The following is a 246,592-nucleotide window of genomic DNA, read 5'->3' on the forward strand; positions in this document are numbered from 1 at the left end:
GTACAAGAGAGTCTCTCTGGCTTCACAGGCAACTGATGAGCTGAAGTTCTAGTTTTCTCAGGGACCTCCATACCTGCTGCTCTTAGACACAGACCAACACAGACATTGAAATCAGAATGTAAAGGAATAAAAATAAATTAAAAAAAAAAAAAGCCAAATTTGCACAGCTAGTGCAAAAGCAAAGTAATAGGGAGAAAAACTTAACTGCAATCTCAGTCTGTGGTTAGGAAAAGAATTATTAATTATAAGCCATGACCAGTAATGTCCCTAACCAACATAGCCTTGTTGGAACAAATCTGTGTACTAGATGAATTCAAGGTGAACAGAAGTAGTTTGGGTTGCATGTATCTTCTTCCCCTCTTTCAATAAAATACCCTCACTCACACTAGATCTCATTCTGTACATAAAATTATCATCCCCAACGGGTCTGCTTCACACTACATCAGACATACTAACAAGCCAGGAAGGTTCACACAAAACCCCTAAAATTCATGGGAGAGATTTCCAACTGGTATCAAATGTCACGGCTCCGCTGACTTCAAATAGAGCTGTGCCATTGTATCCTTGCTGAGGATGCAGCCTGAGAGCCTTCAGCGGATCAGCAGGCTAACTCATCATTCAGACAAAGCACTAATGTCATCTCTTTGGTTTGCTCTGAAGAGTATATGAAAATTTCAGCCTGAGAGCCAGCAGGAAATGCACATTTTTACAAGCGTCAATTCATAGCAGAACTGCTGAAAGGAAGCGCAGAGTTCAGAACAGATCCCTCCGTCAGAAATGATGCCGCGTGGAACATGCCACAAAAACAGCTCCTCCAGGACTCCTCTCAGAAGAGGGACAGACTGAAGAGGTTAAGAAGCAGTTTGAGAAATACTGGGCAAAAAAAATGAGCACTTTCAGAGAGAGCTTTTTTCCCCAAGAAGCAGCAGACATAAAAAGGAAAATGGATTAACTGTCAAAACTGCACTGTAAACATAAAAGGGTAAGAGATACAGCCCTGTGGAAAGGGGAGACATTAGGAAAGTATGTGCTAGGGCTACTTAAACACCACTTTCAAAGCATAGCTGTCAATCCACAAAAAATCACATTCAAAGATAAAATCTTTCTATTTAATATTTTTATTAATAAGATAAGGCCTGAAAATATATAAGAGTAATCTCAGGCAATGATTCATAGAAGAAAAAAAAAAAAAAAGCACTATTTTCTCAGTTTATTTTATGCAGTTTGTGATGTTACTCCATGTACAGTCAGTTTGGCACCAGTCCCTTAAAACTTAGGTTATTTAGCTTAAAATAGTCTAGGATATGATGATGTCTGCAAATGCATCACATAGTAGGTGTCTTTAGAGAAAATATAGGATAAGAGGCAATGGTGGGCCATGAAAAAATGTCTGTACACGAGCTGTACACATTTAGAGTAGGAATTAGTGTTGTTTGTTTGTTTTAACCAGGAGGGAAGAAACATCCTGGAACTGTCTTCCATTTGGAATATCAGATAGAAAATTCCAAGAAAAGCCTGCCTGCTTTAAAGATAGAATTACCAAAATTTCTGGACAGTAGTAAAAAATAATGTGGGACCTGCACTACTAGATTTATTAGAGACTAGTCTGGAGATCACTTTGCATGCAGCAGTTCTCTTTGCTCTTGGAATCTGTAAAGAGGCTCCTCTTGCTGTGCAGAAAATATGAGGACAGGTATATTTAGCCTATTTGTAGCTTTGCTGATGGGACATGAAACTTTCATCACTGGGGTATTGCCTCCCATGTAGTTCAATTTTCTCTTGAACAAGATACAGTTTGATAATCCTGTGTTTCGAGTGAAGGAATTTAATGATCCAGAACTGATTCCTGCTGTATATAAGTCAGAAGAAGGAACAGGAGGTGAAAGTCAAATAACTTAAATTCTACAAACTTAATTTCATAGTTTCAAGAAGTCTGTGCTGTTACTTAGTCTAATTCATTCCATTACTTGCATTTTCATGGTCCGTTCTTTGCCTTTACAAGAAATGTAATGTTAGGATTAGGGACTCTGAACAGCCCTGAGGGAGCTAGAGCCGATCAAAATCTCAGATTTCCCTTTTTGTGGCTGAACTTTGATAGATTTGTTGTGCCCTGGAATAAAAGGGGGGGAACTTGCAAATACACATCTGTATAAAACGCATAATTGTTTTCATTCTCTACTTCCTAATGAAATGAAAACAAAACAAAGCAAAACAAAACAGCCCTCAATGCCTGCAGACATTAGATTGCCCAGAGTCTGCTGCAGTAGCTTCAAGAGCTGTTGCTATCAGTGTCCCATTTTCCAGTAGGGTTCCTCTGATCACTTCCAGGGTTCACACTGAGGAGCTGGGAATAAACTCAGAGTTGCCAGGCCTTTCAGGCTTCTAGCATTTCTGCAAGAGGAATGCACAAATGCCCAAAACCTAGGCCTTGCAACCCAAGTCGTAGAGCTGCTTCTGCTCAGGGAAACCCAGCCGCTTGTCAGGTGAGCTTGCTGGAAAGCAGACAGGTTTCCACTAGCTGCTTGCCTGGCAAATGAAATTGAGTCGGAACTGTAGAAAACAGATAGTGTTCCAATTTCAGCTCTTCTTTTTTCCTTTTTTTTTTTTTTTTTAATGAAACACTGCTCTTTCCTGAATTCTTGGCTATCTGTAGCTTATTTCAGCTGATCAGTAAATCCCTCTAAGCACACCTTAAAAACAAAACAAATACTAAGCACAGAAAGAAAACTAGAAAATTACACGCAGGTGGCATTTTTATAGCATTACACATGCTATTTGTATTATGCTATATTCCTGTAGAATTCAGAATAATTCATATAGGCTCATCTCTAACACCAGTGATGCTTCACAAAATTTCCACAACCACAGAATCCCCAATAACACATCTGTTTGCCTTGTAAGTTCTATGGGCTTGCTTAGTACTGTGAACCTGTGACAACTGAAGTATTAACTATTAGTAATTAAGACAACTGAATGATTTGAATTTAACAGGGACTTTGCTACTTCTCTGCAAGTATATTTGGTTTTACTTGGAAATAAATCTAATATTTAAAGTGAATACATTCAGAAAAATGTATATATCCTTAACTTTAAGTAAATTGCTTATAAATAAAATTATTGCTTCAAGCATAAGGATGTAGAATTTAATACTGATCATGAATGCTGATCCTTTCTTCATGTTTTTGTTCAAGACCATCATAACTTGCTTTTATGCTGAACCATAGGTTTGCTTATTGTTTGTTTTGGTTTGGTTTTTGTTTTTGTTTTGTTTTGTTTCTTTTTTTAAATCAATGACCAATGTAACATATCCCTAATTTAATATGGCAACAAAAAGAAACATTTCTGTAAAATGCAGGGACTTGCATCATCATCTTTAGCACCTTACTACACTTTAAATCCAAATTCTTCAGGAATGCCTGAAGAAAATTCTCTGGGTGAGCTTGTACATTAGATCAGAGAAGAAGGTCACTTCTGGGATTAAAATCTTAAGGTTTAGTTCAAGCAGACATTTACACTCACACAGAGGCACTTCCTGGCATCTGGCTGGTATTTGGTCTGTTTAAGACCAAACAGTTCGTTCTAATCATGCTAGATTTTGCCTTCCAGTCATCTCAGATTTTTACATGAGATTACCTATCCATACAGACACTTTTTTTCAACAAGATGTTCCTAAATCATTTACAACAATCTTGTGTGTAATGGAATACACGATAACATATTAATATATGCAATTCTGTGCTAAATTTAGTTTAATTATTTACAGAATTAATTACTCAGGTGGCATAATTTCTTCATTTTCTTCATTCAATTTATTTCCTAAATTAAGTTACTTTACTTAAATGAACAAGTTAGAAATAACACATATTTGATTTATACTTTCCAATCTGCAAAACAGCAGAGAAGAGTAACTAAAGCAAGCTAGGCACATCTCTTTCACATTTTTTCCAAGTCTTAAACTGGTGGGTAAACTGTCTGCCTTCTTGAAATCCTGAGCGGGAATGAAAACAGAAAAAAAGGACACAGGATGGAGGTGGAAGGAGTGCTGAAGGAAATCCCAAGACACACAGAATGAGATGGAGATGCTGGTAAGGCCCAGAAAGTCAGTGGATATAGTAAAGAGTAAATTGGCAGCCTTGGTTGTAGGAGTCCTCCATAAATTAGAGTTCCCAGTCTCTGTATTTGCCCTCTGGATAACTTTTACATAATTAAATAGAACTACAATTTACCCTGGAAGAAAATTCAATTTTCAACTTTTACAGCAAAAGCCTTTCCACAATCACACTAATGAGTTAGTTTAATTGCAGAGGCGCTAGATTTATGATATCAGCCTCAACAGTTTTATTCACTATGAAAGCAACAGGATACGGCCAAGGTGAAGAGAGAAAATTTATGTTACAAGTCCAGCGAACCAGGGAAGGTCTCTGCAAATATTTAACCTAAGGAAGAACAGAAATCTGCATTTGAACTTTTCATTTTTCTTTTTCTCACACTTGAAAACAGTAGAAAACAGTAGAAAAATCACTTTTCTGCCTCAAACTTTTTTTTAAACACTTTTCTGCCTCAGAAGTGTTAGCAATAATTTCTTAACAGCAATTCTGAAGCTTGTATACCTAGAAAGCTCTTTAGTAACAAAGTGTTTTCTAATATTTTTTACCACCAAGATCAGTACTGATGAGTTTCAATTCTAGTCACAGACAGAAGAGCCTACAAGTAGATACTGAATGGGAAAGGACCTCATTTATTAAGCTCTATGAAAAGTCACCCATCACAGAAACAAGGACCTTAGCCACAATTTTTAAGGGAGGTTAGAATTACCATGTCCAAAGTAAATGTGCTTAGCAGACTGGGAGGCAGACTGTTGATTTCACTGATCCCTTTGGCTAATGTCACCTGTTTATTCTCATAGAAAGTCTTAAATGTCATTTTCAATGGTCAACTCTCAGCTCTGTTGAGAACACAAAATCTTTTGGCAATCTATATTATAATTATCCTGTACACCTTAGAAATTACAAGTCCGGTGTTCTCTTTCACGGTAATTAAAAAAAAAAAAAAAAAAAAAAAAAGCCTATAAAAATGTTGTTTCTTGTGACTGTATGTCAAACAACATACAAACACTGAAATGCATCCTGTTCAGACAAGTCCCATATTGAGTATCAGATACTATAGACCAGGACTGAAATCACTGTGTCTAGACTCTCTGGCACCTGCCTTCACTTATTTACCAGTGACTAGAGGCCAACAACCACAGCTCTCTGCTCACATACACCTCTGTCCAACCCCCTCCCCGAGCCCAGCTCAAACATCTTTGAATGATTATGCCAGAACTGCATGCCTCAGGAATCTCTTCTGACCGGCTACTCCCTAACTCTGCTGTTTGAAGTGATGCTCTGGTTTCTGAACTTCTACAGATAATGGTGGACAGGAGCAAAGGGTGCTGTCAAGAGAGGACGTTTACCAGCATTAAGCTGAAAAGAAGCCTATAGATCAAAGAGGGGCCAAACAGCACAACTGTGGTGGAAAACATGTGAGTAGCTGCAGAGAACCTTGCACACTGCTCTGCGGTAAAATATTAAATATCACCATGACATCACTGCCTAACCATGCCCTTTGATTGGCCAGGTTATTACCAATAAATGCTTTTATAAGCATCTGGAGGGCCTTTGCATCTATTTAAACAAAACAGGTCTAAACTGAGGTCTAAACAAGAATGAACTGTTTGCTGAGGTCTAAACAAGAATGAACTGTTAATACTAATTTCAACTGTTACTAGACCAGCACTCACTAACTCCTTCAATCCACAAGGATGTTTACCTGGGACAGCATGCGAAAGCCCTCCTCAAGCACCTCACTTGTTCAAAATGGCAACAGGGGATGGATTTTCTACAACAGCTACAAATCCGTTATCGAGCATTTGCCAGTTTAGATGTACACCTTTCCTCAAAAGGAGGCGAAGCCACTGAAGGGCACTCACTGTTATTGAGGAGAGAATTTAGATTTCCAGGGTAGAATCAGATAGCAGGGAGTCCTTTAAAAAGGTCATTTTCTTCTCTTGATGCAATATCTACTTTCATGTTTTTTGCTGCCTCTGTTTTCCTTAACAATTGTCCTAATTGTTGACATTCATCAATAAAATCTCCAGTTGTCCGGCTTGTCCTTTTTGAACAGCCTGCAGATATCATCTGTATACTACATCAGCCACTAAAGAATCAATATCCATAGGTATTTTTCAAATTTTGCAGTTTTATCCAAAGTCCAGTTAAGGCAGTGGAATTGTTTCCTGTTCCAGCAGGCTCTGGATAAAGCCCTACAAACACTACTTTGAGCAGCCACTGCCCATCAGAACAATGATGTTTACTAAAGCTCAGTGTATGATTTCACTGAAGATCCACATCTCCTTATGTTTGACACTGGGGATCTAAGATGCAAGCCAAGATTCCCTAAAAGCAAATCATAAGTGAGCCCTGAAACACAGTGAATTTGTTTGGCAGGTGACTGTTGAGAACATAGCAGGTCCCTTGTATCATGCAAATGTCTTTGCAAAGTTACTTCTGTGACAGAAAAAGTAGCCAGTAGGATGTTGCAAGAGCATTTGGTAACATACACTAATTATTCCCACCAGTTCTCCCCTCTCTTTTCTCCAAAACCCTCCTGTATTTGGAAAAACATCACAATTTTTGTCATGAAATAATGACCAGAAACATTCTGAAATTTTTCCATGGCAACTTCCCATTCTAGATGTATTTGATATTAAAAACATGTTTGGCAGGAAAGAAAATACAATGGTGCAATTCTGAAAGAGCTACCAAAGAGCTTTCTACATTTATGCAACGCAGGCTTTCTCAACGCCAAGCCTCATCAGGACCCAGAGAGATTGGTTAGAGAGTGTCCAATGTTTGTTAAAAAACATGCTACAGCCCCAAATCAAGAAAGTACACACAGAATATCTCCCTAAAAACATGAAACAGCGTCTGTGCATGGGTCAGAGAACATGGCTGGAGACAAAGTTATGAAAAAGTGTAGTCTGAAAGATCAGTGAAGAGCCCTTTATAGCCCTCATGTCTCCAACTGTTGCACATGCCTGCAGTTGGAAAAGGAATTGTCATGCAGCAATGCAACACTGCTTGGCTGGTTTCCAGTTCATATCCTGTAACACAGGAGACACTGAAATTTTGATACCCAATGCGATCAGAAAAGAATAGCTTCTAAAACAGCAAAGGAAATATTTTCCATGAGGTTTCCTAAGGATCTACTACACACAAGTTTTCATCTCTTTCAAGTATTCCCAATCTTCCACAGGGTCCCCTGTATTTTTCACCAATTCAATGTAGCTCAAGGCTCATCAGTACTGACAAAAAATATGTCACCCGACCTTTTTCTGGGGACCATCAAAACACAAAAAAAACAGTCAGGCTGCCTGAAGAGTAGGTGGCTCACTACTGACTCAGCAGCATCATGCCTGTTCCCATTCTTACCTGTGGGTGTCAGTGCGAGCTCTGCTGTAAGTGCGGAAAAGATGTGCACACAGCGAGATGCATCTTGACACCTCCAAGTCCTATGAGGAGCAGCTGAGGGAGCTGGGATTGTTCAGCCTGGAAAAAAGAAGGCTCAGGGGCAACCTTATTGCTCTTTATAAGTACATTAAAGGAAGCTGGAGGAAGGAGGGGGTTGGTCTATTCTCCCATGTGCCTGGTGACAGGATGAGGGGGAACGGGCTGAAGTTGCACCAGAGGTGTTTTAGGTTGGATCTTAGGAAGAACTTCTTTACTGAGAGGGTTGTGAGGCATTGGAATGGGCTGCCCAGGGAAGTGGTGGAGTCACCATCCCTGGAGGTCTTTAAAAGACACTTAGATGTTGAACTTAGTGACATGGTTTAGTGGAGGACTTGTTAGTGCTAAGGTCAGAGGTTGGACTCGATGATCTTGAGGTCTCTTCCAACCTAGAAATTCTGTGATTCTGTGATTGTGACCTCATCAGACATAAAGCACATACCTGTGGGATACAGTCTGTGTAGGCAAACATCGATTTGAAGCGATCGTCCATGCTTATGTGATACAGAATCCACATGGCTACTTGTTTGTAGTTTTCATTTGCTAGATGGGGAAAAAAAAAAAAAAAACATATTAAAAAGACTTGCATATTAAGTACTATAAACATTTAAGGGGAGAAATGAAAAGCACAAAAATACTAAAGAAGGAAGGGAAAATTTAAAACAGAAATGCAACATTTATTAAAGGGTTTTGTCTGGCATATCCAAGCGAACAATGTCTTTGTGCAAAGAAGGAACAAAGGCAGTGCCAACTACTCCCTCTCTTCCCAGCACCTCAAAACATTTCCTTAGTACCATTTTGCAAGGAATCTATTTTCTGAAAGGAACACTTATTAATGATGGACCATCCAGAGAAAGCCTTCATCACATCCCAGCTAGGAAATTAAATACCTAATGTAATGCTGGTTTAGCTGCAGATATTCCTGTTGAAATGATAAGCTTGTCTCAAAGTGAAATACCAAAGAACGCATCAATGTCACATAGATAAATAAGAACTATTGCTCTAAAAAGTGTCATAGAAGGAAACCAGTGCCTTTCACGTAAATCACACGCTGATTGTTTTATTATCCTAAAGTGTGGGTGCCTTGTGTTTCATACATTTTAAAGAAAATAGTATATTTTATTTGCACATTAATGCTTACCAAAGATTCTAAAGGAAAAAAAAAAAAATTCTTGAAGCAACTAACATGAGCAGGCTATGAAGTATTTAACAGGAAGACTATAAAAACAGCTTAGACAAATGCATAAATGCTTGCTAAGAAAAACATAGATATGCCTGGTCCTGACTCTCTGCTGAAATTTGGACTAAGCACCGTCTTGAGCTCTCCTATAGCCCCGCATTAGCAGGATACTGGCTATATATGGGATAACACATACAACTGGATGTTTATATTAGTTAGGCCACTATATAATAAGGTCACCAACTCAGAATTAATTCACAGGTCTCATACAGCTCAGAAATATCTTACATCCCACTTATAATTCAGTTGGACCATCTCTCTCATACTTTGGCAAAGCATCAAGATCTCAAAGAGCAAACAACCCAGTTAAATTTTTCACCTGCGTACATAACTGGGAACTGAAATTTCCTTTAAGCAGCAAGGATAGGTTGTCTTTATATTGAGAATGCAAATTTTGTGTCTTTTCTCAAAACTAAATTACCAGAAAGACCCATGAAACCATTCTGGCAGTTGCTATACAACAGTGAAGTATTTTTTCCTTAGGTATTCATTTCCTAAAAACATAGCAGACTGTTGGGATCTTTCTGGCATAACACCTAACGAAGGGAGAGGAAGAGGTTAAAAAAAAAAAAAAAAAAATTTGTTTCAACCTTCCACAAATTGATCAGCTAGGGAAAGGATAGTAACTGATTTTGAAAGCTGATCAGGCTATTATTAAAATAAAAGCAAAAACTATGCTACAGCATACGTTAAAGCATACAAATTCTATTTTAAGCAAAAAAAAAAAAGAAGTGTTTAATGTACTTTGTGCTTCTCTGGTCATCTTACCTACCTATCAACTTGTAGTGACACAGTGATCCAACAATAGCATGGGGAAAACGCTTTACTGTGCATACAGCTAAAGGATTCTCCTAAGCAAGTATAAAAATTTAAAGGGTAAATTATGCCCTCAAATTTCACGGGGCTAGGGAAAAGCTGTTTACACGGCTCTTGACACTTCTTTCCATGCCTCCATTTAAGACGCAAACATCAAGACTCAAATTTAAGACTCAAATTACAATTACAATGCACCGAGTAATGCAGGAAACGCTACGTGAAGTAAAAGGTAAACCAGAATAAGGGAGGAAAGTTGGCTCCCCTGTAACATGGAAAACAGACTAGAGGCATGTTGGGCCAGATCTTCAGTGGGTACGAACTGGCAGGCAGCCAACGAGAAGGATGCTACTTTATACTTGCTTAACTTCTACCCTTCATGTTCCCCCTCACCCCCCTTATTCTTGCAAATTTTATTTGTGCTAAGATAGAGCATCCGTTAAGATAAATCCTTACATTCTGTGGCATAAACCATAGTTTATTTCCTGGTATATGTTAATATTACAAGCTTCTTTGAAAATAAGACAGCCACAGTAGCAGTCAAAGCCTTCTGTTTTTGGGGGGTAAGACACTACACACTCTTCTTTCTTTCCTGGTTTTTCAAAGGTCCAGCATGTTGCAGTATCATTTCCGATGCCCAAAGAATCTCATGGCTAGCAGTGACAGCAATGCTGCTGTTTCTAGATTGCCCAAAATAATCAAAAAGACCTGGGCACTCAACCTGAAGTGTGAAAAACACCTAGAACTCCGTTCAACTTATCTGAACCAAGTCACTCACCAACACTTAAATCAGTCTCCCAAAGCACGTTCCATATGGCAGATTTCATGACACACAGAAGGACAAGACAGCTACAGTTTCAAGAAGAAGAGCCAAATTTCCATTTTCTTGCTCCGCAGATAACTGAGACACCATCCCGTAAATCCCTTGCTCTGCTGGCAACTCCAGGAACAGAGAGGGGCTTTAGGACGCTCACAGTCAGAGCAAGAAAGTCCTTTTCAATTGGAATAAACAGGAAAAAATAATAATTCCACCAACTTGGAAATTAAACTATGGAATCATAGAATAAATAAGGTTGGAAAAGACCTTCAAGATCATCTGGTCCAACCATCACCCTACCACCAAGGTCACCCACTAAACCATGTCCCTAAGCACCACGTCCAACCTTGCCTTGAACACCCCCAGGGCGGTGACGCCACCTCCTCCCTGGGCAACCTGTCCCAGTGCCTGACTGCTCTTCTGAGAAGTAATGTCTCCTAATTGTTTTACTTGTTGAAGAGCAGCGCTCTTTGTTCAGTTCTTTAACTCTTGAGGAGTAGGGACATGACGTTTCCATTTTTCCACTCCCCAGTGACATCACCCCACTACCAGGACTTTTCTGCTGTGACGGAGGGAGGCTTGGCAACTCCATCAGCCAGTTCCCTCAGGACCCTGGGATTCTGCTCATCAGGTCCCGTAGACCTGTACCTCTTTGGCTTCATCAGCTGGTCTCGAACCTGCTCTTCGCTTACACTGGGTGGGACTCTGCTCCCCCAGCCTCCATCTATGGGGTCAGGGAAATGAAAGATGTGGGAAGCCCTTCTACCAGTGCACACAGAGGCAAAGAAGTTGCTGAGTACCTCAGCCTTCTCCACGTCTGTCATTACCAATTACTCAGTTATAGAAACTCACTCCTAATTTAAGAAAGTAGCCAGCTATAATCACTCACGCACTACTATTTTCACCCCTCCGTTTATTTTTACAGCTTTTAAAGGCGCACGGTGGTTCCTGGGGACTCCTCCTGTCACCCCAGCGCAGCAGCCCGAAGGGAGCTGGGGCCTCTCTTGGGCTCTTCCTCGAGGCTCTGCGCACAAGGGCTGCCACCTCTCGCACAAGGGCTGGCGGATGGGAAAGAAGCAATCACACAACCACTGACAATTGGCAAAGGTGTTTATTGCCATGAGGCTCCAGGCTAATGCCTGGAGTGGAGCCTGGGCGATGCGGAATAGGGAGCTTGCCGAGCCCTTCTACACAGCTGCCGGTGTTCCTTGATGACACTTTTCAGAGAGCTGCCGGCGGAGTCCCATGTTTGTTGTGGCCGAGGTGGGTCCACTTCCATGGGTTCCTCTTCATCTCGTGCACCCACCTCCATGGGCTCCGCGGGTTGGAGGACGAGCCAGTCCCTGGCAGGGACTGCCCACACAGGCTGCCGTCCGTTGGGCATATTTTCTGGCCACGGTGCCGCACCAGGACGCCTCCCAGTTCCGGGCCTCGGGGCCATTCCGTTCTCCGCCTGATTGTCATTCACGGAGTTCCTGCTGTTTCCTTTCCCTTGGCCACGGCTGGGTCCTGCATCATATTCCGTCCGCCGGGCACGGCTCCGCTTCCCGTGGCCCTCCAACCCACGCTCTCCGTCATCGCTGGACCTCCGGCTAGGCCCAGGCCTGCTGCTGCTGTCCGTCCGAGTTGCTGGCCTGCTCCCCGCATCACTTCGGCTCCAATGATGATTATCATAATAGCCTCTGGGCCGGGCACCAGACACCTCCTGGGCACTGATGGTTCTTGTGCTGGAGGTGCTGGCCCTCGACCCACGGCGCATCCACGCAGAGCCAGACATCCTTCTCAGTGGTCCCAGGAACAATTTCTTGTCCTCGCACTGAGAAGGGCTGCTGCTCGCCTCGCTCTCCCTTTGCTCGTAACTCTGGCCTTCCTTCAGCCGCTGGCTTTCGGAAGACCAAATCGCTGAGCAAGTGGCGGGCCAGTGGCAGGGGGGCCCCTTTTATAGGGCCCGGGGCAAGGGCGGGCCCGCTGGTGGCCACTGTGACCTCGGCAAAGCTCTGTGATGGAGCGGCCCGTGCGAGGCCGAAGGCGGCTGCCTTGGCAGAGGCCCGGAAGATGCCCTCATGTGGAGCAAGGACGAGGGCTGGGGGGGCTGAGGGCCCCCTTTTCTGGGGCTGGCTCCCCCCCAGGCCGTTTGGCTTGCCAGAGAGAAAGGCTGCCCCATGCAACCCTGCCTCGACCTGTTTTTTCTCCAGATCTCCAAGGGTCAGAGTCTCTCGTTAACGAAAAGAAAACCCCACCAATGAAACCAAACCAGAGCAATTCACAAGGCTAAAGCAGTCAAAACTGAAGTACCGATCACAGAATCACAGAATCACAGAATTTCTAGGTTGGAAGAGACCTCAAGATCATCGAGTCCAACCTCTGACCTAACACTAACAAGTCCTCCACTAAACCATATCCCTAAGCTCTACACCTAAACGTCTTTTAAAGACCTCCAGGGATGGTGACTCCACCACTTCCCTGGGCAGCCCGTTCCAATGCCTAACAACCCTTTCGGTAAAGAAGTTCGGGCATGGTTTAGCAGTGGACTTGGTAGTGCTAGGCAGATGGTTGGCCTTGATGATCTTAAGGGTCTTCTCCAACCTAAACGATTCGGATTCGAAGAATAGAAGTGCCCTATCCTTAAGGAGGTTCTCCAGGAGACTAGAGGTGGTTGGTTCTGTTCTGTCACGCTTTAGGCATCCAAGTTGTCCAAGTTGTGCCCTGTAAAGCTTTCAGATGTAAACAGTTCATGTAGAAGACCAGGTTACTTTCTACTGAGAAGTATTAATTTTCTCTTGAAATTAGGCAAAAAAAATAAAACAACTAAAAACTCACTTAATTAAGCAGTCAAATATTGTAAGCTCCACAGTAGAAATACACGCTCAGGGCATCCTTTGCATTCATTCAATTTTCAAATTTGCAAGAACTCAGCCTCCTCATCTTTAGACTACTGCCATCTCTCCACTCCTGCCCTTGTTCCTGCCATAAGCTTTTCTATTTTTCAGTCACCTCTGATTTGTTTGTTTTTTCTTCCACTCACCTGAAGTCATATTCTTAGTATTAAGATCAGCAACGTTCCACCTGTAATATCTTTAAAATGGCAATACACTTTGTTTCTAACTCAACGGTACTAAAATAGAGTCAAAAGTCTTAGTCCTTAAAAACTTGCAAGCAAACACAGAAATTGCATGAATTTCAGTTATTCCTTCCAGATAAATCACCACAAGTTGACAGTAGCATGAAGTAGGGATATAGGGAAGGCTTTTAACATAGAGTTAGTTGGGATTCTATTTCTGCTTCAAACGCAGTATTGATACTGAAGAATCTCTACTTTGTTTTATATTCCTCCATGTCTGAGGCTAGTTCTTTAGTAATAGTAAAGTTGCCTGTCTAAATAACCCACTCTCCTTAATTCAGTTAGACACGCTACTCTTATTTGGACATCTGATAGGAAATTAGAAGTTGAATGCTAAAGAGGATTTTTCTGTTGTTTTTGTTTTGTTTGTTTGTTTGTTTTAAAAACAATGGCCATACTTAGCAGAAATTATAAAAAAAAAAAAGAAAAAAAAAAAACTACCATTAAAATAAATCCCTAAATAATTACTGCTTTCCAACAGACTGGTCCCTGTAGCTGAACTGTTACTTAATGTGCTACAGCCAGCCTCCACTATAAAGGAATGGAGACACCCCAGGCAATATTCACACAACAAGGATTGGAACCAGCTGCTACAGAGCCACCTTAGGAAAAAAAAAAAAAAAGGTTTCTCAATTTAACTGAGAAAACAGGAGGAAGCATAAATTTTACTGCCATTAATAACTTCAAGCAATCCCGATATGACTTTACCTCACCCTGATGGCTGGACATGTGCTTTTTGTTAGGATCTTTGCCACATCTGACCCCTGTTGTTTGCTCACTTGATCAGGTAAGAAAATGTATGTTCCTTTATAGGATAAACAAGGCCTATTAAAAACAGAAAAAACACTGCAGTAGCCTATAAGAAGCTCAATTTTCCAACAGATGCATGAAGCTCCATAATAAGTTCATTACAAAAAGGCCAAGTGAATTCATAAAGAGAACACATCTACTTTAAGCCTTCTTAAAAGAAACTTTCATAAAAGGAATCAAACATTAAAAAAAAAAAAAAAACAGCACTCTGTTAATTAGAGAGCAAAGTACTTCTTGGGTTTTTAAACTGCACTCAACTTACAACACACCTTGACTGCATACCATTATCGAGACCTGATTGTTAAGAAACCCAACATACAACCGTTTGGCAACTCTTTGATTGCTCATTAAACCTAACTTGCAAAGAACAGAAAAATATCAGAGGAACTTCAGCAATTACATTTCCACTGCTTCCTTAAGTTGCTCTATGCTGATCTTGTATAACGCGACAACAGCTATCAAGAGAAGTCAAAAGCCCTCAGGCTGCCCCAGCATACCAAAAGGATATCCACTTTCTTCTTTTTAGCAAGTTCTTCCTGCCAAAGCTCATGTCTCTTCAGCTCATGGTCTATGATATTCATACACGGAGCTCCAATTTTGTGGTGTGTGATTATTCCATGAAACTAAGAAAAACTACATTGAAGAAAAAACAGCTGAGTAAAAAATAAATGCAAACAACCTCAAAACTGGTTTGTCATTTAGGGTAGCAAGGTCCCAACACTCTTATCACCTAATTATCATAAAAAAAAAACAAGCAGGTATTTACTTCTCTGCCCTATTATAGCATGTTTTTACAGGAAAGTTATTTCAAAACAAACTCCCCAAAACATGAATATTTTTTCAAGTTTTCAGAAGTGCAAGCAAGCTTTTTCACAATCGAGTTGTCAAAATAAAACAATTTTCAAGAGGAAAATTTAGTTCTTATAGTGATAGTGCTTAATAACATGAATTTAAAAGGAAATACAGAAATAAATGTTTTGCCTTTTTGATTTAAAATTATGGACCCAAACGGAAACTTTTTCTTCCTTCTAATGGGATGAAAACTCCAACATCTCCAAGTGTTGTTCCAAGTCAAAATTAAAACAAATTCATGCATACAGGAGAATGTTTTCCCGTCAGCCCTGCTTTCCATGTTAGAAGCACTTCAGAGGACCCTCTGCTCTCAAAAAATATAACTGTGGTCTAAAATCAAGTCACAATGCAAATTCCATTTGAATTATTTTCTAGTCAGGGTATGCTGAAATGCTGACATATCTCATTAAGAACACACACTTCAGTTTTGAATGCTGCTTCTTCCCTGTAGGAATGCTGAAGAGAAGACAAGATAGCAATGCAGCCTCTTACCTATAGGTCAAAATTCTTACTACTTTCTACAGCTCAACCACACACCGCCTCACCAAGAAAATTCTTCCTGTGCCTTAGTTCTGTCATTTAAATTGTGTTCCAAACTCAGAAAATTTTACCCCATTTCAGCGAGGTGTTGTAATGCAGTGCAAAGAACAAATGAAAAGCCACCAAGCACAGAAAAGTTCCCAATGTTCCTATACACAGGGCCCTGAACTTACCTTGAAAAGCAGAAGAAAATATAAATTAAATTAGTAGCAACTGTTTAAACAAGGACCTTAGCCACAATTTTTAAGGGAGGTTAGAATTACCATGTCCAAAGTAAATGTGCTTAGCAGACTGGGAGGCAGACTGTTGATTTCACTGATCCCTTTGGCTAATGTCACCTGTTTATTCTCATAGAAAGTCTTAAATGTCATTTTCAATGGTCAACTCTCAGCTCTGTTGAGAACACAAAATCTTTTGGCAATCTATATTATAATTATTCTGTACACCTTAGAAATTACAAGTCCGGTATTCTCTTTCATGGTAATTAAAAAAAAAAAAGTTGTTTCTTGTGCCTGTATGTCAAACAACATACGAACGCTGAAATGCATCCTGTTCTTATGAGCACTTCATTGTATTTTTATGGTGTGGCATCCTCACTATGAAGTAAGAGACCACCTGCAAGCAAACTTCTGGTCCAGAATGAGGCTTGGATTGGAGATGATATTTGGATAGTGTTTTCATCAGAGAAAGACTTAAAAATTATGCAAAATACAAACTTTATATAATAAACATATGCCAAAAAGAACATACCACAGCTATTTCACTCCTACAGTATTTTAGTTTTGGAGATTTGTCAAATATTAATCACCACTTTTTTTTCCTTCTCTCTCATCCTTTAGGCAAAGCAAGAGAATAATCAAATGGCACATGAATACAAATGTATAGACCTTTTTTTCAATCCACAGCGAGAACTAGTGACTGAATGGGTCATAAATAATTTTACCTGTTCCATATTCCATGAAGGTAAATCTGAGTAGCTCAGAATAAGTTGGCTGCAGCTACCTCTTAGGAAAATGCAATATATTTGGTAATTTAGGTCAAAATATCTTCAGGCACAGATTAAATCCAAACACAGGGACATATATCATTTAAGTTTGTCTTTAATCTTCCATATTGCTTCCATGCTTCTATATTATTGCAGTGGAAGAATTTGGAGTCTATCTATATAATACCCATGAAAGACCTTGAGAAAGCTGCAATAATAGGAAATTTTATGCATCAATATTAACTATAAATCAACAGGCAGAAAAGAGAGGGAGACATTTTCCATTTTTAAGAAGTGGGCACAAAAGCATGACTTAAGCAGGAACCAAATGAAGAAGATGAAAGTTACAATGGTGCTCTGTAATCAACACAGCTGTGCAATAATTTGATTTTCGTTATAATGACACCCTTTAGACATGCCCTGAATATTGGAGATTGAGCATAGTACATAATTATTGATTAGTTATAAACCATTTGTGTTTTATGTTTGTTTCATCTGACAATAATTATCATACATTTGCACTAATTAATTTATCACCTCTTATTACTGGAGCTGAAAGGTAACTAGCATAAAACAGCAGAAAGGGCACTGAGAATAGGAGGCCCTGCGAAGCAATAGCATTATTTGCAATATAATACTACAATGACACTCTTCGCTGTTTTATTTTTATAAACAAACAGAGGCAAATGATTTTTGAGCTAAAATTTTCTTGGAATTAACTAGAAAATTGCTGTCTAAAGCACGCTAAGGTGAAATTCAGAAAATACGCTTATATGATTGACCTATCATTCAGTGTTAATGTTGGATTGCTTTGTGAAGGCCCCAGAAAACATTGATCCTTTGGAATACATTTCAGAAATTGTGCATAAGATTTGCTGGGTTTGGGAGCAGAAGTTCTTATACGACCTGTGTCACACAACAAGTATTGAAAACTGTTCAAAATGCAGCTGTATATTGTTCTGGGAACTGAAAATAAGTTTGTTCCCTAAATAGAAATCATAAAGCTTGCATTTTTACTGATGGATGGCTTCATCAGCCAGTAACACAATTCCTGGGCAGCACTGGCATAAAACCACTGTGCAGCACTGCATGGTGCACACAGCCCTGAGCTAGAGCCAGAGCCAGGCACTAGAGAAGCAGACACAGCTCAGCATGGCATTGCTACTTAGCTCTATCAAAAGACATTATACACGAAATAGCATCATAGTAACGTCGTTCTGTTTGCAAAATTGTTTGCTTGTAATGAAATGGCATTGCTCTATACCGTGTAGCTGTACAAACCGGCCTATAGCTAGGCTGAAGATACACAACACTGCATTGTACCACCTTGTGACTACACATGAATAAGGCAGCGATTAAAAAAATAAATAAATAAATATTATTTCTCTTGAGCTTTTCTTCTGTGAATACATATACAATATGATGGAAAGCCACATGCAGGGTGGCTGGGCTACATTGCCCTGCTCAAGTGCCCCCAGCTGCACACTAACACCCATCCTACGGACATAAGGGAAACTTCTCAGTGGTGCACTAGTCTGTGTCTTCCAAAGGAATGCCTCCAAGTAATTAGCAGCAGCAACTTTACTCTGAAAGAAAAGCAGAAGGCTGAAATTCTTTTTTTCTACATTGCTCGTGTAGGAAGACAAGATTAGGGAAAATTTTTGGCATTCAGCCCCTCTGGCCTGACAAATAAGTTCCTGGGGAAGTGCCTACCAGCAACCTCTTCCAGAGGATCAGACGCCCAATTCTTAGGAGGCATTCACAGCTGAAAGTGCCCTCCCTGGTGAGCTGTGCACGGTGAAGACAGGCCAAGGGGAGGCAATGACCTGAAACTTTATAAGCTAAGTGTCCTGCTGGGAGCAGCATCAGCCAACGAAGAGCACGCAGGGTGCAACCCAGAGCCCCAGCACAGGATGTCAGTGGAGACAGAACTGGCAGAGCCACATGTTGTGGCTATTAATTACATGCACCATGCATAGTCTACATATTGCTTCTCTGGAAAAATTCAGATTATTTTTGAAGTGTGAAAGATGGTGTAACAGTATACAGTGCAGTTCCTGTACATTACATTTATGGTACTGGCTGATGGTTTTATTTTGCCATCTAATACACCCTCTGTATATTTTCCTGAGGACTTAAATGCCTTTTGGGAGACTACAGTAACGCTGTACATATCGTACAATGACAGAGTTGCATATTGAAGCAGAAGACCCTAATGTTCTTAAGTGAGGGAAAGGCAATTCCAGACCACAGGCTGGTGGTTCCTGGGTCATTGTTCAAGGCTTGCAGTGGCAAGAAAAAAGCGCACAAACAAGTTGCACTGCAGAAAACACAAACAGCCCTAGCAAATATTTTTTACTTTTATATCAATGCTCTTCTCGGCACATATGTAATGCAGACTGAGGTATTAAGCATAGGAAGGTAAACAGAAGTTATTTTTTATATTACCTTAACATTCTGGAAAAAGAAAGCAATTCTTTTCATGCTTAAATTTGATCTTTAGGGAGCAACAGGATAAATTTTCACAGAACAGCCTATTAACTACAAAAAGAACCCTTGAATAAATGCAATTTTGAAGATAAGACTCAGAGAAAAGGAAATCATACAGCAAAATGATACTGAATAAATATTAAAACAATTGATATGGCCACAGAATAATGCACATCAAAATTTGCATTTTTTTTTAATTCATTCTTTTGGCAATTTCATCCAATTTAAGCATGTTCCAAACATGGTTTTAAGCCTGAGTGTTTGGTTCATTAAGTTTGTATTTAAGATATGTTAAGGTGTGCTTAAGGTGCCTCATTTATTGTGGCTGGTGATGTACTAGTATTTTTTTAAGCCCACACAAACAAGGCAGTGATGAATAGATTGCTTGGTTAAAACAAGATGTGCCTTAAACATTTGTTCCAGCCCTCAAGTTGTGAATGATGCTGGACATCTCATACGTGCATTCAACTCCCTTTCTGCCATCTTTCTGCCTATCAAACTACCCCATGACAGAGAGCTTCACCTAATACCTGACACCTGGTCATGTTCCACTGCTCCCTCAGCCTCCCCAGGCAGCTCCCTCTTCTCTTTCCCTGATTATCACCCTGCAACCTTATTCCTGCTTTCAGCTCCCCCCTAATGACTCCTCCTGCAACCCTGCTGCCATTCTGGTTTTATATCTAGGCATCAGGACGCTGATCACTGCTTGAGAAACAGAATCACAGAATCACAGAATTTCTAGGTTGGAAGAGACCTCAAGATCATTGAGTCCAACCTCTGACCTAACACTAACACGTCCTCCACTAAACCATGTCACTAAGCTCTATATCTAAATGTCTTTTAAAGACCTCCAGGGAAGGCGACTCCACCACTTCCCTGGACAGCCCATTCCAATGTCTAACAACCATTTTGGTAAAGAAGTTCTTCCTAAGATCCAACCTAAAACTCCCCTGGCGCAACTTAAGCCCATTCCCCCTCGTCCTGTCATCAGGCACGTGGGAGAACAGGCCAACCCCCACCTAGCTACAGCCTCCTTTGAGGTACCTGTAGAGAGCAATAAGGTCACCCCTGAGCCTCCTCAAACAGACAAAGCGGCTGTCCTCCACACATTTCCCAGGTAAACAGCATACTGATCCCAGGAAGCATCACATGCCTTTTACACAGGGTGCTTCAGGAGTTCACTAGTATCAAAGCCAGTAGTTGGCTTATCACCCGAACAGGATTTGGTGCAGTATTCATCTTCATGTGCAGGACAATGTTTAGATAACACAGTAGATTTTCTCCTTTATTTTTGTATCCAAAGCAAAAAATTTGCTTTACCCCATCATAACAAGAGAAAGACAACACGTATATTTGCAGATAATTTAGTTTTATAGCCAGACTAGATATCCAGCGTAATACTCCTTCATAATGTCTACTTGTGCAAGAAAACTCAGTGAAATGTCTGATAAAAGGATTTTGCAACTTCTTCAGAGTTTTCTCTGCCCAAAGACAAGCTGGCGGGGAAGAAGACCAGCCTGGCTGAACAGAGAATTGTGGCTTGAGCTTAGAAGAAAAAAGAGGGTTTAAAATCTTTGGAAAAGTGGGCAGGCCACTCAGGAGGACTATAAGGATGTTGCGAGGCTGTGCAGGGACAAAATTAGAAAGGCCAAAGCTCATCTGGAGCTCAATCTGGCTACTGCTGTTAAAGATAACAAAAAATGTTTTTATAAATACATCAACACAAAAAGTAGAACTAAGGAGAATCTCCATCCTTTACTGGATGCAGGAGGAAACTTAGTTACAAGAGATGAGGAAAAGGTGGAGGTGCTTAATGCCTTCTTCGCCTCAGTCTTTAGCGGCAATACTGGTTATTCTCTGGATACCCGGTACCCTGAGCTGGTGGAAGGGGATGGGGAGCAGGATGTGGCCCTCACTATCCACAAAGAACTGGTTGGTGACCTGGTACGACACTTGGATGTGCACAAGTCAATGGGGCCGGATGGGATCCACCCAAGGGTACTGAGAGAACTGGTAGAGGAGCTGGCCAAGACACTTACCATCATTTATCAGCAGTCCTGGCTACTGGGGGAGGTCCCAGTTGACTGGCGGCTAGCAAACGTGACACCCATCTACAAGAAGGGCCGGAGGGCAGACCCGGGGAACTACAGTTTGACCTCAGTGCCAGGGAAGCTAATGGAGCAGATTCTCTTGAGAGTCATCACACGGCACTTGCAGGGCAAGCAGGCGATCAGGCCCAGTCAGCATGGGTTTATGAAAGGCAGGTCCTGCTTGACGAACCTGATCTCCTTCTATGACAAAGTGACGCGCTGGGTGGATGAGGGAAAGGCTGTGGATTTGGTCTACCTTGACTTCAGCAAGGCTTTTGACACCGTCTCCCACAGCATTCTCCTCAAGAAACTGGCTGCTCTTGGCTTGGACTGGCGCACGCTTCGTTGGGTTAGAAATTGGCTGGATAGCTGGACCCAAAGAGTTGTGGTAAATGGAGCCAAGTCCAGTTGGAGGCCAGTCACTAGTGGCATCCCCCAGGGCTCGGTGCTGGGGCGAGTCCTCTTTAATATCTTCATCAATGATCTGGACGAGGGCATTGAGTGCAGCCTCAGTAAGTTTGCAGATGACACCAAGCTAGGTGTGTGTGTCGATCTGCTCGAGGGTAGGAAGGCTCTGCAGGAGGATCTGGATAGGCTGCACCGATGGGCTGAGGTCAACTGCATGAAGTTCAACAAGGCCAAGTGCCGGGTCCTGCACCTGGGGTGCAATAACCCCAAGCAGAGCTACAGGCTGGGAGATGAGTGGTTGGAGAGCTGCCAGGCAGAGAAGGACCTGGGAGTGATGGTGGACAGTCGGCTGAATATGAGCCAGCAGTGTGCTCAGGTGGCCAAGAAGGCCAACAGCATCCTGGCTTGCATAAGAAGCAGTACGGACAGCAGGGCTAGGGAGGTGATCGTCCCCCTGTACTCTGCTCTGGTGAGGCCGCACCTCGAGTACTGTGTTCAGTTTTGGGACCCCCGCTACAAGAAGGACATGGAGGTGCTTGAGCGGGTCCAGAGAAGGGACACGAAGCTGGTGAGGGGCCTGGAGAACAAGTCCTACGAGGAGCGGCTGAGGGAGCTGGGCTTGTTCAGCCTGGAGAAAAGGAGGCTCAGGGGCGACCTTATCGCTCTCTACAGGTACCTCAAAGGAGGATGTAGCGAGGTGGGGCTTGGTCTGTTCTCCCACGTGCCTGGTGCCCTGGAAGTGTTTAAAAGACGTTTAGATGTAGAGCTTAGGGATATGGTTTAGTGGAGGACTTGTTAGTGTTAGGTCAGAGGTTGGACTCGATGATCTTGGAGGTCTCTTCCAACCTAGAAATTCTGTGATTCTGTGATTCTGTGATCGGTACTTCAGTTTTGACTGCTTTAGCCTTGTGAATTGCTCTGGTTTGGTTTCATTGGTGGGGTTTTCTTTTCGTTAACGAGAGACTCTGACCCTTGGAGATCTGGAGAAAAAACGGGTCGAGGCAGGGTTGCATGGGGCAGCCTTTCTCTCTGGCAAGCCAAACGGCCTGGGGGGGAGCCAGCCCCAGAAAAGGGGGCCCTCAGCCCCCCCAGCCCTCGTCCTTGCTCCACATGAGAGCATCTTCCGGGCCTCTCCCAAGGCAGCTGCCTTCGGCCTCGCACGGGCCGCTCCATCACAGAGCTTTGCCGAGGTCACAGTGGCCACCAGCGGGCCCGCCCTTGCCCCGGGCCCTATAAAAGGGGCCCCCCTGCCACTGGCCCGCCACTTGCTCAGCGATTTGGTCTTCCGAAAGCCAGCGGCTGAAGGAAGGCCAGAGTTGGGAGCAAAGGGAGAGCGAGGCGAGCAGCAGCCCTTCTCAGTGCGAGGACAAGAAATTGTTCCTGGGACCACTGAGAAGGATGTCTGGCTCTGCATGGATGCGCCGTGGGTCGAGGGCCAGCACCTCCAGCACAAGAACCATCAGTGCCCAGGAGGTGTCTGGTGCCCGGCCCAGAGGCTATTATGATAATCATCGTTGGAGCCGAAGCGATGCGTGGAGCAGGCCGGCCCCTCGGACGGACACCAGCAGCAGGCCTGGGCCTAGCCGGAGGTCCAGTGATGACGGAGAGCATGGGTTGGAGGGCCACGGGAAGCGGAGCCGTGCCCGGCGGACGGAATATGATGCAGGACCCAGCCGTGGCCAAGGGACAGATGACATCAGGAACTCCGTGAACGAAAATCAAGTGGAGAACGGAACGGACCCGAGGCCCGGAACTGGGAGGCGTCCTGGTGCGGCACCGTGGCCAGAAAATATGCCCAACGGACGGCAGCCTGTGTGGGCAGTCCCTGCCAGGGACTGGCTCGTCCTCCAACCCGCGGAGCCCATGGAGGTGGGTGCACGAGATGAAGAGGAACCCATGGAAGTGGACCCACCTCGGCCACAACAAACATGGGACTCCCCCGGCAGCTCTCTGAAAAGCGTCCTGAAGGAACACCGGCAGCTGTGCAGAAGGGCTCGGCAAGCTCCCTATTCCGCATCGCCCAGGCTCCACTCCAGGCATTAGCCTGGAGCCTCATGGCAATAAAGACCTTTGCCAGTTCTCAGGGGTTGTGTGAGTGCTTCTTTCCCATCCGCCAGCCCTTGTGCGAGAGGTGGCAGCCCTTGTGCGCAGAGCCTCGAGGAAGAGCCCAAGAGAGGCCCCAGCTCCCTTCGGGCTGCTGCGCTGGGGTGACAGGAGGAGTCCCCAGGAACCACCGTGCGCCTTTAAAAGCTGTAAAAATAAACCGAGGGGTGAAAACAGTAGTGTGTGAGTGATTATAGCTGGCTAAGTTCTTACATTAGGAGTGAGTTTCTATATCGGAGTAATTGGTAATGACAGACGTGGAGAAGGCTGAGGTACTCAGCAACTTCTTTGCCTCTGTGTGCACTGGTAGAAAGGCTTCCCACATCTTTCATTTCCCTGACCCCATAGATGGAGGCTGGGGGAGCAGCGTCCCACCCACTGTAAGCGAAGAGCAGGTTCGAGACCAGCTGATGAAGCCAAAGAGGTACAGGTCTACGGGTCCTGATGAGCAGAATCCCAGGGTCCTGAGGGAAGTGGCTTGATGGAGTTGCCAAGCCTCCCTCCGTCACAGCAGAAAAGTCCTGGTAGTGGGGTGATGTCACTGGGGAGTGGAAAAATGGAAACGTCATGTCCCTGCTCCTCAAGAATTAAAGAACTGAACAAAGAGCGCTGCTCTTCAACAAGTAAAACAATGAGGAGACATTACTTCTCAGAAGAGCAGTCAGGCACTGGGACAGGTTGCCCAGGGAGGAGGTGGCGTCACCGCCCTGGGGGTGTTCAAGGCAAGGTTGGACGTGGTGCTTAGGGACATGGTTTAGTGGGTGACCTTGGTGGTAGGGTGATGGTTGGACCAGATGATCTTGAAGGTCTTTTCCAACCTTATTTATTCTATGATTCCATAGTTTCATTTCCAAGTTGGTGGAATTATTATTTTTTTTCCTGTTTATTCCAATTGAAAAGGACTTTCTTGCTCTGACTGTGAGCGTCCTAAAGCCCCTCTCTGTTCCTGGAGTTGCCAGCAGAGCAAGGGATTTATGGGATGGTGTCTCAGTTATCTGTGGAGCAAGAAAATTGAAATTTGGCTCTTCTTTTTGAAACTATAGCTGTCTTTTCCTTGAAATTCTGTGATTATGTGATTCTGTCCATCCCCTTGGACCTGCTATTTTCTGCCATTTTCTCTTTTCACCATGCTATAAGGAGCCAGGAGGTCACATTCCCTACTACGCAAATACAATCACCCTGCTGCAGTGGGTTAATGACAATCAAAGCACATTTTTGCATGACCAATAAATACATTTATCCTTCATGTGACTTTAATCAGGAGGTTGATTTTCACTAGCCAAAAAAAAAACATTGAGGATTGACTACTTGATATTAGATTGGCAAAGTTATAACAGACAGATATTGTCAATTGTTTTTCTTTATCAGTCACCCTCACTATAGCTAAAAGGTAGTTAGATGTAAGGGTAATATTTTCCTTTTTTTTTTCACCAAAAAGCTGCCCACATAAAATAGAACTGTGCTGTGCTAAATCCACATGTAAACACACACTAGGAAGCAGCCTCTGATATATAGCAGGACAAAGCAGCACAGAAATGACAGAAATGCAGCATACTATTGCCTTCATTTTTACATGTGAACATGGAACCAGAAAATAGATTGATTCATACATAATCAAACAAGAAGTTCCTGGCAGTCCTTCCCTAAGTGGGATTCTCTCTGCACTGTAATTACAAGCCATTTCAGACACGACTGAAGGCTAACATGCATCACCCTCTAAATTAACTCCCATGGTGTTCTGCTCTGTAAATAATAAACTGGACTTGGCTGTCTGGAGTGGTTGAGTCGCATCTTCTGTTGACCCTCCAGCAAATTTGATTTGTTTAGCTTGATTCCCTGACAAAACAGTTTCAACAAAACCGCTGTATGTACAAATTTAATAAGTGAAATTTTTGAAACTGATGATTTGTTTGTTGTGTTGTTTACTTAGGGAAAAGCAACTGGGAAGCTGTTCACACATTGTAAATTGAGTTATGATTTCTAAGTCATTGCTAAATAATCAGTAATAGTTAGTGACTTGTTTGATGGTTAAATGTCAAGAGGAAAAGGCCAATGAGTTTCACTAATGCTATAACAGATTTGTGTTAATTATGTTAGCAAATATTTTTGCTGTTGAAAACTATAATTACCAAGATATAAGTAAATAATGACCTGCTTTCCAAAGAAAAATAGCACAGCTGATCTGAGCCAGGATGAGAACAAGGTAATGTGTCTAGTCTTACAAATTAAATAAAAATAACTGCTAGAATACTGGCAAATTTTGCTGATATGCAGTAGAGAATTAGCTTCCACCTCCTAAATAAATGGAAAGCATGGTTAACCTCATAAAAAATTCTTCATGTTTCTTTCATTGTTTGCTAATATACACTATATCACTGTTTTATAATGGTGCTGCTAACGTAGCTAACTCCTCCTAAGAAAATCCTGTAGTAGAAGTTTAGCCAAAAGGAACTTGCATTAAAGGTTTTTATGAAGAATACTTTTACTGCCAGTATAATTTATAACCAGTAAATATATTTAAATACACCAGGACCCTGTGAATCCTGGGCCTTGTCACTATCTTCTGTGTGTCTCCACACTAAACAAAATATGTGCATATTCATGTGCACTGTAAAGAAAGGCACTCGTGACTTAACATCATTTTTTCTGCTCGGTTAAGAAGTGCAAAATCAGAAACAAAAACACTCCAAGTTGTTCAGAATGCTTGTATAAAAAAAGATATTCTTCAACTTACAAAAACAAATGAACAAATCATACGAAGTATTGATTAACTTGAGGCTGAATTGTAGGATACTGGGGAAAGCCAAATCTTCACCCAGGGCCACCCACCAATTACTCTCCCTGGGGATTAGAGGTGCTTCAGAACAATCTAGACGTGGGTTTGTCCTGAGACACAGGGAAGTGCTGTCCAGCAACAAGCCGGTCTGCCCTTCTGCCTTCAATAAGGTGAGTATGGATTTAGTTTAATGCAACTGCAACCAGTCAGGCCCTAAGGTGCATTACCAATTAAAAAACCAATCATGCAGTGTGCACCCAGCATAAAATTCTTTAAAAAGAGGAAACAAGAATGTTGGTGTTTTAGTACAGTTGAAAAGTCAAGCCTGCTATAAATACCTCTGTCACATAAATTGTTATTCAAAAAATACTATATTCAAAGAGGAATTGAATACCAGTTACCCGACTTGTAAGCCTGAATTTTTAAAATGTAATTTCATGAAGCCTCAAAACATTTTACCAAGTGAGGCTTTATGGAATTCAATTTGACTTATACCTGACTTTGATCAATCAGCACACTTACAGTGATTGCCTCCATTGTCATGCTTCCTTCCCATCTGACAGTCTCTGGACTAAGAGGAGTCTAAACCATCCAATCTCCAAAACTAGTTTGCTATTACGGGATTAAATAGAATATTCATGCTTAATTGCACATAAATTTGATCATTCTGCATTCTCTGAAGGACTATGAAATAATCACTTCTCATTTCCTTGGCCTCAGTACAGGGGAGAAAGAAATCCCAGGAAGTTAGCAAGTTCCATTTGCCACCTGCAAAGAATATTGTAGCAGAAGCAGAGAGCTCTCTCCTCGCAGTGCCTGCAGGATGCATACGGTGGATGGCAGTGTCTGGCTTCACAGACAACTACCAGTAGCTTTGCAACTGACCTTTCTGGTCTGATTCTGTGGTGAAACATTTCAGTCTTACAAAACATCATCCTAGTTCTTGTTACACAACCTACGTTAAATTCAAAAAAATAAAGCCAGATCCTTGAATAGAGCCAAAGGCCAGCTCAGGAACCTGTGCAGAAATTGACTAAATTCACCTGATTGCGTTACTAGGAACACTATATCTGATCCCCATATCCATGCGAATCGTTAACATTAGCATGTTACAGCATGTTAATACAGCGTGTTAGCATGTTAAGGTTAAAATTAGCATAACACGGGCATTAGGTCTTTATTCTCCACTAGTATACCCTCAGGATCAGAAGCAGGAGACTTCAGCTCCATTTAAGACATCTTGTTTTAACCATTTTAAACATAGGATTCAAAAAGCATATATTTTTTTGTCGCAAAACACAGGGTTCCAATTTTTTTTTTTGTCTAAAAATAGTTCTTTTGTTCTTGTACATGGTGACTTCATGAAAATTCAAAAAGGATTATAATATCATCAGATGAAATATTTCCAACTTAATGGTTTAGCGAATTTGCCTTATCTAGACACAAATAAAAAGCAAGTCTTAAATATTTCTATTGTGGCAGGATGAAAGGAGTTTATTATCCTTTTAGAAAAGCATTATCCACAGAGCATGAAAAGTATTCCTTTAAGTAAAGATTTAACCAAATTAAAGCTAAAAACAACCTTTTTGTTTAATACTCCTTTCACTGCATCTGGTAGGTGTGCAGGTTTTACTCTGAGGTTTAGTTTGTCATTTAAGACAAATGGATAAAAGCTTGCTTTACACAACTTTTATTAACTAAAAAACACTCTTAATTCACATAATACATTACATACTAAGTTATCGACTGTGCCATTGCAAGTTTATTATCCTGTTAAAAGTTAATGTTGTAATTACTCTTGGGCGATTGCTTTTTTTAAGCTAATATAGGCCAATGCTGTAATTAACTGTGTGCAATTCAAAGAAGCCCAAGAGAATTCCTAGAGCTGCAGGATTATGTGCATGTTTGTCAACACACTGGACTTGGAAGCAAAGAATTAAGTAATGGGATATATCTGGGAGCAAAATTATTTACATGCAGTAAGACAGAGGACAGATTTTTCTCATAGGTAACTTGTAGGTAAGGTAAAATCAAGAGCTGTACAGTACGTCTTCATCTTGAGGAGAAGTATTTTGAAAATGCTCCATAGAAACACAAAAACATTTTAAAGTAATAAAGCTCCATTTTACCATCAGTCTCGAGATGCCTTGGCCACTGCTTCATTTCAACCCCTTACTTTCTGAGAGGACACTAGAGGACAAAATGTTCCCTTTCTGCCTGGCAGGAGCAGAACCTCACTCAGCTTGTCAGAATGGAAAAGAAAAAGGCAGAATTACTCTAGCTGGGCCCAAGAAGGGTTGAGGAAGGACAGAGTTCCCATGCCCATTCCCATGAAACAGAGGTTTCACCCTTTACAGTCAACCCAGTTGCAAGACTAGCCAAAATTAAACCGTGAAAAAAAATCCCGCAAAACTTTATCTAGTCAGACACAACACACAAATGTATCACGAAAAGTCAGCATCATCAGCAAGGATTTTGCCTCCCTTTGTAATTCTGCAGTTACTGAAGCAACTGAGTAATATATTCAGCCCAACTTCTGGCCACATGTACAGCTTGTAAATACCAGAATTGTCTAAACAAGGAAAAAGGCTGTGTAAATTTAACTGAGGTTGGTTTGCCCGTGGTAAAACATGAGGGCAGATACATAGTTGTTTCAGCACAAATTCAGCTGTAGTGAAGTGTCAGATGGCTAATTTATGTGAAAAGCTATCAAGATACTACCTTAGCCCAACTGATTTAGGTTATCATTTTTTTTTTGTCTTCCAGAGCTCAGACCTAGCAGAACATTTTATTCCACATGCAGGCAGTGCAGACTTCCTTCCCCTCTGCCCCTAGTTACTCAAGGGACTGGACATCCAAGCATCTGGGAAGGTGAATATTTTGTATCAACCATTTAGATAAACTCAACAATCTCATTTCAAGATGGAACACATACTTAAGACAATAAGATTGGAATACCTACTTAAAACAGTAAGATTAGCACAATGAATGTGGCTCAGCAGTCTGAGTAAGGTATTCAGAAACTGGATATATATAAATATATTTTTAACAGACTCACTTAACAAAAGGTACCTTCAAAATCTATCTTTGTGATGTTTATTTTTGCTTCTGCTTAAACAGTTTTCTAACCCACTATCAAATGTGCTTCTGTGACTGTTTTTGCCAGCAAAAATTCCAGATTCTCCTCTACGCCTCTAAGGCATGAATTTGCCAGGGGTATAGAACAGCGATGTGAGAATGCATTAAGCTCTTGTACTATTCTGAAACAGTAGCATAGCTCCTTTTTGAGCCCCCCTAGTACCAAGAACTATGTCAATTTTAGCTTCACTGACAATGGCTGTGTCCCTATTGCAGGAGGAAGAGTTTAAATCTTCCTGCACAAAAGACATTTTTATTCAGAATATTCAAACTAGCTTGCTTACAGAGAGGGGTTGGCAACAATGAGCTGAACGAATATGTAAGTAGTTACAAGACATGCAAGGATACCATAACATACCAGCATACTGCAGGACATCCCTGGGACTGTGCTTGCACTGGGACAGCATATTCTTGAGTGCATTGCTTCTTTGAGACTGACAAGGATGTCAACCAAGCCCGCTTACTGTTCTAAAATATGTCCTTACAAATGCATTTACACTGGCAGGTTCAGCCTCACTGAATCCCATGCTTGAACCAAATTAAATCATTTCAAACATAATAAGCCATTATCAGGAGTATGTATGTCTGTGTTCTGCTCAGTCTAGCCTCACGTTACACTAGACAGGCATTCGGTGAGTGTTTAATCAAGGGATGCTTTTTAAACTGCAGGTTTGTGCTGTTTCTAGGGAAAACAAAAATAGAAACATACCCTAGCTGACAGCCAAGGTGATTATTATAAGGCTGCTACTCATTTTAAAAAAACTTACAAGCATCTGAGTTTCAATACTTGCACTCTGTGTGCATATTCACTACACTTCTGTACCTTATAGAGCTTTTGCATTGCACCAAGTTCAGTCTAAACTTCCTCACTGTGCAGTTCTGCTACATTTCTCACTGTCATACAACTGCAGGGTCTTTAGTAACTTTGTGCATAGACTACTTCATCCCACTGATTATTCCTGCTAATGGAGAAAGGCTGGGATGGTTTGTCTGGTTGTTGTTGTTTGTTTTTTTTGTTTGTGCTTTTTTTTTTTTTTTCCTTTTTCTCCAAGCAGTTCTTAACACAAAGTGGACTGCCATGGGTCATGTACCAGGGAAGAGGAATAGCTGAGCTCTACACTTTGTGTTTTGCCTTTGGAGGAAGGAGAAAGAATATTCATCACCCAGAGCTAACAAGCATGAGATAAAAGATGGAATTGAAGGAAAAAGACAGAGAATCTCTGGTATAGACAGCCAGGAGACTATTGGAGACAAGCCAACTGAGGTGAATTAACTTAGTTCCTTTTTTCAGCTTCCATAATAAAATAACATAAAAAAAAGGCATCAGGAGAATAGTCATGACTGAGCCCTAACTTGTTCTGTGGTTTGCACCTGAGTAACTGCAACTACCTGCATGTCACACCTCCTCAGCAGGCAGATTGCCACAGAGCGAGATGATCAGCACTTCAGTGAGGTGGTAGAAGAACAATCAAACCACAGCAATTTGAAAATAAAAGAACAATGACACTCAAGACACGGCTTTGAAAACATCCATATATTCATCGGGTAACAGCACTAAACAGAAGACAGGTATTTTCGTAGCACTGTTACAGCCATCTGGATATTTTGTTCAAGTTGCTTAATTATCTGAGCCTTAATACATTAAACACCAACAGGAAAACAACCCAATAAAGCACAAACAGAAGACACAATGCTAGTTGGCATGGAGTGGGTGCAAGCTTCTGTTTCATACCAGATAATTGAGAAGAAATAACAGGTGGATACCACAGCTTAATATTTATACTTGCCTATAATACCTTATATTTTTAATCAAATCCACAGGTACTGAATTATTGTACAATTCAATGTAAAGAATAAACAAGTTTGCAATGACTCATTGCTCTACTGAAGACATGGAAATGCTCTTTCATTCAACATTTCATCCCATCACTACTGAGCCTTTTGGCCTGTGCATTCTTATAAGAGCTAAAAAAAATCCAAGAACAAGAAGAGTTACTTTATAAAAACCACCGTCTTTTTCAAAATGAGATTTTCTAGTGACCGATGAACTGAGATTAGAAACAAGTTCTAACATAAATATTCCTCCTGCACTTCATTAGTTAAATTATGGTAGAGTGCAGAGGAAAATGACTTGCACTTCTGCACAAAAACATGGTTACATTCCATCCTGTTGCTGAAAATTCTGTGTTCCTCTGGTCTTGCCGTTCTGCTCTTTGCACATAAAGCATGCATCCCCACATCCCCATATTTTCATGTCCATTAATTTCCTATCAAAGTGCTCAGTGCATCCAGGTAAGTGCTGAAAATTGAGCTGTCATTTCACTACGTTCCAGTCAACTGACTGAAGTTAAGGATCAAACACCAGAAAGAATCAAAGTTTCTTCAGCAGCAGAACTTCTAAATTCTGATTTCCCATTGTTTCCTTCTTTCCATATTCTCCACAATCTAATCAAGCTCTGGTTGAATTCTTCCTTCCTTAGAAGGGTCAGGGTAAAAACTCAAGCTCGGTGAAGACAGGTCCTTGCACAGGACCTTGAGATCATCAAGAAGGACATCTACAGCTGCCCCCGTACACATCCCTCAGGCAAGCAAGGAAGCCTTCTTCTTTCCTTGGATCTTGCACTGAAGGAAATTTCCCAGATGCCGACAGCAGAGCAAAACCATTTTCCTTTAGCTATCACACTGTAACCCCTCCAACAGAGAAAAGGTCCAAATTCTCTTCCAGCCCTTTACTGCCTGTCAACATTGATGTGGAGTGCCCTCATCATGACCACAGAGGTGCAACATAGAAGAAAAAGAGCAAAGCAAAGCACGCGTGAGGACAAAGCATTAAGGAGCTGAGGAAGAAATACAAATAAGTGAGGGTGTAGGAGGTAAGAACCCTCAATACCAGAATAATTCCAAATTATAGGAAGGAATGAAACAATTTATTTTCTCCTTTATGAAGGATTTCTCCCCTTTCTTCCCATTTCTAATTTACAGTCATTCTGGGCCTGAATTTAAAAGCCAACTGCTTGCCATATAGAAGATAGATTATTTTTCTCCCCCCACTTCGAATGGTAAACAGCTACCACACCCCCACAGAACAACTTCTTCTCATTAAAAAGTAGTTGCATTTGCTAGAAATCTTAAAACAAAGGATGCCTAGCAGAACACTAGTATCAATGTATTTCTTAAACATGAATGTTTTCCTCATAAAAGCATTTTCATGTGCTCCTCCTTTCTTTTCAGTACAGATAAGCAGCTTCTAAGCCATAGCAACAGATTTCTTACACATTTCTTTCTATAATTTTAACTCTCCAGGCTTGACTAGAATCAACATATATGAAATAGGATACGCTTTTTCAATAATCTATACAGGATAATTGCTAGAGATTACACACAACATTCTTGTCTTTATTGATACCGTACGGAGGGTAAATAGTGCTGTACTTCCCAATGCTAGGATTTCAATCCATTTACAGTTAACCACTAAAACAAGAATATACTCTAAAGACTTTTGACTAGCCTAGAAACGTATCACTGTTAGATTAAATCCATTGGTGTGTCCATCATAGAGGTTCAATAACTAAGCCACTAGCTGTGGAATTTGACTCTAGGCCAAGCCAGCTTTTATCTGAAGTAATGCAAAGTTTCTTACAGTCATGGCTGTGGGAGGAAAACCTGGATATGTAGCTCAGATGGCAACACAATATAAGAGCAGATTAAAGGATGAGAGTTTGGGTTCCTTTTATTTCATGATGCTTCAGTGCTCGGATACAGGAGGCTTAAGGTTCAAGAAAAATGAAAGATCAATGCTAAAATAACAGAAGCTAGAATCAAAATAGGTCTAGATGAACAAGATGAGATTCATTGCTAAGGACTTACGCGGAAAAAAAAAAATCGAAAAAAATAAAGCTCCAAAAACCTGAGACGCAATTTAAAACTGTAAAGGTAGAGCACAGTACAAGAAATATCAAAATGTTTTTCTCTCCATTCTTCTAGTTTGAATGCACCCTGGACTTCATTACAGTGTGTACCTCTTTATTGCAAAAACTCAGGCAAATCTGAGAAACCAGAGCAGAACAGCAAAATTTATACGTACACAAGTTAGACTTAATCACAAAGGGAAATTAAAAACAGCAGTGCACAACACACAGCATGGCAATATACTTACGAGGAGACCAAGGAAAAGAGAAAGGAAAAAGCTTGTTTACAAATATTTTAAAGCACCAGGAAAGAAGAGTAATTAGGTGGTCTAAGGAATAAAGGATTTATTTATTGTAATAAATTGAAATTGTAAATTGTAAGTTGTAATAAATATCATGAAATGCATTTGAACAGGAATTCTTTCCAGCTTTTGAATACTTCCCAAGTAGACCTTTCCTGCTATTTATCTAGGGCATTTGTAGTTGAAAATATGTACTGATAACCAATCTGTGCAAGCAAGAGCGATGGTGTGGGAGTGCTTCATCTGGAACTGCCATTAGGTATAAGTCATCCGAACAGAAAAGTAGTGAATAAGCCAATGTGGATGACCAGGCCAGTAGCAATAGAGCCATAGACACACAGGAGAGAAAAAAAAAAAAAGTCATCACTCATCCTAACACTGGAATGTATATTATGGTAAACAGATGGTCTATTCCAAAAAATTCCGCTGTATTCAAACAAATTGTTTCCAGTAAATGGAAAATGGTCCTAAAGAAGCAAAGAGCAGTATCCCAACCTCTGCATCAACCTATAGTAAGGAGGACTTTTTAGCTTAACTGCACATTTGACACTTTTTTCCTCTTACAAGCAATTGCAGCAATTGGGGATCTTATATCAAAACACTACAAGAATATAAATGATCAACTCATGAAGGAAATCCCCAAACCAAACCTCTGTTGATCTCAGTGAAGTGACCAGAACCCACTCCAACATTCAGACTCCAGGGTTTTGTTTTTTTTTCTTATTCTTACTGTGAGGTGAATTCTGCCATAATTCATAGGGAAAGTAAAAATAAAAATAAAATTAAAAGCCCCTTAGCTAATAACAAGTGAGCTAATTAGTGGATGTATTTTACTTCTGAAAAATCTGCCGACAATATTAATTTACAACACCAACATCCTTCAAGCAGGCTTAAGAGTTAAAAGTAAACAGCTATGAAAATATTGAGCCTGGTTACCTCTCCCATCTCTGAAGAAGTTCAAAAGACGCTAACAATTTGCTTTTAATTAGTTGCCATTTCCATGTCAACCTCCAAATAGCATGAAAGAAATTAAAGCATTGATGGGTGGATGTGACAAATCCAAGACATCACCTTTCCCGACAGACTTCCTAATCACCATTGTTACTTTCAGAACAGTGGGTGAGATTCAAGAAAACTACAAGCTCAAAAAATCCCCAGCCTCCTTCAGTACAAGGCTTTTTTTTTTCCTTCTTTACAGCTGCAGTGAGGTTGTTCACTAAATAGTGATTCAGGCTCTGGGGAATAAGCGCCACAGTAAGCCGCACATGGAAGGGAACACAAACTCCCTACGGTATGCCCTGTAGGCTCATGGAAGAAACACAAGACTGCAAGCTGCCAGTGTTAATATTTGAGATTCTGCTGCCTTTTTTTTTTTTTCCACAGGAAATGAGGTAAGTCAAGGAGAAATAACATCTGTCGGAGGCAAGAACACACACATTTAAGTGCTTTTTGAGGGAGGAGAATGGAAGAAAGAAAGGGGTTCTTTCCTTTTGACTTATTTAAGCTCTCTGTGGGTCTGTATACTGTTCAGGCTTTTAAAAGAGAGATTGAGAAAAATAGCAATTGATAGTGTCAGCAAAAGGTGACAAACAGAGCATGAGGTGGCTACTGGAGGGACACGCTGCGAAGACAGTGACCGGGCAGTGATCAATTGCATTTGGAAATAAAGACAGACAGAGGGAGCAAAAAGAGGAATCGATCCCGTCTACTACTACTGCAGATACAGGCACCTGCAGCAGGTAGCATGTGACAGACAAGGGTTTAGTCTGTCAATAATTCATACTGCTTCACCGCATAACTTTTAGTAAGAGTGTCTTGAAAGCAGCAGTATTGACATGTTTTGTATGGTAGAGTTTTCCTGAAGCCTGGCATCTCCAGTCAAAAGCAATTCAAAGTGTACTGCTCAGGATCCGGTCACCTCAGTCCTTTCTGCAGGATGAGTTTTAGGCCAAACTAAAAAGGCATTTGAAATCCTGGTTTTGACAGAAGAAATAATAGAGAAGCACTTTCAAAACAAGACAGAAATGGGAAATCAAAAGCAATCGTGCTCCTTTAAATGGATCATTCAGTCCAGCTCTGCATTTTTTAAAAGGCTAACCTCATATTTGGCCAGCATGCCTGGCGCAAAATAACAATGAATGCAGGAGGTTATAGAGGCCTCGGATCTGAGTGGGAAGAATGATCTAAAACATCCGAAAGCAGAGGCTGCAACTGTGGGATGCTTCCAAAGCCAAGGGCAAAGAAAGATACTACTGACCAGCTGGACTGTACAAAGCAGCTAAAAGAAATATCCCCTATTACTGAAATATGACCAGTGGGTTGCTACATGGAAACAAAGAGGGCTCAGCCTGATCTATACCTGTATTTCCTGTCTTCTGCAACAAACCTGGGGTTTGACTCAGCTGACAGCAGAGCTTTCTAAATGAAAGGGACAAATTTACCTGAAATCTACAGGAAACTAACCAAAACTGATGAAAACTGGATGGAAAGGGCTAGCAGACTTGTGCAGCAGGTCAGAAGCAAAACTGTCAGAACCACACAACAGGACCCAAGCTCAGAAAGATTTTGAAGCATTTACAAACTAGAAGACAAAGTTAAAACTTAAATCATGTTTTTCATTTCACTCACTGTATGTTTAACTCCATAATGTATTAGAGCAAAAAATGGAAAGAGACTTCACAGTATTGACATTATGAACAAGAACCAGTGGCACAGGTGTTATATGGCTTCTTTGAAAAACCCTATGCCTGTTCTTGGGAGAAAACACTGGTCCATCTCCATTGATTCCCCTCCCTGTATTCTAACCAGGAAACTGATCTGTAGTTTCTAAGAACATAGTCATTAACGTAGAACGTATTTTGATTCCCTGCATTTGCTTACTCCATGTTATGCTGGCCGGTCCTCTTTAACATCTTCATCAATGATCTGGATGAGGGCATTGAGTGCACCCTCAGTAAGTTTGCAGATGACACCAAGCTAGGTGTGTGTGTCGATCTGCTCGAGGGTAGGAAGGCTCTGCAGGAGGATCTGGATAGGCTGCACCGATGGGCTGAGGTCAACTGCATGAAGTTCAACAAGGCCAAGTGCCGGGTCCTGCACCTGGGGCGCAATAACCCCAAGCAGAACTACAGGCTGGGAGAGGAATGGTTGGAGAGCTGCCAGGCAGAGAAGGACCTGGGAGTGATGGTGGACAGTCGGCTGAATATGAGCCAGCAGTGTGCTCAGGTGGCCAAGAAGGCCAACGGCATCCTGGCTTGTATCAGAAATAGTGTGACCAGCAGGGCTAGGGAGGTGATCGTCCCCGTGTACTCGGCTCTGGTGAGGCCGCACCTCGAGTACTGTGTTCAGTTTTGGGCCCCTCGCTACAAGAAGGACATCGAGGTGCTTGAGCGGGTCCAAAGAAGGGCGACGAAGCTGGTGAGGGGCCTGGAGAGCAAGTCCTATGAGGAGCGGCTGAAGGAGCTGGGCTTGTTCAGCCTAGAGAAAAGGAGGCTCAGGGGTGACCTTATTGCTCTGTATAAGTACATTAAAGGAGGCTGTAGCGAGGTGGGGGTTGGCCTGTTCTCCCATGTGCCTGGTGACAGGACGAGGGGGAATGGGCTAAAGTTACGCCAGGGGAGTTTTAGGTTAGATGTTAGGAAGAATTTCTTTACTGAAAGGGTTGTTAGGCACTGGAACGGGCTGCCCAGGGAGGTGGTGGAGTCACCATCCCTGGAAGTCTTCAAAAGACGTTTAGATGTAGAGCTTAGGGATATGGTTTAGTGGGGACTGTTAGTGTTAGGTTAGAGGTTGGACTTGATGATCTTGAGGTCTCTTCCAACCTAGAAATTCTGTGATTCTGTGATTCTCCCAGAGGAGCATGCCACTTGCCATTCATTCATTTGGCCCAGAAGAGTTTGTGCCATGCTGAGCGACAGGTCCCTCCTATTCCAACAGCGGCCACTTGGCTGCCCTAGCGAAGTCTCTCAACAATCATTCACAGAGAAAGTAGAAATGATTCAGCAGGCTGCAGAGCCCTAAGTGTTTCAGAAATCTGTTTTCCAAAGCAATTGCAGGTACCCTGACAACTATACTTAGGCTTCATACAATGCCTACAGATAAGTACATTTCCAACCTCATTACAGTGCTATCAACAGGAGCCAAGCATTTAAGATGTTTTATGCATTGGCTGAGCCATATTTTCGTTTGGGAAGAGCAGGTAAAATTTGCTTCATCACAAATAGTCTAGGCATTAAAGAAAACAAATCAACAACATTATTCTAGGCTGTAAAATCAAAGCAGATATCGATTGCTACATTCCAGAGCCGCCTACCAATAATTACTGAAATTAATTTAAAACAGTTGGATTTTCTTACTTTCATTTTTAGTGATTATCCAACATTTCATTAGTTCCAAATATAAAAGCTAGTTTAAGCCATGATACCTGTCAAAACAAGAGATGGTAACAGTAATCACTTGCCCTTAGATGAGCACAGCAGGTTTTCAGCTCCACAAAAACAAAGGCAGCTGCACTAAAGTCTACTTCTGGTTGTTCGTGCTGTATGGTACATAAATCTTAAAACGTTCCATGCCATAACTGGTACATAAAGAATTATGCTTGGTTCATTAAGCTGTAGCTACACTCTTACTCTGTTCATTTTGTGGGTATTCCTCCGCAGTTTTCCTAAGGACCACAACATTTGCTAAGCACTTGTCTTCTCAAAATCAAGGCCATGCAGGTTTCCACTTCTTTCAGCATTCAGAAATTGAGTCTCTCACCCAAAATCACTAGACACTTTGATGACTCTATGATGACAATAATGTTAAAAAAAATGGGAAGGAGAGACACAATCAGCACTGAGTCATTTTGAAGGAGCAAAATGAGTGAATGAGTGGGAAATCCATGACTTAAAGCCTATATAGGAACTAAGCTGCATAAATTGCAAATGTGCTCTTAAAAGAAGAACAAGTAATTATCAAATTCTTATCAGCTGTATTCTTATCTCCACTAATATGTTTCTGGGTGCCTTTTTTTTTTTTTTTTTTTTTTTAAAAAAAAAAACATACACTTATGGCCAGGTTTTTAAAACAATCTCTCTAACTGAAATCTTCTTTGAACAGAACAAGGTTGTCCCTAAAGTAATTTAGAGTCTGCATTTCCAAAAAGAAAAAAAATGGACAGGAATCTTATAAGTTTCAATAATTACCCTTGAACAGGAAAATTAGCCTGTCATGTACAGAATGAAGTTGTTTAAAATGCATTTTTGCAAGTTGCACTGTGATAAGGGAGACAGGCTTTTAAAGGACAGAATTTGTTCTAATGATCCACCTGAAAAGTATTTTTTAATTCAAAATTAGAACTTTTATAGAGAAGTAATGGAGTATTTCTTTTTGATAAGCCACTTCACAGAACAGGGATCAGAATGCAAATTACAGTTATTTGCTCTAAGTGGTTTTCCATTAGAATGGCATTAATATGAAACATTTTCTTTTTCCATTTCATCACGACATTTTACAGTATTTCTGCTACCTTTAAGACATGGTGTATTAATTTAACAAAATTACATATAATCTCGGGTGTATTATGTATGCTTCATTTACTTTTCGCAACGTTCATTATCTTATTTTTCATGTTTGAACCTGTCAATTGATAACACAACCACTTCTCCTTTCAGAAGATCAGGTTTCAGATCAGAGAAGCAAAGTCTAATTACAATAGTCATTTGTGAAAAATTGAGGTTTTCATTAAATAAAAGGATGATACAAGCCCTTGTGTTTAATATTCCAAAATCTTGTAGGTAAAAGCTTTCTTTCTCTTCTCGTTTTTGCAGTCTAACTGGTAACACAAGTAAGTAATAAATGTTTGGGGTTTTTTACTGTAGCGTAACAGAAGGGTGCTGGCACCAAGTGCTGTCGGATGAACAATCTGTAGCATCAAGAATACTCGTGGAAATCATGGAATGTGTAAAAGAAATAAATTAACTTTCACATTTTTCATGATGATATTCAAAGCTACTTACACGTACTGGTTGTGGACAGTGGGAAACCACTCTGCAAAAGGTACTCCAAAGGGCACGGACAACCACTGGCGCATACGGTATTGCACTTTCTTAATGCTTGAAAGTGCAGCAGCTGTTTTAGGTGCAGTCCCTGTGAAAACACCATCGATCCTCGTTGCGCAAAGTATATGCTTACTTTTGTCTCCCTCAGTTTTGCTCAAACAATGGTTTGTGAGGTTGTGCAATGAAATAGATATGTAATAGATGTGGGATAACCTTTTCCTTTTTTTTTTTTTTTTTTTATTAACCGCAGATCTTTTCTGTATTTGTTTTCAAATACAGCTGCACACAAACACTTGTGCTAGTGCAGCTCAGAAGGTCAAAACATACATGCAAATATAAATTCTGCGTGAGCTGACACCCCTATAGGATGCATGCTCATTAACTGCCACCACCATGAGAAATGGTGCACATTAAGAGCCCCTTCACAGTCTCGATATTCCAGGACACTAAAAAGGTCACCAGGTACCTGTGTCATGGAAGCTATGAGGCTCTTCACTTTCTTCACACCTGGGCATCAAGAAAGCATAAGAAGTGTAGTCCCTATTCCTCCAATTGCTAATAACTTCCAAGGATGTGAACTAACGGCAACCTATCGCAAATAAATACATACATAAATCAAGAAATACAAACCTTCCAACAGCTACTTGCTGCCACCACAAAGGTTATACAAGATTTCTCTTCCACAATCAAGTATACACATGGCTTACTACAATGGCATAGAAAAGTAGGGAAAAGTCAGAAATAGAAAATACAGTACAATTATATTCCTTGCTATTTGTGACAAACATGACAAGTGTGTGTGGGGGGGAAGGTTTCCATCTTCCTCCACCCTGTCAAGTGCAATCACTTCCACAGAACTGTGCAGTGGTCTGCACTACTAAACACAGCACTTCGTACTTCTGGATTAAATTAATAAAAAGAACCTTTTCATTTTGTTATAATTTGTATTCCCTTGTTTCAGCCCTCTGGCTTTGCAGAGAAGATTAAGAACAGCCCAGTGTGAAGTTCTAGTATGTAGGCTGTGAATCACAGTCCTAGAGGTCTAGTATAGGACTCAATGTAGTCAACAAATAAAGATTTTATTATACAGAACTCTTAAAAAAAAAAAAAAAAAAAAAAAAGCTGGAAAAGGAGAAGAGTTATACAGTGACATATCTGTAGTAATTACATCCCAGAAGAAGCTGTGACAACTCTCAGCGAATGTAAAGAAAAGGTAGCAGTAGCAATTGTTTCTCCAGAAGAGGTGGACAAGCGATAGCAATACTGTGTCAAATAAAATAAGAGCACAGTGAAAAATTGTGCTCTTTCAAAAATACAGTGAAGTCAACAATTGGGACGAAGGAAAGGCAGGCAAAAAATAATCAAAATGAAGAGCAAAGAGCGTGTTATTTATTAATAATTAAGTGGAAGCCCCTGCATTAGTGGATGTTATTGACAATTAAAAACTGGTTTATTATTTATTTTAATTACCTGACCAGAAGGCATCCGCATGAAAAAATCATTATACGTACTAATACTAGGTTTCAGGGGGATTAGCTCTTTTATAACCTGTGTTAACTGGTTTACAAAAGCCATAATGTGCTTTTAGGAATGCTGGTTCTGTGGCTGCTAAGAAATTGGTCTCTCCTTCATCAACTGGCTATTGATTTCCTGACAATTCAAACACTACGGTGTTTCACTATTTCTCTAACATGTTTCCCCTTTATGTCTTAAGATAATCTCACACTCTTAGTATGCCATAAATAGCATTATTTTTTATATGATTTTTCAAATGTAGCAGTTACTATGCAAAAAGGAAGTAGCCCAAGTCATTCAGTCCTTCTTCCAAAGAAATGCCTGGAGCCAAGCCTCCACTACCTTCTGTTTCTTAGGTCGGTCATACCTCTGTGACTTGCACAGAAAAAGATTGCCAAAATTAAAAATGAAACAGTATAGAGTAAAAGAACCTTGTCTGAGATTGCAAGTTCTGAGCTGAAACATTTTAGATCACACTTGTCTCAAAATATTTTCTACATCTATATTTATTTCAGTGAAAGAATGGTATTGCATTTACAGAACAAAACATCGCTCATAATATTAAAACTAGAACAAAATAATAAAATACGATCTTTGCAGGATCTAATTCATGTCAGATATCAGAGCAGCAGAATCAGTACAAATCCCTACAGGGGTGCAACAAGTGAAGAAGCCTGCTCCTCCATGATGAAGAGTTAGACTTAATCTCACTTCAGCTAGGCTCAGCATTGTATTTAGTTTAAATGTCTTGGGCACATTACCTACAGATATGGTCTGGGGGTATGGTTCATTCATACTCAAACCATCACCTTCTGAACAGGTAGGCTGGCAAAAGTCTCCAGCAGATGCAGCTAGACTAACAGGAGAGCCATTTGATTTGAACAGCTCAGTCCTGTTTATTTAACTAACTCATTTAAAGCCTTCTGTTGTTTTGGTCCTTCAGTTGTGTGGTTCAGTTCTTGTGGCTGCTCCACCAAAATTCCCCTGTGACAATGCTGAAAAGGATGGTATAAATGAAAGGAAAATCCCATCTCTTACATTACATTTAAGAAGAATCAGAAGAAAACAATGGCAGCCAGGCAACTTTCATTTATTCAACAGAGCCTTGCTTAAACAAGTGCTATTTTAGATATTACCAAAATGAATCTCCAAATAGTGCATTGCTAAGATCTTCCCATATCAACAATTTTCACCTGTCAAAAATACTACGCATTCAAGAAGTCATGGCCAGTTGTCTATGGGATTCTTGTTTCATTCTGAGCAGTAATACATGGGGATCACGTGGCAGCAATTAGCTGGAGAATGTCATGCAGTACAACTGAAATAGGATCTCTATAGTAAGACAGTAAACTTGACATTATAGTTAAACTCTGAAGCCTTACTTGTACCTGGCAATTGCTCTTGACAGGGAGGGTGAATGGCTGATTACCCAGGGTAGAATTTCACCATCTTCTAGACATAAATGTCCTGTCATCATTACACTCCTTTGCTCACTTTGAAATAATTATGGCACCTAAGAATGTTGTTTTAGTACATCAGCCTTTTCCTGTTTGTCTGTCAATGCTTCTTATTAAGCTGTCTCTAAAAGAAATAATTGTACCATACATTCCTCTAATTCAGTACTCCTCCAAGCAAATTCTCTCTTGTAATGAGAGATAAGCAAAGAGGCTCCAATTATCCTTATTATAGCAGCCACAGGAAGATGTTCTTATATGTTGGGAGGCAGCCTAAATTCAGGTCTGTGTAATTGTCTGGGCTGATCTACTTGCACAAGAAGAGCAGGAGGATTTTAATGAAGCCAGAAAACCAGCCAACATTTTACTGAAGGTTCTTAGAGAGTGACTGACCATCTCATCTAGGCATTAAAAATACATCTCCTTCTAAACCTTGTGGCGATGTTCAACATGCTAAAAAGGGAATTAGGGTTTAAACAAGCTGAATTTTGTTGCTGTTATTGTCTCTGGTTTTAAAAAGAAGAAAGGAAGATTTCCTTCTTACTGTTTAAAAAGATTTGATTATAAGCTTCCTCTAAGAAGATTTCCACAAACTACCCCATTCTAGCCCTGAGACAATTATTGGCACTAACAAATATATCATAAATGCATACTTTACTTCATGGATATAGTGAAAGCATTAGTTACCCAGTAATGTGTCCAAACACTGCTGCTAGGATCTGACTGCTACTGGTTTTGAACAACAAACATGAAATTATGCGTTTAGGTTTGCTAGTTCGCATGGGTGACCCAAGCACGAATCCACCAGGAAGGAATGATACTATGAAGAAAGACTGATTCTCTCCCAGGCAAGTCTAACCATCTTCAAATTAGACCTTAAATCAAAAAAAACCATGAGTGTAACTCAAGTCAAAATCCAAAGATTGTCCAAAGACTGTTAATAAGAAAAAAGGGAAACATTAAAAAATAAATAAAGCAATCTGATTCTTAGCAGTGGAAAATAATCCTTGCAGAAATTGTCTTCTGTTATCAGAAATATATGAAATTTTATAATTAAAAGCAAGCAATCAGCTGTATTGCCTATTTCTATGAAGCTCTGTGACAGAATCATAGAAAAAAATCAACAAATTACCTACATTGCAGGTATTAAACTTCCAGTTGATGTATTACACAACCTTTTTTTTTTTTTTTTTGGGGGGGGGAGGGGGGGGGGAGAGGAGGGGGAGAGGAGGGAGTGGGGCAGGACCTGCATCCATATTGTACCTCATGTTGTCTGGAGGCTGAGAAAGTGAGATGAAGAGAAACTGGTACTTTGTGTATTAGTAAATTCAGACTTCTAGCAAATCACACTTTTTATTATTACTGTCATGACACGCCAGGCAGGCATGGACAAGAGCCAAGAGTTCGATCCGCTGTGTTTGGTGCTATTAGCCATCTATCCACTGCGCTCCCTTGCACATGTATTGCACGACTCTGTTCCACAGATCACCTTTTCATCTCTTCACAGCACTTTGAGTAACAGCGATGCAATCAGCTGCCAGGTGACTCTCTGCCCCCTGCTGCCTCAAGAAAGATCTGATTTACGTGCAATATCTCCAGCAGACATATGGCTGCTCTGTTCTTAAGAACCTTCAAGGATGGAACAATCAGAAACCTTAAATGTTTCCTTTTGTACTACATTTTCCTTTATGCTATTTGAGTCCACTCCTTCTTGTCACAGACCTGGACACGGCTATTTCACTGCAAATTTCCTTCCTCTTCACCAACTCCTAGATCGTCCTCCCAGATGAACAGGCAAAATTCCCATTATCTTCAGTAATGCAGTATCTGGATCCATGACAATAAAAACACACTTGAATCCAACATTTCTTTCCCTCTATAATAAGCTTTCCAAGAGAAAACAGGTTTAGTAAATTGCCTGAACCATATCATATTCAACCAAGACATCTAAAGGAACTCAAAGATGAAGTGTTTGAACAATTGACAACAACCTTCTGATTAAAACCACCGCTAAGTCACAGCAGATGTAATGCCAAATTTTGAGAAGGCTCTCAGATCAGCCGGAAAGACTGGCAGCTTTACTGGGAAAAGTGGTAGAAAATATGTCTGTATATCCATGGGCAAAATATTATATTTGCTAGGAATATGCAAAAAAATCTTGTCTGATAAACACATTGCTGTTCTTTGAATATAGGTATAAAAGGCAGATACAGATGATTAAGTCAGCCTGGGTTTCTGAAAAGACTCTAAAAGAAACTATCAGAGATGGTCTTTCCATAGGCAAATGACTGGTTAAGAAACCGTATACCATGGAAAAGTTACATTTGCCCTATTCTGACAGGTAGCCCTATGTCTTCTCAAAAGTTTCCCTACAGATCCATCAAATTTCTAAAATGTTAAATTTGGGGCATTTTTCTTCCCCCTCCCTTTTTCAGAAACCTAGAAATCATTTACAAAGAAAAAAAAAATGGTTCTACCAAAATCTTAGCAAAAATCATATTAAAAAAAAAAAAAGGCAGCAGCCCTTTTTCCTTCAGAATGCTTGTTAGTTTGAACTTGCATCATGCGGACATCAAACATCCTGATATAAATCTGTAGACATTACAAAAACCAGCTATACTAACTCCTGAGGAGCACAGCACAAATTCCCAGTTTATGAGAAATTCTTCATGGTTTAAAGAGAATCTTGCCTTCAGAATTTGTGGATAAAACCTCACCACATTTTCATTTTCCTCTGAGCAAAGTGCTGCATTTCAGGTTGGGCATCAGCAGCCTGCATGTAAGACCAGCGTTTAGTCAGGTGCCAAAACTTCAGCTTCCTTACATAAAAGGCAGTCAAGAGAGAGACATTACTCATTATATCACTTGCCTCTTTTGACTGTAAGCACTTTAAAATACAATTATTTTTACAGCTCAGGAAAATTAAGACTCCTTGGGACTTTGAGATACCTTATCTGAAAAGCTATACAAAGCTTAGACTGATCAGATCCACGTTAATTATTATAAAAGGCATGCACGTGCATGAGCAGATAGGTTTATGCACTGAACAACAAATAACCTCCATTTTTCCATTAGGAAGGTTCTTTATAAACTCCAATTAGTATCATAGGGGAAAATCAATTTTAAAAAACTTATTAGGATTTTTATTTTTCATCTTTTTTATCCTGTTTGTTTCAGGTGAAAGACCTGTAATAATAATTCAATAGTATTACTTATTCGTTTTAATAAAACTCTAAAAAAATTGTAATGATACATTGTGAATGTGTATCAGAATACTTAATTCTTAGGAAATTATTATTATTTTTTTTTAACTTGGTATTGGGCAAATTTACTTATCTTTCTAAATACATGTGTGTTTTTTTCTGAAAAAGAAGCCATTTATACAGTAATTCACATTAAGAAGAATGTTTCTCCCCAAAGTAAGCTCATTTGGATCCTTCTCTAAGTGAACAGAAAATCTGGGAGTGAACAGAACCAACTATAGAGGGAACAAAACCAGCTTTGCTTCTTTCCTGATATTTTGAGGAAATAAAATACCTGACAATTTTTTTTTCTCAATTTCTAAGCTTGGCTGTTTTTTCCTCCTTCCTTTGAGCTGTCACAGAAATAGATTTTATATAAATTACTAACATAACAGTACTGATAATTTTGAAAAGGTTATATGGAAATTGTACTAACATCAAGAGTCATATTTGGTGAACTTTATGACAGCTTTTGCTGTGTTGTTGGCTGATTCAAATGTCCTTGCAGAATACCAATCATATTCCTACATTTGTAGAATAAAACATGAATAAAATATGAAAGTTTGACATTAATAAATATTAATTTACACATCTTTCTTGAGCTCTATTCTATCTTTGGCAAGTTTCAAGTAAAATGTTAGCAGGCTCCCTTCACAAAGCTACACCGACCTCTCATGATCACGAAGAAATTTGCTTTTCATAGTGTACTTTCATGGGCAGTCCATAATTCTTTTGTGTTGAAGAAGGTTACATTCAGCCTGTGAATCACCTCCAGGATAGCTACATATAAATTTTATATAAATTAACTTGGTAACAAAAAAAAAAGGCATAAAAGATACAAGTGGAGCTTATCAATACAGCTTTAAAAAGACAACTGAAAATTCAACTGGTGATAATTACATTATTTCAATACAACTTCACTATATTGTTATTAAAACTGAGTGTGACCAAAACATGATAATGACAATTACTCCTTTCTATTTCAAATTATAATTGTACTCTGAAAACTAATAGGTTGAAAATTATGTATTGCAATAGAAGTGAAGGTGCTATATGAACAGTGAGAATGAAAAGAGGATGGACAAAAAGTTATGTATGAAACAGACTGAGTGTTGACAGAGTGCAAAAATATGAAGAAAATACCAGAAAACAGCTATCACTTTGTTATATCTAGTAATTTCCATCATAAATCTACACACATTTCTGTCAACATTACTGTTCCTAGGCAATAACCAGACAACATTTTGGAAAGGAATGGCTAAGGTTACAGAAATGTAACCTTATGAAAACATTCAAAATCTGCTAACATTTTAAAATACAACCAGGTTAAAGGAAATCGTTTTCTTTTATCTTTTCCATAAAAGCAGTTTTTAAGAAAAATATTCCTTTCAGACATGTTTTATTGTAGCATTTGACACTATCAAAACTGCATTTTCACATTTGTAAGCTTCTTTCCTTTCATATTTGTGTTCCTAAACAAATTACAGAATTTCAGGTTTTGTTCTGAATTAGAAAAAAAGAATTATATTCAGTGTTGCAATGTCCTATTAAAAGTGTATTCTTTTCTTCAACCCCCTCCAGTCCCCAGAAACTATTATAGAATCACAGAATGGTTGAGGCTGGAAGGGACCACCTGGTCCAACCCCTGCTTGAGCACAAACCCCCAGAGTAAACGTAAAACTGAAGTGAAACACTAAATGAGCACGACCAACTCAAAAAGCTGTTTATAATGGAATCTTCTACAGGAACTAAGCCAGCTCTAGAAAAAGACTGACCTTAGAAATTAATTTTACTAAAATAAGCTACCATTGGCTAGAGGCTATTTTTTTTTTCTCAGCTTTGCATGAAGGTCAACCTCAGACTGAAAAAATTAAACCCCAGGTGGCATAATAAAATTTCAATATACTGGTTTTCAGAGGTCAACTAAGGATAACATCAGTATGCTAACAAAATATCATTTACCCTAAGAAGGAAACAAAGATATCAAGATGTCAGAAAAGGATGTTTAAGATTGTTAATTCTCTTTTTGATGAGAAACAGAAATTTCCACTGGAAAGTAAATAAATATTCATGAAATGGATTGAGCCATGAGATGAGTTTCTCTGATTATGACAAATTTCCCATCCACATTATGATGAGGCTGTCATCCTGAATATGAGATGGGAGGGGAAGAGAGACAGATAGAGGCTTACTATCTCTCCGAGACAAGAGAATATTCATAAGAGCTTTTCATAACTCTTTGTATTTCTAAAGCAGCAGTAACCCACTTTCTGTTTGTCTGTCAATAAAGAAAGAGAAACTTCTTCCTTCCCTTCTCTAAACATGCTTTTAACATATTTGTCTAAGTATGACTTTAACAAAGAACAAAATATTTTGATCCACATTATAAGTACCTAGAAGGAATAAAGGCATAGAATTACATAGACTCAGGAGAGTGCAGAGAGTTTCAACAGAATTTTTGGATTTACTTCTAGTACATTGATATTTTCAAAATGCAGATGCACCTAGTTTCTGAAGAAAAAAAAAAAATCTGATATAGTCATACAAACTAAATTTATTTCATGGCCCACATTTCCTTACAGGGGATAGTCTGAAGTTTTCTAGCAGAACAGGATGCATAGTTCAGAATATTTTTGGTAGCAACCATCATCTTTATCCTATCACTAAAGCCTAAGATTAGTTTTCATTCACCTGCAGCTTTTATCTCTGCAACAACAGCTGCAAAGAGCAATAGCTAGCAGAGCTGGTGATGGAAGGTTGTTCTATGTTGGTATCACTATTAGTGGCATACAGATTTTCCTGCATTCATTCTTGGGTAAGAAAGAGTTTTAAATCCAAAAAACAGGCAGTCTAGAATCAGTAACATTTAACAGCAGAATTAACAGCTGACAGAAAGTTAAGATTAATTATGGATACCACTTTATGACTTCTTCCACATCACTTCCACCTCACACGTTCAGGAAGTTTTTACATCCTTAACTCCACCACAGTTACAAATCAAACTGAACTTGCAAAGGTTGCTTTGCAAGGCTCAGAGTAAACTTTGCAAACGTAGCCATTAATCGTAGCCACAAAGAGCAAAACTTAGCAGGAGGCAAGCTGCTAATGTGAGTAGTGAATGAAGCAATGAGCAAAGAAAAAGTTCAACTTCACCTCTAACATTTCTGCATAGCATTTGTTGCACTTCTCTACTTCCCGATGCATGTTTGTCTCATTTATGTTTAGACCCTGTCATTTAGGAATACATTTAATTATATAAGCAGATATCAAACCCGTTTTTCCCATCCTATACTTTAGACATGCTTGAACAATAAAGTCATCTCCAAATTTATCTTTCAGACACAAAGTTCAGTTTCCAGAGGAAAAAAAAAAATCTGTTTTTTTTCGAATCACTCGGTTTACACAAAAATGTTTTATCCTTAATTTTCCAGCTTCTCGTACAACGCGTTGTGTCAGTTCACATCTCATTGAATGAGGTAACACAGTAAAACCAATGTAACCCAGCACAAATCATCACAAAACATACCAGTTAGAAAGTCATGCAAGAAACAGTTACTGTCATGGGTAATAACCATATAAAAATGTACCATGTTATGGTACTTGCAATAACGCAGCCAGCAGCAAGATGACACACAGCATTTCAGCAAAGCACCTTCTTCATCATTTCCTTCCTGACAAGTTCCACCAATCATTTTATAATGGAAGTAATTTTACTCCAACATCTACTAACTTCTGATGAATTTAAACCTATACAGTATTTTCTCTCTCTCAACATCAGCAGCATTCTTATATCTAAGGCACGGTAAAAATAAATTGTCTTGTCCAGCTATAGCATTAAGCATACATCCACTTTAAAAGGACCGTGTGCGTGTCTGTTTTACGAGAACTCCGACATGCAGCAATTTCTTGCTAACACGTACTTGCCTTCGCTAATCTCAGGCTGATTTACACTCCAGGAAGATGACATTACTATAAACAGACTGCTGGAAAGTCTTGAATCTGAGTCATTTGTGCAAAAGACAGCATCATTATCTGAGACATTTTCAAGACCTGATTGCAATGTCTGTAATAACCTAAATCATATTAGTTCAACTAAGACTAGAATGGAATTACAGTAAGAGAAAAATGGCACGTTATGGAGTGGAGACCATCTGAAATGGTATTATCACACAAGTTTTGACCATGCTCATATTCCCATTTTTCCTTTAGTTTGCTACTTTTTCAGGAAAGTCTCACCATTTTAGCTTGAAAAAAAAAAAAAAAAAAAAAAAAAGACACCAGAGTGGCAATTCTTGTAGGGTAATCCTGAAATCTCACTGTGCAGATCTGTAAACACTGGGACCCTCAGATAATTGATTATAAAGATAATACTAATTGGAAGTAGCTACCTCCATGTCCTTTAAAAATCCCAGCCTGGATGAATAAATGTAACACGACTGTCTCATGTAATATAGCATCTATAAACAGGTTAGAGTTCAGCCCAGTGAATGAAGACTGCGGTAGCTGCCTTCAGTAGTAAGCATCAATCTGTTTTAACTGACCATAAAGCAATACTAAATGAAAGAGCAGTTTAAGACCTTTTTTTCTGCAAAGCCTCGTGACTATACTTACAGCCCACACACAAACACAGATGGGCAAAAATTAATCTGCCAAGATAACTTTGCCCAAACTTGTGGTGGTCTTGCATGAAGGAAAGTTTGTTTTGTTGATTGTTTCTTTTTTTTACGTGAAAATATTAATAATGCTATTCAGAAGCTTAAAGGTCAAAGAGGGGCATGGTGGTAAAGACCTGGGTTAAATTACCTGTTCAGCATAAAGCAGATCACACTTACACAAATCTGAACCCTATGCACCACCGCATGTTGTTTTTCAGCATCTATCTTTTCACCCAGCAGTGATAAAAACTGTTAAAACTTGGCCTGAATAAAAAGCCTATATGATACACATGCCATTGAATTACTTATGCAGTAATGGGTTCTGGGCTAGTTTCTACAGTAGGATGAGGGGAAATCAGTGTCTCTTTCTGGTGTATGTTGTGTAAACTATATTTTATGCTTTGAGAGTCAGTTATTTGTAGCAAACTAATTCTGAAACACAATTTTCTCTACTCTCCAACTCTCTCAGATTAGTTGTACTACATCAGATATTTCAGACTTTCTTCATAAAGTACAGACTCCTATCATTTATTATCATTATGCAACTGAGATTCATTTCTGTATCCGTGCACAATTATGGTTATGAAAAGGTTATCCTAGCAAATTCCATATAATTTGGAATTCCACATTTTTTTTATCAGTACAAAAGCTTAATGCAAGTCATTTACGTGGGTTGTAGAACAATAACTTTGTGTTTTCAAATATTATATGGACTTCAGGCCATTTTTTAGTCAAAAAATGAGTTTCCAGAGGCAACATTTTCAGCAATATGCTGTTCAAGGAAAAAAAATCAACATTTTTATTGCCCATCTCAAAGGATGTAGCAGTTAATTTCTCTCAGTATAGTAATATTTTTCATGGATGCTGTGATTGTTATGGTGACTCTTACAGGACTGCTTCATAAAAATGAAGGTAGCGTGACTCAAAACTTGAGGTAAAGTTTTTTCTACTAGGGTCAAATATATGAGATGCAGGATTTATGTAAAATGTGTTATAGACTAGAGCTTTTCTTTTTCTCCGTTCCCTCCATTCCCCTTAAAATCTCTTGAATAAAGCTGTCACAGTTGTTTAAATGAAATTCTAGTACAGATTTCAACATACCAAACACCTTGGAAGTTTTTAGAATGCAAAAATAACCTTGAGATATTTGGTATTACTTCATTTCTAATCTAACTTACCTGCATTTTATTTGAAAACACTAAGCTGAAGCGAGAAAAAAAAAATCTAGAAAAGGGGACAGAGGAAGATTCAACAGCAAATGCAGATCAAGATAATACCTCAGCAAATAAAGTGCTGGGAACTTACAGTACAAATGAAGTAACAATACAGTTCTAAGAACTAGAGCAAGGGATAACATCTCCATGATTATAACTAAATAATGTGTCTAAAGTCTTTGTTAAATTTGAATATCGAGATGAAATTACTCGCATGCTTCAAGTATACAATTCAGTGCTTTTTTGGTCGGGCAATTTATTTGTGAAATAGACTTTGTAATTATCTACAATAGTTTCTCACCTTTCTTGGTCCACAGACAGAACAATGTGTTTGAACGGCGACATCATGCTAAGATTTTCTGGACAAGTGATAGGGTGCTGTTTTAAACTGTGATTTGTTTGTATGCAAATAACATCATGTCTTAAAAGCAAGATATTTCTCATGACTTGGGAACCACTATTGCTAGATGCACATCCATTTCTAGCCTCCTTCTGTATTTAAAAATTGCATAGAACACCTGACAATTTTTCATGTTTTTTCTTATTCAACAGAACTACATTTCCTAGGTCAAAAAATACAGGCTCATACTTCTGGTATGAATCAGTCTTGTAATTCAAGCTGTCAATCCAGTCAAGCACTAAGTTGAAATGCATTTAACCACTTTGATAGCAACTAGCGGCATGTATCAGTAATTATCAGCGTATGTATATATATGAGCATATAAATTCTGTACATCTATCTATATGTATTAGCATATCAAGTATCAGCATTATCAGAATGCCCAGTATAATACATAATATTATCACAATACATACATGTATTCTTTTTTCCATGTTCTTTTTCATACTTTTACTGCACTCTATTTTCATACAGCAATAGCTATTGCTCAGTTTCCTAATTCAGATTTTTGATTTATTCTTGGCACCGTATATTTATACTAGAATCAAAATTGATTTCTTCTTAAACATCCTGAAGATCATTGTCCTTTCCACATTTCTACTAAACAAAAAAGGAAAAAAAGGAAAAATAGCTTAGAAAAAAAAGATCTTTCGAGACTTCCTGAATTTTGTAGTGACCTTGTATAATCATTCTCTCTTGTACAAAGAAGTGAAATCCCTATGGACAGTCAAATATTAAATGGTAATGCATTATGTTGACGATGCTCAAAATATTACTTGCTCTGACAGCGAAATTATCCTTTCTTGATGATTTTCTGATTTTTGAATCCCTAAGGGCTTGTGCACATTTTCACTAGGGGAAGCTAGACTCTTCCCTAAGAGAGGCTTGCTCTATAATCACTAGACTTCTACATCAACTAGATTCTGCATAAACAAAGGTTTCTCAAGAATTCAGCTGAGACTGAGTTTATACCAGCAAACAGCGATCTGTAGTTTTTCCTCAGATATTAAGATAATAGACATTGTAATATGGAAATAAAACAAATTTGGTTACTTTAAAAGGTACAGGACAAATTTTCAATGCTATGAGCAGCCATACCCACAACAACGTGCTTCTAGCAAAGCTACCCAGGAAGCCTGAGACAAAAACAAATGAGACTGCAAATGGAATTCCTTCCCAGTACAACACCAAGACACACAGTACAAGCGACCGCTTCTTGGTTTACTTGGTTTAAGTACCTGAAGAGAAACACAATTTTCTCCTATTCTAACATTTCATTAACCCATCGTATATTTAAAATGCACTTTTAGAAATCTAGCCTGATTTCAGCTAGATATTCAGCCACACGTATCATCGTACCACCGGTAAATTGAACTATGATGGAGTTCAGCAGTAGATTGTATATCATTCACGTACTTCTGTAATTAAAGTCAGTGAAGAATTAAGCCCTTATTTTTTTTTTCATGCTACTCAGACCAGACAGAGCCAGAGCAGCCCAACAGCCTGTGTAAACAAGTTTCTAGCAGAGATAAAACCGAAGAAGTACAGAAACATGTCACAGGTGTTTCTGCCAACCCATGAACAGTATGGAGAGGAGTTAGCTTCTGCCTCCTGCAGGAAGTCTACAGCAGTGTTTGAACACCCTTAAAATGAGGATTTAAAACCACATGGCTGAAAGGCTCAGTGATGTGATCAGATCCACTCAGTTTTGTTTCTTCCAAATTTATTTTTTTAAGACAGTTTTGCTTTTTCAAAATACAAAGAAAAATACACTAAGTGAGGCTCTAATTTAGGAGCCCTATAAACACCTGGATTAGAGGTACTTCACTGTCTTAAATTCCCATCACAGTCATAGGTGTTCAGTTCCTAAGGGCCTGTGCAAATTGGGTATTATATCACTTCTCTGCCTCACAGTGGGAGCATAATGTTAAAGCAGCCATACAAAGCTCTGGATCTTGACTGTGACCACAGCAGAAGCAGATGTTTAGAGAACGTGTCAACACATTTTGCCAGTTTTCATTGGTCTGTTACAGCAATTTATTTCATCTCCCTTAGATCTTGCATGGTGAGAAACAGTAAGGGATCACTCTCTATTCTCTCTGCAAGCTACTCATAACAATATTATTTATCCGCAGGTGTCCCTGCCCCCCAGGCTGGAAATTCAGAAAATGTTTAAGCTCCCCTAGCAGAGAAGCTACACCACACCTTTCACCACTTCTCTATTCATTATATGGTTCTCTGCTATGAACTGTCTGTATTTTGAGCTGGTCAATGAAGCAGACATTTAGATTTATACAACAGCATGAGTTTATTTTCTCTTTTCTTCTCCATTACTTTGAAATCTTTGAAATAATTTCTAACTTTGTATTATCCTCGACTGCATTAGTAAAATAAAATAAAATACACACAGGTAACATCAGAAAAATAAATTTTTATTAAATAATTTCTTAAACTTTCTATCAATAGCTACTGCTGGCAGAAAGCTCTTCCATCCTTCTGTTGCATGCTGAAGAAGATCCCAATATCCTGAAAGACCTAAATGATTTCATTCAAAAACAAAATGCATTCGTCTTGGTAAATTAGCTAGATATCCTCAGGATAATTATGGTATTAAAAGCCAGAAATTCAATTAGAAAAATGAAGGAGTGGTTTGGGAGTCAGCAGCACTCAGCAATGCCAAATACCAGATCAGGTCAGGAAATTAAAAATACTATAGTCAGCTGAAACAGAAGAGCGACATAGATAAATAAAATTGGCTCACAGCTGACTCCTCTAAGGCGCAACCAGACATTGACTGATTTCATCTAGTCAAAGCCTCATCATCTGAGAGATACACAAAAGCTGTACCTATGAGAGCACAGCCACTTCTGACGTCAGAGCTGCTTGGCTGCTGCTTTGTTTTGATGGCCTGAACTGGAAAAACATTGCCTATTGGACAGCCCACACTATTTGAAGATAGTCTGGATGGTCTCTTAGGTCAGTCCCTTCCAACCGAACTATTCTATTCTGTTCTATCCCACTCCAGACTTTCCTGTTGGCATACTTCTCCTGCTTGACACCCCTGCCACTCTGAGATCTGAAGACGTCACAGCCTGAGATAACAAAGAGTAACTTGGGTGTTATCACCAAAGCTTTCCAAATAGGTCTGGATCACAGATGTTCACAGTCATTCTACATGTGCTGGAGAAAGCATTGATATTAGAGAAAGTATTACTAAAAGTACATACAATTTACAACAAATACTCAAGAATTCTTACACTCCTCACCATATCACGAATTACAGACAAATTAATAACCAAACCACCTCTTTGCTGGTTCAGAGAGCATTCCCCAGAAGGCAGACAGCATACCCCAGAGCAAAGAACCACTTGTCAATCCACCCTTCCTTCTAGCACCATGTGCTCACAACTGTCATAACGAACAAGAGCCAGCTAATGCCATGAACTTCACCTACAAATCGATAAGAAAGTGCCATGATTCCTGGAAATGCAGGCCTAAGTGGTATTTTCTGGAGAGAACACCCTAAGACACCTGCTTCGCCCTGCAGCCACTGCTATTTGTAAATGGCTCTCTGCTATGGCCCCCTGACAGAGCTAGCACTAATTCACTCAGTGGGAGACAAAGGGGGAGGAACCTCACAGAGAGCAAATCAAAACCTCTTATTTCTATTTTTACTTGCAAGGGTTTCCCTAGGGATTATGAAAGAAAAAAAACTAATGGCTAGTACGTCTACCTAGGTGCAGCATTACCTTCTAGCTTAGAGGGGTAAAAAAAATCTTTAATGCTTTATGTTGCATAAAATTTTCTCTTATGTGTGGGGCTATGTGATAATTGCTTTCTTAAAAGGCTGGAAGATGATAAATTAATTCTCTCAGATAAACAGTCAATTTCTAGTAAGAAGGCAATAATCAGGCTATTTTAGGCCAGAAAATTACTGATCATTACAGTGAAGATGAAAAAGATGAGAAGTCCTTAGATGAGAAGTCAAATGGCAGCTGCTAGACAAAGATAACAAAGAAAGCAAGCATGCAGGAGAACATGTAGGTGCTGCGTGGTTACTACATAGCTTATTTCTTTGGCCTCATTTGAAGGATTATTTTTCCTAAAACACTCCTTCCTTCTCTCCAATGACTTTATCTGTAAAACTCCATCTGTAAAATTGCAGCAATGACATACATCTCTGATGAGGTAGCAGCTAGAATTTAGGATCAGATATCCAAGCATGACCAGCAAACACTAATTGCCAACTTTTATATATGTACCAGGAACTCCAGTTTGTACTGGCTGGGGCTATAAAATGCTTCTGGAAGCGGACACAAGTCATAAACAATTAGTCTTAAGTCTACATGACAACATAGCCTGAATAATGTTCCAAATGGATGCCAAGCTCAAGTCCTCTAAAGAGATTAGCAGCATCAGCCTCATACCCTACCTGAATGGAAGAAATTCCACTCTCTAAATGGATCAAAAAGCTTCTAGTTTTAAAATTGATTAAAATCTTCCCTTTGCTTTTAAGAAAGCACACCGAATTCATATCAGTGACAAGTGAGCTCTGTTAGAAGGTGATCTTTCCTTGAAAGCAGAAATATAATTTGTTTTTCTCCTCCTGTAGCTCCCCCAAGTGATCTTCTACCTTTTCTTTCCTGTATCACTCTCCATCTTCTTGCGGAAGAATGTAGGAGGAAAAACACTAGAAGTTACAAATGAACACATGCACAGAATGGATATTTATTTTAGAGGTATGATGCTCTATCATATAAGCTTGTGGGGGAAAATATCAAATAGCTGAAAACCATTTTTGTAAAAACCTACAGGATGAAAAGTATTTCCACATCTTTCTGCAAGAATTCCTTTATTTATCTGTGTGCCTTAACATTAGCTGTCTGAAAGGCAGCTTGAAAAACACATTATTAACATCTGTCTGAACTAAAAGAGAAGCTCACAAACACGCAGGAGTCGCTCACCTATATTGCATTGACTACAATCAGAAGGAACTATGACCAGTGGGAGGCTTGGTCAAAAGTGTCCACCAAATAACTCCCTTCGCAGCAAAAGACATTAACAGTAGAAGCATACAACCCAGCAGTCCAATTTTACTTCTGGGGACACGAGTACTGGAGAAATCCCTCTTTGTAAAACTTGTGGACATGGCTGGTAGTGAATATTTGATAGAACCTTCTGCAGCACTTTGAGTGTCCGTATGTGAATACGCACACAACATATACACCACTTCTTTTCTGCTACTGTTTTTTGTTCTTCAGTTTAGTCAGATAAAAAAAAAAAAAAAAAGGTTACTTTTAAGATGAGAATGAGAAACTAAAATGATATGGACACGAACTTTACCCTTTTTTATGCTCAGAGAAGTATCTATTAAAATACTATTAAAAGACCAGATAGCTCAGAATGAGCTCTCTTGAAAGTTAGATACCCATCAGCCATTCCATCCAGAGCTCTTTTTCTGAGATAACAGCAGAAAACATACTTTACTTGAAAAGTTATTGAATTCAGCTAATTAAACAAGTTATATATAGACATTTTGGAATACTGTCTTCCTGCATTAGTGAAGAAACATTTTGCTGAGATGAACAGTAGAGCGATGAAGTGACTCCCATAGAGCAGGTGTTATACTTTGCCTGTAACACCAGCATTAACCTTCTGCTAAGTGACTGCAGATGTCTAGCCCCTACAGGACAGAAATACTGAAAATGAGCGAGTGTATATCCACATGCAAGTAAATTTATGTTCATGCTTAAATGAATTCTGGAAAAATACAGCAGCCCTTGAAGTAGTCTCCTTTTTCAAGAAAAGGTCTAATTCTTTGACACAGCAATGCGTTAATCAATAGATCCCAAGAACCCAAATTTCCACAAGAGACTTTCCTCTTTTGCAGTCTTTGTGCCCTGGAGCCTGGCTGGCCTGACACTGGGGCAGTGATGCTCTTCACAGGGACCTTCTCCCAGTCCCATGGAGACAGAAACAAGAGGACAGGCAGGCTTTCACAGCAGGTTGGGAAGAAAACTAACACTGTTCTGACAGAAGTTCACACCGCCATTCTGACTGCAAACACCATCATAACAGAAAAAATGAATAGTGGTATAAATGCATCTAGGCAGCTGCCTAAATCTAAGAGTGCAGGTCATCTCAGCAGAGGTTTGGTAAATCTGGGGTAAGATGTTTGTGCCACACAAGTCCAGCTTGATAACATGAAGAGACAAATATTCTAAACTGAGTGGGCTTAGAACCTTTTTTTTTTTTTTTTTAAATATGTAACTGAATGCAATGTTTGAGCATCGTCCTGCCATAGGATATTCTTGAACAAGAAAATTCACTATGCTCACCAAGCTATGCTTTTGAACTGTAATCTTCAATATCAAATATCAGTTTTAAAACTTAATTTAGGACATGTATGAGATCTTATTTGTAAATCACAAGAATGCAGGTCGCATTTAAAAGCTATGATCATCTCTTTAATGTTGAGTTTCTAAAAAAGCCATATTTCTCTGGAATTATTAATCATAGGGTATCGATTTTCTTTTTAGCTGGAGGATACTCCTCAGTTGTCCAGTGATGTTCTAGCATATTTAAAAGACTGATTATTACTTTCTTTGAATCAAATTGAGACAGAATAATATGAGAGATCGATTTCCTTCCCAAGATACCACTGTTGTGCTGCTTACTTCCCTACAGTCCCGCTACTTTGGCAATAAAAAAATACATAGCAATAAATGTGAGTGCCTATGTCCAGGTGCACAGGCAGCAAATCCCAGCAGGGGTTGATGGCAAGCTCACAGCTGGGGTTACAAAGTGAGACAGTTGCAGCTTTGCATCTAAATAAAGAAAAAATGCAAATGTTTCCTACTGGAAATAATATTTTTTTTTTTTTTTTACGTTTAGGACTGAAAGCAAAATTTTCCAGATGTTAATAATTAAATCTTAGGGCACAAACTGGCTGACAGTTTCCCCCTGAAATTACCTGGTATTATCGTATATGGTACTTTCAAAAATCCTATCAGCTATTTATAATTTCAGGTACAAATTTCACCCATCCAAACTTAAAAACTCTTCTAGCAAAACAAAACACACAATGGAATGTCTCTGTTGTCCACCTGGATTTCTTCCACCTAAATAAACCATCTTAACGTTCTCCATAAGATGTGCTGGCAGTAGCTGAGGACATGAGCAAAATAGCTCAGGTAGCAACTGTGTTCCACGTGCTTACATTATTTATTTAGAAAAGGAAAATGTTTTCTGCAAGACTTCTTTTCAGGATGCATTTTCTTTTCCTTAGCATAAAAAAGGCAAATTAAAAATCTGAGACATTCACCTCGGTGTATTATGGCATGAAGTTTTCATCCTCCTGCTTCGATTCCCAGAGCCTCCAGAAGAACATTCCCTCCTCCCAGTTACAGCAACCAACACTCAGCTTCACCAATGGGCTCGCCAAGCCTACCTTACCAAATCTCTGGAGAATCAGCATCCAGATGGTGGATATTTTGTTGACTTCTGCTCCTTTTCCAGCATAAAGGAACAGCACAGGAGTCTGACACTGCATTGTCAGTCGGTGAGCTGGTCAGCAAACAGCAGGATGACTTGTCAAAAAGGAATTGGTATCACTGGTGTCCAACCATGTGAGTTATATAAAGCAATATAAACTAACAGAACCCTTGGTCTTGAGTTCTTTGTGCATTTATGGATTCCGTGCACAATTTGACAAAAGTTAAAACACACAGGAGGAACAAAAATGGCTTTTATTCTTTACAGGATACTTAGCATGCCACTGAACAGCTAAAAATGAAGCGGCCAGTGATTATTCTAGAAAGACGGAGACAAACTCCCACGATCAGTGTCAGCAGTGTTCTGATACAGAGAAGGCACTTTTTAAAGCTTTTCCTACCATGTGATGAAATACCAACAAACTACCATTAGACACTGCAGAGACGTCATTTTTTGCCATTATGAATGCTTCATTTATGTCATATTTAACTGAAATTAGCTTTCTAGCTTCACATTTCAGTATTAATTACAGTAAACCTCAGCATGCTGTGTCTTCAGAAGTTAAAATAGTACTTATTGAGAAGGAGAAAGAGCTGTGCAAAAGTTAATTACAAATACCTCACTGACTAAAAGTAAACCCCACCCATCACCTAGGAGATTCTGTCCCCATCTGATTTCCCTCCTGTTTTTCTTTCCCATTCACTCATCTGAAGAACTTTTGATACACAAAAATGACCAAGCACAAGCAGAACTAGTCCATTTGTTGAGAGCCTAATAAATTAATAGCTGATCTAATTAAGCTTTTGCCAAAATAGCTAGTGGCTAAAACGTTATTGCTTGGATACCATCATTTTGTCCTATCCAGGCAGTTAATTTCTATGACACCAGCATGCACAGAGGTGCCAGTTTGGCATGTGGGCCTCATTAACTCCGCTGCCTCGCTTCTCCAACCCTATCTGCCGTCTGGTTTTACAGAATCCGCCTTTGCCTTGACACTGGTTTTATCCCCGTTTCCTTCTGTTGCATGGCTTGAAGTTTTCAAAAGCCAAACCACGACTGAGGGAAGATGAATGTTCAAAGGAAATTTTGATGGAGACAAGGGTCATCTGGTAACCTTTCCAGGCGGATGAGCAGAGCTGGAACAGCTGCAGTGAAGACAGCAAATACTGACAGCACTGAACCCCATTCAGTTACCATGTGGGAAGTGTCCCAATTGCTCATTCCCCTTTTCCTTTCCAGAAGGAGCAAACTGATTTCTGGAGGTTTACAACTGAGACCGGGCTGAGTTTTGCACTAAGGGCAATGCTTCAGCCTTTATTTAAAAACAAACAAACAAACAAACAAATATAAATGTACTACTCTCCCATTCTCAAGCTGAAGTGAAAAATTAACCCATAACAAAACTATTTTGAAGTTATAAAAGTAGGCCACTCAAATTCACTACTTTTTCCGAATCTTAATATTAGAATAATGCATTTTTCAGGGGTCTGTATAATTAGAACTTGCTAACTCTTGCATAGGATCTGTCTGGACCAGCCGACATTTTCTCATGACCACCTACTTGCTACAATAGAAGTATCATCAGCAAAATTGAAGAAAACCTGCTAAGAAAAGGCTACCTGCTTTTCTGTTTTCTACTAAAAGGAATATAAAAACTTGCTGGTTTTAATCCCCTTTTTACCTGCTGCTTTGCCTCTCCCCTTTCTAACCCAACCTTTGCCTTCCCCAAAGACAGCTTAGCCTCATTCCTCTTGGGGTGGGGAGTGGAAAGCCACTCTGTACCTCAAGGTCATGTCACTCAAGCCAGTTTAGAAAAAGTAAGAAAATGAATTGCCTGGCTATTAAGTGCAGCTAAAACTATGTTTAAACAGAAATTAGGTAATTAATTACAGACGTAAAAAAAATCTGTTCTTTTAACTTTCCTCAAAAAAAAAAAAAAAAAAAAAAAAAAAAGATTTTATAAAAATAAAGAATAAGCAAACACAGCACCTTTTCAGTATAAGGACATTCTTTGCTCAAAGCATAACTCTGACAGTCCCAAGACAACTATTGTATAGTTTTGCAAAGTCAAATGAAAACACTAACTCAATTGAAATACACCACGTATTATTCTGATTTTTAACTTATTAATAGTGAATAAAGAATAGGAAAGCTTTGTAAAAGCCAGTTGATATTTACACATTGAAAAAACACTGATGTTGTTTTATTTTTTCCTAATGAAAAGGCTTCTCTAATCTAGTAGGTAATATTCATCATCATTGCAATGATCAGCATGTTCAGCTATCACACTATCTAGCATCAGCAAAATTCAGGACGAGGAACTCACACATCCTTTACCCATGAGAATAAAACAGCTGCTGAAACACCTTACCAAGCATGTGCTGGTTTCTCCGTTATACAAAGTTTATAAATCAAGACTTGTTTTTCTTTCTGCAAAATGCATTCCAGTTTTTCTCCCTCAATCCAGTTGAAAGGACAGTCTAAGGTTAATGTTGCCTCCTGGATTTTCTTAGATAATAACAGTCTCTTACTTTATATGTCTTAAACATCAGAAAGAAAACATCTTGTTATGGTATTAGCCTGTTCAAAACCCAAGGACATGGAGTGAAACACCTTATTTCTCAACTATTTTGCAGCTATACTACTATTTATGAAGTTAGCATGTGGGTGGAAACACTCTGCTGATATTTTGTATCTGTTTTGTACATGCACAAAGCAATGAGGAAAAAAATAAAGGTCCATGGACAGTCGGAAGGTGTTTTCTGCAGAGCTGCTGTACAGAGCACAAGATGCAGGAAGACCAGAGTGCAGATCTCCATTAGATTTTGCTAGATCTAAAATCACACTTTGTAAGGTATTCAAAGCGTGTTCTGATCTCGACATGTTTGAGACACTTAGGAACATGGATGAGAATTGGAACTGACAAACCATGCAAAGAATCTAAGTGGACTGTCATTTTTATTTATTGTGTCAAAAAGGACCTCTTCTTATCTTACTGACATCACAATTAGGGAGCCTGCTTATCACCACATCTTTTTGTATTGAACAAGTTGTGCTGTATCACTGAATGAGCTAAAATTATTGTACCATGCCTTTTAGGATGGGTGTTGTTATCCATGCCTTCATCAGACGTACTAGTAACATAGAAATTAATCTAAAGAGATTATATTATCCGTGTTTCTGGTCACAACATACATTACTTTTGTAACAAACAGCCGCAAAACTATAAACACACACCTCATTAAAGTACTAACGTGTTTATGGTTCATATTCACCCAATACCCCAAACACCATTAGAAAGCATTAGTCTTCTTTCCCAGCACCACCCAGTTCACAGAGGGAAGGCTTTAGCCAGTCAGGCACCCAAAAGTTTTGCTTTTGAACTTTTGCAGAGCTCCACCCCGCTGGTTGCAGGCCCCCAGACCTGTTGGCCCCACAACTCCCAACCCTTTCATTGCTGCCGTCCGGACCTCTCATCCTTCTGGCCCACTGGTCAAGCCTGAATCTCAGCAGCATGCCTGTGAGTACACGCAGAGGGGATGAGCTGTGGAAACGGTGCAGTGCCCAGCTAGGCACGAGGACTGACCAGCAGCCTGGTCTTTTCCAGGCTCATTCTTCCCCCCTCGATCCCCTTACCTCCTCCTAGAGGAACTGCCCACTCCTGCATACTTCTTCCTTTTGGTCCTAGTTTTGCCACATCCATACCCACGTTCAGTATTTCTGATCCTATTACATAAGTCATCTATGCTTTCTGATGGGGTTACCTCAGTTTTATTGGTATTGCCAAACTACACCCCCCAAAAGGTTCCTCCTAGTGCCCTCCAATTATCTGCCAAGTTTTCTGCCTCTCACCCCGCTCCCCATGAATCGCTTGTTAATTCTGCTACACTCACTCCAAACACACAAATCTGTTATTTCTGATCCCATTACTGTAGCCATCTTCATCTTATATGGTATTACTGGCATGGCTGCTGTGCCCTTCCAGGATTCCACTTCCCTTGCAATTACCTGTGAATTTTGGATGCTTCTCCTGTTCTCCCTTAGCCAGCTGTGAGGTCTGACCATTCCCCACATTAGCACCCACTCCCTCTCCACTTGTTTCTGCTGTGACCCCTTCTCACACCTCTCTGTGCCTTTAGTTTTCCTTTCTTCTAAGCCTACCTGTCCCTCCAATTGTTTATCCCCATCATTATCCTTCCGTTCTCTCTTCATCCATAAAGATTCATGAGATCTAAGAAGATCCAACTCCCCCTTGGAAAAGAACTTGTACACATATTTTCCTCCAAAAGATAAAGAAGCCTTTTCATTTGTATGTGTTTTTTTCTTTCAAGCCAAAGAAAAACAATGTCTTTATATAGTCTCCCTTTTTCCTCCATCAGGTTTCTGCCTCTGTTAACAGGAAAACAGTCATCCATAAGAACTCCCTCTGGCAGATGTCAGCCCCTACTTGTTGTAATGAGAATTTAGCAAAGAAAACAAGCTGAGAAAAGGGGATGATGAACCTGGGCTCTTCAGCAGCAGGAAGATGAAAAGTTTCCCTTTCCATTTACTAGTGGTGTAACAGCTGAGCTCCCATTAGTTTAACTCATGCACTTGGGATTCATTTCGTTGTTACCATTAATCACTTTATCTTTCCCTGAGACAACAGAAAGGCACACAGGATTCTGCTTTTCAGGATCACAACAAGATTTCCCCAATGAAATAAATTACACAGAAAAGAGTAAATAAAGAACATTTTTAATCAAAATTGTCAAAGACTCCTTAATGTTGATAAAAATAACCATGCTTTGGTTGTTTTGTGATATTTGCACATGGCTAATGCACTTGTACAGGGCTGAACCAATTCCAGAGGGAGTTGTCAAATCAAAACCCTGTTGCCTATATCACCTACTGCTCTAATCTCCTCAGATCACACATCACTTCAGTCAGTTCTGTTTCTCAGCTTTCCAATTTCCTGCAACACTAGAACACAATTGTGATCCATTTACACTGCAGAAGCACCTGCCAGAGAAACGATTCATTAGGAATTGCTCTAAGAGTAAGCGAAGATATGCAATGGAGCTCTAGCAACAGCACCAGAGTTTTGCCAGAAAATGAACGGTTTTGGAAGAGCCTTTCAGCACTACTGTTCTGAGCAGATAGCATCACTGGGTCCTTTCTTTGAAACTGTATCTTGAGGTCAAATGCAACCTAGAACCAGACGGGACCGCCCTGGTCACCAATAACTCCTGGCAGCCACGAATTTTCTAAATGAACAGGGAGCAATGCCAATTCTTTCAGCTATTTTTAAGTAGATACAGCTCTGTAACTAGAGAAACAACTCAATAGCAACAGAAAAAAAATTGTAGTGGTTAAATCAAAGGAGCAAGGAAGCAAATTTGATTTCCTAAAGAAGGAATTGGGAAAAATGGGCAAATAAATCATGCCCTGTTGTCACAGTTTGTATTTAAGTTAACAGGAAACAAATGGGACCCAAAATTTGTAAGCCATTACTTTGTAAAGAGATGTAATTAGAGAGATATAGAGAGATGTAATTTGAAAGCATTTGGGTTTGGGCACATAAGACCTCCCAAAAGTGCCAGAGGTGAGATGTTCCGTGCCCTCTGGAAAATAATCATTGCTCCTGTTCCAACTTAGACATCTAAAATCACTTCTCCAAAAGTCACAGCATTCATTAAGGCATGGAATATTAGCAGCCAATTCTCTATGTCCATTCAAATACTAAAGGATATTCATTTACTCAAAGGAATTCTTTACAGGCAAAAGTGACCACTGAGCACGTAGCATTTACATATATGCCTAAGCAATTGTCTCTGATTATTTTATGTGTAATCATAAAATTCACATTTAAGGGACAGCCGAGAGTGAAGACTTGTTATTGTAAACACTGTAAAACATGAGTACATTATTGCAAAGAGTACGCAGCCTGAACAGACAGAACAGATAGGGTGTGGAGAACGGGATATAAACACAAAGCAGAGCGATCAAGGATTTATCATTATTTCTTTGGAAGGAAGAATGGGTTGGTAAGCTAGGGATAAGCTAAGCAAAGAGAACTGAAGAAAAAGAGGACATTGATACTAAAGGCAGTAAGAAAGAAAGTAAGAAGGGCAAATGGGGAGCAAAACTGATATGAAAAGTAGTAATAGACTGGGAAAGTGGGAGAGAAAGAAAGGGTCGGATAACACGATCCACTGTCACAGAACAGAGGATGTCTAGACAGAGCCCTAGAAAGATACTGAAAGGCTACAGGCTCCTTTATGGGCAGCTTTCATATAATCCAATCCACTTGTGTGATGCAGGAATATATTGAAATGGGCAATTATCTAACCCAACAGGGAAAACCTTTGCCTGAGCTCAGAGGTGTTTAAGTTTTCAAGACAATATTTAACACTGTCCACTCCAAAGCTCTACTTATCTCAGCTTAGCTACTCCACAATGCCCCATTCAAGCATTAGTTTTATAGCATGCATAACTGCAAGAACCTACTTCTTAATAATATTGCAGTTACTTACTAGTTACTTAGCAATATTATGTTTCTTTAATAAGGAAAAAATATATGACTAAAAAATTAATACAGTGTAAAGTACACGGTGGTCACTATTTATTTTGAAAGTCACCTCAAGATTGGCTCTTATGTTTCTTTTCTGTTTTCCTCACTTTTTGCCCCTTTGTCACAAGCAAGTTAAAAAGTAGGTTACTTGAATTCCCATGAGTTTGCTGCACTCAGTCTCATTATGGACAAAACAAATACACCATAAAACAAAGCCAGAATCTTATTGATAACCTAATTCAACACAATCAAATAATTATTACTAGTAATTGAGTATACACCATTCAAATTACACACAGCTAATTTGATGCACGCGCTGTCATACTTTCTAGTATCTGCTCAGTTCTCTAGTGTTATGCTTACTTTTCCAAAGTTGTCTTAAACAGCTTTTGTTACGAGCTCCTGTTTCATTCAATGACAACAGAACCTTTATTTAGTAAATTTGCTATCTTCAATTTCCTATTTCTTCACAGTGTAATGTTAGGAAGTTCGGTAAGATTTCAGTTACTTATAGGCTGTTATTTCTGATCTGTATACCAGGCTCACTCTAAAGAGCAGCTGTATATCTGGTTTGGTTGCCTTTTTCTCCCCCTTCATTAATATCCAACTTTCCTTTCACCTTATAAATCCTTTAGGACAAAATTACATTTCCAGAAACCAGCTAAATACTATCTGAAGCAATCTCTCATCACTCAAGAACACCAATTGTTTATGCTTTCACAAACAGAAGACTATCAAATGTATATTTGGAGTTTAAAGAAATCATATGTAAATGTGCTGGTATTATAGCATATATTTATAATTTGAAGCAATAAGAAAGTATTTGCCACATCCAAATAGGAGTGAGAATAACAAAGATCATCTGAAGACTGGAACTGAGAAAGCTTGTTTTAATTTTTCTACCATCTCTGTAGTTTGTCAGTCAGTACATTATGCACGGGTCATATCTGCAATACTATCTTCACAGTTAAAACAGTTTAAAACACTCATGAATACGCTCTTGGAACTGGAAATTTTTTGAAATACAGAAACCCACTTCAAAATCATTAAAACTGACTGTCTAGGAACCACAAGGCTGCAGCATAATGAACAGGCATGGGGAAAAAACAGGCAGAGATCCCATGAATTTGTTTTTCTCTGGGACTCTGGCTGTGCCCTTGACCACTGAGAAGCTTGTGTCCTGCTGCTGTATTTCCTGCAGAAATCCCTTTGAAGAGCTTCAGTTTCTCATGCTCCTTCCAGTGCCCCCCAAACCCTCCCAGTGCTGCTTGTGATCTTGTTTAACATTTTAACCCAGAGATTTCTCTATAATTTTTTAGCAGAACAGTAAAAGCATCACAGTCCCCCTGCCCCACACTCCCCACCACTACCCCCCTAAAAGAAGTGACTTATAGGAAATTTTGTTTAGTGACTTTTTAGTCACTTTCTACTTTCCTTACACCACATTTCTTCCAAATCAAAGGCTTTCCATTGAGGCCTCCAAGGAGCTGATTTCTCAAAGTCAACAAAATTCCCTGACTTCTGCTGGAAACTCAAAGAAAACCAAAGCATTCCTTCAGAATGTCACAACTCCAAGTGTGCAGTTTTTCCAGCAGAAAGGCATTCTTGCCAAGAATTATGAACACTTACTACCAGCTTTGGCTTAAGATACAATTTTAGACTAATATTTAAGTCAAAACCTATGAATTTTGTTATATTGTTTTTCTGCTGCTATTGCTATTTATTATAAAATTGCTGTTTTCTGCTTCGAGGATTCAAGCTTCAAAGTGCATTTCTGCTTATGCTGAAAAATACTCCACTTAAAAACATTGAAGGAGAAGGCAAATAAAGACACTTCCCCACTAAGCTTACTGCATATATCAAATCCCGTGGGTTGGAGTTTTTGGCCCTTTGGTGCTAGAACACAGAAATTGCAACTCACCCAAAGAAACAGCAGAGCAGCACCTCGCACGTACACTGTAAAGGTTCTATACACAGCCCCTACAAATCATAGACAAATCTCTCCAACTCCAGTAAGCTTAGTCCCTATGCCTCATTTTATTAAGATAAGTTTTGTCTTTTCCTCTCAGCACTTTTTATGTACCGCTTCTTTCTTCGTCCTTTGGTTTTAGAAAATATTTGTCTGTTCACTCTTGTCTGAATGTTGTCAACTTTTATTATGCCTTCAAGGGGTATAAAGCTATTAAAAACATGCATTTTCTCTTCCTAAATCTCAAGGTGAAATTTATTTTCAAGCTAGTTATGCCCTTTATTTCTCCTGTTGTTTGCATATGTTAATTCCTATGCAGATCAAAAGTTTGACATATTCTAGTAGTTCAATTTTATGATCACAGGACAAAACATTTAAGCGTGTGTTCAGTATTCACTCAATATAAAAAGGGTGTGGAAAAAGCCACAGCTGCAACGGAAGCAAAGACTTTGTTTTCTGACCGCTAAATAAAAGCTGGGTGAGAAAAGAGCCTTTTTTTTTTAAAAAAAAAAAAAAAAAACTCTCTCTCCAGAGACCACCTATGAACTTCAGCTGATGAAAATCAACTGTTCACATTTTCCAGCATTCAGATAGTCATACTTCTTTGACAAGCAAGAAAGAACTGACTTTCACAGAAATAAGTTAAATACAAGCGTAGCTAACAGAGGCGTACTGAAGAGCACCACATTATACAGAGTATAAACTGACCTCAGTTTGCGATAAAGCAACATAAACCCAACTATCACCTGGCCCAGCTGTCCTTAATGCTGCCATGCCTTGGTGCTCAATGGCTGCTGGCTAAACATGTCCCAGCGCAAAGTACAGCAGGCAAGGCTGAGGAGAGACAAGTTGAGACTGGTAATGCTAGACCCTCTGCTCCCATGTGCCTGCCTTTGCAACAAGCTGAAAAGCGTATTCACTCAAGGCAAGATTTAAAAATTCCACCGCATCCTAACTTCAATTTATATTTGGATCAGCAGAGTTTGTTGAGCTGGCTTCGTCCCATCTTTGTGCTGCATCAAACTGCCCCTTTGGGGCAGGCAGAACACAACTGTATCTTCTTGTTGGGCTACAAAACTGGTCTGTAATCCTGGTCTGTAATTACTATTGTTTTTTTGACATGATGTTATTTCCAGAATCCCTGCATTTGCAAGCCTTACAGTTTAGTATTATAGTCCTTAGAGTATTTCCTGTCTTTTTCTGTAAACACCTAGTTATGATCCATTTAGTCTTAAATGTGAAGCTAACCAGCTCATCTTGCAATTAATATTCTTAGGAATTATTTGTTGACCAATCTAATAAGCAATATGAAATGAAGCATCCTTACATTAAAATGTGACTAAGTTTCAAGGCATCTGTGAAATTATTTCTGTGTTTTTCCCTGCTTCCCCTTTTATTCCTCCAAATTTCTCCTCTGTCTGCTTTCCTTAATACAAAATGTTTTTATTGTGCTCTATCATTTACACCAAAAATTAATGCCCACCTATTTTTTCCAGGCATTGAAAAACACGGATACAAGAACTGCTCAAAGAGTGATTTTTATTTGCTATCATACCTATGTGAAATAGAAGCTAATTAATTTGAAGATCATTTGCTCTAATCCTTTTGGGTGTGCAGGGAGAAATCACCAATTTAAAAAAGCCCAATACAACCATTTCTTCTGCTGAACAGAATTCTTGTACCATCCTGCCTGTGAGCTGAATCTTTCAGAAGCCCAACCAGCATCTCAACACAAATTCTTTCATCAGAAAGACCACGTACGAATGCAAAGCAATCTATGTATACACCAAGAAAATACAGTGGTCAGATGAAGGTCAAGACTCAATGTTTAAAGACTGATGAGGCTAGGAATGAGGGAAACTATCCTTACAGCTCACAAGTCAAGGTAGAAGAACTGATATTTGCAAGTTCCACAAAGGCTTCTGAAGCTGAACCATAACTGGGACAGATCGAACCTCAGCATTTCTTGGTTTTGTTTTGCTTTTTAAATATGCTCAGCCTGAAGGAACAGCAAATGTGTGTCAGCTTCTAGTTCCACAGTGCTCTGCAGAAGAAAGTACACGAGATACCCAGCTGTCATTTCAAAAGGTGTTACCTGCTGCCTGCATGCCCCTTCCTTTAGCCTTCCCCTGAGAAAGCAATGCCAGAGGGAGAGAGAGCACTGCAGTCCTGGATTGAAGGCCACAGGGATCGGGAAACTGAAGTTATCCCAAACAAAGATAAACCTGTGCAGCTACAGCAGGGCACAGCCCCCTCTCCACTCCTTTTCTTCATCTTGAAATTAACCTGAGCTTTCATTTAAGCTGTATCCAACTGTCAGGATAGCAAAATATTTAGAAAGTTGATTTTGCATGCTAGCGTTAACACATGATACAGTCTTACACTTTTTCAGAAAACTGAGTCACATCAAATCACTAGTCTCTGGCAAAAATGATATTTTAAAACATATGTTGCTACCATGAAGGGCTGGTTCTATTTGAGGAAGAGGTGAATCTGAAGCTGTCTGCGCTGCACAAAGTACTACCAATATTGCCATATGCATATGTTAAAGATTTGGTTCTGAAAGCTGCTTTTTACTTCTGATGGAAAAACTGCTTTCGATCTCCTGAATGAAGTACAATAGCACCAACTGCTGCTATCTCAACCGATGACTGCTAGATCCTATTACTCTAAAAGCATGAACTACTTTCCAGCACAAAGGCTCATTTACCTCATGAATCAGCTGCAACCCATCTTTGGCTTTAGCTGACAGGGAAGCTCTCATCTCCATTTAAATGCAAACCTCTCCTGGTCTGAGTAATAAGATAGATGCCGTCCTGGGGAGGGGGGAGACCCAGCTAGAAAATAGCTTCCTGGTTACAGAATGACAACAAAAACATCTCCCCCAGAAAAGTCAGTGCAAAAACATTTTATTCTTGCAATTAGCTATTATTGAAGAACTCCCGTGTCATTCCTCCACCTTGACATACATGTTCCAGATGTTATGTATCTGTCACACATCTCTGCCTGTCCTACCTCCTTTGACTCGTGCTGTGATCATGTATAACACAGATGTACTGAATAACCAGGGCCTAACAAAAGAAGAACTGTTGGAGCTGAGAGCTTTTAGCAGCTGCACTTACCAAACGTTTTGAAGAATTTGACTTGCAGCCTTTTCTAAGTCTCTACTACAAACAGAGTATTTAGAAAGGAAGGGATTTTTATAGAGGAAAAAAAAACACACTGCATTTTTCTAACCTGTTCTTATTATAGCAATCTTCTTTCACATACAACGCTGCTGCATCAATAAAATACAGCAGATTGTGTGGGCATGCCCTTTCATAATTTGGATGTAAAAATAATGGAGCAATTACAAGGTAACATATACACCTGTAAAGAACCTCGATTCTCAAAATTAATGGCTAATAACATTCACCATTGGTAAGAGGTTAAATGTTACTCGTAATTTCCGGTTGCCTCTGAAGTAGAGCACACATCAGGGCCCCATCACTTTACAAAGTCTTCGCTCTGGTCGGAGATAAATGGCAGTTTTCTAAGCATGATTGTGTCCTAGTTTGTGCTACATCATGACAATGACAGCAAGGTGACAGGCTTGGCTATTTATCTGCATTGTGACAGCCCCAGAATTGCAGAGCATTAAATCTTTTATTGCTGCTTTTGAACAATTAGAGATATGTAACAAAATACTTAGGAAAGCTCAAGGAGGAAATTTTTAAATAGTATATACAAAGACACCGAACTGTTAATGAATGCAAAGTTATTGATTACATCTGCTTCACACTTGGAGAAACAGCACACCTGCTTCTCACCTCTAACACTTCTATTTCAAGAAGTGATCAGTTCAAATTAAGATAGCAGCTCAAACCCAAGAGCTGATGTCCAGAATCCAAACCAGCCTCCCAAGATAAACTGCTTTTGAGCAGGTAATGTGTTCTGGAAGGCCGGATAATGGCCCTTTTATTCACAGTGAGTACATACCGTATGCCACCTTCCCACAGAGGAATTCCTATCTTCATTTTGATCCATTGCATTTCCCTGTAAAGAGAACAGATTGTCTTAATCAAATGAGCGAACTCTGGAACCGGTTCAACATCTTTCAGGGGCATGACATTTTCAGTAATTGTTATTTTTAACATGTATGAGTTTGTTCTATTAAATTTCCTTCTAACATTGTCCAAATAAACCTGATTATGTAAATGTTTCATATGCTCTGCTTTTGCTTTTTTCAGACTACTTTGATAGCAAATTACGTTCTTGTGACAGAACAGATTGTATTTTCCTGTACAGTAAAGCAAATCTTTTTTTCCCTGTACAGTAAAGCAAACCACTCCAAAACTCCCTCCATTTTAAGGCTACAAGAGACTGATGATTGCTCAGCTTCCCACAGAACATATCAGAGAATTTCACAGCATAATTCCTACATCTAACTCATCTCTAAAACTCATTATTCCATCTCAAGAAGAGCTTCAGACTCTAATAAGCAGCTGCTTGGAATTTTTCTATTGACTAAGCAATAGTTCCCATATCCAGTTATGCTATGGATCATTGCAAGCAAGCATCCTGCACCCTCAGATTTATCTGACAAGGCATCTTACTGTCCGTCATACAAGCAACAGTTGAAAGGCTGCTCTGCCAAGCACTGAATCAGTTCTTGGTGGCTCAACTGTAACAGAAAGCCTCATAAAAACCTTGGCTTTGTCCTTTTAGGAATGTTAGGAATGGGAAGTTCCTGACCTTGCCTGAGTTCAGAGGGAATGCACCACAAAGACAAGAAAAGGTTCCATTTACCAAGCTTATTGCAGGTCAGCAAAATCTGCTGGGCACCTAGAACAGGCTTGTGACTTGCCCACAGTTTTGGATTTCTCAGTTAGCAACACAGAAATAATTCTTTCAGACAACTGTCTGTAAGAGAAAGCCTTCATGACCTCCCCTGCATGAAGAAGGGAGTATCTAAGCCGTACTGCGTGGGAAAGAAGGCAAACTAAATTCCAGAAGAATCAAGAAAAGCAGAGCAGCACCAAAGCATTTAGAAAAAAATCTGTATGAAAACATTTCACCAGAAGCACTTAAATCTCCTCTAATACCCTCTTAGAGGTGATGGATATGGGGAAAGATACTATATAAATGAAGTGTGCAACGGGAAGGTAAGTTACCGGTTGTTAAGACCCAACAAGTACACTCACACTGAGTTCCCGCACAAGACAATGTATGTAGACATATGTTTAGTGCTAACGTTTTGTGAAACTGTTAAAAAAAAAAAAAAAAAACACACAGGGTAAGAAAAACAGCTGCCTCCTGAAATTGATAGGATGATAGGCAAAAAAGATCTGTTACATTTCACTCAGCATACGAGGGAGAAATTTGAGATCTCTAAATCTAATTAGTCCAGAACTAATCATCTGTCACCCTCAAAAACACCTTCCTGTCTTGCTTCAGCTAGAGAGGAAGAAGGCACTTACCCTACATTAATCTAGGAAGATAACAAGCAGACTACTGACCGTCAGGTTTGGGATTACAAGAAATATATTACCTTGTTGCTACCAGAAAAACAGAACTCTCTCAGAATAACCTGGAAAAAAAATCCAACAATAAACCAGTTTCCTCAGGATACCAGAATCTCCCACTTATAAAGCAAAAGCCTAGACCAACTCATTCACCGGTGGCTAGGAGGTTAGGAGATCAAGAAGATGAACGGCTGGCAGATGGGCCTGACTGTGCACATCTCAGAACTCAGCTTTCTGACAGAGGAAAAGATTTCAGGCCAATTTGTTCGGATTTCACCTGAAAGTCAGAGTCTGAAATGCCCTGCACTCCCTTGATTGCTGCCACAAGCTTTCTGTGAATAAGCTTCCCATACCAGGACAGATGCACCCGCAGAAAGAGATTTGGACCTTCATCTCTGGACAAGTCCTACCACCATGAAAAGAAACATCTCGTGCTCTGAACAGAAGCTAGGAAGGAACACTGCAGGCAGCTCACCATCTCAATGAATACCTGAACTGTACAGAAACATGTCAGGTCTTAAAACTGGTTGGGAGGTAAACAAAAGAACTTCGCCAACATGGGGAGCAGCATGAAACCAAAAAGAAAAGCTATGAAATTGAGCAAAGGGTCATAGCCAAGGATTTCAGAAGACCTGCTCCTTCTACACTATCCCCTGTGCAAGTTGAATTGTCCAGGCAGCTATGGAAACAGGGCCACCCCATTTCCACTACACTGAGTTGCCAGAAAAGCCAGGAGCTTGGTGAAAGAGCCACAGATCGTAACAGTGTTGTCTATGCCACCCCACCAGCATGATCAATGCTATGCTGAGGTCCACATGTCCACAACACACGTGTATGCAGGTTTCCACACCAACAGATCTCTGCAGTTTGTAGGTCTATTTTAAAAACAATGCTATTTCAGATCGAGTTGATATAAATGGGTTGTATAGGGGTGATTGGAAGAAGAAAAAGAGCTAGAAGATTATCACGTTTTCTCCTCCAATCTCTATTTTCACCTCAGTTCTCTGGATTCAAAACTAATCAACGACTAACTTTATTCTCCCACCACATGCCTTTTTTTTTTCCAAAGTATATTATTCAATATAATATAGTAAAATATAGATATGGTATATAACAAAATACATGTTAAAGTATTGCATAGTTGTGTATTCAGCATGAATCTAGACTAAGTTAAAAACTTAAATTTCCTTCAGTTCTGTGCCCCAACAGCCTGCTGGTCATGTGGCAAAATTATTTTTCCTGTGAATATAAATAAATTGCTCGGGGAAGGGCACTTCTATCTCCACAACTATGTCAAGTAGCACAACAATTTGCAGTAATGCTTGGTTCAACTCCACCATTTCTATAACAAATCATGATTTTAGGCCATTAGCAAGTTGCTTTTGATATGTTTCAGATGTAAGGATCATGAAAATAAATGAGGGCTAATTACACTGGAAGTTATTTTTCTAAATCATCCTGGTAACTCTGCAAATAATGCATAAAAACTCTATAAATAGCTGTTTTTTAATTTTTAGCTTTAGGTATGGTTTTCATTCCCACATATAAAAATATTCCACCGTGATTTGAAGGGAGGTTTACAGAAACATTCATTTAGACAGGACTAGAAACACTGATTCTTCTCAAAATATTTATATTTATGTTAAATCCATTAAATACACTGTGGTTCTCTTGATAATGAAAGGAAAAAAATCATAGTTAATATTTGAAGACATCGTATTTTGTAACACAGCAAGTAATTTACTCAATTCGGATCTGAAAATTTGGACTCGTACAAGTGCTTCACACATCAAGACGTGAATTAACTGAAGCTAGTAACTGGCAAGGAAAACTACCAGCAAATAAACATGATTGTTAATATTTACATAGGAAAATCTTCCTGGCTGTTAGTAGAAGATTAATCAGAACAACATTTAAATGCCACCATCTTCCAGTAAGCAGAAACTGACCGATTAACCTGAGGAGACAAAACCCAGCCAGAACTTACCGCTGTCCTCTTCGCCCAGGTGCCTCCTGCTCCCCTGGCCAGCTACCCCACCGCCACGGCAGTCAGGGGAGATGGGAAAACTTCAGTTTTGTTAAAATTGCTGCAGGGCAGTGGAGCTGATGGTCTGTGATGGGGGAGAGCAGGGGGGTGAGGCAGCGTCCTGCTCTGAGGGGAGTGGAGCCCTGAGGGCCAGGCCCAGGCCAGGCATGAGGCACCGCCTCCCCCAGCAGGCCCCATGGAAAGTTCCAGCTCCTCAGAGATCCCCTGGTCCAACCTCCTGGTAAACACCAGCGGAGCCTTATCCATAATGAGGTTATCCAGGGCCCAGTTAAACCAAATATTAAGCACTTCTAGTCAGGAAACACTTCTACCACTTCCGTGGGCAACCCAGTCTTACATTGAATTGCTCTAATAAGTTTGGTTTTGCCTAATTTCTCCTGAAGCAACCCGTCCCTTGCCTCTTGTCCTGTCACCACACATCCTTGTGAACATGGTGTCTGTAGAGAAGACACATAATTTCTATATGCCAGAAGGCAGAGCGGATCATCCCTGAGCCTTCAAAGAAAATATTAATTTCTCTTCCAGTGATGAAATAAGTAACATTGAGAGTTGAGTAAAAAGAGAAGAAACCAACAATATAAAAGGAAAAAAAATGTAATAAACAGCACCCTTTTCAGAAAAAACATTGAATAGAATACATGTGTATCCCTGAAAACAGAATGCAATGTTTGCAATCTGTATAAATACAACGTCCATTTTAAAGAATGTTTTGCATAACAGAGAAGCTCCCCAAATGGCCAGTTAACAGTGCTTACATTACCCACAAAGCGCCGCCACCACCACAGCACGATCAGAGTCAAGATGTAGACTACAGATGTACGCAAGTTTTAGGCTAAGACTACCAAGCCTCTCACTTATCTGGAATGATTACAAAGTCCTGTAGTGAGAACCTAATTTATGTTTCATAGAAAACCAACACACACACACACAAACAGCAACAAAACAAGAACGTTGCTCCCTGTCAGCCATTTTATGCAGAATCTGGAACAAGCTTCTACATCCATGTCGCAGTTTCGAAGAGGAACATATTCTGACAGAAAACCCGGCCATTACCCGCTTAGTTTGCTTGCACTTCCTCATCACAGACCAGGTTTGGAAAGCATGATCCACATTCCTCTTGAATGAAACTGAACTGTAACAGGAACTCTATGAGCTCACCAGACTGTTCTCAGACTAGAGGTAGTCCAAATTAAAAGTGCCAAGGCGTGGCAGTTTTAATGAGCATATTTATACTCATAGTGATATGAGTGTCTACAGATCTTTTCCTATCGTTGCATACTGTTTAGAATTTCCATATCTATTTTAGTTAGACAAATTTAACACTTCAAATACTTGATCTGGAGTAAATAATTTTCTTTTTGCACACTATTTTGTGAGCATAACAGTTAAAAAGGCATCTATGGAAAATTATAGATAAATCTTATTAACTCTCCATGACACAATGACATTAGGGTTTGCTTTTTATCCCACAACTTCACTAAATCAGATTTATTATTCTGTTGAAAGACACACACACTATTTCATATAATTGAAGTTAAGAGGTTTAACAGGAAGGTAAAAGTTAATAGCACAGCATTTCTCCTACAGCGTACCAGGCATCCATTTAGAAGCCTAAGTCAATAGCAATTTTTCACACTCTCCAGCAGGAAGACTGAATTTTTGCCTTCTAGGCATATATATATGACATGATGTTTGGACTTGCTACCTTCACAGGAAGACAGAGGTTATCAAGCACTAGTGTCATTGGGAAGAAGCAATGAATTCCTAGAAACGTTAAAGATAGAAAATAATCCAACTCAAAATCAATACTTTACAAAATAATTGCAAAATGAATGTGTGCAAACAGCTGTTTTTCCCACACAGGTGTTAACTTTCAGATTCATTTATTTATTTATTTATTAAACTTGGATACCTTCTTTCTTCTTACACGGTGATCAATTTCCAATAGCAGACAAACGGCTTTCATTAGCTACATACTCCAGTAACAAACTATGTCAGTTTACATTTACCCCATGACCTAAATTAGGGTGTTGCATTGTTGGCTAGCTTACCCAAGGAGAAACATGCAGTAGTTAGCTGAATCAGACAATTCTTTCATCAAAATTGTTTCAGTTGCACATTCTAATAAAGGAAATGACATGCAAAAGAAGTTTTTACCATTTTTCAGCATGGAAATTTCAACCTGAAGTTTCCCATATAGACCTATGACATTTCAGTTAATAGAGAAAGCACCTATCACTTTCTGTAACCTCCAGAGCCTAAAAATTCAGCAAAATAAACAAAAAGTTAAGCTCAGCTAAATCATAGTTGCCTGGAGCAACTGTAGCAATATGGCTCTTTTGATGTTCCTGAACCTCCTCACCTTATCATCATTTTACAACACAGCAGAACCTCCATTTCTCTGTCTTGTTGCTAAAAGCTTCAAGGTTATTGCTGGTTTTTAAGGAGTCTTTCAGTCTGCAGACAATGCCATATGCTGCATTGCTAAGTGTGGTATGGAACATTAAGAGCTGCATTAAAGAAAGCCAGACATCTCTGTATTCCAAATATAAACTTTGTCTAATGTTTTATAATCATAAAAAAGTGCTTGACATGGATAGAATATGGTCAATGATAGTTTACAGGGTTAGCAGCATATTACTTAATATGCTTTTGAATTATTCTGCCCCCTACCTCCAGTTAAGCACTGACCATAATTTCCCCCGTTTTTCCATTTTTCTGTAATGTATCTCTTCCCAGATGCACTACCACCTGCAATGGTCATTATATCCCGTTGCAAGAGACAGTGTACACTTAAGGAGCTAAAAATTACAAGATATTTGCCCCAGGGTCCTTCCTATTGTGACTGATAACATTGTATCTGAAGGCATTCATCCCAGAACTAGTAGTATAAACCATGATTCCAGAATATAAAAGAAGAAACATTTAAAAATATGTTGTATGACACGATGCACAAAGAATGACCGGTCTAGTGATGGCAAATTTAGCACCATTTTGACTTGCGGACTCTGCAGAAGGCGAGATTGTGTTTGAAGGTACCTCTGTGACGTTTATGAAAAGAATAAGTCCCTGACATATTCAATGCATTTAGCTTTTTTTTTTTTTTTTTCTCCCCACAGATTTTGCTGTGCTGAAATTCTCAAAGGCTATTTCTTACTTTTGGGAATGGCAAGAGAGCACAGCTTCCTTTAGTCTGAATCAAACTGTATAAATAAGATTAGTGAGAGCTACAATATTAAATACTGAGATCTCCTTAGCCATAATTTCTTATGTAGCTTTGTTACTACATCGATTGTCTCATGTTGTACGCCCAAATGTCAAACTTGTTCCAGAAAAAGAATCAACATATAAAGACCACTGTACTTAAGTTGTGATGCAATACAAAACTAGCATGTAAAAATTACAGCATGCATCATGAGGGATGCACACTTCTCAGCAGAATAATAACATGAATGTAAATATATGCAAATAAAGACAATAAGTGCATTTAAGTTTTGTATTTCGAAGATCACCTAACTCCTTTGATACCTGGGGGAACGGGAAGCTAAATGAACAGACCAGGTACTGACCAAAGCCAAATAAATCAAAGAGATCAACAAGTAAAATTAATCAAATTCAAGAGAGATTTTTTCATATGATGGAGTGAATCTACAGAACTACTCCATTAGATGAAGTTAAATTAGACTACTGGGAAGGCAATTTAGGGTATTAATCCACTGCACACAGAATTATGCTGCCTGCACAATCAGTTGCGGAAATCTTTCTTTAGGAATCTTTTCTGTCTACGTATTTTCTTGCATCTTTAATCTCATTATTCCCTTTTTAGCAACTTCTCCGCAACCAGACTAATTACTTCCAACATGCATAAAACATAGAGGCTCTTTCATAAAGGTTTTATTACAGAACAAAAAGACCTCCACTCTGCAGTGCAATCTGCAATCTAAGTTTGACACAAGATGCAACAAGTGAATTTAAACAAATTTAGGTAGATTCATGGCTGAAAGTACCTTTGATTCAAAGCGGCTATACATGACGTTCTGGAGTAACTGTTCTTCCACTCTAATGCCTCACTGTTATTCACAGGATCTTCAGCAGTGTTATTTATCATTTAAACCAGTGGAGCATTGCTGAAAGAAACATGCTTTCCTTTGCTTCTTCTTTCATGAAGAAATTGACTCCTACATTTAGAAAGCATCCCATCTTTGAAACTCCGCAGGACATTTTTGCTAACAATTTTCAAAAGCTGGACTTCAGCTGATACCAAGCTATTAAGTCTAAAAATGTCACCAATACAGTGCAGATCTTAAATATTAGGTCAAGTGGAAAGACATCTCAACAACTTAAGATTTTATCAAAAAAAGTCACTAAGCACGAGTTTATGACAGTTTTGTTAGTTTAAAGGTTTGGTTTAACCTTATGAGAAGTTTGTCTTCTCCTTTCATTGAGTGGTGGCTGTCCCAGTTTCTGAAAATATTTTATTTCAGCTTGAACCTTCAAAACCACTGGTAAATTCTGGTCCCATTAACAAAGGCCAGAGTTTATAATTTACCAACTCTTTAACCAAACCTTAAAGCAACTCAAAGATTTTGTTTGCAACTCTGATTTCAGTGACACGTGCAGAAACCTTGTGAAGCAAGTAATGAGTTTTTCTTAATTTAAATGAAAACAAACTACAGCAAAAGAATTTACAGATGCAAATAAAAACCAAGAACCATGCTACTTTTCTTATAGATTTTATGTACCGCCTCATATTTTTCAGTTTTACATGTGAACTAGTCTCTGCATTGAAGTTTCAAACATCTGAGATTGTTCTTTGCATTAGCATTCTTATAAAAGAAATATAGAAAAAATCTGGAAAGACAAATGAATGCAGTAAATCAGTCTGTGCAAAGGCACAGCCTATTGCTGTGTGCTACCCTACCAATGCATTTTGCTTGATTAAATATCATTAGTCTCAAATTTACTCTATGATAGCATCAACACCAGGAGAAGAATGATCTACAGACATCAATGACAGCTGAACAATTGACTCCATGTCACTCACTGGATCCTAGTTCCAGCAGGAAACCATCTTCATGGTTGTCAAGTACATGAGCTCCATTTAAGCATTTTCATATTTGAAGCGATCCATTTTCAATATCTGCCTCAGAGTTATCATATCATGTTAACAGATTAAGGTGAAAAGAATGCATAAATAACCAAAGATGGTAAACTGTACAATCACTATTGAAGTACATATCTGTTCAGGAAATAAAAGCAAAGCTGCCACAGTTCTTCAAGACAATTAAGTAACAAATGAACAACTCAGAATATGACATTCAGAGATTCCAGTTTGTGACACATTTTTCCATAGATTAGCTGAACTGTAACCTACTTGGCCAACAGTTTCTTCAGGCAGGGATTTTAATTTTTCATGAACTCATTGCTCTAATAAAGTACTTGGCATTAGTTATGGCTTTTGAATTAAAATGCATTCCTGACATTAAATTTTAAAATCACTAAGCCATTAATTTTGACCAGCTTTTTTTTTTTTCTGTATAGTGTTTTCAAGAATTAGCAACTAAGTGCGTATTTCACCAGCAAAAGAATGAAAGCTGTACTAATAAAACTTATTTTTGTAGGTCCCTGTGGAGAATGGTAATATTTTATACCCTGTATATCAAACAAGAGCCAAAAACAAATTTTCTGTTCTGAACAAGGCTTATCTGACAAATACCACATAGTTGAACTTACAATCAAGGGCAACTTAACACAATCTGCTATCTACATTTTCTTCTACATTCAAAAATAAAAAGGTTTACAGCATTGCAGCACAGTTTTCTAAGTTGTCTATTTCTAGCAATGACTTTAGTGCCTATTTGTGAAACTATCTTGCTACAAAAGTTTCCAGGTAATAACTAAATAGCTGAGCCTATTCAATGGAGGATGCTGATCCGCAATTTATTCAGGTATGCAAGTCCATTTCAAAAAGCAGTTGTCCTACTTTACCTTATGACAAATTCCTGCTTTGTTGCTTTTGTTTAGGATAACATTCAGAAAGTTCAAAGAGCATAAATCATAGGTATTTTAGCTCCTAATATAAAATCATTACTTCAGATACCTCTACTGGCCCCTATAACCTTGCCACCAAAAGAAATAATCACCTGCTGACAGTACAGGAGCCCAAGAACAGACTTCAAAACAGTTTTCATCTTGTTTTATCGTGTTTCATCTCATTCATCTTGTACTTATGAAACAGTGTGGAGTTATGACACTTAAGATATTTAATAGAAACAGCCAATTTGATTCGCATGCTAGTATCATTCTACCATTCAAGAAACTACAGTCAGTAAAGTGGCTCAGTTTTAGTTATACATTTTAATTGAGTACAATTTACACACTTTATACACTTCTAAGCAGTGTCAAATTTGCTCAACAATAAGAATACAGCTCACTAAAACAGATGTCTGATCCTGCAGCTTCTCCAGTTCTTAGTATCAGTTTTCTTTATTACTCTACATTAACTTGTAGATAAATTAAGCGTAACATGTGTCTAAAAATCCAGCTGTGTTGCAAAACGCTGCTGTAAGGCTAAATTTTCAAGTCCAAGTAGTTTCATAATCTATGTGCAGATATTTCTGAAGGCAGCAGGAATGCTATTCTTTGACAACCTAATTAAACTTCCAATAATGTCAGCAGGAATCTGATTGCAGAATGGCTCATTTTATAAACATCACTACGTTTATGACTGACAAAGAGATACATGATCAGAGATGATCAGGTGCCATCTCCTTCACAATATACACTTTACAACTTGTGTTGTAAATCACCTGCAAGTACAAAAAAATGAAGATGTTAAGTGTGTGCTCAATCCATAGAAAGTGGCACAGTTGATAAAAAGATTCCATGGATTTTGCTCCTCTGCCAGTTTCACATTATAACTTCACTGGTTTCTGAGGATTTACTCCCAATATATACAAAAATTTACATTTACATCAGGCCATCTTCTCTGTATAATATTGGACCCAGGATTACACAAGCTTTTAAAATGCAAGTGAAATATAGGGCAGAGAAAATATAACTGGAGCTTGCATGTTTTAAGACCAATACTCTATACCACAAGTGCACATGAAGCATGCTTCTCTTCAAAGTTCGGTTTGTAAATTTGCTGCCCACTGTAGAAGTTTCTTTAAAACTGTAATTTTTTTCTTTAGTACTGTAAAGTACAAAGTCTGAAAAAAAATTACATTTCTAATTGGAACATTTCAGAGTCAAAAAAGCCATACGTTATATCCCTCTATTTAAACAGTAACAAACCCTAAGTTGGCAACTTCCTTATGGTACTTTCTGTGGTGTTGATAGCCAGTTTTTCTAACTATAGCACAGGTTAAACCAAAATGTAGAATGTTTTTAGCTCACTCATATGACAGAGATACTCTTTTAATAAAGCTTAGGTGTTAAGATAAAGTCACTTGGTACTGACCGAAGTGCCCATGCAAATCGCAGAACTTTCGAGCATATTTTAAACAAGCTGTTTTGCTTGCTCTTCTCAGCCACTTTGCAGAATCTGTTCAAAAATCCAGTGACAACTTCTAATTTTGGTGTCATTGTTGTTTGTTTGTTTTTATTTCCATTGAGATAATTGGCTAAATTTAAAGATAGTAATCCTGATACAGCAGGGATGGAAAGATATTATTAAAACACTTTCAGACCTCATAGTCCTCATTTAAATTTAAGACAAATCTTAAAAACCTCTGAAGGAGATGTGCCTTCTGGTTTTATTAAAAATGAAGGTAACATCAAATAAAAAGCAAAACTAAAGTAGAATAGGTAGAACATTTTACTTTTGTCAAACCTTAAATGTAAAGTATATTAAAAAACATGGTTTTGGATTTCAAGAACAGGAATATAAACATGTATTTTCTATCCCAGAAAAAAACCATGCAGGTGTTACAATACTTAATCATTCTCTACATCCACTGGTATGCAACATCAACTTAATGTTATTAAATAGATACACAGATACCATAAATCCATACAAATACCATGGTCTTCTGGCCTCAGTTATACTGTAGCTCAAGCAAATCTGTTCTTTGGTAACTGAAGTAAGTTCATTTTCCACTCTGATGCAGGACTGTTAGGAGACCATATTAGTCACTCATATCAGAAAACGACAACTTCTGCAAACATAATCGGGGCTACTTTCATCACAGGAAAATAATATTAGTGGTGATATTAGAGGTGCAAATGCAATGAAGTTAAAATGATTCCATCCTTGTGGTGGCTGTTTCAGGAAAAAAAAATCCAAACTCTCTTCCTTTCTATTCATTGTTTAATCCTGGTAACATTTAAACTCATATGAAGGTGTTTTGATAGATGGGAATGTACATAGGAACGTTTTCAGTTTAAATAAAGAGAACTCTGGAGAATGGAGATTTAAAATTACCATGACCTGAAGGTATTTGTAATAAAGTTTAAAGATTTAGTAAACTGGGACATTACAAATCCAAAAAAAATTCTAGATTTTTCATCTTCCCTTTTTCAAAGACTGACAGAATATACATATACAGGTTGACATTTTGATTTATCCAAAACAATCTTCATTTTGCTCAGTTTGCAAGTCCTATCGACTAAAATGTAGTATCATTCACAACAAAATCTTTTCAATAAGTGAAACAATAAGCAAAGAAAACCAAAACTAAGCTCAGAAGCTAAGTGGTTTAGAAAGCCTTGGTAACATCTATGTGTGCATTAGTGTGTCTATAATTTTTTTATACATATATATATATATAGACACACACACACATATATATACACACACGTGCGCACATGCGCACAGGCACACACACATTTGTAACCTGCAGTGGAGATCAATCTATTTTCTAATAAGGAACAAAACACATTATTTAAAAATGTGCCTAATTTAACAAAACAGAGAAGAAACTGCTGCTATCAAAATGTACAATTTGGATTGCAGACTAGAAGGCTAACAACATTAAAAAAATAGTTTTAAGCAAAACCCCTTTGCTTCTGAATAACAACAGGTATCAACCTGCCATAGCATGAAGCATCCAAACCAGATTTTATAAAAAGTTTAAACTGTGACCCTTCTTCATTCGTAAAGTTCTTGACATATTACATAGTGCGAGCTCTGGTCTCCGAACTGGAGCCTCTTTCATTGTTCTTAATCCATACTCCATGAAATAAATGGCAGCTGAAGGATTCAGAACCTCAAGTGAGATTTATGCTTTACCATATACCTTAAAAGATAAAAAGAACAGAAAACAAAAATTACTATTTTTGGTATTTATAGAATTTTTTCTCTCAGGAATAACACAGACTTCGTTAAAACTGAATTCTTAGAGCACTAGCGAGTTGCTAAAGAGATGCGATGTCTTATAAGCCATAAAGCTTTATTATGCACAGTATTTGTCCCACTGCAAGACAGTCAGCTAAAATGTTTGCTTTGAAGACAATTCACATCATCCGGGGCATCAAAAGGATTCTAGCATTTGAAAACTGTTGCTAAAAATAACTCCAGCTCATTCTGGGAATTCAGATATATAGTTTAGCTGAGACTTAAATAAAAAAGCATAGAAAGTTTGATGTTCAGAATCATTTAGACAATTCCCACTGGACTTTTCTTTTTGAAGTCCACTCAATCATTCAAGCAGTTTGCTGTGCAATCAACATGAAAAGATTAAACATTCATTAAATGCATGGACTTCTCTCTTCCCTCAATATTTCAGCTGCTTCATGACCAAGTTTCTCCTCTAAATCATGAAAAAGATATTACAATTAACTTTTCTTTCAGAGAGGGTTATGAGCCATGGCAAAGCAAAGTCAGAAGCAGCACTGCTCTTCACAGAGCTCTGCTGGTGCTCCTGCATCCCTCGCTTCTCATGAAAGGCAGCAATAAGTACTTGGAAGGCTCCAAAGATTCAGAGGAAAGAAAGACTGCACCAAAACTCATTATATGCCACATCTTCTCTGACCTTCCTCTTCTATCTGGTGCTGTGGACTCAGAGGCATCAGAGTAAGATTATACTTTATAGCTCTTTTATCCTAAAGTAGTTTCTCACCTTTGCTAGACTGTCATCTAGTGAGGTACAGACAGAAAAAAGAGTAGAGCTCTTAAAGCTCAGAACTGTAGTCCAAGAGAAGGGCTAGGGGAACAGCGGAAGAATGCACCATGTAAGTTGTTCTTCACTCTTTTCCTTCTGCCTAAAGAGAGGTAGGGGAATCACTGTACTACTCGGTTATCAGTAACTGCCCTTCCTTTACATCCACTCACATTATAGTTTGGAGATGACTATTACTTTGTTTATACTGAAAATATACCTGTATATGTTTAACTGCATGGTCAGGGAAAGTCTAAACAAATATTTTCAATATAAAACATTGTTCAGCTGTCTAAGTTGTATACAATTGCCTTGTTTCCGTAACTTTAAGTTCCCACTGAACATCATAAAAGCATGAGCAGAAAGGATTTTTAACAGGAAATGTACCTGTCCAAAGTTTCCCAGAAGCGTAGAAATACTGGCCTGTCCAAGTGTCTTTTATGGTAGCTTAGTTCTAACACTGTTACATCCCATTTCTGTACATTTGGATCCAGGCGTACTTCATCATATTTGAGATGAAAAGCTTTAACTACAGGAAACAGAAAGATGTTTAGTGCACAAACAAGATGACTTCACAGTATTTAATTATTAGCCAAAGAGCATCTCCCCTTTTTTCAGAATAAAGTCTGAGAATAAAATTAAGCCCATCTCTCAAGAAAGTCAGCCAGTCAATAAAGGGCACTGAACGCAATACAGTGGCTGGTGACCACTCCCCAGTGCTCATACTACTATAGCTCTAAGTGAAAGGGTGGCCCCTATTGCAGACATTCCAAGGGAACTGCAGAAACTCGTTGTAAACTCATGAGAGTTTTCTTTGGAAAACAAAGATATTCTTTCTGAAGATTTTTGAGTTGTCCAAAACCTGAAAACGGAAACAAAACAAAACGCCAAAAAAAGAAAACAATTCATTTTACTGGGACTGAGAAGGAAGTCTAGATAGCAGATAAACCCCAAATGCTACACAAAATATTCTGAGAAATAGTACTGCCAATTTCTTCTGATCTATTACTCAGCTAATAATGGTAAATTATTGGCTATTACTTTCCTTTTGGGAAGCGTTGCCTCATGTGAATTATGCAAACCCCAAGCATTAGCAAAATGACTATTAAATCTTTCTTGTGATTCTTCTTGCTTCCTTGGCCAGATCATAATTTTGACACAATCCAGTGTAAAGTACTTAACTCTTGTACAATTCCTATCTGGTAATCAATTTGATGCATTATATATTCTTGGATAAGTCACGATGAACTGGAGCAAAATATAACACTGAAAAAAAAGTACATTTGGGGGAACTAACTCTTGTCTGTTAGCTGCTAAAACAATATTTGGTACTATAATCAGGAATTGTAATCTATAAAATACTGGGGAACAGACTCCCTGATCCCTGCTAGTGAACACAGTATGCTAAATTTAGTAGGAACCCATTAGAATTAGAACAGAATCCCAAGGTTCAGCAAAAAGTGCTCCAAAAGATGTCTACCTTAATATCTCCCAGTAAGGAATAAAGCAGAATAAAAAAATAATTTTTTTTAAAAAAAAAGCAAAACAAAAAAAACGTTTGTTCAGTGTGCATGAAGTCAGCAGTTTTACTGTTTCCCTATAATACTACTGGACAAGCAGTGTGAAACAAAACCATGAATGCATATATATTATCTGCCAGATAACATTGCCTGTTTTAAAATAAGCCTAGAGAAAGCAAATAGAGACATATCAGAGTTATGCATTTACAAAAAAACAACCGACACAACCTTTGTGTTAAGGTTAAATGATATTAAGCTGAGAACAACCCATTTCTGAACCTGAAAAAAATCAGAATTAAAGCAATCTGATACACTCTAGCATTTTAAAGACTTTTTAAATGATATTCCAAATTAAATATTTGTTCATTAACTTGACATCGCTCAAAAATTTCATCTGGAATGCTTACTTGCAGACACAAAGATAAGAAGCTTGCTTGCTACATGAACATTAAAGACTCAGAACAGGCGGAAAGAAAACCAAGAACAATTCTAAAGACTCACCTAAGAAAATGCTGTGTGACATAGCAATTGAACAAATAAAACCAGTTTGACAGACTCAGCTCCAATTCTTTACGGTAAGCTACCTTCCTGTTTTCCAAAATGACAGTAATATGCTTTAAATCTTTGTTAATCACCATGGACCCTGTGACTTACACAAGGAACTGCAAGCTGTAGATGAAACAATGGATTGTTGCAGATCCCAGAAAGTGCCTTTACAAAGGCTATCGAAGACAATAAATATAGGCAAAGTGATAGCTAGACTGGCATTGCCCATGCACTCCCAATTTACATGGCTTTTATTTTGAGGAGTGAATAAAGCCATTAGGAAAAGCACTAGAGATACTCCTATCAGGAAAACATTTTCCAAGTAGCTAGCTTTAAAACAACTGAATGCCTTTCTAAAACATAAAGGGTGCATTTCAACATATCTTTATGAATCAATTAAGAAAAGGTACCTTTCTTTCACTTTAAAAATCTAAGGATTTGTACATCTCCAGTCTGAACACCTAAGGCTAGGTTTTTGATTTATTTTTTTGGCAGAGCAAAATATATCATTACAATTCCTATCCTGTTTCCCCCTACGCATTTTCTTTATTTCTTCTTTCATTAGTCTCTTCTGTTAAACCCTCCTGTGTTGCTTTTTATTTCGAATTTAAGGCTCTTTCACTTACTACCTGTTCAATCCTTCATTCAACTCCTTCTGTTTTCTGGTTCACAGATGCATCCTTAGCCTTCTGACTGTTCCTCGCTCTGCATCCCAAACTAGCATTCTTTTGGGGTCCTACTTCTATACCAAATATGCACACAATGCAAAACCTGATCTCCTCAGTATACTAAATGGAAAATGACAGACTGAATTTTATTTATTTATTTATTTTTAAATCTGTAGCTCAGAAAACACTGGATGCTATAAAAAGGCCTATTTTCTAAGGCAGCTTCACAATGAAGCAATAGCAACAGTGGACAGAAGCTTGCAGTTTCTTTAGATATTATTGCATACTTTGCATTTAGAATAGTGAACAGTGCAAGAGAAGTGCTCTGTGTACACCAAAACATGCTGGCACAATTCTGCTAACAAAAAAAAGTGTTCCAATCTACACAGTGGAAACATATAACGTGTACATTAGAAGTATTTGTATCTTATTACCATCATTATTACCAAGTTTTTGTCAAACACCAGACCATGCTTGCAAAACTCTTGGTGAAATACTGGGTGATTAATCCTCTCTTCAAACAAGTCATGAAATCTGAAGACAGCCTGTAAACCTGTTGTTTATAAAGTGTTATATAAATAGCCTTTTCGCCTGTTTTACAGGCTTGGAAAGTAAATTTCCTTTCTGGTACAGCGGCTATTTCTGAACCTCTGGTAAAGACAACAGCTCTGAGAAGATTTCCACGAGCTTCCACAGGACAGAACAGAAGAGTCGCAGAGGACACATTAATCTTTGCCATCTGTGTGAATACCCAAGACCCTGTTCTTTCAACCAACCTAGTCCAACAGTACTTGACCGTGAGCATAAACACCACAAAATTAAAAGCAGAATAACAAACCCTAAAATGCTTAAACAACAAAAACCTTACTTTTTGCAAAGATATCAACAGGTGATCCATCAGGCAAGAGCCAAGGCCAGCCTTTGAACTGCCAAGCTGGACCCTGTACGAATACTGCCACCACACGATCCCTGTGAACATAAAAAGGATGGACATGCTGATGGCCTTGAACATCTAGAATACATTGTCTGTTCAAGAAAATATGTATCTTAACAGTGTGTTTTTTGTAACAGTAATATATCGCATTTAACAACTGCACCTTCAGTACAACTACATTTTCTCCATTACAAAGCAAGGAATAAAACGTTATGTGAATTACCTAGACTTTTAGTTCTGCCCTTTGCAGATTTATTTATTGGAAATAGCGAAATAGTGTTTATTTCTGGACATTGTTTTGCTTTTTATAAGTGTTCAAACAGTTTAAACATAATCCCCTACAAATTAGACTGTAACTTGAGATGCAGCAGTTTAAAAGCCTTTATTCTGCACACTGTTAGCTTTTATTCTAAAAATTTATTGCAAGAGACAGCTGCTAAATTTCTGCCTCCAGTTGCAAAGTGCGTCATTTATTGTGAGGGTATGTAACTATTACCTGTGGTTTAAGACAATACATTTGTGATTAAGATGATGAAGCTTTTATATTAATAAAATTTTCAGAAAAACCTTTGAGAATACATGTCCTCCCACATACAGTCTGCCGCCTTCTTGAACGTTTACATCATCCAAGCATGGTTCCTACCTACTAGAACAAATAATTGCATCCCTAACCTAACACCCAAATTTAATTCTAGTCTACCAAACCTCCAATGGAAAAGAATGATCAAGGGATATCTTTGTGATCTTTTTTAAGAGAGAAACAGAAACTTTAAGGTTTGCCACTTAAAACTGTGTGGCAAGGTTTGTAATGGGTAACAGAAAAAACAGCAACAACAAAACTTTAAAAGCAACAACCTCAAGAATTTCCATGTTTTGATTTCCAGATGCTAATATCTGATGCTCTGTTGGATTAAAAATGAGCTAAATAAAAACACATCATTTTATCTCTTTGGTCAGAAGCACTTTAACTACCAATTTGGATATTAAGGTTTGATCATCGTAAGTGCTATTTGGTATTAGAATTTCAAAACCACTGACTTGTGATTTATTCAAGATTTAAATATAGAACACTTAATTTAGGAATAGGACCTTTCCAAAAACACTTCCCTCCACTAAAATCTACTTTGGAAGCTACAAAACCATCAAAAATGTCATGCATTTAAAATCATCACACCTCTGACGAAGAACTGAAAATGTTGCCTAATTCATTACCTCACAAATAATAAACGTATTTCTCCAGAATTTTCCTATTCAAAGAGAAATATACTTTCATAGTATCAAAGAATGGGCTTAGAGACAAAATCTTTTTACGAAAAATCTGCAAAAAGCTCTCTCTCACTCCCTTCCACCAACTGGGGCTCTCCCTTCAGAAGAGAGCTTCTATCATTGAATCCAGTTCATTGAATCTGATTCACTAGTGAAACCGCATTTCTGTTTTTACTGTTGGCTTTTTTTTTTCCTCTTTAAACTATTATAAGAAAGTTAGAATAGCAGATGTTGAAGAGGTTGGCAAATGCATCTTCCCAATAGACTCTAATTCAGAAAGAAGATAATAAAGGAGGATTCTTCTCTTGGACCATGCTTCAGCAACTCACATGCTACAGTACCACAAACTGGAAAACTCATGAATATTCTTACTTGAATTCCTGGAGCATTTCAGACCAACTAAAAACAGCTGTGCTGCTCATATTGTTAAAACAAAATGTTATTTTTAAGAAAGATCTATCAAGAAATTTAGCTTTATATCATTTTAACCTGGAGACAACACTCCTATAGAGTCAATCAAACCCATTCTTATAGCCTTGTCTTCACTTCTTATGCAATTTAATATTATTTTATTGGTCCCCTCCACGTTCTGCATTCTCCTGATAAAGAACTTTTGTAATGAGGAAATCTATTTTACCAGTCTTGTGGCATAAGCTTTAGAGGTTGGTCTACAACTCGGTAAGGTACAGTAACGCTGACTGTAGTTCCACCAGGCTGCATCTGGTCCTTCCTTCTCTGTATTAGAGTTTCATTTTCTCGCTGACAGCCTTGCTTCTTCTTTTCATCTGATGGTACAAACCTTGGAGAATAAAGAAACATTCAGTAGGCAAAAGTAATTTGATCAAATCAACATGAAAAATACCAACTTTATCGGAACGTTGCATTATTGGCTGAAGCCACCTCATTCTTACTATGCCAAGCCTCCCTGACTACTCATTCAGTATAGCAAGAAGACCAAGTTTCATAAGTCTTTGTGATAAAACCAGTTGTACTAAAAAGGCCCTCTGCCCCTCAAATCTACAGCCAGAGCTGTTCTTACATGTTTGTGGCATGTCTTGCCTGCCTTACCCAACACATTTGCAGATGAGAAGCCAGATCATAGCCTGCTGAACAGCAATAACAAATTATTTTTAATGATCAAGAATAAATAACACGTGAAGACATGGGGAACTTAGGCATTAAGAAATCATTGCTTCCTGGAGTAAATTTTATAGCTTTTGTCCTTGGGGAAATCAAACCTACCCATCAAAATTATTTTTTCCTTGTGAAAGCTGGGATTTTTGGTCAAATGGATCAGATTTTATTCTATTTTTTTATTGAGTGATTTTACAAGATCAGATGATTCATCTGGTTACTGCAGTGTATGTACTACAATTACAGATTTTTTAAAAAAGCTTCTCTGATAGATAAATTATGCTTACAAAATAAGGACGGCATGATCCTTATGTCTCACAATCTCAGTAAGACAAAAAGAAATGGTTAAGAAATGACCTGCCAAATCAATTTCAGAATTTTTATTTTTCAGCCCCATCTTTATTAAAGAAAAAAAAAAAAAAAAAGCAATTCCATTTCAAGAGCCTCTTCTATATGGCATTAATAAAATAAAATACAGACAGCAGTTCTTCAAATTAGCATCATAAATGTGAGAGTAGTGTAGGGTTTGTTACTAATGAAAAAGGAAAAATAAAATCATGCTTTTTTACAGATGTAAAACTACATCACAAAAAGGTATGTTGTGACCAGTATCACCTACCAGGCCAGCAAAAAAAAAAACCTAAGGAGAGAGCAAGAGCTCAGAGCCATCTTCTCCTAACAGCCTATTGAGAACCACCCAGTCGCACTACTAATACTGTTTGCCTCTGACGTTTCATTTCCAAAGTTCTGACAAGAAGAAACAGTGTATTTCACTTAACTGCACGAGGTATCAGGAGTATTGGTGCTATATTTTAAAAACACAGTACTCCACACAACAGGGAAGATTTCTCTTCATTATAGAGCAGATGGCGCATTCTGAACGTTTACTGCATCTATGGATATGCTGCTGGAACCATTTCTAAAGGTATTCTCTTCAACCCATTTTAAGTTCAGTACTAAAAAACAATTGAATATGCTTAAACAACAGGTGGACTGCACTTTAAATTACTGTGAAAACAGTAAAAAGGAAAGAAAAATGAACTAAGTTTGTTATTCACCCCTCCTGAAAATACTGGCTTTTGCTAACATTTCATACTCAATGAGAAAGTGGTATCGGGGCTTGGGGAGAAACATTACAGATTAAATATTGTGTTTTAGGCTTTTAAAAACACATTTTAATTGGAAACCCAGCCAGCTCTACCAAGTCAGAGGAACAAGGATATTAACGAGCAATATTGATTCTACAAAGAGGCCGGCAATTTCACCACTATAAATTATATCTGAAACACCCCAATATTGGCTTACTCAGGCATTTTCAGTGTTACTTTTAGCTTCATACATGTATGTTTGTGTCTAAGAATTCGTTTCAATCATAGTTTATTGACAAGTTTCTCTCCAGTTCGTGGTCAGCTAAAAACTGTTACCTAACTGAGGCAAACCAAAAGTTGCCATAATGCCTGTATCTTCTGGACTACAGTACCCTCCCATTTTACTTGATATAGAAGTCTGAATAGGACAGAACAGGACAGAACAAATACCTTGTTATCTGAATGTTCTGAAGAAAAAAACAATACAATGAGAAGATTCAAAATGGAAGAGTAAAAAAGCATTGAAGGAGATGCTTACACATACATGGAGTAGAGGAATAAGTGACAGCTTACAGAACGTTTATTAAGTACATGCTGAATCCATGGCTACTTTGCTCCAAAATCCTTGAAATGCAAGCATGCATAATAAAAGCCATGTGCTCCCAAACTGAGAACCATTTATAATCATACAGCAATTTCTGTTATGAGAGGCTTACTCCATCACTAGACATACAAGTCAAGCTCAAGAAATCTGACTATTAAAGAAAACAGCAAAAATACCACCTTCTCTTGGGAGTAATTTGCTACAATACTCTGCCTGGTAGCTTAACTACACGTTTGTACTTGACCCCTTTTTAATCATGCAATACACGAGAAATGTGTTCTGAAGCCTGACTGTGCAGTAGCTTACATTTTTGTTGCTTCTCCAGATTACTATTCCCTCGTCAAAAAAAAAGTGATCCCACACCTATTTAGAAACCATCTTTATATTTATACTCTTACTAGGAAATTAATAGTGCTCAATCCTGTTGCTGTTAGTTGCCAAAATCAGTATTTGCATAAAAATTGGTGCACTTCCACAATTAAAGGCAGCAGGTCCCTTTCCTTAAGGGAAACAGGCAAGTGATTGAGCAAAATCAAATTATGGGAGGTAACTTTTAAGACACCATCTACTGAACTGCCAGAACTGCTTGTGTCTAAGCTCTAAACTCATAGGAATTGCTCGCGTTAACTTTAAAACGCTTTCACTCAGGTCAGGTCAATGCTTTCCGCCTCCCAATTTGGGCCTTCTGAAAAATGCATGAACAGAGGATAAGGCAACTCCAGTGCTGGACAGTAACTGAGCTCATCACAACGCAGATTGGATTACGTTTAGAATTTGAGACTTCTTGTACAACCCTCTCACTATTTCTTATTTGATTACAGTGTCAAAAGCCTCATATACCTACCTCCGCAAGAGAACAAGGCACTTCTGTAACCCATCATCCCTGAGTCTTTCAGACTGTTTGCTCCATATCAAAGTTAAATAAATCTCAGTGAGTTGCCTGGGCACACATAGCAGTTAGAGAAACCGTACTTTAACAGAAGTTTATAAAGGGTTTGTTTGCTACATCATTTTTAGCTGTGCAAAACTGCTGATACTAACTATCAAGGCTTTTTTTTTCGTTTATAACAGAGGGCCAATTATAAATTTCCAACCCATTCAGTTTAACCGTGCTTTTATTTATCTGGTAAGAAAGCAGAGTGTGACTACGGTTAAACATATCTTAAGTTAAAACATCAGCACGATAAAAGTCTATATTCATCACCTAAATGTTTACATCTTCCTGATACAAATTTCCGTACCACTCTTGTTCCACATAACCCAAACTCTCCTTCTTTATTACAGCACACCTCACAGAACAGTAAGGGAGCCAGCACTGCAGCCTGTGAGCAGTGTGCTCACACACATGCCAAAGCCTTCCCACCCAAACAGCCCTGCGTGCCTCATCGTCCCAGAGATGCCTCACCTGAATTCTGGGGATTCTCTTACGTTTCCTAGCAAACTCCTCTGCAATGCCCTTCAAACACTCCTCCTGCTCCAAAAATCCCCTCCTCCTTGTGCTGTACCATTGGTCTCTGACACAGCTAACAAGCAGGCTGATTACCTCTAAAAATACAAGAAATTCAAATCTATCTGCTTCTTCTTCATTAATTTTGGTGTTTCTTCACGTGGACAGAATCTTTTTTTTTTTTTTTTATTCCAAAGCTTGTGGCAAATGAAATGCAGCTTCTGAATCGCTGTTCTGTCAAATTTAGCTGAAAGTGGGGAATGAATTACAGAAGGTGGTGACTCAAGGCAGAAACTACACAACTCTTTTTCCCTGCAAAATCATCCCATATCTATCATTCTACATCAAGGCCAGTTCCACACTCTGCATACCTGAACATTAAGAACAAACCCCGCAGCCATTCCTAAACAAAGTACTTCGGTAAATTTGAAATGCAAAAATTACAGGCCAGGTGGCATATCTTCTAGAAAAGTGCTAGAGCTGTCACAGCTGAATTAATATTTTGCTCTTCTGAGTTTTGCTATTGCATTTCGGATTCATCAACATCCCTTGCTTCTTCACTTTGTCTTCGATACCTGTTAATTATGCCAGTGTCTTCCTTTGTTCCCTTATTCTTTTTTCCCTTCCCAGGATCAAGTTCTTTGCACTCAAGCTCAGCCTTCTTTAGGAGCAAGTCTAGAGAAGCTACCTGTAATTGTGCCCCCATGGAGCTGGGAACAGTGCAGCCTTCCTAGCACGGATATACTTAGAGATGACATACAGGTGCCTTATTCCATTATATCTATTCCTGCACCACAGTCATGAACTGCACAGATTTAAAATCCAGGGCTTGTGCTTATGTAATTGTTTCTTAACCATAAAAACCCATATAAACAAGCAACTTGCTCTGTCAACACAATTAGATCAATCTAGTAACTGCTCGCACATTAAATCATAATGTTAAAAGCCAGCCTTCTCACCAATTAAATATTTCATAAGAGGCCTTAAGAGTCCAGCATGCCTACCAGATCTTTGGTGGCATGTGGCAGTAATCTAGAAGCCAGGAATAGCTAGAGATCTGAAGGCACCTTGTAGCTCACAGTGCTGTTTGAAAAAATTCTAGGGCAATTCCACTAAAAATTTAGCACCACAATATGGACAGACTATTTTACAAAAACAGGTGTATAAAGTCTCATAAAGGATAGGAGAAGTGCTGAAGGTGGAAGAAAGAATAACTATCCACTTTTTGAACGGACTACTGGTGCAAACTATCTATAACAGTATATTTTTCTGTGAAAATGACTGTTTCAGAAAAATGGACTGATATTAACAGACAGGCAACTTTAAACACCGTGGTCTGTCAGACAAGTTTTTGTTTATTAAAAACACAATACTGATTTCTACCTTGCCATGATGGAAGCAAAGTATAATGTTGATTGCATTTAGCCATAACAAATTAAATTTTAGAATCTGATAGGTTCATTTATTTAAGCAAGAGCATTTGTAAACTGCCATATTCTAGCGCACTGCAATGTAATAAATCAATTCTAGCAACTCAGTATTACTTCCCTAAAAGAATTTTCATCAATTCTTACCGATAATGCTTCATTATCATTTTTGCTGTATAGGAACTTTAAAAAAGAATACCTACTACTTCTGCACGGAGACATTTAATAATGATTGCTAAACAAAAATAACATCTCCCATCTTTCTGGTATCAATGCGTATGTAGCTTCTAAGACGTTACAGCCATGTTGGCAAAGAAAGACTGAACACGCTGTCAGAGTCTGACCACTCCTTGTCCTTGAGAGCAAGTGATCCCTCTGCATGCAGAGGTTGGCTGAGATATGAGACTGCGATTTTGCTTTTAAGAATGTATTCTGATTTCATCCTCTGCATACATTGTTTTATGTACATGTATCATGTCATCTTTTGTAACTATTTCTAGAGCATATCAATTCTTATATATCGCCTTCTAACTTCACTACTGCTGTCAAGCACCTTCCTAACAACACAACTTTGATTCTCCGTTTCCTTTTTTCAACTTATCAGAATCTTTCAATTTTTCAAATTAATCCTAAGTATCACTGAAATCAGTGCAATGTTATTCTACCCATAAGAAGTCCCACTTTTCCACTTCTCTTTTTTAAAACTTGACTACCTTTTTTCCAATCTTTCTTGGTACTTTATTTATTTATACCCTAATAAAGGGTAGCAGTCCCTTTTGCGGATGGTCTTAACACTACCCTACCTTACTTGAAGCACAACTTACTCTATAGACTCTTATTCACAAGCATACTGCTAAATCAAAAGCCCTATTATTACTGAATTTTTACCGAGTAACATTTACTCTGAAGTATATCTTGTCTGAAGTGCCAATTAGTGTGAGAGTCCAATACTTTCTGACCAGGGTCTTTTAGATGTTCCAAAAGGGAAGAATTTAATGTTAACATTGAATATACTTATTTGGGTATAGTTTTGACACTACATGGGATTTTGAGTGAGTAGGGTGATACAGCAATGAACTGAAGTCGACACACAAATATAATATACAAGTATAATACAGAGATAGATTGCAATACAGACAGATTCTCATTACCAGTCACTGTGTATTCATCACCACCATGCTGTGTGTCCCCAGCCACTGGGAAGAAATATGTGTTGAAGAAAGCTCAAGCCTGTTCTCTTCAAAGCTCATTTTTTGGTTGTTCAGTTTTTAATACTCTGTGTTGGGCTAGGCAACATATAAACCTCTCTCCTGGTGGTATGGCTGGCTCTACAAGTAAACATCTTCTATTGATTGCCTCAAGGAAGACCATTTAGACAACCAGTTGATCTGCTCAGCTACTATAGCCATTTATCTAAAAGGCCAACCTCTGCATCTCTTTTCCCTTACCATAGCTGTGGTCATCTCCTGCATTCTCTGAGCTGCACAATCCCTTTCTGTACTTAAAGGGGCTTATAAAAAAGAAGGCAAGTGGCTTTTTACACAGGCAGATCGTGATAGGACAAAGAGGAGGTTTTGAACTCCAAAAGGTTGCCCAGAGAAGCTGTGGATGCCCCTTGCTGGAGTTGTTCAAGGCCAGACTGGATGGCGCCCTGGGCAACGTGGTCTACTGGGTGGCATCCCTACACAGGGGTTAGAACTGGATGGTCTTTAAGGTCCCTTCTGAGCCAAGCAGTTGTGTGCTTGATTAGTGATCATCCTTGCTCAACTCCTCTGAGCCTTTTTCCACGGTAAGCATTTGTTATCACTTGCACATGTATGCATATACATTACATAAGAAGAAAGCCACTCCAGTTATTGAGAAGATCTTACAGTAAGATTTCTAATCTGCCCATTTGGCTCAATTGTGCAAACACTGATTTTTTTTTTTGCCTTTTTTTTTTTTTAACCACTATTCATGAGGCATACATTTCTTTTATAATCTCGTCTGTAAAACTAGTTTGTCGTGAGACAAAAGAAACTCCCTCCTGATTGTTTATTAATTTGGTACTAATAAAACTCTCTATCTGACAACAATTTTTTATACGGTATTACAGGATGTTCTAGTATGTTCTAATCAGCTACTTACTTCAGATCTTGCAGAAGGTCCTTTGCATTAAGCATTGTTATTAAAGAGGTTGTGGCTGCCGGAATGATGATTATGGGAGTTCGAGATCCTGTAGAGAAAATCAAGTTATATTTCTTGCCTTCTTTTTCCCTTTTTCTTTTTAATTAAAGGAGCTGTACAGAAGACCAAAATTTTGCTTAACAGACCTTGATTATGGTAAATATTCAAGGGAAACTGTAGTAAATATCTAAATTGAAGGTCTTCATTCACCATAGAAAGCGTATCCCTATATCAGGAGTCTCTAAATATTGGTAATCACATATTTAGCAGAATACAATTCTGTTTGCTTGTGGTTCCAGCAAAAGAAAGTGTGGGCATCATTCACACAAAAATGAAAAGGACAGTGACTAAAAATGACTAACCTTTTTTCTGGTTTGGAGGTGGTCTTGCTTGAGAAACTGAGAAAAAAAAAAACATAATATACAACAGAATGAGTAATACATAATACAAATGCTAAGACTCAAAACATTTCAATGTTTATCTCACTTTTGAATGTTTTGAGACGCAGGAGTCACACTATAGTCGTTAGATCATTTTCAGAGAAGCAATACACAAAGTTGAAAAGGGGATTTATAATTTGGGTCTCAGTATTCGGCAGACAAACAGCTTTTGACTGTCTGAAAACAGATGCAAGTACAGTTGAGTCAATCTCCTCTACTTTTTCTGAACGTAGTCATCTTTCTCTATCCTCCCCAAAGGGAAAGGACAGTACAGCACTGAAAACACTGCCAGCAATCTTCAAGCAAGCTGCTTGTGGATCCCAAGCTCAGCTGTGCTGAACCAACAGGAAGACTGTTTCACAGCAAGACAATCTTTACAGATCCTCACCTTTTCAAAAGTAGGTGTTACAGTAAATGAGATCCATGGGATTAGCTGTCCTTCAGACATGCAGAACTTTATACAAGGTAAGTTTTGACAGCTTCAGACTTAATCGGGTTAGTTTCTGATTGCAATTATCCCCCTAGTTGGATTTTTCCCCACAATAAAGTGTTTCCTTTTTAGTCTTCCATGTCTCATGACCTCCTAGTTTTGGGAGGCATTTCAGTCCAAAGGTGGAACATAGGAAAAGCACCTGTTTCTTCGCTTTGGTGCTATTACCGAATAACCTGGCTTTCTCCAAATAAATATTTTATAGTTCAGTTTTAATAAATTAGAGTTTTCATGATTCCTAACTTAAAGAAAGGACTATTGTGCTTAATAATTACCATTATCCTAATTCACAAAATTAGAAAAGTCAGTAGTAAAAAGATTGATGCAGACTGTACCTTAAGTCTCAACTGCTACTATGCATGACAAATTTCATTAATTGACTTCCAATTTCATAGCACCAACTTGCTCATGTTTATTTATGACCAACTGTTTCAGAAACTGGCTAGAACATTATAAATATTCACACCACACAGTTGCCATTGTTGAAATATTGAGACTACATCCTTAATTATCTTTTCCTAACACTGTCAAATGCACAGATATAACTGGCAATACTACATTGAACTACTTGAATTTTACCTACCCCATGTTTTTACTTTATTTTTTAATTTAAGTATCTCCTTACTGTAAAAAAAAAGTTCCTGAAACATATGGACAGCATCAGCTGCCAAGAAAAAAAGCATCTGTAAGAAATGTGATAGCTGTACTGAGACAGGTTAGCAGAAAACTAGATAATCTAAATAGGCATCTCCCCCCCCAAAAAAAAATTAATAAATATTTGTTCAAATCAGCATTATAGAATTGTTTCCATCAATCCAGCTAATCCTTCTATGTGCAATGATGCAACCTCCTGTACATTGCACATTTAAATACTGTCACCACTATGAACAGACACTCCCTCCCTCCTGAGGTTCAAACCCCCAAATGTCCTAGAACATGCAGAAGAAGAAATCCTTTTTTGGAATGTAGTATTATATATTTCTTCAGACTGTTTTTTCTCCTTTCAACAGTATGGAGGCAAGCTAGTGGAATAGAGAAGGGCAACATCAGTATAAAAAATACACTTCTGTCAGTTAATGCACATGAAACTACGAGTAGCAAGTAGGGACCTGTGACAATTCAGTCAGATTTCTGCTCTTGCTACTTCTACCCTTTTCATACTGCTGTCTGTCAGCTTCATTTGCATTGTTATGCTCAACAGGGCCAGTGAGATAAGTATGACAGGCAGCATGACCTTTCTGATACCTAAATAACCAAACAGAAGAACCTGCGCAAAGCAGCATTTAGGTATGCTGTGAGAATATTCAATATTAGAATAGATTTGGGGGGTGAATCCTTTTACAACATTAAAGCATTAAATCCTACAAATAAAGCTCAAGGAATTAGCAAGGCACGTATTCAAAGCTCTTAGTAATCTAAACAAGAACACTGTATACTCCAGCAGAACTTCTAGAAAAAAGCACACTCATTTAGAAAGGCAGCTTTGATTTTAAAAATAAATAAATAAATAAATAAATAAAAAACTACTGACAAACACCAAAGTGATCCCTTCTTAACACTTCATAACAATAACTATTTTCTCATTCTTAAATCATACCTTTCACCTGAAACTTTCTTCCAACAAACCAAAAATTCTCATAACATGTAAATGAAGTACAGCCATGCACATCGCTGTTTGGAAGCACCGATTTTGTTTGCATTTTTACACTATTCCTCTATCTTTTTTTGATGGGTTTCTCATTAAAACAAAACAAACAAAAAAAAACACCTACATCTTTCTAACTTTGAACTTCAATTGGAAATTCAGTCTGATGTACAGAACTGACTTGGTAGCTGAAGTCTATTAGATTGGGAATTTAAAAATCCAGCTGAAGATTCTGACTTCATTACACATATCTTACGTGCTAAGAAGTGTGAGAAATAATGATAACACACAGAGAAATACTTGTCTTTCTGATATATTGAAGAAGTATAACAACTCTTTCTGAGACTGGCTTTTGTATTTAGGTTGTTTCCCCTTAATATATTAACCAACTCTCACTACATATTTGAAAAGGCTTTCTGAACTACTAACCTTATAGCCAAGTTTTTCACTTGACACTTTTCAATTTCACTGTCACGTCCTTTCGACAGGATGACTGAGCAAACACGCTGAACAGAATGAACCCAAGCACCAGAACATTTCAATTGTCAAGCTATGTGTGGTGTAACTAACTAGAAGGTCACGTGTCATTTCCAACACACGCCATTAAAAGCCACAAAAAGGATCCCCACTTCATTCTTCAGTAACCAAAGTTTTAAATACAACTTCTCCAAAGCTTATACTTGCTTGGAGCAGAAGCGTGAAAAGATGTCACCCTACCTGGTCGTGGTACCGGCTGTGCTGCTGGCGTTTGTGTTTTTCGAGCAGAAGCACCTTCCTTTGAAAAGACAGAAAAGGTAACATTAATAGCTGGCCTTCTTGTCAGGTACATATATTTTTAAATGAACACAGAGCTACAGAGGATCTACTGAAAATGAGGGCAGAGTGTTTCTATTAAAAAGGAGAAAAAAAATATTGAACATACTCAAAACTCTTTACAGATCCTGTTTTAGATGCGGGGGAGCAGAGAACCTGATAAGCTTTTACCTTTTTTTGTTTGTTTATTTGTTTACCTTTTAACCATCAGATGCCCATCAGAAGCATTTTTCTATATTCAAAGAAAGTTTTCTTACTTATAGTACTGCTTCATTTTAAACCTGATCACTTGTAACTAAGAGTTAATATGGAAATTGGCTACAGAAATTTCAAAACATGATCTGCTTATGCTCTAGGATGGAAAGCCAGGACCAAGGAATTGCAATGTATTCCTGCCTTGAAGAGTTTTAGTGAACAGAAATAGCACTCTCATGATAATTAGTTCTGCTCATGCCTTATCCAATTACCTTAATGTAACAAACAAAAGACCTGTACTACTATTTATTCTTGTTAACTCTGCAGAGTCAACACACCATGTAAGAGAAAAGTGAGGTCACACGTCTACTTTAAAGCAACATAAAATTTCTGCAAGAACAAATTCTGCTCTTCGTGATTTCTGTGAAGCCCCACTGAACAATACATGTATTACCAACGGCATAAAAAAACAACCAAACAAAAGAAAAAGAAAATAACCAGAACCCAGCCACTTCAATTTGCAAGGCTAACAGAAAACCTTTAACACAAAACCAAGCATGCATTTTATCTGAACATTAAGCACTATGTGAGTGTATCCTCCATCTGAGACACACTCGGTAAGGTCGGAAATCTTAGCCTAGGAAAAACTTTTTCGAAAGACTCCGGTATGGTGCTATCACATCTTTATGTCCATACATAAATAACAGTATGTTCTGGAATTCAAAATTAAAAAACCTAAAAAGCAAGAGACCGCATGCAAGGAGCCTCAAGTTCCATGATTTAATTAACACAAAGAACCTGCTTTCAAGTTTCCACCATGAAAGTGAGAACACAGCTTTTTACATCCTGCAAGCTCCCATTAATCTTTAGCATTAGGATTTAACCTTTGATTGAAAGAAATGGATTAATCCTGAATTTTTCTGTACTCTTTTCTGATTGTTAAAATAGCAACATCTATGTAGGGCATTTGAGTCAGTAACTGTTATTTTAAGACTTGTTTTAATATCTAAGAAAAGGTACTTTTGCCTCTGTCCTTTCACTGCAATTCCTGAGAAAATGATGAAAATCCGAATAGCACACTCTGAAGGAAGAGCAGCAGCAAAGGCTGCCTATCTTTGAGAGAAGCCTTGCAACTGAGAAACCACCACTATTTAAAACTGCATCGCCTTTCTTTTAGCCAAGAAAGTAGAAATAAAACTTTGCATCTGTTTCCATAGAAAACTAAAATTTTCTATGTGAAAAGGCTGTTCCTGTGGTGCTCTAATGGCACATTTTGAAGAAATACCAAGAACTCTCCCATGGCATGTCTTTGAAGTCCCAGAACCTTAATGAAACAGAAAGCAAGCCCGCAAGCTACAGAAACATCACTTCCAGCATCACTTAGCGATGCTAAGTTGCAGATTTCAAACTCAATTTAGTTTCTTTGGATGCTTAACTACTATTATCTGCAATCCCATGCATCCATTCACCTTTCCTCCCCTGCTGAATCAATACTGCAGCCTTTCTGCCTTCCCTTCCACTTACTGAGTGCTTCCAATACCTCGAACAGACCTGCAGGTCCTATGGCAGCTGCCATGGGAGCAGGACAAAGGAGCTGCTTCAAATATGCTGGAGGTTTTCTGCAGCCTTGGAAAAAATTGCAGTCACAAAGCCTTGCTCTAGTTTCCACAGGACTTGTGCTTGTGATTTTTCTCTTCACCAAAATCTCCATAAAGCACCAGAATATACAGTCACAAGTGACATACATAGCCTGCAAATGACTTTTTTCCCCATACTTTTGTCTGAACTCTCTGAAGTGATGAATGGGAAACCCTGTGCAGAGGCCTGAAAGGAAAAGGCAAGGCTTTAAGAACATTTCAGCTGCAAAATAAATAAATAATATTGCAAGCATAACATCAAAGTATGTGATTAATGGTAGGAAATAAATTCATTTAGATGAGTAGACACAAAAACACAGCTACCAATTCTACATCCATGACCTTTCCATTTGTAAGAACAATTTCTGCAAAATCAATAAAATGATGGAGGTCACGACTTTTAGTTTTGTAAATCACCGCCTTAGACTGTGATAATTTCACGGATGAATCTCAGCTCACAGCCCCAGATATGCTGGCTTCTCACCAGACACTGATCAGTTGTCACCCACTGAAGGTACACACCCTTCCTCCGCCACTGATTCATCACCTCTCATCACCTTAAGATCACTTAGGTGGTGACCTAATCACCACCTATTAATTAAAATTACCACCCTCTATCATTTAAAAAACACGTAGTTGCAGTGGCCAGTACTTTAACCACAGATTTTTATTATTTTTCTTTTTTAATTTATTTTTTGAAGGAAAGCATGCTATTAAGAAGGAGAAAAAATGAAAGTACAAAGCAGTTATGGTTGACAAGATATGTGACGGGAAAAAAAGATGCTTTCTAGAAGAAAATCGTCAGAAAGATAATTTCAGCAACATTTCACACCGTCCTGAAAACAAAAGGTACCGAGCTTAGATACAAACTGAATGCTTTTCAAGAGCATCCCCGTAGAGGTGTAGGTTTTTCCTATGACAAAGCACTAATTTATGGCATGAGTTCTGTTTACAAAGCACGTATAACCACAGAATTATATATGATGGCTTCTCTCAGAGAGAAAAAAAGATCAAGCTGACAGAGTAAATATTATAGTGGGTTCCTTTAACCACACACAGCAAGCGTGGCTGTTAATTTATGCCGTTAGAGTAGGCAAATGAGAAGTTGCCTCAGAAAAGCTAAGTCCTTGTAAATACAGTAGCTTATTTCTCAGTGAGTGCACAGTAAGATATCTTACATTAAAAACTTCACATTAGAAATTTGAAAGTTACCCTTAAGTAACTAGACACACTGCCAATTCCAACTCCAATTAGGGGGGCTTTTGTTTGTGCAGCTGTACCCTGAGCATCAGTAGCAGCAGAAATCACTGTTTAGCTATTTAAAGAACATTCATTTCCTCAAAGTTTCTGAGCACTTAACAGTTTTGCTCAAAGACGACATACCTAATTCTTATGCATAAGCCACTCTAGACTGTTAAGGAGTATACTGTGAATATTCATAAGTTGAAACCAATTTAGTAACAAACCCATGTAACTTGAAAAATACAAATCTTCTTTAAGACAACTACACAACATGGTATTTTAATCAGAAACATGTTACTTGGTTTAGTTTTGCTACCTTACAATAGAAGGTTACATATATTTACTTGTGATTTATATTAAAGATGAGTATTTAGGCATTCATGAGCAACCTGAAACCTTAATATTATCTTGGATTTCATCACATCAGCTATAGATACGACGCTGCATGCGCTTTCCAGTAGAATTTGTCCATATTAATGGTTCCTACCATGTTAGACCCCTAAAAGCCATACTTCATTCTCTTGAGGCACAAAAAGCTCTTAAAAGTTTATAAAACTGTTGCTTCACAAGCCACAAATGCTGGAAGGGAATAACTCAAGAACTGCAACTATTTCACTGCACATTCACTATTTCAACTGTTCCTACATAGAGATCCACACAATCTAATATTTTGACCTTTAAAAAAAGGTTAGGAGTAAAGGATAGAATCGACAATTTGATGCCATCTTGTGGCTTTTTTAATTTAGCAAATTTAATTTGTATTTCATTCTTGTTTACAATTTCTAGTAGTACAAGACCTTCGCACCAAAATCTAGAAGTTACTAGGTAACTTGCATGCTCCTAACACAGAAATAGGAAAAGAAGTAACAGTTGATTCTGCCAAAATATTAGCAACTACTTGTACTTAGAACATTAAGTGGCTTTCAGCTTCAGCATCCATGAAGGAAGACAATTCATCCAAGCTCATTTCTATTCAAAAAAGTGAACATAGTAAAGCTGCAACACTCAGATCTCAAATGAGAAAGAAAAAAAAATACATTTGGATAGTACACTCGTAAAAAATTTTTAAAGAACAGACTTCAAATTTACCTACTTGATTTAGAGAAGACAGTACAAAAACATTTTAATTACCAGCAACTCTACTATCATTGTGTGAGTGATTTAAAGTATTAAGCCTTTGAAAGTTGTACTAAAGACAGGCTAAAGAACCAAGACAGTCTAAACCAACTGCAGAGGTTGAGAAGAATATTGCAGTTCTAGAAATTAATTCTTGAACACATCATTAATGTACGACAAAGGCAAAACAATCAGATGACTTCAAGAACATCTGCTCTGGATGCCCTACTTTAAGCTTGATACAAACATTTATCTATTTCATATACATAGCTTAGATTCCGAAAATGTAGGGCTTTGTTCTAAAAATGTTAAGCCCTTAAAAGCCTCCAAAATGAAATCTTCCAAAGAACCAAGCAAAACAATCCAACTGAGTTGCTCTGCCTCTGCAATCTTCATAAGAATTTTCAGGCTTCTATTTGTATCAAGAAAATCTCAGTGAAATTTAAAGAGCATTTCACATAATTGTTTTATTTACACAGGAAGCTGGTATAGCTCATTTGCATCCTTCTATGCACACAAATATGCATACACAGTCCCCCAAGACAGATATTTAAATAATAAATTGCAAGCTTTTTGCTGCCTTTCTAAATTTAAATTACACTGTAAAATAAAATAGAATTTGATAACAGAACCTTAACTGTTGTACAAATACTGCTAATATTAGTCATGTTATCCTGTGTTGATTGCAGTAATAATAAAAAGGTCATTTCTACTATTTACATTGTTTCAACTTCCTTATAATCAAAAAAATACACGGGGAATTGAAGCAGAAGTAAAGCTATTTTTATAGAATGAATTTAAAAGGGAAATATTTACTGTTATCAAAGCACTTCGATACTCGTTACATAAGGAAAGCAGCACCACTGCCTCACCGCTTGGACAACTAAAAAGCTCATGTGACATAAGACAAAAGGAGTTAGTAAAAATTAGTAAATTAATCATTTATTCAAAATGCAAAAACTACTTGCACTGAACACCATGTCTTTTCAAGCACAGTTTGAGGGAAAAATGCTGATGGGAGATCGCTAATCCCCAAAAGCAGTTGCACGAAAGAAAACTTAATGCTCATCTTCTTACAAAGACATGGCAAATTTCATTATAGGTGGGGCTATGTTTTGGAAATACTGTTGAAGTTAGTACACACATTGCACAACTCCAAGAAAATCAGTCTCTGCTCAAAGAGTGCAACACTATAATTACAGGGGAGAAGGAGAAAGGAGAGGCAAGTGAGGATGGCAGAAAACTATGGTGGTATCACCAAGAACCAACTATCGCTGTTGGATTACGAATCTGGAGCAGGAGAGAAGCCAGCCATGCACGCACTTCCATTTTCCTGGGGGACAAACTGTTTCCATCAAACAAGAACAACTCATAATGGAGAGAGATTTAGAGAGAACCTGCAGAGAGAACTTTTTGGTGGGTTATTTCTTCTGAATCAAAGACCTACCTATCATATATCTACGTATGTTTAAATGACTCATTCCCTTGAAGCATGTGAAAAGCAGATTATCAGTGAAACCTTATTTTTGCTTAGAACTTCTTTTTTTTGGGGAGGGAGTTAATTATTTGAGCTGGACTCATGCATATTACGTGGCAATCCGTACGTTTTTTGACAAATACAGTTTGAGAACAAAAGGATTGTTTCATCTTTCTCAGAAGTCAGGTACAAAGGTATAGACTCTAGTAGTTTTCTTTATATTAAGATCAGAATGTATGTCACAGCAACTCAATAGGGCTGAAAAGTGCAGAAATGAGAACTTCCTAAAATTTCCTAACGTTTTTGTCTCCAACTTTCAACCTCACACCTCCATGAATCTCTAGTTCCAATACCACCTGAAACTGCAGGTATTAGCAGGACACTTACATGAAGCGTTTCTTCACCAAAAACATCATAGAATGTGGGGCTGAAACAACTATTTGCATAAAAGCACTGCTGACAGTCAAACACTAAACACACAGAAAAGTACCATCGTTTCTCTATTCACATCATGCTTGGAAATGGTATTAAAGGGAACTGTCATATGCACATTAAAGAAAACGTTGCTCAGTATGGAGCAACGGGAAGATCCCACTTACACCTGCATTTGGTGAGAGATAACTGAGCAGAGGAAAAGGCTTAAAAGACTTCAAAAAGGTTCCTTTGTAGCTTCTGGAAAGACTCATGAAATGCTTTGTGTGAGAAGAATATTTTTAAAAGCTCTGCAGGTGCCTAAACGAATACAGACAGATCCTTCACGCGTGTGAAAATTTTTCCAAGACAGCCAAACTGAACGAAAATCCAAGCAACTGTATGTGATGCTATTCAAAGCCTCAGTGCAACAGAAACTGATAAAGCTCTTCTTTCCTGCCTCTCCTCAGGTAATTCTATTCCTATACCAAGGGATGCTACCGTATTGAGATTTTAACATTTAAGATGTAGGAAGCTATTAAAAACCTCTTTTTTTTTTTCCCCCCATGACTATCTGATAAACAAATTAGACAGCACCACCTTTTCTGAGCTACATTTCATCCTGATACTATCTTCGTTCTATTTTTATTCACTGAAAAAAATGAAGTTTTAATATTACTCTTCCATGCCTTACCAGCTTTAGCAATCCCAGCTTGCAGTGACTTTCACACACCATAGTTACATATTGCATTACGTTGCAAGGAAGCTTAATTGTCTTGGGTGGCTGTGGCCTGAGAGATGAAGGAGAATTCCCACATAATCACTATGACTTTAATTATCAGGACAAAATCCTGAAACAGTGTTCCTCGAGGAACACAGAAAGGGCTGTTTTGAGCAGTCACAGGCCAGGGAAGAGTCCAGAAAAAGCAATGAACTTGAGGCCTGCAACAGGCTGCTAGTAACGTTCAGGTAGAAATGCATGCAATCACTTGAGTAATGCTGGCACTGAAATTTTGGCCATCTCTAATTTTCTCAACTCTTTCTGTATTTCTTTACTGTGTGAGTGAGTTGTACACTAATACACTTCACCAGAGCCTTGGTCACCCACTTGCAGCACAGGCTAAGAGACAGCAATTGCACATATAGGAAATGAGATATAATACAAAAAGGAAAAAAATGCATCTGTATGTGCTCTGTGCCATATGCAAACACAATACTAATTTTCCTACCTATACCATCCATCAAAGCCCGCATATCAACAGACGGTGCATTGAGACACTAGCTTGGGTGTTGGCAATAAAAATGTTGACAAAGTACTAAAAGAGAAGTGATACCTGTACAAGCAAATTAAAGCAGTAATTTACTACAAAAATTTTGTAGTTTGGTCCAGGAAGAACAAGTGATGACTTCTGCAGTTGCATAGGCTGTAGTTATCCACGCGCTGTAATTCCCCCAAACTGGGAAGGGGCAGGCACCGTAGCATGCTTACAAAAAACACAGTATATTGTTTATATTTGTCCTGTCCCATAACTTCACATGACTATTTTAAATTGTATGAAAAAAATTGTATCAAAGAACTAAAGTTAACCAAGCTAACACCATATTCACACGCACAGAAAAACCCAACAAACAAAAAACAGGTTCTATCCTGCTCTTACTCTACAGATCTTCTTGTTTTAATTCAAGCAATTTATAAAACAGACTGAACAGAAAAATCTCATATACCACAAAGATGGTAAGTGAATCAAAACAAGATACATTTTTGGTGTGCGGGGAGGTGCAACGGATGGACTTTGCTTCTTAACAAGAGGGATAAGCAGCCTCCATCCTAATAGCAGCAAAAGGTATCACTTCCCCACAGCCAGAACACAAATTCAATCATTTTCCCTTTGTCAAATGCCTCATTTAAGCCTTATGTTTACAGTTTGTACTATGAGAAAAGCCCCTGTGAAATCTGTTTGCCAAGCGCTGTACACAAACGCAGCATTATTCAAGGTCAAAACATACGGGAACTGCACCAATACCTTGAGACAAAGGCTTCTGCAAGAAAAGCACTTTTGGTCGGGGTGGGGGAACACACCCCTTACTTTCAGGGCAGATTCTGTTCCTCATCTCCTTCGCTCACCTGCAACATCATCACACACGTCAGCAAGGTGATGATCTGATCAGAGGAGCCAACCCGTTCCCAGTTCTCACCAGAGAGAAGCTGGGACATCCAGCACGTGGCCATCTGCCCCCAAGCACTACGGTGCTGGTCACCTTCTGACTAAACTTCAATTTCACTAAAAATACTCCGAGTCAACACATGCAAAGTACCTTGCGTTTTCTATGTACGGGCTTGCTATAGTTGCCATAGGAAAAAGCACTATTTGGAGAACTGGCATGACCAAAGCTGATATTCAAATGCAATGCTGTTTTCTTTCTGCCTGGTGATTTCATACATTTGTATCAAGTAAAACAAAATATTTCAGGAGGTTTCTCTTTGAAGACACTGCATCCATTGCAGGATCAAAATGTTTACGTACAGATTTTAACAAAAATAAATCCCTGAAGACATGTTCCTGCATTTTAAATCAGAGCATGAAGGTACTTCTGGGGTTCATAAGAATATATGTGCACACAAACACATACGTACGTGTATTTTTTTTTCATGAACATACATATATTTCAAGAACCGAACCTATGAACTTCATAAGCAGCATATTAATACCATCTCATTTGAAATACTGAAGTTCAGGAGTTTCAAAGCCTCTGTTTTCCTATGCTTTCCATATTTAATACAGGAAAATGTCACAGAAAAACCTTGTGCTCCTCAGGATTCTCAAGTGGCTGCTCCCACCGCCAGTAAGAACCATGAACTCTTCTTTCTCAGTATGATATTCTGCTGTCCCAGCATTTCTAAAATTTACAGTATTAGTACCTCACTCCTACCAGTCACAGGAGTTTTGATGTACTGTGTTCTAGACCACCTGTATCTTTGCTGTGGATTGTATTATAAAGAAGTCTTGCACACACCGTTAAATGCACAGAACAAAAATGTAAAGGTTTTGGTACTGTTACATGCCTGTGATGGTCCCGTTCATTCATCCTCTCACTTCCCAGCTTTGCCAGTGACATCTATTCTGCTACACACCGTTCCTTGGAGAACTCTCATTCCAGAATTTTCATTAAAATATTGTTTTGTTTAAAATTATGAAAGGGCACTCAAAATAGATCAAATCAACACCCCACCCCCAAGTCTTCTACGTAGTACAACTGGATAACTCCAAAAGGCCTGAGGCTTTCCTTCCTAGGTAAAGATGTTGACATTAAAAACTTAATGCATTTTGCAGGGATCATTAATACATAGCACTAAATCACTTTACTGGCAGCCAGAACAGCTATGAAACCACCTGAACCTCAAACCCCAAATTTCCTAGACTAAGCTTTTACACTTCCCTAACAGATTCCTCGATGAAACTGTTCTCCAAACATTATAACTAACTCAAGCTTTCTATTTTGTACCCAAAGAACAAACAGACAAGGTACTGGTTTGATTTTATTTCCTTCATTTAAATGAGCTCTGAAAGCCCAGCACTCAAAATTTATACAACCTTTTGACAGGGTTGTTTTCCTCCAACCAAAAGAAATCACATATGTGAATCAAGCAACAGAATCACAGTTTTCATCATGATATAACGGTCACCTGGGTGAGACACAAGTACCTTATAGTCTCATGCACCACAGATTCGTGTTTAAGATGAACAGTAGGAGAACATACACCACATTTTCAGGATAGCACCAATGCTTGTTACTTGTACTTCTCAACTAATATCAAGGTTGAAAGAATCGACCTCAATTTTTTTTTGCACTAGCATGCATGCAACTTAACTTCTTATTGCTATTATTATATAGCAAATAGATAACAAAAGCCACTAACGCATTTGTATTCTGAATGAATGCACCACTCCTATCGCCCTATTGCAGAATACCAAAGTCAATGATATATCCCTATGTAAAAAATTAATTGTGATAAGCCATGTATTATGTTAAAATACAGGAAGGATTTTGGCTGTATCACGCAAAACAATTTCTTCCATTTCGAAAAGTCTGCCTCTACTTCCAGCTTCCTTGGGCATTATATCTAAACTGCCCATTATTCTCCTTTTCGTAGCAAAGATTAAATTAAGTCGTTCTCAAAGCACAAAGATGACAGCATTCAACTTTTATTTTTTCATTTTATACACAATCCATATGCTAGATAGTCCATCTGCAAGCTTCTGGCTTTTGCATTATGAGATCTGCTTTATAATACGAATGCTCTTTGAAAAAGCTAGGGCATAGCTGCATTTTCGGTAGTGCAGAAATGCAATCCTCTTAAATGAAGGTCAGCTGGCAAGGTCTCACTCATACAGTCAGGGGGCATCCTATTCAAAGATCATGACAGGATAAGAGCCATACATGAAGTTCACAAACTTTCAGATCTTCCTATTATGCTATGACTTCTATACTGTTTTCATCCATCACTGCAGAAAAAAAATACCCCCCCCACTAAACGGACAGGCTCAAAAGCATATTTTAAAACAGGTTTTTAAAAGTTCTCAAATGCCCTCTTCTGTCTGTATATACATACATCCACGCAAAAATTGATCTAAGTAGTAGCTTCCTACTGTGAGTAAAGTTAGGATGACGAACTACACTAGGCAGCACAGGCACAGGTAAGGTTTAGAGCAACTATTATTTCTGCTACTCACTTTTTAGCAAGTATCAGTTGTCCTTAATGATCCCATGGATTTCACAGAGTACCTGAAGGAAATCTGCCTTAAGCAGTAAGACCTGCTCAGCTCTCCTTCAGCCCTCACAGCTGTCCTGGTACTTCAAACAGTTGTTTTGCCTTTGAAAAAACCTACTGTCAGTGACAAAAAGTAAACAAGATGTATTTTTTTTTTCTTACAGCAATCTGTTGCAAAGAAAGATCCCCTCACTGGAAAACTCTTGAGCACTTAGGTGGCAGGAAATAAAAATGAGTAAGCCACAGAGAGCAGACAATGTTTTGGAAGATGGTAAGGTTCTCAATGCCAAGAATGATCTCGCTGAGGAGGAAAAAAAAAAATAGAGCAACAAGATTCCTCTGTTATGACACTCTGGAACTTTTTGTACGTGCTCTGGAGAGCTTTACCAGTCAGAAACAGATTTAATTTCACAGGGACTCATCCAATAATTTCCTTGTCTTATGCTGGTGCTGCTCCACTTTTATGAGAAAAAACACAAAATCAAAATAGCAGCATCACCTTTTGAGAACGGACAGCACACAGCAGCTTACACGTAGCTCAAAAGGGTTGGTAATAAGCACAGAGACTTCACACCTTCATATTTGTTCCTTTGCTCTTCTAAAAAGACATTTTGAAAATGCAAGGAAAAACTATTCAAGAGCTATTTCTTCGCTTCTATGTTGCGATATTCTTGTGTAGTTGAATAGGTGCCTATTTTGAAGGAACAGCATAAACCCTTTTCTTCTCAGACATTTGTGTCATTGACTAGTGCCTTTTTTGAAGAGAAATATTTGGAAATTAGGTAAAAAATAATGACAAGCCACAATGACAGCCATTCTATATAAGACCAGCCTATCGCTGCCATCAGATCTCAATCAATGAGATAATCCAAGCAGCAGATTTTCCACCCTAGATGAGAGGTGCCTTAGATTTACTGATTTCATTAGCTCAGGGTAGCTCCGCAGAAACATTGCTAGCTTCCTTCCCAGGCTAGCGGGGCTTCTGAAACAGCACTGACACACAGCATGGAGCTACTATTTATAAATCTTGCAAGCATCTCATGTATGCGGCAGCATTGTTTCAAGAACAAGCGAGCAACCCGACACAGAGCCATCACAGCTTATTAGCTCCGGCCACCCGGGACCGAACCGACTCCACCAGACCATTCCGAGTAGGCTGATGCATCTGTTCCCTAATGGTTGACATTCCACCAGCCTTATTAGATTGTGGGCATTATCATGTGAATACACAGATCCAATTTTAACCTGGCAATGGTCCCAACCAACCTGCCACTGTGGGAAGAGCAGAGACTCAAGGAAGCTGCTCTTTTCGTGCCACGTCCAGCAGTTCCCGCGTTACGGGGCTATCTCCTTCCCCATGCCATTCCCCAGCCCACCTCAGATAACAAAGTTAATTACACAGAACAAAACAAGCCTTCTTGTCATTAGGCAAAGCCAGCATTAAAGTACAGATGATACTGGTGCATGCTTCCACACAATGCGACATAGGGTCAAAAGGAAAAAAAACAAAATGGCAAAAGCTATCTTTTCAATACGAGGTGACCTAAATTCTCAGCAACGGGGATTCCCTTTACTCTAATTATTGCATCCAGGCCTTTTTCCACGCAAAATTGGTTAAGGAGGCATTTTGATTCCTTTCCTTGCTTACAAATGTGACAGAACTAGAAATCCATTGGGTTTCTTTTTGCATTACTATGCTTCTTACTGATATTAATAGAAACACTGAGGTTTTTATACTTGGCAAAATAAGAAACTCTAAGCAAAACTGTACAGACAGAGACCCAAAGATTGGAGGGAAAAAAAATTTTGGACTCCGTAAAGCTAGCTGCTTTCTTTTGGAACTATAAACCATAACCCTTGCATGCGAGTAAAGCTCAAACGTGCATTAACTGGGAGGAAAAAAAAAAAAAAAAAAGCATTCAGATTTCTGAAAAATGCTTCGTTACACAAATCCTTGAGAGAAGACTTAATAAGAATCTGCAACGTGCAACCCGTCGTCCAAGGTCATGAGATTTGTGGGATTTATGAATATGACAGATAAATTTATTTATTTTAAAAGGATGACAGATGCTCCCTATAAATTCACTCTAGTAATACGGATCAGAGATAGAAAGCTTCGCAGATGGTGATTAAGAGTTACTAGAATATATCTCTATCATAGAAATAGAAAATCTTTAATTTTAGGCCAAATTTTTTGTACTCAGGACTACAGCATTAAATATATTTTTCTTCCTGTTCAATACAAACCTGTGTACAGTATGCATTAATGATTTTCAATACTATGCCTTGAGACGGACAAGATGCAAGAGAGCTGCCTCTACTTTCTTATTCCATTAGATAACCCCAAATTACATGAAATATGACTGAAATATAGTTGAGGATAGTAGCAAAGTAAAAATTCTCTAGTTCTGAACCACTATTCTCTGACAATTAACAGAACACAAGCCAAGCTCTAATGACTTCCTCTTGGTCATGTATTAAAGTATTAGCCAAATCCCAGTAATTCTGATTATACATCAGTATTTTACATGAAAAAACCTTCAGGCTCACAAAATTAAACTAGACTCTTACACAAATTACAGAAGGAATTACGAACATAGTTACCAGACAAAAAGAATGTTTTCCACGGTATAGTCTCCATTTCCTCGGAAGTAACTAAAGGAATGCTGTCATTGAAACGTAAAGTGAATTTCAGAAGCAGAAAGATGAAGTCTGTGGGACAGATCAGCAACTACAGACATGGGAAGTCATTTCGTACAGTAGCTTGATTTCTTTGCTCACTAGAAACATATAAAAATGAATACTCCCAAATAAATTTCCCCCCAAGAACACGTTACTTTGAAATAACAGTCAATCACTTTAATTAATTTAAGTACAATACATGATAAAACATATTAAACATATTAAGGTGATTTATTCATTAATATACACTGACTGGAAACCACTAAGTTGAGGGTATCATTAACATGGAACAACTTTGGGGAAAAAACAGACACTAATCTGACTGGCCAAGCCAAAGTAAACCTATCAAAGCAGTTGGTATGCAGGGTACTGGGAGTAATTCTAGTTTCCCCAACGTGTCCAAGAGCATAGTAGCTAACTGCTCTTAAAAAGGGACTTATTTTCCAAGTTAAGATTCAAGTTTTACATTGAATATGAACTATTTAATACTATTTAAATTTATTACTGGGATAACACCATTCAGATCACTGGAGAACAGATTTCTCCCACAGATTTTGTTGCTTTTCCCAGTCTAAGCATCTGTGCTAGAAGAAAAGGCTTCAGGCATTTAAGACACTTACTAAACCTTTGTGGTTTTTACTGTAAACCCTGTATATCCCACAAAATCAGTTGTAAATGTGGGTACCTACAGAATGGAGCTGTAGAAATTAATGTACTCAAGCTACTGAGGAAATGTAACACGTTGAAAGAGTCAATACAAGTCTCTGTCTCCAGATCGGTGAAATTCTGACAGGTCTGAAAGTTCAGCTGCTCAATTCCACATTATTTAACATGAAGTGAAGAGCTGTTATCGCCAATGGCAACTTAACACACAAAACCAGGAGTTTTTGAGGCTGATGAAATGCCCCCATATTCAATAAGTACATTGAGTATGTATCTTCCAACCGTATAGATGGCCAAACAAATAAGCAAGGAGATAACATCAGAGCTGCAGTTCTCTCAATCTCAGAGAATGGACACAGCTCGTCCAGCAGCTCCAGCAGGAGCTCTGCGTCCAGGCAGTGAACCTGAGGGGCCAGGACTCTTCAAATCCCTGGGATGCTTCAAAGGCCAGAAGACAACCTAAAGGAGAAAAGGGTTTTCTGCACTTTTTTGGGGAACAGATTGGGCAGAAAGAAGGGGTAGGGCAGGTGGTAAGAGGCAGGCTGTCAAAGCTAGAACAATGCATTTTTCTCCTTAGGCCTAAGAGGTGGTGACCTGTTAACTTCACCAGGATGCCACATTCCTGTCTTGAAAGAAGTTTGATATAAAGTACCAGGTCTTCAGCAAAGTCTCAGTTCCTACAACATTTTCGCTTTTCATTTCAAATTCTCATGCTGGGAAAGTGTGGGGGGATGCTAGGGGCAAGTTGATCTTATAGTGCAGGCAGCTGGAATGAAAAAGGTCATAAGGTAAGGGGAAAACGTAAGTTTATTTTCCACAGTTCTTTAAACTGCCTCTGAACGTTTGGTACTTCTGCTCATTGGCCTTCTCTCCCGCTGTGCTGAATCAAAGCTTCATAAAGTCCACGCTCTTTTCAGAATGCAAAAGGAACACTTGTGACAGGCAGAAAACACTACCACTGGCACTGGCATGTCACTTCATCAGGGGAGAGGCTGCACATCCAAAAATGCTGCACAATATAAATGAAATTATGTTGTCCATCCCCGGGAAAGAAAATCCTCATTTAGCACTTAAGATCAGCAATAATTGGATGCAAAGCCTGGGGGAAAGACAAGAAAAATCAGAACACTGGAAGGAGAGAAAATGTGATAGAGACAAAACAACACATTATTGAGGAAAGAAATGTTTCTGGACAGTAGTCCAATACACAACATTTGCATATAATGCAAAAACAGAACAGGAAAGTGGACTGAAAGCAGCTGCATTTTGGCTGATCCGTTGCATTTTAGAAGCACTCCTGACCTGTGCTCTTCACAAGGAACTGTATGAACTCCCAGGACTGAATTCTTCTTGGAGAGCTAGAATATCTATTCGCTTAATAAAAAACATTAAGAGCTTCAGAATTATGAAAAATACCCTTGAAATTTTTCATTGGGCCAATGGAATAAGCCCTCCAGACTTTAAGAGATCATCTGGTCTTTTCTCTCTCTAACAACTTCGCTAAATTCAGGGATGTGCTTAAATCCTTTATTGAGTGATAGAACAATTATAAACTGCTCATTAGGGAACATAAAAATACACACATTTCACAGTTACTGGAAACCTTTTCTCGTGTTCTGTCATCTCAGATTGATCTCTATTGCTGTATTTGTGTGTTAAATGCAAAACATTCAAAGATTAGTGGAATCGCTAAATTTATGGCTAAGCCATCATTTCAACCGAGTGCAAAATCTCAACCATTTATAAAAATGCAGCAAGTGTAAGACGGGTTTCACAATTAAATAAGAAATACTGAAATTTTGCTAAGGAAAATAAGGCAGGCGATACTGACACTTGTGGTCATTTCTAGATTGCTATTTTTCATTCAGTTCCAAATATCCTCGTGATAGTTCAGGAACACACTGGGATCACAAAATAGCCACTCGCATTACAAGTATTCTATAACCCTGTCCTCTCTAATCTAAATGCCATACTGGAAATGTATTCTTTTTGAAGCAGAGACAAATGGGCACTGGCCATACACATAACAACCCTTAACAAAGTTTGAACTAAGCATTCTAATATCATGTATGAACACATTTGAAAAGAAAAATAGAAGTTTTAAAGTGAAGATAACTACTTCTGGAAGTCTTGCCATTAATCATTTTGAATTGTCACTTGAAAGGCTTTAAATACATTACAACTGAAATAATACTGCAATTCACTCTGATAAAAATGGAATAATCTTTGCAGAGTATTCATGGAGTGCTCAAAAAGCATGGCCCATATGGGAACATTGGGTTTACATGTCAGCTGTGATGTATGTATTTAGTTTAGCTTCCAGGGGACTCGTGGCCACCAGGCAGAAAATTATCTTTCTTCCTAAGCAGTACACCTGACTATTGCAACCACTGTACATTCATTTGAGAAACTTCTGTTACTGTTGTCAAGAGAGAACTTGATTTAAATGGCTCACCCTTAGGGTCTAATTTATCTTCGAAGTACTTTGACAAGGTTTGACTGATACCCTACAAAAAAATTACACAAAGGAAAATTTTAAAGTTTTTGGAAGAAAACATTCCAGGGCTACACACCTTTGTTTTGCACAGATACATGCTGCCTGGTTCACAGTTGTCTTGTGCCTAAGTTATTCTAAGCATCTTATCTGACCCCTTGCATCTGTTTCTAATTTTGCAGAACTTGCTGCACAGTCACCCTTGCACTGGCCACGGTATCTCTCTAGCGTTCCTTACGTACACATGGCACATCCTCACATCGGTACAACTCCTTCCCAGCTTTCAGAGATGGAAGCATCTCAAAGGCTAAGACTGCAGCTTCTAATTTAAGATGTAACCATAGTAACATTACGGAACATACTACTCCTTGGATCAAGAACAAGCAGTCCACTGACCCTTCATGGTGAGATTTAGCCAAAATAAAGCTTATTCCAACCTACAACCACAACAAGGTTACTTAAATCTTCAGGTCATACTTCCAGAGCGAAGCAAGCTCCACCCTCCTGAAATATCCAGGAACCTGCAGTATCATACAAAAGTGCTAAAGAAGGCAGTTAGATAAAAATAACTTTTTTTTTTCCTGAAACTTTGACTCCCTAAAGGTACAGTCACGTGCACAAATGCAAAGTAGCGGGGGAGGGTGGGGGCTTTTCCTTAGTTTTCCACAAGATGAGTGAAGATCTGCTAAAGGCAAAGTTAGAGAAATTTAGTATGCATAGATGATTTATCAATCTGATCGTGTTTCTAGGAAGTTAGCAGAATATGCATCTAGGGTAGTAAAACACAGTGACTGCCTGGGGAAGCCTTATTTGCCAGTGAAGGCAGCACCTCCCCAATCCATATGACAGACCAATTATGCTTGCTTATCCTTTAGCCAAAAAAAAAAAAGTCCAAGTCACTGAAATCTTCAGCTTTAAAAAAAAAAAAAAAAAAAAAACAGAATGGACAAATGCACTGACCAGTGAATGTTTTGGTAAGTATGCTGCTAGTATTCTATTTTCAGAATTCCCTACTGAGAAATTTTATTTGTAGCATATAGTAAATATAATAAGGTGCTTCAACATAGCATGGCCAGTCACTGAAAGAAGAGAAATGAAAGGCACACAAGTTTCACTGGGACCAGAAAGACAAATTCTGTAATATAGGTATGTCTGTAACCAAGTCATTTTACATCCATCAATAATTGAAATCAAGTGCCCCCAGTCCTGCAATAGCAGACTTCGACCTTTACCAAGGAAGAAAGCCATTAACAGCAAAAAGGCAGCTTAACAGCACGTGTTTATACATTAGTGCCATCCAGCTTAATTGACTAACCTAAGATTACAAAAAGCTTTCAAAGGGGAAGCATGTGAAGCATGTGTAAAGGAAGCACGAGCAAAGAAACACCTCCTCTTGTCATCACGTAGGCACAAAAAATTTGTACTAGGAGCACCAAATGGGTTAAATGAAGCTTTGTGTTTAAGTACTTATAATTCCTTTGCAGTGCAGAACAGCTTTTGGAAAACGGAAATAGAATGTCTCGCATTAAAAATCCCCCAGAGAATCATAAGTTACAGTGTCAAGGAAAAGTGAAAACAATTTGAAAAAACCTTCAATCATCCATTTAATAATCATACAATTTTTATACTCTTCACCTATCATTGTGCTCGTACTGAATATGTATCATTTATCACACAGGAGCAAGAGCCTGTAAAGGTTTCTGGCTGCCTTTGGATTTAGTCAAAATGAATGCAAACAATCACGTGGGATTCAGCCAAGCAATGACGTTAAATTCTGCTCTGTCAGAAGACAGCATCTGTCAAAGCCCACATTTAAACTGCTGCCTGCCTGTGCAGCAGCTGAAGAACTACGGAATGGATTTCAGAGACCACAATCCTCGCCTCAAACAGCTCGAACCCATTTCTACTACTGCCTAGCAACAATGAAGGAGGGAAGAGAGGCAAATCCTATTACCGAAGGCAAGTGAGCCACTACGTGCTAGCACTCACAGCTAACGTTACCATTAGAAATATGGATACTGAGGAGAAGGGAACACAGCACTGCATTGTCCGGCAAGGGAAACACCAGATGTAAAAGCTCCAAGACATCGGCTGCGAACGCCAGACGAGCCCGATCGGAACAGGAACGGGAACTACTGTCCTTTTGTTCGAACAATGAACAAAAAGCCCCAAGACAAGGACAACACTTATGAGCAGGGAAGGTAACGCGGCAACGGGCAGACAGATGGACAGATTGGATACCGTGAAAAGCGATCGCAGGAAGCAGACTGCTGGGGGATGTGCGCATGTTCGATAGCATCTTTTTTGCTGAAGTGATGGCGTGCCAAAACTATTTTCTGGGGGTATAATCCTCGCACCATAAATGGCCTGACCAAGGAAGGTATGTCAAATCCTTGTGTGTGATATTCATTCAATTGTCTGTTACCTTTTCAGCCATTGCAGATAATGATCATTCCTAATTTGCAGAGCCCGGGAGAGATAACGAACAGTGTCTCTAAACAGGGGAAAAATTCCAGCAGGTTTTCCTTTTACCACCCCGAACAATGTCACTATCTCAGACTCGTTTAATACACTGCTTACAGCCTGCACAAGGTTGGTGTGGGCACAGGAGGGATTAAAGGGATAATGTAGCTACTGTAATGATTGCATTTAACTGAGAAATTAAAAACTCAAAAGCCTCCAATCTAGAAAAAACAGTTAGAAATCCTCGGAAACTAGGTCAGAATTAATCCTTATCTGAAGTAATCTTAAAGCACTGGTAAAATGGCCATGATGTGACATACACTGAGAGCACTGAACCATCAAAACAGACCGTGCAGTCAAATTACATTATCTAAAAAGTGCCTTCAGACCTTTTTCACACTTGCTTTCCTCTTTTTTTTGCCCCTGAAACACAGCAAAATGTCATCAGACTAATATCGGCCAAGCATAAATTGGGAGCGTGCAAAAGACCGGACATGATTTAAACCATCAGCAGCACGATCAGGCACCACATTTTACAAGTAACATCAGGCTCCACTGAGATCCCAAAAGGAAACCTTCAAACGCTACACATTCAAAATGGTGAGCACATAAATTACTTCATGCCATCATTGCTTAATAGGAAAACACTGCCTGTTTAACTTGGGTTGTAAAATGGCACTCAAACTAATTGTCATTCATTTCTGCTTGTTGTTTAAATTTAAATACTTCATCAAATTTGGCAAGCAAGCAAGAAGACAGGTTACTATTTACAATAGAAATTTAAGACCCAAATCTATAGTGATTTAGGCACCACAAAATGAAAGTGCTTATCTGCAGGATCTGCCAGTGAGCTGCCATAAATCCCCACATCGGCAACATAAATGTGCTTTCTTTATCCAAGGCAATGCTAACATGCAGAGAAGCAACCGTGACTGGAAAGAGCTCCCATTCCTAGGGATGCATCTCACAGTCACCCATTTCAGATCACTTTTAAAGCCACTTCCCAGGACTTTTAAAACAAACCCCAAATTCTGCCCTCAGGCAGTACTTCTGCAGAAGCACGCCTAGCTGGCGGTGCCCCTCTCCTATCTGACATTTTAAAGCCTGAGCATCAGACCTCACCTTGAGCACTGCCTGTGCTGTGCAAAACATTAATGCAGTTTGTAAGTGAACTCAGGCACGGTACGTGAGGCCTAATATGCAACTGCTGCTGTTTGTCAGAAGAGCGGCTCAGGCTGCCTTCTGAACCCTTCTAATTAAACAATCTGCCCACAGCTAATCAAAATATGAAAACCCAGGGCGTGTAAACAGGGAGATGAATCCTTCAGTCTGCAAAGCTGCAATTATAGAGCAGGGCTGAAAGTACAAGGAGCTGAAGCACTGTCAGAGCACAGACCACAAACCAAAATCGAGGAGGCATTCACAGTGCACACACCCGGCATCTGACAACAGAGCAGGGACCGCACAACCAAGTGCCCAAAAGGAAGAACTCTTCTAAGTCAGAGTTTCGAAATGCACTTACGTGCAGCAAGATACTTTCAGAAGACCAGGTGCCTGTACAGAGACCTTAGGTTATAGATGATTATTTGCTTTTACCTACTGCCCATGGTTGGTGCCTGTCCTTAAGCTTTCTGTGAAATGAAATTTTAATCAGGCAAATGCAGTAGTGCTTTAACCCTAATTAAACTGAGAGAAAATAATGGTTTTTCTCATGACACTGTTTGATGCTGTTTTTAATACATACTGACAGCTCTCTACTTTTATTAAACGCATCCCAGCACATATTTTTTCAGTGGAGCAATTGCTATTGCTGGATTTCAAATGCCCACTGTAATGTTTCACACCTGAATTACAACGAAACCAAAGCACAAAGTTGTTGTTTGTGGTGGTTTGTGTGTTTTTTTCCCTTCAGTCAATAGTTTTATGATGCTAAGAAACAGGTGTGGGTCCTTCCTTCATCCATACAAGGCCTTTTTAAAGGGCAAACAGGGACTGAAGGTTTTCTAGGAAATTCCCACCTTGAAAAAAAATCAAGGAAACATGTTAAGGGAGAAAGAACCTCTCTGAAAATAAGCTTTTAATGGTAGATGATATGAAAATCATAAGAAATCTAATATGCACAATGTGAAGATGCAGACAAAAATAGGAGGGGGGTGTTCACCCACTCTAACCCCATTTCTCTGTGCATCATGGAAAGGCAGCAATTTTAAGTTCACACAAGTAACATATAACCACATTCTCCCTTTTACTTATTCTCGTGTGAAAGTAGGAGCACTAAAAAAGCCTACCACCTTAACTAAAAATTAAATACAGATTAGTAATGTGATACAGATTTGCTTAAGTATTTGCATCTAACGACTGAAGTTTTAGAAGTGGAATAATTCAGTGTGGCAAAGTTAATCCAAATTACAGCTGCTACTCTGCATTCAGCTCTTCATGCAATTCTTGTTTTGACTTCTTCCTAAACAGCATGCACATGAAATGGAATGATAATTCATCAAGCATTCCCACAGTTGCCCTCCAAGCTGGTATCGAACAATTATTTTCCCTGAGCTCTAGGATACCCTTTGAAGTGACATTTGTGTTTGCTCATACAGAGATATCCATCCCAAAAGGCTTCATTTTCATTTAAAACTCACTGCACACCACAGTGAAACTAAAAACTATGTTTTTTAAAATTATGTTTGGAGAGCAGGCTTTCATTCTCTAAGCATGCAAAAGAAGGTGTAAATGCACAGGTAAGCATATATCTTCCATGTCAGGGGCTTAGTTCCTTTTTACCCTAAGGTTTAATTTCTGAGCTAAGCAGCATTAAGAAGAACAGCATGAAATTTCAGGTTGATTCTCAAGCAGCATATTTTTGAGACAGGTTTAACATCTGTGGAGTGGAAAATAATTTTTAGATAGTTCAGTTTCTGCTACATAGCATCAGTCCCAAGCAGTTAAAAAATAATAATAAAAGAGAAATGCTTTCAGTGAGCTTGAAAACAAAACTCATGAACATGATGCAACAACAACAGGGAAGAGCTTAACATATCACCAGGCAAATATTTTGCCATTTCAGAAAGAAGTAAGGGGCAGTTTTGTCTTTTTAGATACATTTATCATTACAAACCACAGCTAAAATCCCCGCTTACTTGCTCCTCCTGGTGGAGGTTAATAAGACAGACAAACCACAGTTTCAACTCAGTGCAATACTTCGCCTTGCTTCCAAATATTGTGAGTGATGTCTTCTGCATATACATTACTCTGTTTATATATCAACTGACACAGTAATTAAAATAAAGCTTAGTTATATGTCTCTCCTTATCCTTTTTGAAATCTCATCTTTTCCCCTTACATTAACTAGGCAGGCTGAACGTTACAGTCACACATAATAATATATTATTCAACTGCCATCTCTTCTTAAATTACTTCCTTACAGCGTAAAATCCTGTAATTTCCCCATATAACATGTCACTTAGCTTTTAAATGCAGAAATTAATCCAAATATTGGTTTTAGAAGATAGCAAAGTAATTAATAAATTACACATTTATATTAAAAATAGCGTTTTCTGTGGGACCCTTATTCAACTGTCATCCTTTTTCCTATACAAAACCCTAGGGCCCAGAAATAAATTAGAGCAAATTGAAAATCGCAAACGAATTGCTACTGTGCAGCGAAAGGTTCATTTACAAGATGATGTGATCAGCTTTTAATATGCAGCATCATGAAGCTGCCATATTGACTCTGCTCTTGAATATGAAAAAAATTTAGGAGAAAATGAAGCACAGACTACTTTGGCACTTTTTCCTACAGTTACAGCTGCTATTAGCAATACTTCACATTTCTGCATGATAACTGAAGTACAGCAGTTACATTTAGATCCACAGAGGGAAAAGAGTCACGTTCATCAGATAGTTTGCCAGAAAGTAACTTAGAGCCGTGCAGTTTTACTTCTTGTTAATATGAGCATTTACTTAAGATCTCTGCCCACTAAAAATCAACAGCTTGACTGTAAATCAGCTGCACACAAGCCTGGTACACCAGCCAGGAGTTGAAGCTTTTCCTTCCTTGTGGAGCAGAAGGTTAAAGGTGCTTGAAAGGTGACCAAAGCCGTTATCATGTGTTACCATCTAAGGGCTGTGCAGTGAGGTTACTGGACCCTGAAAATTAATTTTGACAGGTGCACCTTCTCATTGACTTTCTGAGCACAGTCGGGGCCGGTGGAAACACGCCAAGCAGTGTACTGTGACTAACACAGCTCTGCCATAATCAGCCCTGCACCGTCTGTCCCACCACCACTACATGACCATTTTACAAAAAGGGTTTTTAAACTGAACCGTACGAGCCTCTGCATGTCAAATCAATTTTAATTAATGCCAATAAACCTTCCATCTGGTATCAAGCCCTTTTCATTCAGTCCTCCTCAAGCACCATACAAGGATTTCAGTCAGTATACATGATGCTATTTAGGTCTACTTCACACTTCTTCAGCTAGCATGATCCACTTTTTCTAGTTTTTGTTTGTTTGCTTTGGGGTATTCTCAACTCTTACCATAAAAGAATTATAAGCAAGCAAATCAAATAACTTTGTTTTTTGATAAAAGTTGTCTTTCATCACGAATCTGACCTTGTTCATACTAACATGGGCTGTTTTTCCAAAACAAAAAAAAAAAAAAAAAAACAGGACTAAATTATAGGTTCATGTCTAGTTTCTCATTGTAGCTTTTTATATTATGAGCAGGTAAAATTAATAATTTATGTTCTGTTTGTTTAAACCTTTGCAGAGTGAGCCATTTGCAGAGAATCACTCAACATAAGCAAAAGAAAATGAATACCAAAGAATAGCAGTGGATCCAGAAAAGAAGGGAAAAGCATTTTGCTTGGCCATTGTCTCATCATTGGATTCTTACAACATGCTTCAGTGGAGAAGACGACACTGCTGCTTTGCAAAGATGACCTGGAATACCAAAAGGTCTCTATTTCGCACCCATCTCATTGGCCTGGTCTCTCTTGTATTTCTTTTTGCTGTGTTTCTGTTTTTTAATCATCACGACTGGCTGCCGGGCAGGGCTGCTTTCAGAGAGAATCCCATGGCTTACACTATACGAGGATTTAGGTCTACTAAGAGCGAGATGAACCACAGCTCTCTACGGAACGTGTGGAAGGACGCCGTACCTCAGACTCTCAGGCCTCAAACAGTCACCAACTCCAACAACACCGAGCTGTCACCCCAAGGAGTCACCGGTTTGGAAAACACGCTCAGTGCCAATGGAAGTATTTACAATGAGAAAGGCGCTGGGCATCCAGCTTCCTATCATTTCAAATACATCATCAACGAGCCTGACAAATGCCAGGAGAAGACCCCTTTTCTCATTTTGCTCATTGCTGCAGAGCCAGGCCAAGTGGAAGCCAGACAGGCGATTCGACAAACCTGGGGTAACGAAAGCCTGACGCCTGGCATCCAAATTGTTCGCATCTTTTTGCTGGGGCTAAGCATCAAGATAAACGGATACCTCCAGCGCACCATACTAGAGGAAAGTAAACAATACCATGACATCATTCAACAAGAATATTTAGACACCTATTATAATTTAACCATTAAAACTCTGATGGGAATGAACTGGGTTGCATCTTATTGTCCAAGTGTTCCGTATGTTATGAAAACTGACAGTGATATGTTTGTCAATACTGAGTATTTAATACACAAGCTTCTGAAACCAGAACTTCCTCCAAGGCACAAATATTTTACAGGTTATTTAATGAGAGGTTACGCACCTAACAGGAACAAGGACAGCAAGTGGTACATGCCACCTGATTTGTATCCAAGCGAACGTTATCCTGTATTCTGCTCTGGAACTGGTTATGTTTTTTCTGGAGATTTAGCAGAAAAAATCTTCAAAGTCTCCCTAGGCATCAGACGTTTACATTTAGAGGATGTATACGTGGGGATCTGCCTTGCCAAGCTGCGAATTGACCCCATGCCTCCACCCAACGAGTTTGTCTTCAATCACTGGCGAGTTTCTTACTCCAGCTGTAAATATAGCCACCTAATTACCTCCCATCAGTTCCAACCTAGTGAACTGATCAAATACTGGAACCACTTACAACAGAATAAGCACAATGCCTGTGCCAATGCAGCGAAAGAAAAAGCAGGCAGGTATCGCCACCGTAAACTGCACTAGAAGGACAGCACTCCCTCTAGCAAATGTATCCCACGTGCAATTTGTAAATACCGCTGAACGCATGTACAGTGAAAAATGGATGAGCTTCACGGGACAGCCTTTAGTTGATCCCCATCTCACATAGTGGAGTCTGAAAATTATTTTTTTAATTTAAAATAAAAAGTATAGTTCTTGATAACACTGATATTATGAAACCATAACCAAAAGGTTTTCCCAGCAAATTTGAAGAAAAAAGATAAGATAAGGATTTTTGTGTTAATGTGCAATAATAAGCATGCACACTTTGGTGGTCCAATTGCTGACTTCTGTGCCAATAAAATGTAATTGAGCATATTTTCCACACAAATTTTATTTAAAAATGTATTCATACCTCTAGTCCTTTACAGTGTAATGATTTGTTGTTATCTCGAATTGGTATAAGTAAAATGAAAAATGAGAAACAAAGGAAATGCACAAAGGGCAGATCAGTTTTACTTTCAAATACCACATGAAAATTATTATACACTTCTTTAACATACAACATATTTAGCAGTGTCGCAGTTACAATTAGGACACTACCAAAAGAACACTAAAACAATGCAAAAGGACTCTGTTAAAGTACATCCAGTTCTGGCATGGTTGCTTTTTGGGAGGGATTAGGAAAAAGAAGGATAAATGAAAACAAAGTTCAGACTACCACTTTGTACATTGCCCTCTGAAATGTTACTGGTGTTCTTGATTCAACTCCAGTTTCAACTACATCCCCCTGAAAGAGGTGACAAAGTTGCTTAATTCTGTAGAAGTCATAGGGCAAGCTCCTAAATTCTGGTGCCAAGTAACACTCATTTTGGCATCTTCGTGCAAATTCACTCAATCTGCTATTAATTTCTTTACATAACTTCACAATAGCTCAAAGGCTGATCAGATATGCAAAATGGAGCTTCAAATCTCACTACAGTCTCAAAGACGTTCTATTTTGTAAAAGAGGAAGAAAACCTACCAAAATTTTTGATTTTCCTCTTTACTGCCTTTTAGACACACACACTAAAAAAAAAAAAAAGTCAAGTGAGAATCAGTTTGCTAGAGGAAATTAAGCCAAACACTTCACTTTATAGATGGGGAGGACTAAGTCATAAGATTGACGTGTCCAGATAGCAATACGGGAGAGAACAAAATGGAAGCAATTTTAAAAATTAAAGCTACACCTGCCACTGAAAACAAGATTGAAGAAGTAGCTTAAATCTATTTACAGGTTTCCAAGTTTTCTAACAAACAGAACTTTTAAAGTTCATTTTCCAACAAAGTTACAGAAGCATTGCATCAGAATCAGGTTATTGCTATTTATCACAGTGCCAGGGTAAGCAATACCCGCATTTGATTAAGCAGTAAATGATGGAACTGTGATTAGTTTTCTGTTTGACCAGTACTTTTTAATTGGGTAAAATACAAATATTTGATGTACTTTTATTATTTAATAAAAGTGATTATATTTATGGTCCTTCAGCCTTCACTTTTTATGGTAAAGCTGCTCAGGAAGAAATAAATTGCTAGCTTCAGCATTAACTGACGTTTCCAGTTTTCCCTAATTCTTAAAGTGTAGTTTTCATAGCATGCACAATACAGAGAACACAGCAGGTTTTTTTTTCTTTGTAATGAAAAGATGAATCATCTTACGGAGCACTCTCAGCAGCCCTAAGGCTGTCTATATCCAGGAACTTAGGCACATAAGCAGACTGTATCGCACTGGTCTAGTCCTCTAAGGAATTCAAAGGAGATCTTATTAAAGATGGGTAAGGGAATTTGCTCTTCACTATTTTTTGGGTGGTCCTCCAATAAACTGTCATACCTTTAACCACAGAAATGGACATTTCTGAGGAAAGCAAGTGTGTGAAAATAGTAAAATTTATGCAGAACAGAACAACGTTCTCCAACTCAATTGAAATTGTATTGACTTAGTTGTGGTGATGATTACTGGCATTCATGTAACACAGTAAGTAGTACAAGCTGCATTTGAAATGTTTGGGAACACTCTTTAACATTACCACCTATTTGTAGTTCTCTTCTGACTCCTTCCTTCCTGGTGAGGACTTGAGCACCAGTCCCTGCCTTCAGTACTTTCAAGCTATTTACTCTACTTGGATCTTCCCAACTTTGGCTAGTTCGAAATGTTGTTACTAGCTTCTGGGTCTAATCCAGGAGGTTAATAACTGAACATTAAATAGTTTGGCACTTTCATTATAAAGTTTGGCAGCCAAACAACCTCTTGGGTACTTCACTTCGGAGTTCATGCAAGATGCCAATCTGCCTGAGTTTGGCAGAATTAGTTAGAATACCTACAAGTTCAGCACATTGAACTTCTTCCTAGTTAAAATAGTAGTGAGGAGTACAAGATGTTAAATAAAAACCCATTCATAAGGCCCTTTTAAGGGCTCAACCCACTTCTTAAAAATTGTATTAATATTTGGGTATGATTTGAAACTACTCTATCAACACATTTGAATCACTATCAAGACAGCCAAAGGCTACTTAAATCTTTTTTATCCAAGTGTTTTCTTTCAGTTTGTTATGAAGCTTGCAGAAGCAGGAGTGAGAGGTTGTATGGCAAAACATGCAACTACAGAATTAAAGATCTACCTTCCATTCTCCAAATGCTGTTGCCACATTATAGTTTGTGTTGAAGCTACTTGCTTACTCTGGAAGAGCATAACAACAGTTCATGTCAAAACAGTGCAATCATTTCCATCATTAAAACCTCTGGCAAGTTCTGGCACTTCCTACCCGACAGAAAGCAAGACAAGAAATGCACTGTCAGTTGCAACAGGATAAAAGTTTGTGTTTGGGTCTAATATTTCTGCAATGAAGTGAAAAAAAAAAATAAAAAAAAATCAGTAACACTAGTTTACTCAAAAAGGTATAGAAGTTTGTGCAATCTTCTCTTTAAATGTGTTTTGTGGTCGTCCCCCCCTTCCCCCCCTTTGCATGTCTGCTTCAGATCAAATGCAAAAACATGACTTATTACAGGAAAACGTGCCTTGTCATCAGCACCATCATTGTGGCAAAGAAACATATTAGACAAAGTAAGCAGGGGAACAAAAACTGAAATCCAGTAATTTTTCCTTATTTGACTTTAAACTGAGTGAAGATTTATACTAGACAACCAAAATAAAGCCTCACACTACTATTTACCAACAGAACTGCTCCTCTCACATCTCCAGTTGTACCAGTGATCCCAGTTATTTGGGGATCCTGTATCAATAGGTTTGAGCATGTGAAGTGAACAACTACAGCTGTTGGAGTACAAAGGCTGCTCCTATCCCCAGCCATTGACAGATTTTTTCATGGATGAAGTTCATGTTCTGTTCTAGTCTGAAAGAAATACTAGTAAAAGGTACTTACAAGCCTCAGTGGTTGCTTTGAGGGGGGAAAAGTGTCTGATAAGATCTTTATCTAAAGGTTGTAAGTTATTTCTGTCCTACAAATTAAAAATTATACGATTGCAGTGATCTCAAAGAAATAAGGCAGACTAGGTTTCAGGTTAAAAATGTCTCAAAATCAATGCCAGATCAGGCATGGCATGAGCATGAGCATAGAACCTAGACACCATTACTCTAGACAGCTCCCCATCCCTCCTGATTTCCCAATACATTAACACAATCCGCAGTCATACTTCAATCTAAAATATCTACATCATCCCACATTGCAAGAACATCTTATCTCTTGAATGAACGCTCATTGCAATTTTTGACAACTTCCCAGGAAGAGATGGAAGAGAGAGAAGAACACAGAAATTACTACTACTTCTGTTCATGCCATTAGCAAGAACAGGCTTGTAACTATTTTGCTAAAAACAATTTCCATGGTGTTTTTTTTTTGTTTTGTTTTCCCATTTTTACAACTCATTTCTCAATCCTTACTTTATGCTGTCAAAGAATACAAGGAACTACTGGACAAGCTCTTTACATTACAACAGCTGCACCTATAAAATTTTAAATGCATCTCCCCTTTTCATTTCTTAGTTTGCTCTTTCAAAGCAGCGTGTGATTCGGGTGGCACAGTCTCACCAATCCTGACCCCACTAATTCCAGGCTGGGGATCATACCCATCACATACAGCATTTGCTGTATCCCTACAGCTTCCATCTCCAGCCTGTCCACCCAGCCTCCTACGTCCAGCTCTGCTCTGCAAGACTTGGCCACTACTCAAGGGGAGCACAGGGAGAGGAGGGAAGCAGGGAAGCTGCACTGCGAGCTATGCAATGCTGCACCGTGCAAATGTAGGTCAGAAAGGAGAGAACAGTGCCTTTGCTTTGTACCCAAGGCAAGAATTAATTCAAAGGCTTTCTGGGGCAGGAGGCTGGGGGACAGCCGTAGAGAACAAACTTGCAGCAGGTCAGTTAAAGCTCTTGAATATCAGAAAACAGAGGAGTGAGACTAAAAACACAGCACCTGATCAACACCACACAGATTAAAAAATACATACACAAACACACCTCAAGGGCAGGCTCAATGATGAAGGGAAAGCACTAAAAGTGAGGCCAAATTAGAAAGCAGCATCTGAATTTCTAGTGAGAAGTGTTTGTACTTTCCCCCTTATAGAGGAAATAAAACTTTAAGGTGAACCTATTCCTGTAACCAGATTTCTGGTTTGTGATTGCAGTGAATGCCCTTTATTAAAGCCTGCACCGAAGTAATTACAAGCAGTGACATAACGGCATGAATAGCAGCAGGTCAGTAACTCCAGAACAGCTATTTTACATATAGGAGCGCCAACCCAGTCAAAACAGCACAGAAAGCCAGATCAGTTTTATCTAGGGCTTACATTTCATTTTGAAAGGAAGCGTTCACTACATTCTTCATTTGTCCCTGGCTAACTCAAAGGAAAGTCAGCCTGGCACAAGCCGGTACCTTCGATTCACAGTTAAACAACTGTGGAAGAATTGAGCTGAACATGGGATGGAGATGAAAACCACCATGTTGCTCTCCTCGTATCACCATGGAAACAGTTAAAAGAACTCTTCAGCATTTAGATCCAACAGTTTTCATGATAACCCTAACTGGATGATGGTAATGATGCATTTTGCTTCATGAGCTAACTACTGTGCATCTCCAACCACCGGGCACGAACCATTCCCTTCACTGCTCTCAGGGCTGTGCTGGTGGTCAAAATGTTCTGACTGAGACAGTAACCTCAAGTCACTTCTCACTCTCTTAAAAAAAAAAAAAAATAATGTCCCTCGAGCTCAGGGAATGCTTATAGCTTAAAGCTTCACGTAGTCTCAAAGGTTTCCATTTAAATGCTTAGCTTGTGCCTACTTGCTGTACCAGGTGGCAAAGTCAGGACTGCTAAAATGTTAGATGGGAATTTTCTGAAAGGGCTTTCATTCACCTGGGAATGCCTGAGAAAGAAACACTTTGTAAAACACTTTCTAAAGAGTGAGCAGAGCTGCTCCTGCTGTCTTCTAGGTATCATTTGCCTGAGCAAGGAGAAAGAAGTTGATGTTATTCTATAATTTTTATCACCACGTAACCAATATAAAATTTTTCAAATATGAAGACACTGCAAGCCATACATACAATGTGTGTGTATACACACACACACACACACACACACATATATATATATAAACACATATTGAAGAACATACATCACTGAAAACAAGTGCATCAGAACAAGTGCATCCATCTCCTTTTAGCCCATTTAGCTTGATCCAATATTAATTGACATTTGGGTATCAATACTCAGTGAACCACTCACAATGACCTTCCAAGACACCTAGTTTGGGCATGATGGAAAAGGCTTTTTATTATTTCCCTCATTAGAAAGATGTGTGCAAAAACATTTCTTACTCTAATACTTTAAGGACACCAGATTTCATATTGTCTAGCAATTAATTCAACATAAAGAAGATCAAGAGACTGAGAACAGTGTGAAATCAAAGGATTAAAATTTCCCAAGACGAAAAACAACAGCCCAGAGGAAATAGCCATGTCTGCAAGGATGTAAGAGATAACACAAAGTCCTCAAAAAGTTACACATACCCCATTCTTCCCCTGTTAACACAAGTGTTTATAATGTTAAAAATTAAAATCTTCCATACCATCATAAAAACACCAAATCCCTCCACTCTTAAAAAAAAAACAACAACATCTTTTGTTGTGGAAAGGCCAAGTGTTCCCATGTCTCAGCAAGCTCAAGGTTTAAAACACGAAAAACTGTCTGCCACAAGAAATCCTTTGTTAATAAAATACCAAACAAGTCACCAAGGAAAACAAAACCCTAGCTCACTGCCTTTATTAAATATTTAACATATCCTGCATTTAAACAAGTAGAGGTCTAAGAAATATTTGAAGAATAAAAGAGATACTAGGTTTCTTTTCAGGATTTCACTGCTGCTCTCATCACTTCCAAAAGAAGTATGCATCTGGCATATTTCAAAAAATCTACGTCATAATTAAAGCCCGTTGTGCCATAACGTATAGGTTGATGCAAGATACAACAAAAATGAATCACTGGAAAATGCCATCTGTGACTCAGTCTAAAATTTTATGTAAAAATTCAGTACTGCCAGTTAATGCAAATGCCAGTCTTTTTATAGGCATTTCTCCAAAGTCCACCTAGGCATTGATTTTCGTAGACATAAAAATTTAACTCAATTATCCAGCCTTGCGAATCAAGAGAATAACCAATTTCCCATTGTATCATCTTTGAATAATTTAAGGCCTTGTATTTTATTGATTCTTTTTTAGCATGGAAGAAGATACTTTTTATGTCCAAATACTTTAAAGAAACAAGATTTTAATTCAGGTATGCTCTTAACATCACTTAAGACTCTAAAAAGAGTGAATATCATACACATACCTGAACAGACAACACATCTGTTCCTCAAAAAGCAAATTGCAAAGCTTATGCTGTAAGCACAATTAGGCACTAAAAAGAAAGGGGGGGGGGAGAGGGGGGATCTCATTGATCCTAAATAAAATGCAACTTCAACTGAAATGTATTTTCAATAACGCCCCTACTGATGTCATGAGAAAATTCTGTCTTTCAAGTTGGAAACAATTTTTAAAAGCAGATGCAGCAGACTACTCCTATCATTTCACCAAAAATCAATATTGCTTTATCTGGTTTGGAAGTTAACCACATTACTTAAAAAAGTTTAACTATTTCCTGAATTCTCAACATGGTAAAAATAGATACATAAATTGAAAGAATGACAGAACATGCTTTTATTTTATTATCTCAATTCTTTTATTTTGTAAAAAACACAATTTATTCAAGCTCAAAAGCCATAGTTACTGCTGCACATTATCCAGTTGTGAATTACGTCCTTCATAATAGCAGGCGAGTCTGCTTGCTACATCTGGCAATAGTACAACTTTCTTCCTACTAGAAATTTGGTTGAGAAATGGATACTTAAGATACCCACTTCCACTGATTTCAAAAAAGGACTATCAGCCTCCTCCCAGTAATCTGGAGGCTCTAATCCTGAGAAAAAAAAATAATCTAATGCTGCCATATTCAGTAAAACAAACAAACAAAACAGCACAGCATTCTCTGGGTCCCTCAAGTTTTGTTTTGTAGGGTTTTTTGTTTACTTTTTTCCCCGTTATAACTTCTACTGTTAGAACGTTAGGAAAAGGTAAACTCCTCAAATGATTTATTGTCCAAGTTTCACACTAGCAGAGCAGAATGGAGAAACTGGAATAAAGAACACCACCACATTTCTTTTCTACCCCTCCTCCTTTTCAGCAGAAAGCTTCACACATCTGAACACACACTTTCTGTAACTGCCATCTTCTGCACGCATTCTGTAAATCACACCTGACAAACATGACTTCTGTTGTGCATTAGACCGCTTATGACAACCAGACCAATATTAATACTTTACCTCTTCTACTTCTGTAAGAAAAATATCTACAAGTCCTGTATTTACAGTTTTCTCCACTGTAAAAAAATACTTTACTTGGAATAAAGCAATTTTTCCCCCATTCCTTATCACAGCAGTCTCTTAGACTTGTGAGTATTTACACCACCAGGAAGCTGTTATTTACACAAAGCTATACTGAAAGGAATTACAGCAGCTTAGAAATTCCTTATTCATGAGGAACTGTGAGAGATTTGTGGCTAAAGTACTAATATATGATTCACTCAAAACAAATGAGTAAGCCTTTTTTAAATGTTTTTTTTTCCATATTCTGAAGATCCAGATTTTTTTCCCATTTTGTCAGTATAAGCTCTAATTTTTCAGCATGAAAGCTACTCAACATGCTGGTTCTCCCAAACCTCACCACCTGTGTGCAACAGCATTTCAGAAAGCAGTACACGGAGTTGTACACTAGCTAGAAGATGGCAAAGTACTTTTCCGTCAGATTGCAGTGCTGGGAACAAAACCACATTTACTGATACAATCATTTCAGCATTAAGATAATGATGAAAATAATTAAGACAAATTGCAGAGTTGGATGGCGTTCATGTGCTGAAAGGATGGACTGATCCAGCCATGCCTTCCTCAGCACGTCCAGACACAGAACGCCAAGTGGTAGAAGGTTCCCATTTTTTTTTTCCTATGACACTTGAAAACATTTGAGCAAAAATAGCTTTCAATGTTTGCTGAACACATTTTACACCAGCTTTGTCAGTTACTTGAAATGGAAAATTATCACAACGAGAGGAGTCTCCACAAAAAAACGATCTGGCTCCCTGCATAGCCAACCAAGTAACTTGGCACTTGGTTTGTGGCAGTGGCCAATGGAGACAGACACAGCAATCCATGGCCTTAGCTTGTCCCAGCTTTTGGGAAGTCAACAAAACCAGAATTGTTCTTGTAGTGGTCAATAAAGCTTTCTTTTCTTGCTGTCCTACTTTCTTCCTTTGCTAACTGCCTCTTCACAACTCAGCATTTTCCCAATATATCAGAAAGATACGTGATAACATGCTACATGGAGGCAATTTCTGTAAATGCTGTATGAAGAACTGAGCCATTCTCCAAACAAATCCTCCAACAATCTCCCCATCTAAACACAAGAACACACCAGTGATTTCTCTGAGATAAAAAAAAATCTAACTGGTCTCATCTTAAACATACGGACATGAATTCCCTAAATGTAGCTTTTTAGAGATTGCATTCAGAAAATAACAAGTCTGTCTTGTCGTGATAAATACCAAACTACATTTTCTGACTTTTCTGTAAAACATTTTCAAAGCTTCTAATAAGCATCAGTCTTTTAGATCTCAGAGAATTGCTTCTATACTGTAGACCAACTCTCATTGCTTAACATTGGCATCAGATGAAATTAGACTCAGACAAACTGACTGGTTTCAATGGTTTGCCAATGTAGCCACATAGACTTTAACAAGCCTAGTAAATACATAATAAATGTTGACTAGAACCTATTATTACCAACACTTCCTTCCTAAACAGCTGATAAATTTATCCAGCAATTCACAGAAATATTGCCCAAATTTCCCCATTAACTGCAAAATAAGAGGATGAACAGATATATTCACCTACAGAGATTCAACTACCTGGAGGGCTTTTAACTGATCCTATAGAAGTTGTTAGCAGAAATTAACAGTAACTTGCTGTGCTGCTGCTTAGCTACATTAAAGAGAAACTATCAAAAACCAGTAGAAATACTTTGTAATTATTCTCTCATTATAAACTTCTGGAAACTGGGACATTTCTGTGTTGCATAGTAGATCTCTTCCTATTAAACAGATAAAAGAGGCAAAACTCAGGAAAGCCACGCTTCTGGTGAAATACCTAGACAGGACCAAGAACCAAAGAAATAAAAGAAAAAAAATCTGCCCTATACTGTTTATGTAACCAAACGAGAAGACAAATTTTAAGTGGTAGGCTTCAATTTAAGTACTGGGAATAGGTGTTTCACTGTGTAATAGAAAAGATCTCTGAAACTTACGTATTTTGGAAAAACAATTATAGAAGAATATTTGCATTATGAAAGCTTCAAAGTTTTCTGAATTTACATGAAATCCAGAAGATCTTCAGTTGTGCATGCTGCAAAACACATACTAGTTAACAAACTAGCTAACTATAAGCTAGTTAATAAATACCATTGGAGTTCTTTGTATCAGGGCATTACTAGCTGGACTGAAGAGGACTGGCATTTGAGTTTTATTTGTTGATCTGATTCAGATCAAACCTGTAATCCTATGCAATCTAGTAGTAAACACACATGGCACTAAAGAAATAGGACCCCAGGAACGTAAGAAGCAGAAACTGCATACGACAGTCCTGGGAAACGTCTCCAAAACACAGCAGGCTAACCCACTTTCTAGATTGTTTATAAAAGTAAAGGTGAGAAGTCAAAGCATATCAAGTTAAATGCTTTCAATTCCCACATGATTTTTCTAACGCAGGAGTAAATTGGCCTTCGCTCACTGTAAACCAAGGAAATTAAACTACAGCTAACTAAAGTAATTTTATTCCTAAAGACATCACCAGCCAATGGCAATTTTATGCATTATAACTTATGAATGTTGATGTTATACACTTTGGTAATTTGCTTTAATTCGCTTGAGTGCCTTGATCTAGATACAGCCTTAAGGAACGCTCGTATATTGCCATATTAGATTGCATCATCCATTGTATTAAAGGGAAAAGGTTATTTCTGAATGGCAGAACTACGAAGCACTTGCACTAATATGAAAAAGGAAATTATTTCCAAGACTTCACTTCTTAATGATTCCTAACAACTACAGACACTCAGGTGGCAACAGCTTCACCATGGGAAGACTTAGGGTGTTTAAGTAGAAACATTAAAAAACTTTAACCCTTTGAAACAAATCCTATACTGGGGAGATCAGCAGCTACAACAGAAGGTTAGAAAGAACTTCAAAAGGGATGGGAACTCTAGGGCTACCAGGAAGAAAAAAAGATTGAGTTTCAGATGCAGGGAGGAGGGGGCGGTAACTCCGCCCTCCAAACCTACAGCTACCATTCTTCAATTAGCATTTAGATGAATGCAAAGACACTTCCAGAAATTCATTATATTTGTCATAAAATCCCTAAACAAGATGAGAATCCATGAATATCCAGTGCTGAACAGGGCAGCGAGCTCGAGAACTAACTGGTAAGTACCACCCAGAGTTCAGCAGCAGGTTGAAGGCTACACCAGCTGGACCACAGGCTGCTGCAGTGGTTAGCATCAGGTCGTGTAAACGACAGAGCACTGGAAAGCACACTGGATGCACTGGGAGCCTCTCCTACAGCAGCTCAGCAGTAACAAATAAGCAGGATTTCAGCCAGGGTTTTATCAACAGAAAAATATTAAGGTATTAATCAAAGGAACTGAAACCACCTGAACCCAGATTTACAAATGCATACACCTTTCTGAGTAGAGAAGTTCTAAATTTTAGTACCCTAGAGTGAAACAAAGAATTAAGCAGCAAAATACAAGTCAGAGTAATATTTCAAGTTATATCAATGTATAACAGTAATAGATCGCTGTTAGAGTGAATGGGCTGTTAACAAATAAAAACAGAATACATCTTTTCCACCCAAGATAATGTCACAAAGCACAAGTACTTTAAAAATGACTGAGAGGGCTCCCTCCCTGCCAATAAACCTTTTCGTAATGGCAATTTAACTGGAAGCAAAACATTTCTCCCATCACCTTCAGACTTTCCACAGAACCTTATTCTACCTCATTCACCCTTGAGAAAAGAACATCTGCCCACACCCATCAGCTTTCAATCTTCTTATGGACAGAATTCATTTAGCTTCCTTCTGGGGAATATAGTAGAAGAAGAAAATGGTGAAGCCTAGTTGAGCCAAAATGAGTCTTTTGTTTTAAATAAAAAAGAAATCAGAACATATTTCTCAAAGCTGTGTACATTCTCATATTACGCCACTTGTATGCAGTATCAATATATCCCTATGCATTTTAATCTAGTTTAAATATGGTTTCACTAAAGCAACATCGCTTCACTGAACATGAGGCAAACTCCTTTAAGACTGCCAAATATTAAATGTCAGGTGTATCAATCATTTTTGTTCCACTTATGAGAGGCATCAGGTACTTAGATGATTTTCCTTAAACGTAAGTTTTTTATTCGTAACTGAGAACTTCCACAATTACTAGTTTATTAGTAACTACTGTTTATGTGCAATACATTCTTGATCTTAACCTGGAGAATTTGAGCTGTTTATTACTTTTATCTTCACCTCAACTCCATATAAAGCAGTTTTAATATTTGAGAATATTTTCTATATACTGTAGAATTTCACCTAAAACACACATTCCCTGCATATGGATTATTGTTACTGTATTCATTGTTTAGAAAGATCTAGTGGCATATTCATATTAGATCGCACACTATTTGATCATGTAACAACTATTGGCAGCCTCCCAGAGAACAAAATAAAAGGACATTAAGAATTTTGCTGAGAACTGCCTGAGGAGTGAATACTGTAAATATATTGAATATATTGTTTGTGCTGTACAGTACATGTTTAATGATGACAGCTTTCATATACGTGATGCTGTATCCAAATACAGGCGAGCAAGCTGCCTGATCAGTCTATCCTTTCATTGGTGCAGAGGACAGGTGTCAAAACAAATACATTTCAAAGGATTCCAGGTATGAACAAGGAAGCTGATTTACACATTCAAATTTTAGCAAACTTGTGAAATTTGCACCACATGTAAGATTATCCTTTAAAAACAAATATAATGTTATTCCAGGCAATCCAGCGTCTTTTAGATTTTACTTTTTTGGACAGAATAACAAGCAGACCGTAATGCTAATATGTATTTTACTATTTCAATCTGAATTTCACCTTCTGTTCACGTCCAGATATTTCTGGAAGTTTTTTCATTTTTCAAGACTTAATTAGAAACCTACTATAACAGTGCTGCTTTGTTACAGCATAAGATATCACACTAAAACAGAATGGAATTTATAGACTAGTATGAGACATCCGCATATAATGTATGCAACTAAATTATTAGCTACAAAATATTTGTCTTAAGGCCTCATGAAGCCTTCTCTATCCAGAATTATTTTGTTTTACTTAGGAACCACAGTGGGGAAATAAAATAAAATGCATTGGGCAGGTTATTTTTTCTTATGACAACTGTATTCCATTTAGATTTCAGAAATATCACAGTCTGTTTGCCTCATTTACATCAACTGTTCCCAAGATAACTAGGAAGTAGGACTGATTAATACTGCTACATGATGCATCCTCAAGTTCCCTTGTTCCAAAGCAAAACAGGAGGTTCTTTCTCCCAGCAGGAAACAGATATGTTAGCAGCCTACTTTAGTAATGCTCCTTCCCTCCTTCCACAGTACTCTCTGAACCTATTTGCCAGTTTCTATCAAACCTGGAAGAATATTTTCTTCTTTGTCAAATTTTGTGAGAATTGCTGGCACGAGAAATGAGACCCTCTGACTAGTACCCCTAAGGAAGGAAAGGCAAGCAGCACTTTTTCTGTACCTTTTCAAAATGCCAGCACCAAGCCATCAGAAAGCACACATCTGAACTGATGATCAACTGCACATCCCTCCGAGTTACAGCAGAGCACAAGGAGGTAACACTTTATTTGGGTCAAAGAGAGACTTGGATGATTATAGAGAAAAAATACATTACTTTTATTGCCTAAGAAGAAATCTAGAATTCCAAAAAAAAAGAATTATTTGAAATTACAAGTACAATGAATTTGCAGCAACTACATTTAACAAGAAGCAAATCACATCACTACCACTTTGCTTACTCATGCAATTTTGCTTCACACTTCCTTTTTAAACCGATGTGTAAAAGTATGTCTGTTGCTTATGCACAAAACCCACTCATACACCTTTATGTAGGGAAAGTGTCTGCTTTTAACCTTAAAGAGAAAGGAGGAGCAAGATATTCTAGTTCCAATAGCACATCTTAAGTCTTCTGAAGCAGCAAGCCAACTGAACAGTTCCTAAAGCAGTCTGCCAAATGAAATGATAACAGAACATGAAATAAAACCATACTTAGTTAATATTCATGCTATATAAAGTCTAACCAAAAGCTTTATATCCTAGCTAAACAAAATGGGTATTTGTGGAGAAAAAAAAAAAAAGTTCTCAGTTACTTATCAATTTCTATCAAGATACCAACTGCTTTATATAAATTTGATGTTTTGGACAAACATTACCTGAAATATTGAATACTGAATATTAGTGTGTTCATTTAGGAGAAAAAGAATCTGAAAATTCCTTTTACAGTTTAGAATAAAATCTATGTCTTAATGTGTAATCAACACCCTTAAGAAATACTATACTATTCATACTATGTATGTATCTGTGCACAATCATTAGAAATCAGATTGTTTTGTGTTTTTTTTTTTGTGTGTGTGTGTGTATGTTTTTTTTTTTGTTTTGTTTTGCTTTGTTTGGTTGTTTTTTTTTGCCTGGTATCTCCAGTGTTATGTCTCAAGCTGTATACTCATGGGGTTCGTGTGACTTAGAAGATCCCCAAACCAAAAAATTCTCCCCAGGAAAACCATAATCCCTTAGGAAATAAAATTAGGACAAAATATGAAGGGACGAATAAAAAGTAAGGGCATGTACATGTACATTCACACACACAGGTCTCCTTCACACTCAACGTCTTCATGAGGATTTCAGATGAATAAAGACCAAAGAACCACCCTTCCAGCAGCAGCCACAAGTATTTTCTGCAATAGCATATTACTCAGTAAAAACAAATGTAGCTCCAGATGGCAGCTCTGCAGATTGCAATCATAGGTATGTGCCAGAAGGTATGATCAGTATTGCCTAAATGCTAGTTGAGTGAGCCATAACTAATGCAGAGTACATTTACATAGTCTTTACAGTCATTTACCTAATGAGAAAGCCTATGCTGAGAGGCTGTGCCCAAGACCAACAGTAGCAACTCTGAGTATATCAGGGTTTTAGGTATAGGTTCCTTTTATCAAAAGTAAACAGAACACATCTAAGCATCTCAGAAGTGACAATGCAGATCCAATTGCAACACCGTGTGGTTGCATAAGAGGCACAGGCAGGTTAACACCTTGACTTCGACAGAACAGTACAAATGCAAACAAGTAGAGACCAAAACGTGGTCTGCCTTAACTGAGTATGTTCTCAAATCATGCAAGAAACTGCCTTAAAGGCTTCAAAATATCACCTATTTTGCTATTCTGATTGGATTTTTTCATTAGTGATGTTGCACTGTGGTGAAACAGTGCTGAATGACATAATCTGTCCCTCAAAAGACTGCAATCCAGGGTTCTTACATTAGCATTTCACTAACACTTGCCTCCAAAGACCCGTCTGTTTTGAGCTCTGCAAACTGTATGTGCTCAGTGCTGAGAACGTATTATAGTTCTGGCATCTGAATACATAAGAAAACCACAGAAGACCTTCTTATGACATATTCCTTGTAACATGCTCTTGTAATAGCACAGTAACTTACGCCTGTGAAGAAAGCCTCCCATACTAAGATATCCTCTGGATAGATTCAAACACCACCAACCACCTACTGAGGAGAAGTCTACATAAGGAGAAAAAAACACAGCTGCAAGAAGAAGGAAAGGAGGTAAATCTTTAAAATACTAACTCCAAAACAAAATCTACAAGTTAGAACAATAGCCCTTAAAAGACATTCAGGAAAGGCCTTGACAACATGGAAAAATACAGAATTGATGAAAATAAAAAGCTCAAAGGAAAATTTGCTCTGGCTTCACTAACAACTTGTATTAAGGACTTCGAGTCAGATGTACACAAGACTGGACTTTGAGGCATGTTGCTATAGCTAGGATAACAGTAAACTCTCCTACCTTCCATGCTCAGAAGAAGGTTTGACAAGGATTCTACGATACACAAGTACTCCAAGCAGAAAACTCATTTCCACAAAAATAAAATGAATCATATCTTACTCCAATAAAAGCAAATAACCTAGCAGAAACGTGTCATATTGGCCTAATGACAACAGTATAATCTCAATAAACAAACAGAGGATATCTTCCTTCAGTCATCTCAGATTAGTTACATCAGCCACTCAGCTGATCATTAAATATTTGCAGTTACTTCAGATGAGTTACATCAACTACTCAGCTGATCATTAAATATTTGAGCTGCAACTTTGATTTAGTTACTGTATCATAAATTGAGAAGCACATTGAACTTCAAAACTGCATTACAGCTCCTATTCAAAGACAATGGGATAGTAACCCATAGACTGGGAGGGAGAAAAGGGGAGGATAAAATGAACTTCTGCCTTCTGGTCCTCCATCTGTCACACGTTCACTTCCACTTCTTTATTCTTCCCATCCTCCAAATGCCCCTAGACCCTGTCTCCAGGGACCCAACAGGTTCTCTGCCACTACCTTCAATTTCCATGAAAACAAAATGAAAACATCACTAAGACTATGCTAAATTCAAGTCCGAGCTCCTCATAGCAGGACCAATGCCTTCTGACATGCTGTCTGAACACTCAGCTCGCTGCTATTTTGCCTTGCTGGGTTCTTAGCTATTACCAGGAACTATTTAAGAAGGAACAGTGACAAGAATCATTACAATCCAAATTTGTTAAAGCATTTAAGAGTTTCCACCAGAACAACAAACTGTGCTGGAAAAGGCTGTGACCCCAATCTCTTAAATAATTATTTATTGCAGAGATGCCTCAGTAAAATGTTAAAACCTTCACAGTGATCTCCATTGTTAAGGACTGTAGGTTAAAACATTTTTTTTTAAATCTTGAAATTCCATAGGAAAGGTGCAGAAGATCTATATACCATATTCAAATATCGTGAATACATTTGAATGCCACCCAACAGCTAAATTGTTCTACCTCCATCAGAAGAAATTTGATGACAAACTGTCAATTGACCACACAGCTATTATGTATTCAGTAGATGTTTGGAGATAATCTGTGGAAGGAAATACGTTGACAATACTGTTTAATGTATAAGCTGTGTGAAGCCTATAATGTTTGATTGGTCAGAACAAATAGGACAAAGTATAAATGTCTGTAGCTCGAATTCAGCTAGTATCACTCAGCAGTGCTCTATAAAACTTTTATTAACAGGTATTTCAGTCAAATCTTAATACCTGAGAAAGACATTAAATTAAGCACCTGTGCAGGATTCAAGCAGAAATTAGACCACATCAAAGAATACAGAAGTAAATTCACTAGAAATTTTTATCTGGGGCCACATTTCCAAATAAAGATGAGTCCTGGAGCTTTTGAGGAAGATCTGAGCCCTAACTCAAAGTGTACAGGACATGTACAGAATAGAAGGTTTCGTGAAGGGACACCCATCATGCTAGAAAATAAGCCAGTAGCATTCAGCCTCAGGTCAGGTCAGGTCTAGCAAGTCATCTTAAAATTCATACCAAGAGTTTTTAAGACTCTCAAGCTTTTGTACATAAGGCTCTCTGGATGTCTGAAGTTCCACTTCAATGTATACTCAGAAATCCTCGGAATTCTCATACTTTGCACTCCTCCATTTAAATCCCTCAAGGACCTGACAGGCATACCACAAGCACACTTAGCACGCTGACACAATCAAGTTTTTACACTGTACAGTGACTTCAGACACATTCATTCAATAACAAAGCTCGATGGCTCAAGGCCTTGCTCCCTCTTCTATTCAGCAGCACACTGGCCAACACTGAAATGCTTAACTTCCAGATGTGTGACTTGTTATACAACATCCACGTTTTTTCTTGAACTGCAGTTCTCGGTCTCAAAATAAAAAACCTATTCTGAGGAACAAAACAGGCAGTTCTATTGTATGACGCAGCACAATGGCAAGATATCTTGGCACAGATATACGTGATTTACAATCACTGAGAAAATGAGTGTGGCATTGTTCAACCTAACACATTTTCTTGAAAGCAGCAATTGTGCATAATTTTCTTTGGTCTTTAACAACTTGGCTATTTACATTAAAACTTTTTAGAGGAAAGTAATTTATTTAATGTTTGAAACATGACTGGGGCACTAAAATTACCATATGGACCTTTGCCTATAAAATACAATGATGGTCCTTAGGAAACTGTTGCATCTGCTCGTACTAGAGTACAGAGATACAAGATCAAGGAAAGGGCCTTCCTGTCTGCTGTCCCAGAGCAATCTGTGAGGGTAGGAAAAGTATGAGGTTGCTGGGAGACAACTCTGGTGAAACATCAGTCTCCTGCAATTTCTAGCTCAAGGATTTTCTAAGTTACTGGGCATGTCCTAGCTCTTAACCCTGGTGGACCAAGAACAGGTGGTTATGTCCGATTAGTTACAGCAAAACACATGACATGAAAAAAATGACAACTTCAATGAAAGAAAAAAAAATCTCAACCTCAAGCATCATTTGCAGAACGCTCTTATGATAGGCAGTTATTACCAGGTTCTCCTCACCCTCTCTTGCTAGTTAAAAGCTGAACACTATCACAGCTGCTTCACGTTGTGCACAGACACACAGGGTGCTGTTCGCCCCCGGAGCCAAGGGTGTGGGCAGGCTGACCTTACGCTGGCATGCAGAATAATGACTGGCTTATGCACAGGCTAAATGAGAACTCACTCCGCTTCAGATGCAGTTTTGAACACTTTCAAAGAGTCTGTTGTTTTGCTGACTCCTCCTTCGACAGCACTCCTTTCAAATATTTTAATGAGATAAAGATATGGCATATAAAACTGGTGATGTAAGTAGTTCTCTCTCTCCAATCTAATATTTGTTTGCAGATTTTATTTATTTTTGGAAGTGCTTTTCATCTGCATGTTGAAAGACAATGTTCAATTCCATCATATGCTTTTGAAAAGTCATATCAGGTTTCGATACCGAATCACACTCAATTGACTTGAAAAAGTCTCACAGATTTTCCACCTTACCGAGTCATAGCCTTTTATATAGAATCCTTGTATACACTATATTGACTGCTTCTGCCCCTGCACATTTTCTCTCCACCGGCCCAGTATTTAAAGTGACAGAAATTTAGCCTTTCCCTTCGTTCTAACATACAAAAATCACACCAAATTATACCAAAGGTTAAAAAACTTTCAGTTAAATTATTAATATCCCTGATACTGTAATATACACAGAAGATTCTGGGAGCAGTAACATACTTTCTCAAGTTAATGCTCAAAATCTGAGACCGACATCTGAGACTGGTGGAAAAAAATGCTCCTGACCTTAAAGGTGCTGGAACAGCCCTCCAGTTCTCAAATTAAGCCTGCACGTAGTGTGGCTTATGTAGGAACACCCAGTAGTTAGTAGTTTTCTGTCAGGACCATGTAATGCATTTGATTCAATTGTAATGTGTTTTTTATAGTGTTGATTTTGCTTGATTTTGAATCATCAATACCCCCACATGTTTACTCAGGATCATTTTACAACTAAAAGATTACTGTAAAGCCTGGCAGTTTACACTGGAAAGCCAAATAAGTGGGTTTTGAATTTGTAGCTAAAACATTAACACAAAACTCAGAAGCACTAAAAGCTTGCAGGGAACTTCCTAACAGAGACAAAACTTACACACTTGAATGCTGCAGAAATTCACATTGGAGTTCGCGACAAGCCTGGTGCCTCCACTGACACCCTAACTCACTAACTGTGCTGATTCTTCAAGCGTAGCCCGAAGTACATCACATCAACACCTAAGAGAGCTGTTGTATCCACCTGTTTACAGAACACTAGAACACTAAGAAAATGAAATGCCAACGGTATATCTGGCTGCATACAAGTGCAGATGATCAATGACAGATTTCATTAGTTGCAGCAAACAAAAGACTGACAGGGAGCTTCTGAGCTTCAGCAGCTATGATTACCAGAAGGAAGCACAAGTTAAATAAGGGGGAGCTTTCCAGCAATTAGGAAAGGCGAAGTGATTTCTGTAAGGCCCTACTGCAGTAATGTGCAGATCTGATTTGCTTGCATCCAAGTGTAGAGCAGCTCTGAATCACAGCTGATCATTAGTCAGGATTCTCAGAGCTGAAAGCAGTGGAAATGATTCCGCAGGGTATCAGTCCATTGCTTTCTTTCATATTAGTTATAAGTATAAAAACTTAAAGAAAAAACTGAAAGACGGGTAAAGCAACCAGTGCCTAAACCCCAAGTTACTGTCACAGAGAGAAATATTACTTGCATACACACAGAGTCAATACAAAGCACGCACTCAGCTTGCAATTGGATATACTTCAGCACCAATCTATCAAATCCAGCTTTATCAGGCACATATGGAACCAGCATTTTCTCCAGTATCCTAAAACAGGTGCAGACAGCTAGTTTGGTCTGACGTTTACTTCTCAACCTATAGGAACAGCTAAATACTTCACACATCCCAGTGACAGCAACCATTAGCCCAAAATGGAATTTCGTTATATATAAAAGAAAGGTCACTTCCTAGGCTTCCACTAGATGACACTGGCTTAGTCTCAAAGGTGGCATTTCTCTTTAGTCAGTGAAAAGCAGACAGATAATGCCCTGAACAAGTCAAATGTACACAAGAAAGAACACATTGAGAATATCAGTTCCAAATTCTCGCACACCATTCCCTTCACATCCTACATGGTACAAAATATTAGCATATTTCTCTACCTCTTATTTGATCCATTTCAAACAGTAAACTTTCCTACTTTAAAATAAAATACCCACAGAAGCTGTTCTGCTATACAGGGGATTCTGCTTTTCAAGTGAGGCCTGCAGGTAGACCTGTAGGTCCCTACAAGTCTCCCAGCAGAGTTTGAAACATGAACTGCTGGGTAACTGGAGAGCAAGAGCTACTGTCACTAGAATAGAGGCTTCTGAAACACCATCAGCCCAGGCAAATGGGAAGTGCCACGGGTATTAAAAAAATGGCTCTCCGAGAAAGATGCCTTGTTATAAACAATTCCAGGTCCAGAATAATGAAATCATGGCTTCACAATAAAAATTCATTAAATAAGTCAGTTCTTCCTAAGAGAAAGTAAGTGCGCCAATTAAGCAAAAACCCTGTTACAGGGAAGAACTGCCAGCAGCACAAGTTATTTTAGCTGACATTACTTCAAAAAAAGCCCACCATTCACCATCTGTTCTGGCACAAATTTTGAATGCTAAGAAAGTTTTCAACATCACTGATGAAAAGAAAGCAGTCAAATGCAGAAGTTTGTTTTGCTGTTAAAAAGAACAAGCATCTAGGACAACTCACATTTCAGCAAGAACAAACAAAAAGCTGAAGCTCTGCACATTTCATAAAATGAATTAAAGAATTAGAATATGACATGCAATGCCAAGTGGAAGACACATAGGGAAGATAACAGGAAACAAATAAAAGATATCTTCGAAAATTTAGGAGAGAAGTAGATGGGCAACTCCAGACAATGGGTCAACAATTTGCACTCCATGTAGCAATCATATGCCTACAAAGTTTCTCCAGTTGCTAACAAAATCAACACTTTTGCAAGCTAATGGCTCCATCAGCCTTTTAAAAGGAAGACTAGCCTGAACAAACTGTTCTGTTCCAACCAAAAAAATAAAAATAAAAAAAAAAAGGACAATGAGTAATAAGGAAGCCAAGAGAATCAATGTAACAAAGAGAAAACAACAGCATGGACAAATGGTATTACAAATAACATTAACGCTCAGATTAACCACCGTGCTAGGTTAAATAATCTCTTCCAAAACTCTGCTCGTAACCAAATGGGAAACTAGACAACAATACAATAAGAAAAGGTGAGAAAGAATGAAGATGAAGTAAAATAACTAATTCATCTATCTCCAAGTGATATCTATACTTTCAGAACCAGTAAGAAATTTTTAATGACTTTCTACAAGCTGCTGGTTAAATCTCACTTGGAAGACTACGTGAAGTTTTACATCTCCGTGTTCAAAAAGAAAGGAAAAAAAGAAGTTAACTGGAATAGCTAAAGAATGCTCAGATGGGAATTGCAAGCTCATTTCCCAAGTAGACTTGTTTAGCCAAGCACAATAAGAAGTTTTAAAAGCATGACTGGTGTCCACAGTACAATGAAAATAAACACTCCCCAACAAATAGAAAAGCTACTTAACTTAAAAGGAAAACAATGGCATAGAGATTAGCACTTCAAAGTTCACTCACCATTCATCTGGAAATGAGAGGCCCAGACTTGGAAAACAGCCTCTAATAAAGAGCTACACCTAGCACTTCAAGTCATCGAGATGTTTGATGAATACACAAAAGGCATATTACAAATACCCTTTAGCATGGGGATAGCACACAAGACATAGCACACATAGGATGCCATTCCAATGTTATTCTCCATATTCCTATGATTTAGTAATGAGCATTCAGCCTTTTTCCATTTCACTTTTGGGGAGAAATTTTTGATTTCCTCCTATACTTTCTAGCATTAAAAATAGGAACAGCCCCTCCCCCCCCCCCAAAAAAAAAGAAAGAGTAAAAGCTTAATGCAAAATTTGCTAACTAGTAAATTAAGCATTCTGCACAAAACAACTGTCTGAGGATTATGGGTTAGGCCTATGTAGATCCATCACTGTGACAAAGTTTAGACAAAAACAGATGAATACTTCTGTGCCACGTAATGAACAGATTTATTTTACCCCCCTTTGAAAAACAAAGTCAGTATGTCACCACTATTTATGAATGAGGTAAACATCTAGGGCAACTTTTTAATAGTCTGTAAAATAAGGCTTCAAAAATCCCTTATAACTTTTCTTGGAAAAATGCTAAATGACAGATGGAGTTTTAATATTTCTCATGACACCAGATGATATTCTATGTGCAGTCACGCAATACCTCTTAAACAGTTATTCCAAAAAATTCGAGTTTATGTTGCAAAAAGGTTTATTAGTAATTTTTTGTATGAGTTATATCTGCCTCCTTAATGGCTGGCACCAGCAAGGACATCTTAATTCTACCTCAAAACTTTAGGTGCTATACTGAATATACCAGCTAGGTTTCCTAAAACAAAAAGCTAATTATTTTTATGAACTCCAACAAACATTTTTAGAGTTACTATGCCATTTCTTCACTTTTAAAATTTTTTATACTAACATCTCTAGTGTTAGCACAAAACATGTTACAACATCTCAGCTCTTCTACTTTACTATAATCTTGCGTTTTTCCTGCTTCCATAGGAGGATTTAAACATGGCCTATTTACTAATTTACAACAATATGAATAGAAACAAACACATCATACCATAGAAATCTGCATCTAGTGTAACAACACGGTATAATCCCTCATAAAGCAGCCTTAAATCACGCAAGGGACAAGAACAAATCTTTGGAAGACATCATAGGTTTTTCCCTCTCTCTCAATCAATTTCTGAATTCATCCACGTTCTGTTTTAGAAGTAAATGGATTCCCTCCTTAAAATGTTACCATACAATTATTTTAAATATTTGAAGTCTGGATGAGGTTGGGAATGAAAGACTTAAGCAAGAGCTTTTATCAAGAAGAAAAGTTCTAAATGGTTTTAATAAATTTACATTCAAGGTACTATTTTATATTAGAATTAGAAGTGCAAACTAGAAGTAGTGCATGGATTTAGGAGAGTGTTTAGTGCTGCCAATTCATCAGATTTATATAGGTACACAGATGGCAAAAACTTTAATGAGGGCTCTACATTAGTTTTGTAGCATTTGTCCTACTTACCAGCAGATCAAAACAGCATTAGCTTGAGAGCATTCAACCCATTTCCATAAAAGCAGAGAAATATTGGCAAGAAAAGAAATCTGTTCAAGGGTCTTTCTCATCTGTACATGTAACAATTCCCACTGACAGCATTGCAAACTCATACGAAAGAAGTCCATCTCACTAAGCCAGAAAGTTTCAAAGCAGTAATTCCTCTACCACTAAATAAATTTATTGTTTTTAAGCACAGAGTACGAAACACATCAATATTCCAAGATCTAGTTTTATTACTAAGATTTCACAAGTATAGTTTTATCACTTCTGAGTATAAAAGATGTCCTTAACACAGAAGGCTAGCAAAAAATATAGTCATATAGTCTTAACATAATCAGTCATAGAGAGGCTGCACCTCAACAAGACAAACCTGCCAGCAAAGCGGTCCGATTACCTTTTGACTGCAGACAAACCCCTTGAACAAAATTCTCTAAAATGCAATGACCTAATCAAAACATTTTTACTTTGTCACAGAGAAAAACATTCATTAATTCTATTAGCCAACTGACGTGACCTTCCAGAGCCTAGGCAAGGCTGACAAGACATGCATTGTTTCCATAAAACATATTTAAGGCAAGACCTTTAGCTTACCGTTACAGACTTCAGAGTCATTCCGTGATAGGTACCCATGGTATCGATTTTAAAGCCTTCCGTTTCTGCAAAACAGAAGAGTCTCTTGTAAGTTGTTCTGAGCATAGAGACATCATGACTGAACAGACAACATAAGAAGTATCGTTGAAGTTATTTTTGCAAGGAAAGCGTCTTGTTGGTGGTTCAGTTTAGGTTCTGTTCATACTACAAAACTTGGTTAGCATTTAAGAGAGCAGTGTTGTCTTTAGGCAGCGCTCCATTTGGTATTTCTGCTTTCAGTAACCAGAGTAAGCTTTTTCTGCTGCATGGAATCATTCAGAGGAAGGATGTATATTTAAATATTTGCAAGAACGTGAAACAATATGCATGCAGTCTCAGAAATTCTCTTTGCTAAAACATGTAGAAGCAGCTAGTTCCCAGAATGCATTATGATGCAACATATTCACAGCTGTATGAATACAGAAATGTACTTAATCAGAAACTGGTATACCAACTGACTATAAAACCATGGACACTTAATATGATAAACCCACTTCTGCAGTGCAGAAAAGCAATGTCGTTATCACGATACACAAAACAGAAACCACATAAATTCACACTACCAGACTAAAAGCGATGAAAAGCTGTGTTTTTTCTTTGCTTTTCATGGAGCACTTTTAATCAGGCTGAATATATGCTAAGTGACAGAAGTCTACAAGTGCTCAGTGACTAAGCTTTCTGCTGCTAGCCTTCTGGGGTTTGAGAAGTCCTTCTCTCTTCCTATTTTCAGTACTAAGTCAGCTTCATGACTGCTGCCACCGGAATTTACAGTGAAACCTTTTTCCATTTGTACATTCCCTCATCTCATGCATCTGTTGTCAGCTGGTTGGCCCTACCAACCAACAGCTCCAGTAGTTCATGCTTAAAATGACAGGACTACTACTAATCACCAGGGATGGCCATGAGAAGTCATCGGCATGGTTTGTGGTGGTTACAGCAACGGAAGCAAAGCAACTGGCAGCGCAGAGGCAAACCCATCTGGGCTGCCGCACTGTGCCAAGATATTGCTACCCAAGCAGAGAATCTGGTCGCTGAAGTATGCCACATCGATGCTCAGGTATGCAAGAGTCAATCAGCAGGTGGATCAGGCTGCTGAGACTGAATTGGTTGCGTGGATCTACACTGGCAATATGAGGGTGAATTATTTATAGCTCAGTGGGCCCAGCAAGGCAGAGATGCAACATATTAGGTGGGCTCATGATTGAGGGGTGAACCTGACTGCACAGGTTGGCCATGATTGTGAAACACGTGCTGCAACCAAGCCAAGCAGTTAAAGCCTCTCTGATAAGGAGGACAGTGGTGACTGCAAGCATTTGTCTATGCTAAGCAACTTCTTTGCTATTTCAACTAGACTTGAGTAAAGGCACTTGATGCTTGCAGAAACCCTTACTGAGAACTGGAGGATCATTACCTTTTGTTACATCATCTTCACATAAAAACTTACAAACCAAAAATAATGCATAACCAAGGTTAATTCTCATACTTGAGCCTACAGACTTCCAAGAAAAATATCAGTTTTTCAGTACTGTTAGAGCTTCTTGTGCTTACCATGAGTAAGTTAAATTGAAACCTAGACAACCCTGACAACAATACAGATGGCCCTGAGAAGCATCTATCATTGATCATCCTTTCTTCCTTTAGATGAGGAAGATTATCATAGAGTTGTAGGAAATGAGGCAGAAAAGTTCTCCAGATTTTATTACTCTCCAGTGCCTTCCAGAAGATACCAAACAGTTCCAAACTGATCATACTTGTCTCACCACAATGACAGTTATCTGCTTTCTGAACTTTTTTTTTAGTTTTGTCTCTTTTTTTCCCCTTCCTCCTCAATTATATTATCACACCTACCACCCAGCAGAGAGGCCTAGTCTTACTGACTGGATCGTGTTTTACTTGCACTGCCCACCATGTCACAGTACAAATTCACCTTTGCTCCAGCCCTTCTGTGATTCTTTGTCTCCGCTTCCCAAAGCCCTCCCTTCTGCCGGACTTGACATTCCTGAACTATGCAACATTGATTTTGAGAAAGCAAAATGCAGGTAGGTACAGTCATGAGTTTCTTTACACATTGAGCCTCAGCACAGGGCTAATACAGCTGAATTCGAGCTAAAGATAATGAAGTTTCTTCTGCCCAGCCTTTCTACAAACAACAGGTTTCTCACTGACTATATAGGTCACTGCTTCTAGGCAAGGAACATATTAATGTTTCAGGAGGTGCCTGAGGCCTTACAGAATACGTGGTAGAGCTCCCTTCAGTTGAAAGGATGCTTTTGTTGACCTGGAGTGACACCAATCAGAGATGCATAACCTAGAATGACAGCTGTTTGGGGATTACAGATGATTACCAACTGAGGAAACTTTGCCCTCTCCAAATTGGCATATTACAGGTTCTTCTTACCTGTGCCATAAGAGGTTCTCGACTGTTTCAACCAGACATCTTGCCCAAACTCCGGGATACAGACACCCCTTAACAAGACCAGCAAGCAGCACCCCCCCCACCATCCCTGGCCTGCCTGCTCCTTTCCTCTCAGCACAAACCTTGCTTCTACAGTTAATTAGTTCTTCACATTTGCTCTCCATTTCAGGTATCTTCCCAACAACCTTTTTCTTTGTCCCTGTAAAACCTTTCATTCTTCCTGAACTAAATCTATATATACACACACAACAAGAACTGTAACTCAAGTCTCCATCAGCCACGCAAAGGGAATAAAAGTCCGCAGAGCCAGCAGCACAGTCAGAAAATGAAATCTAATATCAAAGGGGAAAGAAGCACCTTGCAGGGAACAAGCCCCTGTTCAACCACAAATGGTTTCATCTTCTGCAAAAATCTCAAGTCCCTCAAAAATGTGTCCTGGTTCAACGAGCCACAAGAGCCACTGAATGAGGCCTTGGATCTCTCTGGTTCCCTTCTCCCAGCCTTGTGCTGCTCCCTCCTCCTAGCAAGAGGAGTAAACAGCTAGGATCTGAAGAGCCAGCTATTGCCTCAGGCATTAGAGAGTGGGCTCCTAGCCCGCTGAGTATTTCCAGCAGGTATACAGGCCTTCCAATGCTATTTAACAGCTACTTAGGTGATAAATAAAACATTTCTGATCATCGGTAAACAATGGCATAGTGCCTTTTCTTACTGATGTGAATCTGAGAGAAGCTGAATGGCCCAAGTAGAATGCAGGTGCCCACTTCGGTTCCTGCAAACAGTCACCACAGCCACTATGAGGTCTTCTGGGGACTCCAGGGCCTGCTACCTGCAGGTAGGGTGGGATGAGCAGAAGAAACCACCTCCCCAACAGCCCACCAGCTCTCAACTTTCCTGCCTCAAACTCTTAAGCAGCTGATGAATGAGTTCAGCATTGCCAGCTTCCAGATAGCCTGAGCAAAGAATGTCTGTGCTGTTGTCAGTTTAAAGAGGGTTGCTGTGGCTATTTACCTTGTGATATTCTAACAGTCAGCCACTCACTGCACTCAATTGCAGAAATAAACACTGGGAACTGCAAGATCCCTATCACCGTACTGTACATTCATGCCTTTTTTGAAGGTCTTCATCTCTGCATAGAGATGCATACAGTACCTTCAGCTCCACTCCCTGTACGCAGCCTGTGCAAAGCAGAGAACAAACGTTTCCAAGTCAGGAACTCCACAGCTATGGCTGCATTCCCACTTCAAAAATTACTGAGGCTGTTAGCCAGGTTGCTGCAGCTGTTTGTAAAAGACATTCAAGGGCCAACACAGAAAGAGGAGCGGCATTTCTTCCCGAGCATTCTCCGAGGGCAGCGGCTGACCCCAACACAGCTGCTCAATAGCAGCCCTAGGACACAAGAGGACCAACAGGTCACAGTAAAGAAGAGCAGAACACAGAGCAACCTGGAGTACCAGGGGACATGACCCCAGCATACATCAGCATAAAAGCTGTACCATACACTCTAACACCACCAATGCAATGTGTTTCTTCTTCTATCCCTTCTTCAGCGGCTCAAACCTGCGCTGCTGAGTCATGCAGCAGCACAGGCATGAAATACAGATGCCTGGCCAAGAATTAGTTTGCAACTCCAGTTTCAAAATCGTACTTTCACCAGTGGCAATAAAGAAAACCACAGTTAAAATTGTAAGTCTACTAAGAAAAGGGTAAAGTGTTTGGGAAGAAAAGAGACCCTTTAAAAAAGAAAAGCATCATGATGGTGAAACTGCAGGTCTTTGTTTTTCAACTTTGAATTGGAGACAGAACAACTGCTAAAAAAGCTACGTAAGAGTCTTCAATAACTTGGATTTTTTCCGTAAATTATAAAATAACCATGTAATCATACACACTTCATTTAGGCAAAAAGCAGTCCAGATTTAATACTTCAAATACAGACTAAATGCAAGCAAAACCCAGCGTTAACATATAGTGTAATAATGTATTACAGCTTTTTCTGTTTGCCAAATATAATCAGTTTAATAAACATAAGCATTGTTAAAAACATCTTGATCAAGAAATGTCTAAAACCTGCATCTCTAGAGACTAAACACAATAACTACTGCATAATCAGTTCTATTGCTTCAAAACAAACTGTCACCAGCTAACATTAAGACTAGCTTTCCTTCTCCAGTCACTGCATGTATTATGATCACAATTTCGCAGTTCAATGACCCAAAAATTCTCTAAAGAATCATATACTTTCCTAGCGTGGTTCATCACTAGTTACCTTTCTAGCATCACCATGCATCAACCTGAGTGCCTTCTCTCATTTAGAAGAATTAGACCTAGTAATGAAAATATGCACACTAATGCATCAGCTTATTGGACTGATTATATTCTCCATCATGATGCAGTCAGATGTTCCATTTCCTCACATTTGAGTATTAATGCTCAAAGTGCCTTCCATTTGCTCAGAGCCCACCGCTCTGTGTCAATCTAGGTCACCAGACATTTTGCTTCTGCACCTGCTGCAGCTCTAGCCATCCCATCCAGGTGTAAACTTGAGCACCGACACGTTGCCTAAGAATAACAGTTTTAAAAAGGCTTGCATCTTGAAGGAAGTCTAGGCAAACAAACAGTTTGAAGGAATACGCCTCTCCAAAACTGGAAAACTCAAAAGACATTACTTGAATTGCCGATGAATAAGATTGAATAATCACTTTTTTTTTTTTTTTTTTATCATCTGTATACTTTTCAAAACAGATAATAGCTCTGCAGACTGCCTGGAAATGATTCACTACCCCACTTCACACCCATGGCAATTAAGTCACTGACACCAAATTTCATTCTACAAAATAGTTTACTGAATACTCCTTTTCAGTACTACCCTAACGAGTAAAACTGAAGTTTCAAGCCTAAATTTCCAGGTTTCATTAGCTAAAGCTTACAAACTTCTCAGTAAAGTTCATCTAAAACAGTTTAATCACAATCTTACAGGTAATTAAATTCAAGTTCTTAAAGTGTCACAGTACTAAGAAAGTCACAACACAAATGTGTGTATTTTCCACTACTGAGTAGACACATTATCAAAGTACCTGGTCACATAAAGCCAGGAAAGAGAGAGAGAACAGAAGCAATCTATTGCAAGCACAATCTACTTTTTCCAAACGTGAAGCTCTTACACATTTTCTGCCAAAAAGAAACAGAACCCTATAACCTCAGAAATGAATGCAGTAAATACGTTTAACAAGTTAGTCAAGTTTCAGAATTCTGGAACTCTTACTACCCATTCTCCTACAGGACAGAAATCACAATTTAAAGGATATACTTAAAATGAGACAAGAAAAAATATTTTCTGTGGTCCAGAGTCTCCTCAGTTTTAAACATTTCTTAGTTATCTATTGCCTAGACCTAACACTTAACACTTGTTTGAAACTGACATACTTCTGAAAAACTGTATCTATGTTTGAAAATCCAACAATTACAAGAATAATTTTAACATAAAATGACAATAGCAGGAAGTCAACATCAAAGCTTTCCTGTACAATTTGGTTAATTATTCTTTTCACCATTATGGAATGAAATCACGTGACTGTATAGCAAGCCCCTCTCCAATTTACACCAAATAAGACTAAAAGTAGTGGCATTTTCACAGGGACTGACTTCTATGTTGAAACCTTAAGAAAAAACAACAATGTGGAACATTACTGAAGGGACAAGACTTAGAGCAGCACAGAGAAACTTTACACTGCTGACTATACTGTTAGATGCACTCAGTGGGGCAAGAATTGGTACAGTTGGTACATTTGAACTGTTATACCTGGGCATTCATTGATTTCTCCAGCTCTAATTTCACACTGCCCAGTATAGTTATTTACTTTAAGAAAAACCCTTCATAGGAAATTGTAGTGAAAGAAAAACTAGTTGGCAAATGCTCAAGTACTGAAGACTACGAATTATGAGAAACAAAACTGAACAAGTACCAGTAGATGTATTCAGGGGAGGGTTTTTTCATTCTTTCCCATTTCAACACAAAACTGAACACAATCAGCTACAGTACAGCACGTACATGGAATACCATGCAAGTTCTCTGATGTTTGTTATTCACTTTCCCCAAACAGAAAAAGTGGTATTAACTTTGACAAAGCAAAACACTCTGCAAGATGCAAGCTGAACTGCTCATCTAGTATTTACAGTAGCATTTAACAGCACATAAGCTATTGCAGCCAGAAAAGAACGCCCTAAACATCATGCATAAGAAGCTTCATTAAGGAAAAGAATGATTTTATTTGATAACAAGAATGAAGAGACAATACAGAAGTGTAGAAGAATTTGCCTTGCCAATCTGTACGAAACAAGAAAACATCCAACCACAACGAACACTATTTGCAAAACCGAAACAGAGCAAGACAACAGTACTAGAACCAGAACCTAAGATGAAAAAAAGCAAGGGGGACAAAAATTCTGATTTAGAAAGACTAATCATTACTCAATTTCAAGCTTCCACCCTGGTTTAAAATGAATGAAAATTCTTAAATATTGTAGATTATTTCCATCTTCTCTCTAGAAGGAAGCTAATATTTTGCACTGCTGTTGTCGTTTTTTTCATTAGAGACACAAGGTAGTAACACGATTACTGAAAGCAACTTCTGAAGTAACTGTGTTTGTATGAGGAGGGGTAACTTATTTCATTTGATTCCTGTAACATTCGTATTTGCAGATCTAGTGTTTTGTTTTACATTTATTAATTGCACGTGCTTCCCCAGACAATTTTTTTCAGCAAGTTCTGTCTCTAAGCTTTCAGTTTGCTTCCTAAATGATAGAAAGCATTGCCAAGAGATAATATTTTTAGACTTGGTTACCCAGTATTACCACTGGACAAAAGCTATCTTTAGGCACAGCAATAGCTTTTTTGGTCTTTGCTTAGGTTTGCAAGCAACAGCACAGAAAAACCTACAACCCTAACTTTACAACTCATTGATTTCATTTCCCTTTTATATATTTTAATTATTATTTTTAAGAAGGATTACAATCAACTTACCCTCTTTGCCTTTGAATCTTTCCTGATCGTATCTGTTGTAGGCAGCTGGAATAGGTTGCTTATTTCGCAAAGTGGGATCCTGAAACAGGTTAAATAAAGTTTTTTTTTTTTAGACATCCTGAAAATATCTGCTGATTTGTGAAGTTCACAAAGCATTATACGAAACTGTTTAAGACAATAAAATTAGTTTACTTTTGTAGGATTTTCAATGTATTTGAATACTGCTATGTCTAGTTTCAACATCCACTTGCAACCTAACAGGAAGTTTGGAAGTATATACTGAAAGGAACAACAACAACCAGAGGCAAAACTGAAGTAGTAATAGCAAACTGCATTAGGTAAAATCTTCAAGTTTTCTAAAAATCACTGAGTTCCTGTAATATCTCAAGATTCAGAAAAAAAATTGTCAACTGACAACTCATGGTTAAGGCTTCCACCAGACACACAATGTTTCTTGCCAGCTTGATTAAGCTAGAAATCTGTTAATCTGCCAGAATAAAACCAGATTCGGTGAAAAAAGCATTCTGTAAATAAAAGGGGAAGGAGAGGTTTGGTTTCATGTTTTTTATTTGTGTGTGTGTGTTTTTAAGGCACCTATAACACACCACTATATACCAATTCATTTTTTCTGTGGCTGATACCATTCTGCATGGTATGTTTGAAGAGTCCTATGGACAATTTATAAAATTCAACAAAGCAAATATTTGAAAGTTGAACCTCACCTTGCTACTTAAATTTAGTTCTTTGTTAAATGCAGTGGTAGCAAGAATAAACCCAAGTAAAATTAAACAGTTTTTATAGTAGACTGTCACCGAGTTCAAGAATATATTATGTTTAATAGAGACCGATAGTAAACACACAGAACAAATCCAGTCTAATACCCAGACAGCTTAAACAATAAAGCTATAAGTCTGTCTTCCTGATTTATTACAGGCAAAAGAAAGCTGGTTCAAGCTGTTCCCACCAGTGAGTCATGTTCCAGATTCTTAAACATTTGCTACCCTATCTGTCAAAAAACCCACCAGCAAAAAAAATTGTTTGAAATGGCAGCAGTCTCAAGTAATGCATTTCTTCCAAATAGATGCAGAATGTCTCTGGTGTTTGATACATACCGAAGCTGGCACTAACACTTTCATCGGTAAGTAACAAGAACATATTGAACAAATTAAACTAAAATATTCAACTCTTTAAATACCAGTAAATGTAATTTAAGGCAAAGAATATCTGTGAAGTTATGCTTGAAAGTTACTCATTCACTGAAACTAAACTAATACAAACTTCATGTTTAATAACTACAAGACAGTGTACTCGCATTTTCAGAGTGAAAACCTTCATGCTCAAGGTGCTGCTCTTACCGTTGGTGCTGTGTTTGGTGCAGGTCTTTGCTCAGGTGCTCGGCCTTCTTCTCTGGCTTTTACTGATTGAAGAATTGCAAAAATATTTTTGGCAAAGTTCTGAAAAACATATTGAATACCTGTGAACCTCGATGACAAAATGTTTCAAGTGATACTAATACACATGGAAGAAACCATTCCATTAACCTGTGCTTTACAGAAAAACAAGTCATTGGGGCATGAGTTATATCAATTAATGTTTTTAAGCACGCTCCTCCAGCTAGTATTAATAGGATTGTTTTACTCCAAACAAAAAGTGCTAATTAACCTTTGGAAAGGCAGACGCTTATTACATGACCAGTTAATACGCATTTTAAGTTTGAGATATGGACACATCTTTCATTACTGGCTATTTTAGTAATGGATCATCAGTAAAAGAAACCTTTTATCAATTAATGAAAGTGACTTGTTAATAGCTTGGAATAGTATCAAGAATTCATATGCTGAGTCTTCCACAGCATTGTAAGCTAACGCTGAAATGTTGTTAATGAAGACCACTGGCATTACGAACCAAATGCAAAAATTATAAAGCAATCATGTCTGGGGTGAACTTTGTAGAAATAATTTAGGGAGAGCTCTAATTCAAAGCTTCTCTAGGCTCACTCACTTGACCTCAGCCAGTCAGCACGTTGTCAACTTGCTCCAAGCCAGAAGGGCTGGAACTGGAATACCCCCAGAAACCACTTATGAAGGCAAAGCCATTCCTTGCACACACAAAGAAGTTCTTTTCACAAAGACTGAAAGAACTCACGCAACACTCTTTCTGTCAAAAAATGGAAAAACACTTCAAAGAGCTGCGAGCCATGTGCATATCAATTATATGTGGATACTCAAAATCTGTTCTTTGGAAAGAAAGTGCAACTATATTTTTTAACTCGAAATTCAGAGACTTCCCCCAGACTCTGGACTGGGCAGCATAATAATCACAATTCTTGTCCTTGCTGCATTTCATCACATATTGCCTCTTGGAAAGACAAGCTCCTGAGTCTTCTGAAACTCAGAAGGATGAACTAATTAAATAACAAGAGAAGGAACTTAGAGTGATTGTCCATGTAGAAGCCAAGTCTTGCAGTCATAGGGAAGCTACAGCCAACTTTCACAATCTTATCTCATTCATAAAACCTACAGTTAACGTACTTGTAAAAGTGGAATTAAATTTCAAATAATGATTTTTTTTCAAAGGCATTTTAGTATCTCAGTTTTTAATAAACTAAAATTCCATGTCCTGGACCAAATTTTAATTTCCTTCAGGTTAAAAAAAAAAAAAAACACACACAATATTCTCCAGTCTGCTGAAAAGAACTCGTTAATAAGCATAGAATTACAAAGCGTTCTTGCTGATGTTTTCTCTGACAGCATGAAAATGCAGGTCCCCCAAGGACACAAGTAATATCAGTTCGAAAGGGGAAAAAACCAGCAGTGCTTTAACAAATGCTCAAACTACAATCATCATCTTGCTGTTTATTGGCTTGTTTGGGGATGTGGGATTACATTGTTGTGACAGAAAATGATCGAGCACAGAGTCCATTGCAGGTTCCAACTGATTTGCAAAGCCCTGCAGAGAGGAAAGACCACTAAGTTTTCATTGTTTATCCCTTTAGAGATCCAGAAAATAAACAGCCCTTAGCTTCGACCCTAGATTTAGTTAAACTTAATACCAAATGCAACAGTTTTCTTACCAAAAACTTCCTATCTGGGGGACAGACCAGGAAACAAAACAAAAAAAAAATCCGTCTCTCTTTGTACTAGCTCTTAGAGAAATTTGAACATTCTTTTAAAACAATGCTTAAGGAAGACTTCAGTATAAAAGGACAAGTTCATCAATTCTTGTTTTTATCTGCCTAAAGTGTTGCTACTTCAATGAAAGCTCTTTATTAATTCCAGCCATGTCTACACCTAATAGTATTCTACCACACTTAGGAAGAAAAAGAGAGGAAGAATGTTTCAGCAGCTATCAAACCTGGTTTCTGTTATTTTCTTAAATAAATCTCTATAGTAATAGATTTCTCCTCCCATCCTCCCTCATGCTTCTACAAAGAGGACTCATGCACGCACTAGGTGTAGATTGGACGAGAAGGCATTGGGAACCAACAGACAATCAAGGACAGCAGCTATGGTCAGATAAACACTGTTGATCATCATATCACAGCAAGAGTCACACATGTTCTTCAGGAAAACCTTCAATCGTATATAAATTCTCAAGATTTACAGCAGCAGATGCTCTATCCCTTGCCAACACAGTGACTAACACACAGCAAGTCAAGTTACTATCACTGGTGTTAATTTAACACCAGGCTGTTTTAGGAGAAATACCAGAACAAATACGATCAGCCTGCTCTGATGGGGAAGAGCACCAAGTTACATCACTAGCAGAACTCCTCCTGTAATAAAACTGCTTTCATATAAATATAATACAGTTTGTTCTTTAAAAAAAAATAAAAGCCTGCAACATTTATCCTGTAACCTGTATTTAATTTCTGTAACTATCTTTAACCCTAAAGCTCATTGACAAAGAACTCTAGTCACAAGAACAGCTTTAACTGCTATTTATCAGATTAGCAAAAAATATTACTTTAAAAAAATAAAAAATAATACTAATGATTTTTAGAAAGTATTTTAAAAATAATAATTTCTAATACCAATCATCAAGAAAGAACAGATTTCATCTCATAAAAAAGTATCTCTTGCAGAAATCTGACATGCAGAACTAGAAACACTTAGAGAACATGGCTTCAAAACATCCCCATAAATCAGCTGTATCAGTTTTTATCAGATTTTGCATACTGGCATTTCAAAGCAAAGAAAGAAAATCCTAGAAACAACCCTATAAACTCAAATTCTTATTTGAGATAAGGATTTCCTGTTGGACCTGCATCCCAGGATGATCAGGAGCTGTAGAATACTATAAACATCATCCAAATTTACAACAGACAGAAGGAAGAATCAAGCCCCTTCCACGCTTCTTTACACATTTGCTTGATATGCTCAGACATGCTGCTAAGTCCTTTGCAGCCAACGACAAACCAAGGCACGATGCATATTCTCATCACAGATTTTTAGTAATTCTTATGTGCTGTGCGGCATGATTGTGCCAACAGTATTCAGGTGTTCTTATAAAAGTACAGGAGAAGTTAAACAGTTTGTGTGGTACATAAACCGATTAACTGTAAAATTAAAAGAAAGTTTTACACATGTAAATTTAAATCACACACCTAAATCCAGTGTCATTTAAGGCACACTCCTATGTCTTAAACTCTAAGCATCTTCCACACAAACTGTTCACAACCACTGAAGCTGATTCTCTCCTCCTTGTTATTCTGAATTGAAGATAGTCTTAGAGCATTGTATTTCGTGTTGTACGCTACACTGCCCTCAGAATCAAAGGTTGAATACATACAAGATTGATATTCAGAGACAGCTGCATGCATGCAAATACAGGTAGAACAGCTGCACGAAGTACTGATATTTTCTGCACTGTGCTCATTCAGACCATAAAAAGTTTCCATCGTTTCTGACCCAACATCTTTATTCTCCTAAGGCAGAAACTCCTCGTAAAGACCACAGATGGAAATACGACCACAGATGATGGAATTGTCATGAAATAATGCCTCCTTTCTGAACCAGGTGTACACGTCCCTCTCCTGTTTTCATTCCTTTGCTTCCGTTGACTAAAAAGGACAAGATGCTCAACTGCACTGACAGGCATGCTTGCAGAGGGCTTATGGCACTTCTCAAACTATTTTCCGTACACTTTTGGCCTGCAATGTCCATCATGCAGTAACTCATACAACAGTATGTTTCATACAGGAGGTATAAACAGAACAAACAAGTTGTAAAAGAACCACCTAAGTATAAATAGATCATTTTCGTTATGCTTTCAGGACAGTACCAATGTAAGAAATTATCACAATTGATATAGCTAACAAACTGGAGCAGAGTATATGACAAATTTTTTTAAACTGTCCAACGAGGGCATATATAAAAAAGCATTATTAAAACTTGATTTGTCACTAACTGCCATGGAAAATTAAAAAAGTCAGACACCCCTTATCACAAAATCTGCTCTGGGAAACAAATAATACTCCACCAGTCAAAAAGTTTAAGTACTACTACAGTCTACTGCACTGAAATAAAACATAGTTATTAGCCCTATTTGTGGACTGTTTCCAGTGACAAGTTTAATTCCTCACTTGTTCTATTTTTTCCCCCACTAGATTTTTATAGTAAGAGTATTTTATGTGAAAGACATATAAAGCATCTAATTTAAAATAGAATAAACACTAACTCAGAAGTATGAAAGAGCAGCACTAATGTCCTGAAAATAGAACACAGCATAAAATCTGCTTTAAAAAAAATACTTTGTACATAACCTGAAGTTACTTCTTATATATACATGCACCATACAGAAATGCAGATGGGTGTTTTTTGTTTATTATTTTATTTTTAAGTCATTGAAGAAGTGCACAAGTGTGATGTTACTTTACAGCTAACCTAAATTTCCTTCAGGTAACACAGCTCTGTTACCCCAGAGGTTTTCTGACAAATTTGAGGTACCTAGTCCCAAAGCGAGATTCAATATTGCTCACTATGAAAACAACTTGCATGGTCTGGTCCATTCTTCCTTCAAGAGCTATACTCAGATCACATTGAGTGTCTAGCAGCAATACAACTGTCTTCCCAGTTCTACTGAGTAAGCTAATATACCTTGAAGTAGAGTTTGGGAATTGAAATCTATACCATGTCACTTGTGCACAGGCCTTCTAAAACCACACACTTGTTCCATTTGAAAGCACTAATTGCTATTAACCTGGGACACCTTTATCTTTTCAACTTCACAATTAAATTCACCACTATTGTGAATTTCAGGAACATAGAACAATTCTGCCACCTAGAGCTCAAATACAAAACTACTTTTACAAAGAATTAACGATTTCCAAAATTTTACTCAGAGCTTTTAGCTGTCAAAAATAACTTAAAGTACCATATTAGTCTTGCTATAAAGTTACTTTAATTTAAGCGTTAGTCAATTAAAAGAAGGTTCAGTAAAAGCTTTTTACTGAAATTGCAGTAAGTGTAGTTTGTAATCCGCTTGGCAGGGAACTTCATTGCTATAAATGATCAAAAAGTACAAAAAATTACGAAAACAGTAACTAAAAAATAATCTCAACAGCATTTACTTCAAATATGCTACTTACTGTCAAAGGGGTCAACCCTATTATTGAAAATCTTTAATTTAAAAACAAGGAGGTATATAAAAATGCTAGGATTAAGACAGAATACAAGTGTTTTATTTGGTCTTACTTCCTACTTCATTAGGAAAGAAAATATTTTTAATATGTTTAAAAATAAAAATTCAGAACATTTACTTTTATCTTTCTCATACAGTAAATATTAATCAGGGAGAGGACTATCTACCCAGACTGTAAGATCAAATTGGCCAGTCTGCATAAGGGAAGTAACAGGAAGTAAAAAGTGAGGCCTTTGCTTCAACATTGCAACCCGGACATAGTAATTAACATGCATGTAAAGAAAATCTTATATTAACAAACCCCACAGTTTTATGAACCAATGATTATGAAACTAAACTAGAGGGACAGTTTCAAATAATCCAGATCCTATACCAAGTTGCCTTCTGTATGTTCAATTGGACCAATTATGTTGTTCCTTCTGTGCATAGGGTTAGTTTGCTCAAGGAAAGGTAATTCTGATATGTTCATACTTTCAAGAAAATACAACTCAAGACTGCTACCCCAAATTTAAAGTTTTAGCAGTAATCTGTAACATCCCTAAGAAGAAATGGATCAAAGATTTGGGAAAAAAAAGAAAAAAAAAAACAGAAATGCTCAGAGCACATTATTCCCATAAGAACAGCCATTCACTTCAGAGAATTATAAATTCACAAGGCCACTGCTAGTGTATTGTCAAGATTCCAGTTTTAAGATTTCTCTACACACAAGGAGCACAGGTTCAACCCAGCCTGCTCGATTACTATGTTGGTTATTTATAGAATATTTCTGAACATACTGAGAGCCTAAAAAAACTCAAGTACATCAATCACTAAGATAATTACTCCTTTCCAATATATTTGTGATTGCTGAAAATCCTGCTTAGACTACTTTCGCATTCCTACAGGAAGAATTCAAGTGCTGTGAACACATTTCCATTTACAGTAGAAATAGAATGAGGTGTTTTTTGCTAAAAAAAAAAAAAAAAAAAAAAAAAAAAAAGATTGCTGAGGCCTGCTACTAGAGATTACAGAAATCAAAGAATTATTCAGGAAGGAAAGACAGAGGAAGAACATGAAAGGAAGGAATCAATTTCTGTTTAAACACAAAGATTTTTCTAGATGTTCAATGGTTTATTTTATGAAACAGATATAAAGCAGTAATTCAAAACTTGTAACTCCAAATACTTACGGTGTTAAATATTCTATGTAGGGGTTCAAATCCTAGCTGCCAGAAAAGATGTCCAGTTCAATAAACAAAGGGTCTCTCAATAAATAAGTTACAAAAGCAGTATTTTGCTAGTATTTTCCCTTAAGATTTGCAGTTTCAGCTCAAACTGATTTAATGTAGCTAAAATCTGACAAGCTCAACCTGCCCTCCAGAAACAGGTTTCATAGTCAATAGTATGACTATGTTATCAAAAACTCAATTCATACCCCTCTAACATGGTGTAAGTAAACATCCTGAATTATTATGTATGCTTTATACAAAAAAAAGGCCAGCAAAAGAAACAGCAAGACACTTACAGCACTGACACCTGGTCCAAATATCAATCCAGAGATGAAGTAATTTTGACTTCATTTCTAGAACTCGTCTCCCTTTGCCTGTACTGCTTCTTTCCCCCAGCACATCTCTGGTGTTAAGGCAGCAATCCCTTTACCCTGATTTTTGTGCTTGTTTGTGAAGGTCAGCAATTAGAACTGGACTGTGTGAGGATTGAAAACAGACAAAAGAGATGAGATTCTCAAAGGATTCTCAAAGCCCCCAACAATCGTGGCTGTTAAAGAGATGTTAAGGGAACTCAGAAGCTGAGTTTTCAGTTGGTTAGACTGTCAGCTTACCAAGACAGCAACATTGCATACCTTTACTCAAACCTGAAATTAAATTGCCTCTGAACAATATATCCACCCAAATAGTTCTAAAATTAAACTACTGTAATGGCAAGAAAAACCCTACACTAAACAAATGCATTTTGGCTCTGAAAAGCAATTACACGAAAATGTCACGTTATGCATGAACTCTAAGAGACTACAGCGCAGACTGGGAAGGCCAACAGATGTGCAAGAGACAGCACAGGATGACTCATCCACCTGGGATTAAATCAAACACTTTTTCCCAAAAAGGGTAGGAGTGCATAATAATCAGATAGAAAACTAAGTAAAAAAAATACTTCAACAAGAAATTCTAAGCAAAATTTAAAGATAATGCAAGCAGACAAATGTAAATTCTGAAAGTCTTAAAAACCAAAAAGATAAGTGAAGTGAAATGTCTGCTTTTAAAAACCAACAGCAACCTCCCAAATTCAGTATGAAGATAGCCAAGGATCAATGCAATAGCTGAGTACAACATAGGGGTACCGGAAGGGATCATATGGATACAGGCTATGCATTATAGCAAGCTTGGAGCCAAAGCACAAATGACAACCACTGAATGACAGTCAATGAATGGCAACTTGTACGAAACCACAAAAGCACTAGTGCTCTCCTGCCAATATACACTGGACAGTAACAGAACTCCAATAATCCCAAAGAAAGTAATTATGAGATGACAGTTATTTTGTAGGTAGGATGAGAGTCAAGAAAGGAAGCCATGCTGAGATTAATCCTTTAGCTATCATAAGCAATTACTTCTTGGAGCATCTGGCCAAAGAAGTCACAAAAGGAAAAACACATCTTTATTTAGTCTGCAGAACCTACTTCGAAATGTAGCTTCTGAAGAACACTAACGGGGTACCAATGTACTCAAATCCAACATTCTCGTGAAGCGAAAGAAAACCTTACACCTTTTGCCATAAAAAATTCACTGCTAATTTCAGCTAAGGGAGTGACCTAACTATGAAGTCACTATTAAAAGATAGTTAAAGTAAAAGATAACATCTAAAAGGGCAGAACACAAGCATCATGAAAACTTTTAGAGCTGTACATAGAACACTGAGGAGCATCTTGCTGAAGGAATCCATACTTTTCCAGAGACATCAAGAACAGAAAACACCCAAAACACGTTAAGGATGGTATATTTTGTTTTGTAGCCTGATATTCCTGGTGTTTTCCTTTTAAATCTTAAGCCTTCTCTACATTGATGTTTACTACAGAGAACAATGGGAAAGTTTACATGCAGGAGCTTTTCCTCTGTGATAGAGACAGCTTGAGGATCTGTCTCAGACAATCAATTTTTATAAAGAAACAAGAAAATTGACATTTTGGGGTGCTCATAATTTGATAGCATTACCCCTGGAGTTCTAAATAAATTCAAATATGAAAAAGTCAAATTTTACATGGTAAACTACTGTTGAAGGCAGTTTCATTTTTAAATGTATTTTAAGAGGATTCAAGAGACTACAAATAAATCTGTATCAAGCAGATATTGGAAAAATTACAAAAAAAAAAAAGAATTAACAGGCACATTACCATGCCAAATATCATACGGAAAAGCCAAAAGAGCAGTTGCAGGGGGTACTGTGCTACCTGGATCAAAATTCTTTGTATGAACTGGAAAGTAGATAAGGAATGATTTGCCGGAAAGAACATACCTGAGTTTCCTAACACCTTGAGACTATCTTTGCAAAGGCTCTTTCAGAAATCAGAATGCTTTGTGAGGTTCTGGTATATAACCTTAGCCCTGTGTAACAGAGTGATGTTTCCCCACCCATTTACTCTCACAGTTTCTTGCTCAAAAATATAAACCTCTGATGATTTCTGTTTGTATTCTGTTCTGTATGTATTGGGAGCGTTCTCCCAATATTCAGTGCAAACAGAAAAAAGGACTTGCTAATTATTCCTCAGACTCAAAGAAACTACTTACCGGAGTCCCTGAACAAACTTGATCTTTTTTTGTCCTTCTCCCTGTGCTAGGTTTTGCCTAAGATCACTACCTCATCTTACTGTTATTACAGGGATACTAGAATAAAAAAATCCAACTCTTTACCTGTCATCTTTGCAAGACTCCCCTGTAAGGCATGTAAAGATATGAATGCCATGACTGATTCACTACAGGAGGAAAAGTAACCCAGATTCCTTCAATACATATATTTTGGATGATTTAAGTGGTTTTATGTTTGTTTTGGATTGTTTTTGTTTGTTGTTGTTTTTGGTTTTTTTTTTAATTTATCTCTAACATTTATTTATACCTGTTCAGTGGTGAGATTGCTAAAAATCTCAAACTTAATGCAGCAACATTCACTCTGCACATAACACACAGGTATGTGCCATATTCCTATTAATTACCCCATAATTCCAAAGTGTTTATTCCACTGAGGTCAAGAGACTATGTTGCAAAAATGACCATCATGTAAAATACTGTTAAAAATAAGACAAGCTAAAACTGGGAACTCCTTTGCTTAATGTTGAGACATTGTTTTCCTGTGACAGTACTTAGAGAAGTAGAGAAGGCAAAGGATACAATCTGGCAACCACCTCAGGAAAACAGACCTCGCAATCTGTTAGGAATTGACTTACTGCTTCCTTGAGAAATTTAGCCTCAATTGTCTGCTATAAAGAAAGCTTGCTCTCTTTGGACAATCAGGCTATCAGCTGTGCTTGCAACCATGCTCTGGATGGCACATAACCAAGTACAGATAAAGACATCAATTAAAGGAGCATGAAGGAACAAAAAGACACAGAAAAGCCTCGTCACATCAACTCTTTCTGGTTTTGTTCATTTTATTATTTTCTCTCATTACTTTTCCACTGTTTTCCACAGCTTAGCAGCCTTTGGACTTTCTTTCCATGTAGGTATGTTGCTACTTGTATCAGTTACACCCCACTTCTGTCTGTTTTACACCTACAGGTACTTCCTACAGCCTTCCCAATTGTAAGGCTCAAACCAGCTTTGTTTAAGAGGAATTAAGTGACTACTTGGTATCTTTTAAATGGCTGAAGGAAGTATTTTGAGATCTATTTTAAGCTTACGGTAATGAGGAAAGAATGACTCTGTCACTGTGCCAGGAGCTCTCCAGCATACCTTTACCTAGAACACTAAGCATAATCCTCTCTCAGTCATCTGAAGTCTACAGTGAACAAGCTAGAGATACAATAAAGAGAAAATGCAGTTTCCCATTTGGATCATAGAAATAGCTTGGTATCTGCAGCATTACCTTGCCTGTGCTTTGTAAGATTGTAGTTCTTGTCCTCCATACTCTCTCCCTGCTGACAATATCTCTGGTTACATCCACTTCAGCATCAACAAAACTTCTCTGTTTAAGAGCAGTTATGTCATCATCCAGATCAGTTTTGATAGTGGATCTTTTCTTTGCCATGATTTTTGCTTTGATAGCAGCAATTTTTTCCACTGACATGGCTTCAGACAAGGACCTAAATGAGCAAAAATAGCAGAAGAGACTGAATAACAGCACAAACAATTCTTCTGAGAGGATTTCTGAATGAGTAGTTTCCTCCTGCTTAAATTTACATCTATGCCATAAAAAAGTCACCTTACATATACATAAACATTATATGAGCTTAGCATTGATTCTAATGCCCAAAACAGCATTTTTCTGACAAAAGACTCTATACAGGTATTAGCACAAAAAAGGTCAAAAAAAAAATCCCAACTATAACAAGCAGAAATAAAGACTGCACATGTAAAGCATCAGGACTAACACTTCCATTCACAGTATCATCTGACTTTCAACTCCTAGTAATTTATAGTGAATTACAATTTTGTGTCAGCCAATCCCAGGCTTCCAAAGCATTAAACTAAATTCTGGTTGAGGCTCTGTTAGGCGGACTTGGGAACTTGGAAGATCAGTGTTACCTTTTCATAGCATGTAGGCCAAACAAACAACAGATGGTAGTAACTTTGTCCACGTTAAACTGTATTTGAAGTAGCTCAGCTCAGTTCAAGAGTGCAACATTTTTATCTGTTTGCTTTTAATTGTAAACACAGCAGGATTTAGTTGCCAAACACTGAGCACTATTGTTTTCCAGGTAAACTGAAGAATAAAAAGGACTGAATTGCACAATCCCAACTGCACATAACCAATCCTATTTTACATGTTTTTTTGAGAACACATTGAAAAATTACGCTGTAAAGCAATCTCCTTTTACACCTAAACTACTGAAAAAGGAACCTTATTTGTTGCTCTTAAATGAGCAACAAGAGTGACAAACACAAAATTCACTGCTTGTGAACGTTACTTGCACTTTTAAAGGGACAATATTTTGCATTCAATCGTATTCTGTATTTACAGATTTTTACTAGGCAATTACAAATAACATTGGTCATCTTTACTACAATACTGTCTCATACTCCAAAACCTTTGCTTGTAACACACTGCAACTAACATCCAAATCATCGGTTTACACAAAACAATGTGCACAGTTACACTTTGTTTCTTAAACTTCCTGACTTTTAGTCAGGTATGACAATCAAATGGTGTGTTTTTTTTTTGTTGTTGTTCTTTTTTTTAAACAGTTTCCTTTTATGTACACCTAAACAAGACAGATGGAAAGAAGATATTTTTATGTGCTTAGGTGCAATTATACCTTACTTGGCTGTATTAATTGTTGAAAGGCTAACCAATAAGTTTAATCCTGGTAAAGAACAAGCAAGCATTCACAACATTGCTTATGCTCACGAAATAAATTTCTCAAGAATGCAGTTGCTCTATCAAGTGAAACTATTTATTTGCAAAATCCAATGCAGATGAAAGTGTTAACTGCATACTCATACACCTTCCTAGCAGGAAGCATGATTCCCATTTTGCATTCTGAGAGCTGACACACACAAGAAATAAAGCAACTACCTTTACATTAGGGTTTCAGAACTCAGGTATTTGAAAATGAGTTCCTAGAGTTTGGTATCCTGCTAAGTACCTACTAAGCACAAGATCCTCAGCATCAACAAGGTCTTGCAATAATTTCATTTCCTCTCTGCCTGGCTTAGGGAAGATATGGTGTAAGATACAAAAACAGGTGTCATTCTCTGCAAAATTCTGGATAGATTCAAAGAAAAAGAAAGGGGACCGTCAAGTTTTCGAACACTTTAATACTGATTACTACTTATGGCAATGACAGGACGTTATCCTCTGGTAGTCTACTGCCTCCTTGGCGGAAACAAGCTCACCTCTGCAGGGAGTCAAACTGAGGTCCTGCTAACCTTAAATGTATTCTTACATTATTCTCCTCCTTTTGTGCACAGGACACTCCTCAGTACAAGATTTTCTTCCTTTGAAATAGAGATCATCAGCTTTCCTTTGCAATTCTGCTCATTGTCTTTGACTGCTTAGATAAACACCATGGCAGAAGAAAGCCAAGTGGTGGGGGTTGGAAGGCAACGTGAGGCAACTGTTCTTACACTTGTGAATAAGAAAAAAAAAAAAAAATCAAGATATCTCATGCCACACCATCTGAACTTCCACTCAAGAACAGGATTCTGACCAGGCACGAGGTTCTATCCCCTCAAGCATAACTGATTATAGCACCTAAGGGAAGGGGGGATAGAGGTGAGGCAAAATACTTCCAATGAGAGCTAGTGGACACAAGTAAGACCACATGCCTAATTGTTATTAGTCTTTTAATTAAGCATTATCCATACGAAATTGAAGTATTCTTACCTGATCTGCTCTGTTTGCACGATACCTTCTTTATGTCCTTCCAACCGAGCTGCCAACCGCTCCTTGTCAAGGCGCACACACTCTTCATCCTAGGAGTAACAGCAGTGCTTAAATTTTTGTGTATTCTCTTTAATGAAAGAAATACAGTTAGAATTAAAGCTATATAGAATTCACTTTAAGATTAGCAAGGACTATCTTTATTTTCAAGCATTTTTGAACTGTGCACTAGTATTAACTGTACAGCTACTGGAAATTTTTTAAGAATCACAATTAGAAAAATGAAAAGGGAACTACCATTCCCTTATAAAGTGACTTGCTGAGACAAGAATGCAAAATAATAGAAAAGCAGTAAGAGAATTTGAAGGTGACAAACAATAAGTAGGACAATATGTATACATACATTTTTGACAAGCTCAGTTATGTTTTTACAGAAAACTGCCCAGAACTGTGACATTTTGATGCAGAACTTTCATAAATGGCATTCTTAATATAGAGAGAAGTCAAGAGTAAAGACTAGTAAAGTAACTTCCAGTTACTTAAGCGAGGATGGAGACAGACATGTAAGGTGAGAAAGCAACTTTATGCCATTTTTTCAGCTTCTTAAAGCTGATACCACTTATGTCTTATCGGTCTTATTTCTCCACAAAATCTAAATCATCGTCAAGTCTGTCCTACTGCTAAAAGGCTGAAGCACGGCAGAAACAGTCACTCCTGTGTACCAGGAGAAATCTGGAATCTCTACACTGAAACAGTTCCTGAATAGCTTAAAACAGACTTCACAGACTGAGCAGCAAAGAAACAAACAAAAAGATGGCCATAAACTGATCAGGTTCGTATGCAGAATTCTTGATTCTCCAAATCATGATGTTTTCAAACTGTACATCTACAACATAACGGCATCAGAACCACATAGGGAAATGTAGAATGTAACTCTACAGATCACCAATACATCATGTCAGAGCAATCGTGCTTGTGAGCTATTAAGAATGCCTAAAGTTCTTACTAATCTTATTCTGATAAAGATAAGCACAAGCACTGTTAAAATGCAATTCTGGAATAATGGAATGTATGTATTTACAATAATCTTCTTCTAAGAAGAAATCAAAAGCCTCAAAGCTCCGAAAACATGTACAGACAGATTTGTAACAACTCAGAAGAAAAAAAATGGATGAACACAGTTAAAAAGTAATTGAGGAAAAAAAAAAACTCGTTTTTAAAACCAGGCAGAATTACATAATACAATATGTGCTAGAACTAGACATGTCAATTTTATTTGAGAGATAATTCTGAAAATACACTGTTTAATTATCCAACACATAGCCTCAGAAAATACTAAATCACAGGGACAACAGTTTTGTATACCGCTATAAAGAGATTAAAATAGCAGATAAATGCCCATCTTATTGATATGTACTCATTTGTTTTAAGTTATGTCAGCTCCCAAATGGCACATAACAGTAATTACTCGTTACATAGCACTTTGATTCTAATCACATAGCTCCTAGCAGACAGATCATAATGCAACAGATATTTATAGATCCGTGGTCAAGCTTTACCCTTTCACACTCCAATGTACAGCCAGCAACTCAAATTCCAAGTTTAAACGAGAGGCTAGAATTCCTTAGTTCTATCTCCTCCTGGTTCATGTACACACTAGCAGAAGTAGCGTGTGCACCCAGAGGACAACTGAACTGCTATAAAATGGGAGAAAAAAAATATTATTTACACACACACACCCCAAATTTGTATCAATGACAGTTACTGTCATTACCTCTATTCTTGGTTTCTTTGCTTCTGCTAGTATTTCATCTGCTGCTCTTTTAACTACAAGAAAAAGAGGACATTAAAAATGGAGCATTGCAGAATACTTTCATAAAATAAACTTTGAGGCTACTTTTTAGTTAAACTATACCTTGAGTGGATCGTTGAAGGCCAATTTCAAGTGGAGCACTTCTGTCTATACTTGATGAGGTTGCTGTAATCAAACAATATTTCATGTAATTATAAAAGGTTTGGTAAGTATTTCAGTATAAAAGGATGAAGAACAACAGCTAAAATGCAACAGTGTAAATTCTAATTAGATATTAAGAAAATAATGTCTTTATCAAAGGTTGTCATACACTGGCACCAGAGATATTCAGAACTTGACTTGATATCAAGTTAAATCAGATTGCTCGGGGCCATTTGACTCTTCAAAATGGGGACTGAACCAGATGACTCTGTGGTCCCTTCCAACATTAGTCAGCAATTCTATAATCTGTATATACTACACAGGAGAAAACAGTCACAAAAATTACTTTAACCTGGAATCAAGATCTACTTGTTTATCTGCTTTTTGGAAGAAAGACAACCTGAGGGTCGCTCTAAAAAAGGCTTACTGCTCATATTACAGAAATCATCTCATATTCCAACGTAGAGAGACCACATGCAAGACAGAGCGAGATAAAGTAGGCCATATTTATCTTTCTCTGGTCACAGAGAAACCTCTTTTCTCTGACTGTTGGTAACAGAAATTTTAGCACAGTAGAATACCAGGAAAATCTGCCAGACTGAAAAAGCAGTGATTTGATACATTTTAGTATACTGCAGATTTTATCCCATACACTCATTGCATTAAAATCAAAGTTTCCCACAATCTAGAGAGAAGGAAGAAACAAACACGGAGCGTTCTAACAGATAACCATTAACCAAGGATGTTAATAATCAAGTAGCTCACTTCTAAATGTGTGTAGGAATGCGGCTCCTAAGCGTCTTAAAAATAGTTAAGTTCAGAATAAAATAATTGAAAGAAGAATTAGTTTGAGAAGTCTGAACGTAGTCAGTTAAGCTACAGATTGACACTTATGTGTTGCCCCCTCATTTATCCCATAAATGCAAATCAAGAGAGTACTGTGTCTTTAACAGAAAACATCACTCACATGTCTCCCCATTTAGGTATGCAAGTAAGTCTTTCCTATCAGGTCTTCTTACCACAGGAATGTTTTCAGTCTGAAAAGACAGCAGACTTGACATTAAACTGTTATTCCCTCAGAAAGACTCTTGATTAAGATTTTTCTACTTTCATCGACCACTCATCCGCACAAAGGAAGGAAAACATATCCCGTGTCACAAGCAAGCACAACTATCAAGCTTAAAAACACAACTACTTTCTGGAGGATGTTTAACTGCACAAAATGAAACACGTCATCTGCTATAAAACAAAGGGAGGACAGACTTTTTTCCTCCTTCACTTCAGACTTGCAAATAAGTAGTAGAGTATTTTGTAAACACACACACTTCATTGCATACCTTTTTCCCTTTCCCCAGACAAATTCAGACACTAGAATGCTACCATCATTCTCTGGCAATAACTGTGCAAACATTACTCAGCTCAAACCAGACAAAACGAAGTTCTGTATTGTCTACTTACTGCAGCACGACGGACATAAACAGGATGCGAAAGGTGCACATTATTGAGCAGGAACAAGATAGAATCCAAAGTGTAGTATTCCCTGGGCTGACCCTCCTTTCCGGTCCTGTAAAATCATGAAACACAATTTTTAATGTTTAACAAAGAGTTTTCCCTCCAAGCACAGTGGTTTTACTCACAGCTCTCCACCAGCATTGAAACACTCACCACAGAAGTTCCAACCTCACTGGGGGAAGGCAGAAGAAATAAAAACCACTCCTCAAGCATAACTTTCTTTAACCTGGAAGAGCTACACAATCACCTATTAAATGTACCAGAAGTGAAAGTTTGTTGTCTCTATAGTGTGGATATAATGCCACTGCTGCTTTCTTGGAATTTCTTTTCTACACAAAACAAAAATTATGTTGATCAAAAGCACCCAATAACCCCTTCAAAACTCATCACTAACAGGAAGGCTTAAAACATTACCTTCATAGTGATGCCTGAGAAAAACAAGCACACCTTATCTCACAGGGAGAAAAATGATTCAAAGTACTTCAGGAATTGGTAGAATAAAGGATTTTTCTATCACTCTTCCTTCCTTCCAAGAACTTAGTCTGTGTATTTACATGGTGGAAGGAAGGGTTATGTTTTGTTGCAAGGAGGAGGGAAGGAAAGAGACTTTGTATCTTTCAACCGCTAAGAAACAAAGTTGGCTGAATAACTGTAACAAAACTGGACTCTGCTGCAAGGAATTGTTTGGCTATTTTATTGTTTCCCTGCTATCTTTGATCAGGTAGCATCTGAACTTGTTCAGAGTACTGGTAGAAACAAAAGCTTCCTCCACATAGACTTGGCTCTGAAGTGAAGCCTGTGTCACGTGCCGCAGTTGTCACTTCATTTTACAATCAACACCGTAGATTCTCTCTTCTCAGGGTAAGTCATTATTTCTTTGAAGTGCGTCACATCCAATGATTATATTAGAAAGTCCAGCTGCTCATCTACTCAAGTTTCTTTACACTATTTAGCAATGAATGGTGTAATTTAGAAAACAAACACTGAACGGTTATCTATTAATTTGGAAATACGGTATTACAAAGCCCCAGGCATGGACAAAGCTCAGCAGAGCACAGCTGGTACTTCACCTAAGCCACACACGCAAGAAATCCCCATGCTCATTATCATTGCAAGAGGATGCTTTATCACAAGGACAATGCAAGATACTGCATGTTAACGGGAGAGGGTCAGATGGGAGAGCAATTGTACTGCAAGGAGAAAATCTAAGCCTCAACTGGCATTTCAACAGCAGTTCGTGATCCTTTCAGGCTTGCCAGAGGACCTGCTCAAAATAAAGAGGTAAAAGCAAGCTAAGCTGAATGCAGCTTACTTACAATGTTTGTTAATTGTGTGAAGCAGCAAAAGAAATTAATCTTCTTTTCCCATATTACTAATTACGTCAGTTATTTCAGAAAAACAATCTTATGATCCAGGCCTTGAAAAGTCTGAAAAGTTCAGCACTTAAAAAAAAGAAGTGATGCAACTTTTAATACTTGTTAAACTCCAGCTTAAAAGCTGAAGAAAATGTTCACATAACGCAAAATAGAAAGCCTCACCTGCTTGGTTTTAGCACCCGAAATTTATTTCCAGTTTATCCATTCACACTCCAAGGGCGACACAAGTTTATTCATTTTTTAACTGCTCTACTTCCTTTTTTGTGTTTGAAAGCATGGATTTTTATAGAGGTTCTAAGTGCCTGGGTCTCATTCACAAAAGCAAGCACTAATCCTCAAAAATACAAGACTGGACACGCGGAGTCTCACACAAAGCACAATACCCACGACCAGCTGCTCTCTGTTTAAAAACTTCTCAACTGTCCAAACAAGTCCCTCTGACGGGTAAACAAGGCAAATGAGGTGCTGGTAGATTGATTCCTTCCTTGGGTTTTGAAACAGATTCTATAATCACTCTTCTGGGGCTGCGGACCAACCCTTACGTCAAAACAAACAAAACACCTCATCTTAGTCCATCCTGCCTTCAGAAGTACTCAGAGTTGTGCTCTGTGGACTGTATCTGGGAACCAACCTGCATCAGAACGACCTTCTGGGTTTTGTTTCCAGGTTACCCTTACCCTGGCTCCTTTCCTCAGACCAATTCACTGTTTGGCAGCCACTCACGCCAGCACGGAGAGAAGGCAGCGCTGCTGACTTCTGCCAGCTTTGCTGCTCAAGGAGCCACAGTGTTAAATGTCTGCTGGGACTAATTCTAGAAGGGACCGAATGCCACCGCTGCTATTCCGACTTGGGTTACTCTCCCCAGACCGATAGCAGACAGAGATGCAATTACAGCAACCAGGCTGTGGACACCTAAGACAGAAATCATATTGGCTTCATGAAAGATTAAGCTCTTAACAACTGCTCACTGCACGTGTAGTTTGGACCCCCTCAAGTGACCCTACTAAGAGATTTTGAACCTTAGAAGTTGTTGAAGATGTTCCTCATACATCCCGGCAATTACAAGAATTAACAGCTCCCAAACTGTGATCTCAAAGGTATGGCTCGTGGAACTGGTTCTTCAGTTTATGGATTTCAGACAGAATGTGCCACGGTGGTTCACAAGAGATGCTGTGAATCAACAGTGGCCTCATTCTACCAGAAGCTCAGGAGCCCCCTTTTTGGGTCTGAATCAGGATTTACCAGTTTACTGAAAAATAACAAGTCTGTAACAGTATCTCAAGAGTTGAGGAACTGCACAGCTACGATGTGGTTACTGCTACTGCTCAGCACATCCTCTGCTCCCCCACGATCCCTCTTTGGCCATAAAGATAAAGCTGTGTTAACGTACTCAATAAAGTTTTTCTCTCCAGCTGCCACCTTCTTGTCTTTTGTTAATAATTTCCACACCTAAATCAAGTTTTCCTAAGCAGTAGAAGAGTCAGGCTAGCCTATCGGTTTCTCTGCTCCCTACAGAATGGGGGTGAAACGTGTCTGTGCAGTTAACCATTACTTATTACGGCCTGGGAAAAGCGACTTGTAGCAAGGGAAACACCTTAAGCGCCTATGTAGCAACTCAGCAAAACAGAATCAAGACTTATCAAAAGCTCTAAAACTTATCTCTTTATGCAAATATTTTCTTCCTCTCCGGTCTACCTACCAGTATCCCCTCTCAGCCAGGAAGTGCAACTAAATGCCAAGCAAGTTTCTGAAAGCTTTAAATAGACAACGAAATACCACGTTTCTAGCTTTAAACTGAATGTGAAGTTACAGCAGTTTTAAAAAATCTGCCTATGAATTAACATAAGCAGGCAGATTTCTTTCCTTTCTTCCTCAAACTAGAGGACACTGCAGCACTGTTAATGTCCTTATCGTAACTATGAAAAATCAAAAATCAGTTCCTGGGTAGTGCGAACTAAAAGGGCTTTGTTTGAGAAATCTGTGGCTCTCCTGGTCTTGCAAGCTTCTGAGCACGGGGCACTCCCTTTGATCACTACCTGCAGCGCTCACTACCTGCCATTTAACAACCAGCGTTAGTTTCCCTTGGGTTGAAAGGATTCACTGAAGCCCTTTCAGGGTGGGCATCACGAGCCTGCAGCTGCCACTTTCCGGAGAAAGGTGAGCAGAGCAGCCCCTCGCACTGCAAGCCACCGAGTCCAACAGGTACAGAAACCGACGTTCTAGAACTTTTCTAAAAAAACACAAAGTAGCACTTAACCGACTGTAGCGACTTCAGGAAGAGAAAGGCGATTTCCAGCTGCCTGTTAGGGCAGGGCCGAACCAACCCCCGTTCCCTGGGGCTCGCCGCCCACTCCCCACCCGGAGCCCGAGCTGCGGGGGGTGCCGAGCCGCCCGGAGCCCCGGCACGCACCGATTTTGGAGGATTTCTCCCCAAAACCCAGGACAAGATCCGCGGGGCTGCCTCACCCCCCTGCCCACCCACAGCCCCCGGGGGCGACCCGAGGCGAGCCCGGCGGCCCCAGGGACCCCCCCCAAGGGGCAAACGAGGCCCGGCGGGGCTCAACCCGGCCGCCACCCCCCGTAGACCCCGCGTCGCCGGCGGCTCACCCCCAGATGACATAGTTGGTCTTGACGTTCTTGGGCCAGGAGAACTCGCCGAAGATCACCTCGTCGCCCTTCACCACGATCTCCTTCTTCTGCGTGTTGTACTGCCGCAGCACGCTCAGCACGTCCGCCATCTTCTGCCCGCCGCCACCACAGCCGCTGCCGCTGCCGGCCCCGCCGCCGCCGCCGTCCTCGTCGCCGCCGCCAGCCGCGAGAGGACCCCGCCGCCAGCCGCCAGGCCCTGGGCTGCCCGCGGAGAACGCCTGAGCAGCGCCGCCGCCCCGCCCCGCCTCGCCCCGCCTCGCCTCGCCCCGCCCCTGGGCGGCCGCAGCGGGCTGAGGGGGCCCCGCCTGGGGTCTGCCGCCCGCCGGTCAGAGCGGGGTGGGAGGGGAAAGGGAAGCCCTGTGGTGTGACCCCGGTGTTATCAGGCGCTAAAAGCACTCGTCAGGCTTTAATTCCTGTCAGGATTTAGTTCTGCCGTTGGGTTCTGAATCAGCACTCGGTTCTGACGCGAGCAGGCGGTTGGCACCCCAAGGGGAATAAAGCGATCCCGGAAATATTTGGTGTCTGCCAAAAACACTTTCCTCACACACCCGCTCCTCATCACCTGCACGGCCGGGTCTGTGCAGCGCAGAGGGGAGGGCTTCGTGGGGCTCTGTGGCACGAAGCCTCCCCTGTGAGCACGCCTCATCAGGCTTTTTGTCAGTCCAAATCCATGTTTTCCCCTAAAAGCACACCTTTGCTTTCTCCTCCGTCCAATTTAGTATCTTCTGCTCAGCCACAGCACTGGAAATGAGCAGCACAGCAGAGCCCAACACACTGCTCCCCGCCGGGCAATACCAGCGCTGGGATATAGCATTCATGTACTGAGGAAGCAAAACCGTCATGAATAAACAGAATTGCATTCTGAATAAACATAACGTAACTTCTCAGATTAGATTTACTGCAGCTGCAACCTATGAAAAATTGAAACGGAAATTGAAATTCTTCCATTTGTTCCAGTCCTGTTTCTGTTTCTCGTACAGAAACTACTTGGCATCACCTAAGCGGCTTTTAACTAGGCTACAAATACTTTCTTTAGCAACACACAAAGTCATTGTGTTTCATGAAGTTGTGGTTGTTTTACCTTTTTACTTCAGTATGCCTTTGTTAAAAGTTTTAGATGAAAGAATGGAGAACTGTCCTCACACTTTGCTTTGGGGAACATAGTAAGACTACCAATCGGTATTTTTACCACATGGTATCAGATACCTGAGTGCTCATCAGCTTTAGCCCAGGTGATGAATCTAGAAAACCTGTATGTGAAAGGGGAAAACCTGTTAGGGCTTGGTACAGCGACACACTGCATGGGCACAGGTCCCAGCTGCGTTTGTTGACCACTTTAACGCAGCCGTGGTGCAGCAGGCTACACCCACGCTTTCTATACCATCAAAAGGTTTGACAACTTGCAGCCACAGGTAAATTCACCAAGATTACGCACACAAATAAGGATTATTTGTGTCCTGTAGCACAGGAGCAAGATAAACACACCGGGTCTGAACAGGGTCAACCTGCTACCCATAAGGGAGCACCGGCAGCCCACACGGGTCGCTTTTACACGTGAACTGATTTCCTTGTGCTGTTTGTCACAGGACTGACGGCTGCACTTTTACACTTTCCATCCCCAGCACACGAGCAGGGGGCACCCGCGGCACCCCCAGCCCCACCCGGCACCTCCCCAGGGGCTCAGAGGCGGCCCCCGGGTCGCCACCCCCGCAGCAGGCAGCGCCGCGGGCAGCCCCGCGCTCGGCCGGGAGGCGGGGAGGGGGTGGAGGGGGGGGCCTCGAGCCGTGCCGGACCGCCGCGAAGACTGCGGGGCCCCGCCCCTTCCGGCCGGCCGCCATGTTGCTGCGGGGGGCGGCCGGGCTGCGGCGGGGGTGGGTGGGGACGGGACGGGGACAGGGGGGAGGGAAAGGGTCGGGGAAAAGGGAAATAAAAAGCGTTTGTCTGGAGAAAGCAGCTGCTTTCCGCGCTGTCTGTAAAGTTAGAGTTTATTTTGATCGTCCTGTGCGCTGTGCGAGCTCGTACAGCCCCCGGCGTTGCAGCTGATGTGAACCCAAGTGTGACGGGGAATCATGAGGGATATTGACAGCGCTGTGATGCTTTAAAAATAATAATTTGTGAGCTCTAAAAGGTGCCGTTTCTGTGTAAGCACGCCTGTCTGACTCGTGTTTCTGTTTAGTTTTAGGATGGGGAACAGCCAGCCCGTCTCTGTTGGGCTGTCCAGCAATGACGCTGCGAACCAAATACAGGTAACGAATTGTGTGTGCCTCATGTTATTTGTGTCTTACAGCATTATTTGTGTCTTCAACTGCTCGTGTCTTCAGTTTTCCTAAAAATCGTGGCTGCTTCAAAGCTTGTCTGAATTACACAAAAAAATTACATGACACGTTCTGCCTATCCAGCCCGCTTTTTAACAATTAATTGTAATTAATACCAAGTAATATGGGCAGCATTGTTCGTCCCTATTGCTGCCACCTGGTCTTTCTAGGCTGTATTCTTTGTACGTCTTTCTTCAGTCTTCAGCCTTCTAGTCTAATTCAGTACTGTCATCAGTATTGGGGATTAAAGTTAGTCAAATTACTGCTACTAAACATTTGTTACAGTAATAGCAGATTTATAATTTCCTCGTTTGATTTCATGGCTGTTGGATACTGTTAAAATACACTGATTTACAAACAAGGCTCACTTACTTGAGTGTTCTTGTAAATATACAGGATATTATTTCAGAGAACTGCGTGGTGATTTTCTCTAAAACAACATGCTTCTACTGCGAAAAGGCAAAAAAGCTTTTTGAGCACATGAATGTAAATTACACAGCTGTAGAACTGGACTTGAATGAAAACGGAAACCAGATACAAGATGTTCTTGAACAGATGACTGGTGGCAGAACAGTGAGTATACTTCTTGCATGTAATAAGAAAAGTAAGAATTTAAACTATGTTTTCCGTGGGTTATGGACGTATCAAGGTCTGCAGTCTTCTGAGATGGGTAAACTTGTGATGCAAGCTTCTAAATGAAAAACAAGACACTGCAAAAGGGTTCTGTGTTTTTTCTTGAGACCTTCTGGCTGTCCCTCAGAGGTGATCTTTTTTCCATACTGCCACTAAGATGACTGAAGTATCAAAGTCAGTTTTCATTTCTACAGCTGTATTTATTGCATTGTGTTTAACACTTAGCATGTTTGCCATTCCTTAATTTTATATAGCCTCACTTGACTCAATTGTATGAATTTTCCCTATAGTGAATTCAAATCCACTTCTGAGTAGCAAGTGAACAAAGTTTTCAATTTCCGTAAATATTATGGAAGCAGGAGTTGTACCATAATACTGAAACATTAATAAGCATATTAAGAGACTAAATGGTGTGTGTGTGTATGTATACATACACATTCCACTCTTAGTGTAGGTGTGGGTGTGTAAGCTGACATAACAATACTTGAGTCCACAGGGCTTTGCTCTAGGTTTTTGTCTTTTTTTTGAAGTGACTGATGCAATATTCTTGTTCTTGATAGGTCCCAAGAGTGTTTGTTAATGGGACTTTTGTTGGAGGTGCTACAGATACTCAAAGACTTCACGAGGAAGGCAAGCTACTGCCATTGATTCATCAATGTCAGCTGAAAGGAAAATCCTGAACCACCATCTAGCCTAGCATAGTTCTGCCTTGATATAAAACAGGTACAAATTCAGACAAGTTAAAAAGATTACAAAGACACACTACATCAGCTGGGGGGTAACAGCTTCAAGCCAAGAATTTCTGAATCTCAGATCATTCTCTGACACAGACTCTATGGAACTGACAAATTACTTGGTTTCCTTGCCTCAGCTTTACCACAATCGTTATGAACCTCTTGGAACTCCAAGTGTATTCAAATGATGTAATTTTATTGGTGTTGCATTGGTGGTAGAGTTAAGGTTTTTGAAGTATCCTGTTTTTTGTTTTGTTTTCCTGCAAGTAAGGTGTCTTTCTAGTCTCATTCTACCACAGTTACAATACACGGTTAATGTAATGGCTTTAAGTTTTAAATGTCAAATTACAATCAAAGAAAGTACAAAGCATCACATTTGTAGTGATGTTGCTGCATGTCAAGTTTCTTACTGTTCATTTGTTACTTTTACACTACTTGTACTAGTTTAGTTTTTTTTGGCTGTCATTCTGTGTATTCCTAAACAGTGCTGAAACCACCTCTTTCTTGTGCAACTTTAATTGTAATTTTATTTACAAGCGAACTTAAATGTAAATCATGGGAATGTGTTATGCAAGGATGGCATGAGTGAGCATGCTTTGTGATATCAGTTGTTCTTTTAAATAAAGGAGTCTGGCAGTAGAGGAAGTAGGTCAGCTTCACTGTTCTCTCCTACAGTTGCTCTCAGTTGGAGCAGAGGATTGCAGGTAACCTGCAACTTTGGGGTCTTGCAAAGGGTCAGTCACTGTTTTAAAACCTACTAGGCTGCCATTGTATGAGAGTATCTTAGGATCTTCTGGAGAGGCTTGAACTATACCAGTCTCCCACCCCTAGCCCCTGTCCTTTGTTTAAATTCTTTGGTCATATATGTTTGTGGAAGATTTGGGTAGTAGGAGGTTCTCCCTTGACAGTCACCAATAGGAGGAGATATCCACCTTTGTTTACCTCCCTCATACATGTATTTCATCATCTGATCTTGTAAGTACTTAATTATAAGTTCAGGTGCTATGGAAAAAGTGAAGAGAGATCCTTGCAGTTGTAGAGTGGTAGGTAAGCACTTTCGCCTTTACTCTCCACTATGTCAGTCCGGACGCTGTCATTCTGGAATATCCTGGTGTAGCCAGTGACACTAAACTCTACATCATCAATCCAGTGCTGTTATGAAACTCAAGACCAAGTAAAATGGGTCTAATATGCATAGAGTTTATTTAGTACTTAAGTTCTACAGTCAGAATGCAGTTTACTAGCAATATTAACTTGCAGTTAAATGTCTAAAAAACCCAAATAGTTTCAGTACAATGTACATCCAAAGCCAGAGCAGCCAATGCCAAGACTTGGTTATTTCAGGAAAGTTCATCATACGTGAGTAGAAAATTATATCCCTTTCCTCAATAAAAGGGACTATTACACTACTAAAGATGCACAGTTTAGAATAAAAACATTAAGTCCATTTTTATTCGCTTCTTGTGAATAAGATATCTGTTATTTCCATTGTTGCGGGCACTGCGTGCATGTAAACAACTCTTTCCACAAGGAAACAAAGTGCCGCATCCACCTTCAGCTCGGATAATTGTGACTGTAAGGCTGTCCTTAGTGAATTTGATGACTTCCTTGTTGCAGTGCAGCTTTGAAACAAATTTAAGTAACAATTGGTAAAAGTTCAGTATAGAGTCCTCTGCACTGTGCATCTTTAATGTGTAATTAGCTAACTAAACACACTGACCTTGTTACATTATTATTGCAATTCACTACCTTTTGCTAGTTTCATCATTGCCTTAAGTTTTTTTTTTTTTACAAAGACACACTCATTAAGTTAAAACACCATCAAATGTGCATCTCTCCCTAAATTTATACTTAATAAAGCAATTTAGTTTGCACATGTGCTGGTATCCAAGTGTTCTTTTTCCCTGTGTATAATTCTTAGGCTAGTTTTGTTTTCTTAGATTAACAATTTTGCACCTGAAAGCTTGTAAATCCATCATGTAAAAATAACAGTACGCAAAGGAATTTTTCAAAGACCTTACTTTTCATTTTGTTCCCTGATAGAAAAAGTCCCAAAACAGTAGTTTAAAATACCCCTTTGAGTTCTACATTTCAGAAATCCCAGGGCAATGTCACTTAAGGCAATATTCCATTCCAATAGCTGAGAAAGCCTACTGTACGCCTGCAGAGCCTCATGAGTGCCAGTTTGTTATTTCTTTTCAGCTATATTAAGGCTCCCCATCCAAATGTTTCCTCATTCATTTTGTATCGTTTCATAGAAAGTAGCAGCAAGACAGTGCCTTCATTATTGGATGGCACAAAGCCATGTTATGTTTAAGTTATTTAAACATTACATGGCAGTTCAAGTGTGGTTCTACTCCAGGAACAAAAAAGGGCAGGGAGAGGCATTCAAAATAAAAAGCTCCATACTTTTTGCTTAGTAGTGTCTTCAGAAGAAAAGCTGTTTGTTTTAAAATAATGGTTGTTTTGGGATGTGAATGTTAAAAATTGTCTGTTAAAATATTCTGTAGTAGGGATTATACTTAAGCACTCATCCAGCTCAAATAACGTGCTCCTAAGAAGCATGAGTAGTTAAAAACAAACATCAAGTTATTTAACTAAGCAGACAGAGCTGTGAATGCATTCATCTGTTCATTCCTTACACGGAATTAGTTTGAGAGTAGAACTGCACTTTTATATGAGAATGTAACAGAATAGATATTTTATTGTAAATAGTTGTGCTTAACTAAAAAGCTGGTAACATTAGGAAAACAGCTATTTCCATTCATTATTTGTTAATGAAGTATTTGTAAAAGTTCTGACTGTACCACATATATATATGCAAATATATTTATTTAAACTTAAATTCAGAATGCAGAAATACCTAAAGAAACCACATGTTACAGTATCAAAATCATAAATCCAAATGTAAGCACACATACTTAAAGACACCATACCTTATGCTGCAATTAGCTAATTTTAAGTCCTAGCTCTCAGAGCAGCACATACAAAATATAGTCCTACTGTTTTGTCTTTTCCCCCTAAGTCTTACTCAGCAACGTTGTACACTGTATTCTGACAGGGTATGATGAAATCTCTACCATTTCACCAATAAAGCCAGTAGAACAATTTACTTACAGCATATTTGTCCACTGTGAGCCACTGCAAATAGCTAAATAAACCCTATAAAGTGATGAAATGCTTAAAAAAAACAAGGAAGATTAAAAGCGCAAGCAAGAAAAATGATTTTTGCTGAGGTTTGCTTCTACATTCTAGTCTCCAAATATTTTCAATATTGCTAAAAAGCTGCCCACTCATATAGAAGATTCATTTAAATGTTTCTTTAATTCTGCTTGTAACAACTTGATAACATACGACAGAATGAAAAGCTCTGACCCACCCAACAAACTCGAGAAAGAAGCTTTACATTTGAAAAGCCGATTTTAAATGGTTGTTTTATAGAAGTAAGCCATTTAGTTTCACAGGCAGATGTTGGATTTTTTAAAGAAACAAGGATGCGCTTTTGTAATTTATGCAACTTTTTTTTTAACCAAAAGCTGATAGACACAGCAAATTAAATATCTTATTCGAGATTTATATGATCAAAGAAGGTGAAAAAGTTGTCCCTTTTTAAGTTAAGATAAATGCTATGACATCAGTGCTGGCGTAAGTTGTTTAGCTAAGCTAACATGCTTGATGACAGCAAAATGGCAGATTTAGAACAGTGGCAAAAAAGGAAAGGACAAGAGCTTGTGAGAAGAGGTTCAAGTATAGGTCTGGGTTCACAAGGTGATGGAAAAGGAGAAAAAAGCCAACATTAACAGAAAAAAAGGAAGAGCACAGAAAAAAAAAAAGGTAATAGAAGAATCAACATAAATGGAACCAATACTAATGCTTTTGGTATGGTGGCTACATGATTAAGCAGCACAGCATTTTGCAATGGAAAAAAATATTTTCCTAGTGTTTTTACAGAGTCATTAGTAAAATACAATTCCAAAACTGCTGGTGTACTTTTTAAGCCAAGAACATACGCTTCATTGAATAGCCTTTGAAAGCCATACCCATAAATGGGTATTAGTGGGCCCCAATTTAAAAGCAACAACAACAAAAAAGAACAAATGTCCTGTCCCCACAATGATTTATGTTTCACAAACAGGTTTAACAGTGATTTAAAGCAGCAAGGTACTTTATGGCCAGTTATTAGAGGCTTTTATGTACTGGGCAGTTAGACTGGCACTGCTAACTTCGGACCTAGACCTACTTTGAGACTTCTCTTTATTAAACACACAACTGTGGCACCAAGTTCTACCAGTAAGGAAGTTCTACAAGCATCCCAAACTCTCCCTTTCCTTGCTATAGGTCTAAAAATCCTGGCACAAAAGTCTAATTCTTGGCAAAATTATTACTGTCTTTATTCAACACACAATACCGATGCATAATTTTAAAGAAATCTTGAGCAGCACGTGCCCACATTCTTGTCTCTATCTCTGCTACGTGGAAACATGACTTCTGATGTCCACTGGTTACAGCCCTTCATTATAGAAGAACATTTTACCTCTGCTGTGCTTCCAACCATTACATCCTTTTCTTCTTTCTTTATGCTAAAGTGCCTGAACATTACAGTTTTAGACAATAATCTAACACTTAAGAATTTTATTAGGGGCTCACAGTGAAATGACAGTCAAACTGAAAGCCTGTTAATTCTGACAAATAACAAGAAACCTGCATTCACCTAGTCTACACCTGCACTCTGCATTTAGTTTTTTTTTGCTTTTTTTTTTTAACATTTTGAATAAATTTCACTATCTTTAAAATCCTTCCTGTCCTATTTTCACTACTAAACTGTAGTGCACAATTATAACCCCATTTTTGTTTTGTTAGTCAGTGTTCCTCCAATGCAAACAACACTAACTTGAAAAAGTCATGTCCACTCTCTAGTGAAAGGGTTTATTTATTGTATACTGAACTAAAGCTGAGAAACTGTGTCTTAGCTATTTTTTTTTCCTTTAAAAAAAAATTACAGTAATTGTTGCCTCTTCACATGTCCAGGTATCGTTCTGGAAATTATTTGTTTAATAACTAAAGACTAAAATCAGGAGAAATTTGTTACAGCAAATGAGTCAGATAGTTCCCCTAAAATTCAGCATATGGACAGAAAAGAAAGATCAGTCTATGGAAAAAGAAAACGCAGGATCAGTCTTCTTTGCCCCTTACTGTATGATAATAACCAACTCCAGACAAAAAATAGGAGGAACAAGGGCCAACATACTGCCAAATTTCATCTGTCAGCATTTACTTCAATTTCCCCTCTCTCTGGAAACTTTAAAGGAGGAGCAGATGACAACATGATCTCAACAGTGCTAGCTTTACACTGGAAAACCAGCATCTACAATAATCTAACAAGATACTTTGGTACAGAGATATGGTAAATATTTAGGGGCAAATTATGTACTCCAGCATGGGTGACTATCTTTAACATAGCACATAGCTATCTAGTGTCAACATTTTCTCTAAGTTCTACTGAAAAATTCACCTTCACTTTTACTGTAGTTCAAGGAATTTTATTTTAAACCAGACTGCTTTCAAAGATGCATCGCTACAATAACTGTTCAATCAATCTGTTAATAACTAGTCTAATATTTATTTGCAGTAAATTTATGCAATTGACTGCAAAAAGTTACTTGAAATACCAGTTTAGGTTTCTCATTTCATATTTCGTCCAAAATATTTCCTATTACTTCACAAATACTACTTCAAAAAAGAAAAAGTACCTGCAAAAGATACTTATCTGTCAGTTATTTTCAACATCGCTAGCTTAATAGGAAACATCTATTCAGGTGTTTGACTATTGCCTCATTTAAAACACATTACTACCAAAAACAACTCCAAAACATCAGTGCATTTACTTTAAATAATTTACATGTAGTGAGCAAGTGCATTTACGCCCCAAATTCCTTGTGTTCATTTTGCAAGGAACCTACACTTGGTAAGAAGTTTTTCAAAGGAAATGGCTAATTTTCAAACTCAAAGTGCTATTTTATCAGTTTCTGCAGGGACACTTGTTTTTTTCTGGATGTCACCTGACAAGCTGGTGGTAGTCCTGTGTTCAAGCGTTCTATCAGAGCTGTACTGTAATAGCAGGGATAATGCAAAAGTAACTACATTCATGTCCACTGAAAACTAACATTCTTACCATCAGCTCTTTAAGCCACAGATTTAAAACAACTCTCGAGTTGTTCCTACACATCAGTGTCAGAAAAGCCTTCCTTCACTGTTCTGATTTATTCATTAAGGTAGTGTGTAAGTGTGTAGCAGAATACCTTCAGTAACATGTAATCTCACATTTTAGATAGCACCAAAATAGATAACCATCCTACAGAATGCAAGCTTTGAACTTTGAGTCAATATGTAGGAGGCATAATGAAAAGTGTTACAAGTATCAAAAGTATAATATGAACTTGAATTTTACATTTAAAAGCTTGTCTTTTAGGCAGAAAAATATGGTCTTACATGTCATTTACCACAATCGGGTAATCTTTATAAACCATAATTATTTTCAAATTAACACCAAATTCACTGTTTAAAACAGCCAGAATTAGCATAAAAGAGGCTGACATACACATCTTGGGGAAGTTGTAAAAGCATCTCTGAAAAAAAGCTCTCAGCTTTTAAGACTGATCTGTGAAAGAGATCTTTTAACTTCCCCCCTGTACACACATACCTAAATACACACACACACACAGATTTAAATACATATACACATGAATTGCTATTGGTTCCTGTTCCAAAGTGGTAAGATATTCACTAGCTTTCTCCATATTTACTCACACTCTTACTATCAGACTAAAAAAAAAAAAAATCCAGTTTCAATCACTTCCTAAACAAGATTTTGAGAACGAGGCAACTGTACACTTCATAAAAGTTTTTAAGAATTGGTCACTATAAACTGGAGGTAGTTTGGAAAAATGTTAGATTGAATTAATTTAAGAAATCAGAAATAATGTTAATCTACAAAAAGATTTTTTTTAAACGAAGTATTCTCATTAGGAAGATTTTTGTATCATCCAATACGTTCCTTTGAAGAAAACGTAGCCGTTTGTTTCTGGTTGTTGCTACTCAGCTTTCAAGAGTAGGCTAAGACACATGCACTTGCTGATCTTCCTCACTGAAAGTGAGCTGATGCTAACTGAGGTTACAACATGTACTGAATGGGGCTTCCTAGCCATTTCTAAGACCTTTCGCTACTAAAAGGTTTGTTGAATATTCACCAAAGCACATGAAATCTAAAATAGTGCTTTTGAAACTGCATTGTACAGAAACTACCCCTCTCTCTAGAAAGAGTTACTTTATCCTCAAAAATCCAAATAATCTAAATAAAAGATGAGCATGAGCTCTTCCACTTTCAGTTTTGTCAGTATAAAATCTCACTGGGTAACTTTTATACTGCATCACAGTTACATGGTCTCACATGTGCCAGAAAACATTTCTTTTGTAGATCTGAAGTATAATTATGAAAACTGTTGAACCTTAGTTATTTGTTTAGAAAAAAAAAAAAGGCCTAAAGAAAGATCCCTCTAAACTAATGTTAGTTGTTAAACTAACATTATTAAAAAGCTAAAACCACTTTTCTGTCCTGCCCATCTTAGGAATAATTCATCAATTCACTCTTGCAAACAAGCATTCCACAGCAACAGGGGAAAAAGAAATCTCAGTATTTTTAAGCTATTATAAATGAAATTAAATTACATGTTGTGTAACCCTGTAGCTACATTTAACAAACTTCCCATTGTTATTTCAAATTGTGTGCAATAGGAGAAAAGAGAAAAGCGGTGTCTCATCTGCTTTTCTTGTTTTCCCTTCGCAAAACGGATATGCTCTGATATGTATATAATGTGCCATTTTCTAATAAAGTATATTTGGCTGGGAGTTCCCAAGGTGAAAAGTCTGTTGCCAGCAGTGGACCCATTGGGAAGAGCAGATACCTAGAATGCTAAATCAAATCCAAAATGAAGTTCTGAATAACATCCAAAGCTCCTGTATCAAAGCCACATATATCCAACATGCCTCTGTCATCTGGATCGGCAATCGTAAAGCTGTTTGACGTCATCCCGCATACGATCAATTTAGCAGGAATACCCATTTTCTAGAGGAAGAACAGAAAATATTTTCAGAAACACACACATATACAGTAAATGAAACATGACAGAGGCCAAATCTTGCTATCTGGCATACATAAACCACTGTCTGAAAAGGCATACTGATAAAACCTAGGTATGCCGTAACAAGAATTGCAGGCTGCCTGTTAACACCATACTTAAGTTGCAGTAAAACAGTTATATTTAAATAAATACAAATAAACTACAATGAATGCTATTGGCAAAACTTCCCTGTAATATTAAGATTTATAGATTTCAAATGTAAACACTGCATTTGCTATTCTGAAGATCATTCTGAGAGAAAACTTTCAATAATAATAATCAAATCATCTAACATGAATCAAGGAGCGTGTTTTTGTCTCAGGCAAAGAGTCCAAGTGTTGGTTGAACAAATAAAGCAGCTCTGACCTGGACAACTCAGCTAAATGAGCTGATTTACATGTCAGTCATGTGTAAGTTAAAACAAAGCAAGTGATATTAAGGCCAGAGTACAAAAATTCTTTGTTAAAAGCAAAAAATTAGGAGTGGGAGGAGACTAATCTCAACTAAATAATTCTGTGGTAAGGTTTCACTGGGCAAGTTAAAGATTATGGTATTAATTTCAAATGGGTGGACATGGTATGAAGATCAATGTCCATACAGACTTGTCTTTGCAGTTTAAAATATATTAATTTAGAAATAGTTCCCTTTAAACCTAAAAACTTGTTTGCTGTTCAAATAATTTTTAATAGCAGTGTGCTGGTAGGAAGTGTTTTTCTTAGTTCTGTTTCAAAATTGCAAAGCTCCACAGCATACATAGCCACTTTAAAACATATACGGCTTTCTTCACATGGTACCTATCACCTTATCCTCTTGAGTGTTTCCCTACAGACTTGTCTTCATTACTTTGTTTAATGTTTGTGAGATCTAATACAGAGATCGAAGTTGAATTTAATTCTGGGAGCACAGTACCGTTATTTAAGAGCTTCCTGTAAAAAAATTATTTCATCAATTATAAAATTCAGAATCAATTATAGAATTGTAGAATGTAGAAATTCATGCACTCTCTCAATACCAAACAAATTTTCACTGATATTGCAAGTACAGCTAGCAAAGTAGGTTAATTACAAATCCTTTTTTTCAATTCAATGGTTTTGAATGTGAGCAATTACTTCCACTAATTCAGTCTAAGCATAGAATTTATGTTTTTAACAATATCAAGATTATTATTTACGGCAGATAGCAACAACTTGTTTAATCTGTAAAACACGTAGAGAACTAGTGTTTATTCTATATTGCATTCATCAATTGCAAGCACTCAGAAGCATATTTACCTCCCTGTATTCTCTAAGAGCTGTTGCAGGATGAGTATTTCCAGCAAATGTCTCATTATCAGTAAATACAATGAAGACATCAGCAGCTGTCTGTGTTTTCTGAGCCCATATCATTGGAAGGGAACAATCAGTTGTACCCATTGGAATCTTAAAAGGAAAAAAATATATATATATACATGGAACACGTTACTACAGAAATTAGTAACTCATGGAAAATTACTTTTTATGTGAGCCTCGTGGTATATCACGTACAGAATTGTCTTTGTTAAACAACAAAACAACAGTTCACTCATTCATTTCACTTAAATAAATAAAATAATGACATAACTGAAGTTATTGTTTTCAAATTAAGCCATTGTGATCTAGCAATGCCATTCTAAATTACTTTATTTAATATTCAGGCAGTTGAAATAATGACATTTGCTGGACTTCCCCTAAATAAAAGGGAGAAAAAAAAATACACAGCATTCTACTATACAGATACAGACTAATCACAGTACTAGAAGAAAAAAAAAAAAGCAATGCATTTTTTTCAATTATTTTTACATACTTCATACATTTTCACTAAAACTTGAGGTAACGTCATATCAGCTGTCACAGGGCAAGGGACAATTTCATGTGAAAAGGCAACGATATGGGAATCCTTCTCAGTACGTGCTACAACCTGAGAAAGAGGAAGAGGAAAAATAAAAATGTTATTTAGAACTTTTCCTGACTGAATCGAGGCATTCCCTGCTGAAGAGGCATCATACCCTTTTGTATGTAAGTCAGCGTGGCTCATTATATACGCTAAAGCTTCACTCTATACTTTAAATACTCTGTAATACTACTGTGAATAGACAGTGCAAAATCAGAGCTGCAGAAATGTTCTAATTACTGTAACTAAAAATCCTTTCCTATTTCTTCTCTCCCCTCTTTGACATAAAACACTAAACATTTTTCAATGCAAACAAGTTCCACTCTAATATAAACGCACAAGAAGCTTTAGAATATCAAACTGAGGTAAAAGCAATTGTGATACAAAGTCAGTGTTGATAGCTCAAATTATCCCAAAATTTCTCAATTCAATCTGTATTAAATTGTCAATGCTTCTGTTTTTTTGGTTTTTTTTTGTTTGTTTGTTTCTTTCTTTTTTTCTCCCCAATGTATTTTCAGTTTCAATAGGTGAAAAAGCAGCCTCAACCACTTTGATTAAAACTGGAAACCAGCTTTTTTAAAGTGAGCTTTCTGAATCTGGCTGTTTTAAGCATCTGGTCCGTAAAGCCACACCTTCGGTAACAAAAATAATAACAAAAAAATATATATATCAACTTCCTTCTGGTTTCTAACCAGCTTTAGAGTACGTTTGTATCAAAAGTGAAGCTCAAGCTGCAAATAGCTACAAATAAAAGAAGTTTAACGCCTCACCATGCACATCACCGCTGCAACCGTGCTAGCATTCAGCACACTGCCCAACACTTTTTGGGTCATTGATGCACTGACATCGACTGCAAGTAAGAAACGTTTCCCTGTTGGATCAATTGTCTAAAAGAAAAAGAAAAAAGTTAAGAAAATACCTACATAATATATTGATTTCTTTCTTTTTCTGCTTTCAATCATAGAAGTGTGGTGTGTGTTTTTTTTAAAAAATGTTTTTGGGGCAACATTAGGACTATAACATTGCCAAAAGTTGAATATATGACAGCTTTTGTTTTTATTTTTGTTTTTGTCCTCTGTTTAATAAAATCCCCATTACTAAGATTTTTATTACAAGGTTCCCAAAATATTATCCACCCAACAAATTTTTCTATATTATTTTATAAGCTTTCAGAAAAAAAAGAGACTTCTCAAAGAGCTTAGTGAATTCAAGAACTTTATTACCTTGAAAGTTTTGTAGAACGAAGCATCTAAAGCTTCTAAAATGTCTTCATCAGGACGCCACCAAAGCTTCCCTCTGTTTCCATGTCCAGCTTTATAGGTTTCTAATGCAACCAATATATGGAATGGATGTATTCTACCCTACAGACAAAATAAATCAACAGTAAGTTTTACAAAGTATGAACTCAAACAAACAAATAAACGAACAAAAAAGGCAACACAAACTAAAAAGATCCTACTGCAAGATCTATTTACTTCAATTTGTTCAAAAGGTTTGTGCAGTCTTTTTTAAAGCTGTAGCATGAACTTATAGCTGTCAGTTACAGGTAAAGTAGCTTCTTTATCATCATCCAATGGTGAACCTCATTCCTGCTCCAGAATCTTGTAATGAATACTATTGGAACCCTCTTTTCCCTCTTACTGCATTACCTCTGAAAAAAATAAAGCACTCTGAAAGGAGACAGTCTCCTTGTTTTGTCACTTTTTCTCTCAGCTGCTGTGCTAGTTTCTTCATTCATTTCCTAGGATCCTAGAAGAGTGGCTTCCACTCACTTTTTAGGATTGTGTTTGCTCATTGTAAATTACAACACTCAGGAGCAATGGATGAACCCAACAAGCGAAGCTTGCCTCGACCTTAAATTAAGAAAAGAACCTAGCCGTCAATATACTTCATTTGTAAAGAAGTTTTGGAAATAGGGGCAAAAAAAATCAAATGAGAAATTAAAGTTTTATTATCAAGGTGCAGTAATTCCACTATTGTTGTGTGGGTTTTCTGTTGTTGTTTGGGTGTTTTTTAAGAATAAGCTACACATTTCTTAAAAATAATCTCTCTTTTATTCTGTAAAGAGGTTGCCTGAAGAAATGCAAGTTAGAAGGGGTTAAAAGTGAAAATCATGAGAAATTTCTTACCTTTTTTAGTAATTTCTCATTTCTTAGTCTTTCACATATTATTGCCACTTCTGAGCTTCTTGGTTCAAGCACTGAATTTGCTGTCATCTTTCCTAAATTTCTCAATAATACAGAAATGGGCATGTCCTTCAGCAATGCCTTCCAAACCTATGATCAAAGAAGGAGAAGAAAAAAAAGATGGGATTCCCAAGTACAAAAACTGACATCTGCACATTAAATAACTGTATTTTAAAATAAACGTTCAAGTTATAAAATAAATGAAAGAGATATTTATTACTTTTAAATTAGCCACTTGTGTAAATAAACTTGAAAAAAATAAACCATAAGGGCTTTTTTAATGGAAATCAAGACGTAATACTCTAAGAAGTGTTAACTCTAAAGAGAATACAAAGCTCCTGAAGTTTACCAACCTCTTTAGATTTCAGATGGTTTGTCAGTAGATGTTCTCTAACCAGACCATATTCCTCTATTAAATGAGTAACTTCCAATTCATCTTTTGTGTGTTTCACCCTGTCCACAGCCTCCAGATACTTTAGAAGTTTTTCAGTCTCAGCAGAAACTGCTTTGTCTTTATAAGCTTCTTGGACATCTTTCCACCCTTTGGTAATGTATTTAGTGACTATAGCAATTCCTATAGAAAAATATTTTCCAGTCAGGATTACCTTCTTCATATTGGCATTTATCTTTCTGGCAAGCAAACAAGTTAGAGCATTTTTTTGTTAAAAACAACCACCACCACCATAAATGGAATTTCCCAGACCTGCTGACCAGCTAAAAGAGGTCATCCCCATACAAGTTAGAACAGCTGTTTTATTCTCTTCATAAGCCAGGAGCCTAATTCATTCCAAACCAACAGATCTTCCCAAATGATGAAAAAAGGTTATTTCATCATTTGTAAGCTAGATAGCAACAAATCGAGGGAATTGTATTATTTTACCTTTTCTTGACATGCACAGAGAAAAACAAGAAATAAACCCTGTTTACCTCTGAAGATAAAGAGTTACATTTCTGATGTGATCACTCAGTTCCAGGATATGATCACCAATATGTCATCATTCTACACTGGTACCAGTGCTTCCAAAATAGTTCCACAATAAATATAAGAGGCTTAAAACATAGTATTTCTAGGGAAATTAAAAGCATATTACCTTCACTGGCAGGTTTTAGGTGGGACAATCTCAGGAGATCTTTATGAGACCAACCACTTCTTTGTTTATATTTTGTAACTGCTAAAGCAACAGCCATGCCATTCTTTCCATTGTACCAATCTGCAACAGCTTTCCTCAGTGCACGGCCCCACATGCCACATTTCATGCCCTCCTTCAGATCTTTTTTAAATTGGATGAAAGTAAAGAGATGAGTTGGTATGCAACACACCTCAGGAACAGCTTTAAACGCAGCTTGTTTTGTTTTTGCATCAGAACACTGCGAACAGATTGCAAGAGCAAAAAGCAGGGGCTCCTGTTTTGTTGTTCTGCCTTCTTGACTGAATGTCTTTATTTCTTGAACAACTTCACAACCTCTACCCTCTTCAATTAGCCTTGTTAAAGCTTCTGCATTTTCAAAGCACAGCTTCTGCTCCTTGGTGCAGTAAGTACCACCTTCTGAACCAAAACACAAGAAACGATGCAGTCGATTCATATCGGTGACGTGCCACACATAACCGCTCTCAGAGTTCGGCACCTGCTTTTCATTCAGGGATTGCACTTGGTTTGCCTCGTCCTCCATTGTTTACACTTCCAAACGTCTGTTGAAAGATTAATAAAAAGCTTATTTAAAAGTACTGTGAGAACTTGATAACTATATCTTGTTATTGCTTCTTATCTAAGTGTATGGGTCATAATCATAGATTTGTAATTTTTCCTTCGTAAACCTATTAAGAGTCTGCTCTCAATGTGCAGTAACAAATAACAGGTACAGAAAAAAAAAAGAAAGAAAGAAAAAAAAAAAAGAATCTCTGAGTTATAATGGTGATAAATTTGTTTCCTTAAAACCAAGCTAGAAGCTACTTTACCACAATCAGTGGTGTATAGAAAACATGGCTGGCACCATTCCGCTTTGCCACTAGTTTCCTTGGTAGGTTTTTGGATTGTATACTGCAATTTGGTTAAAACTCAGATCTTGTCCCACTCTATTTTGCAGAAGGGCTGGTCATACTGACCAACCGAAGAAACGTGATACTAAAATAAAGAAGTAAAAATTACTGCAAAATTAGGTAGTCAGAAGACTTTGTGAGAGTTTAAATATGGTGGGCTTCAGTGAGGCTTTTACAACTGCTTTTTAGCAACTGGCAGTAGCTCAAGAAAAAAAATCTCTTTATTACAGGCTCAGTCTGCTGTTTCAAGTGAGATCCAAGACATGGACATATTAGCAAGTCTTGTACTGTTTTACATTTTCAGCTAAAAAGCAAGGGAACGCCATGAAAATCCAGAGTCTGAGCCTTTCAGGTTTTTTTATTTATAAACTCTTGAGTTGCAAAAGAGTTCTGCAGCAGTAACTGTAGGCAACAACACTGTTCTTGCTCAAACAACATTTAGCACGATACTATTTAACCTGTAATACACAAACTGAAATAAATGCAGGTGAATCGAAATCAGCAGGGTTACAGGAAGAAAATCCATCATCACAGAATGTTTTTTGGGGGGAGGGACCTTAAAGGTAATCTAATTCCAACCCCCACTATCATCACTAGCCCCAAAACATCAACATGACAACAAAAAATTCAGTTTCCTCAGTAAAGAGACTCTAAATAGCTTAAAGAGGTACCAACTTACACACACACACAAACACACAGTACCAATATTGCAATCCATCAAACTCTATGTAGATCTTAAAATATGCACATACAAATGACATTTCAAAGAAATCCACTTGGCAATTTTTAATTATTGCAGATACCTTCCTCTGATGTGGTTTTTTGGATATCGAAGATAAACACCATTGACCACGATAAGTTAGCGCAAATAAATATCACTAATGCAGACAAAGACTTCTTCCCCAGTGTAGGGGAGTAACATACTTATTTACAAACAACTTCTGTACTTCCTCTTTGACACCAAATTTTCCTTTCTTTGCACGAGACTACAGACTGCCTTCCTCCATTCTTGCCCACGTGCAATGATGTGCTGTCTGCATCCAGAATTTAAAATAATAATAATAATAATAAAAATAAAAACAAACAAAATGAACAATCACCAGTGGTCCCATTATGTTCTACATGCTGCTAAAATAATAAAAAATAAATAGAAGCCAAATGCTGGTACCAGATTTTAAAAAGCAATTAAAAATTAACTAAAAAACATCTTTAACTATATTATTCAGAGCATTGGAGCTCAGCTGTTTTTCTCATTACTTAATATTACTTAAATATTCTAACCAGGTTTCCTGCCAAAGCCATTTAAATACATCATAGTTCATCCGACTTTTTCACTGACATCTGAAGGATGCAAATACACTGAAAATAACAAGAGTGGTATTTGCAATGCATGAGTACCATATCAGTTTGTTTTAAATGTCTTAAACACATTAAACAAATAAACACTTAAACACTTAAACAAATGTCTTTTTTCAGTACATTTCAATTAGTTGGTTTCATTACGCAGTAGGTAATGTTTCATAATAAATGTAGAAAATCCAAACAAAAATCCAGAAATCAGAAATGCATTTGTGTATTTTTCAGGGAAAAAAGCCAACCAACCAAAAAAAAAAACACCTGAGTGTGTGAGAAGATATTGAAAAACACCATTATCTTGAAGTATAAGTAAGAACGTAATGCATAAAGGATCATGCCTGAGCAGGTAGATCTCCATATATATGAAACGTACAGAATAATTGCTTGTTGTGTCTTTCTCGTCTGTACCATAACAAACATTACTGCACTGTAACAAAGCTAATGGGAAAACTATTTTCACCCACCTATGGGCTACCAAGACTTAAACTGAACTGGAAGAGCCATGCCTTCGGTGAATCAAAACATTTATGATCTCACTGATTGTTATGTATGTCCCTGAGGATTATATTAAGAAATATGTGCATTTCTTTTAATATTTTTGTATTTTTCCCTATATTTTTCTATTTGCATGGGTCCCATCCGATACATCCACTCGCTGTCTCACTTGGACTACACACAATTATGATGTCCTCACATGCTTTGTCTTCTAGTCACCATCACACATTAGCTATCATTATCATCACCACCCTGAGAACGGGAACAAAACCTAAATGAAAGAATTTTAACATTTCTAAAATTACTGTTAATAGTTATCTGATTTGAAATTTTGTTGTTGTTGCTGTTTATGAAGTATTATAATGCAAGATCAGTATTTCCATCCTCCTGAAAAGCAACATTCCTTTAAGTGGGAACATGCTGTCATGTTAAAATTTTATTGTACTAAATAAATTTAGAGCAAACCAGCAGGTAAGAAAATTCTCCTGGTGCACTTCTGTGTTACATAACAAATACCATTCATTTATGTTACTAATGGACAATTTTTATGTTCACTCAAACTGCTAGGCTTCTGTATGGACTCATAGTGCTGAAAAGTGACAGGTGAACCGCAGCACCTATTGGCTTCTGACACAAACATCCCTATTTTAAAAAGCCAGTTACCAATACACACTTCTAGTTTTTCTGACACTTAGCTCTTTAATTGGCTTTCTTAGGAATATTCATAGAGCTATAAAAACAGATACTGTTTTACACTCTTATGATTTCCACCTTCGTTTTCATTCAGCCTTCTAAGTCGTCTTGTTGGATGGCACATAGTACTTCACAATGGAATGAATTACCTGCAGTGTTTCTCCCAATAATAACTCTTACAAGTCTTCTGAAACATTTTCTAATTTTCTAGATGAATAGCAGCCAAATAATAAAATTATTAATGCTTTCCAATTAGCATGCTTCCAATTACCTGTATCTAGGATACAAAACAGACATTTCTCAAATGGTTCATTGCTGCCTCACGGACTGAGAGAGGTTCAAATCAACACCATGTTCTGGGTCCTAATACAAAGTATAAATTCCTTAACACCCTTATTCAGTGTTGAACTAATTAAATCATGTTGGCCACTTCTAGATTCTGTTTTATATTTCAGCCTTACAAGTTCCCAAAGGTGTTCCATCTTACTAACTAGTCTCTCTCCTCTGCCGGGTCTTCAAGGTTATTTTCCTCCTTTAACACCTGTAAATGCACACAGCTTTCACTCCCACAGCTGGATAAATGCAAGTACACAGTGAGAGTCTGCCCTACCAAAACCCTACTCCTCATCTACTGAGCTACAACAGTGAACTTGAATTTTGAGTACTCGTGGAGGATTCAGCAGGAATATTCTGCTTCCATAACCATGTCCAACTTTCTGAGCTGTTTGAATGCAGACAGCAGTGTGAAAAGTCTTAAAGTGTCTACTCTGCACCTTTTATAACAAATTAAATTATTAATGGAAGAATAATGATATGAACCTGCCCAGCTTGACAATGCCCAGTTCCCACCAATGGGAGAAAGATCATAGCTGCATATCAACGATTCAAGCTAAAATGTTGAAGTTAAATTATTGTGGTTTTGTCTTGGTAAAGCATTAATTAATCAATTTTATATGTATCTTTTAGACATTTGTAAGCATAGATTCTCCATGCAGATGAATTTTATCAAATGTAAACCATAATCCACCAGACTGTTTTCCACAGGGAAGGAGTTTTTATATATTCTAAACATAATATAAATAAATCTGTAAGTAAAATATGGGTTTGCCTGGCACTAAACAGCCTATCCAATGGTTAAGCCTTGACTGACAGTCAATACCCATGTGTCACTGTACCATAACACGGCCGAGTTAGCATCAGTCACGTTTTCTGCGACTACTCCAAATCACTCCTGGTTTTCTTAAGGGATGCCTTACAGCACAAGCTCCAGGTACATACGAAAAAAATATATACTTTAAGCAGAAAGCTTTAACAGAAACACGGTCTTTAAGTTCTTAAACTGCTAGGTTAGCAGCGATGCAGTGAAAGCACACAGAGTTAGACTTGGGCTAAGCTGGATGTTTGTGGGGGCAAAAAAAAAAAAAAAAATCGTGCTGAAAGTTTAAAGACAATACTTCAAATCGCCCTCAAATTCTTCAAAACCATATAGGCTTTGTCCTGGGAGAAACCGCGCTCGCCCACTCCGCTCTGGCTAGGCTGAAACCAGCCCGAAACCGAGGATGGAGAAGGAGCTGAGGGCTGTGCCTGGGAGGCCAGCCCCGAGCAGGCACCTGAACGGCCCCCAGCCCCCACAGCCCCCCAGTAACCCCCTGATTCCCCAAAAAAAAACCTGATTCCCCCCAAAACCCCCTGATTCCCCCAATAGCCCCCTAATTCCCCCAATAACCCCCTGATTGCCCCCAAAACCCCCTGATACCCTCAATAACCCCCTGATCCCCCCAATAACCCCCTCAGCCCTCCCACAGGCCCCCTTAGTCCCCCTCCGACCCCCTCAGCGCCCCCCATCCCCTCCCTACCCCCCCTCACCCCCGCCCCTCAGCCCCCCACTTGCCTCCGATGCCTCAGGGCAGAGCCCGCCCGGCTCCCGGCTGGGGCAGGCGGGGCAGCAGCTCCCGCGGCCGCTCCCCGGCTCCCCCCGGCCGTCTTCCAGCAGCTCCGCCCGGCGGCGCCCTGACAGCATCCCCGGGCCCCGGATGGGGCCGCCCCCAGTGCCCGGATGGAGGCGGGAGCGCCCCCGGCCCCGTCCCATCCCCGTCCCCGTCCCCGCCCCGGAGCTGGGCTGCGGGGGCTGCCGGGAAGGGAGCGCCGCGCTGCGCCTCGGCCTTGCCGCGGAGCCGGTGCCGCTGCTGGCGGCCCTCGCGCGCTCGCTCCGTCCCCTCAGGGCTCCGAGCAGCCGCCGCCATGTCGGGAGGCAGCAGCGCCGGGGAGTGGTGCCTGATGGAGAGCGACCCCGGCGTCTTCACCGAGCTCATCAAGGGCTTCGGTGAGGGAAAGAGGGAGGGAAGGCGGGAAGGGGGCAGCGGGACGGCCTCTGAGGGGGGCCAGCCCCGGCCCTTCGGGCTCGGAGCCTCCCGGCGGAGGAGCAGGGGGCAGGGGAGAGGTGGAAGGGGGACGTGGGGGTGGGCAGCCTTTTGGGGCTGCTTCTGCTCCTCAGAGGTGAAATTTTAATAGACGCGCGTTTTATAGCTCTGGCAGCACAGGGGGTGTGTGGTGGTGTCGGCGGGGCAGTCTGTGGGGGGTTTGGTGATAGAAGCAAAATGATTTTGCCCATTAATTTATATTCCTGTCGTATCTCGTTTATTTTTTTCCTCACGAAGTCTAGTCCACTTTGCTTGTGTTTCTGTTTAACTAATAGATCAATCTTCCCTTTTTTAATCGTTATGCGCCTTTTAAGTGCAGCGCCTGAGAAAACCTCTCTTTCCTTATTCAGGTTGTAGAGGAGCACAAGTTGAAGAAATTTGGAGCTTGGAGCCAGAAAATTTTGAAAAACTGAAGTAAGGAGCTTTCTTTTCTGACATGCAGATTTTCTAAGTTTATGCTCGTGTGAACTCTCCAAAAGAAATGTACTGAACTCAGGAAGGTGGCTTTTTTTTTCTTTTTTTTTTTCCTAATTTCCCCAGAAGTTAATTAGGATCTTGATTTATGGAATCATTAAGGTTGGAAAAGACCTCGACCTCCAAGATCATCTGGTCCTACAGTCCCTCTACCACCAATATTCCCACTAAACCACGTCCCTAAGCACCAGGTCCAACCTTTCCTTAAACCCCCTCAGAGACAGTGACTCCGCCACCTCCCTGGGCACCCCGTCCCAACGCCTAACTGTGCTTCCTGAGGAGAAATGTCTCCTCCTTCCCAACCTGAACCTCCCCTGGTGCAACTTGAGGCCATTCCCTCTAGTCCTAATTTAATCAAGTACTTGGTAATTAAATGACCTTTTATTAATGCACTGGTATGTAAGATGGCTTTTCTGTTTATGGGAAGAGATGATGATAGCAACTAGAACGTGAAAAACTGCTGGTGACTTTGTCATTGGCTTGAATTACATCCTTTCACAAATTGCTTAACTTTTGGTCATTGCTTTTTTAAAACGTACCTCTCTTCTTCCCTGCATAACATGACGTTTTATCTGCTGTCTTAAGTTAATTTACTGGAGCTAGGCACTTGTGTTATCCATCTTTCCCACAGAACTGTGTGTGAAGGCAAATAGTCGTGTCATAACTGACGATGACTGATATCATTTGTAACATGGCTGTCCTCATTTGGCAGCAGTAATTCTCTTGCCATTCTCTCCATTATATGTTAAGTGTTAATCTATGTTTGCAAGCAATATTTTAAGAGAAAAAATCATCCAGCTTGGCCACGTTCTACTGCTGTGCAGTTAAGCTATGTTTATATATTTAATTTTTCCAGAGAGGTAGCAATCAATATGGAAGGTACGATTTTAGATTCTTTTTGTCTCACAAAAAAAATAAAAATATATATATATATAAAGAATATAAAAAGGTATTTTGCAAGTGGCACCTGAATGGCAGAAATGTTACTTCAGTAGTGGATTATTTGCTGCCTGAGCCATACACTTCGTCTGGTGCTCCATTGGAATCTTCCATGTTTTGCCCATAAAGTTAGAGGATTGCTTGTTTTTACTGTCAGTTGTGTATCTTGAGTCCTCACCAGCTTCCTTCCTTCCCATCTACAGATACAACATTGTAACTTGAAGATGTTTAATAATACATTAACATGTAGCATTTTTCAAATTCCCACAGCAGACCTACTGCTAACGCTGTCAGAGGTTCAGAAGAGTTTCTTATGCAGCACAGTTGCATGTTCACTTCTTGCAAACAAACCTTTTGTGGCACCTTTGTGGAGATAACCTCAATTTCGAACTGATACGATGAATAAGTTTTTGCTTTAATGTAGCTGTGGGTACTGAATGCAGTGCCACATGCAGTAAAAGCTATTTTCAGTGCAAGACGAGTAGTCTGAATAGCAAGACATGGTTTTAGTAGAGGAGAAAAGTGTCTTCTTGGAGTGATATGTTAAAGTGTGAAGTTTCACAAGAGCTGCTCTCTTCTTTGAATATTTTATGTAAGCCTAAAATGAGTATCAAAACTTTAGTTCCAGCTCATATATGCGATTGGTAAATAGCTATCAAAATATTTCCCAATCACTAATAAATTCAAAAGGACGTTGTGCAATTATTATAGTGACCAGAAAAACTGGTCCTGACTTATGAAAACTACTAAATGCCAATTCAGACTACAATTGTTTAGCATACGTGGAAAGAAGTCTGAAGTATGTTCTGCCTAATTAAAAGAACAGGTCCAAAATTTCCAGTGTCAGCTCCTAGTGTTCAGAAAGAAATAATTAACAATTACTGCAACAGCATATGGTTCAATTATAGTATGCGTTTCTGGCTTTGATGCTTTTCCTCAAAACAGTTGTTTTTATTCCTATCAATTTTATTTTTTAGGCCAGTACACGGGCTCATTTTCCTATTCAAGTGGCAGCCTGGAGAGGAACCAGCAGGTTCTGTTGTTCAGGATTCCAGACTGGATACAATATTTTTTGCTAAACAGGTACGGCAAGTTCAGTATTTTTGTTAGATGTGTCATGAAACAGAGCTTTTAATGCTGAAAGGTAAACTAGCATTTTGTTAAAATGAAAGCAGAAATTAACATTTTGCAAGGTGGAATAACTTGCAACAAGTCCTGTGGGACAAGAAACAGTGTATAAGATGACAGATCAATCAGATTTGCTTTGCTAATCAAGTCAAACAAAAATATTATCAGGTATAGAAAAAGTAAAATTTGTATAGGAGAGGGCTGACAAATAGATAAGAGCAAGCAACTCTTCTGTACCATAAAGAATCGTTTAGTTTTTGACAGAAGGAGCAAGGCTTGTTTTGTAGTTAGCTTTTTTATTGATGTGTTGGTTGTTTTTGGTTTGTTTGTCTTTGTTGTTCTTTTTTTGAAACCACTTTCAACAAATCATAGGAAAAAATGTTTTTCACTCCAGTTCTTGTCTCTTGAGTTTATCAAATACTCTGCAGTCAGGTCAATATGTTTCCAGGGATAATGCTTTTCTTTAAGACTTTACAGACGGATTTGGTCTGTAAATTTTAAGTTTGAAGTATTTAAATCAGAAAGTTGAAATTGAGTTGATTATTTTTGCCAATGCAATCCATTGCATTTTATTAAATACAGCGTAGTACTGAAATTCTGTGTTACCTTTGACAGGCTGCTCTGCATATTGGTGTACTGTTTACAAGCAAAAAAAAATCGAGAGAAAATAACCGGAATGAAAGCAGAAGTGTGTAATATTTTTTAAAAACTTTTTTCAAGATATAATTGAAACTGTTCAAACAAGAATGATAGCGCTATATGTTTTAAACACAAAGCATGCATATCAAAGGGCAAACCATTAGGCTTTCTGAGAAGCCTCACACACTCACGTCTTTTTCCACAAATGCAGAAGTGCTTCCTATGTAAATTTCAGGATATAAAGAATTGTCCACGAACTCCTAGCTAGAAACAGAAATGTGGAAAGCAATGGAATCAGAAGGTATATTCATAGCTCACCTGACTACTCTGTATATGTGCTTCTGTTATGCAGATAATAGTCTTTAATTAGTTTCTCTTATAATCCTTTTACCTTACTGTTTCATGCTGTTGTGGCTGACTTTATTCCTTGGGCTATTTTAATACTATTTCTTGATTCTTCCCCTGCTGCAGCTCTTGAGTCCTGCCAAGCAGTGTCCATCGTTCTTGGATACAGTGATCAGCAGTAGTTTACCTTTGTCTTTACAGCTTGATTGGCATGATAGGCACCACTTTAGGTTATTCTTTCTAGGCTTTAACTAAGGCTGACTTCTCCAAGGTGAGAGTTTTAACTCAATGAGCTGTGTTTTGAGGATTAATAAGTGTTTTCTCAAGTAAGTGGCTGATGTGCATATTTGCTACTGATTATGATATGGAAGTCTTGGTCTTCCCAGCCTGCCTCCTTTTGGCTGCATGGTTCTCTTCTTCTCTTGCCATGGCTCAGATGCTCACTGAACTTCCATGAGCCGGTGCAGATCGTTAGCAAGCAGTTTTCTGTAGGTTTCCTGTGCTTATTTTTCTGGGTTAGTCTGCTGCCACATTGTCAGACGTATTTATTTAGTCTCACAATGAGAGTTTGTATAGGCCAAAGCTGGTAAAAGGTGAGTGGGAACAAGAGCTTCTCTTATGGTAGAGGTGATGTTACTGTATTTCTTGAAACCACAGTCTGTGAATCTTGCTGAGTCACCCAGGAGCAGAAGGGAAGACAAACATTGCTGTTTAAGATTTCTATTGTAAAATAGCAACTTCTCCCAGCTATCATGCAGCAGGGTTCATGTCCCTTCTTTGTTTAGTTTCCCCTTACATATTTAAGGCCAATCGTATGGTGGCTTTGAGGAGGGTAGGGGCGTTATCTTGCAAGAACCTTTTTATTATTATTATTATTATTATTATTATTATTATTTTTAGCATCTAAAAAAAAAATGTGATCAATAAGATAACCATATGTTCATTTATAGGATGTAAGCCCAGGACAAATAGAATTCATGTTTGGGTTAGCAAGACTTGTATGACTTTTAAGATTACCAGCCTGTTCGTTTCATCAAAGCTGACGTGACACTGGGGCAATAAAAATCTCATTAAGTTCGTTGAGTGCCTTTTTTCCCATTTCGATGCGTTTTCTTCTTTTAAATGTTATCATCTAAAGATTGGGTATAATACATCCTACTGCAGAGAAGTTCTAAAATGAAGTTCTGAATCCTCTAAGAGCAAGACTAAGTTGTTAATATGCAACAACAATTCAGTATTGGAAAGAAACGATATCAATAGTGTAGCTCCATTTCTGTTCAGTATTAATTGGATATTATATGTTGAAAATTATTTGGCAAGAAACTTTAGATATAAAAGGCTACAACTCCTATACCCCATCCAGCAAAACAACTTTCAAATTGTGTTAGGAAACCTGATTTTTATAAGCTTTTGCATGCTCGTATTTTGCTCCTACCCACTTTCATGATGATGTTGTAGCTGAATTTTAAATGGCGATTTGATCTTGAACAAGGTTAAATCATGAGTATGCTTGGGGAGGGGGGAGGAGTTTAATTTTAAAGTCTGTCAAATCTGCATGCATATTAAAGGCTTTTTTTTTTTCTTTTATTGGTCAGTTTTACGTGCACTCATCTTAAATTTGGCCTCCCTGTTATGCCTAGGTATGATTTGGCCCTCTTTTTGGGGCCACAGAACTCTGGATGAATTGCCCTTTGAGCTAGGATACCTAGGCACAATGAGGTGAGTTAAGGATACAATTCCAGCCTTAACTCTGAATTTCCTGATTTCTGTGTTGTTTCAGTAGGCCCTTGCCATTATTTTTACATGCAGCAGTTACGTGGTTGTACCACTCCATGCATTCAGCTGTCTTTAGCACCGTTTTGAATAGCTGTACTCTGTGCTGACCGCTGTGGAAGTGGAAGCATCTTTTGACAGAAAAGAAAGCTGTAGCTGTAGACTTGCCTACTTTTTTATTATTATTTTAATAACCCTTTCAATTTTTATTACTGAAGTATTGATATAATGCATTTAATTTGTGCCATGTATTTATTGTGTTGCATTGTGATGATAGAACATTACAATTGTGATAATAAAACAATAACATTATTAATCAGGAAAAAAGTCTGTATCTTCAGAAACAAAATCTTGCTAGTGTAATAAATGATACTGTTATCTTTGTGCCCCTAATTAGAGCACATTAAATATTGTGTTTTTTTTCAAATACTTCAGTTGATTTCAAACTTTTTTTTTTGACATTTTCAGGTTAGGTAACATTAAAATTGACCAGACACCCATGCTAAAGCAAAACGTGAAATACCAGATAAAGTCATAAGAAGTTGAATGAACTTGGATACACACCTGATAAAAATCAGAAAGATTTTTAGTAATGGAACATAATGACAGGAAGATTGTATTTTATTTTTTTTTTACCAAATGATGGCTTACTTAAGTTAGATAGGAGTTTTAAACATTAATAAGTTTCAATGCTAATTTTGTGCCATTGGGCTTTGTAAAGCCAACTGTTTTACAATGCTTTGATGCTTAGCATGTAGACCCTTGAGGTTTGCTATTTGTATTAGTAGTTACAGCACAGAGCTGTTTAGAAGTTTTGTTTGAAAAACAAACTAGGTGATCCATCGGATGGAGGATGTAATTTGAGGACTCAAAGTACTACAACCTTAAGTTGACCCAGAAACTTGAGCTGAATTCCTAGGGAAAGGTGTCTGCTTATGGAGTTGTGAACCTTAATGGGAGAGCGTGACAAAATAGCCTTGTCAAGCAGCTCCTTGCAATGGCTTCTTTTCAGCTAAGTGTCACTTGGCAGTGCAGCAGTATTCTCAGGGTGTTGAGTCTGGCTTCTGCATCTCGCTAGTGCATATGTATTGGTGGTTGGTTTGTGTTTGTTTACTTTTCATTTTGTTTTCAAATATTATTAAATGGAGCTTGTAGCTTCCAACAGCAAAATCTTTCAAATATGGATGTCTGCTTTAAGTCAGAATCCTTGAATATTGGTCAAATCAGTGTTCAAATGCTCCAGGACTTACTGGACAGAAATATACAGCAAGTTTGGAGATTTCTGGACAAATGCAGAAAATCCCCCATAATTTCTTCAATTCAAACTATTATGCTGAAAAGATTTTTTTCTAGGACAACCTGTGTGTATTGTCATGCTGTCTGAAAGTAACAGAGTTAAGTTAGAAGTTGGGGTAGATGGGCATCCTGACCATTTCTCTCTAAAAGGACTTAATAGCTTGCATGTACAGCAGTGTTGGACTGGCTGCATGCCGTGACAGGATGCTGAGCTGCGTAATAAGTAAGCCTTGCACTCATCTACCTTTGGTACCACAGTCGCCTCCTTGGTCAGTGTACTTGGCCCTGCCTGTGGGCTGCTGCTAGCTGAGCACCTCCTCCTTCCACCAGGTCCTTCTCCCTCATCTGGCTCCAGCACCACGCTGTCCTTTTAGATCAATCACCTGCCCTTCCCTCTGTTGCTCTGCTGGAGCACTCTCTTTTTACTGCTTTTTCCTTCCCTTTTGCCTCACATTTTCGGGAGTATTTCTAGTTCCGTAATTTGTTTCCATTTCGTTAGCACTGGTCTAAGATCTGCATTTGTTCTGTATTGCTTTCTAGCAGTGAGACAAGATAGTTTAAGATGGTTCTTGTACACTTAATCAGACTTCTTCCATACTGCACTTGGAATACAAAAATGTCCAATATTTGCCTTTCAGTGTAAGACCACAAATCCATGCTGAGTTTATTTTTTTTCCCTTGTGTTTTTGCTGTTAGTTCAAGCTCCTGTATCCAGCTGGTCCAGCTTCTGTGCGGATCTGCCTCTAGACTCGAAATGTCTCTTTTACTTTCCCTTCCCTTTCTGAATTCACTGTTGGGTTAGCAGTCTGCCAGAGCAACTCATCATTCTATCTTGATTTTTCAGTGAGAATTATCATCACATGGTGTGCTCTCTGCTGTTAATATTCTGTGTGAGTTATTCTGCAGCTGAAGTTTGCTCAAGTGTACCTTCATTTTAATAGCACGCGCTTCACTGCATGGGGTCTCTGCTGTCCTCCCTGCCTTCTTCCTGTGTCAGTTAAGTTTCCTCAATGTTTGTACCACTGCTTCAGGCCAGCCTGCTCTAATCCATTTCAGATCCTCCTGTTTTCAACCTAGTACTCTTCCAACAGTGTCTGATACCACTCCGTAGTCACACAGCAGAGAATCTTTCATTCTTGGTTCCCTTTATGTGTTACAGTTTGTTGATTTCAAATTATTTCATTCTATTGGTCTGTGTTATTCATTTTTTCTGCTGCTGTTTGTTATCTCACTACCCTCAACTGATTTTCCTTCCATGCTCTTTCTTTCCTAATTGTGCAATGCAGCCTTTAGCTTGCCTACCTGCAATCCATTTAAGTCGTTTCAGGTGCTGCATGTACAGCTGACTCCCTTGGTTGAAATTTAAGACAACCAGATTGTATTTTTCTTAAACTAAGTGTTTTGTTATTACTTTATGATCTGCACTAGAAAGACATAGTATGAATGAAGAATGTCATGAACTATAAAAAAATAACTGTCTGATATGGCATATAGTGTTAACACAGTAGGATTTCATAAAAGATCAAGAGAAACAAGTGATGTCTCTGAGGAGGTTTCTGGAGTGGGAATGGCAATGCAAAGGACAACACTGATTGACAAAATTTAAATAAAGAGAATTAAAGAAAAGCAAATATGGCCAGATACTTCTGCCTGCTTTTGACAACTCTTTACATTCAGTGAGGAGAATTTGATGGTTTTGATCGTGAAAAAAATTGTTCATTCTTCCGCCCTGCAGCCCTTTTTTCTTGTTGGAAGTGGTTTCGTATTCAGTCCTGAAATTATTTTCTTTTTTTTTTTTTTTTTTTTTTTTTTTTTTTAAACAAAAGCAACATTCTTTCTCCCAGTCTGAAGGTTTAAGTACCATTTTCAATTGAAAAATAGTCTCACAGGTTGAAAATACATTATTTTTCTCAGCTCACTGGGGAAAAAACTGCTGATTTGAAGTCCTTCTGGTATTATGGTCTCATTTATGTTCTTTAAATGCTATATACATATTAGTGTGGATATGATTTTAAAACTATTAAAGGCACAACTGTAATGTGAAGGAGTTTGTTTATATTTCTAAAAATTGAATATTTAGCTCAAGTCTAAGGAACAGTCACGCAATAGTAACTTAAGTATTATGTTGAAAAGGATAGGTACACTGGAAAGTAAGAAACAATTATGAAATTATTTTTTTTGTGTGTGTGGTATCTATATTTCATATGGCATTCAGCAAAATTTGATACGTTTTGTCCACCATAACCTTTTAAGAAAAACATTCCAGATCTGGTTATGTGCTTCATTGCCCAAATGAATATTCTGTGAGTGCTTCTAATCCTGTTAGGAATACTGATTATTTGAACTATTTGAATGGCATCCTGTTTGGGAGGATGACTCTTGTTTTTTAACACTAGATTTAATATAGTTTGGACAGCTTGCCATGAGTAGTGTTTTACTGGTCATTCCATTAAAATCAGAGGGTTCCTAGTTTGTGTTATTTCCATAGTTGTTTGTTGTTTTGTCCTTTATTAATGGACAAAAAGGGAGGTAGTCAGTAGAATGACACAGTTTCTAACAGAGGTGTGAAACACTAGTTTAATCAGTGACTAGTATACATCATTCAGTGTTCATTTCATTGGTCTTCTACAGCAAAGTTGTTCCTGTGGTTACTCAGCTAGATTTGTTGTCTTGTTTGAGAGGGAAATAGTAACATGAATAAGCGAGGACAGTGTGTGTATCCAAACGTGTTACCTAATTTGAACTATATTTTTGTCACCATTACTGAGCAAATTCTCAACGCTTGCACTTTTTTGTAGGTAATAAATAATGCTTGTGCTACTCAAGCCATAGTGAGTGTGCTATTAAATTGCGCTCATCAAGACATCCATCTAGGAGAGACTTTGTCAGAATTTAAAGAATTTTCACAAAGTTTTGATGCTGCGGTAAGTGCTTACTATTTTCTATATTTTAAGTATCAGTGTTGTATATATATTGACTTACAATTTAACTTCTTTATTTAATTTCAGATGAAAGGTTTGGCACTAAGCAACTCAGAAGTGATTCGGCAAGTGCACAACAGTTTTGCCAGGTAGCAAATCTTTTACATGTTTTCCAGCTAGGCAGAATTCAGGCAAGTTCTTTTTAATCTCAGATCTTTTTTTTTTCTCTTTCATTTTCTTTGCAGACAACAGATGTTTGAATTTGATGCAAAGTCTTCAGCAAAAGAAGAAGATGCGTTTCACTTTGTAAGCTATGTTCCTGTTAATGGACGGCTATATGAACTAGATGGATTAAGGGAAGGACCAATTGATTTAGGTAATATTTCATCTTTTCTGAACATCCTTCCTTTTAACAATAACTTGGTGGAACAATTTGGTTGTATATATGTTCTAGGATCAAATTAATTTATTTATTTAAAAAAATATAGAGATTTTCTTAATGTACAACTCAGTCACATACTTTGCAGAAATTCATATTGTTTTATTTTTGTTAATCTGAAAATCCATTTTTCTTCCTGCTTCCACTGGGTTTCTGATTCTCTCTCCTTTCATCCAGTAATCAAATGAAAAGCCTATGCAATCCTGTGGATTTCTAATAATTAATAGTTTTGTTGCAAATTGAGAAGCACCGATAATATACTGCTGGTTATTTGCTTTTCTTATGTGAGGAAATAAGTTGTTTTCAGCTTTGTCTCAAAAAAAAAAAAAAAAAAAAGTTAAAACCATGTAATGCTTTTTGCTTTCATTACAATTAATGCGTGGTTCCCCTTATTCTCAGTGTTATCTTTTGTTTGTGGTATTGTCACCCAAGACAATTCCCATGTCATGTTTTGAAAGCTAATTTTTTACAGGTTAATTGTAACGTATCCCTTTATTTTATTGTTCGTTTTTGCGGAAATACAGCTGACCCCATGTAGTTGTACATTATGCAGCTGACACTTAGACCGTGCCCACTTTCTCCATAGGTAGCAAATATTTTCCAAAATATATCAGAGAGAATAGCTGCTCATAGCTTATTTTTATTCTCTGTTAGAGTTCCTGTTTCATGTCTTGTAGTCTTCCTTAACTTGTGGTATGTGTAACATCTTGTATCTTGAAAAGTTACAGTCCTACCATGTTTCTGCACTTTCTTTTGACTCTGGTATAAGCCAGAGTGTTCCAAACTCTGTTTCCAACATCTTTTCTCAATGTGCTTGACGATTTTATTTATTTTTAGACTGAGTAATGGCTTTCTGCTAAATATCACCTTCAGTCTGGCTGCTGACTACAACCAGCACATCTATCAACAGCGTAACTGTTATGGTCACAAGATCATACAAGCTTTTTCATTTATTGTACGGTCCTGAAATTGCTAGAAAGACATTATCAATTTATGAAATTAACCTTTAGTTAGTCTAAACAGACTCTTGAGAATCTTTAGTTGGTTGCAAGAGAAACAGGAGTCTAAGTTATCAATCATATATCCTTTTATTTATTTTTTTCTGTTTGTCTTTTTAACATAGTATTCCATAAGCAGTGTTAACTCTTTATTTCACCTAAATAGAATGGCTATGATTACCATTACTTTTTTCCTTTTTCTGTGCTCTTTTATGTTCTTTGGAACAATTGGTCACATTTGTAGGCCTAATGAAAAAGCAGAACTTTTATTGGAAAATAATTATTTATGACAGGGAATAAGAAAATCAATAGTCTCCTTTACTTCCTTATCTCTTACACTCTCATAGGATATGAAGATTTATTAAAGGTATGATATGCTGTGCTCTTCCTCTGAAGAGTCCATCCTTTTTTACAGATTTCCAACCAGTTAAAAAACTGTGGCCTTTATTGTGCAGTTACACTGGTTTGTGTTCTCATTGAAATTAGAATTTTCTTCTGTTCTTTATCACCATGGTAAATGTTAGATGCTTTTGCTATTAAAACTGAGTTTTGTTCTATTGTTTTGGGAAGTTATCTAAATACAGCTATTCAAAAAAGTGTAAATCCACTTCCCCAAAAGATCATGTGATCAACTTGAGACTGCAGTTGCCTAGGAAGATTCTTGCCTAGGAAGAACCTATTACATATTCTGTCTGAAACTGCTGCATAATCCAGAATTATACAAGTTCTGAATCTTCAATAAGCTTTGAAGAAGTCATTTTTATTTTTTTATTTTTTCTAGGTGCGTGCAATCAAGATGACTGGATAAGTGCTGTACGACCTGTCATAGAGAAACGTATACAAAAGTAAATGATCATGATGCTTTTAAAATACGGCTCCTTATATATTTTTAAAAAATATATCCTTATTCTTGATTTCCTTCAATTAAAGGCTTTCAACTGAATTTCTAAGGAATGAAGCTTGTGCATCATTTTATGCGCGTATCACAGCGTGACTTCAGAACCTATTGCCCAACATGAGCCAAATGTGATGAATAGATTAAGTCTCAAATACGCTGTGTTCCCGTATGATTAATCAAAGTAGGTATCTGTAGTGAAGAGAGATGCTGCTAGTACTCTGAAAAAGTGCGAGCAAGTTTAACTGTTAGACACCTATGGGTCTTCACAACTGAAAAACTCAGTGCCATTACCATGGATAAAGTTTGGGCATGCACTTTTAATTCAAAATACCAGATAATAAATATATTCATACATCTGGTATTTATAGAAAACAAACTTTCCTTACGTATGTTGGTTATTTTGGAAATTTCAGCCAGAAAAAGGCACTACAGAAGTTTCCCAGCTTCCTAGCTCTGAACACAAGTTACAGCCCTAAACATGTTAAAATGTTATGTTGGTTTTAGAAAATAATTTTGAAAATCTTTAACTTGGAGACTTTTATGTGGTAAGCAAAATATGACTGCCACACCCCATTTGGAGAATTTAAACTCCGGAAGGACTGTTAATCTAACTGTTGAATGTACTTTTCACATCATATGGGAATGTTACTGTCTAAAATGTAACAGTAAGAAGGAAATAAAAACTATTGCATGCAGCAGTCTTGTACAAATTTCGTTGTCAGCCATATCTTTTTTTTTTTTCCTGGTGCCTTTCTTTTCTGAATACAGTTTCAAATAATTTATTTTTTTTTTGACCACAGGCAGGAACAGTAGTATCTTGGAAGAACAGGTTATTAGGGTAGGTTTGGGTAGTGCTAATCTGAGGTCTGATTTTATTTCATGGCAGGATCGGATCCATAGCACAACTTAAATTAATAGAACTCTTTATGTTCCCTCCCCAGCCCTCCAAAAATGTATTCCCTTATAATGGAAGGAAATCCTGGAGGAGGCTTTTTGATTTGAGACTAATTTTGGTTTGTTTGTTTGTTTTTTATTTAGATACAGTGAAGGCGAGATAAGGTTTAATTTGATGGCTATTGTGTCTGACAGAAAGATGATATATGAACAGAGAATTGCAGAATTACAGCGGCAACTTGCAGAGGTAGGTCATGGTATTTAAGGTAGTGTAGTAGTTCTTTGGTGACAGTTCTGTCTTTATTCACCTCCTTTTCAAGTAATAGGAGCAGGGATGGATTACTATACCTGTCCAATGCTGTGCTGGAGATACCTTGGTAATACCCAGGGATCACCTGAGTGAGCTAATTTGAGCACTCAGTACAGGATGGCCACAGAATATGGCTCTCTGTCCTGGCTAATATGGTAACTGTGGTAACTGAACCGTTATTTTCCTAATTAAAAAAAAATAATACACTTAAAATTAACTGCAGAAATTCCTTAACTGTAAGCAAAACTGAATCTTTCTGTAATAGAAATACTCAAAAGGCACTTTGGGACTTTTTTGCACTAACTTTGTTTAACACTTTCTGTTTTGTGGAAGGAGGAGCCTATGGATACAGATCAAAGCAGTAACATGTTAAGTTCTATACAGTCAGAGGTTGCAAAATACCAGATGTTAATTGAAGAAGAAAACCAAAAATTAAAAAGATATAAGGTATGTAGCTTTTGCTTTTTGATCAAAGTATGGGAAAAATGCAAGAGAAAGCTAGCTGTTATGTCTATGGGAGTCTGTTGCAATTAATTTGAGGGAATTGGATGGATATTAGAAAGACAACGTGCTAAATATTTTACATAAATTCACCTGCCAATCCTGAATTTACCTGTTACTTACCAGCTTGCTTCCTTTGCCCATAAGGCTTACAAGTCAGTTTGCATTCTCTGTAGTTCTGTTTTGTCAATTCTTTGTGTATTTCTCACTTTAAAAGGTTATTTTAAGCATAGTGAATTTGCTTACATAATGACCATGTAATAATTCTGTTAATGTTTTAAATTAATTTTTAGATTGAAAATATTAGAAGAAAACATAACTACTTACCTTTCATCATGGAATTATTGAAGACTTTAGCAGAACACCAACAGTTAATACCATTAGTAGAAAAAGTGAGTATTTTTTAGTTGATTTATAACAAACAAACCAATGTATTGCTGTAATTTTTTATACCTTCTTCTTTAAAATGCAGTCAATTGTTTAGGACAGTATAAATGGCATGGGTTCATTTATTGAAACTGTTACGTTGAAATACATTGCTGGTTTATCTGATAGTCCCTTGTGATTCTGAAGGTAGAATTCTAACAGAGATTTGAGATAGAGCATGCTTTTGCATAAAAGTGTTCAGTCTCCTCTTTGATAACATAAATGAAGTTTTCTGATGGTGATAAAGGAAGAGGCAATCCAGTATCAGGTAAAGGTCATGTTACAGCACATAAAATCTATGGTACAAGCATGATTTTGGATTTTTCTACGCTGAAAATTAAAATTCCTATTAAGGCTGTGGTGTGGAACCTCAGTTATGTAGTAGAAGTTCTGCCATGCTACCTTAACATTCCTTTCTGAACTGAAAATAAGAGTATACGTGTACAGATACCTAGGTACAAGGCTGATCCCTTTTGCCAAGCGGGAGTCTTTAAAGCTGTTCTGGTGATTTATTTAGCTGTCAACGCTAGATGGCAACCTTAGCACGGAACTCTGGTAATTCAGAAGACTTGAAAATTGTTACTGTCTTCATCCCGGTACCAATTCACTGGCTCATTGCTTTGCCCTTTGTATAGTATCTAGCCATTATTATAAACCCTAATAGCAAATCAATGTTAAAGCATGTTTTTTAAAGTGTCTGTCACCTTGACAAGGTTGTTAAAGTATATTTATAGCAATATGGCTATTTAAGTATTTAAATTGTAATTAGATTATTGTACTAGCTTGTATATCTATTGATGTGCAGTAGACAGTATCCCTCATTTTCAACTCACATCAGAAAAGATCTGTATATTATTAACTTGAAAAAAAGAGCTAAATATTATTTAATGAGTATATTCATTTAGCTAAATGTACTTAGAGTACGTTTGTAGAGTAGTGGTTTATAACAGTAACTTTACTCTGGTTTTATGATGTTCTGATATATAGTTGAGGAGGAGGGGAGAGACAATGAACACTCTTAGGAACTATCTGTGTTTTCTTGATGCCCATAGAATAGAATCAGAATCATTTAGGTTGGAAAAGACCTTTGAGATCATCAAGTCCACCGTTAAGCCATGTCCCTAAGCACCATATCCACAGGTCTCTTAAATACCTCTAGGAACAGCAACTCTAATACCTCCCTGGGCAGCTTGTTCTAAAGCCTAATCAACCTTTCCATGAAGAAAGTCTTCCTGATATTCAGTCTAAATCTCCTCTCATGTAACTTGATGCAGTTGCCTCACATCCTATCACTTTTCACCTGAGAAAAGAGATTGACACCCTCCTTGCTCTGCAGCCTCCCTTCAGGTAGTTACAAAGAGCAATGAGCAAAAAAAGCTTCAAGCTTCCTTTTCTCCAGACTAAACAGCCGCAGTTCCCTCAGCCACTCCTCATACGTCTTGTTGTCTAGGCCCTTCACCAGCTTTGCTCTTCTGTGCACACACTGGAGCAGCTCAGTACCCCTCTTGTAGTGAGGGGCCCAAAACTCAACGCAGTACTCAAGGTGCAGTGGGACAATCATTTCCATAATCTTGCTGGCCACGCTATTTCTGATACGAGCCAGGATGCCATTGGCCTTCTTGGCCACCTGGGCACACTGTTGAATCACGTTCAGCACCACCACCTCTTTTTTTGCCAGGCAACTTTTGAGCCACTTCCCCAAGCCTGTACCACTGCATGAGGTTGTTATGCCCCAAGTATGGCCCCCAGCGTTTAGCCCTGCTGATGCAGCATCACACAACTTGATGTGGCCCATTGATCTAACCTGTCCTGATCCCTCTGCAGAGCCTTCCTGCTCTCAGGCCAGACAAACAGTCCCACCCAACTTGATGCTGAATTGCAGACATCTAGAGGAATTATATTCACTTAGATTACATTTCTTGGAACAAATCTTCCTTTAATCTTGAATTCACCTGTTAATATTTTCCAGATAATCTGTATCTGAATCTAAGTTTTGTCTGAGAAGTAAAATATTTTCACTAGTAAGAGTTATTTGTAAGCTAAAAGAAATGAGTGGAGGTAGGAAAATTGGAAGTTAAAATTCCTGTTTTAAAAAGAAGTGCTTCCACACCCCCAGGAATTATGTAACTTTACAGTATCTTTTGTATTATATAAACTTATGCCTGTATGTGTCCTTACATGCTGTTATACATAAAATGTTATTAGTAGTAAACCAGCAGTAGGATACCTCTGAAGCATCTGAATGCACATTTTGAACGTCTCTTTCTACAACATTCTGTGCTGAAGGTTCAGTAATAGAATGTCTAGAATAGACATTCTAGAATATTCTAGAATAGAATGTCAGTCAAAGCTATAGAAGGTAGATCTGTCTTATCAGAGTTTAACGGTATCTCCCTTTGCTTTCTAGGCGAAAGAAAAACAGAATGCCAAGAAAGTTCAGGAGGCCAAGTGAAGATGACTGCACAATACATATAATTATGTGCTTCTGAAACTATTTTCATGACAACAAATAAAACTTTTCATAAACTCTAAATTTTGTCCAGCGCACGTTTGACAATTGTTACAGTTTGTCTTGTACTGTATGCACAGGTCAATTTTTTTTCCTCCCCTTGCATCATGTGCATGTAGGGCTACTAAGTAATGTTTAGGTTCTCTTCATCAAACTCAGTATTTAAAAGTCTGATTTCTGAAAGCTTGAGAAGTGAGCCTAAAACGCATAAGGAAAATGTACCCATTTTGTCCCACGTAAGTTTATGATGATGCGAATGCCGGAATTTAAGCATAAGCATGAGCTTCCTTTGCTCATCCCTACTAACAGTTGTTCTGAGCTCATCCCAACTATCCAGATGTTCAGCGACATGCCCTGTGTCTTTGTTTCTAAGAAGTCCATGTCTAATTTTTTTACAAAGTTGAAAATTATGAATTCAGCTGTAGAAACATTTGCAAAGACCGATGTATAATCTCAAAAGATCTGCATTGCTTTAGTAGAAAAGATAATAAATATTCCCATTTTTATTTTGGCAAACTTTCTTCCTGTGGTATTTTTATTATCGGATAAGGTAACTAAGATATGTATTGAAGGTCATCAGTCTTATGACTCTGAGTATATGCATTGTCATTTTGTCTTAGAAAGAAAGTACAGCATTGTCTCAGGGAGTTAGTGTTCTTGGATATAATTTAATGCTGTTATATGGTATGTTGAAGTTGCCTTTAAAGCAATGCTTTTTAATTCACCTTGGGAAGTAAGAGGAAAATTTAGTCACATAAGAAAATGTAATTGTATAAGAAAAAGCATGTGGGAAGATTCTTGTTCATAACATTGTCCTGGAAGATGCTTGACCTGTCCTCTGTGAACCGAAGGGAGCAGAGTTTGCATAGCCTCCTACCCTCTTAGTGCTACTCAGTGTGAACCGTGAAAAGTTAAACCATTCTTATAAGGATAGTAACAGGCCATTGCAACAATATGTAGTACTTCTTCAATTATTCAACCATTATTAGTGTATAGCATATGTAAATTAATTTAGAAAACTTCCTTCCAGTTTTCTCCTGGAAGGCTTGGACAAGAAATAAAGTAAAAGAAGTAAAAAGACTCAAATTGTTTGGAAGACATTTAAAACTGGTAAAAGGTGTTGGTTTCACTTTGCCTGTAGTTAGACTGCATTGAACTGTGAGGTCATTTGATCTTGCAGGCCTGTATGATGAGAATGTACTGTATCCAGAAAACATTTGAAAAGCCGGATATGAAACAAATTATTTTATTTGTTGGTGCTTTATATATATTGCATATATTGACAGGATAAAATTTTGACTAAAGAAATAAACTGCACTCTCCTGCTGAAAGGATACGCTTGAGTCATTGCAGTGGCTGGAAGGATAAGATTTGTTTCAAAAAAAAAAAAAAAAAGGACATGAAATCTGTCTACAAAATTGATCAGGTAAGCCATGGATGAGGAGATAGCTCTGTACAAGTGTTCCCTACATTAGTATTTCATTGAGGCAGCATTGCTTAGGAAAAGGGAAAGGTTTTCTTTTTCAAGAGGCATTTCTGAGCTTAAAATTGTACTCTAAACTTCATCTGTTTAAAGTGTTTATAGTTTAAGTGATAGCCTGATGATTCCTGTTGTACCATGACATTCTCACTTTTAATAACTTTCTACAACACAATTTTCCTGTTCCATAATAATGTCAATTTGAAGTTATTCCATTCTCCTTTTATTTTCCTCTGTGCATGCTTGGGTGGGTAAAAGAGGAAAAGGAATTTTGCTAAAGAATTAAAAACAATACGTTTGTATTGTTGTTTTTGTTGTTGTTGTTTTGAAAAAACAGTTCTAATTTCTATTGCTACTGAAATGTGAATTAGTGGAATGAAGAAAAGAAAGGTGGATATTGAATAGGCAGGGAGAATGGTGAATGTCGAGATCAAATTTGAACAAAACTTGATAGTCCAGTGTGAGTGAAAAATGTGTTTTTCTTAAATCAGCCAAAAAGGCATTTAGTGTAGAACTAGAGCAACTTAAAGCTAGCATACTGTGTATCACAGTCTTTCTATTTTTCTTGATCAAAACCTTAATGATTTTAGACCATTTTCACCAAGTTTGTAAAACCACTTGTCATAAAATGTATCTTGGTTTTATAGGTAATGATTTATGTGTGACTTACATTTAGGATGGTATCACATCAATGTAAAGCTGTAAGTGAATTTGATAAATTACCAGATTAAAGGTGTTGGGGTGGGGGAGAATCAAGATAGAGGTTTGTGTATTATTCTATTACACAGTATTAAGATGTATTTTGTTCTTTATAGTATGGTGAAAGGCTTGTGCTTTGATTTATTTCAAGGGCTATGCATTTTGCTGGAAAAAAAACATGTTGTGGAGTAGCTGTCAAAACAGAAATTTGGCCATACTGGTAGCAAACAGTAAGTTCAATTTTTCTGTGAAGAAATGTGCTTTACCGTTGCTGTTTCCTGTCCCCCAAAAGAGGTCAGCGTGTCTCCCACTTCCTAAGAGTCTGTTAGCATAAAATCGCACTGTAAAATTTCAGTGTGATCTCACTGCTCTGCTTTGGCTGTCAGTGCTAGATTTAATAATAATGCAGCGTGTTTGTCTTTATTAATAGTCAGGGTTTAGACATGCTTTAATCCTGTTTACCCACACTTGAATTTTGGTGAGTGAGGCCAAATGATGTGTAATGATACAACTGCAGCATGAGATCATGTTTGTTAGCCGATTGCTTTTGAAGCCAGTTAATGAAAATTGTAAAAATAACTGAAGCTATAGTTTAAAAATATATTAATGCTAAAACAGTAAGCACTGAAAATTATGATCCAGCAACTTAACACTCTGAACACCCATGTGATATCAGCGCTATAGTGTTTCACTGAATAGTAAAGGGCATGGCATTGTCCTGACTTGCGTGGGATATTGCCTTCAACTCCTTATTACCTAAGATGTTCAATTACTTATTTATTTTTGATATAACTGTAATGAGCTGACCAACCAACCAGACTTGAATGATTCTTTAAAAATCATGTTATATTCACAGCAAGTGCAGTTCATATTTTAAGTGCTTTGATAGACAAGTTTAATAATTCTGCCATAATCTGATTTTGTCCTTCACAGGGTAGTATTTTTATTTTTTTTGTACATGAGTTCTAAAACATAAATGGTAAATGGTAAACATATTTGCATGTTCAACAGTGTTTTGATTTGAGTGAATAGCTGCCCAGTGAAAGTCATGTGAAAATACAGTAGCACGGGTTTTGGCTAGGAGGGAGAGATGAAGTCAGACATACCACTGCACTCCTTAAGCGTTTGCTTCAGGGGAAAATAATATCTTTCCTATTGTATTACTTCAAATAAGTTTTATTTTGGTCACAGAAGAATAAAATAGAATGGACCTGCACGAGAACAGTTTAAGTTAAGTTACCCCTGAGCAGAAGAAAGTTATTAGAGTAAAGATTAGATACAGATGGTAGTACTGGTGACACAGTCTCTTGTTCTATTTAAGGCCACAGGGAGATTTAGGAAGATTTAATTTTATATATAAAGATTTGTGTGTGTGTGTACACTATATTTACACACACACAAGGCCAACCTTTTTATATGTTAAGGATAGACGTTTATGCATTTTTATATCTGTTCATGAAAATGACCTGCTACTACTAGTAGTTCTTCCACTTAGATTACAATACCTAAAATTAAAAACTAAAATTATTTTTAGCTGTCTCTCATTAAGTAATGCAAATGAGCTTATCTGGCTTTTCTTTAAAGTTCACAATATCCTTTTAAATAAAAGGGTATTGCAGAGAAGATGATCATGCTATCTGTACATACACATTGCTATATCAGCTTCTTAAATGTCAGATCAAATAGTAGATGTATTCATTCTCGTGATGCGATGGAGGTAGATACTGTAGATGTGGAGTCCATGGGTACAGTTATCCGAACATAATCGAAAACAGAGCCTCTTTGAGAAATAAATGTTTAATGATTTTCATGTCTGAGAAGGACTAAGTATGATTTAAGTCCGCTGTAGTGGCAGAGAAATTTTTCTTTATTCCTGGAAAGCCACAGTCGAGATTGATTTCCTCCCCACACACAAGTAAAAGTGTTTAGTATTGTATTTGCTTATTCTTCCAAACTGTTCCTGTAGGAAACTATCCTTCATTCCCTCCCACAGCTTGTGCTGCAGATGTGTGTTACCTTGAGGAGTAATATTGAAGTTCACTCTTCTTTCAGTGTACAGTAGATTTATTTTTCAATTCCAGGTGCTAAAGCCTTAGATTTGCAAGACTTGTGACCTTTGGTAATTAAGTTGGTTGTTGGCGTACTCTTAAGTGTGAATGAACAGCAGATAAAGTAATGCTTTGTTTAATTTCTCTTAGTTGCAATATTCCAAAGGCCTCACCTTTGAACAGTGAAGCTATAAGATTTACAAAAATAGAGGAAAAATAAGAGCCTAATAACCCTGAGTATGCCTTTCAGATATAGTTAGACCTATCTGCTTGTTATGATACAAATAGATCTGTATACTTGCTGTTTCTTTGAGTAGCTTTTCAATATAATACAACCTCATCTTACCACTTTATTTTGCATTTTTCTGCAATACTGAGCATCTTATAGCATAGGTTTTAGTCTAGCAAACATTTAGCATGACCTTTCGCTTTGACTCTTAAAAATCCACTCTTTATTTTTACGTCAGACAATTCCCTGTCTGAAGTATGCTGTTACATGAATGTTCTGCAGTTTGTTTCTACAGAAGCTAATTCAGTTAGCATTTCCTGCAATTGTTTCCATTAAGTTTATGAGGTTAGGTAATGAAGGATCTAAACCTCTTAGTGTGTTTGAAACATGCAAGTATCAAACGAGGACTACAAAAACATCAGTGAATTCCATAAGCAGCAAGAAATTTACCCTGAGGAAGTAGCAATAATGGATGATGCTGTGGTATGTGATTCATTTTCCATTAAATTTGATTCACTTCTTGTGACTCACAATAAATCACTGATTAGACATAAAAATGATCTTCCTCCCACTGCAAAAAAAGAGAGATGTCCAATAAAAACAACGAGGAGATTTGATTCTGCTTGGGGAATCTGTTTAGTTGTTGCTTAACTGAAGGTATTTCCGTCATTCATGAAAGTTCCCATAAGCATTTTATCGTAAATTCCTTGCCGAATGAATGGTAAATACTTAAGATACCAGAAGTGTCATCCACAGGTTCAGTCGATTAAAGCAAAGAGATGTACTGGAGCCAAATAAATGGTGCCAATTTAAAAGAAGGATATAATGAATGCAGTGGATTTCTCTTTATTTGCAGTGTGATTAATTCTTTCTTAAGAGTTCTGTGATTGTAGGAAGCATTCTGGGTAAGAAATGTGTTCTGCACATGCAAACTTCACAACTAAAGTTACTTGAATCTTACCACTGAGGAAAAAAGTCAAAGGAACAAAGTTTAGATGTAGAACTTTAGCCTTTGCTTTATGCTTCAGCAGGATATTATTTATTTTCACTTTGAGACTGTATCATTACATATATTTAAATCAATGAATTTGACTTGCCTTCGATATTGCACAACAAACATGCAAAATGACACAACTAATAGAGGAAATGTCTATGTTGCCTAAAGGACCACCCACACACACACACACACCAGTTATTTCTGTTTTAATGGTAGGCTTGAGGTTTTTGAACATTCCTGAACTTCTTGCACTTAGTGCATGACCCAGAATAAAGCCACTGACACCTTTGGTCTGAAAAAACACCTTGCCTGGTGATGACTGCTGGTGCCTGGCCCTGGTTACTCTCCACAGACCTGATCCTGATCCATATCTGCTGGGTCACTTTGTGGTTTGACCTTGGACCTGTAGGTCCTTCCCTGCGACAGCACCGTGTCCCTGCTGCTTCCTGACTGCACCCCTCTGTACCCAGTGCTCATCGTGCTTCTGCAGCCTGCTGCATTGACCTGGGTCAAACTGAAGCATACGGTGTGCCATCAAAATCATAGTTGTGCCTGGGACTTGGTGCTTTTTTTAAATCAAATAAAAAAGTATCTATATCTGTCCTTATCAAATCAGGTCTCAAAGAATCCTCGGTTGTTTGGGAGGTTTGTATGCATAACTGTATTAGGATTGCTTTCTGACCGCAATGCCCTCGGTTTCTTAGCTTAATGTTTTGATTCCTGTTTCTGTGTTAGCTATTTTTCCTAGCAATCACGAGGTCATACTGGCTCTCTGGAGCTTAATATGCCTCTAGGTATCGATCATCTCTTCTTCCTTCACTTGGTGTTGTACTCGTGCTTCAGCAACTCGTCAATTTAATCAAATGCAGCGACTCCAGAGAGCCTGTTCAGTGTGTACTCTGCTGCACATGCTGCTCTCCCTGGCTTATGCTTCCACCATCCCAAGATGTAGCAATTTACCCTAAATGTGGAAACAATCCTCAATAACTTATCATCAGACTGCTTCTTTACGAAAAGCACTCAAGTCAAGTTGCTGGCAGTACCGTGAGAGTGGGATGTTACCTGTGATAGAGCCCTGTGATATTAGGGAACTTCACATTCTTGCATCGTCAGTTCCCAAACGGGGTATGAACTGCCCCTTTGTATTATATGCATGAAATATTTTAACTGTAACTTTACCGCAAACCAGAAATAGAGACATCAAAGCCAGAAGAGAATATTTGGCTGTTTCAGAAATATTTTTTCACTTATTCAATATCAGACGCTGTAATCTCCGGTTGGCTTTGGAGGCCTGGCCCCTAATATTGTTTATGTGATGGAAAGGGGAGCGGAAAAAAATTTTTCGTTGTTTTCCCTGGAAATGATGCAAGGGAATCAGAATTCTGTGTAGCTGGAATTTTTCTTCAGTGCTTTGAAGTGGGATGAGACACTTCCAGTAGATTGTTATCCTTTTTATGTTTCGTGAATCACTTCAAGCTGCATGCTGTGCCATCTGCTACCAGTTTGAAGCCACCAAACTCACATTAACAGTATTGTCTGCGACACTTAACAGAAATCTGACTAAGTGTGCCTAGAGCGTGATGTGGACTCAGGAAACCAAAAATGGTAAAAGCTGTGCCCAGCTGAAAGGAAGCCAGGTGTAAATGATAGGGCTTAGCGAGCTGCAGAGACTGAATGCTCTCCTGCCTCGAGAAGCTAAGCAATATTTGTACAGAAGACGATGCTGGAATTGAAATTACCCAAAGAGTTTATGGAAAACTCTGAAATCCAAGCTGAAAAATGGAGTTCAATACCAACAGAGTACCCAAATTGGGAAAACGAGAGAAGTGGCCTTCTCTATCACACAGACAAGTGTTTGGAAGCTTCTGCTGAAGTGGAAGAAAAAAGAGATGACGAGAAGGGCAGAAATTTATGTAATTCCAGAACTGCTTGTTTTTCATGTTAGATGGAGCAGTTTGATTGCATGCAGTGTTTGCAGCAGGATCGTTGCATCATGGGTTTGCCATAGTTTGTTCCAAAACAGCTGAGTACAGCCAGATATACACAATACGCAAGAGGTAGGCGAGTCGGATAGTACCGACAAAGAACACGTCTCGAGACTTTTCTTATCAGCAAGCTGGAGGTGACAGTGGGGAGAAAGTTTGTAACGTGCATGGAAGAAGCACTTGAAAATGAGTTTTGGTTGTGTGATGGGAGAGCAACAGAAGAGAAGAACGTGGTTTGTGTAGAAAGGAAACAAGCTTTGTTCTTTATTGTTATAATGCACATGCTGGTTTTCATTAATATTAATGTCACAGGAAATTATTTTCCACTGAGCACATCTGGATGACTTTTCTGCTGTGCAGTACAAGATTATTAAACTTTCTCTTCTGTGTCCATACATTCCTGTAGGTGGCACCTGGACATATACATAGATGTGCGAAGACTTGCACGGAGCCTTTCTTTTGACAATAGCTGTTCTTGCTCTGCAGAGCTGCATTCGGTGACTTCTGCCTACCACATGGTTTGTTGCGTACACAAACGCAACACACAGCACACGGAGTTTATAGGTCACAACTGCTGTAAAATGTTAATGACTGTGCTCGTAGCAGACAGCGGGTACATTGTATGCTTCAGGTTCTATTTTAGACATACACTCTGAATTTACAGTCCTCGTATCTTGGTAAATATAATTACTTGCTATATGGCAAACGCCAAGCTCTAAAGATAGCAATCTTTGCTGCAGAGAAGCCGAAGTCCAGATCCTTGTTCTGGTGTAAAGGCTGCGTTTGTCTGTACAAGATCCTTCATTTCGAAATGGTACATTCAAATACTGCTTCCCCAAAGAAAATAAAAATATTTGACTGAAAAATCAGACACTACGTCAGATGCATCAGCTGTTCCACTGGAGAAAAAGCTGCCATGGCCCGATGGTTTTTAATGATGAGTGATGTTAATTGTTTGTTTCAATTACATTTGGTCTTTTGTCTCAAACACACAGGCAAAGAAGTTGTTTGTTACCCTTTTCTTGTGAAGATGTGATTAACATTGGGACTTAGTTGAGAGCTTCACAACTTTTTCAGATGTTGTCACAAGGTATTTGAATATTTATTTATTTATTTAGTGTAAGAGGGTTTTTTCTCAGCATTTGACTGATTCCCAGTTCTGCAAATATTTATGCACATATGAAGAGTCTGCTCAAGTCAGGTTTCTTGCATAAATAATTTGTGCAGACACAGTAGGGCTCATGCCTGCATATGTAACTTACACAGGCCATCAGCTCACTGCCTTTGAGTAGCTACTTGCTGTAGTTCCAAACAGTTTTTGTCTCAAGTGCTAGTGTGCAGCTGTTGCAGATAAGAAATACCTGCAGCACGTCCTGTCACGCCGTAAATAAAACTAAGCTCAGAACCTCTTTGAGACAGCAATGAGTTAAACATGAGATGTTTAATTTAGACTGGGCTTCAGTCCATATTGTTCTTAGTTCATTATTTATAAGAGGTTTTATGCTTTACTGTTCTCTTGCTTATTTACAAACTTGGTAAAAGCTCAGTGTTTAAGGTCACTATTTCATTCTGATAAACCATGTAACAAACTAGTAAAGTTGGAAAGCTTCTATGTACTGTTCCTATCCTTCTTCTCCCCCCACCTTTTTTTTTTTTTTTTTAACATAATCCTATATTTATTTAATATTATTTTATTTCTTCTTCTGACATTTTTCTTTTGCAACACGGTCAAGTGAAATTTCACAATGTCATGAGTTCATGTTTAAGCACTTGAAGCACAAGAAAGTGGATTGGTATTTGGAGATGCAAATGCTACTTTAAAATTACAAGCTATTAAAATAGTCTGTTTTGCATGAAGTACTGATTATTTAATCTTGTCCTGTAGTACACTTCTACTTTTTATCTTTGAGAATAATGCCTAGAGTCCCGTTCCTTTGACTATATAGAAGGGACAGACAAAGGTCACTTCCTCATTGATACTTTGATCTCTTTTTTTTCCAGTTTCCTCAATGGACTTTGGAAACATCAGAAGCATTTGTACTTACAGCATATTTTTTACTTTTAAGTTTGTGATTTACCACATACACGGTTAGCACATGCAGAATTAATAAAGCAAGCACACCAACTAGTTTGTACTTGCACTTGCTTTGCAGTAAAATCTACCTTAGGGCTTATCAAAGCATCCAATTCTTCTTGTGCCTCATGGCTACAAGGGAATTTTTAAGTTTTGGACCACATTGCAGGCTTCATGATGCCTGACATGTCCAGGAAGGCTTCTGATACAGATGGGGGATGATCTGGGGGATGATATTTCATTTTTCCAAAGGTATCTTCTGTCAGGAGCTGGGGAGGATGAGCTTGCTGCAGAGCTGTCTCTCTGAGCCAGTGTATTGGGTCTGGCTGGAATGTTAACTTTCCCAGCAGCAGCCCATACAGTGCCGTACTCTGCAGTTGTAGCTGGAACAGCAGTGTTATCACACCAGTGTTGTGTCTGCTGCTGAGCAGCAGTGGCACAGTATTAGGCCTTTCTCTAACCCTCTTAGGGGGTGGGCAAAAGGTGAGGAGAGAAACATCACTAGGGCAGCTGGCCTAAACCAACAGTACCAAGTCTGGATGTCTTGCTGCAGCAGAGCCCCTTCTGGCTCCCCGTGCCTTCAGAATATCCCATCAAGGAGTATCTTGTCCTGAGCTCCAAGGAAAGAGCAAATAGCATGGGATCCTCTCTAGCTATGTGCTCTTCATGTTTTTAGCTGTGTCTGCATAGCCCACAATATGGCCACAAGACAAAGTTAAATAAGGTGAATTCATTCTGGGTAATTTGAGTGAAAACGCAAGAAATAGAATAAGCAGAGATTGATGTAGAAAGCTCTTTGCTACTTACTAGAGGGACAGTGTTACGGGTTTTTAATTGCATTTTTATCTCCTGATTCCATCCAGATTAAGGTACATCTGCCCCTCTTGGGATGCTGACCTCCAGCAGCCTCATTGTGGGAACAGGGAGGATGTCTCATTTCTTCCTTGGGCAATGCTGTAACCACGAGGTGTTACAGAGCAGGTAAGGATAATCACCACTATTTTTCTTGTATATCTTTAAAAGTGCAAAGCCTGCCCTTCTCTTGACAGAACTGCTGTGGAAGTGTTCTTATGATGTGTGCTCTGGGCTCTGTGTGCCTGTCCTCACCCTCATGCTCTCCTGACCTCCACATCTGGCACTAGCAGCAGAGGGGGGAGGATTTAGGGCAGCATTGTATTTGGTGTTTGCTACCAGCCAAACTGACTTGTAGGAGTTTCTGTGTTCCTGGCTGCTGCCAACACTGCCAAACTTCTCTTTCCATGCTGAAGTAGTGAGCAGGACCTACTGAAACCCAACTGACAAAAATGTACAAGCTGAAATCCCAAGAATCTTTACTGTGGCTGTATTCACAATATTTCTGTGAAAATCATTGCCTCCTGCTACTTTGGATGTCTTCTTTTCTGGCAACGTATATTTAAGGTGATGTGCTGCTTTTGAAACTGTATCTTGGTATTGATGATGATAAGGAGAAACTGCGCAGCACATCCCCAGATGAGTGGATGGGTGTAATGCACACACTGTGCTCAGCTCCTGCTTGGGCTCTGCTGGCTCCTTGGCTGTGGGATTTCCATGCCCAGCTGTAGTAAAGCACTGCTGTAGCTTCTTGGATTTGCCTGTTTGTGCTGACCTCCTTTAGCAGGAGGTCTAAATGAGGCTGAACGGTATAATTGGATTATAATTTACAGGGTCTAATGTTATTTGGTTTTAAGTATGCAAAGAAAAATTAACTTTTTAATACAATTCATGCAAGACAGAGTCCCTGGGAATAGTCAACCTGGTGTAATCTTATGTTAACAGAGTAGGGGTGTACATTAATTTAATTACAACCTCTTAAAGGTTGATATTAATTCAATAGAATAAATTACCTTTATGTTGTTTGGGGGGAATTCCTTAAACAAGGAGGTTGGTGCTCACATTCAGTGCATCGATTCTCATATGATCCATTTTATATCTTCTTCCTTGAGACCTTGGCAGTGACTTGTGAAGAGAGCAGTCATGCCCACAGTTTAAACACTGCCTAAATTGTTAACAGGACTGAAAAGAACTGTAACAGCATCCGGTTTTGCCTCCAGACTTGCAGCTAATGGCTTTCCGTTCTTGTTATTTTGCTTGTTGTTTTTTTCAGTACAATTTTCTCTGTTTTTTATTTGGAGTATTATGTGTCACCTTCATGAGCAGCCATGTGGTGTTGTATGTTTGTAAGAAGCCATGCTACTGTCTGTGCAGACACAGGAGGAAGTTGGCCTAACGTTGCCAGTATCAGGATCTCAGTGAGTGTTTTGATGAAATCTTTTTTTTTTTTCTTCCTCAACAACCTTTTGAGTTCAAAAATCCTACATGGATAATGCTTTTATTTTGATCTGTTGCCAATTATAAAAGGTTTTTTCCACCTCTCCCTCAAAAAAAAAAAAAAAAAAAAGAAGAATTGTTACCTGGCTCTCCTAGCAGGGTAAGATATGCAATGTCACACAGACTTGGGCTGTGTCTCATTTTAAAGCTGGCTTCATTCAATTACCAAGGATCTGTTCTCTTTATACAGTACATGTTAGATAAAGAAACTCTATGCCTGTCTTCTCTAGGTGTACCTTAGTCCAAATGTGCCTAACTGCTCCTCTGGCATTACTCTGATAAAATGTCATCACAGACCTCAGGGGGATGACACCTTTATTAGACCTTTCTGTTACAACTTGATTACTTTTTTTCTTTAAGAGCACTCCTTGAGCAGACCTTCAGAAGCAGTCACGGTGTCTTATCGTGTTCTTCTACCAAGTTATTTTCAGAAACTGCATCTCGCTCAGAAGTACACGTTCCCAGCCTGTGCTTTAGAGCAGTCCATAGCAAGACATGGTTTTGTCAGCTCCTCGTTTGAAAAGGAAATGTCTCCTGGTAAATATCTTGCATGAGACTGACTGCACCGTGACCAGAAGCAGCCACTCTGCTTGTGTTTCATAATGCTGCCTGCCCGGTGGCAGAAGGTAAACCTGAGTAAAGGGAGAAAACGTACACGTCTCCGAGAAGTAATTGTAACTTATTTTTATCAAGGTCCAATCTTTTTCTGCAGTCAGAAGTGTGTAAAGCAGTGTAAATAGGGCCTGCACGGAGTGCGGTGTAAACACGTTGCTCACACAGGAGTTGTTCGGACTTCCCAGAATTTACCCTGTGGAATCTCACAGGAGCGAGTAAATTGGCTGGAGAAAACTACTTCTGAAAATTGGGGTAGAGCATCTGTTTATGCATGAGGGCATGAACCATTTTTATAAATGACTACTTCTACCATCTGGTGGCTGAGGTGTTGCACCCAGGGCATCTCCAGGACACGTGAATCCTGCTGTTGGCAGAGGTGAGGTGTTGGCTGCTCAGCAGCAAGCCAAGTGGGAACGAGCCCGGGCATAAATAATAACGGGAACCCTGGTTATGTAGGGGATGAAGTTAATGAGCAGTGCTTTGTCTTACACACCCATTCCTGACTTTCCTTTGCCACATCAGGCTTACAGATGCAGGACTCCCGGCTGCACCTCGCAGTGCGGGGCTCCCATGGCCACGCTGGCGGCAGGGAGATGAGCAGTTTCTCTGGTTTCTTGGGTAGCCCGATCAGCTTTTCACAGCCCAAATGTGCTGCCTTGTGGGCGTCTCTGCTTCTATCCTGAAACTTCTCGCAGGAAATAGCTAAGCTAATTTTAGAAGCAAAAACAGTTGAAAGAGGCCAATTGCGAATGCAGCCAGAGTATCTCCCAGCTAATCAGTTATGAAATCTGATTGATGCTCGAGTTTTTTCTTAGCAAAATGTTTCTTTATTAGTCTTGGCAGGGGTGGGGAGAAAAACAATGCAGATCTTTTATGAGGCAGACATAAATGAACAGAAGCTCTTTTAGAAATGAGCTTGTGGGAAATAAGAGATTGGTGCAATACATCACGGGGACAGAAAGACTAGACGACAGCTTTCTGGGTACATGTTGGCATAAAATCAGATAGAGAGAAAAGAAACTATGACAGTTTGCCTAGCATGAACTAAGGAAAAATACTGGCTGTTGCTCATGTTGCAGTGTTGTGCAGCTCTTGCACGCAGTCCCAGGCATATCATGTTCTCTAACGATTAAAATACAACTTCTGGTGACAGCAGGAACTCAGATGCCCTTCTGAATTGTGTGCAAAGTGCGACAGTTGTTCCTTCAGCCTGGGTCGTGTTTCAGGGTATGTTTTAGCAACAGATTTTTATTGCATTTGATTCCTGTGCCATTGCTCTGAATGAGAACAAGGGAAATGCAAAAACTTACAGCAGCGTTCAGTTTATGAGGGGAAAGGTAATTTGTTCTCAGGATCTAACCTTGTACGAATTCACTCTGTGCTGAGAGGCAGGGAAGCCAAAACCAAAAAGAGTCTTCTGCCTAAGGGTTTTCCACTTAAAATCTTTCACTGCTTTATAAACTGTTGCAGAATGAACAGACACCGGCAGATGAACTGCCCTCCTGCTTTCTGCACCATGGGTGGAACTGGCAGTGGTCCTTTCGCAGCAGGGCTGCTGCCTGTGACTCCTCTCTTAGGCTGCCATCAATAGCTTAGGAGATGAGGACAGTGCTGCAAAGAGAGTGTGCAAGCCTATTCACTTGTGTTCTGATCTCTCTCTCTCATCTGTTTTCTGGTGTTTGCTCTTGAGCAGATCTTTACCATGTTCCAATTCATCCACCTGCTTTTTTTAGTATGTGCAAAAAAAAAAATATTTCTGTTTTACTCAAATCGTAGAAAACTATTACTAGGCTTAAAACAGTTCCTAGGCTTCAGGCATGAAAAGCAGACTAACCCGAGTAGGTTTGAAACTACAAGGTGCGAGCATGGCTTTAAACGCTCATGAATTTCTGGCTTCATGTTCTAGCCCACGTTACAAGGTGCCACTTTATTTGGAACTGTACCTACCTCTCTTCTGATTGCTGCATGCGAAACAACCAATTCCTGCTCATTTTCAGTAAGATGATGCTTCATGCTCTACGGTGTAATCAGCTTCAGAAAAGGGGTATTTTGTGCAAAGAAAAGGTACTATCATAAACCTAGTGCCATTCTGTAATGCTTTGTTCCAGCTGATTGTGACTTAAATTTTCTTGTAAATGTCATCTTTGTAAAGATTTTGTCTTTATAGCCTGGACCAAGATGAGCACTGATGAGCCATCTCCTGCGTCACTGAAGTCCTCAGAGCACAAGTGACAATGGCAAGAACAGTCATGTAATATACAGCTTATGCCTCTCTGCCCTACTGGGTTTTACCGACCTCTTGCCCCAAACTGTGGTGGGAACAGATGTGGCTGTGTTGAATGCTTTTGACAAGTCCTATCCAGAGCATTTTTCCAGAACTGAAAGACCTGTACGAGGATATGTGTAAAGACCCATCATGAGGCACAGGAGTACCCTAAGACAAGGAAATGCACTGTTCATGTTCTTTAAACTCCTTTGGTGCTCAAGTCACTTCAGAGACAAAAACAGGCAGATGTTAACCTCAGCAAACTTGTTAATGTCAGAATTATTTTGGGAAATTGGAGTCCTTCTTTATAACCACATATTTTGCCAAGATATGTTACGTGGCCCTAGTTCAAAGAAGTTGTGCATACTCCATTTTACCCAAATTAATATTCCCTTGCTATGCCTAAACTTCAGAGAAAAACAGTTTCTTAGTAGCATGTGTGATCCTATAAATAATATTTTTTAATTGCATACTGAAAAAAGAATAGCATCTCATGAGTCATACGTATTGTGGGGTCTGTGGGCAATGCTTTCAAGGCCTGATGTGTTCCCACAATGTGCAAAAGCCTTAAGGCTCAGCAGTTCTGCTTCTTCCAACGATAAATCAGAGACATTCTTAAAATACCTTGACGTGAATAGCTGAGCCTGCCTAATGAAGAACCTTGATAACTAAGTTGCTGTCAGACCGAGCCTCATTAAGGGTAAGATGAAGAAAAATCCTTGTCCAGAAATGTCTTGGAGTTTCCTGATGTTGTCAGTTGTGTGTTGGAGGTCATGTGTTTACTGAATGCTTTAGTGCGTGACTCCCAGCTTTTTTTTCAAAAATCAAGTCTGCTAGAAACATGACGCTTTGCCATGATTTGTTGCAAGCGCACAAATCCTGTTCTGTTCCACATCTCTACAAATTCTTTTGAAGTCCCTGGCAGAAAGTAGAATTTGTCCCTCATTATTATAATATAAAACTTTGGGGGGTGGGGGGAAAGCAGCTGTGTCTCTACCATTTAGGTATGTGCCATCATTTTGTCTATACCATCACAGATAATAATAATGTTTCTCATGTATGAGGATTACTCAGTGCAGAGACTCCACTTAGCCTCTGTCTTTGTTTAAAGTGTTTTTTTCCTGTAAAATGAACAACAACAACAAAAAAAAACAGGACCCCACAGCCTGAAGACAGCGCTTTTCCAGGTATGCAGTTCCTTGCCTGCATAAATACTTTCTTCAAGTAAGCACCTTTCTGAGTGTGAGTAGCACTAAACAGGACTTGATCCTTCCACTGTCACAGGCATTTTGCTGTCCTGTGTAAGCATCAAAAGGTGAGCAGTTCAGTGGATGCGTCTCGTTGTTTAATCAAGATTCACTTAGCTTGAAGGATGATGGCAGTAGTGTGCATTTTGCCTTCGACAACAGCTGAAACCACAGCTTTATCTTCATCTGACAGAGAAGAGAAGTGATGGGAGCTGCTCTGAGGATGGGATCGCTGAGGGCTGCTGGAAGTGACTGAGTAAGGTTCTTTGCAGAAATTCACTGCCTCTTCAAATGCTTCATCTGGAAACGTCTCTCCGCTATGCAGTGGATCGAAGGATGATGTCCAAGACAGTGAATCACACTGAATGATCTGACTGAGCAATTCTAATTCATAACATTTTCCAAATAGCCCTGCAAATACGTATGGGAATCATTTACATCTGGGTGCATAAGCAAATGTAAGATAGACTTCTGCAAAGCCACATCTATGAATTTTATATCTGCAGAGGTTGCACTGGGACTGTCTCAGACGTTTTTCCTGAACACAGAAGGCTAAAATCAAACTCTGGGTTTAACTTTTCTTCTCCCTTTTGAGAATGAGGTTCTTGTGAAAAGCCTGGGCTTGCCAATTTGTCTCCTACTTGGGAGCAGAAGTCTCTTCTCCACACTGCTTCCATTATCTGTTCTCCTAACATGTAATGATTTCTCATTCCTTTCAATATGGAGACTAGAAAGAGAAATGCTGTATTCTCATGGAGTCCTCTCTTGGTTTTGCATCAGGTTTTTGTAGTATTGGGGAAAAGTGCTGTAAAACAAATAGTTGATCTTATGTGATACATTCAATGAGGAAAAGTAAGATTTAAGATTTGTAGATGAGAGCACTGAGGTAGGGGATGGTGTTATCGATCTTCCAATAATTACCAAAACAAGGTGAACACAGCGAGAGTAGATTACTGTAAATGGCAGTAATTCTGCAGTTTTTCAGGTTGCAAATTATATTACTGCAAAGGTGCTTCGGTTTACATAAGAAACATTTGCATTGATTCAAACACAGTAGCATTTTCCTACAAGGTTATCATGGCACATGGGGTTGTGTGGGTGAGGTGCTAGGGCCAGCACAGGATTCGGAGGTGAGCGAGCAGCAGCCAGCCCTGCGTTTTCTGCTGTTGCCCACCCTGCAGAGCAATGACCCTTGCACCTGGTCCCTGCCCCTCTGAGCACAGAATTTGCAGTGGTTTTAGTACAACTTTCGAAAGTACCTTCCTGCCATGATTTTTTTTTTCTTTCTTTAAGTATAATTTTGCTGCACCTACCTTTTTTGCTGCACGTATCATATTTGACTGTATAATGAGGTCAAGTAAATGTCAAATATATGCCATATAATCTGTAGGAAAATATTTCCCTGTGTGGGCAACTTATTTTTAGGGTTGCTGCTTCTCTGTTTAACTGTTCTGTCAGTTGCACCAAGCAGCAAGATGTTTGAGCCTGGGCCTTTCTGATATTTGGGTCGCTTACAAGAAGTCAGCGATGGCTTCTTTGGAATGTCACCTAACGCAAAAATGTCAATATTTATGGGCGGCTTTCAGTATGTCATGGGGTACAAAGAGCATTTCCATGCAAGGGATCGTGCTTCTCTACCATCAAGAAATCAAAAGCTTTTTTTGTTGTTTTTGTGGAGTAGCAGATACCAGCAGCACTAAAAACAATGCTAGAACAAGTAAACAAAGGTAAAGTTTGTGTATCGTTTACAGGCATTCATCCAAGCCAAACCGTTTCAAGTTCAGCGTGAAAAAACAGGTTGGGATAGTTGCAAGCAGGCACAGATGCTACTTGAGGACACAATGAGGTAAAGAGCACGCTCAGTCAGTTCTCTGCATCTGTCCTTCCCTCAGAGACCTTCCCAGCTCTTTGGGAACCACTGCAAAAATTCAGATCAGCCTCAGTAAGGGCTATTAAGTATTAACGTGGCTGGAATAACACGAAGCAAACTTCTAATTCCCTTTGGGTCAGTTCTTGCCATGTATTCCCTTGCTAGCATCCCAGTGTCCAGTGATAACTTGGTTTCAGTAAGAATAATTACACAGGGAAAGCTGGGTCTTGTGATTATGTCACTGGTCTATAAGCCTAGGGCTTTATTCTCTTCTCAATCCCATAACTGATTTTCTGCAGGACAAGTTATTTCAGCTTCTGTGCTCCGCTTCACTGGTGTAAAATGAAGAAGCCACTGCATCCCCTGCATCTGCGCTCTCTGCTGACCGAATAAATGATAAATAAAAGGAAGGCTCTCAGGAGCAGTTATCCCAATAATGAATATACTCAAAATCTTTGGAAGCATTTGCAGCACTACAGTGTTTGGATGCGGTAGAGAGTTCTCCTAACCAGTGGAGTGTGCCCACGACCATACCGGTGTGTGAGTAAGTGGACAAGGTACGATGGCACGAGCCAGTAGGTCATAAAATCTTATTTGTGATCCCCCAGTTCCCTGGGGCTGTCCTTCGTAGGCAGTGTAAGGGCACCGTAAGACCAGAGAGGTTGCAGCTAGAGGGTGAGGAGCGTCTTGCATCAGGCAAATGTTTTCAAGTCTGAATGAAAAGCGCGGCAACCGCGCTGCTGGTTTGGGGAGTGGAGCGCAGTGCCGAACTGCCCTACCCTTTATACAAATCACTTCTCATCTTTACCGTAACTTTTGTCAGTAGTTTTCTCACTGATTGTTATCTTTGTGAAAGATTCCCTCTTCTCTTTTATTTCCTGCTGTCCCTGGGTTCCTCTCTGGTTTGGGGCAGCACCTGGGGCTGGGGTTGGCACTCTGCAGCCACCCAGCATCGTGTGTAGCCCCGAGGTGCTGCTGAGCCCGTTTGCGTGGTTTTGGGAATCTTCCCAAGTGGAAGCTCATTTTGTTGAGAGGGTAACTTGAAACTCGTGTCTAGGGCTATAACTTTGCTTCAGTAATTTTGCACCTTAGGCTTTTGATTAATGTAACATGCTGTGGCCAGCCCCTGCCTTGTTTCTTCACTTCAGCTGTGGGAATGACAGTTTAAAAATAAATTCTATATATATATATGATCTTATATAGTATTATGTATATATTATATATATATATATATATATATATATATATATATTAGTATCCATTGATAACTGTCTCTTTCTCAACCTTAGTTTGTCCAGATGGTTTGTTATACTGTCTTTGTTGTTTTTACCTGTTCTTCTTTGGATATGTGAAGTTATGAATGTTGAAAAAAATAATAAATAAATAAATAATCAAAAATTGCTACTGCTTGCCTCGTCCTGAGGAACCTGCAAGCTTCTTTAAGCTTCTACAGCCCGATGCTCTGAGCAGTATGTTCCTGCCTTATGTTATCATTAGGCCAGGAAATGTCCTCTGAGTGGCACCATCTTCTGATTTGTACATCCCAAATTTGAAGTCTGTCCATCACTACTGACTTTTATTAGTTTTCTGAGTTAGGCTTGTTAGGAGCATGTATCACCACGGCTTTGCAGACTACTCCTGCATCTTCCAGCTTGCTACTAAAATTCTTTGCAGGAGTCTAAACTAGACAAACTCACCTCACAGCTCTTCAGGTATCTATTCCACCACCAGGGTATTTATTGGCACACAAGAGACAACTTGTGCCTGCTCATAAATCCCTTTCAACAAAGAGGCAATATTTAAAGATTTAAAATTAGAGCATTAACGATACAAAGGGAAAGCGGAACAGGTTTGTCCATGCCCTGCTGTACCTGGAACAGGATGATCTTACTGTAACGTTACGTTTATTTTATTTATCCCACTCTTAGCAGGAGCCTATGGCAAAAGCTGCTGCACTAGCATTTTCCTTCAAGGTGCATTGAGCTTACAGGAGGTGTTTATGGCATACAACAGGATATGTGGACCTTGCTGAATAGTGGACTGGGATGTAATTGGACAGGGATATAATTTTTCCAGTTCATTCTAATAATGAATATTTAGGTATAATTTCCTCATCTGAATGTTCATCAGTTTGGGCTAATACTTCGTTAAACTTCCAGATGGAGAGCAAAATACTTCTAATAACTGTAATAGTTATCACGGCTCACATTGCTTCTGTGGTAGGGCACATTTGAAGAAGTCTGCAGGAAGCTCTCGCTGTTTCTTCTCGGTATTTTTTCCAATGGATGTTAGCATTCATTATGGAAAACATGCATCCCATTTCTAATATACATGTATGTAACGTTTCTTTCTTGTTTGCCTTTTATTGATATAAACTGGCAAGGTTTTTTCTTAAAGGGCTGATTTTGGCTGCTTTATTCACATCTAACAGGTAGCTACGCAGAACAGAGTCAGTCACCCATAATGGGAAATTTGGGATTTTTTTTATTTACCTGTTTAAATTCATGTGAATGTTATTAAAGTACAAAATAAATAGTGGTGGGACATACTAATATCTTAAATTATCAAGATTAAAACTACCAGATACTAAGTGACGCACAATTTCTCATTGTTGTGTCCTGAATAAGCCTGAAGGGATCCTGAAGGGAAGTGGAAGCTCTGGATTCTTTTAAGAATCAGTAACTAAAACCCATATGTTTTGGGGGAACAAAACAAGGACTGTTTGGTGTTTTTCACTGAAACCAGCACAAATGTTATGAGTTCTGAAAGTACAAAAACGCATTTTTTTCTTCTTCTTCATCACATAGCATGCCAGCTGTTGATGACGAAAGTTGGAAAAAAAAACAACCCTATAGTTTTCAGATCTCATATTATTTGCATGTAATCAGAGTGAAAGATAATCCTGTAGCACAGCAGGAATATCATTTTGCAAAGTCTTTGCTCAGTCAAAATGTTGTTTGCGACTAGACTTCGTATAATGAGGTCAAATAAACCCTTCTGTTGGCCGAGGTATTTTTATTTCTTGTCTAGAGTAGAGGCGAGGGAGGAAGAGAAGCAAAGGAGAACCAAGACAAGAATTTGTCAGTATATATAAATCAGTCATAAAAATCACATGTGTATCAAACACATCTGGTCGTGGTCTTTTAGCTTGAAACTCAGGATAAAATATTGACTCACTGGGGTCAGAAAAGAGCAAAGGCAACTCAAGCCAAATCCATTGTCAGCAAGTATGTCTCCAAATATAGACTAGTTTAATTGTCTGTCCTTGTTAGGCCTGTTTTCTAGAATTTAAAAATAGCTGCAAGCTCTCTTTAATCAAAACTTGCAAAATACAATCCAGCAGCGACCTTTGTTAAGTATCCTGCTGCAGGTCTGTGTTGTCCTGGTGGTCACAGTGGGACAAATGTATGAATTTTCCCAAATGCCTTTTGGACAGTTGGGATGCCACAGGTCGTCTTGGCATATAAACGAGTGGCAGTCATGGTAGTGACAAAGCTCAAAGTTGGTCCAAAAGAATATTGTTTATTCTTTTTCATTACTGTATTCATATATATGATTTTTTTTAGTGCTTTTCCTACTTATATAGTCATTAAGAGCTTTAAAAAATAATTGAACTGTTGTTTCTCCAACTGTTTAATAAATAAACTAATGCCTGTAGTTAGACATTATGTAATCGGGCCAAATCTTATTTGAACGTCAATCTGTATCATGCTGCTAATTTCAGTGAGAAAGACTCATTAGAATTGGTACCCAAATTGGAGCTATGCTGTTTAAAAGTAGCTGATGGTATAGCCCAAGAGGAATAGAAATGTGATTAGACATGTTTACAATGTCCTCTGAAATGAAATAAAATTATTGAGAAAACTCCTGGAGGCAGGAAAATATTACATTATCTCCACATATTGTATTGTCTTCAGAAATGACTCTAAAGCAAGAATGACTCATTTTGGAAAACAAAGGATGTAATGAAATACCCATGAAAAGTCAGAAAACTGGATGGTTACAATGACAACTATAAATAGATTTCTATGAGCTTAATAGGGGATTTCAGTGAAACACCCAGGTGCTGAATAGGGCAAGTCACTAGTTATCTTGGGAGATGGGGTTGCTTGAGCTTGATTTAGTGGAATAATTAGGAATTTTCTATTAAAAAGAACTGTTACAGTGCAGTCCTAGCCGTGGTTACTGTTACCCCCCTGCATCTCTCTTCATATTGTCTTGCTTGTAACTTTTCCTTGTGCATTGCAGGCTGGTAAATGCCCACAAGTATTGTACCTTGCTGCTTGATTAAAGTAAATGAGGGTAGTGGAGGAGTAGGAAAAAAATCCTGTGAGATAAACTCCGTTCCTAAATGGTCAGCAGCTCATTCAACACTGGACCAGTGCTTCTTAAAGATCAGCTCATTGTCAGTCATTTCTAACAACATCAAGGCAATCAGAGGTATGGGATATACTTACAGGTATATTGTCTTCCTTTGCCTGAGACAACTCAAAATCAAGTTAACTTTTTTTTTTTCTTGCCTCAAATGTTTTATTTCAGATCTCCCTTTATTCCGCAGTCATTTAGAAAGCTGTCTTAAATAAGCTCTTCAGCATTTTTACCTCTTCACTCAGTCCCACTGGAAATACTCAGTTAGTTTCTCTGATCTTGCCCTGTGGCCATGTGCCAGGAGCTCTGATTTGGCAGTTTTTCCTCAGCCCTGGACTTCCTAACTGACACACCATGAGAGGGGCACTCATAAACAACCTCTAATTAGGAAAAAAGTAGAGTCCTTCTCACATGATCATTAGTTACTACACAAAAAAAAAAAAAAATTTTGGAACTCTAAAGTCAAACTTCTTTCCTCTCAGCTTGAAAAGTTCTGGTGTTTCTTACTTGCTATTGTTCCATGCTATTTATAACTTCTAGCTACCCAGGTGACCCTCACTGTAGTTCCCCTGCTAGCTGAGAGGAACGTCATTGTCTTCTTTCTTTCTAAAATTACTTCAGTGTGCTTGATCTTCTCTATTTCCTCTTATTATTCTTCCCCAGTTCATTGTTCCTGATATTGTTCCTAGACCGAGTTTATTGATTTCCTGTCTCTGTCCCTGTCTTTTGTTTATTAAGATGATAAATGTCTCAAGATAAAGCCTATATTTTGTTACACATATTGGATCTGTGTTTGATCTTACAAGAGAATTGCCATCCCAAATTTAAGAGCTGAATCACAAACAGAGTTACTCTAGAAGAGCCACATATTAATTGTAAGCTCACGTACCCGCGCCTACCTCAAGATTTAATGTTCTCGCTGCTATGTATAAACCTCACTTTTAAATCAGAATTTGGTATCTCATGTTTTTTTTTCCTCCGTGCTGCAGTTAGACTTCTCTGGACAAAGGCAGCCAATGCTTGTCCTGCAGAATTGAATGGTCCTTGGTGTGAAGGCAGGGGAAGGCAGTGCACACACCAGTGAAAGCCCAGATGAGTCAGAGGAGATAGGGAGGAAAAGAGATAGGGACCCAGAAGAGTGGGGAAATGTGCAAATGGAGAGGACTGTTGACTGGAGCATCCTTAAGTTGACATTGCTCACTCCTCATTTGTTCAGGAACACCCCAGGGTGTTCCCCAGAGCACCCTGCTGGAGGCAGGGCCTGGAGCCCCTCGTGTGGTCACTGATGGACTTCAGCGGGGCCATGGCACGGCTTCAGGACATGATCTAACCAGTCAAAAACAAAGGATAACTCAGCCCATGTGTCCATGTTAGTGTTGCACGGCTGGATAATGTTGACTTCAGTGGAATTTTGCTCCAGCAGAGCTTTGCTCCAGTCATGGTACTCTCTTTGGAAAGACAAACATGAATGTATACTCATATCCTGAACGCAAGTTAATTGAGTTAGATAAGGCAAGAGAAGGTAAATATAAGTAATTCTATAGAGCAGGATGCCAGCTGATCTTGTGATCTGATAGGTCACTTCTCATTATTTGTTCTGCTAAAAGGAAAACTTGTGCATTTCTTTGCAATGTTTGTGAATGGGTTCATGTGTTTGTCTTTGCGTTTTTCTGCCACGGTGCCATAAATGAGATAAGGAGTGATTCATGCGCCCCGTTAACATGAGCACTGAGTGACGCGCCGACTGCTCCCACTGAAGTGATGAATATAGCAGGAGGAAGATGTGTTATGTGTACAGTATGCAAAAGGATCTGTGGGGAGGCGAGGATGTTTACGCAGCCATAAAGAGAACAGGTGTGAGGGGGACCCCAAATGAAATCCAACATCCTGTTTATCAAAGGAAGTTTTTTCATGGAACATTGGTGTCCTTGTGCTCGTATCTCTCCGCACAAGAGAAATGGAGATCAATCATAAAAATAGCTGCAGTATCAAGCTGCCTTCCTGGATGCTGCTCTGCATGGGAGTGGCTGAAAGGCTTTGCTCGGGCAGCGGTGTAACCGTGCGGTCGGGTCCCGGGAGGGAGGCCTGCTTTATCTCGACGCGATAGAAGAATTTCCATCTGCTCGGTTGGAGCAGAATCCCTTTGTTTCTGACGATCCTTGGCATAGCGTTGACACTAGAACTGCAATTTTCCATTGTTGTTTTGGCCCTCGGATAACTTCTTTTATGGACAAGAGCTTACTAGCTGCACATTTTCTATTTAACGAAACTGGCATTCTGCCACGTTGGCTTTCCTGCTGCGTTTTCATTAGCACGCCGTGAGGCTTTGGCTGCACATAGGAGACACGAGGCCTTGCTGAGTGGCACTGAAGGGTTATGTCCTGGCCACTGGAGAGCTCTAGAGTTAACCCTACATGAAGTACTTCTCCGTGTTTTCCAAATCAAAATTAGAGATGGAAACCTTGTTTGTTTCTTTCAGGTCAGCGAAAGTCATCCCAGACTCCCAGAGGTTGAAGAGCATTTTTTCCATTTTGTATTTAATGACAAGCAATAAATATTCTATTAAGCCCTACTGGGGCTGTTGTAACAGCAGCACAGAGGTTACAGTGCGTCTGTGCAGCCTTGCGAACGGTTTTATTCACAATGCGCAAGGTAGAATAAAACCACATTCCCTAATTCATTCCTGCTAAAATCAGCAGGGGACAGATGCTGGCCGACTGTTGCATGGGCTGCCTGGTGCAGCGGGTGATGGGGTGTGCAGGAGCAGGATCCTTGGGAAAGCGGTGGCTGGGGTGGGCGAGAAGGACAGGAATGATACGAGGGGGGGAAGGAGCCGCAGCTGCATCCTGCTGGGGCAGTCATTTTGCAGAAAGTGAACTTATGGTTTTAAGTTGGCTCAGCCATCAAGCACTTAGAGATTTAAACTATTTTTTGTTGTTATTAAAAAAAAAAAAATCACTGCTGACAAAAATATATATATATTCATACATAATTTTGCTGGTTTTAGGCATATTCTACTGTTCTGTTTGTGCATGGTAAAAACAATAGCTTTTTTTCCCCCGAATAATGACAATAACGAAGTACCTTCAATAACAAGCCACGCAACTTTATATATGTTGTGAAGCTATTCAGGTTGTGTTTGCCAAATATAACCCCTGACTGAACTTTAAAATGTCTGCTTCTAGAAGTACAAGCAAAAGCCTTTTTATAGCAGCCTCCTGACAAGGAGAATTTATGTATTTCACAGTATAGAAAATCCTGGAGGCAGCGTTATTTTTAGCTGTGTAACCTTTAAGCATATTAATCTATATACCAGTAAATTAGTTTTTAACAGGTGAATGACTTAATATAGCAAGGCAGATGAATTACAGATGTGGATAATGTCTGTCCAAACTGCTTTTTTCCTGGCTTTAGATTATTCATCTGGAATGGCTAGAAGCCAGCTCTGGGAATTATTGATAAAAATGAGTTAAGAATAGATTAGAACATTTCCCTTGTGAAGTATAATGTTTCTCTGTTGACTGCATTTTCCATCTTCCATTAAGCACTACAAGCCAGATTGTTTTTAACCTGATTTTAAACTATTCATGTTCTACTTAAAATATATTACTATAAATGCTTGAGTTCCTTATTACAGAGTGAAGGATGTTCTTTTCGAAGAAATAACATTATTATAAGCAAAAAGAAAAACATTTCAGCTTTTCGCTTAGGGTTTTATTTTTATTTTTGTCTGTGGAGAAATAAAATCTCTGCTCTCCTAAGGACTTGCCTTCTCCCTGAGCTGGGTAGCTGAAAGGTGTGATACCCATTAATTTTAGTCAGTGGTGCAAATGCAGCTCTCTGAGTGTTCAGGCTTTTAGAACAGCTGTGGTTTTGTGTAGTTTCTTTGTTCTGTTCCTCTTTTCTCACCTTTGTTCTTATTTCTAATACATCCAGATTCCTGAGAAGATTAAAAAGGTCTT

At 38.5% G+C, this 246,592-nt stretch overlaps 5 protein-coding genes across 8 annotated transcripts; 3 read left to right on the forward strand and 2 right to left on the reverse strand.

Moving 5' to 3' along the window:
- Positions 1 to 80,745: 80,745 nt before the first annotated feature.
- CDC73 (cell division cycle 73) lies at positions 80,746 to 181,183 on the reverse strand. The gene is made up of 17 exons (XM_027463262.3): positions 180,917 to 181,183; positions 176,880 to 176,985; positions 176,389 to 176,458; positions 175,383 to 175,445; positions 175,242 to 175,294; positions 173,471 to 173,559; positions 171,011 to 171,227; positions 160,655 to 160,753; positions 159,300 to 159,378; positions 151,828 to 151,892; positions 102,221 to 102,278; positions 99,291 to 99,326; positions 98,890 to 98,977; positions 91,700 to 91,861; positions 89,731 to 89,831; positions 86,516 to 86,657; positions 80,746 to 85,267 (listed from the first exon to the last, which is right to left on the reverse strand). The coding sequence occupies exons 1-17, from the start codon at positions 181,045 to 181,047 to the stop codon at positions 85,231 to 85,233; spliced, it is 1,596 nt and encodes a 531-aa protein (XP_027319063.1). The 5' UTR covers positions 181,048 to 181,183; the 3' UTR covers positions 80,746 to 85,230.
- On the forward strand, positions 120,777 to 129,177 carry B3GALT2 (beta-1,3-galactosyltransferase 2). Of its 2 annotated transcripts, XM_013104687.5 has the most exons (3): positions 120,777 to 121,384; positions 121,902 to 122,067; positions 126,238 to 129,177. In XM_013104687.5, the coding sequence occupies exon 3, from the start codon at positions 126,367 to 126,369 to the stop codon at positions 127,633 to 127,635; it is 1,269 nt and encodes a 422-aa protein (XP_012960141.1). In that variant the 5' UTR covers positions 120,777 to 121,384; positions 121,902 to 122,067; positions 126,238 to 126,366; the 3' UTR covers positions 127,636 to 129,177. The 2 variants fall into 2 exon arrangements, with proteins under 2 accessions (XP_012960141.1, XP_005010426.1); XM_005010369.6 differs by lacking the exon at positions 121,902 to 122,067 and having other exon boundaries at positions 120,779 to 121,384.
- A 1,558-nt stretch (positions 181,184 to 182,741) lies between the features above and the next one.
- GLRX2 (glutaredoxin 2) lies at positions 182,742 to 185,285 on the forward strand. Of its 2 annotated transcripts, none has more exons than XM_027463265.3 (4): positions 182,742 to 182,829; positions 183,135 to 183,204; positions 183,670 to 183,846; positions 184,467 to 185,285. In XM_027463265.3, exons 1-4 carry the CDS (start codon positions 182,795 to 182,797, stop codon positions 184,584 to 184,586), a joined length of 402 nt encoding a protein of 133 aa, XP_027319066.1. In that variant the 5' UTR covers positions 182,742 to 182,794; the 3' UTR covers positions 184,587 to 185,285. The 2 variants fall into 2 exon arrangements, with proteins under 2 accessions (XP_027319066.1, XP_012960135.1); XM_013104681.5 differs by lacking the exon at positions 182,742 to 182,829 and adding an exon at positions 182,889 to 183,012.
- A 535-nt stretch (positions 185,286 to 185,820) lies between these two features.
- RO60 (Ro60, Y RNA binding protein) lies at positions 185,821 to 203,542 on the reverse strand. 2 transcript variants are annotated; one of them, XR_003498837.3, is made up of 9 exons: positions 203,385 to 203,542; positions 198,003 to 198,601; positions 197,265 to 197,485; positions 196,855 to 197,001; positions 195,949 to 196,086; positions 195,496 to 195,612; positions 194,646 to 194,752; positions 194,089 to 194,235; positions 185,821 to 192,762 (listed from the first exon to the last, which is right to left on the reverse strand). XR_003498837.3 is itself a non-coding variant. In XM_027463260.3 (9 exons), the coding sequence occupies exons 2-9, from the start codon at positions 198,580 to 198,582 to the stop codon at positions 192,610 to 192,612; spliced, it is 1,617 nt and encodes a 538-aa protein (XP_027319061.1). In that variant the 5' UTR covers positions 198,583 to 198,601; positions 203,385 to 203,542; the 3' UTR covers positions 185,821 to 192,609. The 2 variants fall into 2 exon arrangements, 1 of the variants encoding a protein (XP_027319061.1); XM_027463260.3 differs by having other exon boundaries at positions 194,639 to 194,752.
- Positions 203,543 to 203,581: 39 nt separating this feature from the next.
- UCHL5 (ubiquitin C-terminal hydrolase L5) lies at positions 203,582 to 220,919 on the forward strand. Its single transcript, XM_027463263.3, has 11 exons — positions 203,582 to 203,816; positions 204,264 to 204,327; positions 206,304 to 206,409; positions 213,306 to 213,431; positions 213,516 to 213,577; positions 213,674 to 213,804; positions 215,647 to 215,710; positions 216,802 to 216,904; positions 217,301 to 217,414; positions 217,762 to 217,860; positions 220,302 to 220,919. The coding sequence occupies exons 1-11, from the start codon at positions 203,735 to 203,737 to the stop codon at positions 220,344 to 220,346; spliced, it is 996 nt and encodes a 331-aa protein (XP_027319064.1). The 5' UTR covers positions 203,582 to 203,734; the 3' UTR covers positions 220,347 to 220,919.
- The last annotated feature ends 25,673 nt before the right edge of the window (positions 220,920 to 246,592 follow it).

This window comes from Anas platyrhynchos, chromosome 8 (assembly GCF_047663525.1).
Source record: "Anas platyrhynchos isolate ZD024472 breed Pekin duck chromosome 8, IASCAAS_PekinDuck_T2T, whole genome shotgun sequence".
Classification (NCBI taxonomy): Eukaryota; Metazoa; Chordata; class Aves; order Anseriformes; family Anatidae; genus Anas; species Anas platyrhynchos.

Excerpts from the sequence above, each read along its gene's own strand:
- B3GALT2 (XM_013104687.5), top strand. The coding sequence starts at position 126,367 with ATGCTTCAGTGGAGAAGACGACACTGCTGCTTTGCAAAGATGACCTGG.
- CDC73 (XM_027463262.3), bottom strand. The coding sequence starts at position 181,047 with ATGGCGGACGTGCTGAGCGTGCTGCGGCAGTACAACACGCAGAAGAAG. Across the intron at positions 176,986-180,916 it reads ACCAACTATGTCATCTGGGG|GACCGGAAAGGAGGGTCAGC; the intron begins GTGAGCCGCCGG and ends ATGATTTTACAG. Across the intron at positions 173,560-175,241 it reads CAAAGAAACCAAGAATAGAG|GATGAAGAGTGTGTGCGCCT; the intron begins GTAATGACAGTA and ends TGTTACTCCTAG.
- GLRX2 (XM_027463265.3), top strand. The coding sequence starts at position 182,795 with ATGTTGCTGCGGGGGGCGGCCGGGCTGCGGCGGGG. Across the intron at positions 182,830-183,134 it reads GCGGCCGGGCTGCGGCGGGG|TTTTAGGATGGGGAACAGCC; the intron begins GTGGGTGGGGAC and ends GTTTCTGTTTAG. Across the intron at positions 183,205-183,669 it reads ACGCTGCGAACCAAATACAG|GATATTATTTCAGAGAACTG; the intron begins GTAACGAATTGT and ends GTAAATATACAG.
- RO60 (XM_027463260.3), bottom strand. The coding sequence starts at position 198,582 with ATGGAGGACGAGGCAAACCAAGTGCAATCCCTGAATGAAAAGCAGGTG. Across the intron at positions 197,486-198,002 it reads CCTAAAACCTGCCAGTGAAG|GAATTGCTATAGTCACTAAA; the intron begins GTAATATGCTTT and ends ATTTTTCTATAG. Across the intron at positions 194,236-194,638 it reads TTTTAGTGAAAATGTATGAA|ATTCCAATGGGTACAACTGA; the intron begins GTATGTAAAAAT and ends TTTCCTTTTAAG.
- UCHL5 (XM_027463263.3), top strand. The coding sequence starts at position 203,735 with ATGTCGGGAGGCAGCAGCGCCGGGGAGTGGTGCCTGATGGAGAGCGAC. Across the intron at positions 204,328-206,303 it reads GAAAATTTTGAAAAACTGAA|GCCAGTACACGGGCTCATTT; the intron begins GTAAGGAGCTTT and ends TTTATTTTTTAG. Across the intron at positions 213,578-213,673 it reads GTGCACAACAGTTTTGCCAG|ACAACAGATGTTTGAATTTG; the intron begins GTAGCAAATCTT and ends TTTTCTTTGCAG.